Source organism: Ixodes scapularis, unplaced genomic scaffold, assembly GCF_016920785.2.
Source record: "Ixodes scapularis isolate PalLabHiFi unplaced genomic scaffold, ASM1692078v2 PGA_scaffold4__175_contigs__length_147842914, whole genome shotgun sequence".
Taxonomy (NCBI): domain Eukaryota; kingdom Metazoa; phylum Arthropoda; class Arachnida; order Ixodida; family Ixodidae; genus Ixodes; species Ixodes scapularis.
The window spans coordinates 34,790,219-35,078,576 of NW_024609879.1; the positions used below are offsets into that span (position 1 = coordinate 34,790,219).

Below are 288,358 nucleotides of genomic sequence, written 5' to 3' on the forward strand. Positions count from 1 at the left end.
GGCGGGCTACACGTTCATATTACAGAAGCCAGTCCTCCACGTCCTCCTCGGTCTCGCCATGGAAGGTCGTCGGGGTTCGCTGGGCGACGGCCAGGTAGACGACGAGGGCGGCGGTTGGGGTCTGCAACGACTGGTGGTACATTGTCGGCCTTGTTGGCTGCTTGGCCTTGGTTGGCAGCAGTCCGTATTCCAGGTGTAGGCCCTCGGTTGAGTTGAGTTGATTTTGTTTTATTGGCGCGAAAGCGTCTAAGGCTATAGAGCGCCGAAATTTGTGACTATTTTATGAAATGTTTTCTAGAGAGGAAAGAGGGCTCTAGTGGTCACTGATAAGATGAAAGGATGGGTATGAATATGTGTATAAATAGTGTGGATGAAAAATTAAAAAAATGGCAAAGCAAGTTTGAAGTCGACGTAAAAGTCTAATGCTTTCTAGGATAGCAAAAAAAAAATTGTATGATCTATCAAAGGTTAATCTCCAAGCAGAAGAGCACGGTGTAAAGGTATCTGTGCTGAATAAAACTGGGCAAAGTAGAATTGGCGGTATCTGGGATATGCGGGGCACTCAAGAAGGATATGCACTACAGTTAATAGTTCTGAACAGTGTTCGCATGCAGGTGAATCCTCTCTGCAAAGCAGAGAGGATTCACCTGCATGCGAACACTGTTCAGTGTTAAATGTGTTAAATGTTAAATGTCTTAAGTGTTAAATGTTAAATGTCTCAAGCGACAAAGGACTGCCCAAAGAAAAACGGTCCCTGTGACGGGCACTCGCCCTCCCCTGTATCATTGGCTTCACAACATGAAGTTTGTTTTGGTTTCGCGGGATCATTTCTCTTGCTATTTACACTTGATAATTTTCCTTGTGGTCGCTTTGTAGTCTTGGTAGGGTATGTCCTGAATACCAACCTTCCTTATAGCACATGTGGAAGCGGCATGATTATCAGCTTGCTTGCCGGGTATACCCACGTGACCATGCAACCAGCAAGACTATCTGCAATTTGTTGCCCTTTGCCGCAGCAACCACTTTATTTTGTAGCTGAGTTATTAAAGAGGTTTTTCGTATCTCAGGAGATCTGAGTGCTCGAAGAGCACTTAGTGAATCGGTGTAAACTACAGAGAATGGATGCCTACTTTTGATAAAATAGTCTGTGGCCAATAGTGAACAATATACCTCGACAGTCAAGATACTTGCACAGGAATTAACCCTCCGCACACATTTAAGTGATGATCTAAACACTGAACAGCCGACGGAGGAGTCGGGGTTTGAGCCGTCAGTATATAAGCTGGTGAAGTCTTTTTATTCATTTTGTAGCTGAAAGAATTCCTGTTCTAAGACTTCTGGTGTGGCATTTTCTTTAGTGTACTTGGTGAGTGACAAGTTTGGTATGAGGAGACTATTTTCCCTTGGTGCGACTGTTCCCAAAAGCTGAGAAACAGGTGGGTTCATCTGAATCCTATCCAAAACAGCCGCGGTCTTGTTCCGGAATGAAAAGGGAGGCTTAACAGTGGGCTTACTTTCGAAGGTTCGTTCAAAATGTGTGTCCCCGACTAGTTGCCGATGCGGAAGTTGTAATACAGACCGTATTCTAAGGGAATACATTAGACCTAGGACATGTCGCCTTTTCTCTAGAGACATTCCATTAGCTTCAGCAGAGGCTCAGCACTGGGAATGTACGAAACACACCAGTGGCAAGTCGGATCTTTGCATGATGGATTGGATCCAACATTTCCAGTGTTGCTGCACTCGCTGATCCGTAAACCAAACATTCGTAATCTAGGAGCGACCGCAAAATATACCAATAGATTCTTAGAAGACACCGTCGATCGGAACCCCAAGTCATGTGGGAGAGAACTCTCGGAATATTAAGGGATTTATGGCTATTTTCTTTTCGGGTTTTGATATGTTGGCTGAGAGAGAGCATAGAGTAGAATATAAGCCCTAGAAACTTATAATCCGTTTTTATCTGTACTGGTGCATTGCATATGGTCAACGAAGTAGTCGGGATCACAACACGTTTTCGTGAGAAACAAACACAAGCAGTCTTCTTCATGTAGGACTTAAATCCTTTATTCACAGCCCACCATGTTACATTTTTAATAGTGAGTTGAACACGGCGTTCGCAGATTGAAAGATTACAGGAGGGAAGAGGCGACCTGGAGGTCATCTACATACTGCGAATATTGAACTGATGGTGGTGTGACACGCGCGATAGAATTGATGTTGATATCAAACAGAGTAAAACATAGGATACGGCCCTGTGAAACACCATTTTCCTGTACAAGCCATCGTGAGTGTACAGACCCGAGCTTTACTCGGAAGGTGCGTCTACCTAAATAGCTCTCCATGGCAAGGAACATGCGGCCCTGGATACCAATGTCAATTAAGTCCCTCAAACGTCCATACCCGCCAGGGAGTATCGTATGCTTTTTCGAGACCGAAAAACACAGAGTCAGGGCTGTCTATTGACAAAAACCTGTCGTACAGTTGTCCCCAATTGAACCAATTGATCCTGTTTCGAGCGGGACGAGCCGAAACCGCGCTGGTATTCATCCAGGATGCAGTGTTTTTCCAAGTGCTGCATCAGTCGTTTATTAATCGTTTTGTGGCGACGCACAATCACCAACATTTTGGCACTACAACCTCGTCGTCGTCTGCTTCTGGCGAGCACTGCCGCGCGTGACACAGTCACGCGGGACACAGGAACGTCCGTTGACCGGCGCCGCCGAGGCAATAAAACCGCCCTTCCCTTTCTATGTTGGGATTCGCTCGTCACCACGACGCAGCATCCCACATCTGGTGACCCGGAAAACGAACACAACACCACCCGTTCTTACCGGCACCGCAACAGGCGGCGGAACCCCTGCAGCTGTCATCTCGGACGCTGCTTCACTTGGCGTCTGCCGTGTAGCCGTTAAACTTCCGCCGTTTTGGGTGGACTCGCCTGAGGTATGGTTCGCACAAGTCGAGGCGCAGTTCTCCCTGGCGCGTATCACCCAAGACCGAACGCGCTACGATTACGTCGTCGCCGACTTGGACAGCCGCTACGCCAACGAGATACGGGATATCCTCGACAATCCACCAGCGGCCAAACCTTTATCGACATCTGAAAACTGAACTCACCCGCCGCCTGTCACTATCGGAAGACCGGAAAGTCCGTCAACTTATTCAGTCTGGAGAACTCGGCGAGCGCAAACCATCACAGTTCCTCCGCCACATGCGTGCTCTCGCAGGCAACACGCAAGTCCACGATTTTTTTTCTGCGGACACTATGGCTCCAACGACTACCACCACACGTCCAGGCCATTCTGCAGGCTCAACATACGCTACCGCTAGACCAACTTGCCGAAATTGCTGACCGCGTCATCGAGGTCTCTGTACCGCCGATGTCGTCCACCGTCCACGCCGTCGAAGCACCGCTAGATACCACAGAGCTCGCGCACCGAATCGACGATATCACGCGGCAGCTCAGCTCCATTCAACGACGCCTGGATCAAAGTCCTCCGACGCGCCCCCGTTGCCGCTCACATAGCCGTGACCGTAACATCGGCCCGTCACAGCAGCCTCGTAACAGTAGCCGATGCTACTACCATCGGCGCTTCGGGGACAGAGCCCGGCAATGCCGACCACACTGCTCCGCCGGACATCAGGGAAACGCCAATGGCAGCTTGTAGACGCAGCTACGAGCTGCCAACCCGCAGGCCGCCGCATCTTCGTCACGGATCAAATCACAAAGCAGCGGTTCCTTGTCGACTGTGGCTCTGACATTTGCTGGTATCCTCGTACCCATCTTCAAGGTTCCCATCCACCTACGTCTTTCGAGCTCAGCGCAGCAAACCGGTCCACCATCAAGACCTACGGCTCGCTCCGTCTGCACGTCCAACTAAAAAACCTACACCGTGACCTTTATTGGAATTTCGTCATCGCCGACGTCTCCGAGCCAATCATCGGCTCAGACTTTTTGGCACACTACAACCTCCTTCCCTACTGACGCCACGACCGACTCATTGACGCGACAACGGGATTTTCTTCGCCATGCCAGCGCACGACCACCCACCAGCCCAGCATTAAAGTACTCGGTGTGGAAAACCTTTCGCCGTAACACGCCATACTCGCCGAATTTCCCGATTTAACGCGACCCAGCGGGCTGCCACGGGACGTGCGACACACCACTGTACACCACATCCGAACCACTCCGGGCCCTCCGGTTTTCTGCCGCGCTCGTCGCCTTGCTGCGAACCGCTTGCGCATCGGCAAAGCAGAGTTCGAATCCATGGTACACGAAGGAATCGCATGCCGATCCGACAGCCCGTGGGCCTCGCCGCTTCACCTTGTCCCGAAGAAGACTGAAGGCTGGCGACCCTGCGGGGATTACCGCGCCCTCAACGCTCGCACCATCCCCGACAGATACCCCATTCATCACATACAGGACTTCGCCCACCGTCTCCAAGGCTGCCACGTCTTCTCCGTGCTAGATTTGGTGAAGGCCTACACGCAGATACCTGTAAACCCGGAGGACATCCCCAAAACCGCGATCATTACACCCTTTGGCTTGTTCGAGTTCCCCTTCATGAGCTTTGGCCTGAGGAACGCAGGACAAACCTTTCAACGTTTCATCGACGAAGTCGTCCGCGGCCTCGACTTCTGCTTCGTCTATCTTGACGATATATTAATCTTCTCCTAAAACGCCGAAGACCACCATAGGCACCTTCGCCTACTCTTCCAACGACTTGATGACCACGGTCTGCTCCTCAATATCCAAAAGAGCACTCTCGGCGCCCCCACTGTCACCTTCCTCGGTCACGAAATTTCATCAGAGGGAACTTGACCCTTGCCTCACCGCATCTCAGACCTGCAGAATTATCCTCAACCGTCCTCCGCTAAAGACCTCCGTCGTCTCCTCTGCATGCTTAACTTCTACAGGCGCTTCTTGCCTCACACAGCTGACTACCAAGCTCCTCTTCATGATGCCTTGGCTGGTCTACGAGGCAACCAACCCGTCACCTGGACGCCAGCTTTAGCGCAAAATTTCGAGAAATGCAAAACTGCACTCTGCGATGCCACACTTCGGTCTCATCCCGTACCAGACGCTCCCTTGGGGCTCTTCACGGACGCCTCTAGTTTCGTAGTCGGCGCCTCCCCCATGCAACGTGTCGACAACATCTGGCATCCCTTGGCATTTTTCTCAAAGAAACTCTCCATTCGGAAAGCGTCCCCTCCCACCGCCAGCCCCTCCGACACAACTACGACCTCTGCTCAGAAGAACTGGCCAGCTTAGTACAGAGAGCTTCTCGCCATTTACGAAGCAGTTCAGCACTTTCGCCACATCCTCGAGGCACAGCACTGCACCATTTATACCGACTGCAAGCCTCTAACTTACGCCTTTTCTCCACGTCGTGACAAACTTCCACCAGTCCAGCAGAACCAGCTTTCGTTTATCGCCCAGTTCACCACAACATCCAGCTTCTTGACATCATAGGCCCGTTTCCGCCAGCTGGACCTTACCGCTACTGCCTCACCGCCATCGATCAATATACTCGATGGCCTGAGGCATAGCCCCTCGAGAGAATCACCGCGGAAGACGTCGCTTCGGCATTCTTCACCGGTTGGATCTCCCGCTTCGGCTCCCCTCGCCGCGTCACAACCGACCAAGGACGACAGTTCGAATCGCAACTCTTCAGGCTCTTCGGGCTCACCACCGGGTTCGAGCGCTTGAGGACCACCAGTTACCACCCTTGCGCCAATGGGATGATTGAGCGCTTCCACCGGCAATTCAAGGCAGCCATCATGTGTCACCCCGACTCAACCTGGCTCGAAGCAATCCCAGCCGTCACCCTAGGTCTTCGCGCCACCTTCAAACCGGACATTCAAGCTATACCCGCAGAACTAGTCTACGAGGAACCCCTTCGCCTACCAGGGGAATTTCTTGCTGCCCCACAATTCACTATCGCCACATGAGACCCCACCGATTTTGTCACCAGGCTCCGACGCACTATCGCCGCCCTCCGCCCGTCACCTGCTGCGCATCACTGCAAGCCTACGCCTTTCGTTTTTAAGGATCTGGCGACGTGCACACACGCCTTCCACCGCGACGACACTGTCCGCGCGCCTTTTCAGCCGCCTTACAACGGACCCTACCGGGTTACCTGTCGCGACGAGAAAGATTTCACTATACATGTGAACGGGAAGGACATCCGGGTTTCTATCGACCGGCTGAAGCCAGCATATATCCTTTCGGACGAATCAAACAACCCGAGTGCATCCTCAAGCGTCCAGCCCCAAACCCCCCACACCGCAGCCCGCGCCGGTCACTACACGTTGTGGACGTCAAATACGCTTCCCGGATTTTTACAAGCCCTGAGGGCTGTCCACTCCGCGGGGGAAGGGGGGGGGGGTGATGTGGCGACGCACAATCACCACCATTTTGGCACTACAACCTCGTCGTCGTCTGCTTCTGGGGAGCACGGCCGCGCGTGACACAGTCACGCGGGACACAGGAACGTCCGTCGACCGCCGCCGCCGAGGCAATATAACCGCGGTTGCTTTTTCTATGTTGGAATTCGCTCGTCACCACGACGCAGCATCCCACAGTTTTTTCGAAGGTTTTACAAAGACAGATTGTCAATGGCCTGTAACTAGTAGCAGCATCTGAGTTCTTTTCTGCTTTAAATGGACGGATAATTGTAGAAGTTCTCCATGCTGATGGAAAACTTCTTTCCCTCCATATTATGATGAAAATGTATAAAACCAGATTGAGTGTAGATGGGTGGAGGTGATTCAACATAAAGTAGTGAATACCGTCAGAACCAGCTGCCGAGGGTATGACACTTTGAAGGACCATCTTTAGTTCAGTAAGGGTGAAAGATCTATCATACGGCTCCCATGCACCCCCTGGTACCCTTATGGTCCTGGCTTCTTTCTGCTGTTTTAGCCGAATAAATGAAAGTGAATAGTGCCTTGAACTTTAAATTAACTCGAAATGTTTCCCGAGAATAACGGCTTGTTCCTGTAGACTTTCCGGGCAGGTTCCGTTGCAGGATAACAATGGGATGGTGAAAGCACGATAGGATCCATTGATTTTGTTAATTCGGTCCCAGACCCCTTTCGGGGATGTGTGGCTATTTATTGATGTCGCATACCCTTGGAAACTTGTTCTTTTCGACTGCCGGCCAATGCACCGTGCACGGGCCTTCGTTTGCTTAAAGTGAAGAAGTTTGCTTGATGTCGAATACCGTCGAAATATGCTCCATGCATTGCTTTGTTTTTTCATGATTCTGAGCATTCTTTATTAGACCAAGCCTTGAGACGGCGTGGGAGGTGTCTCAAGGTCATGGGAATCGCCATTATGGCTGCCTAAAGGATACAATTCATTCAATATTCGTTCACTTCATCAATTGAAAGCTTGTCAAGAGATGCGCATGCGAGCAGTGAGAATTGGCTGAATTCCGACCAGTTTGCCTTCTCAAATTTCCAGCGGGGAGTTCGTGTGGGGAGGGTAACACCTGGGTTATTCCGTCATAATCGGCATGTGGTCACTGCCTAAAGGATTATCTGTAACCTGCCATGAAAACAGGGAAATAAAATAGGTTCACTTATAGAGAGGTCAATTGATGTAAATGAGTTTGTGAGTGCACTTAAACATGTAGGTTTTTTCGTTAAACAGACACAATTTTGCTGACAAAATAAACCATTCGACGATTGCTCCACGAGTATCGCGTCTAGTACTGCCCCATAAAGAATTGTGTACATTAAAATCGGAAAGAATAATGAATGGGTGGAGGAATTGAGTAATGAGTAACTCAAGGTGTTCACACCTTACATGAATGTTTCGAGGAATGTAAACTGTACAAAGGGTTATAAGGCGGTGTGCAGGGGAACCTCAACACATGCAACTGAGTTTTGCACTACTATGGCTACGAAGCCGCAACAGTGAGAAGAGTGATCTCTATCCTTGCGGGAAAAAAGTGAAAGCCGTTTACAACTCCCTGTAACACTGAATTGGAACGCAGCTCTTGAGGAGGAGGAGTGAAGGGTACTGAGGGGAAGGTAGACCCCTCCTCCTTCTCCTCCTCACGTGACCTTCGGGTGACCTTGGGGGCCACGTGGCGGTCACCTTGGGGGTCACGTGACCTTGAGGTGACCTTGGGAGTCACGTGACCTGGAGGGGTCACGGGACCTCGGGGTGACCTTGGGGTTCACGTGACCTTCAGGGGGTCACTTGGGTCACCTTGGGGGTCACGTGACCTTGAGGTGACCTTGGGAGGGGTCACGTGACCTGGAGGGGTCACGTGACCTTGGGGTGACTTTAGGGGTCACATGACCTTGGGATGACCTTAATTACGCCGACGGCGACGGCGACGGCGACGCCAACGGCGACGCCGCTCAAGCCGGAAACGGGCGCCTAAGAGCTGCGCTCTAAAATAAAAGTGCCTAAAGACACTTGAATGACACTCTTTCAGGTGCGTTTCCTGAAGACACGCTGCCAGTGGACGATATTCCTCCAATAAGGAGGAAACATGTCATAGTTGAGCCGGAGACCTCGGCAGTTCCGTTGAATAAGACTCATTGTCGGTAACATGTTTAAAACTCGGGAACTTGAGCCCGTAGCCTTAGCGCAGGAGCAGCTAAAGCTTTAATGCACCGCTCATAAGATAGGGTTCTAAAGAAAATCTAAAAAGGAATTAATTAAAAAACGAAAGAGAACATCAATGGGTGAGAATGTCAGAAGGAGGGTAGTTCCGACCAAACCTTTGAGGAAAAAGAAATAAAAGTAGTGCCCCAGGCGAGGGACTTGCCAATAGTCCTCTGGCTTATCCTTGTGGAGCTGCCCCCTCTGACCTCGAAGGGGGTCGAGACTTCGGGCTAACACCACTGGCGAGGAAGTCGCCGTTATTCCTCTGTCTCAACTGATCCCTAAGAGTGAGTGAGGTAATGCAGGTGAGCGACAACGAACATTTATTGATTCTGTGAGGTGTATGAAGTGTTAATGAGCTTTTTTGGGAGGGTCGAAACAGCATCCACGAATAAGCACTTGCTATGTGCCAGCCTCTGGACCAATCGCTTCAGTCTTTTTCTTTGGGGTCTTAAGGTTTGACCAGATTTTACTACCCTTCGGGGCAGGTGGAGGCTCCGGCGGACAGCTGGAGGCATCCATTGCCTCAACCTCGCGACGCGAGGAAGATGAAATGCGCCCCTCAAGGCACTGTAGCTCTGTCATCACAGTTTTCTCACGAGGACGTGCGGGCAGACGGCGCGGGGCCGTCGCCTTTGAGGATGCGGTCTGCGTTGGATCCCTCCGTTCTTGAGGAACTCCAGGTGAGACTTTGGGTGCTTGGGGCTTGAGGAAAGCCACGCACAACCAGAGGTGGGAGTGTGTGCGTGCATGGTACGGGGCCTATGGTGACGCCACTCACCAAACACCTACTAATGCAGGTGCCCCCTGCGGAGGTGTAGGTCCTGGGTGAGGTGACTTACTCGGGTGCCGGTTGTGTCTTCGTTCGGTTTTCGTGGGATTGGTGTCGGACTTGCACTGCGGGCTCTCGGAGGGGTAGGCTGCAGGGACCCATGCGTTACCCCGCACTTCCAGAAAAATGTCACGAATGAGGAGTGATAGCAGGTGAATAACTGAGTAAATTGAACATTTAATGAGGCGAACTTGTGCCCAAAACAAGTATATAGATGATAACATGAGAGCGTCGCAGGCGTCGAAGTCGGCGTAACAGCTGGATCGAACGGTGGGGCGAAACTGACTGCGGCTTGCCACGCGGAGCCTTTTATGTACACGCGTGGGCTTCTGGAACAATCGCCGTAGAAGGTTCGACGTGCAGAGCAGTCTGACCTCGAACAGTCAACAAGGTTCTCGAGTTCACCGGAAATCTAAAGTGAAATAATAAATTAATGACACGCAGCTCCCAAGAATCGAACCTTGGGCTTCCGCACGAAAGTCAAGCGCGGTAACGACTCGGCCACGCACGTGCTCACTCGGCGACGCGCGTAGCAATAAGGATACCGCAGACAGTGAGACTGAAGTGGCAGAACCCATAAACGTCGACGTCAAGCAGACCGGGAAGCGGCAACAGGACCAGACACAACACAAGGCCTCACCCAATGACACGGCTGGTGAAGAACCAGCGTGGCAAGCGGAGGAACCCATGAAAAGCCGTGTCGTGAATCGTGACCAAGACTCGAGACCTCCGGGATGGCCTCAAACGTAAAGACTTGTAGTGCGTGGCATTCACCGAACTTTTTCTGGAATATAGGCAGATTTAAAAGGTATTCTCGGGTGAGTTTGAGAGCATTCTCATTTTAATACAACATCACGCTTGAACCTATCGCGCCTATTCAATGTGCCAGCTTAAATGTCAGGGGGTTAAATATAAAAAAAAGAACAATAAAAGCTCCAACGACTTTTCAGTGACGAAAATAGAGACATTCTAGCCCTTCAGCAAACTAAAATCGACAATAGTGAACAGATTCAGTATGCCTTATAACTTTTTAATAGGTATGAAATATATGTTACACAAGCCGCTGGAGTTTCGGCAGTGTGTTTTTTTGTTTCTCGGGAAGACGATTGACCTGACCGATCTAAAAATCACGACAGATGACGGAGGCAGACTTGTTATTTGTAATTTCTGGGCTAACAGTCAACTGTGGCGTGGGCTGGGCATTTAAGGTCCTAACGTAATTACGAGAGGGAAGCTTTTCTTCGTCAATTAGAATATAGCTTAAAGTATGACAGGTATAATGTGTTACTAGGAGACTTCAACCGCGTGTGTAACCCAGAAGATAGTTCAACAATTGCACGTAACGACAGAAGCGCTCAATTTTTGAAATCCATGCAAGATGAAAGTGAGCTGGAGCACGCCGCGGAGATGCAAGGTGTGCGATGCGATTTGCGATTTACTCACTTTAAGCTATGATCACACGCTCGTTTAGAAAGGATTTATGTTTCCACGGAAGTTAGCACATGCACCAGGGGATACTCTGTCAAACCAAACAGAAAAGACGACACGAAAGTTCAACTGGAAAATATCAAAATTTAATGTAACGCTGCTAAAAGACGAAGTTTTTACAGATGGTACTAAAAACCTTCTAAGGAAAGGGAATTAAAAACAGCGCGGAAAGACGAGGACCAGACACTTCTTTGTCTGGTCCTCGTCTTTCCGCGCTGTTTTTAATTCCGAAGTATGTACCAACTCGCCCAAGCCTCAACTTTAGTAAGGAAAGGGACTAAGGATTGCAGTATACGTTATACGGATAAATAGAAGTTTCTTAAACAGGAAGGTTAAGTAATAGCCGTAAAACTGTCGTCTATTTTGACCTACAATACAGTAAAGGATGAAAACAAAAATAATTCAGCAGCGTTGGCTAGAACTTTTCAAGGTCTAGAGTGGTAAGCCAGGGGGACGACTACAGAGATAACTTCAAGTTTTTCAGGATAAAAACTATTGTGGAGCGGAAGTGCAGGCAAGAGCCGAAAAGTTTCTCCTCGGGGAACAGCCCACAAAACGTGCGCTGGCTGATAAACAAAAGTTTGCGCTGGCAAAAATTAATTTCTGCGGTGGAACGAAGTGGGGCTGTCGTAAACGAAAGGGGTGACATTGAAAGGGCGTTTGTGACGTACCATGGCCAACTGTTCGGAGTCTAAGATATTCCTAAGGATATGACAGTCATCAAAGAACTACTCCGGATAACACCAGAGCTCTCGGAAGGTGTTAAAGAGTGGATGGAAGAAACCATCACGTTGACAGAGATAGAAAGAGCCATCGAAGGGCTCGCAGCCCACAAAACGCGTGGTCCTGATGGCCTCTGCGGAGAAATCTATCAGCCCTTCCGCGCCTATATTTTCCCTTTTTATTACGAAGTTATACATGAAGCTTACGAGCTCAAGGCACTACCACCATCGTTCTTACAATAGCATACAAAACTGATACTTAAATCTAATGACGTTGTTCAAAGGCAAGGGGTGTTGGGGTACCAACACATAGCATTAATTAACGTTGATTATAAAATATTTGCAAGAATTTTATCACGACGAATCTAGCATATAGTCTGCGATTTGGTAGGGGACCACCAGACATGTGGAACCAAGGGTACGGCAATTCAGTTCAGAAATCATGTAGCATGAACCTATCTTGAAAGCGACGAGTCAATAGGGGCGAGTCAATAGCTGTAAACGTGCCGCCCGTAACGCGTTATGGGCGGCACTAAATGTGTTGCTTCTTTTTTATTCAGAAGACATAGCCCGGATGATAATAAAAAGTCGTGCAATGACTCCACCATGAGAGTTTTGTCAAGGGCCATGCCACAACGTATGGTTGTAATTAGAATCACCAAGAATTAAAAAGGGCTTGGGCAGCAGACCGACGGGTCCTTGAAATTCTTGCAAATGTAGGGGAGTATTAGGTGGCAACTAGAGTGACACAAAAGTAATGAGGCGGTCAAGAAGAATTCGAACTGCAACAGCCTCAAATGAAGTCTTTAGGGGGACTGGAGCACAGGCAACTGCACTCTGTACTACCACTGCCACACCACCCGAAGGGTTTGAGAAAATGCGGTCCTTTCGTAAAACTAATTGACAATGTAGCACTTTTGCGTGGGTGTCACTCCTATAAGCACAAGGCCACATTACTGAGCTCATCATAGACAAATGTATGTCACTAATGTTTCGAAAAAGGCCACGACAATCCAACTGCATGATGCTAAAATTGTGGACCTTTGCAAAGTTTATAAGAAGAAATAAAAATAACTGTCAAGAGTAAGCTAATTTTCTTCGTCTTAAAATTTATCTTTAAACGCGCAGCAGTGCCATTCGGCCTGCCCGTGGTGCCACTGGAGGCCGGAAGTAGAGACTCGGAACATGAGTGGGGTCTGTCCTCGTGGGACCTTTACCCATTTTCGTCCATTGCCTGAGCTAGAGCCACAAAGGCTTCTTCTTGGAAGCCTGTTAACTCGACGGCTACCCCGGTTTCAGAGATCTACCCCAGGCAGTAAGACTACGTTCCCAACCTCGTTGTAGCTGGGATAGAGGAGCAGTGGGTGCAGGACCCTGTGCAAGGAGCGCAGACACCTGCGCTCGGGTGGATCCTGGCGGACCAGCATGCACCCTGTCATCTCGGGACGGAGCAGTGCGCACCGTTTCAGAGGTACCTTTCGTCTGCGACGAGGTGGCCTCCCTCTGCTCGGTTGATGCAGCCGAGCCTTCTGTAAGACACCTCCCCATCCTTGCGAAACCACCTCAACAAAACAGCCCCTCTGGAAACTCAACAGGCGACGCTTCGCTTCAACATAGGAAAGGTTTTCTTTTCATTTTCAGGGTCAGAATTTTCTTTTCTCTATTGAAGTGTTCACGTGACCTAGAATATGCGGGGTGCTTGCCTTCACAATTGTCACATTTCATGTCTTCACGACAGTCGTGGGTGATGTGCTCACAAATGCCGCACCTGGCACGTGTCTCACGGCCACGGCAGGACCACGAGCCATGCCCAAAGCGCTGACAGCGGAAACAACGAACACAATTAGGTATGTAAAAGCGGACCCTACAATTCAAGTAGCCCGCCTTCACGGAAAAAGGCAGGCAGTTAAGCTCAAAGGTAAGGACCAGGTGTCGCGCAGGAAGTTCTTTCTTATCTCTACGGATGGTGATGCGCTTTACAGCAACAACACCCTGGCTGCGTATACCTTCAAGAATCTCTTCCACCTGACTTTCCATCAGGTCGTCCTCAGATATAACGCCGCGAATGGTGTTGAGCGTACAGTGTGCAGAGACGTTCACTTTCGCGTCAAGGATATGACTAAGGCACAGAAACGCTGCCCCTGCCTGATTTTTCTAAAGTACTTCCATCAAATGGTCCCCAGAAAAAGTTTTTTTTTTTTTTTTTGCATTAAACGCTTTCTCTGAAAGTCTCTTAAGACCTTAGCCACAAGAAAAGGGGAAAGTTTCGACATCGGTTTCGTCTCAACTTCGGAATGTACAATGAAACATTTAGTAACATAGTCGGTGTTATAATTGTCCAAAGGTAGGAGATATGCATCGGTGCAGACCCTTATGGGGGCTGATCAGAAGATTTACTTTTGGAACCCATATGAATGGGGAGGTTTTTGGAACATGTGGGTGCCGCTCACCACGGAGACGAACTAGGGAATAGTTAACGGACCATAGCAGAAAGGGCTTTGTGTAACCGTTACACTACTAGCACTGCCGAATAGTAAAACTGGTCTAATTTAAATTAAGATTTAAATTACGATTTAAATATTGATTTAAATCATCGTTTTTTTTTCTCCCCGCACCAAGCTGAAAAGAGTATGATTTCTTATATAAAAGAAATCAGATTTATTTGATTTCAAATAAATTCATTTTGTTTAAATCGCTGAAGGTCAAAATAGTGGTTGTTAAACATTATGCATTCTTAAACACGAAAAATTAATTGTCTAATCTGTTAAATCACTAATAATTATGCGGAAGAAATAATTACTCTACATTTAAGGTAATTTAATCAAGAACACTCTATTCATATGTTAGAAGAAAACCATCTTAATTTTTTAAGTTAGTGATAAAGCTCAATAATTTTTTCTTTCCTGTTTCTGACTTGCATTGTAGATGACAATACTCTTTTTATTTTGTTGTTTCTTTCTTTAGCGTTCTCATTTTCCTTGCGTAACTTACTAACTGAAAGGTAGAAATAAGGCTCACCGCCCTGATTGTTCGGAAGTGCAGTGCTCGATGCCAGTGATCAGACTGATGTAAATATTGTACCTTTGATGATTACTTTATTTAAGTATGAAGACAGAAAATTAAAAGAAAGCATCAAATGGTCAATAAATTATAAATGAAAATATAACTTTAAGTATATTTTTGCGCGAAATATTTGATTTAAATGTCAAACTGGTTTAATTTAAATCATGATTTAAATAATAATTAAGTCGTCTTGATTTTTGCTTTCCACCCTGGTTCATACACTTGTTTCCTTCTATAACAAGCATATGGAACAAGCCAGGGCCGTACCCAGAAAAAAATTTCGGCGGGGGGGGGGGGGGGGGGGGGGGGCCAGAACCCCCTAACCCCCCCCCCCTGGTTACGGCCCTGGAACAAGCTACCCAATCAGATTTTGTCCATCACCTCTCAAAACTGTTTTTCAATAATTTATGCTGTTTCATGTTTACATTTTCTCTCCTTTCACATAGCCTTCTAACTGACACTTGTGCATGCTCATGTCAAATTATTCTATATTTCTATTCTTTTAAATGTATAAAAGTCTCCTATTCGCAGTATTACATATTAGGCGCTGCATGGCAACTTAATATTTTAGAAGTGGCGCCACAAGACGAGCTTAGATAATTCCAAGACGGCAGAGTTTTATTAAGGTGAGCATAATATTCTCGGATCTGACTTTCTCTCAATAGTACCCATGTTGGATGAGGGGAGGTAGTATAATTAAAATGGCGCGGTATAATGTTAAGCACGCGTATCGCTCACTTGAGCCTGTTTGTGTTTTTTTCTAGCTCAATGGCTTGGGACCCCACATTTTAAAGGAATGCAGGATGAGAATTTGAAATACTCTACATATCTTTGTGAGCACATAGGGCAACTCAATCAAATTTTTCAAGATAAGACATACCAGGCAATACTTTATTGATAAATTATATCTTTCTAACAGTGAACACAGATCCTTTTGCCTTTTCAAGGGTTACTACCACTTTATAGAGCAAATGAGCATGCTCTTAGTAAATATTTTTGCTTTATTACCAAAGAATACGCAAAATAGCGACGTTTCAAGATTTTTAAGCACCTCATGCTGTTTACATGACAGAGGACGTGACACCGGGAGAGCTCCTCCTAAAAAGCCAGTTCTAATTTGAGCTGTAATCATCATCATCCTAATGGGTATTGTCTGTAGTGGTCGTTGTCGTCGTTGTGGTCGTTTCTAATGTAGGCAAGGTCGGTAGCGGAGGCAGATCAGTGCTGTAATTCCCACACTTGTCTCTGAAACATATCTAAAAAAAGACTTCGAATTAGAAAATCAGCACGAGCTTTGTTTTTGACAGCAGGACAATGAACCTCACAAAAAAGTAATAGGATGCAAATATAAAAGTTAGTGTGTATAATATATCAATGCTATGCTTAAAACAGTCCGAAATGTCGAGCCAAAACTTCTTGGCAACGCGAACAGTTTTCGTTTAATTTGAGAATTTGGCCGTTTTAACAATTTACATTGTAGCATCATACTGTTTTGCAGAGTGGAGTATGTTTGCGTTAGGCTTAACCTCCTAGTCTAACGTTTGCATGTTAGGCTAAAAAAAGGATGCGCTCTCTCTCAAATTCGCGCCATTGGGACATATCGCCGTGCATTTAAGGGACAGTGGATGTGTCCTGTTGTATGCAAACATCGGATCGTGAGACTGTTTCATAAGAGAACACGTGAAATATATGAAGCTCAGGTCATCGTGTTCTTTTAATGACCTTGTCATCGGAAAAACTACAGTAACTGCATTGTTTTTACTAAACTTATTTTTTGTATCCATGGTTTCCTGTCTTGTCAGTTTTTCTGCATTAGTGTTTTTATCATGTTTTATTAGTCACTCTACAGGACAAACTTAATAACCTAATCGAGCTACATTTGCAAGAATATTCCTTTAAAACATTATTTTTGTCCTCGTATTTTTTTATTATTAAAACGCAAGTTGAGAGTAGAGCTTATGTCCAGATTTCTACTTGCCGTTTGTCTTTCACGCTTACAACATTTGGGGCAAAAACATTTTTTCTTAAATTTATGTTTCATCTCTGTCAAATATCAACTTGACTCAGTAAGCACATGTACTCAAGAAAGGAAGTAAGAAAAGGAGAAGACCAAGAGGTAAACTTGGCTAATTGTCTCGTTTGGCTACGCTATGTAGGGGGAGAGGAATTGGGAGAACAAAGGGGAGTTCGAAAAAGGAGGAGAAAATGAAATGCGTAAAAGTTACACGAGTCGCGAGCACATAGACACGGCACAACTGAGGATCATTGAGGTTAATCGTCTATAAACAGGTGCCAGGCCTGTTTCCTTAAAACCACAAGAGGTTTTGTGTCCTTTGCTTCTTTATGTGGCTCGTTCAATTCACCGAGCACCTTTGGGCACAGATAAGGGCAGGCGATCGAGTTATGCCAATGTGTTTTTGAGTTTGGTGCTTTCTAAATCGTAGACACAACAAACGCAAATACTGTGCTGAATTGTTTTAATTAGATCACAACTGGGACACTGGCGTTGTGGCTTGGTCTACGTGGTGAAGGAACTTTTGTGTATTCGCTCGACCGAGTGTTAGTCAAGAAATGGCAGTTTCTATCCGCATTGGCATGTCACGGTGAATGTTGTGGACAACCTTGGGATTCAAAGCGCTTGGCCTAGGTTGCCCCTCCAACAATCGTGTGTGGTCATCTGCACCGCGAAGGGGCCAACGGCAACTGGCCACGCCAACGGCGCTCCCCCGCTGATAAAGGGTCGTCGCAACGTGTGCGCGGGGGCTGTTGGGATTGCGGCGCCGGTGATAACGGTCATTAAATGTTTACGGGTTGTTGAACCCGTGTGCTGTGTCATCGCCGAGACGGGTAGTAACAAGTGAAAGGCCACACTGGGGCCCAAACGTGAAATGCTGCCTGTTAGTCTGGGAGGATGGCCGCGAACTGGGTTCGTTCTTGCTTTTGACATAGTCATTTTTACGTTCCTAATTTTGCCCGCATTTGCAGGGCTTTTTCTCCAAATTCGCCCAAGCCTACCTTCTTCGACATACGGAAGCCTTCAATACTACAAGATGTCGTCTACAGAGGGCGCCGTCAAAAATGTGAGTTATGACGACGACTTAACACTCGACGCACTCGAGAATAACGCCGCCAGCGCCAAAACAAAACAAAAAAAAAAAAAACACTCTCTAAATTTGCAGTCTCGGTCCCAGCACGCGTATCATCAGAGGGTCGTTCAACATAACTAAGGATTACCATGACCATGTTTCTTCAGTTACAACGGGAGCAGATGACGCGCTCAAGCTTTGTACCCGCTGGAACACCGTCCCCCAGGGACTACCTACGGCTCTCGCATTGCGTTCCAGTTTTTTCGGGGTACGCAGGTAGAAAGTCAGTCGCGATGTTCGTCTCGGAGCTGCAGGACTGCCAAGCTGCATCGAGAATTGACGACGAAACCATGATCACTCGCCTTTTGTTGGTCGCATTCACTGATAGCGCAGTGTTCTGGAGAAGTAGTCCAGGAAGTTTCTCGAGTATGGCGGATTTACTTTTGCGATTCAAAGCGGAGTTCCGGCCACCGAATTACAATATCCGGATGTAAGATGAGCTCCGTGCCCGTACACAACTCCCGCACGAGTTGCTCATAGAGTTTGTGACGGACTTCCTAGCGCGTATGACCTTGCTGACGCGGTGGCCCCAGATGCAGGAAAAGTAGCACGGGCTCTCCGTCAGAGCCACCCACGCTTCCACCCACAGCAAAGGGGGGCGCAGTTTTTGGGATCGTGACGGGTGACACAGACCGCGTCGACGATTCAGGCCGACATCTTTGCTGAACTCCGGTACCGGCCTCTTCCAATAAGAAATACCGCCCTTGAGCCAACATTTGCTTGGCCTGAAGACCCCGACAAGTGCGGAAGGCGTAGTGAGTATTACAAATCGACCGACTGTGGAGCTCCCCGAGCCATTGATCCTCGCGCGCACGAATCTCGAGAACGCTTGAGAAACAAGCGCGCAGATACAGAATATCCTAGCCGAGAAGCGTTCTCACAACCCGCAGCAAGTTGGCCGGCGAAATCCGGAAAGTGGGAACAGATCACAGCCCCTGTCCTACAGGACCCGTGGGTATGATGGGAACCAGGCCTGGCTCTACTATTCCCGGTGCTGCCAACAAGGACTAACCACATTAAGAGAGATGACTCAGCGGGGAAATCATCTGTCCGTCTTTAAGGCATCGGCGCTTGGGCTTTCGCCTTCAAGTCGTCTTAGGGATAACATAAGGGACTTTGTGACATTTTTATTCAAAAGTCATGTGATTTTCTGAAATTTTCAATGCGGAAATGGCGGCCGGCGGAGAGCTATAATACATGGAGTTTTGTGGCGCCAGCTACCGAAAATGGGCGAAACTGGGACTAATTTTTCAATTTGAAGTTTTCTGAGAATCACAACTTTTAAAAAGATAACGCTTCATGCTGCAGCTTAGGCATCTGGTTCAAACCGCTACCGCTACATTTGGCCGGCGAATGAAGGTTAGAGAATGAGCAGTTTATTTTTGAAGTTAGAAAAGAACTATAATTTTTGTTTTGGGATATGTACATCTTACACCGTGGCAAAAGTGTAGTCCTGGGCAATGTCAATAAGAAAAAGTTACATTGTTGAGAGTGATGCTTGCAATCATGGGTAATAGGTTCGATCGACCTTTTTTTCTTGATTCATTCACTCATCACTCTCCTGCACTTGCGCATTCGCTTCAGATTTCAAATAAGGTTTCTTTTCTTTCTTTTTTTTTTGAGGGAGTGGGGGGGGGGGTGTCACAGGAAGGCTATCGCACGTAATAGAAAAGCTTAGAACCGATTTTCTAGAGCGCAGCTTTTAGGGGTTCGTTTCCGGCTTGAGCGGCGTCGGCGTCGGCGTCGCCGTTGGCGTAACCGCACGTGTCGTTATGGGGAATTTTCCATAATGACGTCATGTGTGACGTCACGAGGGATACACTCGTGAGGGTCACGAGGGTTACCCTCAAGAAGGTCTTGAGGGTTACAGGGTTCCCGTTGCCAGGGTTATGAGGGTTACCCTCACGAAGACTACGAGAGTTACCCTCACAAGGGTTACGAAGGTTACCCTCACGAGGGTCACGAGAGTTACTTGCACAAAGGTTACCCTCAGGAGTGTCACGACGGTTATGAGGGTTACCCTCACGAGGGCCACGAGGGTTACACTTATGAGGGCCATGATGGTTACCCTCACAAGGGTCACGAGGGTTACGAGGGTTACGAGGGTTACGCTCACGAAGTTCACTAGGGTTACGAGGACCACCCTCACGAGGGTCACGGGGTTACCCTCACGAGGGTTAGGAAAGTTACCCTCACGAGAGTCACGAGTGTTGCGCTCAAAAGTGTCACGAGGGTTACGCTCACAAGGGTCGCGAGGGTTACCTTCAAGAGGGTTATGAGTGTTACCATCACGAGGTTCACGATGGATACCCTCATGAGGGTCACGAGGTTTGCCCTCACGAGGGTTATCCTCATGACGTCACACGTAACATCTCATCTGACGTCATTATAGGAAGCACGGGACGTATGACATTACGTGTGACATTGCGTGACGTTACACGCATCAAACATTGCCAATATTCCCGCCAAATTCCGCTAAATCTGGCGGAAAAAAATTACCTGCTGAATTTAGGGGAAAATATTTACCGCTAAATGTAGCAGGGACAGGATAGGGGCATACCTTCCCCTCCCTACCATCCCCTCCTCCACCTCGAGAGTTGGGCTTTAATTCGGCGTTACAGGAAATTGTAAACGTCTTTGATATTTTGCTGAATACTTTCAACGCAATATAACTGTAGCCACATATACCAAGACGGATCTGTATGTCATACCGGAATTCACACGGACAATTAAAAAAAAAGAAGAGGAAAAGTGGAATGAGGAACACAGGCCTTTCGCTTGCAGAATGCAATGACGTCCACCGATGAGTGCACACTCAAGAAACACATAGTCAAGAGTTTAATATCTACAATATTCTTAGGCCGTAATGGTGAGCAATTGAAATATCGCAACTCAGTGTTATTTTGTTAACGATACTTTTGTAACGAGGCAACATCGTGTTCATATATGTAGTTCCGTCTGGGGATACTACGCTCTCACATTTCTTAAATTCTGAAGAACTCAGGAATACAACAATTGTATTCCTGAACTAAATCTTGGACTTGGATCTAAAGATCGTACATTTTGTTTTCCAAAATAACCAATTGATACTTAACAACAAAAAAAAGTTGGTCAACATCTTTAAGTAAAATATGACTTCTTGCTGGCTCCTTCTGTGTATCTCCTATTCCTCTCCGTTCAGTAAAACCAGACTTGGACTACAAAAATTTGGCCACTTACAGATGCATATTGGTTTACTAAAATAATGATATACAAGTATATTTGTGAGTAGAGGGCGAAATTCTAGAGGCCCACCAAAGTTTGGGTAAGATCAATGCTCTTGACCGCGAGCCGCAGTTTTTAGTGCATCTACTTTGTGACTAGGATGCGCGAGTATCACAAACAGGACGACCACGCGTTCAAAACAGTAGTCATAAAAAAATGTTGGGAATCACGCAGAAACAAAATGTTTTTACTCATAACAAGGTAAGCTGTCTTTAATTATTATAAGTTACAACTGTTGGGAATTACTGATATTCAACGATATAAAAGGCCCACTCCACTTACCCTTCCTTTGCCACAAGGCATTCCATCTACATGGCGTTGAGTGAAGACATGTATGGAATTGTTGACCCTCGTATAACACAGGAATTTGCACTTCTCGTTATATTTTGGGGTCTGTCGAGGAAACGATTTGATCATTTAATGAAACCTTATGTCAATTCAGAGCAATATTATGTCTTGCTTCGTTTGGAGTAAGATCTAGACCTCCAAAAGTCAGATTGTTTATTCGAAACACGTCGAGCTTTCTGCAAAAAAAGGCAAGCTTGATCACTCTTACAAAGATTACAAAGAAGCCCACGAGGCGTGATAGGCCTTCCACTTATGGGCGTTCGTTGCATTGTAGGAGTCACAGCCGCTGTGGTAGAAGAGAAGGGCGTCCAAACACTACAGCCCACCTAAGATTCGCTGCCCTTTCTGACAAAACGCCGTGAGATGGCGTAGCAAAACCGGAAAGGCCGAGAAGCGCGCGACCGCGCCTTTGAGTTCCGCGCCAATGCGTTCGCTTTTGCGTGTTAGCTACCACTGACCCTGGATAGCTCGATTATTAAAAAAAAACCTGGATAGCTCAGTCGGTAAAGCACTTGGCTTACAATCTCAATGGTGTGAGTTCAAATCCTGCAAGGACTGAAGTCTTTTGATATGGTTTCCTAAGGACTTAATGCTTTTCCGTGCACATTTTTCATTACATCCGGCTGATACAACGGGCCGTTACAGCCGGGCGTTCATCCAAATGCTGGAGATATCAATGAAACTCGGCTCATAGAACACATTCTGTGTTATTAATGTAGGTTGTAGATGGGGCAGCGAAGGAAATGGCCGGTTCGTTCGATTGTTTCCTTACTTCGGACACAAAAGTTTTTGGGTCTTCGACGACGTCCAGTCACAGTAGGAGACTGCTCAACAGGCAATAAAAATAAAACTGTTAATGAGCACAAAAAAAAAGAATGGTCAAAAAAGATCACATTAATCGACATCTTATTATTGAATACATTGAATGGAAGCGCCCAAATTAACTATTAAAAATAATTTTTTCGTTGCTGTACAAAATGTATGCGGGGACAGTTAGGATTGAAGATCAAGGCGCGTAGTTAGACCAGTCAATGCCTAATCAAAATAAATAAAGCAGCACAAAAGAAACACAGCAGAAGTGGAAACCACGCACACACAGAGCGCTGACACTCGTACCAAATCATTCTTTATTAATTATGATATCATGAGAGTTGGCAGTGGCTATGACTACCGTATATTATGTTTTTTTTTTCAACATATAGTGTATCGCTTCTCATCCCCATTGGAAGATGTGAGTACGTAATTATGATGGCGAAAGCGGCATAGACGCATATCGTAACATATCGTATTATTTAAAAACTAGTAACGTGTGGTGTGACGTAAGCATAGTTGATCCATGATGGATACTGATGGATTGGATGACGTAATCATGGTGAATCTATAATGGCTACACCCCATGCTTACTTCCCCACCCTTATGACCTTTTCCATGATACGATGTGTTACCACGTGCTTTTAGGCTTTCGCCATCATAATACGTTATTCAGATTCTCTAATACGGATCTTTCAGATTTGACTAAACCGGGATCATAATCAGTATCCAGCGGACAAGTTATGAATCGCACGCCATTTCTGCAGTGATTATGCACGGCAATCGTTTTTTCATAACTTGCCGACATTGCTTAATTACGTCGTCATCGACCACATAATCATTCGTTTTTTAACTAAAACAGTGTACGCTTATTTCATTTAGGTGATGGTGTTCTTGTTTTATTTAATATTGTACTGCGATTTTTATGTGCCGGGACACTGAACCTAGTTGAGCTTTTTATTGGGAGCTTCTTTTTTAGGGTCCTCGGCGGAAATTCGTTCTTATTATGTTTAAAGTTTGAACTTCAATTGGCACTCGTGTTCTTTCATAACGAGCTACATCTGCATAAAAATAAATAAATAAGTAACATGAAACCGGACAGGACATCACTCCCTCAAAATATTAATTAAAACACCGTCAAAGAAATTTGTCAGGCTGGTTAAGAAGGGCCGCCAACATCGGAAATAGTAACTGATTTTGTACTAACTCAAACATTAAGATATTAATGAAGAATAAAAAATACGTCATGACTCCCTTTAAGGCTCTTATTTAGATGTATGTCCTATATTTGAATATTATTTACCTGGGAAAAGCGGCAACACTTAATGCAGCCCACAGCTTAATGTCCCGATATAGCTCTCCATAAAGGCATAGGGCTCACAAGCCCTGCGTGTCTGGCCTTCCCAAATTTTGTCAGAGGAAAGTGGGATTTTTTAAACTAACAACTTCTCAAGCCACATATTTGCAACTATGTGTTACCTCGCCTAAAGATAGGATTTGTCCTACGTTTTAATTTGAATTGCATACGATATTTAGTTTTGCAGTGCTGAAGAGACAACCGCTACACTGAACCTGGAAGCAGCTTTAACGCGGCCGGAAATAATTTGCAGGTACCTCATCACAACTGGACGCGAGGTAGGCTAAAACACTCCTTCAGAAATGAGTCAAGAGGGTTTATTATTATTTTTTTTTATATTGTTCCCCCAACCCCTAATACAATATACTTTGAAAAGACTACGGACAGCAGTCTCTCGACTTGACTATGAAATTGTTCGAGCATGTACGTTCGCAGTCGGGATAAAATGCGAACCTAGGCGTCTCAGTCGCAATGTTTTGCTGTATTGGTTTAACGTTGCCACGGTGCCTGCACGTTAAAGGGAATGTTCTGTGCAATATTGCCGCGGGCGCAGCTGACCAAGTAGGCAGCACGCCCATGGCCTAACGGTTATCGCGGTTGCCTTCTACGCAGAAAGCCAGGGTTCGATTCCTGGCCATGTCTAACGCATTTTTGGTGATGCTGTAATGGGATGTTATCGTAAATTCGAGACCCCTGTTGGCTGATTCGAGGTTAAAATGTTCTACACACGAACCTTCTACGCCGCATGTTCCAGATGCCCACGCGGGTACAAAAGGGGCTCCGCGTGGCAAGCCGGGGTGAGTTTCGCCCCAGCGTTCGACTCTGCTTCTACGCCGACTTCGGCGCCCGCGATGCTCTGTTATTATCTTCTGTACCATTTTATTTTTGGCACAAGTTCGCCACATTAAGTGTTTATTTCTTCCTGTTTATTTATTGTTTTTCGGTCACCACCTCTGACAATATTTGTTTGATTTTTGTTTCACCTCAAATTAAGGTTTTCTTTTTCTACATAAAACAGTTATTTATTACACTTACGCCGTCTCGGTCTCGTTCCTGTCTCCTCTCAGGAAGTCCGCCACGATGGCGTGAACATATCGCCCGAGAGATATACCGATATATCTTAAAAACCACAGAGACGCCCAAGCTCGATGAGGTCTATTTTTGTAGCTAAACACGAACACGCATATTAAAATATTGTGGCTTAATACAGGTCATACAAATCAAATATTACATTTATAAACTATGATTCTTCCTAGAAAAAAATATTTTCTACGAAAACGCAAAAAAAAAAAGTGTTTTTTAAAAACACTAATTTCAGCTATTCGGTGATTCCACGAGAGATCGAACCAGCAGGTTCACTCAACATTTTTTTATTTTTTCTGGATTTTGATATGTGATGTGCACACAAATAAATCGCACGAAACGGAACTTTTTGTCTCGAAACCGCGTTTTCACTACAAGAAAAAACAAATGTTTTAGGATTGCGCGACGGCCCCGCTCCCACCTCGGACTGCATTAGGTGCCAACTTTGCGGTCCTGTGGAAGGGATCCAAAGAGTGGTACACCAAAAATGTTTCTTATTTCATGTAACACACCAAAGTTTAAGTTACCTGCATGCAAATATTGTGTGCTTTATGAATTAAAAAGGTTAATAAAAAATTCCGAACTTTGGACCAGGTGCAACAAGCACACCATCTTTCGAGCCTTCTACCTCAATCTGTATGGCAGTAATGAGTTCGAAAGCTGCAGATAATACACGCCATAGCAACTAAATTATTCGTGCATAATATGAGCTTCCGATTATAAAATAAACATAACAAAAAATTATTTTGAAAAAACACATTTTCAAAAAAATACCCATATTGAAAACAACAAAATAAAAAAAAAACGGTGTCGATTTTATTAAAACTCTGGGGTACAACTCTCCTTAGGGCAGAAAAAAAGAAAGTGCAAAAACATGTTGCATCATTTGCTTGGTACAAAAATTGTAACCGCTCAAAGCGTCTTGACTCCGGCGTTTTTCGTTTCTCCCTGCTGCTAACTTTTTTTTTCTAGAAATTGCAAGTTTCTTTTTTTTTTTGTCCCAAATAAGAACATTTATGTGTTGTAGCCTGCTGTCAGAAAAGGTATCCTTCCAGATTTTCGTTTGCTTGTGGCTGTCTATGGCACTCACTCACTCACGACAGATCGAACCTGCACATCCACTCGACATCTTTTTTTATATATATATTCGATGTTCACACAGCTGAATCACGCGAAGCTCAACTTTTTTAAGGAAAGGGTTTTTACTTCGAGAAAAAAGGTGCTTTAAATACGATTGCGCGACGGCCCTGCTTCCACCGCGGACTACAACAGTTGCCAACTTCGCGGTCCTGTGGGCGGCAGGCTAAAAGTGGTATGACAAAAATGCTTTTGTTTCTCTTAATGCATCAAAGTTTAAGTCAACTGCGTGCAATTATTATGTTTTCTATAAAATAAAAAAAATATATAAAAAATGCATAACTTCGGACTAGGTGAAACAAATACACTAACTTTGTGGCCTTCTACCCCAATATGTATGACGTTAACGAGCTTGAAAACTATACGCAATATAGGCCAGGGCATCCAAAACATACTTACAAAATATGATTTTTTTGGTGAATATATAAACATTAAAAAAATCATTCTTGAAAAACACATTTAAAAAATCACTTATTGAAAAACAAAAGAACCCGGTTTGTATTCTATTAAAACTTTGGGGTAGAACTCTCCTTAGGCGAGGCAAAGAAATGTACGAATACATTGCACCATCTGCTTGGTACAAAAGCTCTAACCGGTCAAAGTGGCGGTTGCAAAGCATCTTGATTCCGGGTCTTTCGCCTCTCCCCGCCGCTGGTCTCTCTTTGCACTCTTTGAAAAAGTTCACTTTTTTTACCGTTCCATACAGGAAGTTCAGTCTGATAGTATGTATTTACACGAAACACCCCAAAAGTTAGCGATGCCTCTGTCGCTTAGAAGGGGCACACATAGAATTAAATTTTTGTTGGCCTTCCTGGCAGCAGTTCCCGCCACCAAGAGGACATGACTGCACCGCTAATCTTGCGTGCCTTTCCTGGGCACACACGCACAAACACGCAGCTGTCCAGATGATATCACTGCCGCGAAGACATCAATTCTGCCACCGCGCATTCTAAAAGAGTCTAGATGAACTGTCACAGTCACCTTGATGGGATCAGAGTTCAGTGGATTCTCTAAATTTCCTTCAAGGGGAAGCGTTGACGAGCCGTTCTCTTTAGGTAGATGTTACGTTTTTAGGCGCAAGGAAGGAAGCGCATGAACGTTCGTGCCGGAGTCAGGCTGAAGACTGCTCGAGTTTCGTTTGTTAGAACTGTAGAGAATAAAGGAGCGACGCCTCAGGCAGAGGAGTATGGTGCGCTTATGTTACGGTGGAGCCAATGAGGATGTTTATGTTTGCCCAGCGGTAAACGCGAGCTCAAATATCTTACCAGCTCCTGACAGCGAGAGCGACCGCGAAGTACACCGCGCGGCAAACGTAAACCTCCTCCTTCGCTCCGCCGTAACATAAGCGTCCCGTACGCTTGTACCCGAGGCGTCGTGCCTTTATTCTCTACAATTATAATACACGAGACATGCGAAGCCCAAGCGCGATAAAGTTCAAGAGGTCCTGCGTTGCCCCGCCGCATCCGCCCCCCCCCCCCCCCTCCTTTTTTCTAAACACACACTGCAGTGGTTCACCAAATAGGAGCTCGGTTTTCGCTTCCGGCGCGCGCCGAAACAGGAGTCATCGTTTCGTGTTTGTATGTTCTTCACAAGTGCCCGGGGCAGCTACAACACTGATGCGAAACCAGAAATGCGATATGCTGGTTCTTCACCAGAACCTTGCACGCATGAGCGTAAACTTTCATGAGTGCCCGTAGACAGCCACAAGTAAAAAGAAAATCTGGAAAAATATCATCTCTGACAGCAAGCTACAACACATAAACTTTCTTATTTGTGACAAAAAAAAAGTTGAAATTTTCAAGAAAAAAAAAGTTAGCAGCGGGGAGAAACGAAAAACGCCGGAGTCAAGACGCTTTGCAACCGCCACTTTGACCGGTTGCATTTTTGGTACCAAGCAAATGATGCAACATGTTTTTGCACTTTCTTTTTCCCTGGTCTAAAAAGAGTTGAACCCCAGAGTTTTAATGAAATCGGGACGGTTTTTTTATTTTGTTTTTTTCAATATGGTTATTCTTTTTCAAAACGTGTTCTTTTAAAACAATTGTTTGTTATGTTTATTTTTTATCGGACGCTCATATTTTTCAAGAATAATTTAGATGCCCTGGCCTATATTATGTGTAGCTTTCGAACTCGTTAATGCCATACAGATTGAGGTAGAAGGCCTGAAAGTTAGCGTGTTTGTTGCACCTGGTATAAAGTTAGGAATTTTTTTAATATATTTTTTTAATTCATAAAGCACACAATATTTGCATGCTGTTGACTTAAACTTTGGTGTGTTGCATAAAACAGGAAACATTTTTGGGTACCACCTTTCGCCTGCCTTCCACAGAATCGCAAAGTTGGCACCTGATGCGGTCCGCGGTGGGAGCGGGGCCGTCGCGCAATCTTCAAACATTTTTTTTTCTCGTAGTGCAAACACGGTTTCCAGACGAAAAGTTCCGTTCCGTGCGATTCATTTGAGTGCAAACCGCATATAAAAGAAACAGAACAAATAAAAATGTTGAGTGGACCTGCTGGTTCGATCTCTTGTAGAATCACCCTATTGCACTTTCTAAATTTCTAGCATATAAATTACGATATTGCAGGAAATAATGCGCAAGACTTAATGACTTGAATATATTCATAGTGCTCCTTTTGGGCTTTTTTATGCGAATAATAGTTTTAAATATATCTTGGCAGGTCTCAGATATCCATTTCAAACCCGAGAAAGGTTTGAAATGAGTTATTCACCATCTTGACTGTATTTTTACCCTCACTTCGCAAAACTCAACCGGTCAATGTAGATATGAAATCGACCTAGAAGGTTAGTTCGGCGAATTCTATAAACAAATAACTTTTTAAATTTAATTACATGAAAACAATTTTATGGTGTCCACATAAATGTAGACAAAAAGAAAAGAAAAAAACATAGAGACAAAGCCATTGAACAGCAGTGAGTCAAACATGCTACCTTCGACAATCGGGAAAAAGGCTAATTTCAACCGCGGTCATTTCTGGCTCCGTAAATGGAGAACAAAGAAGTATTCCAAATAGCGGCTATCCTCTTTTTTTCTAAATAGAGACTTCCCTAGAACATACATATGTTTACTCGGCACTAGAAATTCGACCCTCTCTTCCCTCTTAATTTGAGATGAAATAACTCATGTATAGATTGCTAGGTCTCTCCGAGTACTGAAATAATTGATTTGGTGCCTCTTACAGATAAGCCCTTTATTCCAGGGACGTCTGGATGTAGCCTCTTGCATAAAGCTGTCATGTTCAGTCCCACGCCCGGAAGCTGGCCAGGTGCTTGGAAGGCTTTCTTCGACTTCACTTCGTAACATTCTTCCTTCTGACGTCTGAAAATATTTAAACATTAATGAGCATCAATGCTAAAAATGAGTCTACTGAAACCACATCATGCTTATGGGTGGTCTAACGATTCGTAATAAAATTGTTTTAATCTTAGTAAAAAAGTCGAAAACAAAATATGCCGCGCACTTTGAAGTCAGCTGCGTTTATTTTTGCCAGTATTCCTGAGCCAGGGAGGACACACAACACGTAATTTTTCTCCCAAATGTTTCCATAACATAATGGATTATTTAAGCATACTCTGTTGCCACTCGTGGGTGGTCGCACGATTGTTTATTATAAAATATAGTGCGCGTGCATGCGAGCTAGTGAAAATTGATCATAACGAAAAACCTGAGACTCTGCTGCCCAAAAATTAAGTAACTTTTGAGTCAAAGAAATATTCAACATAGGAGTAGGACTCTGCATGTCCATAAGCGTCTATGACGACCCGTCGCCGGATGCAACCATGTGATCGCTTGATAAGGACATTTGATTGTCTACTCACGCTCGTTGCGCGTATGTAGAATGCGTTAGAGGTTCCGCTCCCGTCGTCCAGCCAATGAGGCTGAACGACGAGCATTGGGCTGCAAATCGAGAGGGCTTCGATTCGGTTCGCATGGTAAGATGGTTAGATTTTTATTTTCAATTGATTTCTCATCAGTACACTTAAAAATGCTTATGTGTGTGATGTATGTTCTGATGGCAACCGTGTGGCAGTTTTGTTATAACTTTTTCGCAGCGTTAGTGTCTTCTAATAAAAACAAGCGCTATAACATATTCCTCTTAAAAATTATATTCTGTGATGCTACGTATACATTGGTTGTGAAATGAGCTCGATTTATTATTTCCTCTGCTGATGTAATGAATGACATCTGGCGCGCCGTAAGGGATGCTTGAGGAACAATTTCGACCAACTGGGGATTTTGTGACGCGTTGTTGGCATACCAAAATCGCGTGTAACCGAAATCTCGGTTACACGGCTCCTTTTTCCACAGTGAGCCTCTATCAGATTACGGGCACCTCGGCTGGGAATTAAACCAGCCACCTGGAATACTCAAGACCGGCGCTTTGTTTCGAAGCAATCGAGGTGGCAAAGCATTGGAAATAGCTTCAAGGGATGTAGATCTTCGTTACTTGCATTTAAATTGACCGTCCCGACTGTTGTTTTCCGGTTAAGCCGATACGTAGCTTCGTTCGCGTATAAACGAAATGTAAACCTTCACACCTTTGCGTACAACGATTGCAACGTTTTACTGTCTAGCATTTATTGATGCGGTATGCCAACAACAACTGCTTCGTGGAGATCCGTTTGACCTCTCTTTTCCGATGGCTGTGATAACGGGCGCGGGTCGGGACGCTCGACCTCCTTCGCTATGAGCTCCGACTGGTTCGTGGGATCTGTCACTCTTTTCCGGACGCGAATGACTGCTCTCAGGGAAGGAGGTTTCGTCTCTTTCTTTCCCGCTTTCGGGAGGGGGACTCGTCCGGTGACACCGAAAGGGGAAGTGGTTCGGTGACCTTCCCGATACTTCCTTGATCTTTTGTTTTCCGGAACACTGTGCCGGGCCGGTGAGGACCTTGTCTTACCTTGCCGGCGCGGGGGGAATTTCGCATGGAGATGTAGCTCAATGCATTTAAGAGTGTCCATTAAACGCTCTTAGACTCTGCCCTCACCTGTGTCCTTTCTTCCGCAATTGAGGACGAGATATCAGACCCTGGCGCCCTAATCAGCTAACTTTAGAGCTACGCGGATGGGGACAGCAAATAGCAATCACTCAGACGTCGGGTGACTTAACCGAACGCCGAGTCAGCTTTTGGCTGGAGTTGGTGCTCTTCCGGGGGGGGGGGCTTTTTGTTACCCCTCCGGCCTGCATGAACAATGCATGGGGCATATGCCCAGCGCAAAAGCCCAAGTGGGTCCAGCTCGCATTCTCTTTCGGGAGAGGTCTGGCATTGAGAATAAACGTCACTTCGTTTATTGTTAATATTCTTACGTTAACCTGCGGGCATATCCACAGACCTTTTTTTTTTGTAAACACCGAGGTGTGGAGACAAAAAAACAGATGAGAGAACGCCTTATAGTTCGATCACCTCGCAAATATTCAAGAGTGAGACAAGGAAGTCGATCATTGGCATCGACGGAGGAATTTATCGAAACGACCCGCGGTAATCGCGACCTGTTTCCCCATTTGCTGGTTTTGTGGTTACATTTTTATCATTCTTGGCGACTGTACTTAATTTTATTTTACTCTTTTAATTATTTCTAGATAATCACCGCAACAGGGGCGGGCTTTGACTAATCAACGTATGTTGGCAATTCGCCCAAGCGTATTTTATGCACCCTTGTGGAGACAAAATATCCCTTATTTGAATTTACATAAAAGTTTAATTTGTGCTTTAATTTTATTTTGATTTTCAATGTAATTAGTATTGCAAAGGAACATGAGTACTTGATCAACGTGATTCCTCAAAAGCACATTCCTACATTCGTTCTCAGAGTTACTTCTATAAGAGATGCCTGTTTTTTTATACATTTCACATCATGTAAAATATATTTGGGAGACGTAAAGTCAAGAAAGCTTAATTAACTCGCTACCAATTGTTACAAATAAATCTGTATTTTCCGTGCTCTCTTGCTCTAAGTGAACTGTGGCCATAAGTGGGCGGGAGATTCTTTTCACCACTTAAGCTATGTCTGTAATTAGAGCGCTGTAGAATGAGAAGTTAGCGCCTAAGTGATATCTCTATCATAGCGCCGTAAAATCACTCGTTTCTTTCAGAAACGCAACTAGTATAATCTGCTTCACCTTTACGTGGAAATATTATTTACCTCAACAGTACGTTTCATCGCGGTTAAATTATATTCATGGGCTGATAACTACAGTCTGTAAAGCTAATGTTTTATATGATCCGTGTTTACCAGGGTTATCGGAAGAGTGGAATCCCCGTTTTGCATCAACGGCATACACGGAAACCACAGACACTTAAGAACGCTGTACCAACACTATGGTTACTTTCTGTACTAACTGCACATTGATTGTAAATTTTCTACGTTGATTGTAGCCAATACAGTTTATTTACGGAGCCGATCGAAACTAATTGCATTGTCTATATACCAGAAACGTACTCTTTCCAGTATGCTATTTAGTATCTGTAAATTCTATATAGCTCTGAGAAAATGAAAAGTAAAGCCGGTGCTAAAACATTAAAAACAATTTTCCAACTCTGAGTGGCATGAAGTCACTGGTAGCGTGAACTCGCTGTATAGAAACAGGGTATGTTGAGAATAATTGTTCCTACTGCTGAGCACGTGATGGAGTGAGCTTCCACATCGTTACTTACACAATAATGAATTAATCTCAATCAGGGGGGAACTATTTCTCCCATCTAGACAGGGTACCTATTTCTGCCGTTTATTTCACACGTTCAGTGTTGCTAAAAGAGACTTTCAGTTTGAAGAAAAAGGTGAGATTCAAGATTAAAAGATTAATTGCAAACAGTTTGCAAAAAAAATGTTCTGGCGTACCTTTACAGTTACTAGCAGCCAAAGCTACTCGTTCCTTAAACTAGTTTTATGTCATATTAAAGTAAGAAAACAAATGGTGGACCTGAAGAGATATCAGCATTAACTATAATAACTCAAGCAAACTAGGAGGTAAAGTACTCGACTTAGGTGTCCTTTGTCTTTGCATTTAACACTGCCTTTCCTTTAACAATAATCGATATAAAAGTCAGTCAATTTTTTTTTAATAACTACTTTTTCTCAACTTCGCGCGTCCCAAACCCTGTGTGGGCTGTTGACACATAAGTTTGGAAGACCATGCCCGGTTATAATATTGAATTTAGGCAAAATTAAAACTATATATATATATATATATATATATATATATATATATATATATATATATCTATTTGATTATTCAATGCCGAGAAAAACTAAAAAAAAAAATGTGTCTTTCGAAAAAAATTAGATTTCATCTCGGGGAAAACAAAATTGAGCGCTCTCAAACCGAAGCGGTTTTTGCGGATTTGGCAAATTTGCCTTTTCGGGCACCTCCCCCCAAACAACTGCTGCGGCTACGGGTCTAGAAATATTTAATAAGAAACTACGCTTTTAGAGGAAATCGGCTCAAATTAATTACCGTGGAGTGTTGGCATTGTTAGTTAGCAAAAAAATAATCGCAAACTCGGCACAATGCGCAATAATGTGGATGTTTGGTTTTTTCGCATTTATACATGCTAGGATTTTAAAACGCTGCTAGCGTGTTGCCCTAGATTTCTTTTAGAGTGCAGCTCTTAGGCGCCCACTTCCGGCTTGAGCGGCGTCGCCGTCGCCGTCGGCGTAACTGTGCGGTGCATTATGGGTAAATTTCCCCGCTAAATCTAGCGGAAAACTTTTTTCACTAAATCTAGCGGAAAAATTTCCCCGCTAAATAAAGCGGAAAAATTTCCCCGCTAAATTAGCAAAAAAAATTTCCCCGCTAAGTCTAGTGGACAAATTTTCCCGCTAAATGTAGCGGAAAAAATTTCCCTGCAATATCTAGCGGAAAAAATTCCCGCTAAATCTAGCAGAAAAATGTCCCCGCTAAAGCTAGCGAAAAAATTTCCCCGCTAAATCTAGCGGAAAAATTCCCCCGCTAAATTTAGCGGAAAAATTTCCCCGTTAAATCTAGCGGAAAAATTTTCCCGCTAAATCTAGAGGAAAAACTGCCCCACTAAATCTAGCGGAATAACTTTCCCGCTAAATCTAGCGGAAAACATTTCCCTCTAAATCTAGTGGAAAAACTTATCCGCTAAATCTAGCGGAAATACTTCCCTGCTAAATCTAGTGGAAACTTTTCCCCGCTAAATTTAGCGGAAATATTTCCCCGAGGTAACGTGACACACCCCCACCCCGAGAACAGGTGACCCTCAGTACCTTTCCCTAATCCTCCTCAAGAGCTGCGCTCTAATTCGGCGTTACAGGGAGTTGTAAACGGCTTTCATGTTTAACCGCTGTGTTAAATATTGGTTTCCTGGTTAACGGTAAGAGAATAAGAAACGCTGAAATGGCACCATTTTACTAAATGCGGATTATTTTAAATGTCATATAAAAATATTTTTTTAACTCTTCTATGATATGTATAATGTAACAGAACCTTCAAAAGCATGTTGCCTCAGTTTTGTTACTTTGAAGTTATAAAGTGTGAAATCGGAGGCAATGAAGGCTACCGCAGTACCGCGAATGGGGCGTGTAGATACCTTTAGTTGACATGTTAATTATTATTACAGGGCGTAAAAATGCACCGAGTGGTGAGAGGGAAACACACTAACGGCACACGTAGAGACGGTAATTTTAAAGGGATAATTCTAGTTGCGTTTTAGTTCTAGATTCGAAAAAAAAAGAGCATGGGCCAGAGCAATTCAAAGACGTTATCAAGTCCCATGCTTCCCAGGTCCTCCTTTCACTAGGCTTTTCAATAGGACACCCCCTGTGTACTTAGCGTCAAAAAGCGTGGTGTCTTGCCACGACTTTGCACGCGACTCAGACCACTGACGCGACGTGTCTTTGCCGCGCGCAGGGGATGTCCACCAACACCCGAGACCACCGGCTGCCTGGTGAAATAAACTGCCTTTTTTTTTTCTGGGGTGTTCAAATTTGGAATTACGCTGTGCTATACGATTTTAAGCTGAATTCCTACACCCCGATTTCTGTTCATTTTCGCTGACTTTTGACTTTCTACGTTATACTCCCTTCCTGTACCACGGGATCAAAGTGATGATTGCGTTGACAATCCCTCTATGCATCGTTTGACAAAAGGCCAGAGCGTAGTCGACGCCACGAGTCTACAGGGCGAATTAAACAACGCTAGAAGCACAACATGACGCCGTTAGTTCCCATTTTGTGCGACGCCCTCACCGGCTCAAGTCATCTAGTTCGGCGAGTTCGCATCAACATACCGGTTAAGTATACGCGTCTGTGGTTTACTGTATTCTATCGTTTGACTGCGCTGTGACCTGAGAATAAATGAAGTATAGATAGAACGCGACATTTTGCAAAATCTAGCAAATTGCAAAAAAAAAAAAATTAAGTCTCGTACACATTGTAGTGAAGTTGACATCTGTGCTAGTTGGTAGTTTAACATATTTAAGTATTTAGCGCACAAAGTAGAGAGAAAAACAGGACAGAAAAGGCGATCTTTTCTGTCCGGCTCTTCTTCTCTCTACGTTGTGCGCTAAATACCTTAAACTGCGTACACATTGGTTTGGATTTTTTCGATCTGCTGCCTTAATGTTTGTGATAGTTGTTGCGCGTAGATTGGTTTTTAATTTTTAAGCGAAAGCAGTTTTAGGACATAAAGAAAAAAACATTCTCTAAAACATATCCAAATAAGAGGAACGTTACTTACCCTACAAAAACCCTCATGTGTTGCAAAGAACAGTGGGAAAAAAAACCTTCATTTCTGCCGCCAAGTGAAGGTGCCATGAGATATCCCGACGCCGCCGAACATCGTTCCCATGTCACGTTTGGAACATGGTAGGATGGAATGTCCCCATCGTGAGGCATTCCGAGTCTGTGAATGACAAATGCCACTGAGGACTATGAAGTGTGAAAAACGCAAAATTCACACTTTACAAGCAGATGGATCACGGGAAGAATATGTGAGTAAATACATTTCCACATTTTCATCGCAGCAAAACATTGAAGTTTTATATATTCTAAACAGATAGTTATTGCTCTATTCTCATTAAGCATCAAGACTGCTGTTGCTACGCTGTGGTGCAAGCTTAAAATGTTATCTCTGTCACCTTACTTTTTTCTAAACTGTCGTATATAATTACATCTAACACATCGAAATCAATCACGCACAATTAAGACAAACCTGTTTCCCTTCGCATTTATCTCATCCCTTTTCTGCGTATTGTCATCGTAGATCACACATCGCTTCTGGCCGGTTCCCTTTTCAGTGTCTTTGCGTTTGCGCTTGATTCGCTCGATTTCCCAAGCTACGAATATGCGCGTACTGGGCTGAGGAGTTCCCACGCTGGGCTGAGTACTCGAGAATATAGGAATGGTGACAACGTACTAAAGCGGGAGAGCTAGTTCAAGTTGAATGGTTCTTAATACCAACACGGAGTCTACAAAGAGGGGAGAAACACGAGACGTATATAGGTCGACCCGTTGTTTCCAAACAAACCCATGTGAGGTGTGGGCAGTGCGCGTGCGCAGAAACCGGATTCGCGTGAAGTGGAGCGTCTGCACATGCGCCTTGCCAGTAGCAGTGCCACCGCAGCGCCGTGACGTCAGAGCCGCGCATTGGTTTATGGAGCCTTTTCATGGCAGACGCCCCCAGGCGGTGCTTCAGTCTTTGACGTCCCAGAGAACTTCCGGTTTACAAAAAAAAAATGATCAAAACCCACCTTAGCACCGCTGCTCTAAATGTCGATGAAACGTTAAACCGCCAGTTCTAAAAAAAAAAATAAAAATCACGCCAAAAAGAGAAAACGCAGAGGCGTGAGATCTGGTAAAAGTTTTCGAATATTCTTGTAGACCAACTTGCGTCCTCCGATATGTTAAACTGTACAGTCGAAGGCCCTGGTAAAATATTCTCCGAATTTGTTGTCCGGTTAGAAGTTATTCTTCCTTGCAATGGGAGCGTGAGCAAGGTCGACAGGCTTGCACAAAACGGAGCAACTGGAAGTTCCTTGGAACGTGAGCGGCAGTTTGTGCTTGTAAACAACGGAAATGGTCTATAGGCATTAACACGATGAGAATGGTGTCCCACCACTATTAGCAGATGCGTCAACACTCGTCTCAGAGACCACTTTCTCGAAGTAAAATGAGTATCCAGTGGCACTCTTGAGCCAATTTTGGACCAGAGCCGCATTTGTTCGAACTATGAGCCGAAGCTATCGGGAAATACAAGGACAGACTTGGGAAGATAAATAATTTAATCCTGTAGGATGGCCGGTGATGATTTGACGCTTGCCTCACCTTCTCTATGGTTATCCAAGATAGAAATAAACTTTATGTGGCAGGTGTAAAGTATTCCCCTCCTTTTCTTTTTAGTTTTTTTTTTATTATTTTATTTTGTTGTTTAAGAGTTTTAAAAAGCACAAGTATCAGGACGGGTATTAGTAATCTGGCCATTTTTGGTTTGAAGAGTTCGACATTTGTCTTCCAGTGATAACAAAGGTGTAGACTTATTATTGTTGACATTCACCATGACTAAATAAAAGAAGTTCTGTCTTTTTTCACCATCCTCTATGTTTTTATCCTTTCATGTATTCGCATCAAATTCTCTGACACGCTCGTTTTCAAGTCATATTTCTATATCTTCCGTTCTTATTCCTTTTCAGTTTCTTTCAATAACTGAGCTGTTCCCTTACATTCCTATTTTTCTCTTCTGCCTTAACAGACTCTTATTTCTCCCGGGTCTCTTCTTTTTCTGAAGGATTTTTTTCCTTTTCCGAGGAATTTCATGGGCAGGGAAGGGAAGGGCTTACCGCAACGATGGTGGCATCATTAAATGTATGTTGCTTCCTTAAAGAACTTTACTGTTCGTCCACGTTCCTACATGTTTTATTCTTCAGTGTTTTTTTCAAATCATCTTTATCAACCCGCTCTCAGTTAATTTTCATTTTGACGTTTCGTTTCGATTGTCTTCCATGATGTGCCCTCAGCTGGCTCATATAGGACATTTTGTTTTGGCTAACATTTTTATTTTGCGACATTTTGTTCAATATATTGTAAATGTTATAATTTATATATATTTATATACACTTGTGAAATATTGCATGTGCAATAGTTGTATTAGATAAAAATGATTGTCTTGACCTATTTACAATTGGCAAGTCCACAGATATAGCTACATGATTTTTATATTTTATTCATAGGAGTCTGTCTTATAGCAATATCGACTATGAGACTCACCGTTGCATTAAATTCGTCCGATATGGAAGTTTCTACATACCGTTTCAATTAACCTAAAGGTGGGTTCTGCAGTACTCAATTTCATATAGAAAACAAGTATATAAACAATTAATGTAAAAATACCACTTTTTATTCTTAGTTAATAATTGTTCTTATGCATCATTCAGAAAACTCTGCTTTTACGAATGCTTTACCAGAGAACAGAACTCTAAGATAATATTTGCAAAAAGACTTACATGTGTCCCATTTCGTGAGCAGCAGCAGAAACCATGGAGTATGTATGAGCGACATCTTCCACTATACCGAAACGCCATTGTTCTTTGCAGAGTCCGTTAAGGTATGTGCGACCTAAGCGAAAAAAACAAGAAAGATAAAAACGCAGGTTTGTTTAAGTTTTTTGCCAAGTCTCCGAGACAAAACATATTTCACCGATCATCTTAGTGACATGTAAGAAGAAATAGACTCTGTTTTCTTTTAAAATTTACAGATCTCTTTAAAAAAAGCTGTGAAAGCTACATTTACGCTCTATGTGCAGCTGAGTTATGCCAGGGGGTCATAGTAAAGGGGGGGGGGGGGGCTAATCGTAACAATCAGTCGTGTAATCGGTATTTAACTTTTTAAAGTGTGAAATTAGACATAAGGCTTCAAACAGAAACTTGCTGAGCATCATCGGAAACCGCAAAATCAACTCTTCTTAGGAAGAAAAAAGACAAAGGCAGCGTTTTACGGCGTTTTGAAAAAAGCACTTAACATGAACGTGTTTGTAGATCCCGGCTTCTTATCGGAGCGCATCTTTACGCCCGCGGTCCTGCTCCCCAGTGGTCGCGGCGCGAAGCCACCCCCTCGCATCCCTCGTAGGATGGAGGGAAGTTGTGCGCACGTGTGTTGTGCGTCGCAGCCACTGGAGAGCAGGAACGCGGGCGCAGAGATGCGCTCCAATATGAAACCAAAACCTAGAAATGTGTGCAAATGAGGTGTTTTTATGGAACGCCGTAATATGCTGCCCTTGCGTTATACCCTTCTGAAAAGAGTTGATTTAGTTGTTTTCGATGATGCTCAGCACGTTTCTAAGTGGAGCCTAATTAAAATTCACGAATTAAAGAAGGTAATTAACAAATCTTGCTTAACTAACCGACTGATCGCTACGATTTGCCCCCTATAGTGAGTCCCCCTAGCCGTATTACTCACCTGCAAAAACCGCATAAGTGTAGGTTTTGCCGGTTATTTTCAAAACGAATCTGTAAAGCTTAAAGACCACTTCGTGATCAGGACACGTTGAACCATTCCATTTGATCTTTTTGGGGGATCGTAAACTTTGACTGCTCGTGGAAAGAAACTAAAACAGTGGTGTCAACTCAAAAGGCCTGGGTTGCGGCATTAAATTGACACTTTCTGAACACTAATCGACGGCTATTCAAATAAGAGATTGCAGTTACCCTGGCAGTAATGTGCGACTGACGTGGTCTTAAAGGGGTTATGACACGCCAAAAATAAAATATTACATAACTATACTGCTAGGACCCATTGTATGTTCCTATAATCCTGCTAAATTTGTTTTGAAAAAGGCGCGATAGTTACGTGGATAAATCGATTTATATGCGGGCCCCTCGGAGGGGCAGATCCGGGCGGACCTGGAGGCTGATGACGTAGCCAGCCTCCAGCGTGGTATCTAATTGCACGCACTCACAGACTTGGCTCTCTTGGCGTATCGAGCCTCAGCTTCCTCGTTTACCTTCCACGTTTCCAGCATCCGGTCTGTGACGATTACGTCTACGGCATCGATCGCCTTGTCGAAGTGTTCGACATTGATCGCAGCAGCGATGAGAGTGATTGCTATCAAGAGATGTTGGAAGCTGTTCATTTTGACTGCGACCCGCTGGCGACGAGTTCCAGCGACGACGAGTTCGCCGTGGTCACCGTCGTCCGGGAATGTCTCGCAGGCGCATGCAGGCTGGAAGGTCAACCGGCCGGGGGGCAAGAGCGAGAATAGCTTTCAGTTTACCGAGCTGTTTGAGCGGTTTTGTTCGTACCGCGACGAGAAGAGCTTGGGCGATCATGGGGGCGCCTAGAATGAGAGAGTGTTCATGGTCACGTGGTTTATGGACACCATGGTGTGACTAACTTGAGCAGTGTTGCCTGGTCGCCAGATGAAAATGATAAAAATTCGTAAATTGAATATTGCAATTATCAGAGCTCTAAAAATTGCGTAACTTGGTGCATATACTAAGTAGCCTATGAGCATTCCATTTCAAGAATAATCTATCCGTTTAATTTTCGTGTCATAACCCCTTTAAGGCTGGTTTTCACATTGGCGTTCGGCTGTTATCTAATGCGTTGACTCATTTTATTCCACGGTACGCGTTGCGCAGACTTGATACTAGGTTGGGTCAGTTTTGCAAATAGCACTTGAACAGTTACGATCGTGCAACCAAAACCTTGGTTACACTACACCTTCACAATTAGCCTCCGTCAAATTGCGCACCTCGACCGAAATTCAAACCCGCCTATGATTTTTTTCTTTTTTTGTTTTTGTTCTTTTTCTACTAAAATACCAAACGCTTTAAATGATAGTTATTTTCGCGACAGACAACGCGCACATGAGGATAATTTTTTTTTCTCCAAGAAGTTCAAGGCTGCCACAACGGTGTACCTTCTCAGGTTGGCGAAATAAGGCCGCTTACAGACTTTTTACACTGCCTGCAGTTTCAGTAAAATGCAGCTTCTTGGGTAGCGCATCTACTTCAGCATTAGGTGCGGCCATCTAATAAGAAATATGGCATGTAGGTCCAGGATTATGAAATGATCAATACAAATTTCAATGTGTTTTCCCACAGGAAAGAACCTACTTCCGTGTGGTGTCGTCGGGAGGTTGTTTGGTTAGCAGTTTGCTTGAGAACACCACAGAAAAAAAGAAATGCGTGCCTGCATTATAAATATTGTGGTTCTCCTTCGGGCCACTGCCTCTGGGAGTACCACGTTCGCGGCGAGACGCTCTACCGCGAAGCGGGTTCGTACTCGCGTGGCATGCTGCTCGTTGAGCGCAAACAGACACCAGTCACGTTGGTAACGGTGATAAACTCTGTTTATTTACAATGAAACAGAAACAAGAACACAGCGGCTATAAGCTGGTGAACGCCGTCGGTGTGGAGATCGCCCACGGCCGAACGGTCGTTCACAAATGTACAAAGGACGGGGTAAACGCTCACCGGTGCGCCGGAAGGTTCTTCGTTGTCGTCGCCGCCGAATCCCAGGAAGAAGAGAGCGGAGATACTGCTGTCCGCTGGTTTTAAGATAATGGCGGGGGCGAAGTGGCCAATCAAGGAGCGACACGTCGATCTCTTTTGTGCGGGGGTTCGTTACGGAAATCGCCCCAAAGGGGGAGACGAGGAAGCTACTCACAGTGGTAAGCAGCGCCACCTCTCGCTACGTCGGCGCGGCCGCCACGGCGTGCCAAAACGCTGACGCGACAGAATGTTGGGGGATCACAATCCCCACACTCCCCCCTCCTTAGCCAATAGTCACCCGCAAACGGGTGGACCAACACAAACACACAAGACTAAAATAATAAAAAAAGAAAAAGGCCGCCACGGGACACAACAGCCCGGCTCATAGGTCCAGGGTCCAAAAGTTCGTCCAGCGGTACGGCTCCCAGCGGTAGTCGGTCCGCTGCGTCATCCTGTGACAGTCGCGCACGTGGCGGGTCACCTCCTGAGCGCCCAGGCCGGGGTGGGGCGTCGAGCCCAAAGTGACGAATGTCCCACAGCAGTATTCCGCCGAACGCCCAGACGTCGGACTTGAAGGTGAATACCTGAAGTTGCACGCACTCCGGAGCCATCCACCGTACCGGAAGGGCGTCCTTGGAGTCCGTAATGCCGCCGGAGAGTCCGAAGTCGGCGAGCTTGTAGCAGCCGTGTTCGTTGACGAGCACGTTCCGGAGGGCCAGGTCCCGGTGGATTGTCCCTCGGCTACCGATGTAGTGCATGCCATGCGAGACCTGCTGGGCGAACTGCGCCAGGTCCCTAGGGCCCTTGGGACTTGTCACGGGACGAACGGGAAAAGCTGGTCCCTGGTCGGCGAGCTTTCTGGAGGAGGCGCGGGTCCCGAAGATGATGAGCCGGCAGTCCTTGGCCGGATGTCGATCCCGACGGCCCACGACAACGACGGGTTGTTGGTTTGGCCCGCGGCCGGCTGGAGTAGCGTGGCTGCCTGACGGGTCACGCCCAGCCGTGGTACCTGGACGCCGCTGAACTGCCGGAGCCAGGAGATAGCAGCTCACGAACGGCGCGAAGGAAAGGCTAGATGGAGGTCCTCTTCGTAGGTGCGGGACGTACTGCGGTAGAATGACCACTTGGTCTCCTACCGCTTGTAACGATGCTCGCACCGCGCTCTTGCGTTGACATGTGGCACACGTGAGCGTAGTTGGCAATAACTGACCAATAGCAGTTACGCGTACCCTTTCTATGGGAAGCCGTGTTTGGGGGATTCCCATACGGGTTGGTCCGGGAGCGAACGCTGCGGCTGCTTGCCAGTAAACAATGGTGTCTGGCGCGTTCACGAAGGCAGCAGGTGCATTATGCTTTGCACTTCCCTTAATGTGACATTTCGCCACTTACAGGGGCTGCCTCTACGAAAACTTCGGATAATAGTTCCTCCGTCTACGCAGATTTTAGCGAGACGCCTGTTGTTCATCGTCGGCGTTATCTCGCGCTGCGTCTGCATGTTTCTGCGGGGGCTGAGTTTGCTCGTTGGCCCCGTTTTCCCTCTCATGGTAGGGTTTCAGATCGCACACATGTACCGGCCCACCGACTTTTCTTGATTGCAAGTTTGTCAGCTTGTACACGAGTGGGGAGAGAAGTTCCTGCACTCGGTACGGGCCACACCACTTCGGAGCCAAAGCGGCCGAGAAGCCTTTGCTGGCATCACTCAGAACATGGTTGCGTCTGAGGACGAGATCGCCCACTTTGTAGCGGAAATCTCGATGCGAGCGGTCGTACTGAGCTTTTTGTTTCGCTCGCGCTACCCCGAGATTGCGACGCGCCTCCGAGAAGGCTTCCGTCATCCGAGTTTGCAGCTGCCGCGCGTGGTCCGTTTGCGTCGGCTGCGCGTTGTCCACCCCGGCGCTCGCCCCTAGGACACGGTCCATGGGGTTCGGAAGCTCTCTCCCGAATGTGAGGAAAGCGGGGGTGAAGCCCGTCGAACGGTTGAGAGTGGTCCGAAGTGCGAACCCGATCTCGGGGATGTATGCGTCCCAGTCACGGTGCCTTTCCGCGAAGGCGGCCAGCATTGGTTTGATGTTTCTGTTACATCGCTCCGTGATTTTTGACTGCGGGTGGTACGGCGTGGTTATTCTGTGCTTTATGCCAAGGGCCTTGCACGCGTCCACGAATACCTTCCCGACGAAGTAGCTCGCTCTATCAGTCAAAAGAGCTTCGGGGAACCCGAAACGGGTGAAAACCTCCCTGAGCTTCTCCGTGATCGCTGGGGCTGTCAGCTTACGGAGTGGAAAAAGTTCCGTCCATTTGCTGAAGTGGTCAGTTACAACCAGCAGATACTGGTGTCCTTTAGGGCTCCTCGGTAGGGGGCCGACCGCGTCGCAAGCTGCTAGAGACCATGATTGCTGGCTCGGAATCGGTTGCATTAGACCCGGCGTTTTGCCGCCTCTCGGTTTGAAGCTTTGGCAAGAGTGGCAGGTGCGGGCATAACGGACGTTTCATGCCCGGCCAGGTGGCGATGCGACATAACTTTGAGTAAGTCTTGGAGCCGCTCGCGTGTCCGGCCAAGTGCGAGTCGTGATAGTAGCGCAAAACTGCGTTTCTCAGACTGCGGGGTGCCACTACCTTCAACGCCTCGTCGGAGTCGTTCTCAAAGGGTATGTACCTCAGCAAGAGCCCGTCATTGCTCAGCAGATATGAATCCTCCGTGCCCGCACCAATACCAGATACGTCCCGGCACTCGGCGCCTACTACAATACCAGTAGTGTTGCGCCCGGCGGTCGCACCGCCCGCCTCCACGGCGTCCGACTCTTCCGCGAGTCCGTCGATCACCTTTCGACAAAACGGATCATTCTGCTGGGCTTTCAGAAGCTCTTCTTTGCTGAACACGATTTCCACTGCGCTCACTGCGTCTAGGTGGTTGATCGTCTCGTCCGGGGTGGTCAGATCTGCTGCCTCCCTTTGGGACTGAGTCACGGCTTCGCCTGGCACTTTGAGTGTCGTTGGCTCGGCCTGGGTCTTTGCGGAAATCTGTGTGCAGTCTACGGGAGCTCGTCACAATGCGTCCGCCACCACGTTTGTGCTGCCTTTCCGGTACCACACGACGTAGTAGTATTTTTGCAGCATCAAAGCCCATCTTGCCAAGCGACCAGCGGGTTCGCGAAGTCGGGAGAGCCATATTAGGCTTTGGTGATCTGTTTCGATCACGAAAGTGGTCCCGTCGACATAAATGTCGAAACGCCGGAGTGCAAAGACGATGGAAAAGCACTCTTGTTCGCATGTGCTGTAGTTCCTTTCAGCTGGCGTCAACGAGCGGCTGGCGAAGGCCACCGGACGGAGTACACCTTCGTGCTGTTGGAGCAGGACCGCGCCCAAGCCAAGATTGCTGGCATCTGTTTGGATCAGAAAGGGCTTGTTCAAGTCGGGTAGCTTGAGTTCAGCTGTGTCCGCGAGCGCTCGGGAGGTGCGGCGAAAGGCCGCTTCCTGCTCGGGACCCCAGCTCCAACTCACGGACTTTCGCAATAGGCGCGTCAGTGGTGCTTGAAGCGTCGCGCAGTTTGGGATGAATTGGCGATAGAAGTTCACCATTCCCAGGTAGCGACGGAGGGAGCTCACGTCGGTCGGCGCAGGAAACTCCAGAATTGCCTGTAGTTTGTCGGGATATGGCGCAAGGCGCCCGCGATCCAGTTCGAACCCGAGCAAGGCGATGCGGGTTTCGGCTATTTCAACCTTTTCGGGGTTCAGGGTCATTCCCGCGGATTTTAGCCGGTCGAGTACGTCCTCGAGATGACGTAGGTGATCTTCTAAGGTGTTGGAGTAGACGACAATGTCGTCGAGATAGGCCATTGCGTGTTTCCATTTGGCTTCTCCCAGTACTCGGTCGATCAATCGCTGGAACGTCATAGGCGCTCCGCACAGGCCGAAGGGCATTCGCGTGAATTCGAAAAGCCGGTGGTGACAAGAGAAGGCTGTTTTTGCCTCGTTACCTGTCTCCATCCGAACCTGGAGGTAGCCTCGGCTAGCGTCCAGGGTGGTGAAGTACCGCGCACTGCCCAAGTTGGACAGAATCGAGTCGATGCTCGGGAGCGAGTAGGCGTCCTTTCGTGTGACGTCGTTCAGACGGCGGTAGTCCACGCAAAGACGTGAGCTGCCGTCTTTCTTCGGGACCAACCCCACAGGGAATGCCCAGGGGCTGTTAGATCGCCGGACAACTCCGGTGTTGATAATTTCGTCCAGGGTACGGTCGATGGCTTTTCGTTTAGCCAAGCTTACGAATCGCGCGTTCTGCCTTCTTGGCAGTTCGTCGCCCGTGTCAATGCGATGTCGCACTTCGTTTGTGCAGCCCGGTCGGTCCGTCAACATTGCGTCATAGCGGCGCAACAACGACGACAGTCGGGCTTTTTCTCGCCCTGACACGCTGCATGATTGCGTGAGCAGTGGGTGCGTCATTTCCCCGATGGGGGCGGCGCTCGCTGCCATCGGCGCTGGACTCGGTGTCTTGGGATCAATGACCCGGTTTAGGGAGTCCCTCGCTTCCTCTCGACGGCTCGTCGCGTGCGCCAATGGTGGCGTTGGCGGTACGGCCGGGGGTTCGCAGAAGGGTTTCAGGGGTACAAACGTGCCCTCCCGATAGCCTGCGCTGCTGACGTCGATTACAATGCCTGTTTTGGCAAGGAAGTCTCTGCCCAAAATAATGGGCACCGATAGGCCAGGGAGATGAACGAAGCGTTGTCGTCTTACTCGATTCTCCCATCTCGCGACCAGCCGCGCGGTACCAGCCGAAAGGGCGGTTCCGCAGGCTAGGCGAAAGGCAGTGTTGCATTCTCGGAGTCGGACAGAATTCTGTCGGAGGTGAGTCAACACTTCGCCGCCGAACATCGAAGCGCTTGCTCCGGTGTCGAGGAGTGCCTTGAATGACTCGCCGGCGATCGTTACAGAAATGAACGGGGCCGGTGTGCCGGTCGGGAAGCCTGTTCTGTAGGCGGTCGGTAAAAGAGTGGCCATGGGACCCTCTGATTCTTTGTTAGCCACCGGTCCGTCCGTCCAAGGGCCGTTTACCGGTGGCTTTGCTCGCTTCCCGCACGATGCGATTCCGTGTTCGGCCGCTCCGGGCACTGGCGAGCGAGATGACCTGGGCGATTGCACCGAAAACATCTTCTGTCGTCGCCTCGCCGGAGGCTCCGCCGTGCGTTTTGGTTTTCGCCGGCTCTGTCGTAGCCTGCATCGGCTCGCTGAGATTGAGGGATCCTCGTTTCCTCCTGCCTCGTTGGGGCGCGAGTCGGTGGTTCTGAACTGCGGCGTCGGCCGGCTTGTTCGTCTACCGTAGGAGTACGGGTCGAGCGCACGATCTGAGATTGCGTACGTGTCTCGGCCCCGATCTTCCGCATAGTTTGCGGAATCGTAGCGCCTCGGTGTTCGAGACGGCGTGTCCTCGCTCCACGCGCAGCGCGGTTCGAGGACCGCTGACGCTGGAGGCGGAGGCCGGTACGCACGGGCAGCGAGAATGTCACCCTGAAGGCGCCGGGCCTCGGAGGCGAGCTCGTTCCGGTCGCGGAAACGGCTGCCTCGAAGGTACGCAGCGAAAGTCGGGTGGCTTTGGCGTATGACGCGTTCCACTCGCTCTGCATTGGGAGCTGAGGGTTCTGCGAGCTCGAAGAGCTCTTGCATGGCTCGTACGAACTCCAGCAGGGACTCGTCCGGATGCTGGGTTCGCTGTTCGAGCTCCCGCCGCATCCTTCTCTCGTAGTCGGCGGGAAGGAATTCGCGGCGGAACGCCTCTCGGAACTGATCGAGCGTTCCGGGTTGGTCAACGACAAGTCGGAACGAGCGGGCGGCTTCGTCGACGAGCGCGATTGGCAGAATGCGCTCAAGTATTTCACGATCGGACATTCCCATCGCGCGTTGGTACTTCCGTAAATCGTCAAGGAAGTCCGTAGCGCTCGCTCTGTCTGCGTAACCCCGATAAGTCGGGACGGGAATGCGGACCGGAGGTCGTTGCGCCTCTGGTGCGAGTGTTGTCGTTCGCAACGCACCTGTCAGACTCTCAATCACACGTGCGGCGTTTTCGAGCAAGGTGTGATGAGGCGCCGCAGCGGTTTCTCCGTGGGGAGACCGGTAGGCTTCACTTTGTGCCGGCGGCGGAGCACGTGCGTTCAGGGAAGATCCGGGAGCGATGGCGCCCGTCCGCAATGGCGTCGGAACCACGCTCGGCTCCAGGAGTGCGTCGTAGGGCGCTTCTCGTTGGAGGGCTGGCATTTCGGCTTCCCGTTGAAGTGGGGACCCAGCGAATGCATCGGCCGCGGTCGCCAGCGTGAGCAAATCCGAAAAGTCGGTCTGCATCGTTACGGTAAGCGCTGGTTGCGCGAAGACTCGTCACTCGGCAGCAGTCGCCACACAGACGTACCAAGATTCTGGTCGTCAGCCCCACGTTGGGCGCCAAATTGTGGTTCTCCTTGGGGCCACTGCCTTTGGGAGTACCATGTTCGCGGCGAGACGCTCTACCGCGAAGCGGGTTCGTACTCGCGTGGCATGCTGCTCGTTGAGCGCAAACAGACACCAGTCACGTTGGTAACGGTGATAAACTCTGTTTATTTACAATGAAACAAAAACAAGAACATAGCGGCTATAAGCTGGTGAACGCCGTCGGTGTGGAGATCGCCCACGGCCGAACGGTCGTTCACAAATGTACAAAGGACGGGGTAAACGCTCACCGGTGCGCCGGAAGGTTCCCCGTTGTCGTCGCCGCCGATTCCCAGGAAGAAGAGAGCGGAGATACTGCTGTCCGCTGGTTTTAAGATAACGGCGGGGGCGAAGTGGCCAATCAAGGAGCGACACGTCGGTCTCCTTTGTGCGGGGGTTCATTACGGAAATCGCCCCAAAGGGGGAGAGGAGGAAGCTACTCACAGTGGTAAGCAGCGCCACCTCTCGCTACGTCGGCGCGGCCGCCACGGCGTGCCAAAACGCTGACGCGACAGAATGTTGAGGGATCACAATCCCCACAATATATGGGTACATGGCTTAATGTGTCTTGCATACAAAGCAGTGGACACCCCACGGCGTTCATATATTTCTCCTATGAAGGAAGTTTTCGCAGAAATTATGCCCGTGCGTAGTTTAAAGAAAGAGGTACCTATAGCAAATGGAATTGACATATTTTAACACGTAATATAACGTCATGTCCTAAGCCCACATGCAGCGCTGGACGGTACCCCGGAAAACGAAACACAGTTTCAATAAGGTCTCGAGATAACCACTTTTATTTGGCGCTTGACAAATACACCAAACACAAACGCACAGACAAAAAATGCATCAATTAATTCGCGAAGAAGGACACCTATCCTGCTTTGCTTACGGCAGCACCAAGAAACAAGGAATGAAAAAATGTGTACTGGCAACCTGGTCTGGATTACAGCGCACAGAAAGGGCATGGTTTGATCAAATTAATAATAATAATGTTGAGTATGTTTATGCAGGACGCTACAAGCAGTACCGCGCCAAAATATTGAGAAACTGCACCTTCTCCATTTTTCTGGACAACAGTGGGCCACTAAACATTTGCTCCTCTATTGCACAGCAACGGATCTCCCAAATATTCAGTTTGCGTTGGCGTAAAAGTGCTACCATTGCAAATATTAGGTTCCATAGCCCGCGTGCTCTGGCAAAGAAGTGCGCTTCCCTTTTGAGAGCCGCACTTGATAGCTCATAAATTGATGTTAGTTTCCTCGCCACTTCTGAAATGTTTGCATAATCCTTACAAAATGAGTCCTCGGCGTCTGAATGCGCGACCACTTTGATCTCTCGCTCCTCTGGAGCTTGGATCTGTCTACATATCATTCTTAAGAGCATTTTTACAAAAGGCCTCTTAATAAACTTTAAACAATAGAGGTGACGTTACGGAGCTTTGTTTCACGGCAGACAATACATTACTGCGCGTTGTTGTACGTTCATTAATTTGGGTGGTACATCCGGTCTCTGGTACTTGAACGAAACACATAACGAAATCGCCCACGTTTACACGTTTTAATATTTTATACGACACACAGTGTTGTACGCGATTGAACGGGAGATGGACGAAAGTGTTGTAAGCGATTAAATGTTTTGTTTTATACAATACACAGTGCGTACGATGTTCTTACTCTATAAGTTGTCTTTTGCAAATTATCCGCATGCTTGTGCTTGACCAGAGTCAAGGGCCCGAGAACAAGTCAAGCTGCCTACGGCAGCTTTTTTTTTTTTTTTTTTTTTTCTTTTGGGGCACCCAATTTGATTGATGTAAATAAATAAAGTTATTGTTAAATTGATTATTAAAGTTAAAGGTCTGAAGTAATTTCACCTGATTCAGGTACTCTTCACGCAAATCTAATATACATTTTGCGAAGTAAATGTTTGTTACAGTACATCTTCCTTTATTGCTTCAGGTCTGGTGCTCTGCAATTGCTTCAGAAATAACCTCCTGTAATATTCTGGCGAGAATTTGAATCAATTCTCTATGATCTACTTTACTGACCCCTATTGGTCAACATGTCTTCATAGTTTTGTGGTTTTCATCATCAGCAACACTTGGGATTAGCACTGTACGCTTTTTTTATAAATGAGGTTGGCAGTTTGACTGGCGTGCTTTAAGAACCACTGCATGAAGGAACCCAACCATGACGTTTTTGCAAGTCTCATATATTTCCGCAGTCAAATCGTTGGGTCCTGGAGACCGTTTAGTCGGGAAATCATCAACTGCGGGTGAAATTTTGGCCACGCGTATTGGCCCTTTTAGCCTCTTTTTTATCTTGTCATCAAGAATACGGATAACCGCCAGATACTCTCGAAGCTTTGCGACATTCTCATGTTCCTTCCCCTGAAAGAGATTAGTGTAGCATTCAAAGAATGTTATCTAAATGACTTCGTGAACACTACTTGAATGACCAATGCATTCTGTTTTTTTCTGTTTAAAGTTTTCTTCTCTTTACATGTCCAAGCTGTGACCTTAATGCTTTTTAGTGGGACGCTCATCGAAAGTATATATTTCGATATAAGCGCGTGCAAAGTCACCTCTATAGACCTTTTCTTTTTGTGGCGGCCGCCATGTTTAATTTTGATGTAGCTGAGTTGGGGCGTTGCAGTAAATCACTTTATTTGCCGATGGAAAGGCGCACGATATCTATGGGTTTGTGCCAATAGTTGCACTTTTTCGTTGGCTATACGTTTTTTATTGTTGTTATGCAGAAATATTTATTCTCAGTTTTGTCGCCCAACCAAACTACGTCTTATTTTGTCATGACAATCGTCACACGAAAACGGCCTATACTTCTATGCTTTCTTTACGTGATATTGCCACGCGCGTAGCTGGCCAAGTAGGCAGCGCGGCCGTGGACTAACGGTTATCGTGCTTGCCTCCCACGCTAAGAGCCAGGGTCCAATTACTGGGAGTTACTCGTATTGTATATTTTTTTTACTTTAATCTTCTGGTGAATTCAAGAACATTGTTGGTTATTCTGGGTCCGAATGTTGTACGCGTCGAAACTTCTACGCCGATTATTCCAGAAGCCCAAGCGCGTACATAAAGGGTTTCGCGTGGCGAGCCAAAGCCAGTCTCGCCCAAGCGCTCGATCCTGCTGTTTCGCCGACATTGACGACTGCGACGCTAGCCTTCCTCTGTTTTTGTTTTGGGCACAAGTTCGCCCCATTACACGTTTAGTTCCTTCAGCTGTTCTCCGCCTCATCATTTGTCATTCGTGACATTATTGTTCTTTACTATCTTAATGTCGTTCACTAACCTTCCCCAATATTCGCATTCGGATGTACGAACTATCTCAAAATCTTCCAGAAAAGAGGTTATCCTCGATTGTCTTCCAATAAACTAACCCCTGGAACGGTCGAACGCTCGAAGTTTTAACGAGCATTTTAAAGTTCGTTTAATTTTTCACGTGCGCTTCTATCACCCTCCTGTGTCATACTGATCAGTTTCTCTACTGTTTCATCGTTAACCTCATCCTCCAGAATGCTGTTTTTAAACTTTCACACATCCCAGTAAAACTTGGACTTTTTAAGTTGTCCACCAATCAAAAAGGAAACTAAAGCGTTATAATAAATAGATCATATCGTATGTCTTATGCCCAGTCTATATTTCGATCGCCACGTAAATTCTGTCAAGGTGAGAGTCACTCGTCGAATGGACATATGTACGACGAAACCGTCCGATCCGACGCGCAGACTGCCGGAATGACCTTCGGGGGTGAGGGTGTTCGTAGCACCGGAGAGCTTTGAAAAGCCTTGCCTCCGACGGTCGTATTGCCTGATCGGACGTCGGATCGGACGGTTTCGTCGTATATGTGTTTCGCGCTTGACTGCGCATGTGTTTCTGTTCAAATCGGGAGCAGCCGTCGGAGCTGTTGGCACTGTTTCTTTGTTTTTCTCCACCCGTCGCCTGACCCATCTGTCCTTCCTTGTTTTAAAATGTACGCGCGGGCGTGTTTATTCGGCGGATCGGCACGCCGAAAAAATATTGCGCCCACGGGATGTTGCGGCAACTACAAAAACACCGAAATAATCAATGCCTTTACGTTTCCTCAATACGGTGACCGTCGGCAAGCGTGGACAAGAGCCATACCGCGGGGGAATCTTCTTGTGCTGAACACAGCAGAATAAGAACCCCTCCATGTTTTGATTCGCCGTGTGTCTTGTGAAGTTTCAGTCGTTTCCTAAGTCTCCTGAGCTTCCGTCGAATTACTTACAACGATCGGCGTCATGTCGGTCGTCATTCAAAAACAACTCAATGTGCTCAAAGCCCTTAGTAGTATTTGGTCACATTCGACAGCTTACGTCAAGGACTCGAGATGCGACCGGCGCGTCGACGGCCTGCTCATGCAGAGCCCGTGTAATTCCTATCGCAGACTGCTATGACGTTGAGTACTGCACCATGTGGCCAGGTTAACGCCTCCTTCATTCAACAATTCATTCTATTACTTCGACTGGTCAAGCGAAATCACGGTCATGAGAAGCCCGGAGGGTCTCTCGTTGTTATCCCTGGGTAAACCTGATCAAGTCACCGCCGGTCATGACATACCCGTTGGGACCGCTTCAGCGGTCACTCCCGGAGGCCGTGCCCCGCCCTCTCATGGTTATGAAACTCCTGTTGCGTCTTTGAAAACCCACCCGACATGGTCGTGGTTATGAAGTAATCGGCGCGTTCGTCGTTGAGGCGGATGGCGGGATGCCCTTCGAGGCCCCCATCGGTAATCATGCGCGCAGCACATCTGTTTCTGCGTTTAATTCTAACACACTTCCTTTCAAGTGGAACGGCGGGGGGAGGCCTTCCCGGCATAACTTCAGGGACCAAAGATGGTCCTGACTTCGCAACATCAAAAATGGCTGCCGCGGAAGGCAAATCGGCTAGGGTCCCTTGCCAGCGCCTCCGGGCCCGGCCTGCAACAACACGCGAGCCAAGATAATCGGTAATACTCGTTCCCGCGGTACGTTGAACCGAATCCACAACTAATCCAATGGAGCCACGTATGACAGTTACTGTGCTCGGCGCTCCAATCGCCGCACTTCTCGACACTCCTGCTAAGACATCACTTATTGGAGATTCGATATTCGAGGTTTGCAAAAGAGAACAAAGAACTTGCTCCAGACAGCAGGTATAAACTTGCAGGTGGCGTCGGTAATTGTACTACCTTCTGTATGTGCCATGAGATTGCGAATCTCTTTCCACAGCAAGAAACGCCGGCAACGGTTTGTGTGTATCAATACCCATTATCCACGGTCTAGATTTCGTCGCGGCGAAGTGCATAACATTAGGCCTTGCCAGAACTGCCTATCCGTTAGGAAACAAGACTGTGCTAACGACATTGAATTGACGAGAGGGCTGCAGTCTTTGGGACGCAATTCCGTTGAACTTTACGGACAGTTCATTCTTCTCCCTGACAAAGTCAACAAGGCGGCGGATAAGTGTACCGGTAGCAGCTCTCAGAAGAAGCATCTCCAGCCCCTGCTGGAGGAGCCCTTCTCGCCGATGTTCATAGAAAGACCTGGGAACCCCGATTTCCAACGGCACTGAATCGAAACCAAGGATGCGTGCACCCCCCGCGGAGGTTCAATGCGATAGCCATTAGTGCTCACAAGCGGGAACGTCTTGGTGCGTTGCTCACGGAAATGATCGACACAGGCGTGATAATCCTTGGTTCAAAGCTTCGCCGGTGATCCTTTGTTCAAAGGACGGCACAGCAAGTCTCTCTGTTGATTACAGGTGCCTAAACGATGTGTCAGTCAGAGACAGTTACCCGTGTCCCACTATCTCCTCGGTAATTTACGGTCTTGAAAACGCGACTGTTTTCGCAACTTTAGACCGCAGCCTGGAATTTCTTCAAAATGGAAGTTCCTCTGTCTGATGTACAGAAGTCTGCATTCATTTGCCACAGGGAGCTGTTTTAATTCACCCGCCTTGACCTTGGCTTGTTTAACTCTCCCGCCAGCTTTCAGTGGCTAATGCACGTTGCCCTCCGTGACGAGAGGTACGAGTTTGCGATGGCGTACATGAATGAAGTAGTTGTATTTTCAGGAATATTCGAGGAGCATCTCGTGCACCTTCGTGGCGTACATGAACGAAAGCGCCAGGCCGGACTTAGGATTTATGCAGATAAAATTCAGCTGTCCTCGCGTGTAATCAGCTTTGTTATAGATAGCTGCACGCTGCGCCTCAATGAGGACAAGTTGCGCTCAAGAACGGAGTACCCACCCCCTCACAGTGTCAAACGCCTACTGAGGTGTCTCGTGATAATTTCGTTTTATAAAGATTTCATTCCGTAATGCGCCAAAATGGCAGAACCTTTGAACCAATTGCTTCGTAAAAAAACAAAATTGTGGGGGGAGGGGGAAGGGGGGCCAACATAAAAAAAACGCATTTGAGTGTCTTTCATGGGTTGTCACTGAAAATGACGTGTCTAGATCTTCCCATTTGTATCGTCAGCTCATCCTGCAGACCGACGCAATCGATTGCAGAGTAGGAGCGATTCTTTTACAAGAACATGACAGCGTTCTTCGTCCCGTAGCCTCTGCCAGTCATACACTCACCGGAGCGGAACGAAGCTACTCAGCAACCGAAAAAGAGGGTCTGGCGATTACTTTCGCGCTTAAGAAGTTTGACATGTACCTTGACGGCTTTTTGTTTTGCATTCAAACTGACCACATGGTTCTCTCGTGGCTCAAAGGGCTTAAAAATAAACCTGCAGGACCGGCTGGTTCATGGGCTCTCTCGCTGCCGCGCTACAATCACGCTATCGACTACAAGCGGGGTGGGGCTAACCACATTGCAGATTCGTTGTTCCGTGCTACACTTTTCGGGCAGGAAATGCATGTGGATCCCGACTTGACGGTACTGGCCATTGCGGCGCTCATCACACAAGGTTCGCGCTTGGGAACCCTCGTGAGTAGGGAGGAGCTCTGGGCGGCCGAGCTGTCTTATGGACTATGCCTATATAGGTGGTACGTTGGCAGGCAGAAGAAAGCTCAGCCGGCATCGGGGGTCTCAGAGACTTGGACTGATACTTGCTGAGCAGCGACAAAATTATGCTCCGGTACATCCACCAGGCAAACGTTGGGTCCTGCGGCCCGCTCTACCGAACTGTGATACCCCGCAAACCGTTTAAGTCATTCATAAGACATGCATGATTCCGCCAAGGCAGGCACAGCAATTGAAGCGAAACTTACGAAAAGTTGTCCCATTTTTTAAGCAGGAAAGGCTTGAGGCAGGATGTAATGAGGTACGCACGTAGCTGTATGGTATGGCCGAAGGCGAAGCCAGGAGATGGCCAAACAACAGGTTTAATGCGGTCGGTCGAAAGTAAGTACTCCTGGGAACGCGTTGCCTGTGACCGTTTTCGGTTCCTTTCCCCGTAGTCCACGCGACGAACAATATTTGCTAGTAGTGAGCAACTGTACTTCACGAAGTGGGTTGAAATGTCTCCTTTGCACAATCTGGACTCTAGGAAAAGCTGGGACTGTCTACCTGAGACGTTTGCGCGCTTTGGCTTTACGACATCACTCATTGCAAAAAAATGCCCCTTAGTTTGTTAGCAAAATTTTCATGGATGCGTGTAAGGCACTAGGGATACCGCTCAGACTAACTTCGCCGTAAAGTCCCCAAACAAATATCATAGAAACAGTCAACCGTAACCTGAAGCTGATGCCTGAAGCGCATACAGATCGGCACAAAGACTGGGAAGCAAAACTGGCGGAAATGATATTCCCTACCCGATGATAATCAACCAACTACGGGTTTTATACTTCGCCCCAACTTCAACTTTAGAAAAAGCTCGCATCTCCCCTGGGAAGTGGCCTTCTTGGCACAGATGCAGGAAGCATGCAGCACACAACTACGCACTTCGCAGAAAATCTCCGGAAGCGCTTCACGGAGAAAATGCTGGAAGCTGGAAAGAGCCTCGACGTCTCGAGACTGCAGCCAGAGTCTCGAACCGAAACCGAACCGAACCGAAAACCGGAACGGAACCGTTAATTTTAGCTGAACCGGAACTGAACCGAACCAAAATATTCGCCACCATCTTGGAACTGAACCGGAACTGAACCGGAAAAAAATATATCGGTAACCGGTTCAAAACGGTTCACGGTAAGTTTTTTTTTTACTATTATTACAAAATGAGTGTTTCAGAAGTAAAAATTGGCAGCTTTATTTTTATGTAGTGGTCAAATTGTCATGTACCGATTTGCAATGTATGAAAAAATGTGGATTTCCGAGGCGCTTTTGTATTGGCACTACGATTAATCATGTGTCACGTGGTCACCTGACGTCATGGTGTCAAAATATGCTGCCAAACAATGTCACGTCACGTGGCCATGTGACGTAGTCGCGTGACTCACCGCGTCAAGTCGGCTTAAATTGAGTACGTCGCTATAGTCTGTTTCAACTCAAGAAGGTAGGGCGAGCGAAAGGAAGGCCGGGGAGGAGGAAGCAGGCGGAACGCTGGAGAGAGATGGAGGTTTCCCCCTCTCTTCTCCAGCGTTCCGTCTGCTTGTTCCTCCGCGGCCTTCCTTTCTCTCGCGCTACCTTCTTGAGTTGCAACGGACTATAGATGCCTTAGCGTTGTTGACACTGTGAAGTCACGTGCCATCACTTTTCTCACCGCGAGTCACTTGACGTCGTGATGTACTCCATTCTCATGAGCCCGAGTCGAGTGCTCGGGTTCTTGGCAACCAGCATCGCCAAACATTCGTGTTCAATCAAAGATAAGAATAGCTGACTTTAACAGCGGCGGTATAGAATTAGCGTCAGATCACATCTCCGCTTGTTCTAATAGCGAGTTGAGGAGGGGAAAGCTATTTCTTTCTTTAATTTTTTCTGCGTCTGCCATTGAGCGGAGAGAAAAAATGAAAGTCGGCTTACAACCCCCTGTAACACCGAATTAGAGCGCAGCTCTGGAGGAGGAGGAGGGAAGGGTACTGAGGGGAAGGTATACCTCTCCTCAACGTGGCGTCACGTCACCCTCGTGACCTCACGGGGGTCACGTGACCTCACGGGGGTCATGTGACGTCACCGGGGTTACGTGACCTCACGGGGTCACGTGATGTCATCGTGATGACGTCACGCGTCCTATAATGTACCGCGCGGTTATGCCGACGGCGACGCCGCTCAAGCCGGAAACGGGCGCCTAAGAGCTGCGCTCTAAAACTAATTGGTGTTTGTGCAAACTATCAACGTAAGGGATTAGCTCTTAGTGGTATTCACTGAAAGTGCAAAAATTGTTGCATAAACCATTTTAGATGTACACATCATTGAGGCAGCCAAACCTGTTTTCGTTGTTCCTGAACTGTCCCATGAAAGTTGACCACAAAAATAGAAGCATTCAAAGAACTAAATATGGCTTATTAATCTGACGATAAATAAAACTACAAGTGTGTACGGCAGGGATATTTGAAAACAAGATTCTAGAGGCCTTAGGGGCAGCCGCTCAAATTCTCGCAGTTTTGTTGAAAGTTCACAGTTTTTGGGTGCAAAATAAGATAAATGGAGGGTTACTGTTATCAAATGGCACAAATATAATTGTCGAATTGGCACCCCCAAACGGAGGAGGGAGTCCCTCAGAAATAAAAAAAAAAGTATTCTCCGGAGGAGCATCGTCAATTGAAAAGAGGGGGGGTGGAGGGAGGAGTTTTACAAGCATACTAAATAGTAAAGGTTCCTCTGTTCCGCATCTTGGGCGCAGACCAGACAGCGTGATCCCGCAAAACTACTTCATTCGCAAAATCCCTCCTCCCAGAAAGCGCGTTTTCGTGGTGCCAGACGCTCGCGCTGTTCCTCACGACGCCGCACCAAGAAAGAATATTTTTTTTCCTGAATACATCAGTTGCACTGAGCGCGAACCTTCTGCAGTGTGCATTGTGCACCACGAAATTAGATTTTCGAAAAAAAAATAATAAAAAAAAAATTCTGACTTCTAGCATACAGTGCGATGATGTCAGGCGCAAACCATGTTAAACAGTTCAGTTTTCTGGTTAAATGTGATATTCTCAACACAATACTCGGTTTCCTTTTAAGTGTGAGCGTAGCAGAAGCTAAAAGAACGAGCTCCGGACTTTCAGCGTTCTTGCCAAGCACGCTCGCTCCTGCAGTGCAAGCACTGATCAGGACCACATTCTCGCGCATGTATCATCGGCTGCGTCTGGGCTAGAAGGGGCCCTGCAAAGAGTTTCTAGCTATTTTTTTCTTATTTGCATCGCGTTCGCTCAAATAGCAAGATACTCTAGCAACACATTAAACATAAAATGAAGAAAAAATGTCTGACGTATTTTTAACATAATAGGCGAAATGAGTTCAGAATTTGGAGCACATTTTCTTTGGTTGAGGACATACTTGGTCTGAACTAACAGAGAACCTAAATGACAAGAGCATGCAACAACCATGCGCGATCATCCTAAATCTTGGAAATTAACATCCAGTTATGAAGATCTGAACGCCCCACAAATGTACGGGTGTTCCAAGTAAAAATTTCAGTGAGAGTCACGTCCCTGAAGGGATTAGAAGTGGTCACTTGCGTCTAGTCAGCCAGTCCTTCCTCTAGAATTCTATGTCGTCATTATCTGATGCTCTAAACCAATGTCGTCACTGAACGCTCGTGTATGACACTCATAGGCACGCCTTTCGAAGCAGCATATGGTTTTCTTCGTCCCCTTGCAGTGCCCCTTTAAGCTAAAACGAAGTAGAGCAAAAGGGGATGACCAAATGGTAAAGTTGGGCAGTATGTATAGCAGTCTCGCGATATTAGGCAGCAGCCTAATAAAATGTTAGAGCGCGCATAACTGATAAAGCACGGAGTTGTAAAATGAGGCCCCATAACAAAAACGCGTAAAACCGAATATAACTTTAGCGTCCCGAGAATGTATTCTGCGAAGTTTTGAGCTCGCGCAATCCGATGTCCAAATGTGATTTAAATTATAAATATATTGTCTCTTCTTCGCAATATTTATGTGTAACTAGGAACATCAATGCGCGCATCTCTATTAGAGAAATACGGACCATAACCAAACAAGTCCTGAACAGTTAGGAGTACGACGTTTCAAAACGGATTCGGTATTTTTATCAGGGGAGCCTATTTGCACATGGAGTGCTGCAGCTTCTTTTCCATCTACGGTGTGTCGTTTCCTTCCTTCACTTTTAATGGGAAAGCATTAACTGTCCATGGATCGAACCGACGTCATCAGCTTCGAACCCGCGCCAAACGGAGCCTTCCCCCGTCCCAATGTCGCGTGTAGCAGAAATCTGATGGCTAGGCCCCTATTGGCTGGCGCGTCAAAAAGAAACAAGGCTCTCATTGGCTCTCGTGCGGCGTAGTTCCAAAAAATTACACCATCTTCCCGAGGGGAACCATGGGGTGATGCAGAGCATTAAGATCGTTATTAACGATGTTATTAACGGTGTTAGTAACGTTGTTGAACTTCACGGTCCCGAAACTCAGGTTCTGCTGCTCGATGTTCACGAACCAACGCGGCTTCCCGTTCTCGAAGGTCGGGCTCCGCCGCTCGCTTCGTACGTTTACGTTGAACTTCACGGTCCCGAACCTCAGGTTCTGCTGCTCGACGTTCTCGAACCGCCGCTGCTTCGCGTTGTCGTAGTTCAGCATCCGCCGCTCGACGTTGACGAATGGACGCCGCTTCTCGTTGCCGTAGTTCAGGGTCTGCCGCTCGCTGCAGGCGTTTGCACTCAGCGTCGCGTGCCCTTCGCTGCGCAGCTTTGTCTTAAGTGGACGTAGCGTTGCTGTTAGTTTGTGGGGTGTTGCTGACGCTTGCTTGCGCCAACCCACTAACTGACGGGACTGTTGCTTCCATCACACTTCATCGGAAGAACGGAGCGGTGAACTGAACGCGCGCAGCGCGCTACCGCTGCGTATATTCACACTTGAAGGAGAGGAGACTAGAGGAGGAGAGTTGCGCATGCGCGCGCGGTGTGAGTAGAAGCGAACGCACGCGAAGCGCACGCAGCTGGTAGAGAGAGAGAGAGCGGAGAGACTAACGCGCAGCTGTTGGAGAGAGGGAAGGAGGAGAGTTGCGCATGCGTAGTGTGAGTGCGGACTACGACGCCGCGGGACGTAGACCCGAGCAAGAGATGCACCGCATCTAAAAACGCCACCAGAGAATCCCTCTTCATGGTGGCGCAGCGCACGCAGCGGCCCGGCCGCCGATGAGAGGTGCGGCGGTGCGGGCCTGGCTGCACAGCCCGCTCGGGCAAACTCCGAAGAGGTTGCACGACCGAGCTCAACGGGGTGAGGCCACTCACGAAAGCGTGAGCTCGGTCGTCGGCCAACGAAACGGGGCCATCCACGCCACTACGCAGCAGACGAACTAAGGGAGCAAAAGAGCGGCATTCATGATTTCGTTTTCACGACTCATAAGAAGTGCTTACCTGTCCTCGGACTTCTTTGTTCTTCAAGTGCCCTAGTCCGTTGACATACGCCGATGGTTAAGTGGCTGTCGACCTATTGAGCCCGACCTATTGAAACGACGGGCTCCTAAATGTTTAGGACTTGGTTGGTGAAGGTCTGTATTTCTCAAAAGTTTGACCCAACCAGACGGATTTCCATCAAACGTGTTTACGTTTAAACCCTGCAACGCTATACATTTATTTTTGCAGTAAGGCGTCCTGTATTGGATTATTTAGAAGAGTAATATTTATTATCGCTTTTTCTGCACATTTCGTTTATTTGCCATTAGATCTATGATGTGAGCACAAAGTCCTCCTTGGCGTATCCCGCGACCCGGTGTTTTACACTGCCAAACAGCGAACAAAAAAGCGCGTTCCGCCGACTATACAGATAGCGTATTCTCGAGTATCATCCTCCCGTGTCGGTCTCAAGCGGTTATGTGAACTTCATACAGTAAAATTTATTGGTGACAATAAAAAAATATTTTATTGCTCTTTGAAGGCTTCACAACATAAATAAAGAGCCGATCCCTCTAAAGATACACATCATAATAAAATGCACCCCCAAATTATCTGATATATGCTCTGCAAATCTTTCCCGGAGTTTTTATCCTCAATAGGCACGTACATAAGTGATTTGGGAGAACCATAAACAAGTGTTTTATTTTGAAGCTGATTTAAATAACCTGCGTTCCTGACATATATTCAACTTCTCAAACATATAGAAGCCTATTGCTCATTTTATCTGATGAACAAGAATTGTGTGTGTCTGCGGGTTGGACGAAAACAAAGTACACAGTGGCGCTTGGCAGAACTATGACGATTGCGCTCGCAGACCGTCAGAAAGTGACCAATTAAGTGGCTGTAATGTCGAGCAGAGTATGAAATACTACTTTATTTTATTTAACAAAACTATTAAAAAAAATTGCAAGGGGATGTTTAAATGCAAATTAAATTGACCCCCATCTTGACAAGAACAAACCTCAAACGCCAAGCAATGTCGAAAATGTTCACTTCAGTACGCGCTATTTTAGGCCAGATCCGACCTGAGTACGAGGGTCACTTTTTTCTGCATGAATTTGCTTGCATCATTGCGCTGAGTGTAAAGAATATTGGTTAGGAAAACAATCGTTTTGATTGCCGCTCAGTGTTTTTATAAAAGGTAGACTGAAATGGTTTGTCCTAAAACTTTCCTGGCATTTTGAAAATATTATTGCTTTTAGCTCAGTTACGTCGTCGTCAATATATTGTAAACCGTAATTTGTAAACTAGATTTCGTGATATATAAGGCGAGAATGTTCTTATTTTAGGATTTTATGCACTGTAAATTCGACGTTTAATACTGCGACGCAAAGTTGTAGCGTTAACGGGTATTTTAGCGACCATTTAAATTGATAACCTATGGATTCAAATAAAATATATGCGACTGTGGTAAAAAATAAAAATAGATGTTGAGTCATATATGTTAATCTAGCTTTTCTTTTACTGCTGCATTTAAATTAAATAACGCAATTTTATTATTCTACGAATTATAGAGAGCTATATAAATACTCGTTTCGCTGTTGAATAAATGCCTATTGCCAAAAAACGCGGAAAATATCATCTCAATTTTGCGATTCAAACCGGTTCGAACCGTTATTTTTTGCTCCCTGGAACTGAACTGGAGCCGAACCGAAAACCGTGAACCCGAACCGGAATCGAACCGATAAAAAATTCGGTTCGACACCCTGACTGCAGCACGCAACCAGTACAGCAAGGGGAGGAACCTGCAGTTCAAGGTAGATCTGGTGCAGAGCGAACTCATCTATTGAGTGATGCTGCTAGAGACTTCACTGCCTCTTAGCAAAGAGATGCGAGCTTCTGTACCGTGTTAGCAAGATGCTCTCCAACCTGTCATATGAGTTGATGCATGGCGAATATGGTGACGTGTGCCAGTCCATTATATCACCGACCTAAAACTTTTTTATAAACGCGAGGAAGTAGACGTGTCGGAGGTTCCACATTGCAACAATCTTGACCACCTCTCGGAAGATTCTACACCGTCTCTGCCAAGACACAACCTGTGACGGCGGTGGAGACTACGAAAGGAGCGTGAATCCTAAGTGCACTATTTTCATGCCCATTTCGGTATTTTGTTTGGAGGGATGAAGAGAAAGTAGCCCCGCTCCCGTGTTACAGTTGGGCAGGCGTCGTTCTCGGGCACAGCCCCTTATTCTTGCCGCGCGTCGGCCTCAGTTTGCTTTTAATTTCTAGAGCATTAGGCCTGAGTCGTCGCGGCGGAGACGCAGCTCTCATAATCAGAACCACCACAGCCGCACCGGTACCGTCTGGAAGTACTCGGACCGGATTTCGGCCCATCTGCGGAGACCCTTGCTAGCCCAGAAGGAAGGCCACCCTGAGATTTCCTAAGACGTTTCCTGTTGTTTTTAGAATGGGGGAGATGTGTGGGCAACCTGGGGATCTAAAGCGTTGGACAAGTTGGGGCCCGCATGCCAAATCGTTCATAGTCATTTCCACCGCGAGGGGTCGAAGTGCATATTTAGGTATTTAGCGCACAAGGTAGAGAGAACAGAAAAGAAAAAAAGGGGCCACTCGAAATTTAGTTTACTGAGAGAAAAACAAAGAGAAAAAAAAGAGAGAATGATCTACCGTGAAAACGTGACTCTACCACTATTCCCGTGAACGATAGTGGCTCGTTCATCTAGGCTCGTGTGGGCCCTTCATTGTCTGCTGAAGGAATTATCTTTCCTTGTTTGATAGCGTCACGGATTCTACATTAATACAGTTCATATCCCCAAGAGGATGTGGAAGGCCTCCAGCAACTCGCGGGTCAATTTGTCGCCGTTCCTGCCCAAGATGCTTGTCTCGCCGAATAACTGTCTGCTTGTGCACTCCCTAGAGTGGATTGGAAGATGTCCGCCCACCGTAGCCTTAAAAGAGTAATCATGTTCACACAGTCGACCATTGAGAAATCTGCCCGTTTCTTTTATCTAGCTCTTGCCACACCAAAGCGGTATCTTACATACAACACCCGAATCGCATGGAAGAAATTATTTTGCATGCTTCTTGGCGCAATGTGCTTTGGGGTACCCTTAAGGCTCTGTTATACTCCGACATAACGCGTGCGCGCGTGCGAGCGCGTCAAAGCGACGTCACGTCGGCGAAAACCCGACGCTCTATTCGCCTCGAGATCGACCTAGAGGTGGCGCTACGGTCGGGCTATCATCATCATCAAAGCGGGGATAGGAGAACAGCCGCCCCATAGGCTCTCCATGGTCGCGCGCGAGACGGCGTAGATTCTTGCGTTTATTTTGTCGCATACTATGGGTGGGAAAACAATTCTAGCGGAAAAAGATGCAGTACTGTTCGGTGCTTCAGTGAAGATCGAATCCTCTTACCAGCGTGCGGCCCAAATTTATATAATCGCTTCTGTGGGTGCGTCGTCTGCTCTAGGCAGAAGTTGGAAAGCATGGATCACCACGACTGATGCCTGCCTCCGGCTGAACTGGAATATTTATGTTAAATATTTGTTTCTTTTAAAACGGATGTATCGGTTCATCAACGTGGGAATCAAAAAAAAAAAAAAAAAATACCGACCCAGTCAACATAATGCTGGTACTGTGGGCTGTGAAATCGCAGCTTCTATGCTTTTTTGACGTCTAGCTTTTGCAGTAATATAAATATTTAGAATGAAGGTAAGTTAGCGCTGTATTGGAAATTACCATGCTATTGAGTTCCTCTGCCCTTTTACTGTGCCATAGTGTGGGTAAATTTTTTGGAGTCTGAACAACTCTACGGCGTTTCGATGAAGAGTGAGTGTCTCTTCTAGTTAAAATCTGCAAACTGCACGGTTGGCAGGACAACTGAAACAAGTGAAACAAACTGTTCTAATATATCTGCCGTGACTGTAATAAACGAGTGTAACCGAGCAGCGCAGCAATGTTCCTGTTATTACATGCTTTTCTCGGTAGTGTGGGTTCACCCACTCCAATTTTCTTGGTGAGGGCCGCAGATGTGAAGAGCTTTATACTATAAATTTTTGGCTGAATAATCTTGTATTCAAGCACGGTAGACTTTGCAACCCAAACAAACGACGCGCACCACGACACAGACATCATCGGCCGCAGTGATACTCTTTTACTGATGAGGGCTCTTTTACTCTTTTACTGATGCTCTGATACTCTTTTACTGATATTTACACTTATACTTATACTGATACTTATACTGATGATAGCGACCTTCACGAGACTTTGCGATCTCCCTCCACCCTCACCTAACGTATATCGGGACTGGGCAGTTCATCGATTAACTTTCAGATTATTCAAGTAATGCTTTACTTGCAATTTTCTTGCCCTTTAATCGGAGTCTAGTACTGGAGAAAGTCAACAAGCAGTAAAATACACCGGCTTCAATATTTTTTACGTCTTTACTTCTTTTGTGACACAGGCTTGCACGGTAAATCACTTCAGCGTGCTTGTCATTTCACCGAGGGCGATTATACTGTTATACAACGTGAAGTTTAGAATGGGAATGCAATATGCCATTTGTGACGTAGTAAAACCAGTACAAAATATGTAGTTTTAACGTCTTTCACGCAATATGACCGGGAAAAAATCAACATACGGATTAATTGATTGATTAGTCTATTTTAAGGATAGCAATCAGTCGGGTTAATTTTCTAATCAAACCACAGACCCACTCAACATTAAATGCTTTATGAAAGCCACGGTTTGTGTGAGATAACAAAAATACGTGGGACCAGCGATTGTATAAAAAACAACACACTAAGATTATGGAAGCTTCCGACTTAATATTATTCGCTTTGCTGAATTTCTATGCATGGCAAACGATACAACACAACCTTCAGTAAAAAAAAACGGCAACAAAAACATAAAACATTTAATAAGAATGTCAAGCTCAGCCTGAAACGGGCTTGCGTCGTCAAGATCCAAGCTTCTGAGCGTGCGCTCGTAGCAGACGACGCACGGCGGTATCCCCGCTTTCGCGCGTTTCCAATTTCGGCCGCATGGTGGCGGCACGGTTCGATCTCGAGGCGAATACTCCGGCGTCGTGGCGTAACCGACGCGACCGGCGGCGTTCGACGCAGCCTGACCGCCTCGACGCCAAAATGGAGCATGCCGTATCCCGCGCCGGACGCGCCGGCCCCGCCGGACCAGGATGCATCACGCGCTGGCTCCCGGTAGCCCTCGCGGCAACGTTACTAAAACACTCAGCTGGGAAACTCGCCGTCGAAACCTAGGCCGCTGGCGTCCACCCAGACCGAGCTAAATGCGACAACAGCGCCACTCTTTTTCGTTTGTCTGTACTATGGTCACCTCGAGCTTTATGAAAGCCTCTTTTTGCGTAAAAACAAACGGAAAAGACTCTTTTTGTATGAAATTTATTGGAGTTTAGTACCAAATGATGGGCGCGTGACGTTTTTATCATCTCTAGTTCGCAAGGTTTTGCGGAACAATTAATCTTGTTTTTATACAACCATGCCTCAGCCGGCCTTTCAGGTAGCGCGTCCAGACCTAGGTGCATTTTAACTTCCGATGTTAAACGTGGCGCGTTCGCCGGGGAGACAGGGGTGGCGCCCCTGTAGCCTCTACCGCTATATCTGTTCTAAAGCCAGAATAGAAGTCACGTGCAGATCCTCGAGTGGCCGCTGCGGGAGAAATGGTGGCGCTGAGTTCGTCATTAGCTCGGTGCTCGGAGACAGATTGGGGCCACTTTTTCAAAGCTGTCTCTATGGGAGTTTCCCAACTGAGTGTTTTAGTAACGTTGCTCGCGGCGAATACGAGCAATAGCAGACGACGGGAGCACCACTCCGTGCGGCGTCATGTTTGAAGAATCGGACGTCTCGGTCGTCGAGCAGCTGATCGAGGAAATTCGTCCTCACCCATGTGTCTACGACTCGAGGAAGCTTGAGTACCGTAGACTGTGCGCTTGTCAAAGGTGTGCCGTATGTACATTGACCGCCTACGCTTGCGGCGCAAGTGGTGCGCCAACAGTGCAAGCGCGAGTTTTCGTCGTGCAAGGTACTGTTCGTCCACGCCATCGCTCGAACTTGGCGCTCAAGAAGCGCGAGAATTTTCGTCTGCTATTCGAAACGAAAATGAACCGGAAGTGGCGCACTCTCGCAGGAAACGAGCCCTCGTAGTCAGACTCTGCGCATGCGCCGCGCCGGCGACCCACCGACGCGCGCCGCGGGAGCCGCCAGGGCCGCCGGAGTATAGAGAGGTCGAATTTTTGACGCGCGCGGCGTGACTGACGTGACGTAGCCGACTTCGGCCAGCGTTCGCTTGCGCGCGCGTTACGTCGGAGTATAACAGAGCCTTTAGCGTGCGCATTCATTTCAGGGCAACTTTCACTCTTTCGTGTGGTGGTGAAAAAACTGCTTTGACTCCATAGCTGCTTGCAACGTTTTCTTACATTGTGGGACATCCTATGCAGGTACGGTATTACCACTGACCTTGTTTTCACGAGATTGGTCTGATTCGTCTGGAAGCTTTTTGTTTTGTTCACCAGAGCGTTTGCAACATCAGCCAATAGGGCTGACGAATAGACGACTTCTGTTAACCTCTCGGCTTGCCAACTGAAGCTGGCTGCCATATAATGAATGCAGGACCTTTGTAATGCAGAGCCATTAGAACTATGCCCCCCCCCCCCCCCCCCCCCCCCCTGATGTATTGTGAGTGGGCCGGACCATAGTCTAGGAAACCTTCCTTGGATCGTGGGCCATACGACCAACAAGCTTGGGTGACACCCAATTAGAGGGAAAGGTCCAGGACCCGAGTACCCTTTCTTTGAGTACCTCGAAGGTGGACCGAAGCCCCCCTCCGTTCAGAGCAAAGGTCGCCATAATACCTGCCACATGTATGACCATATGTTCGCCATCTTCAAGAATTACCAGAAAGTCATCAACATAGAGCGCGACCATGTTCAATTTTTTGCTTTCAAACGCACTTTCTATGGCGCAGTCCACTGGCCCCATGTGGATATCACTAATAACTGGTGCGATGCAGGTACCGATACATGCTCATGACTTCTGCAGTAGCACCAATCCCGCCACCCAACTATCAGAGACATCAGGTAGGAATGTAAGAGCTCCATAAAGCTCTCGATGGGTACCCCGCTGGAACTTCGGAATGCGAGCTCTGCATTGGCTTCTGTACATATTATCACCGGCGTCAGTAGCTGGTCATAGGGCAAGAAATAAAATAGTTTCTCCTCATCAATACTGCGTGCAGTTGAGAATTGATCCCACTTTTGAGTGGCAAGAGCTACATAGACGAAGCGAGCAGATGCCTCAATGATTGACTCCGTGAGAATGATTACTCCTCTTGACGGCTACACTGGGGGGACATCTTCCACTTCATTGTATGGAGTGCACACGCACACCATCATTCGGTAAGACAAACATATTGGGGAGGAACATCGACAAATGTACCCGCGAAGTGCTGGTGGCCTTCCACGTTTTCTATGAGGACAGGAACTGTATAAGTGTAAAATCCGTGACGCTGTCCACGAGGAAAGAGAATTACTTCAACAGACAACAAAGGGCCCACACGAACCTAGATGAACGAGCCACTATCATTCACGGCGTTGGTCGTAGGTGCGGGTGTCCGCGGTGGATCATTCTGTCGTCTTCTTTTTCTATCGTTTCTTCTCAAGTAAACATAGTGTTGTAAGTGGGGCTATTTTCTGTCCTGTTCTTTTTCTGTCTACTTTGTGCGCTAAATACCTCAATCTGTTAGACTGCCAACTAGCCCAAATGTCAACTTTACTACGGTCCAAGCGCATTGGCCACGCGAGTGGCGGTCCGCTGCTGACGAAGGGCCGTCGCAACGTATGCGCGAGACTCTTTGGATCGAGGCGCTGGAGATAGCGGTCAATAAACTTCTGCGTGTCGTTAAACCAGGATAGTAGAAAGGGAACTCCTACAAACTGACTTGGACATTCCGTCAAATTAAATAAAGATGCAATAACACTTGATTGGGTTCATGTGATCGGACATTCTCATGTTGCTCACTCCGTAAGAGGGCACTGTAGAAGGGAGGAAAGCAGAGCCATGTATTGGGAGAGTTTGGCCACTAGGCGAAAGAAAGGCTGCCGCCAGCGCCGAATATTCCCCCCGCGCTTAGAGCGTAAACTAAATTTGTGACACAGCGTCGATCAATCAGGAGACCGCGACTTCACAATATTGCAAACGACATTCAAAGTGTGAAATAGAAGCGTTCAATCTCGGCCTCTTTGCTCCATCTCACAAATGCCAGCAGTGAAGACAAAGGCACAGACGCGTGAGCCTAGCTCAGCAAAACGCTTTTGTTTGTACGAGAACTCGTGTACAGGAGGCACTTTCCAAAACCACACGCTCGTGCCCATGCCCTTGTCTGCACTGCTGATGTTGGCGTGTTAGAACAGCGTCCTGAGACTGGCTGACGGGAAAGAGTGCAAAGGGTGGGGCGCGCGAGCGTCTTGAGACGCGGAGTCCCGCTCAGCTCGTACGCTGGCTTTGGCAGTGCTTTCCTTCCCGGTCTCAGCTGAGACGCTGTTTTTAGAAAGTCGGCCCTGGTTTGGAGCGCACGTTCGTTTACTCTACAATTGAATATTGGCGTGACTAAAACCTCACACGCACAAAGTGTTCAGTCACCGAGAGCTAAACGTTTTCACTCTAGCGACGCTACAACGGCTCAAATTAGGCGTGTCACATATTTAGAGCACACGACGGCAGCTAGGGGCGGTTTCGCGGCCTGTGGTTGGCCCCGAGATGCTCGCCTATTCAAACCAATGTATGGCCAAACTCTCTCAATAAACGGCTCTGGAGGAAAGAAGAGGAGATCAGAAGTGTCAGCAGGGTCACGTGACTTGAGGTGTATAGCTCACGTAAAAAATGGTCACATGGGTGAGTTTTCCATCTAAATTTAGCAGGTAAACTAAAGTGTCCTATAGGTCGTTGCGTCAATTGTATTTATTTTTTTTATATAAATTTAGCAGGAAATATCCAGACGTCTATATTTCTGGCATTAGAGGCTTCCGCAAAAAGTCATTCATGTATCGCCCCTAGATAGGTCAGGTAATTCACGTTATCGCCCCTAGATAGGTCAGATCGGCAATCATAGCCTTTGGTTTTCACGTGTCAGTTTTGCAAGAAGCGTCATAATTGCGTGGTTTATGCCACGTGTTGTCTTTCAAGAAGGTGAATATTCAGGCACATCTTCACCACAGAAGGACGATTGACAAGTAAACATGTTTTGCTTTAGATGTGAGTCCATCAATATGTGCACTTGATTGTTTTGTGACGTAGTACTCAGAGAGTCAATAACTCATCTCACTAACCTTTTACACGTTCGTTAACGTCTGAACCATTTTTTTCGGCGAGCTTCAACCTGTTGGAAATTGAAGTAAATTAAAGGGTTATGACCAAAAATTTCTAAACGCCCTGTATATACAAAGTCAATTATCATATTTCAAGAATACAATTGAATTAAATAATACTGCATAACTTACTCACTGCAATGGATTTTCACAGTGGCTGCATGGCGCAATTTTGACCAATATCTTAATTATGGTTTATTAAGCTTGGCTAACCAAAATTTGTACTCTTGGTTCTGAGGAAAGCCGACCTCTCTTATCTTCATGACACAAAACAATTTGTATTTTTGCGGTATTTCTTTTCAACACATAAAATATATTTTATTCTGACACACAAACAAATTGCCACCCAGACGATTGCAAAATTAGTCAAATTGTGATCTGAATACAGCCGAATAGGAGCGGACTAACTAGGTTGGCAAGATCTTATTGGTAATTAAATCAGTGGATGAATTTTAGAGTTTATATTAAAGGAATGTAATAAGTAGGGTTCACTTTTTTTGGTGAATGCAGATAACACCGAATCACGAAAATCAGTCACCGAGAGAGTTTCGAAAAAATAAGTCAAAGAAAAACAAGTGAGATGTCATTGATTAAGAAAGAACCCAGGTTTATGGGAAGGAAACATTTATCTACAGTTTCATTGTGTGTAAACCCGGAACAGGGCTACACTAAACTCAACCCCTGGGCTTCTTGTTTCTTGGGGAAGAACCCAGAACATTGAGCCTAGTAATAGGAAATCGTCTTAAATGCGAGCGCGTGGGGCTCTAAGGAGGTTTATTTAAACGACGAGATCCAGTATGATAATAGGTATTAACAAAATCTGGAGCGTTAGTAATAATTCTTCCAGGAGCGTCGTGCCGAGACAAGCCGTTAGACACAAGGTTGGAACGGGTCGCTTTGATTTTACGCGAGCCGGGTGTTGCTGCGCCCTCGTGCTTAACTACTGAAAGTGCTCGGCGTGTTAGGCCAATGGTTAGTTTTGATGCGGAATGACGAAAATACTTCGCCCTTTATTTTTTTCTTGTGTCGCTCTTAGCTGGTACAATATGGGTTCCGCGAGACCAGGTAAAACAAAAAGAAACGAAAACCAAAGGAACATAACATTACCATGATAGCTTGCAAGGAGGTCAGTTCCAACCTTGCTTTCAGTGCGAAAAAAACCTACCCCCCCCCCCCCCTTCCTTATCTTCTTTTGGCAGTATACGACCCTGAACGGCGCTCTTTAGAGCTAGTTCATAGTTAGGACTCCTGTGCCCACTTTACGTAACTCCGGGCAGTGTGAGGTGCAATATTTAATTTGGCCTTCTGTTGGGGGTGCGATTTCCACAAACTCAGATTTTTTTTCTTCTCGATATCAATGAAATATTGGGACTTGTAACTAAAGTTTGTCATCAATATTTTATCTGGACAATACCTTCATTCAAAATTCTACAGGTACAATACATATTAAATACAGGCTGTAGTGCTGATATTTATAGCAAGAGAACTTCGCTCACGACTGAGTCCATGGTTAAATCGGTCGATGAATGTTTTTTTTTTATGAGTCATCCTAATATATACATGGGGACGGCGCGGCACCATAAACGATTATCAGGACAAATGCAGGTTTTGTCTATTTTCAAAAATATTTTAACGTCTAAAATCGCAAGTTCGCAGGTTTACGAGGAAGCGCTGCTTCTTTAATTCATTTAACGTTTCAAAGTATAACACTCGTTACAGAACTTGCCAACCGGCCAACAGCATCCAGTTTAGAACGTATGGAGCGTGTATAGTTAACCACAAGCAAGTGCAATAAATGATTAATCATCAAAACACTTTTCATGCGTTCGAACTGGCTGTGTTCTCCAGCAATACAACTAGTTATATCTCCCCCGCCAGCAAAAAAACAAAAACAAAAAAAACATGTATATATATATATATATATATATATATATATATATATATATATATATATATATATATATATATATATATATATATATATAAAGAGAGAGAGAAAGATGCAGGATGACGGTAGAAAACAAACCAGAAGGATTTTATTCGACGTTTCGACCTGGGGCAGGTCTTCGTCATTCCTGACGAAGACCTGCCTCTGGTTAAAATTATCCTGGTTTGGAGGCCGAAGGCGTAGAACACAGAGATGCAGGGTGACGGTAGAAAACAAACCAGAAGCATTTTATTCGACGTTTCGACCTGAGGCAGGTCTTTGTCATTCCTGACGAAGACCTGCCTCTGGTAGAAACGTCGAATAAAACCCTCCTGGTTTGTTTTCTACCGTCACCCTGCATCTCTGTGTTCTACGCCTTCGGCCTCCAAGCCAACATGCCTATATATATAGGAAGGTAAACGTACCTCGAAGCTTTTTGTGGAGTTTTATTACATATAGGACGACGTTTCGGCCTGAGCCAGACCTTTTTCGAGACTGGTACATGAGATGTCAGATTGACGCTCCTTGACTACGTCACGTGGTATTCCAAACATCTGGTTTCTCTCAAGAGTGGACGGTACCCCTGACGCAGGCGACCCCCCCCCCCCCCTCCCCCCGCGTAAACCTGACCCTGGTGAAAAAACTCGCACAATATCGGAAAATCTAACTGAAGCAAAGCGGTGGGGGAGGGAGGAGGAGGGGCAGCCACAAGAACAGCAGGCGCCAAACTCTCGCCGGGAGGAAATAAAAAAAAAAAAAAAAAGCTTTTGAGAAAAATGCCTTGAGCGGTATCCGAGCGGCGTACCAGCCGCCCCCTCTGTCCGTGAAAAAACACACATATACATATCCCTTTTTCACGTTATGAATTTCAAGACAGGGAAGACGAGGGGAGGTTCTGGACTTCCTCGCCGAAAGAGAGAAAATAAACAAAAAAGAAAACGGTTGCAGCTTCTAAAGAAAACTTTTCCCAAGCGGTGTACGAGCGGTGCACGAGCCGCCTCCTCAGAGCGTAAAAAAAACAACACACACACACATACATATCCCTTTTTTTTTTCACATAATAAACTTCAAGACGGGAAAGACGAGGGGAGGTTGTGGACTTTTAAATCGATATGACTGCTCAAGATGTGTGAACTGCGTGCATGGACGTCGTTATTCCAGGGTGTTCATTGATCTCAGCTTTAATAGTGTTGAACTTGTAAATTAAATATGACTCCCTCTGCTCGCGATCCCGGTTAGTTTTAAAACCAGATTGTAGAAATGTCACCTCAAGCTTATCGAATGAGTGTCCGGAAATACTCATGTGTGTTGAGAGGGGGATACTTGGGCAGTATCTTACATGAGACCTATGATTATTGAATCTTCAGCGGATCCGCATCGGGGAGCAAGCTCTTCAGACGACTTCCCGTCGGTCTGCAGTCAGTCGCCCGTCTCAGCGCATCAACGGGACTCCGGCCTCGCCGGCGACCGCCCGGCAACTGCGACGCTTCCACGGTCGAGTGATGTGCCCGTGTATCACGGACACGACTCAGGCTCTGCCCCAGCAGGGAACGTCGCTGCGACGCCTGGCATCCGAACACACTACAACCTCCGGAAGACATTCAGCGCCGCCCTCCGCTCAACTGAAGTTTGACGGCCACCGCACGAAAACCGAGAGCTCCTGTTTCGAGTGAGAACTTTGGACACTGCGTTAACCAATCGGAGTGTTTTTTGAAACTCAGAAAACTAGCCGATAAGAGAATACGCCAACCTACTTGAATTCGCGCTTTGCTCCTTAGGGTTTGCGAATCAAGCTACAACCTAGCGTGACAACCTTGTCTCGGAATGAATTAGATAAGTGGAACACAGTGCTCACTAATGCTTCTTTAGATTTGGTAAAAATAACTATCGAACACTGCGAGACAACTTTAACTGAAGTCAGGAGGGCTGAGGGCAACCTATTACGTGATAACGTGCTATCACCTCATGAGATCACAACGCTTAAATCATTCGAGGAAGGAAAACGGGGCCAGCTCATTGAGATAAAGGAAAAGAAATTGGCCAGAGATAGTGTAAAATCTTTAGCAACGACAGTGCGCGGACGGGACGTACCAAATAGTTTTGACCACAGTAACATAGTTAATCTTTCAAATGTTACTCTCTCCTCCGCCGAAAAGTCGCTTCTCTCCCGCGGCCTTAACTTCTGTCCGACCACGGGACCAATACTACTAATTTACGCTTCTTCAAGACCTTGATAACTTTGAGCGAAGCCTTCGAATTCAGGAATATTTTTTTCGATAAGCCACACGTGGCCAAGGTTCCTCTTCCTTCAACATCAATGGTTGGACTCCTGATACTAAGAGGGACAAGCATCTCAGCCTTTACATTCAGGCAGTACAGAGGGACGTAGTAGCGGCCTACGGGAAGCGGCAACCCCAGCACTTTAACCTTTCTTTTTCAGAGCGCAATGCTCTCATGGCCCTAAGCAATAGAAAGGACACTGTTACCAAATTGGCCGACCAGGCCGGCGCCGTAGTTATTCTGAACACGACTGATAGACGACTTAACGATACCAAATTCTGTTCCAGACTCAGAGATGATCCCACCAAGCAGCATGCCGAAATTATACATGAGCGGCTTGTCAGGCTGGAGGAACAAGGTGAAATCACCACCAGCACATTAAATGCTCTGACTGCCAAACACGTCGTCCCAGGCCGATTTTATATGGTACCAAAAATTCACAAAAAAAGCCACCCGGGGCGCCCCATCATATCCGGACCAGGGACACTAACCCAACCGATATCTAGCTTCATTGACAACCTAATCAAAAACATCCCCCGACATTTCCATCGTACGACCGTAACACAAATCACTTTCTTAGAGAAATCTCAAAATTGGAGGTACCCAAGGATGCATTTTTTGTAACAATAGACATATCGGCCCTGCACGAATATTCCACATGCGGATGGCATTGAATCGCTCTTGCGAACGTACAATAGCTACAGGGAAGACGACCTTCCAGATGGCAGTGTTCTGGCCGCTCTCGTTGGTCTCGTGCTCGAACTAAACGGCTTTGAATTCGACGGAAATTTCTTTCTCCAAACTAGCGGCACCGCGATGGGAACAAAAATGGCCCCAAATTACGCAAATATCATCATGGGTAACCTAGAGTCTAACTGTCTTTCAAGCTATTCCCTCCAACCGATGTTTTACAAAAGATACATTGATGATATATTTATAAACTGGCCACACAAAGAGGAAGCGCTCCTTGGCTTTATCGAGGCTTTTAACTCTGAGCACCCTTCTATTAGTTTTACTCATAATTATTCCAAAACTGAAGTTCATTTTCTAGACGTCAGGGTAATAATAGAGGGCAGAAAACTAGTCACTGAACTCTATTAAAAACCGACTGACCGCCAAAAATACCTGCACTTTGACAGTTACCACCCTCGCCCTTGCAAAACTAGTATACCCTATAGTCAGGCCTACAGGTTCAGACGCGTGTGTTCGAGCGACGACGGCTTCAACGTCAACGCGGACCACCTACGCCAAGTATTAAAAGAACAAAAGTACCCTGAACCAATTATAGACGATGCAATCAAAAAGGCGGAAGTTCTTGATCGTGATCAGTTATTAAGCGAACGATGCTTCCAGACAGAAACTGGCCGACAAGCCAACCTCGTGCTGACCTTCAGCAATAGGTCCCCTAACGTCAGTCATATAAAAAAAAATAATTTCAGCATCGTACAGCAGAGTGAACGGCTAAAAATGTTTTTACAACCGTTCCCCGAGTGGTGTATCGACGATCGCGTAATCTTAAGAACGAAATAGTTAAGTCAAAAACAACTGTCTCTAAGAGCACTGGGAGTCGGCCGTGCGGTAAGATGGGCTGCGAGGTATGTAAGCACGTGACGCCGAGAGAAAACGCAGCGAGTACAAATTCCAACTCTACCTACAAAATTTGCGGGAACTTAAACTGCGATACAAGTAAAGTCGTATACCTATTGGAATGTGAAAAATGCCATAAGCAGTACGTGGGCCAGACGATGACACCTTTCCGCTTAAGATTCAATAATCATGGGTCCCATGTAAGCTCCTGCCCATGTATCCCCCTCTCAAAACACATGAGTATTTCCGGACACTCATTCGATAAGCTTGAGGTGACGTTCCTACAATCTGGTTTTAAAACTAACCGAAATCGCGAGCAGTGGGAGTCATATCTAATTTGCAAGTTCAACACTATTAAAGCTGGGATGAATAAACACCCTGGAATAATGACGTTCATGCATGCAGTTCACACATCTTGAGCAGTCATATCGGTTTAAAAGTCCACAACCTCCCCTCGTCTTTCCCGTTTTGAAGTTTGTTATGTGAAAAAAAAGGGATATGTATGTGTGTGTGTGTGTTGTTTTCTTATGCACTGGAGGATGCGGCTTGTGCACCGCACGCACACCGCGTGGGGAAAGTTTTTTCAGAAGCTGCAACCATTTTCATTTTTGTTTATTTTCCCTCTTTCGGCGAGGAAGTCCAGAACCACCCCTCGTCTTCCCTGTCTTGAAGTTCATTACGTAAAAAAGGAATATGTATATGTGTGTTTTTTCACGGACAGAGGGGGGGGGGGGGGGGGGGGGGGGGCTGGTACGCCGCTCGGACACCGCTCAAGGCATTTTTCTCAAAAGCTTTTTTTTTTCTTTCCCGGCGAGAGTTTGGCGCCTGCTGTTCTTGTGGCTGCCCCTCCTCCTCCCTCCCCCACCGCTTTGCTTCAGTTAGATTTTCCGATATTGTGGGAGTTCTTTCACCAGAATCAGGTTTACGCGGAGGGTGGGGGGGGGGGGGGGGGGGGGACGCCTGCTTCGGGGGTAGCGTCAACGCTTGAGAGAAACCAGATGTTTCGAATACCACGTGATGTAGTCAAGGAGCGTCAGTCTGACATCGCATGTACCAGTCTCGAAAAAGGTCTGGCTCAGGCCGAAACGTCGACCTATATCTAATAAAACTCCGCGAAAAGCTTCGAGGTACATTTACTTTCCTATGCAATTTTCGTCGTCCTACGCAACAGGATATATATATATATATATATATATATATATATATATATATATATATATATATATATATATATATATACATATAACGGGCATGGTGGCGGGAGGCCGACGGCGTGGGCATATAACTGAGAAGAAAAAACCCTTAGTGAAAACAGCAACAACAGACGATTTAATCTTCGACGTTTCGGCCGGAGTCCGGCCTTCGTCAGGAAGAACTTTACAGATGAACACGGGTGGTATTTATACAATGCTATGGTTGAGTCCAAGTTTCAAAAAAGGCTGGATAACGGTTCGGGGTTCCAAAGAAGCGTAGGAGTCCAGATGGGCGAACGTTTATACAATGCTACGGTCGGGTCCAAATTTCGAAGGGGTGACGACGGTTGGAGCTTTCGTGAGAGGTAAGCGAGGGCAGTTCGTATCCGGGTGAAGAAGCTTGTCTGTCGCGGCAAAGTTTCAACGACGGTGGGATGACGGTTGTAGCTTCTTGAGAGGGGGCGCAGGGTGACTTTGTGTCCGGGCGGGCAGGGGTGACTTGGACGATAGCGTACAATAGACGAAAGACACACGCGCAAACTAAGGTGCTGTCTAAAAAAAAAAAACAAAAAAAAACGATACGGTTATTTTTGTTGTTTTGTGGGGCATGCATGAGTTAGACCTGGAAGGGAACAATGTTAAACCTAGAAATAAAAAGAAAGAGAAAATATCAAAGCCTGGAAATAAAAGACAAAAGTTGATGGTCCAGTTCCGGCCACAAACACAGTACCACTGCTTACAATAAGGTCCCGGACCTGAAAATATGTCCCCTGATCGCTGTTGCTATTCGTCTGTTAGCATTTTAATCGATGCCAGAGTACCGGGGCTTTCATTTATTCCTTGTTTAATAGTGTTGAATCGGTAAATTAGGTAGGATTCACGCTGTTCATGTTCGCGATTTGATTTATACCCAGATTCTAGGAGCGTCACAGATAATTCATCAAACGAGTGTTCTGGGAGAGCGAGATGTTTGGATAGAGGCAGTGTCGGAAGATTGATGGCGTGAGATTTGTAATTATTAAAGCGCAGTCTAAATGCCGTTTTAGTCTGCCCCGCGCAAAGCGACACACAACGCACAAATCTATATCTAACTTATAGCATGAACTATCCTAATGTAAATAATATCTTAAGACGACATTATAACATTCTCGAACAAAGCGAGCGCCTTAAACGCGTTTCCATCCGCCCCCGGGGTAGTCCACAGACGATCGCGTAACCTCAAAGACGCGCTATTAAACACTCGGATAAACTCATCGCCACCACCTAACAAATGTAATCCTTGCATGCACCCAGGATGTCTGATCTGTAAACAGATGCAGCACACAAACATGGCCAGCAACACGCACTCGCAGCTCTCGATCTAAATTAAAGGGCACCTAACATGTGCCTCGTCGAATGTCGTGTACTTATTCGAGTGTACGGTATGCAAAATGCAATACATAGGGCAGACTAGAACGGCATTTAGACTGCGCTTTAATAATCACAAATCTCACGCCATAAATCTTCCGGCACTGCCTCTGTCCAAACATCTCGCTCTCCCAAAACACTCCTTTCATAAATTTTCAGTGACGCTCCTAGAATCTGGATTTAAATCAAATCGCGAACGGGAACAGCGTGAATCGTGCCTAATTTACCGATTCAACACCATTAAACAAGGAATAAATGAAAGCCCCGGTACTCTGGCATCGATTAAAATGCTAACAGACGAATAGCAACAGCGACCAAGGGACATCTTTTCAGGTTCCAGCCCTTATTGTTAGCAGTGGTACTGTGTTTGTGGCCGGAACTGGACCATCAACTTTTCTCTTTTATTTCCAGGTTTTGATATTCGTTCTCTTTCTTTTTAGAGCGCAGCTCTTAGGGGCCCGTTCCCGGCTTGAGCGGCGTCGCCGTCGGCGTCGCCGTCGGCGTCGGCGTAACCAAGGTCATCCCAAGGTCACGTGATATTGGGGTCACGTGACCCCTCCAGGTCACGTGACCCCTCCCAAGGTCATCTCAAGGTCACGTGACCCCACGTGACCCCCTGAAGGTCACGTGACCCCCAAGGTCACGTGACCTTGGGGGTCACGTGTGGTCATCTTGGGATCACGTGACCCCTCGAGGTCACGTGACCATTCCCAAGGTCATCTCAAGGTCACGTGACCCCAAGATGACCCCCACGTGACCTCAGGGGGTCACGTGACCTGGGGGTCACGTGTTTATTTCTAGGTTTAACATTGTTCTCTTCCAGGTCAAACTCATGCATGCCTCACGAAACAACACAAGTGACCGTGTCGTTTTCTTTTTTTTTTGTTTTTTTTTTTAGACAGCATCTTAGTTTGCGCGTGTCTTTCGTCTATTGTACACTATCGTCCAGGTCACCCCTGCCCGCCCGGACACAAAATCACCCTGCGCCCCCTCTCAAGAAGCTACAACCGTCACCCCACCGTCCTTGAAACTTGGCCCCGACCGACAAGCTTCTACACCCGGGTACGAACTGCCCTCACTTCCCTCGCACGAAAACTCCAACGTCACCCCGTCGAAATTTGGACCCGACCGTAGCATTGTATAAACGTTCGCCCATCTGGAACTCCTCCTACGCTTCTTTGGAACCTCCAACCGTCATCCCGCTGTTTTTGAAACTTGGACTCGAGCATAGCATTGTATAAATACCACCCGCGTTCATCTGTAAAAGTTCTTCCTGACGAAGGCCGGACTCCGGCCGAAACGTCGAAGATTAAATCGTCTGTTGTTGCTGTTTTCACTAAGGGTTTTTTCTTCTCAGTTATATATATATATATATATATATATATATATATATATATATATATATATGTAATATATAGGTAGCCAATATATACATATTGGCTACTTATTTGTACTTGACCATGATATTTGTGGGGGCTCGAAGACTTGTTTGTAAGTTTGCGCTGCCAAGTGCAGCTTTAGTATGAACATGTAAAAAGATACCAGTAGTCCAATCTAAGCTGATAAAACGTTACAATCCATCGACCCGTTACGCTTTCCGAGTATTCAAAATGCAATTTATATTAACTTGTCGAATATTTTATATATTCGCTGCCCATTAGTTTGTTGTTTGCGTATCTCTAAATTAACATTTCATGTTAAACTAAATAAAGGTCTCAACATTTTCGAATATGTTCAAAATGTTTGAACTTGTTTTATACTTTTATGACAATATAAATATTATTAGTTGCCATGTGATCATCAATAGCCAAGCTAGCGGCCGGCACTACTCAGGCCAAGAAATAAGCAAACTCGCATGCATTAAACTTATACACAATAGTTATTTTTCTCCCCGCCAGATTTCACTTACATTCAAATAATCCACATAATTTCTTTCTTGCTTTCGTAATACTATAATTATCTAGTTTTCTTTTGCTAGAAACCGTGTGAGACTGTATTTCGCTGCGGCCAACTCATGTTCTATAAGAATCATAATTAGTTCTTATATATTTTGTACAATATAATTCTAGAAGTAATACAAATCACGTAGAATATAGTTCCTAGATCATATTATGTTTAGTAGATTCCGCACGGCGCACAACAATCGAAGACTAAGTAGAACGGGTAACACAGAACACGCAGTAACTCTCAACTAAAAGTTTTATTGCAAAGAAACGCCGAAGTAAAAAACAGCATTCTACACCATCATGGCCAACTCCCCCCCCCCCCCCCCAGCACGTGTCCACATAACATATCTCTTTACTATGTAGAAGGACCGATTCTCGGCTTACACATCGCTCAGTTCCTTTGTTTTTGATCGCGTAAGTCTCTAACAGTTTCCTAGTCATCTGATCTCCCCCCGTTCGAGCAATCGTGACGTGATGGAAGGTGGGTTGGCATCCACAATCTGCACAATGAAGCAGCTTCATTCGCCGCTTCATTGTACAGTTTGTGGATGCCAGAACAACTTCCATCACGTCAGGATTGCTAGAATGGGGGGGGGGGGGGGGGGGGAGATCCGATGACTAGGGAAATTTGAGAGAGCCCCACGATCAAAAATTGCGGGACTGGGCAACATGTAAGCCAAACATCGGCCCTACATTTCAAAGAAATCTGTCATCTGGACATATGCTAAATTGGTCATGATGGTGTGGAATGCTGATGTTTACTTCGATGTTTATTTTCAATAAAATCTTCAGCTGAAAGTAAGCGCTTATCCTGTGTACCTCCTTCTAGCTCGTTTCTTGTGGGCTGTGTCGCATCTACTATGCATAAAGCAACTAGCCCGCATCGCCACCCTAGTTCATATACAGTAGTGAACCAAAAGATATGATATTTCGTTTTCCTTTAAAGAAGTATTTCTCGACGTCTAGTTGATTGATTCATATTTAAGTAAGCATCAGTTTATACTCTATAAATACGTCAATGTAGCGTTCCATTAGAATTTTTACATCTGTATCACAGTTCGAAGAAAAGTCAACCACGTAAACCGAAATGTCATATCTCCTTGTTCACTACTGTATATGTTCGTATACGTTTTGTTAACATACTCATATATTTTACTCGTTTTCTCACCCTGTGACGAGCATCGCTGCGTCGCACAAGGCGCTCCTGTATTTCTTAGCAAACTGCAATAATGTTGTGCGAACTGCGGTATAGATTTTGGATGTATTTGAAACTAAAATATGTCGCAGAAAATCTGACCCCTAAAAAAAATAGAAGACGCCATTAGATTTCACTCACACTGCTTTAAAATGTAAGAAATATGGCCACAAAAAATGACACCCACCGGGTCCTTAGTTATATTTACGATGAGCAGTTGTACTTTTGGGTTGCTTGCGTTTGAATATCTGATGTTCACCTTAAACAAAAAGGACAGGTATGATTCCATAATTTTATTTAAAAATTGAACAGAAAGATTTATCTAGCATAAATATTTTTGTTAATCTTGAAAAATCAGTCACGAGCGACTGTCATATATTGATAAACACGTTACCCTGACGTCAGCATCTTGACGTCACAGCTCTGATAGCGGCGACTATATAAAGAGAGTACGTAACGAATAAACCTTCATGGCGGCGGCCGTCCTCCGACGCGACAGTCCACTCGACGGCTCGCTTCGAGCGGTTTACGAAGTTCGGGCGGTCTTTTTTTTTTTTTGTTTTGCAGAAGAGTTTTCGTGTACAGTGTTGCGTCCTCAAGCGTCGTCAAGCGCATCACCGGGGCGGATTTTCGTACCGGAGCTAGCAGATTGTCTGACGACGGACAATCCCTGCACCACTGAGCGGCGGGACCGGCTGACAAACATGGCGGCCACTTCGGGGGGCGCCCATTCAAGCCCCAGCCCCATGGATGAGGACCGAGGCCCACCGTCTACACCAGGTCGGCTATATCGGAAAAAGGAGCGCGACTTGAGCCCCACTTCGGCATCGAATGCGTCAGTAGCATCCTTTTCCTCCGAGGCTGAGTCGGCACTGGAAGACGGGTCGAACGCACATGCCAGCAACAAGGGTGAAGGGGACGACGGCTTCACCCTCGTAGGCTCGAAGAAAAGTCGACGGGGCTCGACCAACAGCGGCGACACAGTAGTCTCCAAGGAATTGCGACTGGCTGCCAGGAACACTGAAGCCCGGCTCACAGTACTGTTCTGGCCAACAGAGAAAGCAAACGTCCGGAAGCTCAACAGGGTAGAACTAAACGCTCACTTCGACGTCATCGCTCCTCGCCAAGTGAAGGAGATACGAGTCAACGGCCGAAAGAACGTGATAGCGGTCGACGTTCACATGAAAGAGGCTGTGCCTAAACTTCTACTCGTCAGGAAGCTCGGCGGCATACCGGTTGAGGCTCGCGTACCATGGACGACACATCATATCGCGGGAGTTGTTCGAGACGTAGATGAAGGCTTGTCTGAGGAAGACATCTACAACAGCATGCGGGCCCCAGTTAACATCCTCGGCGTGCGGCGCCTGGGGAAGTCGACGACTGTCAGGGTCACCTTCGAAGGCAAGGACCTTCCGCAATATGTCCACATAGGATACGTGCGTCACCCGGTTGCACTCTTTGTGGCTCGTCCTCTGCAGTGTTTCCGGTGCAATAGAATGGGCCACATCGCCGCGGTCTGTGAGAGAGAACGAACGTGCGCGAAATGTACAGGTAATCACGAAACATCGACGTGCGAAAGCGAGACCGTTCGATGCGTCAACTGTCGACGGGACCACGCCGCCACTTCGTCGGAGTGTCCAGTCCTGAGGAAAGAGCGGAAAGTGTGCAAGCAGCGCGCCAGGTCGGCCTCCACCCACGCGGAAGCGAGAGCAGCGGTACGAAAGCAAAACACGGACAAGGTAGCCAGCCGGCGTGGCGCACCTTCTACAGCAGCCTCAGGAGCTGCGAGTGCAAAGGGACGGGCAAGACTACCAGAAGACGATTTCCCGCCGCTAGTAGCGCGACAAACTGGGGCGAAGCATATGGCGGGGCACAAAGACGCAACCCGCTCTGAACCAACGGAAAGTAACCGAGCACGCGAACCAGAAGGCACTGCGCAGGTGGAGAGGCGCCGGTCTTTTGCCCATGTGGCACGAGATGGACGCCACAAGACCCCATCGACGGGAGAGGCTACAGACGCCGCCCTACTACGAATGGTTTCACGGCTCTTCAGGGCGGTGCGACAACTGGCACAAGCAGGACGCCACACACCAGAAGCGAAATTCGCACGGGAGGTACTAGATGCTGTCGGAGAGAGTCTCGAAGGAATCATCACACAGAATGCCTAAGCCGGGTATCGTGAGTCCACAGAAGCAGGATAACTCGACAAGAACCCCGACTTTGAAGGAAGGGCGACAGCTGAGCCATAGGATGGGGGGACGGGACGTCCCAACCGTACTGCGGTGGAATTGCCGTGGACTTACGGCCAGACACAGCGAACTAACCCTGCATCTGCAACGCTACCCAAGCCCAGTGCTGGCACTCGTAGAAGCCGGCCTTCCGGGAAAGCGGACACTACCTGGGTACGTGAAGCTTACTACGCAATCCATCCCGTTTTCCCCATGGAAGTGCGGCGCTTTTTATACGGCAAGGGGTGCCCTACTTTCAAGTGGACACCAGGCAGTTGTGTACCCTGTCGGCGGAGTTTGTGGCCGCAAGAGTCAGCATCGGCAAAAGAACTGTCCATGTGCTCGTGGGTTACGTCCGGCCGGATGGCACGGAGTGGCCGACAGGTGATCTTCTGACATGGTGCAAGAACATCGACGGGGACCTGCTTTTGTGTGGTGACCTCAATGCGCACAGTGAAGCATGGGGCAGTCGGAAAACGGACAAACGGGGGGACGCAGTCACGAAAATGCTGGAGGAGCTGCACTTGGTCGTGGCAAACGACGGAGGGCCCACCTTTTTCAGGCCTCCCAGCACGTATAGCGCCATCGATGTCACGGCGCATACACCAACTCTCGAGCTGGCATGGGCAACTGCCCCGGATACCAGAGGGAGTGATCTTTTTCCTATCCACATCACAGTCAAGGGGTGCCAGACGGCCAGGACGGTTGTGCGGTCGTGCACAAACTGTGACGTTTTCCGTGCAGCTTTGAACACAAGCCGTGCAGACATTCGACAGCCATCGTTCAGGCTCTGCAGGAGGCAACACACACGACGAGCATCTCTGGATGGCTGCCAAATCCCGACCTCACCTTCCTAAACCTGCAGGCGGCGCGAACAAGGGACCAACGAAAGTACCGACGCACGAAGAACCCGGAGGACAAGACCCAATTTAACAGTGTCGGCAAAGCTACGAAGACACGCCAAGGCGCTGGTGAGAGCTCGATGGAAGCTGATGTGCAGGAACATCAACGCTCACTCATCGCTGCCCCAACTCTGGAGAGTCCTAGGTGCAATGACTGGGAGCTGTAGAACAAGGCATGCGCTGCAGGTGTTAGCACTCTCAGCCAACATAACAGAGCAGCTGGCAGCAGAAAGATTATGTGCTCTATACGCCCCTGCCCAAGCGCCAGGAAAACCTGGAACTGCAAATCTATCCCCGGGGCCCCTAGACGCACCCTTTACCGTCCAGAAACTTGAGAGTGCTCTCCGGAGATGCCGCAAAAAGAGTGCAGCGGTACCCGACGGAATCCCATACCAGGCACTCACGAACCTTCTGGATGACGCACAAGAAGCCCTCGTCGCCTGGTTCAACACCATATGGGACTCTGGCGACGTACCCGACGGGTGGAAACTGGCAACCGTAGTGCCCCTACTCAAAGCATGAAAGCCCCCCGGCAAGGTGGAGTCCTACCGCCCGGTGTCGCTAACGTCATGCGTAAGCAAAGAGTTTGAGAGTATGGTGCAAGCACGCCTTCGCTGGTACCTGGATGCACACTGTCTCCTCCCCGAGTGTATGACTGGTTTCAGGAGAGGTCTGTCAGCCCAGGACAGTATATTGGACCTTACGAGTGACCTGGAAGATAACAAGAATAAACGAAGAAACACGGTAGCAGTCTTCCTCGACGTGGAGCGGGCTTACGACGGCGTCCCGCTTGCCACCATCCTCTGCAGACTGAGCGAGGCGGAGGTCACAGGCAAAATCCAAGCCTTCCTGGCGAACTTCCTGACGGGGCGAAAAATACAAGTTTGCTCTGGACGGACAGTATCGTCACCAAGGGTGCTCCACAGAGGGTTGCCTCAAGGAAGTGTGCTGAGTCCGGTGATCTTTTACATCGTGATGGCCCAGCTACCGTGCTCCATCCCACCAACGCCCCTGCCGGTGCATGTATCGGTGTACGCAGACGACGTATGTCTCTGGGTATTGGGCATTTACACCACGCAGATCCATCGGAGCATACAGGACGCCATCCACGCTGTGGACAAATTTCTGACCAATTCGGGGCTGAACCTCTCCAGAGATAAGACAGCCTGGATGTCCATACGGGGGAACGGACGCCACTTTCGCCCACCGGACATCAAGTTGGCAGGAGAAAGAATCACACACGTAACAAGGCAGCGGTTCTTAGGAATCATCCTCACAGACAGATTGCGATGGGCACAAGCCGCGGAGGCAACCATCACAACCTGCAGGCCGGCCACGAATGCTGTCCGCCGCATGACTGGGGCCACATGGGGCTGTACAGAACGAACCATCCTGGCCGCCCAGACAGCGCTCGTCACGTCAAGGATACTGTACAGGCTGCCCTACATGTCCCCATCCCCGACGGACCTGGAGAGGTTGGAACAAGTGCACCGCCAGGGACTTCGCACGGCGTTGGGGATCCCGGAGGCTGCAAAGAACACCCTGGTCCTCCAAGAAGCGGGGTTAGAGTTGCTCGAAAGGCAGTCTTGGGGACGAAGCCTCTTCCAACTGGCACGACTGTCGACAACCCACCCAGGTAGATGGTTCTTGCGTAGAATTCAGGGCCGGACGACAGCGTCATGGAGCAAGGTGGTGGAAGTTTTCCTTCGAGTCGCGGGCCCCCCAACGATGCCACAGAGCGAGTCAAGGGCACCACGATGGGAAGTGCCGAAGATAACTAGTGAGGTGCGGATTAAGTACCTGCGCTCCAAACAAGACAAGCCACCCCTTGTCATCAAGCAATTAGTGGAGGCCCACCTGGAAGAACGTCACTGCGGAATGCTGCAGATATACACTGACGGGTCGGTAAACCACTCACGAACCTCCAGCACGGCGGCTTATCACATACCGAAACTAAGTCTGGAGTGGAGTGGCAGACTCCACAAACCCACGTCTTCAACAACGGCCGAGCTGGTGGCCACGGAAAAAGCTCTCCTGGAGGCCGCCAAGTTGCCGCCCCAACCGATGGTCTTTCTCATGGACTCCCGGTGCGCCATCCAAAAGATAGCCAATGCCGAGACCGGAGACCCTGTAACGGCCACTGCAAGGAAGGCCCTGGCTATCTTAAATGCGCGTGGCTCTTCAGTCTGTTTCCAATGGATCCCAGGGCAGGTCGGCATCCAGGGAAATGAACGCGCGGATGACCTCGCCGCGGAAGCGCATCAGTTTCCCCCCCAGGTCCCCACACCTGCACACCCGCAACAGGCAGCTCTCGATGTCCGCTGGCATCTCCTGCGGGAGAAGCCGGAGAAATCTTTACCCAAAGGCACCTTGACCGGTCTCTCCCGGGCAGCGGAGACACTGGTGCGACGACTACGGACAAATACGGCATACACAAACGAATTCCTTGCTAAAATGGGAAAACGGCAGAGCTCAAGCTGTCTTCGATGCAGGGCAGAAGAGACGATCCGCCACATCCTCTGCGCCTGCCCGGCATACGAAACCCAACGGGAACCGCTGCGTCAACGGGTTAAGGAGGGCACCCAGGTGACAACCGACAGCTTGCTCTTTCCCGACGGGCCCAGACGAAAGTGCCGGAGGATTTTCAAGGCATTGTTGGCGTTCCTACGACACACAGAACTGACTGAGCGCCTGTAGCCAATGTAGGCCCAGGCTCGTGGTTTTTCTTAGTGCATTACCCCCAATTCTTTCTTTTTTTTAACTTTATTGGAGCTCGTCAACCGCCCAGGCCAGCACATCAGAGCTAGGCTAACCTAGGAGACGTTAAACACAACAAACCACCACCACCACCACGAGTAAACCTTCTTCTTGTTCGATTCGCTCCGACATGAGTCTGGTCTCTGTATCTCGGCCACAATAGAACAACTGGCAACCAAGATGGGATTTCATGGCGGCATCGGCATCGGCGGCAGCTCGGCACAACGGCCAGTCAAGTAACAACGCAGCATCGCGGAAGCCAGGAGCAAGCGTCACGGAAACGACGGAGGACGGAGAGGGCAAGATTAACGGAACAGATAAGTGCACTGTTTCGACCGACATTATGTCAACGCCTCATCCTCTGCAACGCCTAGGAGGCATGTCTGAGTTCAACCCAAAGAGCGACAACATTAGGTCGTACTTCGAGAGGTTTGAAAATTTTGTGGACATTAACGAATTACCCGCGGCGAAAAAGCTGAAGTTGTTCTTGAACGTGGTGGGTGGTCAGGCTTACGAGGAGCTCAAGAAAATTCTAGTTCCACAGAAGCCCACCGACAAAACTTTCGAGCAAGTGCGGGAGTTGCCAGAAGACCACTTCAGTCCGGAGTATTCCGTAATTGCCGAACGCTGCAAATTCAACAAGCGAATGCAACAAGAAGGTGAAAGCGTGAAGGATTTTATGACAGAATTGAAGCACCTAGCACGCAAGTGTGAATTCAAGGCATTTCTGAATGAAGCTTTGAGAGACCGCCTGGTAGCAGGCTTATGCGACGAAGAGACTCAGAGTATATTGTTTGCTACGGAGGGTCTGACTTTTGAAGGCGCATGTAAAATAGCTCTTGAAAAGGAACTCGCATCGCGGCAAACCAGCGAGCTGCGTACAGTAGAAGCGAGATCGACAGAAGTTCACGCTATCAGCGGCAGCACATGCGGGAAAACGCGCGCGTCACGATCAAAGAACAAAGAAACAGAAAACAAGCGGAAAACCAACGAGGTAGAGGGGCTTAGAGTGATAAACCGGAAATGAATAGGAGGTAAAAGCGCTAAAAAACGACGGACAAGTTGAAGAATGACGAACACCACAGAGCGCTATAACGCTCTGTGGTGTTCGTCATTCTTCAACTTGTCCGTCGTTTTTTAGCGCTTTTACCTCCTATTCATGAATAACCAACTAGCCCAAGTACACACCCTTCTATAAACCGGAAGTTCGGAAGTGGCACCCCCCCCCCCCCGGTTGCCGCCATATTTTACGCAAATGTGACCACTCGTCACGTGACCTCCCAAGAGCCGTGACGTCAAAGGTAAGATGGCAGCGCCCAGAGCTGGCGGATGCGAGTTTGTTCGGTGCGCGGTAGCCGTGATGTGCAGCTGCTTTCCGACGACTTCGGGCTTCTTCGTGCTCGCTGACGCGGGTATAATGTGAAAATATGAAGGAATGAGACTCTATACTGTTTTTGCACCAGATCGCTGTGGATCATCTGGATATTAACGCCTGTGAGACAGGATCAGCTCTGCATCGCCGTACCGGTGCTCGGATTCCGGGATGTGTCCGAGGATCGATAGAACTTTGAGTGCTTTTAACATGAAATTCTCGCATTCTCTTAGCTTTGTTTAAACGTCGAAATGTCTGAGAATCTACGCGTTAGGGCCTAAGGGAAGTTGTTTCAGCCCTCCGTTTCTCCGTCACCGAACAACCATAGCAACTTTTAGCGAGGAAGCTCCTGCGATTTTAACCTTTTGTGCCATTCCACGATTCTACGTTCGATCGCTTTTCTTCCTTTTTTTGTGTGTGTGTGAGTGCGAAGTGCACCCTTATTTTCAGCTACGAGGTTGGCGTTTTATTGAGTATGGGGAAGAATAAATCGTTGCAGGCACCTGCTTCAAAGCTATTCGACTTGCTATAAGAACAACTGTTTTGGTGTATGCATAGATTAACTGCGCATTTTTTATGTTTTGTAGGATTTATTGCAGCTATACTCTTTTCCATCAAGAGTGCATTGTATTAGTCAGTCAATTATTTAATTGTTATAATTACCTGGATAAGATGATTTATATTTGTGTTCATCCCTTGCCTGCAGAGCAGTCTTGTTGAAAAATATTGACTACCATTCCTTTCAGTCTCTTCAATACACTCTTTTTAAAAGTGTGGGCTGTCTATACTTCGCATCACCGTAACTTGGAAAAGGCCAACCGCCACAGCCCCCTCGAGCCAATCAGAGAGACGGAGCGAAGGTGTGTGACAAATCTGTGCAGACGAGCACTCTGGTGATATGCTGTCATGTTCCTCTCTCCAATGTGTGTATTGACTCACCGAGACTGTAGTCTTTGCCGTCTGCCAAATTCTGATGAAACAAATTACAGTAGCTACTACTGTAATTACCCCAGGCTTTCATACTTTGGGTATTTGTTCGACAAGAATGGTATGTCCGCCATTCCTGTGAATTCGGCTCAGCACCTATTGGACTCGAATGCTGCATTAGCGTTCGACGTGAACTGGGGCCCAGTCGTGTGCTTTACGCCAAAAAAAATGGTGACGGTTGTGTTGCTTGATAAGGTTCTGCAAAGGGTCTATTGTGTCATACATATAGGAAGTGTTATGCTATATAACAATGCATCAACACATACTATTAAACTATATGCTCAGAGGTGTGTTTGTTTTTTCAATTAACAAGTTACAGCAGTGTGCTTTAATGCTATTATCATGTGTGTAGTTTTAAGTATCCTCTCTGCAATGCCTATGAAGGCCCCTGGAAGGAATAAATTAATAAATAACATTTTCACATCACTGGAGTTGCTTTTCGGATGCACCACATGTTCAGGAAAGGTTGAACGGGTGCAGCCCCTTGCAAGAAGTCTGCCAGTCTGGTATGACCCCTTAATTAATAATAAAGGGTCAGAGAAGCGAGTGTCCTCGTAAGGTCCAGAGCGTGCAGTGGACACAATTCTCGGTGTGTAGACTCTCAAGGCATGAAGGCAAGCGGAAATATGTTTATCTGGTTAGCACTGTATCAAATATGTTTATTTCCACTTGATTACATAATTATTGATTCTTAGTAAATGGTTCAATAACGAGTTCTTTCTGCGACAGTCTCGTGTCAGGCGTTCAGTCGTAGTACCTGTGGACCTTGTTGTCGGATGACGCTCCTGGCACGTCGGTGTTCAGTTTGGTCGAGTGGCAACTTTGACCGACTGATGCTGTCTTGTAATCATACGTCATGTGCGGCCACTGACGTCTGATGCACTGAAGCTGCAGGGCTGGCTTCTAATCCGAAAATTTTCCTGGTAGTTTTCGGCATCAATGTAGCAAGCTTGGGCATGTATTGCTTACGTGGCTGTGCCTTTTGCTGTACCGTTGACTTGAAAGCTGGCAACAATTTTTGTTTGCTATCCAAGTCTGGTGATGCTTGCAGCTCACTTTTGAGAGCAACCAACCATTCTATTCCTTCAAGTCACTCAGGGGCATTCTCCCTCAAAGTTGGAAATTGTGTGCTTGGTGGAGTGGACACAGAAAATTGGTGTCAGCAAATTTTTAGATATTGTCCTTGGACGACAACCGACACCAAATCCACTGTCACTGCATCGCCGCTCACCTGCCTTGTCGTGCTTACCTCTTGTTGAGGTGATGGACACGAGGAGCTTTGGGGTAATCAGGGATTCAGAATCTTCGATTCAGCACCTTCGGCATCAGGGACAAAGGTCGCCGAAGGTAATCCTTAATCTCCCGTGGTCGCTCCTCGAGACGTAATCGAGGGTCGTTTGGCACGAACCCTCGCCGACCAATTCATTGGTACGGGCTGCTTTGGTAGACATGGTCGGCTTTATGCGGTGGTAGCAAAGTGGTTTTCGGTTGCACATTCGCATCACCTACGTTTTTCTCGGTGTACTTTGTTGAGCACAGACCTACACACAATGTCGGGAATGCTTCGGCGTTAAAGTGTCTCATTGAATTGGCATTGAATACTAAGGGGCAGCCGGTGGCGGTCGTCGTGCCATTGTGGTGTAAGTTGCCCTCGGTTTGTCAGATGCCGCTTCGCTCGCAGAAGTCTCGATTGAAATACCTGTCAAACTTGTTCCGAAACAATCTCGGCAATCAAAATAAAAGCCGGGCAACTGATGGCAGGAAGTAGCTTCCTGATCTCCTCCCAGACAACGTCGTGGATGATGTCGTGGATGCCTGGGAGGCTGGCGTCGAAGTAGTAGCTCGACAATCGAGTGTCGAGACGCCGGGAAGTTGTTCATAGTGGCAGGCTCGGGCATGCAGTGCACATTCCATGTTGGAAGCCTCAGTGATATGAACACTCCGACTGTTGTTGGGGGGGGGGGGGGGGGTTGCGGACAAGGCTGCCGAAGGTGTTGTCCCTCACGTGAGGGGCATGGGATTCTTAGGTTCTTGTCTTCTGTAGCATCAAGGTCGGCATGGGCGTGGGCGTGGGCGCTCGATCAAGCGCAAAACATCCTCCACGAGTGCGGTGGCGCTCTCATTGGGGCAGTGTCCTGGACAGGATCAAGAATGCGGCTCTCTCTCGTTTATGTTGGCTGACGAATGCGCGCTTCAGCTCGATATTGCAAACTTCCCATGACGTTAAGGAGGATCCATGGTTCCCAGACCAGCGCCGGCAGTTTCTTCCACGAGAAGTATAGGTTCTGCAGGAGCTGGTTGTCTGTCCACCCAATGTGGCGGGCGACACTGTCATATTGTTCAATCCAGTCCTTCACGTCTTCATACAGCTTGCGTGAAAAAGCGTCGGAGTGTGATTTGCTACGGGCATGCAAACAATGGTGGGAGGGGACACGGTTTGCTGCTACAGGTTTGTCATTGTTGGCTTAGTCAGCTTCGGATTTTCTGACAGGAGACCGAATTCCGGTGGTTTTTCCTGGTAGCAGCAACTGGCTCGGATTTCAGGTGCTTCGTGGTGTATTTCCGAGGTTACTCCTTGTGGTACTCGGTCGTCTTGCGGCTGTTCTGCCAGGCTCGGGTCAGGACTTTGCTTACGGGTCGACGGGGGTATAAGACGCAGGATAGTCCGCCAGCTGTGTCCCATTATCGGGTAACTCGGCTGAAGAGCCGCCGGGTTCACACAGAATGAAGGGCTATGGGTAAAGTGCCCAGCACCTCCACCAGAACATACGATTACAGCTGAGCATGACCCTGCAGTGTCCCAGAATAGTGAATATTGATAGAAGATAGGACTGGAACAAGGATGCGTGACAGTATAACAAAACTCGCAGAAGAGAATCTATCCTGACCACTGAAGAAGCTGCATTGCTTTAGTGGCATTCTGTCCGAATATATCCTCTCCTTCGGGGTTTGGCGACTGCCGTGGACGAACTGAACTGAAATGGATGTGGGACCACTTTTCTGGTAATGAGCCACTGCAGACTGTTGCCACTAAGCGGCGTGAGCTGGGTACGTAGCACGCTCGATGAAATGTACGGACAGCTTGCAATTCGCGTAACGAGTGTGGATGAAACGTTTGTCTTGACGAAACGTGCGACAGACCAGCGGGATCAATACCAACTGCAACACCTGTGCTCCGTGAAAGTGCACGTCTACGCCGGAACAATTTTGGAAGCACCACAGCATCACCTAAAGCATGACACAGGAACTACCAGCTTGAAGGCAGTTCTTCGGTGCGCCGCACACCTGTGCTCCGTGAAAGTGCACTTCTACGCCGGAACAATTGGTAAGCAGCACAGCATCATTCAGCACGGCACGGGAACTACCAGCTTCAAGGCAGCCTTCCGGTGCGCCGCACAACCGAAGTGAGCCCTCGGTCATTTGATCGAAGCTGCACCACGATTGCACACCGCCAAGCACGACTCACGCAATTTCCGTCGCTAAACTGTGTATCCAAATATATTGCACACGCTTCACTGCAAACCTCGAAGATTCCGATAGTCAACGAGAGCACAGAAACGTCGCCTTAAATTTTATCCTAGCGGTATCCGAATCAATCCGAGGTCCGAGCAACGTAGGTCAGATTGTCTCTTCCTTGGCAATATCCCGGTCGGTCACCAGCGAAAATGCACACGGTCACCAGCGAAATGCACACCGTTCCTCCGTATTTTCACGTTATACCTACGTCAAACACCACGCTGAACTCTGAACTCGCTTTCGACCGGCCTCATATGACGGCTTCCGCGTCTGAAATCAACTCGCCGAGACGAACGACAACCAACAAAGCATCCGACAAGCTCCGGCCCAGCTGGGGCCAGCCGCTGCTTGGGCGCTGCCATCTTTCCTGTGACGTCACGCATTTGGTTTGGTCATGTGACCTGTGGTCAAATTTGCGTACAATGGCAGCCGCCTTATGGGGGTCACTTTCGAGTGCAGACCGGAACCCCGGTTTATCCCTCTAAGCCCCTCTACCTCGTTGCGGAAAACGCACGCGTCACGATTAAAGAAGGAAGGCGCATCAAAGACGAATCGTGGTTGTTATCGCTGTGGAAAAGGACACGCGCCTGACCGATGCTGGTATCGAAATACGAAATGCCGGGCGTGCGCAAAGACGGGCCATTTGGAAGCAATGTGCCAAGAAAAGAACCGGCGTCCGATAAACTATGTTGATGCGTCATACGATGACTCCGAAACATCGCAAGTTTATCACGTCGTGCTATGTGCAGCAAGCGACAAGCGTGGGTACAAGGTTTCTGTAAACATTGAAGGGAAGCCGATCTCTTTGTTGCTGGACGCGGGCGCAGCAGCTACGCTGATTCCTGAAAGCGTCTACGAAGCGAACTTCGCGGAAGTCGCATGCAAACCAACAAAGGTTTCCTTGAGAACATACACCGGAGAACCTTTGAAGATAAAAGGAAAGGCAGCTGTCAACGTAGAGCACAACGGACGCAGCGCAACGCTTCCTCTTTTCGCGGTAGAAGATAACCAAAGAACTCTACCCGTACTACTAGGTCGCGACTGGTTAGAAGAGTTGCAACTTGATTGGAAGGCCGTCTGTGCAGTAACACAGGAAGACAAAGTCAAGTCTCTAAAGGAGAAGTTTCCAGAAGTCTTCCGTAGCACACCTGGAGTTGTGTCCAGCTACGAGGCAAAGGTCGTCCTAAAAGCGAACAGCACACCAGTGTACTGCAAAGCGAGGCCTATACCATTCGCAACCAAAGAAGCCGTTGCGGCAGAGCTACGCAGGTTAGAAAACGACGGCATCGTGAAACGAGTGACCCGCAGTGACTGGGCGACTCCTGTAGTCGTCGTTCCCAAGCGCGGCGGAGGAATAAGGCTCTGCGGAGACTATAAGGTGACCATAAACCAAGTACTAAAGATTGATTGCTACCCGCTACCGCTGCCGGAAGACCTCTACTCCATGCTTGCTGGTGGCAATGTCTTTCGCGTCTTGGACTTGTCCTCCGCTTTCCAGCAGGTGCCACTAAGTGCAGAAGCCAAGCCCCTGCTCACGATTAACACGCACTTGGGACTCTTTGAATATCAGAGACTTCCGTTTGGAATCTCCAGTGCACCCGCAATCTTCCAGGCACTGATAGGCAAGGTCCTGGAAGGTATCCCTAAAGTAGGATGCACGTTATCGTCACGGGCAGGAGCAAGCAAGACTGCTACAGCACAGTCGCAAAAGTTTTGCGACGGCTAAAAGACTATAACATCACGCTCAAGGAAGAAAAATGTGAATTCTTTCGCTACTCAGTTGTTTACTTGGGTCACAAGGTTTCGGCCAAAGGCATCTACCCGACATCGACCAAAATCAAGGCAATCCGAGACGCACCCGAGCCAACAAACATCACAGAACTGAGACCCTATCTGGGACTTTTGAACTTCTACGCAAAGTTCTTAAGAAATTTTGCAACGGTGGTCGAGCCCCTCTACTCACTGTTGAAAGAAAAGCAAAAATGGCACAGGTCAAAACAGTGCAGGAAAGCTTTCGAAGCCACGAAAGACATCATCATCAACAGCGATGCGCTCATATTCTTTGACGCAACCAAGCCCATCGGTCTCAGCTGTGATTCATCTGCCTATGGTCTGGGAGCTGTGATTTTTCATGAAATGCAGGACTGAAGTAAAAGGCGGATAGCGTTTGCCTCGCGCACTCTCACAAGCAGTGAACGTAACTATGCGCAAGGAGAGAAAAAAGCGCTTGCTATTATTTTTGGTCTGAAAAGATTTCACCGGTATTTGTATGGACGTAGCTTCAGTCTGTACACTGATCACCAACCTCTGGTTGGCATTCTAGGACAGGACAAACCAATTCCAACACTAGCAGCCGCTAGAATCCAAAGATGGGCTTTAACACTTTCCGCATATCAGTACAAGGTCAAGTTTCGGAACGGCCACAACATGCAAGTTGCGGATGCGTTATTACGGCTACCACTAGCGGCGAAAGACAAGGATCACGATTCAGAATGTCTAGCTGTTTTCGACGCAATGCCGCTCACCGCCCAACAAGTGGCGAGGGAAAGAAAGCGTGATTTGGTCCTCACGGCAGTTATCAACTACACGCTCTCGGGATGGCCAAGAATGTATCCCGAAGAAATGCAAGCCTTCTTCGTGCGTAGGAACGAGCTGTCAGTGGAAGGAGGACGTTTGACTTGGGGACATCGGGTCATCACTCCCAAGACCTTGCAGGCACACGTGCTCACTCTACTACACGAAGCCCACCAAGGTATGACTCGGATGAAAATGTTAGCCCGGTCTTACGTTTGGTGGCCTCTTCTCGACAAGGAAGTGGAAGACACGGTTCGCCTTTGTCGTATTTGCCAAAGCGTCCTCCCAGCGAAAACTCCCGGTCCACTGCAGCCGTGGCCCTATCCGACCAGAGTGTGGCAACGAGTTCACGCGGACTACGCAATCAAAGATGGAGTTAACCTGCTCGTGCTGGTCGACGCTTACTTCAAGTGGATCGAAGTTTTTTGCATGAGTAAAACGACAAGTGCGCAGACAGCCCAGAAATTTGACACACTCTTTGCAGCGTACGGCTACCCGGAGGAACTTATAACTGACAACGGCCCACAGTTTACCTCGGACGAGTTTCAGGAGTTCCTGCAACACCGTGGTATTAGGCATACGAGGACACCTCCCTACCACGCTGCATCGAACAGAGCCGCTGAAAGACTGGTGCGAACCACGAAGACAGCGCTGCTCAAGCAAGTTCTTTGCGACAACTCAGCAGGAGTGACGCGCGCAACACAAGAGCGCCTTAACGATTTCTTGTTGTCGTACAGGTGCACGCCAAACTCAGTGACTTCTAAGACTCCAGCCGAGCTCTTCCTAAAGCGAGTGCCCCGCATAAAGGTGTCTCTGCTCAAGCCATGCTTTGCAGGTGACATGGCAGACCGTCAACAAAGGAGTGCCGACCAACTCAACCAGCAAAGAGGGCCAGAGGAGTTCCTCTGCGTCAATGAGAAGGTTTACGTCAAAACAACGCGAGGCGAAGCCGAACCATGGCAGGGGGGAATCGTCGAACAAGTCGTCAGCCCCGCTACGTACCTCGTCAGAGTAAAAGACAACGTGCGATTCACCCATGCTGACCACTTGCGGAAACAATGGTGTACTGCACCGAGACCACCTTTTACACCAGGTCAACACGTTACAGCGATCCCGGACAGCCGACCCGATGATCAACGCAACCCTTGGAAGAAAAGCCAGCCAACAGAGGCCAGTTCTGCAGTTGAAGAGCTGCACGACCGTGCCCTATCATCAGCACAAGAACCCCAACTTCTCAACAAGGGATCACCGTACTCCGATGGCCAAGCCGACAGCAAGAGGAGGTCATCAGCAGCAACCTCATTTCAAGGCGTTGCAGTCTCCGATGGGGCTCAGGAAACTTCTTCAGGAAACGCCGGAGAAGCGACGTCCACCGCCGGAAGGGTTCAAGGTGAAGCACCGGCACCGCGGCGAAGCAACCGCACCCGGCGACCTCCCGACAAGTACCAAGCCGATGATTACAGAGCGAAGGCCAAGTAGCCTAGATTAATTTGGAAACCTTTGTTTTGTTAAGGAGGGAAGAGTGTCATGCATTGATAAACACGCTACCCTGACGTCAGCAACATGACGTCATCGCCCTGATAGCGGCGACTATAAAAAGAGAGTACGTAACGAATAAACGTCCTTCTTGTTCGATTCGTTCCGACATGAGTCTGGTCTCTATCTCGGCCACGATAGAACAGCGACCACTGGACCCGCATACTTAGTATACACAGTATGTTTCACTTGGTACGGCACCAAGGAATCGATAAACATGTTTGCCCTTTTCTGTTTAACTTTCACTACCTTCGGTTGGTAAGTAAATCAAAGTGTTCACATTTATTGTTTCTAGTTAATAACTGAGTCTTCAGAGTACCTTGCTTTTCTTCCAAAGCGATTCATCGTTCATACTCCTGCGCAGGTCGGAGACATGGGCGGTTTGTTTAGAGCTAGACTCTCGCGTTTTAAGCGCTTATAAATGTTTCCCGTACTGGCAGTACAAAGGTAATAAATAAAAAATAATGTGCCAGACACAACCTATAGTCTATGTTTCTCTAACTCAATTATAATGAATAAAGTTTTAAAAGCTTTCGCTGTCATATGGGCAATGAGGATATCACAACATTTTTGTACTGACAAGTCATTACCCTTTTCGGTTTCATTGAAAAAATACCCATCAAGACTACCATAGTGATGCATAGAGCTATAGAAATTGAACTGATCTATAAAACTTGGGGTCACAATATTATACCTGAGTAAAGTGAGAAAAAAAAAACATTAACGCCGTCGTCGCCTAAACAGTGGTAAGCGGTGTACAATCTGCAGCAATGTGAGCTGACCCAATTCAGTGTTTGCCGAATCAAACAAAGTCCTGTCTGGGGTGCCACCGGCATACGGACTTCAACATTGCAAGAATAGAGCGGATGGTTGTTCATTCGAATATACCTTAACATAATATGGGCACCCCGCATGGCTTTTGTTCCGCCCCAGACTGAACGACGCCGGGAAGCTGATTTTGCAGCACTATGTTCATTGTGGTGAATTATACATTGACTCTCAGGTAGAAAATTTGAACGGGAACGTAAATTAGAAAATAATAATAGTAATAATAAAAAAATTGGAAAATAAATCAGAACGCAGAATACATACCGTTGCCAAAGACGTGGCGATATATGTTACAAGCTGGGTATCGTTATCAAAGTTTTTGCAAAAGTGCTTGTCGACGACAATCATTGTTTCAATCAAAAATGGGTCTGGAACTTGTGCCTGTCTCGGGGTGCCTGTAAAAGTAAACTTTGAAATGAGTGATACCAAATGTTGTATACACGATTGTCACTCCTAAAGTGCAAACTGCAGATAGTGAAATTGGGCCAGACAAGTCAGTTTGAAGTAGTACGTTCATCTATGAAAATCAAAAACACAGCGCAATTTTATTTTATACTACGCTTGGCGCTGCTTCGATTCATGGAAGAGTAAAATATGGTAAATTGCATCACTAAATTTAGAAAGATCAATGTATAAACAAAGTGCTTAGAAAGCTGGAAGCAGTTTTAGGCGCTTATCTTAATATTTCTATCGAGGATATGGTTTCTTTTGTTCAGTTGCCTAGTAAATACATCCAGTAATTTCGATGTACTTGTTTTTGAATACTTAGAAGCGGAAAATAATATTGGGGAAATCTACGTTTCAAGACTCCGAGTATACAAGATATGTAATATTTGTATTAAGTTGTGTTTTTCTCGAAACATTTGTATAAAGTTTATTTTTATGCAAAATTCTTCTTTAAATGACCCTCCTTTCGACGGAAACTGCATAACACTATAGACTTTGAAGCAAGATACCTTTGTACATAACCCTCATTTCGAAGGTGGTAGCATTGTAAGTAGCGTTCGCGAAATTAAAACAAAAATCAAGTCTTCGTTTAACATGTTTAATGGGACAGCGGCATGCAGATATGTAGAGATATATCAATGATAAAAATTGCTTTACATTGTTTAGCTTTTTAAGATAACGATACACTCTAAATTAGCATATCTCAAGCACATTTAGACTCTATTAAGTGTGTAACATTCTAAGTCCTAGACAATCATTTAATTACTTCATAAAATTAGCTTACTTAAATTATGTCCATTAAATCGCTCTTCCAGTTGAATGTTACTTGTTTCTGCAACATGGGGGGAAATAATTTTGTTAATATGAACCCTGGATGGTTACAACAAATTACTATGGCTAGGCACTTGATAGATTAACCTACCGAATAATAAAATATTGTTGTAATCGCGAATATTCTTCTCTAACTGGTTAATCGGTTGAATTATGAGGAACATCAAAAGTATAAATTCAACGCTTTCAATACGCGCACGTGGTCAAGTGCACCAGTAGCAAGGCAAACTTTACGTGAAGTTTTGTACTAAAGTGAATGGTACAGGCGAGATTGGTAACTTTAATCAAGGGGAGAAGGCTAACGTGACCCAGCCACTTCAACGCCGCGCGAGTGTCCCTTTAGTGCGGAAGGGACTATTGTGAACAACCAAAGGAGATCGCTATTGCCGGAGAAATATCAACGAACCCCTGAAGAAGCGGCGGATTTAGTTATCTGTGAGTATGGGTGCTTTTTGACTGTTTCCACCTACACGTCAAGGTTGATCTAAAGTCCAAAATAGTTCATTGCGCTGTTTATCGGATATTCAGCAAAAGTTAAGCAAAAATGTATTTTTTTTTATTTTCTTTCGTCATTATTCACGGCGATAAAGAAAACAATTAATCGACAAAAATTATGCGAATGAAGGGTGGCGATTAATCTGGTCGAACTTTCAAACGACGCCCGGTCCTATAAATGACTAAATGTTCGATAAGGTGCTTGGAGGTTTGTGCTTTCCGTCTCATTTTCTCAAGCTCATGGCTTAAAATGCCAGTAATGAATGAGCTTGCAGGCACACTTGCTTTAGTTCCAATATGTGATAGAGCGTCACTACTCAGGTATTTATTATTTACTTTTTCACAATATTTTCGACGACATTTATGCGGATAGAGATAATATAAAATATTAGGCATGCATTATTTAGTATCACAGTCACACAGTTGTTATATTATCGATTGAGACTGGAGAAACGCAAATGCATTTATGTTATCAAAAATTGCTGCTTTGCGAAAAGTAATTATTTGCAAAGCAGCTTTGGAAAACGCCTGGTCTAGTGCCTTTTTTGTCAACCCAGGCTTTGTAAGTGAATAAGGCGGGGCGGGGGGGGGGGGGGGGGGGGGGGACTGTGCAAATGCATAGACGAAGGGCAGGTTGGAATTTATTTTAGAGCGCAGCTCTTAGGGGCCCGTTTCCGGCTTGAGCGGCGTCGGCGTCGCCGTCGCCGTCGCCGTCGACGGCGACGGCGACGGCGTAACCGCGCGGTGCATTATGGCGACGCCGTAACCGCGCGGTGCATTATGGGTAAAATTCCCCGCTAAATCTAGCGGAAAAATTTCCCCGCTAAATCTAGCGGGAAAAATTCCCCGCTCATAGCGAAAAAATTTCCCCGCTAAATCTAGCGGAAAAATTTCTCCGCTAAATCTAGCGGAAAAATCTAGCGGGAAAAATTCCCCGCTAAATCTAGCGGAAATATTTCCCCGCTAAATCTAGCGGAAAAATTTCCCCGCTAAATCTAGCGGAAAAATTTTCCCCGCTAGATTTCGAGAAAAATATTCCCCGCTAAATCTAGCGGAAAAATTTTCCCGCTAAATCTAGCGTAAAAATTTCTCCGCTAAATCCAGCGTTAAAATTTCCCCGCTAGATTTAGCAGAAAAATTTCTCCGCTAAATCTAGCGTAAACATTTCCCCGCTAGATTTAGCTGAAAAAATTCCCCGCTAAATCTGGCGGAAAAATTTCCTCGCTAAATCTAGTGGGAAAAATTCCCCGCTAAATGTAGCGGAAAAATTTCCCCGCTAAATCTAGCGGAAAAATTTCTCCGCTAAATCTAGCGGAAAAATCTAGCGGGAAAAATTTCCCGCTAAATCTAGCAAAAAAAATTTCCCGCTAAATCAAGCGGAAAATGTTCCCCGCTAAATCTAGCGGAAAAATTTCCCCCTCTAAATCTAGCGGAAAATATCCCCGCTAAATCTAGCGGAAAAATTTCCCCGCTAATTCTAGCGGAAAAATTCCGCGCTAAATCTCGCGGAAAAATTTCCCCGCTAGATTTAGCGGAAAAAAATCCCCGCTAAGTCTAGCGGAAAAATTTTCCCGTTAAACCTAGCGAAAAAAGTTTTCCCCGCTAAATCTAGTGGAAAAAATGCCCCGCTAAATCTAGCGGAAAAATTTTTCTGGGGGGTCCCGTGACCCCCCAAGGTCACATCACCCCCCCCCCTTCCGCCCCGAGAACAGGTAAACCTCAGTACCCTTCCCTCCTCCTCCTCAAGAGCTGCGCTCGAATTCGATGTTACAGGGAGTTGTAAACGGCTTTTTAGAGCGCAGCTCTTAGGGGCCCGTTTCCGGCTTGAGCGGCGTCGGCGTCGCCGTTGGCGTCGCCGTCGGCGTCGGCGTCGGCGTCGGCGTAACCGCGCGGTGCATCATGGGAAATGTCCCATAATGCACCGCGCGAGCCCCCCACCGGGGTCACGTGACTTCGTGGGGGGGGGGGGCACGTGACCCCCCCGAGGTCACGTGACCCTCCGAAGTCACGTGACTCCCCTGAGGTCACGTGACCCCCCGATGACGTCATCGACACTGATGACGTCACCGGCATCCACATCGTCATTGTCATCATCACTGATGACGTCATCATCAGTGATGATGACGATGACGATGCGGGTGCCGGTGACGTCATCAGTGATGATGACGATGACGATGTAGATGCCGGTGACGTCATCAGTGATGATGACGATGACGATGTGGATGCCGGTGACGTCATCAGTGATGATGACGTCATCAATGATGATGACGTCATCAGTGACGATGACGATGTGGATGCCGGTGACGTCATCAGTGATGATGACGTCATCAGTGATGATGACGGTGACGATGCGGATGCCGGTGACGTCATCAGTGATGATGACAATGACGATGTGGATTCCGGTGACGTCATCAGTGATGATGACGATGACGATGTGGATGCGGGTGACGTCATCAGTGATGATGACGATGACGATGTGGATGCCGGTGACGTTACCGACATCCGCATCGTCATCATCACTGATGACGTCATCAGTGACGTCACTGATGTCGTCACTGGCACCCGCATTGTCATCGTCATCATCACTGATGACGTCGTCAGCGACGTCACTGATGACGTCACCGACATTCGCATCGTCATCGTCATCATCACTGGTGAAGTCATCAGTGACGTCACTAATGACGTCATCGGTAGCCGCATCGTCATCATCACTGATGACATCATCAGTGACGTCAGTGATGACATCATCGGCATTGGGGGTCACGTGACCCCCCAAAGTCACGTGACCCCCCCCCCCCTGGTTAGTCTAACCCCCCCTTAGCGCCCTTCCCTCCTCCTCCTCAAGAGCTGCGCTCTAATTCGGCGTTACAGGGAGTTGTAAGCGGCTTTCACTTTTTTAGAGCGCAGCTCTTAGGGGCCCGTTTCCGGCTTGAGCGGCGTCGCCGTCGGCGTCGGCGTCGGCGTCGGCGTAACCGCGTGGTGCATCATGGGAAATGTCCCATAATGCACCGCCCGAGCCCCCCACCGGGGTCACGTGACCTCGTGGGTGGCACGTGACCCCCGAGGTCACGTGACCCCCCGAAGTCACGTGACTCCCCTGAGGTCACGTGACCCCCTCCTCGAGGTCACGTGACCCCCCGAGGTCACGTGACCCCCGCCGATGTCGCGTGACCCCCCGATGACGTCATCCTCACTGATGACGTCACCGGCATCCACATCGTCATCGTCATCATCACTGATGACGTCACCGGCATCCACATCGTCATCGTCATCATCACTGATGACGTCACCGGCATCCACATCGTCATCGTCATCATCTATGATGACGTCACCGGCATCCACATCGTCATCGTCATCATCACTGATGACGTCACCGGTATCCGCATCGTCATCGTCATCATCACTGATGACGTCACCGGCATCCACATCGTCATCGTCATCATCACTGATGACGTCACCGGCATCCACATCATCATCGTCATCATCACTGATGACGTCACCGGCATCCACATCGTCATCGTCATCATAACTGATGACGTCACCGGCATCCACATCGTCATCATCACTGATGACGTCACCGGCATCCGCACCGTCATCGTCATCATCACTGATGATGTCACCGGCATCCACATCGTCATCGTCATCATCACTGATGACGTCACCGGCATCCACATCGTCATCATCATTGATGACGTCACCGGCATCCACATCGTCATCGTCATCATCACTGATGACGTTACCGACATCCGCATCGTCATCGTCATCATCACTGATGACATCATCAGTGACGTCACTGATGTTGTCACCGGCATCCGCATCGTCATCATCACTCATCACTCGCTGATGACGTCATCATCACTGATGACGTCATCAGCGACGTCACTTATGACGTCACCGACATTCGCATCGTCATCGTCATCATCACTGGTGAAGTCATCAGTGACGTCACTAATGACGTCATCGGTACCCCCATCGTCATCGTCAGTGATGACGTCATCAGTGACGTCAGTGATGACATCATTGGCACTGGGGGTCACGTGACCCCCAAGGTCACGTGACCCCCCACTGGTTAGTTTAACCCCCCCCCCCCAGTGCCCTTCCCTCCTCCTCCTCAAGAGCTGCGCTCTAATTCAGTGTTACAGGGAGTTGTAAGCGGCTTTCATTTTTTCATTTTAATCTTAAATATTTTGACTGTTCGGTTTTTTGGTTCGACTTTGTTTACCCTTAAGGCTGAGCCACACGTAAGCGATTTAGCAAAAGACAAGACGAGCGACGAGATTCAGCGATGAGGCACGGAGATTTGTCACTCTCGCTCGTCGCGGGGCTCAATTTCTGGATTTCTAGAGAACGTCTTCATCGCCTTGGTCACTTGCTCCCTTTGCTCTCATGCGGTTTGCCTTGTCACGCGATTGACCGAGCGACAGCGAAGGGGGTCACCGTCGTTTGCCTCGTTGCTTGCCAAATAGCTTACATGCGGGTTGTACTTTATACTCTTCTTAGGTGTGAAGTGACGCCAACAATAAGGATGCAAAATGCATACCGAAAGAGCTCTTTTCTTTTGAAATGATCCGAATATTTTTATAGTACGTCTTGCTTACCTGCCCATTTTTATCTGGTTGTCTAAAACGGTTTCTGCAGTTGAATATGACGATGTATGAAAAGTTACTCGTTCCTTCAGGTATGCCTCATTGATATGTTCTTGGACCGCTGCTACTAATCTTATATATTAGTAACATGGCTCAAAGATGTTCAGCAGATATCAAAATCAAAACTTTTTTCCGATGGTGCTGTCGGTGGTGTTTTCGAAAGTACCAGAGAAACATTAAATGTCCGGAACATTGCTTAGATAAACAGCCTCTTTTCCATTTGATTGCCTGGCTCGAAGGTCACGCGGTCGCTCGACCTGGGATAGCCCGGCGCTGCGCTGCTCGAATTCTTTTAGTTTAGGCACAGTGAGCCCAGTATATTTTGCAGCCGGTGTGACTCCGACGCCAAAGTGAATAGGAGGGCTAGTTGGCTCATAATTTTTAAAAAATAAGAGCTGCGAAAACATGAACAAGAATAAAGACGAAGTGAACAAACACAATGCTCCTTGTGTTTGTTCACTTCGTCTTTGCCCCCTTCTGTGTTTTAAGTTCTATTACTTTTTTATTGGCCGTGACACGTTTAGCTCTTCTACAACGGAAATACATCTTCAGAGATATAGACATAAGATGCTCAGAAGAAAATAAATGATCGTTTACAGCAGTTGACAAGGTGGTGGGACGAACGGCAAGCGGAAATACTTGTGTATACGAACGGCAAACGGAAATACTTGTGTATATGTTAACACAACTCGAAACAAAGTACCAGCACTGTTAACCTATATTGCTGTGGGAGGCCGTTAGAACATTGACAGGAGTACAAATACCTATAGTATGGGACGATTCGAGAAGGTAGGCCGAGAAAGAGAGAGGTGGAGGAGGAGAAAATGGACGCAACGCTGACGCGGGGAGGAGTAAACCCCCTCTCCTCACCAGCGTTGCGTCCGCTTCCTACTCAACCCCCTGCCTTTCCCCCGCCCTACGTTCTTAACCTGGAATATACTACAGGCGTTTTTCGTTAATCAAATCTAAACTGGAATTTACACATCAAAATGTTTCCAATAAATCGCTAAAGCAAGGTTTGGGCACGTAGACGGCAGTTTGATTTTCCAAACCAGTACATAACTTAACACCTTATAAGTAACTAATATTACCAAACATTGGATATAGAAGCCCAGATTGAGAACTATTCACAGAACAAAATATTTACGAAATAGAACACACAAAGTAAAGCTCTCCGATTTTCTTTTATCGCTATCGATCCACAGACTTTGTCTCCTTAATAAAGTCCGATGCGAACCTTCTGCATATAAGTACCAGTATAATGTTGTGCAGAAAAAAAAATTTCTTCAAGGTTATTACTTTATTGACGTTCAGAAATATGTTGCATATACAAACTTCAACAACCCAACTAAACAATATATAACATTTTCTCTTGCACCATTTCGCTTTAATACTGACTCGGTTAAAATATTGGTTCGATATGTCGATCAATGGAACTGGGCAACCACGAATGCTGTAAATAGTCAAAATATGTGTGGTTTTTTATAACTTTTTTACACTTAGCTGTGCTTGTTCTTTTAAATATGCCTACTCACCTGCTTTGGTCTCTCAATTTGCAGTATGGTAATATATATAAACTAAATAAGTATGATTGGTATATTCAACGTTGGCTTCTTGAGCTATGCCCAGAGTAGTCATTCCTGTACTAGAATAAATGAAATGCTGAATAGCTTCGAAAAAGATGACCTCACATCATACCGGTGAAAACAATCGAATGCCATATTTTCTCTAAACGTGCTACACTATTAAGAAAACCAATTATTAATGTAGCTGAAGCACTCAGCTCTCCTGCGAAAAATGATGAGCCTATTTTTTAGACGTTGCGGTGACATGCGAGACGCGTCAGAAGAAAAATAAGCTGATTTCTTATTACACGTTATATCACTGGATAAAAAAATTATAATAATATTATAATATTATTCTTATTTAGGTGTCCAAAAACAACCAAGATAGTCTTCACTTTAGACCCATCGTCGACAGGTAAGGGAAAGAAAAAACATTAAAAAAAGAAGGGAATTTTACCAAGCAACAAAGAAAATGAATTAAGACGGAGATAAGTGCTCATTCAATTGGCTGCGGGACAATGCGACTGATAACGAAATGTCCAGGGTGGTTAATTGGTGGTTTTATACCTTGGCAGGATCCGAGAAAGCGGTGAAGTTTTACACCGCGAGTGAACATAAAAACTAACAAAATGTCTCGTTACACGTAAAGGAACATAAAGATTAACTTTCCCCAGAGACTGCGCACAATAATTGCCCCATTCATTAGTTTATGCAGAAATACCAAGTCACGAACAGTTCTTCTGGGAGACAAAAATGGAAGTTAGTTTTTTTTGAAAATATATTTTAACAGTTATAAAGCGGCGCTCAAAGAATCTATCATATACAATTTGAATAACATTTTTCTGAAGGTTTTGAATGTTCATAGCCTGCGCTCTAGAAATAGAGTTTCATGTGACAGACGTAAATTAAAGTAGTGACCTCACTAAATAATTGAAATATACATAAAGGAGTGTGGTTTTATAAATCCTTCGTGAATCGAGATACTATTCATAGTATTTTATAGGCATTGCACACCATAAAAGATATCTGGTTTCTAAAAGTTTAACCACTATCAACAGAGACGCCAATATCTTTTATCATTGATCCCTGCTCTATTGGTATTCCCCGTAACGATTATATGTAAAATAAACAGCAGTATGCCGTCGGCAGGCCAATGGTAACACCTTTGTTGTTTGGGGGTTGAGAGACAGTTGATTTAGCTTACACCATCAGTGAATTAAAGAGACCATTTTGTAGTATATTACAGTCGAAAATAGTGCGAAGGCGCATGAATAACGTAATATCATCAGCAGAAAGTAGCAGTTTATAATTACTTACACAATACATTATCTTACTAATAGATGTCCAAATCAAGAGGGGGCACATTAATTATCCCTGAGTAACACCCGATGTCGAACGAAATAAGTCGGAGCGATTGTCAGCGACTCCAACAGTGTTCGGAACTTTAGGACCTAATACCAATTCATGACTAATTCTTTCGTACACTTTCGACATATCAAAATATATTGTATATGCCTGTCTTCTATTTAAAACAGGCGCAGCGTAATCTAAAAAGGTACTCAATATAGTCTCCAAATACCGGCCACTTACGAGGCCATGCTGCACGGGTGTAAGTTTTTGACGAAAATAAAGAAGTATTTGTGAACGTATAACAAGCTAAAAAAACTTGAAAAACCCGAAAGTAAAAAATTGGACGATAATTTGTAACAACGGAGGCATTACCACTCTTTAAATAGGTAATTTAAAAGATTTTTCGCAAAATGAACGCTCGCATGCACTGCAATTTGATATTAACCCTAACCCGTTTTGGTGCAAAACGTTGCATATAACGCTAAATGTTAGCAAGTACACATTTATGCAAATCTCTCGCAGCCGCGCTAACTTACCCATATATCGCCTTGACAGTAGTCCGCTAGAATTCATCGAATTATAGAAGTAATTATGTGTTCATATTACTTCTAATCTTAGCTTGCAAATTCACAAACATTTCATCACTAACAAAACTGACCGTATGCTATGGTACTTCAAATGTAAATTTCACTCGGGTCCTACTCCTATTAAGTAATTGTTCTACAAAACAGTTGTGCGTTCACAACTAGAATATGCTTTATCAATTTGGGACCCTGGCGTCGGAATTCTCGTTAACCAGTTGGAAAGTATTCAAATTAACTTAGCCCGATCTCTATATTCTTACTACCAACGAGCTGCAAGTGTGTCCTCAATGAAATCTAACCTAGGTCTTTCATCCCTAGCATCACGACGCAAAAATGCACGACTCTACTGATTTCATAAACGTTTTCATTACACCACTTTGCGTGATGTGCTGTTAAGTCTACCTTCTTATAAATCGTCACGGGTGGATCACCTGCATAAAGTACGGGTAATTTTATGCAAAACTAATCCTTTTTTTATTATTTCACCCCATGCACCTCTAATGAGTGGAACCGCCTTCTTTCTCTAAGAGCCTATATTAGTAATTTCGATTTGTCTCAACTTGCTTTGCAGAATAAGCTCAATGATTTCATATAATAGTACGAGTATAAGTCTGATAATGTTTATAAATTTTGTGGTATATATCTGTGTGTGTTGGATAGCAGACTGGATATTTTTGAAGTGCCTGAGTCGTTTGTATCCATTGTTTTTTTGTAATTTCCTTTTGTATTGCTTCCCCCATTTTTAACCCATGCTTACTTCTTGTTATTGGCTCTACCGCTCCCCTCTATAATGATTATGCTTTGAGGGTATGTATAAATAAATAAATAAATGAATTATTAAAAAGGTGCCCGAACCAGGAACATTTCACAAATATGTTTCAAAGTAGGAATTTAAAGTTCGTTGCATCCTTTGATAACAAAACTCGGCATAGCATCAGCACCACTCGAAAACTTTGGTTTCTGTTTCCAAAATCACTTCGAAGATTTCCCCAAAATTAACACGCAAAGCAGACAAACGTTGCAGTAAGTTGAAGACTCGGTCGAGTTGGTTTTACATACCGCAGATTAAAAACAGCGCGAACAAGACGAAGTACAAGCTGGGGAACGCTCTGTCTGCCTACGTCTCCTCTTGTCCTTCGTGTTGTTGGTGCAGTTTTTAATCTTTGACAAGACAAAAAGTCATGAGAGTTTATAATATTGTCCCGAGGCTGAAAAACCTGGTGCCCAACAGACAATTACTTGCTAAAATAAGCAGAGAAAATATTTGCAACATCAGCAGGTGATGAATAATAAGGGGGAGCGTTGTCTAACTCATCGCGCAAGCAGATACTTCGACTAGCATCACGTGTATGCTACTTCCCAAACTGGCAAAAAAATTGTAGGTCGACGGTTCAGACCGTTTTCTATACCGTCATGATGAAAACGTTTATTACGTTTGAAAAGTTGTTTAGATAAGGAACGATATATACTAAACTTCGCATACAAGAGAACAAACCGGTTTTACAGTAAAGCTATATAAGGCTCGTTGGTCGCGTTTTTTCGTGTCCGTTTACAAAACAGTACCAGATAGAATAGTCGAACCTGAGAACCCAAGCAGATTCCGGATAGGATTCAAGGTCGAACCCTCGACGCGAGAGAAGGGAAACTTCAGAAGCAATTAGGACACCACCCTCTAGAACTAAAACAAGTTGCGTCTGGGATTCCCTTACATAGCCACGTTTCAGACAAACACATGGTATTGTGTTCTGCATTTATTAAATTTTATCTGAACTGGTTCGTTTGTGTAGAAGGCCTCGCAAATTTTGATCAAATGCTCCAATCTTGTCCAACATTTTCACAGTCCACCGGGAGAACAGAAGGAACACGAGATTCCAGTCATGTAATCCCAAAAACTGATGAAAGGTGTTGCCATCTGGCCACACGTCACCACTTTCGCGGAAAAAAAATCGACACCGACCTTCCCTTTGAAAAGGGCTTGATCAGCGCGTGGACATCGGCGACACTCGTCTCAGGATGAAGCCGAAACAGGAACAGGGCCAGACGGCGTGGGGGACGCCATCTGGCCCTGTTCGTGGGTGACAGCTTGCTTCTTCGCAGGGGTCTGACCGGTGTGCAACCATCGTCTCTAGCGTTCTGAGGCGAAGTACTGGCTTGATTCCCAGACGGCAAATAAGGGTTCACGCCACGATTCGGACGGGTGACCTCGCTGTGTGGAAATTTTCTCGAGGATGGCAAAGCCGCTCGGTTGGGTACGGACGTCGATGTAGCGGGCGACTGTGATGCGACGGAAGCATACAGAGGCAATGAGAGGGACAGGGGTAACGTTAGCTACACCTTTTCCACGAGGTTCCTGCGTAGTTGGAGAACCTCGGAGCGAAGATTGTGTTTCTTAGTCCTAAGGCACTTGACCTTTGCAGTTAATACATCCAGTTTGCCCGACGTCCACTGAAAAGGTCGTTGCGACGAGGACATTATTCAGTCCATTGTTCGCTGACTCGTCCAGCCGCCCGGAGGACGGGACCGTGACACAGGTATAAACGCTTGTGCTGTTATTCTTGGGCGACAAGCTGTTTCTCCGTGTGCAGCCCCAGAACTTAAACATGCTTTTTCCGTCTTCCACGTAAATGCTGTATCCGATGTTTAAGTAGTTGGAAAAAAAAAACGTCGATTGCAGCCAGCCGACCAGAGAAGAAATTGCTGTTTTCCGTAGAAGAGGAGAGCGTGTGACGAACAGGCGTCTTATTGTGGAGTACTATCGGACGCGACTTTCGTCGTCAGCTTCATTCTGCCTTGGGTTGGCAAAGGCATGATAGCGCTTTTTATACGAGGACAAATGAAAGAAAGACAAGACAGACACGAGCGCTGACTCCAACTATTTAATCAACATAGAACTGAGGCATATATACACTCTTCGATCCTAACAATCAGCCAACCCCAGGCCTTTTTAGAATTATTTTTCAGAATGGATTCGAAAAATGATTCAAAAATTATGATTACTGGAGGCTAACGGTGGCGTTCAAAATGTTTTTTAGGCCCGTAATGTGATGTACATGGCACAATAATTCACATGTTAATAGTATTATAAATGCTTCCTTTCCATAACTGGGCATCATAGCTAGAATTACGCGCGATTTTATTACGTCATTCTGTGTCTTCCGGTACTCTTTTTGGCTAATACGAAACAAGCATAAATTTTATTTTGTCTGGATTAGTACTGGCCGCCCAAACGAAAAGAGAAGGGTCATTAGTGTTTATTTCGCATTTTACGAACGTCACGTTTGTTATATATTTTACTACGAATATCAAAGACTCGTGGACAAACTAAGTGAGACTACTTCGTACTCTCGGCGCTGCGACCCAGCTTTTTTTTTTTCCTTCTTTGTATAAATGTCTGCAAGGAATAATTGAATTTCCTGATCTAACGTTATCTTTTAACATTCGTGTTTTGAGATGAGCTTTTCGAAGCTCTGCGACCTTTGATTAGAATCAAGGTATCCAAACTATCCTCATATCTCGCATTCAAGTCTTCCATAATAGCCGTGCTGTACCAGAGTTTGATATTGTTGACCCATGTTTTATTGCGTTTAAATCGTCCTTTACTAATACCTAATACACAAGCTGTGCATTATTACCGCGGCTTCGGCTGTTCACGATCACATAACATAAATAAATTATTAAATGAATAAAGTAAATACTTAATGGTCTCCTTTGGTGACAAACATTGCAACCTGCCTTTCTTATGTACAGGCTGGAGTCCGTTAGCGAGACAACTGTATTTGAACGCTTTCGCAATTTAAACTTACAATTAAATGCTCGAGACACACGTTGCCATTCAATTGCACGCACACAAGAAAACACACCAGTGCAGTGATATGTTTTGTAAATCGGGATCATTATTAAAACAACAAAATGTAAATGAAGGAGCGTTTTCTGCCTCATATATATGGTGCGTATTACGTCAAATATAAATTAATTTTAGTGGGTCGACCTCCTCTATTATACCGGGAGCTAGAATAGTTTTAAATGGTGTGCTTAGCAGTGCGAACAATATTTTTACCCAGTATTACCGTGTTGTTAGTCAGTTTTATTGAGTGTGTGTCAACTTCCTAAACAGTCTGCATTGCCTAACGCAAATGGATGAACGAGACCTTATCATGCACTTTTCGGTGCGGTCATAATTATTTAGTAAACTACATATGTAAATTGTTTTCGGTGCGTACCTAAAACAAGTCGTTTCAAACTTAACTATAAGCTTCATGCCAACGTACTAGAGTTGCTGTCCTTAACGACATAAGCGAGTCTTAACAGACTTGTAGTAAGCATTACTAGACTCCCACAAAATCCCAGTGTGCTGTGTATGTGAGTCCTAGACACGCGAAAGGTGAAAAGATAGTTGCTCGAGAACTCAAAGAAGGATGGTTCGATGGCGTCGCCTTATGGTCCTTCCCTGCTACCGGACATCCAGAACTTGCTCAGAATGGTTGTGATCATCTGAACAATAGTTTAAGAAAAAAAATATCGCACGAAGTATTTCAAAAGTCCAGTTGAAGCTAGAAATGATAGGACGCTTTTGGTCACGATATGTCGTCGATTGTTTCAGTCAGAGCTCGACGTACGGTAAGTACGTTGCAAGTCTTTTCACTACCTCGAGTACTTAAAACAACAGATTTGTGCAGATATGGTATTTTTATTTTCTGCACGCGTAATTCAGTAGATGTTTAATTATTTTTGTCATTTGAAAGTGACCTAGCCAATAAAATGTCAGATTGCAAAAAAAAAAAACATGTTAAACACATTTATATTTTAACACATGCCACCCCGAGATATCTGCTGTACATGTGTTAAAGTTATACACACGGACATTAGGATACATAAATAACTTGATTCGGCCCATTACCAACGTAGTCATGTCCACGGTGAGCTGGTGCATCCACCTCGAAAATCTTGTGTGCGATAGACCCGTCTTTAGCTCGAGCCATAAAGTGAAGAGGAAGTATCCTCAGAGTATCGCTGATGACACCACTCTGGAAAAAGAATTAGGCAAATATATATTGCGATTAGTTTTGCTTCCTAGAGCGTCTCAAATAATGTAATTAAAAAGAAAACTACCTTATGACTGACCAAAATAAATTTAAGTGTTTTGCATCGAAGGTGGCAACATTTTAGCGATAATCATAAGGGTACCAATACTTGAAAGGGTAAAACATATAGGACGGGGACGGAAACAGGACTTCTTTCAGAATCCTGTTTCCGTCCCAGTCTTAGGTGTTTTATTCTTTCAAGTATTCGTAACTATTCACCAACACGCTCATTTTCAATCATTCATTAGGGTGTTAGGTTGATGCTTGCCCAGCGATTGGCGTTCCAGACGCACTGAAATACCAATTACTCTGCAAGCTTCAAGAGGACTTTTTCAAATACTTAGTGAGTTCAAGAATTAAAACGAAATAGGCAAAATTTACCTATAAAGAGAGTCTCATTTACTTCGTTGAAGCAGAAATATCTAAAATAAATTATTAATTGCGAATAATACCCAATAATATTGAAAAAATAGGCTTTATTTAATTATTTATTTTACATTGCTGCAGTCGTTTTAAAGACCCATAAATAGTTAAAAATACAAAATGGTAACTTACATAACATACGTTGTCTATCGCACATAAAAGCACTTAAAAAAAGCACACACAAGAGGCAGGTGATAGATCGGTTTTTAAACATGTACTTCCTTCTAAGCGCGCACAGATACATTCGTTAGCAGAGTTTTCTCTTCGAGCAACATACGTAAGGCATTCTCGAATTTGAACTAGGCGCGGGAGGAAGAATGGTGCCGGGAAGTACATTTAAATAATCTATAAACTGAACAAACCACGATTACCTATCGACAGTCATACAAACATTATTAGCAGTCCTCACTAAAAGGTGATGTACAATGCACTGAAAGATATAGCTTTCACGCTTCCGTTCTGCGGTCAGACTTACAATCCATCACGCTGTTAGCACGAACCAGCCATCGCCGTGTTTTTTTCTAGTATTATACTTGAATAACTGTCAATAAAACTACAGTTCTAGAAAACAACGGCTACTCGAAACGTTTTATCAACAGGATCCACAAGAAGCTACGCCGCCCCATATGTGCAAGCTCCCGGTGTTGCGTATTGTGAAGAACGCCATTTCCGCCCCCGCTCGCGTCCTCCGAAGCAGGTGCCGGGTGAGGCCCAAGCCGACATCCCCAGTAGCCCGAGCACGACGATGGGGACTGGGGAGAGGGCAAGAGGGGAGGAGGAAAGCGGGGGACAGGTCAGGAGTCGAGACTGGAGAACGAGGGAGAAGAATTCGGAGAATCGGGGAAAAAAAAAACCGAGAAAGAAACGGGGGGAACTGGACCGGTACAGACGCCGACAGAACTGTTAAAACGAAAGGACCATTTTTGTAACCATCTTAAATACAGTTGTTTTGCTTTAGCCAAACGTCGTATTTCATTGCCTCACACGCTCAGCATTTGCAACAGAAACTTATGGTGCCGAACCCGGGAACGCAGAACATCGAAAGAGGTGAGTGGAACTTTCAACATTGTCGACCGCCTTGAACGCTGTGAAAAGGTTGTGTGTGTGTTGGTGAACGAACAAGATGGACCGTATAGAGGCGAAGCGGGGCGTGAAACGTGCCCAAAACACGAAAATCATCAACGAGGCGACGGCGGGGATGGAAACAGCACACCGGGCCACGCTGACGGCCTGGCTGGAGAGGCTGAAGGTCAACAACAGCGCACTCCAAGCATTGAATGAGGAGATAGAAGAACATGTATCGGAACAAGACCTCGTTGCGGAATACACTACAGTCACCGAGTACGACGACGAGGCCATCCGAGTAATTGCGCTGCTGGGCTGCAAGGCAGACATGCTGAAACAAAAAGAACAAATTATCGAGATCACCCAGATGACCACATCTGCAACCGCACCTGCGACAACATCTGCGACAGCCCCGACGGAAGTGGGACAGACTCGCACCAACCCCGGTCACCGAATCGGAGTGAAGCTCCCGAAACTCAAACTAGAAACCTTCAACGGCGACGTCTGCAGATGGCAGAGTTTTTAGGAGCAATTCAGTGGCGCGATTCACGATAACGACAGCGTCACGAGATGTCAGAAGTTCCCATACCTGCGAAATCTCGCCGCCGGACCGGCAGCGGCTGGAATCGCCGGACTGCAGGCAACGGAAGCCTGCTACGACTACGCCCTCCAAATACTGACGCAGCGGTTCGGCGAAAAACGGCGGATCGAACAGGATCACCTGGCAAGGTTGCGAGCGCTGCCAACTGTCGTCTCATCGAGCGACACGAGAGGACTGCGCAGGATGTATGATCACATCCAGGCAAACATCCGTGGAATGAGGGGCCTGGGAGTTGGATCGGCAACCTACTCTACGATGATGTCCGACATCCTTCGCAGGGCTCTACCAAGAGATCTAGTGCTGGAATATCATCGGCAAAGCAGCAACTACGGCCGGACATCTGAGACAGAGCGGACGGAGCTCCACTCACTCTCATCTGAAGCAGCCGATGGTGAGCTCAGTGAGATTTTAGAGTTCCTGCGAAGCGAGGTGGAAGGCAGGAAAGAGCCGGAATTGCCGCGGAGACTCGCCACCCGAGGCAGACCCCAGCGCGTGAAGGCTACATCGAACGGCGGGGACACCCGACGTTGCCAACCGCAACTGTACTGAGCGCAAACGCAGCCGGCTGCTTTTTTTGCCGATCTGCGAAACATCAAACTGAGTCCTGCTCTGGCGACCTTCTACTCGAACAGAAAAAAAGGCAGTTGGCAGAGACCTGAGGTGCTTCCGATGCACAACCAGAGGACACCGCCCCGAAGACTGCCGACGGAAGGTGAGGTGTGCGTCATGTGGAGGAAGGCATGCAAGCTAAATGTGTGACCCCAACTGGACCCCACCGAAAAGCGTTGGCACCAATGTCAACACCGCAAGCGTCGTTAACTTCAACGTTACGATGGACTCGGGGGTGCTTCTGCAGATATTCCGAGCTTCCGCCGTAGGAGATTGTGCAACCCGCTACTTTCGGGGCGTTATCGACGGAGGAAACCAGCGGACATTTATACACACGGATGTCTCAAGAAAGCTAAATCTCCGAGTGATCGGCACTACGAACCTTAAGTTGAGCACCTTCGTTGAAACGTCGACTCGCGCCCAACGACGCAGGCTGGTTGAGGTGCGCCTTCGTAGTCAGCATGACGGAAAAGAGTGTGTCCTCGAAGCTATCGAGGTGCCTTTCATTTGCAATGACATCCTGAAAGTGCCGGTGGACCACGACTTCGTGAGGAGCATCGAGGCTGACCCAAGGTACGGAGCCCCGACGTGGCATCAGTTTTCTTCTTGGATCGGACCAGCTTTGGAAGGTCACCCGAGGCGAGGTTCCTCGGTTCAGAGAGAATGAGAGCATGGTTGCCATCGAGAAAATTTTCGGTTGGACCTTCCAGGGTGCAATTTCCTTGCACAGTACCCTGTCGGGTAGTACAAACACGATGGTCTGCGTCCTAAATATCAGCACGCGGGCGCACGACGAAAATGAGGTGACACTCCGTCGCTTTTGGGAGCTTGATAGCCTCGGAATTACGGACGAGCCGAAAACCGTCAGCGAGGAACTGGGGTCTGTAAAAAGCCAGTTTGAGCGCACAATCACGAAGGAGGACGGACGTTATGAGGTTGCATTGCCGTGGAAGGAAACTGGACAAGACCTCCAAGACAATCGAGTTATGGCTCACAAACGACTGGGGGGGCTCCTCAAACGACTATCCCGCAACGAGCAACTTCTCGATGAGTACGACCGATCCATCAGGAGCTACATGACGGAAGGGCATGCGGAAAAGGTGCCCGAGCAGGCACATCAAGCTGACACTCAACGAGTTTACTACATGCCGCACCAGGCAGTAGTACGCAGCTGCTCCAGCACCACGAGACTCCGGATCGTGTTCGATGCGTCATCACATAGGCCGGGGTGCAGCCCACTGAATGAACATCTGGAAAAGGGCTCCAAGCTCAACGCCGACCTGGTGGGAATCTTGGTGGGATTCAGGCTATTTCAGGTCGCCATCACAGCTGACATTGAGAAGGCGTTCCTGCAGATAGGCGTTCGCACAGAGGACAGAGATGCTCTCCGATTCTTGTGGTTTGAAACGAAGCCAACATCAGGAGCAGCAGCAAATATCGAAGAATGGAGAATGACCGGAGTGCCGTTCGGGACCACCTCAAGCCCCTTTCTATAGACCGCAACTCTAATGCACCACCTGGATAACGTGAAGGACCAACACAGGGAGACAGCTGATCGTTTGCGAAATGCGTTTTATGTGGACGACCTATTAATCGGAGCCTCCGACGTTGGTAAAGCCAGATTCGCGATGAGGCCAACGCAATCATGGCTGAAGCCGGAATGCGACTCCGCAAGTGGACGTCCAATGCTGCGGAACTACAGTGTGGATTTGATGAGACCGAGGAACCACAAGCATCTCAAGAACCAAGCAAAGTTCTCGGACTCGTGTGGCAGCACAGCCAAGACAAATTTCTGATTCCTATGGAAGGAGTTTTGCATTTCGTCAGCACTGCAGCAAACACCAAGCGTTTTGTGCTACAGGCATTGGCTCGAATATTCGACCCCTTGGGTCTTATCGCTCCGTACATGATTCGGGTCACGATCATATTCCAGCAGCTGTGGGAACGTGAAATCGGCTGGGATGCGGAGCTGCCTGGCGACCTTTCCGAGCAATGGCAGCGGTGGTGCATGGAACTGCTACTCTTGAAGGCTCTGGCCGTTGCACCATGCGGTGCCCAACGGAGAGCGCCAGGTCGGTTCAACTTCACGTGCTTTGCTACGCAAGCTTACTCGTCTACGGGTCGTGCGCCTACCTTCAAGTGGAGGGCGAAGACGGAGACACGTCTGCATGCCTCGTGCTCGCGAAGTCACGAGTGGCGCCGCTCAAGCGACTGACACTCCCTCGTCTAGAACTAATGGGAACGGTGATTGGGACACGTCTTGCCCGCTATCTGAACGACACAATGAACCTCCATATGAAGAAGTTCTATTGGATGGATTCGACGATTCCACTACACTGGATTAGAGGCCAAGCCTCGAAGTGGAAGCCGTTTGTAGGAAACAGGGTGAATGAGATTCAGTCCGCAAGTGACCCCGCAAGCTAGAACCACTGTCCTGGAGGTCAGAATCCAGCGGACATGCTGACGAGGGGAATTAGCGCCGAGACATTGATCGAAAGCGAACAGTGGTGGCAAGGGCCTGAGTGGCTTTCAACGGAACCTTGCAACTGGCCTAAGGGTCAGGCATTCTACGACAGCATCCCAGAGGTGCAAGAGGAACGAAAGAAAGAACACCACGTGCTGCACACTGCGGAGGAGAAGGGGCCGGAGCTCCTAAATCTGAGTAGTTACAGTCGCATAAAGAGACCCCTCAGGGTTACCACTTGGATGTTTTGATTCAAGAATAGTCGAAACAGGCAAGAACGGGCCGGGGGTACACTTACTGCAGAGGAGGTCGAGCAGGCCAAGAATTACTGGATCGTGAAGGCTCAAGAAGCATACAGAGCGGAAATGGGCTCAGCGGGTGGAAACCGAAGCACGAACAGCGAAACCGCGCTACTAAAGCCCTTTGTGAATGCGGATGGACGAGTGCGGGTCGGTGGGAGGCTTCAGAATGCACACACCGATGTGACAGACAGACATCCACTGTTATTACCGCACTCTCACCCCCTCAATGAACTTATTGTGAACGACGCGCACCGGAGGACGATGCACGGTGGTGTCCAAGAAACCTTAAACGAAGTACGTGAATGCTACTGGGTACCACGTGTGCGTCAACTCGCCAGGAAAGTAATAAACCGTTGCAACGCCTGCCAGCGAGCAAGACTAAGGCCAGCCTCCGCACCGACCTCTCCGCTGCCGGAAGAGCGCGTCAACCGGGCCTGCACCTTCGAGGTGGTGGGAATTGACTTTGCTGGACCACTACTGGTGAAGGCTTCCCCATAGGACCAAAAGGCCTACATCGCTCTGTTTACCTGCGCCGTTACACGAGCCGTGCACTTGGAACTCGTTTCCAACCTGACGACAGAGGCCTTCATTATGGCCTCTCAGCGGTTCACTGCACGTCGGGGACTACCGAGCGTCGTGTACACGGACCTTTAAAAGGGCAGCAAAGAACTTGTGCGGGATGTGGGACGTGCTAAGGAACCCACACTTCCTGGACCACTGCTCACAAAATCGTATCGAGTGGAGGTTTATTGCCGAAAGAGCAGCGTGGTGGGGCGGCTTCTGGGAGAGAATGGTGCAGACAGTGAAGTGGAGCCTACGAGTGATACTCGGAAAAAACAAGTTTGGACTCGAAGAAATGACGACCATCCTGCAGGAAGTTGATGCCGTCGTAAATTCTCGACCCCTGGCTCCCGTTCACGACGCTCCACACGAGCAGGAGGCGTTGACGCCTGCGCACTTTTTGTCGGGGGGGGGGGGGGGGGGGGGGGGGGGGCGGGGGGGGGGAGGGGGGGGGGGCTGACGGCTCTTTCATCGACCAGCCTGGAAAACGTGCCAGCTTCGACAAGCGGGGACGTCACCAGACGGTGGCGACACCGACAAAAACTACTGAACCAGTTCTGGGGGAGGTGGCAAAATGAGTACCTCCTCCAGCTCCGCACAGCACACCGAGCAACAGAGACACGCACGAACGACCTGTGGTAAGGGGATCTCGTCCTCGTTCATGAAAACAAAACGCCACGGCTCATGTGGAGGACGAGGCGGGTAGAACAAGTTCAGCGGGGTCGGGACAACCACGTGCGTTCGTGTTTGGTACGCCTTCCTGGCGGGGTTACACTTCGGCGCCCCGTCCAGCTCCTCTTCCCCCTTGAACTATCCGAGTGAACGGATTCTGCTCATTTATGGGGGAGGATGTTGCGTATTGTGGAGAACGCTATTTCCGCCCCCGCTCGCGTCCTCCGAAGCAGGTGCCGGGTGAGGCCCAAGCCGACATCCCCAGTAGCCCGAGCACGACGATGGGGACTGGGGAGAGGGCAAGAGGGGAGGAGGAAAGCGGGGGACAGGCCAGGAGCCGAGATCGGAGAACGAGGGAGAATAATTCCGAGAATTGGGGAAGAAAAATACCGAGAAAGAAACGGGGGGAACGGGACCGGGACAGACGCCGACAGAACTGTTAAAACAAAAGGACCATTCTTGTAACCATCTTAAATACAGTTGTTTTGTTTTAGCCAAACGTCGTATTTCATTGCCTCACATGCTCAGCATTTGCAACATCCGGCTCACTCTAGCTGTGTCTGCCTGTCGTACGTGAGCTACGTCAGGGAAACCATCGGATCTGTCCTTTGTAAACATGGGATCACGGTGACTCACGAGCCGGTTTCCACCATCCGTCACCGACTCCATCTCCCCATAGAAGAGACAGGTAAAGGAGATGTCTCAAGGTCTCGTATGCAGCACTCCGTACGGGGACTGCCCTGCTATCTTACATGGAAGAAACCAGATATTTCTCGGAACCGCCAGAAATACGATGTGAAGAAATCTACGTTCAAGGTAAGGGCCCCCGCCGAACACGAATCGGAATCAGGTCACTGCTAGTCTTTTGAGATAAGCGAAATCCCCTGCATAAGGCGGCGCTGGCGGAAACGACTGCACCTGGAATCCTGCTCCATCCAGACAACAAAAGAAAACATTAACAGGTCTTCGGGAACTCTCCGAGCCGTGTACGTCTCAAGACTCTGCCACATCACTGAAAAACCAGGACTCAGCCTGCCTACATCAGCAGCACTTTTTCTGTCCACCTGACGGTCGCCTGTGAAGAAGGGGCCGAAATGCTCCAAAAACTTTGGGAATTTTTTTTTCTTGAAACTGTGCTGAAAGTTTTTATTCTTCATCAACGTACTTCGTAACAGCAGCAAAGCTCGGACTAAGAACACATATCTCCGCCCGCTAAAGGATGCACTACTGATATATATATTTATATATATACATATATAAAACTGAGAAGAAAAAAACCCTTAGTGAAAAGAGCAACAACGGACGATTTAATCTTCGACGTTTCGGCCGGAGTCCGGCCTTCGTCAGGATGCCATGCCCGTTATATATATATATATATATATTGAAATGCAGCTTAAATTTAAGAGTGGTTAAAATTTTAAAAAAATACGGAAAGAAATGAACTCGCTAGTACATAGCTTCGTGATTCTGGTGCGACCCTGTTCTCCTGCGCAAAATATTTTAGGATTCATTAAAAAAGAAATACGTTTCTTTGAGGTGCGAACAATGACGCAGCGGAGGACGGAGGAATCAAATTACTTCAGTAGGTGTGAAACTAATTCTGTTAGGATCGGTAATATCGTGGATTGATTTGGTACTTGCGGATGTTTTTAAACACACTTATGTGTTATGAATATCACGTAATAGAATACGAGTAAACTTGAAGTGAACCCCCTACTGGACACAAGTAGTCGGTTTTCTTTTGGTAGATTTTCGACAATTGCTGATGTTCAACAACAACCATAAGTGAACAACAAGACATACAAACAAGTTAATTTCGGTGTGTGTAAACAACGAGTGAAAACTGGATAAGTACATCGTGTAATTAAAGGCACCACCAGTTCTAGAAAGTATGCGCATGTGAACTGTTGTCACCTGTTAATCCAGGTCAACTAACAAGTTTAAGTGATGCAGAAAGGATAAGATAAACAAGAACTTTACAAATATACTTCCTTAAGTATACTGGAAAGCCGTGTGATCGAACGCCTTCTTATCATCGAACGCCATTTCAACAAATGCGTTTTCGTCGAACGCTCTTTCATTGAAGCACTGCCGCCGAATACCGCACAGTTGAGCAATCGGAATCCTGGATATAAAAAATAGTTTTTCTCTTATCACCGGGAGAATAGCAGTGTTGTAATAATAATGATATTTTATAAACTTCTTTCCCAGGGTGAGAACGGCAGGGCGTGTGTTTCGTACGCCCTAACTCCTGCACGGGCTGCATATCTTCCCCCGTGCTTTGGCTGCACGCGCTAGATGTGCACCAGATGCCGAGGCGTTTTCGCAGGTTGAAAGGTCCCGCTGGAGGTGGTAGAACTGAAGCCTCTCCTGTTCTCTTTAACTTGTCAGTGGTTATAATAATAGGAAACTTTATTTTTTGTGCCTTTTTTAGTTTTGATATTCATTTTGTAGTTATTGACGACATCTGCTGGTTAATGTGGCCAATAAGATACGGAAGCACATAGCCGCCTGTCTGTAAAACAGTGATCATCGGGTGCAATGACGAACGTATGGAACTTCAAGGGTGTTTCCCCGTCGTCAAAGAGAGGTATCCTGCTGCAAGGACAGAGCCGTCCAGAAGCAAATAACTGTCTTTATTTCGCATAAAATAAAGTGCATCTCCCTTTTCTTCATGTTTTCTAATCGTAAAAGTAAACGTACTAATACAAACTTAAAAAGCGCAGTGGAAAATATGTGTACCCTATTTTTTCTAAATAGCTTTCAGACGTGAACAAATGGGGAGACGAAGAGAGAAGAAGGAGTACAGAGTAGAACAACCGCAAATCATATCAGAAAACAGTAAGTCGCATATCCACTCAAGTATTGGCGAAAGAGTGACCAGGGTAGTAATTTTAATTTTTGAGATTCGACTGGTGTCATTTTAATTTGCGAAACAAGTGTAAAACGTCTAGAACTACTGTAAAGTTCCAGCAGGCAATAAAGCGAAATCTAATGAAACGCAGTCAAGCGATTTGTTGAAACGACGTTCAGTCAAAGTTTGAGATGTGCACTTATTCGATAAATTAGCGCTCGATGAAATGTCCGGTACCAGCATTATGTGTCGATCGGCAGCGTGTAAATTTTATCTGCACACTTAGGTAATTGATAATACGTGATTGTATTAATTCACTCATATCAACGGCATAAATATTAATAATGCCAAGTGTGATAAAAAGGCCAACACTCAATACCGAGTCAGTCTCTGATCGTTCGACGTTCGAACGTTTGAGGCCGAATCTTTTAGATACCCGGTGCAATAAATATAGAGCACAGCATTGTCTTGCCGACTCACTCACGCGCTCACGCGCTAGTGAGATGAAACGCCCACGCCCCGACGCTTGCTACTTTCTGGACGCTTGTTTTTTTTTTTTTTCATTTGTTCACGGAAGAAGTTCGCCGATCAAATCTTTATTTTTCCTTTAACAGTTGTCGATCCTTTTCTATATATGACCTTCCTGGTGGAGGTGCGAGGTACGAAGACGTCCATTGGTGAAACAACCAAGAAATAGGTCGACGAACCCAGAGATGTTTCCCCAGGGCCAGCCGACCGAAAACACTGCAGCTACATTCCCCGTCGTTTTCCTCTCCGTCGTACCTCGGAAGCCGACCCTCTACCGCGACGAAGTTCGCGAAGATTTACGACTATGTACAGCAGTACGGATGGGTGACACAGACGTACCAATGGACATCAGATCAAAGCGTCCAAAACATTACTTTTCACAGGATGGAACGGCCCGTCTTCAGTTCTAAGATCAAGAAGCGTCAGTCACCTCCTGGGAACGTGCAAAGAGCAGCTACGCCACTGCTTTGCGAGCCAGCAGCGTCGGAAATACGTCAAAGACCTACTCCAGATGAGAATTCAGGAACCAAATGAGAGCGTTTTCAGTTTCGTCGAAGGCGTCCTTCCACTATTCAAACGCGCGGATCCTCAAGAGCCAGGAGCGAAGAAGCTCAACATTCTCCTGTGAGGAGTAGAGGAAAGCATCTTCGAAAGCCTTGCGCGAAACCCGCCTGAGATCGTCGAGGCAATCGTGATAGAGCCACACACATCGAGCGTGGCTTCCAAGCGCGAGCTGCCCACTACCAGCGACTGACCAACGACCCTACACCCCTGTGGCCTATTGCCTTGACGCCGGAACTGGCCTCCTCCCGGACATTGAAGACATGATCCGCGTCGTCATCAGGGAAGAGCTCAGAAGATTGCTGCTTGCTGCCGATCGCCCGGCTTCCCTCTTCATCACCTAAGTAATATAAAAGGAAGTCTAGCGAGCCGTTCAACTGAATTCTCAAATCAACGCAGTAACAGCACTTGATGAAACGCCGCCGGTGACGTACGCCGCAATCGACAGGAGGCCACCAGTTGTGCCGCGTCAGTACTCGGCGCCGCCTCGACGGGACACGCGACGCAAGAAAACGTTCGACGCAAAGTCGACCGGGCCCAGTACGCCCGCCTGGAACAACCTGCACCGAGAGAGACCGTGTGGCAAACAGCCGACCGTCGGCCGCTATGCTGCCACCGCAGGGAAACCGACCACATCTACCGCCATTGCCCCTACCGACAAGTAGGGCAGCGCGGCTTTCGCTCGAAGGACGCACGCCTACGCTACGCTGAGCGACTGCGGTAAATCGACGAGAACCTTTGGCGACCTCAGTCTCCGCTGTCCCGATCGCCGTCACCAGGACGTCCAGCGTCGCCAATGCACAGGCCACGCCGGGAGAGCCTCTCGCCCCACGCCTCTAGTCTGGGAAACTAAGCGCGGCAACCCCTGCAGGTAGAGTGGCCGAAGACCAGCGACACAACGAATCTCCACGAACGTTGAAGGGTGCACATTCTAAAAACACTAGGCAAAGGAACAACGATTCTGGAAAGATGCCAAACGATTTCAACGTCATCTTCGACGGTCACGAAACATCGGTCCTTCTGGAGATCAACGTGGACTACTTCATTTTGCGTGGAAAGCTCTCACGCCGCCTAGGGAAAGTTGCGATGCCGTGGGTTGGCCCGCAAATATGAACCGCCGGAGGACACCAGATCCCGCGCGTCGGAAGGTGCACTGCGCGAGTCGAAATCCACGATGAGATGTGCCCCGTGAAATTCATTGTACTATAAGACTGTGCAAGAGACGTCATTCTCGGTATGGACTTTATGCGTGAATGCGGAGCAGTCATCGACTTAGATCGAACCGTTTGACGCTACGATAGCCTGTCCTGGCTCCGGGAGAAGCCAGAACGACGCCAGCCGCTGTCCGACTTATTGCCGACGACATAGACCTGACGCCGCGTTCGAGTGTTTTCGTACCCGTCGTGACCGAAACAACTACCAGCGCCGAAGTTTATGTTGAAGGCAACGTTCATTTGCTTCTAGAAAGAGGAACGGCCGTCGCAAGTGGCTAACAGAACCACGGAATAGATGCAATATGAGTGTTTGTTCGAAGTTGTGCACCATTGAAATCACTCTTAAAATTATCTTACCAGTTCCACAGCTTCATTCTCCTCCTTCACCTCAACCGCCGCCATTTTCTCTTTGTCATGGTACAGGTTACGTTCCATATATTTTCCGTTCATCTGAAAAACACCCAACGCGAACTGAATGAGATATGACAATTTTTTTAGAAACGTTACACTGTAAACAATTCAATTTTTACAAAGACCTATTTTTCGCGAATTTCACGAATCGCTTACGATTCACGAAAAGTAGGTCCCGCGAACAATTCCAGTAAAATGTAAACACATTGGAATCTATATTCAGATCCCACCGCGTCGAGAAACTTAGAACCCGCGAATTATTCCAAAACTTAAGCTTTGACGTAGATCGCGAAATATTGAGCCCGCGAAAAATAAGTCGTTTCCAGTAATTGCTCGTCACAACGAACACAAGAGAAATATTTGTACTGAGATGAATCAAACTAACAGCTCATTTCTCACGTACCCTTTTTCAATCATTATCTTTACAATTTTATGCGACAATGTCCTGCCCTTGTCTCTGGCTTCACACAGATAGGTAGGACGCTACCATCTTTAAAAATAACAAAACGTAGAACGATTAACTTCTGCCTGTAGCGAGATTGAATTTGAATGCCTGGAAGCCAAAGCTGGGAACACCGTGTTAAGAACGCGGGACGGAGCCATGGCGTATCATCGTAGAGCCCCGCGCGGATAGCAGTTTGATTATCCGGATTCGATTCGCATCCGCAAAATGTGGGACCAGATCGGTCTCGCAATTCAGGCATTTATTGTATATAACAACATCAAGCGAGAATAGAAAAAAATACAAAAGGCACTTTTTAAGCTGTTTGTTTATCTTTGTAAAAAAAAATCTTCGGGTCACCATTTAAAGATGTCATTTTATCAATATGAGTTTCATCGTATTTTTATTAAAAGCGATCAGCCTTCCCGAGGCACTGCGCGTCGAAGGAAAAATGACCTCAGCTATGCGATCGTTCTAGGAGTCCGCGACACTCTGCCCAGAAGAAGTGCACAAAAAGGATGTCGAGGCACTTCTTTTGTTTTCGGAATCATGACCACATCACTCTTTCCCGAGAGGGGGACGTTTCTTCTACTTTCTTGTGACTTGTATATCTAAGGTTTTCATCGCCTGGAGAAAGTTTCCGCTCTTTCCCTGCCAATGTACTATCGTTCTCGGGACGATCGATGCCCTGCAATCTTTACTTTTTCTATAGATAGCATTTTTGACGAGAGGAAACCCTCTAACTGAAGCGATCTCCAGTGAGAATCAGATCTTTTTTAGGATCCCTATTGTTTCTTCGAAACGCGTTTTGTGGGAATACGTTTCGTTGATAACTTTTCATGGACATGCATTTCATGGACACATGGTTCGTCGAGGCTGTACGCTTTGTGGGCACATGCCCCTGCGTCGTTCTGTTGACAACGCGTTTCTTTACTAAGCCGCTAAAAGCTAGCTCGCGATTCCATAAGGCGAGCTTAACGAAACCATACCCGCCTCCCACCTGTAATCCTGGCGGCACGCGAAATGTTTGTTACAAAAATAGCAGGGTTGTGTGCGACGAAACGTCTGAGGTTTTCCGATGAAACGAACACAAGAAGCCTTTCGATCAAACGTCGCATGTCGACAAAACGATCTGTAGATGAAACGTCAGTCGACGAACTGAATGCCACGAGGCAAAAATTTAGATCCGGATCCGCGGATATCCGCATCTGCAGCACTTGACATCCGCATACGATCCGCAATCCGCCAAAATGTGTCTAATTTTATCCGCATCCGCTCGTTTACTGCGGATATCCGCGGATATCTGCGAGTAATCCGCGGATATACAGGGCTCAGTGCGTATGCCGGGCAAAGCCGCCACGACACAGTCAAATGAACAAAATATCACACATACTTATTCGTTTGAGGTAGGTAACACATATCCGTCATGAACGATCTTAAACTGTTCAGGTGCATATTTCATCTGGGAATTAGACCGCCTTCTAGGCGGTCCACGGCTTAAATTAATACAATTTGGCGTATTCTGTGCTAAAGTATATATGTTTCGGTGACCCTCAATCATCCTTCATTCCTCAACTGAAATTCGATGCAGAAAATATAGCTTTCGGTCAAGGCATGAATTTTTATCCTAGGTTTCCGCACCCGCCCCCCCCCCCCCCCCCCCCCCCCCCCCCCACGCAACCAGTGAATTTCCGAAACGCACAAAAATAAAATAGCAACGTAGATTTAACGTCTCATATGCATGACAATGTTTTTTTTTTTGCAAAAAATTCATGATAGACATTTTTTTTTATTTTGTTATGTCATTCCTCCTACTCTGAACAACATCAAATTGGCAACAAAAGGTGCACATTTCTTTATTGAAATACAGTCTGACTGCGTACGCTAAACGTTTAGTTGTCACTGTTCATGATAATTTTTGATCTCGAATCTTTTGGTTATCATTTATTGGAAACTTCAGAGAAATCTACGCCACATAGCAGGAATGCCGAGCAGCTCCGACAGAAGGTTCTTTTTTATCTGCTGTCTGCTTTCGCTGATGGCTTGACACAAGCTTAGCATTACGCGCTTGCTTATTGAAATAAATTAAATATTTGCGCATCATCGGTGCCGCAATAAACTAATGGATGAAGAAGGACGTGAAAACATTATGGTGGGGTGTAAATTTTCTCATCCGCGAGGTCAAAAACAACTCGATCACGCAAGACGTGTTCTCTAACTAAACTTGTATTGAGACCCACACACTGAAGTGTTTATAACTTAAAGATTGTTGCAAAACTAAGCCCAGAAAAATAATATAAATGAATGTTTCAAAACTGGCTGTCTCAAAAATTTCGTTATATTAAAACAATTTCAGAACCCTATACTTCTAAAACATCAGCCAATTAGAATGTCGCAACAAAGGACACGAAATTGAATTACGATGGCGTTGCTGATGGGCGCATAACGCTATTCCCCCTTCCGCCAGATACCAATTTACACGAAAATATAAGTTTCGCGAACCACCTTCCTCTCGAAACAATTTGGTCGTGCTAACATTCTGCGCAAACGTCAATATTGCGAAAAAAATATTGCTGCATAATTCAGCATCAATTTAAATGAACACAAACACGCACACATATTTCTTGGAATTTCGTGTAGTTCCTCTACGGCTAATACTTATATTAAAAGCATAATATGCTATAAATCGAAACGCATGCCTCCCTAAACAATTCTATCCCACGCCGTCGCCGACATTCATTGATCAAGTGTAGTCAGTTTGTATTTCGCCTTCTCTTGGGAATTCTCGGTATGTCTGTTACAATCACGCTTTCCTTTGCTAACGCGAAAGGGCGTTTTTGCACACTTGTAGTCATGCTAACTTTGTACAACTGGGGAACGGCGACCTGATCGCGACCAGCAGCAACGCCCCGATCCTTTATTTTGAAAGGAACATTAAGATAAAACTTAATAACTTCTTCCTAAATGGCGAGGGGAAATGGGGTATGGGCTTGAGACGGCAGTCACAAGTAGTCTGAGAATCATTTGAACGTGGCTACTCCACTTTAGCAGCTTATTGAGGTCATTCATTGTCTTCAAACGCGAAACTGAGGACAACGTTCGAAGCACATCGGACATTGCCAATGCAAATCCTTATCCGCACTTTGACGACCTTCTCCAGAACGATAATTAGTTTTATTTACGGTAGCTTGACACTCTTCAAGGAGGCCTGGGGACTTTCAGTATCATCTACCTCGACAAGTTTAAGACTCCAAAAATAAACCATAAATCTCTCTTCGACCAATTGCCCGAGTAGATCTGGCGAGAAGAAAAAAAAAACCCATCGGTTTTAGTAATTATTTTTGTTCTTTTATCGTGTCACTCTCACGCACTTACAAACTCCACGCCCGAGCGCAAACACTGTAATGTGTTTCGCGTGCAGAAAAATGAAAAGGACATCGTTTCATCCCTCATTTCGCTGACAAGCGCGCCTACTATCATACAACGAAGTCGACGGCAAAGATGTTCCACTGGCATACGAGTCTAATATTGTAGAACACTCAACCGTTTTTGGTGGCGCCAAGTATTGTCATAAAAGATTGAACTGTTAGATGAAATGTGGTTTTAAAAAAGCATAATTTACGTCAGAACGGATAAAGTAATATAATTCAAAGCAAAATATTTAATCGACTAAATGTTGTAATTTTCAATTCTGAAGAAACAAATGTCTCAAAAGTTTGTTAGATAAAAGTAAATTACGCATTACTACTCGTGATTTTTTTTAAATCAGAGTTGTCACTGTAAAGTACACATTTTTATTTCAATAGACGCGAAAGTTTTTTTTATCGTTGTAATAACATTATGCAAAATAAGAAACACCAATCTATTGTTAAGTATGTGAAGCGTGCATTCCCTAAAGTTTATCAGCACGTGCCACGGATCGTGAATGGCAATATGGAAGCTGAAGAACGGGGCATATCTTGATTATGCGTTTTCCCGTATGAACGTAACATTTTTTTAAACAGTCGTATGTTCATACCTGATGTAATGTTATGTAATGTTTTATAGCGTTTACATCTTATACTAAACTGGAGCATGCAACTTTTTTTAGGAAAATGCTATTCCATTTATACAATGATAAAAAATGGGCTCTCTACGCGAAAATAAATTTCCTTACTGCGGTAACACCTTGCGACAAGAAACGCATTCGAGGTTATAAAATGAAATGTGTGGTGCGAAATCTGAGCAAAATATTATTTCGAAACCAAGAAAACAATTTTCTCTATGTATATGGTTGCACATTCCCGCAAGCCAGGAAAGAACTTGAGCATTCTCAAGTTGCACAACATGTACAAAGACACCCACAGAGCGCTGTTGGTCTTCATAGTTCAGCCCAATGTACTCATAAATTACGATTGCATGGTTAAAGTTGAACAAAATGCTTTTCGACAAATGTTTTAGCGCCTGCAAAGTTCCCTCTGATATGCACAGCAGGGCATAATTGATCTAAAATAAGTGAAAATTTTTTTTTATTTTGTTTTTTTATTTTCGTGGTATGGGACGCACCCGAATTATAGATTATTTAGTTAATGCATGTAACAATCTGTCATTTATGATAATGATTTATGCCGGACGTCTTGATAAAAATGCTTTATTTTGTAAAAGCATGCCTCTTTCGGAAATTGGCTGGCAACTGTAATCTATGTGAAAGGAATTTCAACAAGTACCCGGAGAATTTAAATAAAACGGAAACAATAAACTTAGGGACGGACAGAACCTTACTTCTTTTGATTTTCAACAATAATAGATTTTTGTATTAAAATTTGAAAGATGTGCGTGCTGTTCTGTTCTTTCGTATGTTTATGTTTTAATTTGATTTAACTTCAGCAACGCGTTGATTAAATATAGCATTAACATATGAGATTAGATGTCAAATTTCCGAATTTATTGCTGACTGACTAAAGATATAAGGCAAGTGTTTCGATTTTCAGTATAAAAGTGGGGCTCATTTTTTCTAGGAGATGAACACATCGTGCTCAATCGTCTGCTGCCGCACCTCGAGAACACAGGGGCTTGTCCTCACACAATGTTTGGATTTAGAGCACACCTTTCAACACAAGACGTCTTACTCCAACTGAAGGAGGAGCTGTTAGGCACATTGTCTGCACACACACCGCAAGCCATCTTAGCACTCGATCTCAAGAGCTCTTTTGGTAACGTCGGCCACAAACTGATCCTAGAAAACCTCGCCCACACGAACTGCGGCGAACGGACATACAACTATGTTAGAAGCTACCTCAGCCATCGCACCGCCACAATTGGTATTGGGTCACTGCGTACCGACACCTTCGACACCCCGAACCAAGGAACACCCCAAGGGTCCGTCTTGTCGCTGACCCTATTCAATTTGGCCATGAACAAGCTCCCAGACAGGCTCGATGCAATACCCTGCGTACGCCACGCCATATACGCGGACGATCTTACTATTTGGACAACCAGGGGCTCGGAAGGAGAAAAGCAGGAGGCACTCCAAAGGGCTCTGGAAGCTGTACAGGCATACGCACAGCTTGGCAACCTGACAATCTCACCGACCAAATTCGAACTCATGATCTTTCAGAAGAAAACACCCGGGTGCAGCAAACCCAGAACTCATATAGAGCTATCTCTCGATGAACACAAGATACAGACAGTGGATAGCATGCGCATTCTGGGGCTGCACATGCAGAAGGATGGCAGTGCCACAACGGCCATTGACCACCTCACGCGATCCACAGGTCAAGTGATCAGGATGTGTTGCAGAATCACCAACCGCCATCGAGGCCTCATAGAGGAGGACACGCTCCGACTGGTCCGCCCACTGATTGTGAGCCGGGTCACGTACTCCATCCCATACCTACCCCTGAAACCGTCGGAGATAGAGAAGATCGACATACTACTCAGACAAGCCCACAAAGTGGCACTGGGTCTCTCACCGACAACAGCCACCGAGAAGCTACACGCCACAGGACTTAGCAATACGACACGTGAACTCATCGAGGACCACCTGACGGGACAACAGTATCGACTTCGAAGATCCGTTACCGGCAAACACCTGCTGTGCCGACTCGGATACCTAGGCCACACACACGGTGATCCCACACTGCCCCTACCGGCAACGGTCTGCGACCTCATAGAAGTCGCACCGATACCAAAGAACATGCACCCTGAGCACCACAAAGGAAGACGCCAACCCAGGGCAAGGGCACACGCCAGAATCTACGCAGACCACCCAGCGGTTTGATATACGGACGCCGCAGACTAGTCCCAGAAACAAGCAGCGGCTATGAGCGTGATCAATCAAGACCTAGAAACCGTCGTCACTGCGACAATCAAAACGAACCGACCAACAGAAGCCGAAGAGGCAGCCATCGCACTAGCCATCATCAACAGCGACCTATACACTACAATTATAACGGACTCCAAAACAGCGTGCCGAGCCTACCGGACGGGCTATGTATCCAAATCGGCGCAAGTCCTACTCACGAAGCACCGAGATAAGCTCCCCCCGGTCAAATTGGTCTGGACCCCTGGACACGAGTCTGTACCCGGCAACCAGCGCGCCCACGCTGTCGCTCGAGCAAATACCTTCCGAGCACCGGACTGCAGGCAAACAGAAGTGACCAAGAGCGACGGACACCCACTGACCCAGTACGCGGAAATCACAGAGTACTATCGCCTAGAACGCCAAAAGCTCCCCCCGCCGCACAAGGAGCTCACAAGAGAGGTTGTCTGGCGGCCACTACAAACCAACAAATATCGACACCGAAGTCTACTTCACCGCTGGTACCCCGAACAATACAACAAAGAATGCCCATTCTGCGGCACGTACGCCAACCTGTACCACACTGTATGGAAATGCCAACGAAACACTGCGATCCCACTATCCCACACCCTACTCCTTCGCAGTGGGAGGCCGTGCTGCTTAGCTCCAGCGTGGATGACCAGCCTCAGCTGGTGGACCGGGCCCGCTCGGCGGCGAAGGCCACAGGAGCCCTGGACTAAGGGCCCCTCCCCCCCTTCAGAAAACTGATTAAATAAAGTTTATTCTCTCTGCCATTTATTCCTATGTATTGGCCGGGCTCCTCTGGTCGCTGTTGGTTTATTGCAAAGTTCCAAAAATCGCTTCGAACTGCAGCATCATGTGACTGTAAGCCCTAAAACTTTTGCATCTCGACTCAAAATCTGGCGCTGCATTTGGACGAAGACCGGGCGCTCATGGATGCGGAGTCTATTTTTTTAGTGAAAAAAACAGGTTTTTCGTTTGCATTGCGAAAACCTGCTTTTCTTTCCTCAGTACGTTTTTGATTTGTAAGTACCTCTAGGAATTCAGTTGCATATTTCGCCTCTGCTTAGTTTCACCTTATTTGTTATACGTAATAAACGTGGCTGCGATGTGCTTGTATATTTGAAATAAGTAAGCATTATTTTAGCTAAGTATTTTGTGCATATTGCGTCTATTTAGAACGCTATTCGAACGTTTATGGCATTTAGTAGGAAAATAAAATTCTACAGTACAAAAATAACTGACACTACCGATTATTTACAGCAATCAGCTCTTTTTGGTGGTCTACAGGGTGCGGCCGTGAGGACTAACACATTTGACTGACCTTGCGAAATTTGAATTCCAAACTTACATACCAAAATTGGGCACCCGTGCATTTTCAATGTCCCATTCCAGCCTCTTTGTCTTCTGCATACTGGTTTATGAGCTCGCACGCGAATGGCTTACTGAGCGCGAAAACGCAAAAAACCAAGAGCAGAGGTTGGCAATGAGCAATGTAGTCGGGGCAATCGATACCTTTAACAAACTGTATGAACAATGAGCACCTGGGATCATGCTCACAAACCACTGTACAGAAGACGAAAATCTGGTATAGGGCATAGTAACTGCACAACCGCCGTTTTTGCTATTTATTTAATGTTTTAGCACGTCCAACTTGAGCTCTAAAAATATACAGATAACACTTCTTGCGAAACTACGTTCGCGTACCCCAATTCAAGTTTGTATACATTTGAAATTTGAATTTTGCGAGGAGTGCCAAACGTCTATAAGGAAACAGCTTGAAACTGAATACTTAAAGACCAAATGAAATGTGTTAGTGCTTAAGGACGCAATATCTAAAAAAAAATATATGAGAAGTACTTGTGTACTCGGGTATCGAAGAAGACTTCTGTACGTATTTTTTTAATTAACTGTTTTCTTGGTATCTAAATAAATCTAGTGACACGTGTTCCTTCTAGTTAGACAAACGGTGCATTAATCAAGATTACGGGTTTCTTGTCGAAGATAACCCTGATTCTGAATCATTCACTGTATGCTACAGAACACAAACTTAGGTACATCCAGTATTTTTCTCAACGCTTAGAGCTTATGTAGACAAACATTACAGTTAGATAAGTATGTTTTATGGCATGCATTCAATGTTTCTTTCTGAACTACAGTTCATGGAAAGAATGTGGACACTGTTATAATTGCTAATGAAATATTTAACCCTGGTAGCGCAGTCCTGTTGCAAACTTTTATTTTTATCGGATCATTTAGGACTCTACAGCCAAGAGATGTCAAAGTTGAAGTGGAACTAAACATGACAATTATTTCCTGATTCTGAGCATTCCGGTGCCAAACCACGTAGAGTGCCCGAATCGGAGCTTACTGCCTGGTTAATTCAGTTGTTCACTTGCATCTTCCATCCTCAATCACCGAACAGAGACCACATTTAAGCTTCACTGCTCGCGGTTTTGTTTTCATCTGGCTGATTGGACCCTTTGCATGCTACATTATCGCTCCTAAGGTAAAGCACTGAAAGATTAATTTGTGGCTTTCCGCCGGCAGCGAGGCCCCATGCAAAATACCTTAGCCCTGTCTCGCCTCTTGGAGAAAAACACTATTCGGCCCAAGTTAGGCTGTTTGATATGCCAAACTGAGTCAAGCTAGCTTTTTCTTCCACACTGTTTGGGAAAGCAAATCGGGATGGAAAAAGGATGTCCTAAAACAAATTTATGAGGAGATCCACAAGAATTTTTTAGAGCTATAATTACTACTCGAAACGAATATGTAGTTGGCGCCAGCGGGAGCCCGCGGAAAAGTGGCCACTACTGTCACGTAACTGGACACTTTAGTCACGTGGTGCTCGTGTTCTTTCTGAAAGCTTCGTATAGGCTCTGAATTAATACTCTTTGTTTGAAGTGCAACAAAAGAACGAAGATTGATCAAAACAACTTTTTAGTGCACACATACGAAGCTACCGGAAGAGCGCAAGCACCACGTGATAGACCAGTGCGCAGGTCAGAAATTAACGGTGGCGGCGCGCCGCAGTGTTCCCTTCCGGCGACGGCATGGACAAACGCGGTCAGCCTGCGCTCCACATCCGAAGGGTAGCGGCGGCGTCGGTGTTCTGGTGATTTGAGCGGCGGCGCTGAACGACTCCGGCGTAAAGCAGGAAACACATGAGGGGCGCAAAAGGGCGCCGCGCGGCAGCAAGCCGCAGCATCTATGGCAGCCGGTGCCGCCGTCATTACATCACTGCGACGTGCGCACTTTGCGGCGCGGTGCCGCTCCAATCTGGTCGGCCAGATGTTTGCGCGCGGTGTGCCTAGCGGCGAGCAGCGGAGAAGCAAATATGCCGACCGTTTTTTTGATCGGTTCGGTTGGGGTTTTGGGCTGTGTGCGTCTCAAACGTTCCCGTGAGAACGGTCTAGTCGTCTGCGAAGGTATTTGAACTCCCAGGAGTGGCGCGGAAGGTGTTGTGAAATCACAATCTCAACTAGCAACAGGCGGGTCTCCACGAACAACAACGACAGTGCCGAGAAGCGGCGGTTTGACTCCGAGCGAGATTGGTTTGGTGTTGGTGGTTTGAGTTCAGGGTGGGGAATCTGTTTGCCGGAATGTTACTGCCAAAGTCGATGAAGCAGTTAACACGACGGGTGTAGAAAGGATGGCGAGACGCCGGAGACGCTGCACTTTGTACAGGAAAGACCTTTGGCGTCGTCAGGTTTGTCGAGCCAGACATTGGATGCCGCCGGGAGACGAAGAAACGTGTTCTGAGTTTCGGAATATCTCTGCTGGGTTAGTACTTTGAACTACGTTGGTAGGTATTTGCTCTCATGCATAAGGTTTATATGACGCTCGGGGATAACGCTTTGTAAGTGCTCATTTCAATGGCACGGTCACAACACCTAATAATTAATGCATTCGGTGTGACTTCCTTGGCATAAAGTCCATGAAGCTTCTCCATGTACTTTCGAACGAAAGCGCCAAGACTCTCATGAGAACTGGTCGCGTCTCATACAAGCGATTTGCGCCAGCCTTTCGTGTTCAATCTGGACCTCTTCGGACCTCTGATTGCCTTCGTAGCGGCGTTCTGGGGTTCGTATATGTTCTGTGGTATGTTTCCTTCGGGACTGATACGCCGTGCGCCTCCAGTTGCCTCACCGATGTTGGACACGTTGAATATCAATTTTAGAATGAATGCTTCTACAGTCGACAGAATTATTCATTGGAGCGATTTCCATTTTTAATTTTTATGTCAAGTTCAACGGGTAGAAAAGAAAAGCAAACACGGCGTTGGTAGTGGTGTGAACACACGTTTTTCGGTAATGCTTTCTTCTACCTTATTGCTCTAATAGTGATATAATGGTAGCAGAAGGCCGCTTGTTCCAGTTTTATTTGTTTGTTTTTTTTAGTCGGAATGCCTTAATTTACGTTTTGGGTATAAATATTGCGTCTTAAAGCGAGGTACTGCCAGTCGCTCTACAATCGGTGCCAATGTTGGACGAGCAACTATGCGCCGATCTCGCGACGGGCTTTTGCGTGCATGCGTCTTGGATACACAGATATCGCCGTGTATCACCAGGTAGTGAGCCGTGCGTAGCGCCGCGCTGCGTCCAGTTTCGCCGCTCATGTGTTCCATGCTTAAAGGGCAACTCCGCTTAATTTCAAAAATTTTGAGATAGTGGCCGACTTTGCTTTTTGAAGCACTCAAAAACAATCCCCAATCCTTTGTTTCGCGAAAAATAAAATATTTTTCGTGTAATTTTACTCTAGCCACGATCACAAACCGAAATCGAAACGGTGGCAAAGCCGGACAACATTGTATATTCGGCATCTCTAAGCATGTACACCCACGTGATATACAAGGGGAAGAAGAAGCTCCCCTCTTATCAGGATCCTCCTTTGTGCCTCCTGGATTAGCACAGGCGTCGCTATTCTCCTCCCAGAAGATTATAGAAGATTAACCTGTCACTCAAAATTCTTACAAAAGCAGCTTCCCTCTCCTCCTTTTAGTTGGTGTTCAAAAGTATGCGATGTAACACAAGCCGCGCTCAACGAGGCGATCGGCTTATCAGTAGTATCAATAGTCGAGCGCCGGGCCGGCCGAGCGCGTCACTCACGTCTTTCACGGCACTGGCGCCACCCGTGCTCTCCCCGGGAAAGAAAACAAAATTGAAAAAAAAAAAGAAGCTGTACATGTTTGATGACGTCGCGGACGTGCCGGGAGAAGGAATTTGGAGGAAGCGGAAATGCAGCCGGGCAGTGTTGTCTGGCCCGCACGTCTCAACCTAAACCAGCGGATTCGTGCTTGTCAAACTTTGACAGCGATTTTAATGAACTTCTAGGCGGAATTCCGTCGTAATATTTGCCATGGGGGTTTTGTAGATGATAACAAAGAGAACTGTATAGTTATGCACTACTGGAAAAGAAGCGGAGTTGCCCTTTAAGGCAGGGGACACATTAGCGACGAAAATGGGCGCCGCGCGGCAGTATCATAGCAACATAGCAACCGGTGATGGCGTCTCTACGTCACTTCCGCGCGGCGTCTCGGCCCTCGGATCTGGTCGATACAGACAAAGCTGCTCGGTGCGCGTGTGGTGCGCCTTTGCGGCGACCGGCGAGTGGTGCCCTGCGCCCAGTTTCACAGCTCATGTGTTCCGTGCTGAACTTGTGGCGGCGATGGCGCAGCGCGGCGGCGCACGGGTCTACGACGCGACTAGTGGGGGCTTCCGCGGGCGCCAACTACAAATTCGATTCGCTCCTTCAATATAGCTCTAAACATTTTGTTTCTTTGTTGCCAAATAATTTGTTACATCTTTTCCCTATCTAGGCTGTCTAATTTTTTTATATATATCTTTGCTTATCTTTTAAAGACAAAGCATACATTTAAGCATGCGCCTTCTTAAGTGCAGTGCGTTACTTAAGCGCTCCACGTGGAGCGTATCTTCTCTAAAATGCGATAATGTTTATTTATTTTTATTATTTTTTTAAACCATGCAGGTAAGATTCACGGCTGAATTTAAATTGTAAGGCATGTTTAAAATGCAATGCTTACCGGAGTTACAACTGGCTCCTTGCCACTGAGGTCTGTTAGAACCAAGTTTTCGGAGAGTATTGAACTTTTTTCTAAGTGAAGTGTTAAGCCTTCTTTAATGTGGATCACTTTTTCACTCGAAAGGCCTCTGCTTTCTAGAAGCTTTGGATAAGCAACTTCGAAGTTTCGGGATTCACCTGTAAGAACATCAATAAAGCTGAACTTAATAGTCAAATAGAAAACCTCTTTACCGTCCTACAAGAATAGTGACAGAAATATTCGCTCTAATCTGTTTTATACATGGTATTGGGGTCACTCCGTGCCGCCATGATATGTTGCAGGGAACACTTCCGGTTCGGTTGTTGTTTGCATGTTTTTACAGGGAAACATCACCGCTGGTGTCTTCCACAATTAAATCGTTTTTTTTGCTATACATTGCGCGTTCACTGGCTTCTTGAAGTACTGTTATGCTTAGCAATTGGCTGGACAATTTTACTGTGGAAGATCTCCATAAAATAAAGGGTGCCGTGGCCGTCGACCGAAAACGTTCTCTAACGCGCGCCACGATTTCAGGCTCATTGTTATACTACGCATCCTCGCTTAATTTTAAAACCAGAAAAGCTCACATCCGAATCCTCTGGACAGCGGAGAAACTTGATGGAACGAACGACAGTCGAGTTTTTATTTGATTTAATATTTATTGAAATAATAATTTATATGCGGCACTTTCGAACATTCGGACGTCGAATAATATAACTTTATATTATAGCCTGAATCCAGACGCGTGACACAGACCAAATTGGTATTTAATAAAATATTTATTGACTAGAATGATAGTTTTTATTATTTTTTTGTATCTCAGAGCAGCATCATTTGCTAACGTTTAACGTTAATTTTCGGGTATGTATGCGCGTTTGAACCAGACTTGTACCGTACGCATTACAAGTAATAAAATTACTTGTAATCGATGACTGTTTGGAGTAATTTTGTAATCAGTTGGTTACTTTTATTAGGCAGTAATCACAAGAGTAATCTAATTACTTTTTGAAGTAATAAAATTACTTGTAACCGTTACAACTTGTTCACGGGACCCCCCCCCCCCCCCCCCCCGGCACACGCCTTTTTTTTTTTTATGAAATGACAAAAATAAAAATTGCTTTCTTTTTTTTCCGAACGGAAAAAAAAAAGATTTTTGTGGAGCTGTAGGATACGAGGTCAATCTCTTTCTATGTACAGTTTCTGTAAAATGTCCGTTTTTTTTTTTTTTTTCGAGCTGAGACTGGAAGTGGGAAGCCCCAGGGAAGCCACAGTGCGTGACAGAGGCCATTCAGGGCGAAGTTTCAGGAAGCAGAATGTAGCTTTGTGAGTCCTTCGTTCAAACTAGCCCCCTCACGCACACACACAGAAATAAAAAAAAAATAAAAAAAAAATCCTGCTTAGGGTACCTACTCGCAGCCCGTAGGAGAACCAGAACCGAAGAATGCCTAAAGCGGATGCAACATATAACAAAAACAGTTGAAATATTTCTCCATTTCCCCTACGTGGTCTTTGTGACAAGCAATGTTTCGAGTTGAGAAGTGGTCGGGGCGATCTCTTCCGCTAATGGATACTGCACATGATCCGTTTCAAATCCTGAAGCTGCTGCTCTATTGCAGTGGTCGACAGCCTTTTGGCGAAGCGGGCCGAGTCGCCGCGAAGCCTAGGCGGAACGGGCCGGACGGCAAGCAGCGAAGGGGGGGGGGGGGGGGGGGGGGGAGTTAAAATTAAAAAAAAAGGCACTTGCACGAACTTACATTTACGTACATAAATCGAAAATGAACAGTTTCCTTATTTCACGACACACGACATGAGATGCAGCATTTCCACGAAAACCGAGAGACTCCGTTCAGTCAGACTTCTGGTGTTGAACTGCGCTCGCCAGACTACGGACATCCACATTGTGGAGGTTCTCGTCAGTCATTCGTGAGCGCAATGGATTTTATGCACTTCATTCGTGAAAAAGTCTGCTCGCAGACGGGCAGCGAATTAGTCAACTTTATTTTTTTTTCTTTAGCTGACTGCGTAGGGGGAGGGGGGTTACCGGGAGGCTAAGGGCCGTATGATGCTACCTCGCGGGCCGGATCCGGCCCGCGGGCCGCTGGTTGCCGACCACTGCTGTATTGCATAACATGCGAGCTGATCCACATGTGAATAATAAAATGAGCGACGCAAACAAATTTGAGCGACAACCCTTGCTCAAGCTTAACAAGATCTAGAACCCCCTCCGCTCCCCCCCCCCCCCCCCCCACACACACACTGGCGAACGCCCAAATCATTAAACGTCTTCAAACGAATTCTATGCTTGTGTCCGCATTGTGAAGGTGCAACGACCACGAAGAAGGAGCCAGTTTTTCTTCTTCAATTCTTGTGCAAATGTGAAATATAGGTTGGAAGTAGTTCATTGTTATGAGCGCTAAAGATGTGTCTTCACACAATAAAGTAATCGGAAAAGTAACGATTACTTCTTTAAGTAATGTCCAATCACTTTTGCCGTCGAATAATCAAGTAATCTAATCGAATACTTTTTAGCCAAGAGTAATAGTAATTGTAATCGATTACTTTTTTTTAGTAACGTGTACAAGACCGCTTTGAACAGATGGTTTACGTAATATTTCTGAACAAACTCCATAAAAAAACCACGGACGAACTAAGGAAGCAACGTTAATTTCGAGATCTGGTGTCCGCGACGTAGGAACTGAATCCTAGGTTCAATTGCACGTCAATTTTAGACGCGTCAATTTTGAAGTTAGAGAACAAGATTTTTTTTTTCTTTTCAACATGCAATAAAGTGTTTCTTCGTGACACGATTAAAGCGAGACCTGAGACATAGCATAGAAGCACTGGTACCATCCTTTCAATTTCATCAGTCGCCCACGTCGTCAAACGCAACAACGATTACGTGTCTCTAAAAAAAAAAAAACACAAGAAAACATAACTTTTTGAACAAATAGGCGATACCTCCAGGAGTGCCGCGTGATCGTAACAAATCGGACGCGAAGCTAGTTTTCTTACCCTATTGCCTCGGTTCTAGAATCTAAGAAAGAGCCTTTTAACGTCTGCATCTGTCTCTACGTGAATATCATTCACAAGATGGCCGTGGTAGATTGACGTTGTCACAATCTCGCTATCTCCACTAGTCGTCGAAAACACGTCACATAATGTTTTTGCGTGGAACGAGCGGCGTAATCGTGCACACTGCGACGGCTTTGTCCCAATCACGAACCTCTACTCGTCCTCGAAAACGCACCGCTCGCCTTATCCCGGCCACTATCAAGCACGAGTGGCACAGTCCTTCACACCATCCTTCAACCACGTCCGACAGGCGTAGCTTACTTCCGCTGTAATCAGTTCGAAGGCTCACGGCGACGCCGCGCTGTTGACGAAGCGATGTTGTGCTCTCACGCGCTCTCCCGTAGGGGCTGATTTATGGGTCTGGCCTGGAGCGGGGGGGGGGGGGGAGATATGTATTCGGCTGAAGGAGGGGAGGAAGGAGTAGGAGTCTGTTGCGATATGACGCCACGGTCGAAATGTTGTCCAGATTTATTTTGTTGGCCCAATATTCGCTATGTCACCAAAAACTGAACTTTTGGCTGGTGTATATCAATGATTTTATTAAACCAAAGTTGAACTTGGGGACCTTAGGGGGGAGGGGGGAGAAGGGCATTTGCCCCCCCCCCCCCCCTCCCTAATCTCCCCGAAGTAACGTGTAACCTTCTGCAGCTTTTTGCAGGTACGAACCTTGCCCCTACAATTTTTTAGGCTACATTTTACCTAAAGCTTCCCTTCATACAGGTCTGCACGTCCACGTCTGTATTTAGATAGTATTGAAGTTTTAATTTTATTTGCTTTGCTATATTTTACCGAATAACGGGTAAAAATTATTTGCTATGGAAGCATTCAACCATCAATCTGTAAGTTAATTAATCAATTGGCCAGGCCTAATAATAAATCATATATGTGCGCAGTTTACGCATAAAATATCCGCTATTTGTAAGAGTCAATGATTAATTCATATATAATTTAGTCGCGGCTGGATAGACACCTGCAACTCGCATTGCTTCTCTAAACCTTTCAAGTGGGCATGAAGGGTGCTATCAATTATCCATGGTTTTCCGGGCAGAGTCACTTGATCAGAGGAAGGAACGACTGGATAAGAAAAAACTTCCGACCGCTGGGCTACCAACTATTTTATGAATCTTCCTCTTCTTCTAACGTTGTTCCTTTTTAGAGCGCAGCTCTAGGCGCCAGTTTCCGACTTGAGCGGCATCGCCGTCGCCGTAACCGGGGAGCGGGTCACGTGACCCCCAGGTCACGTGACCTGGGATTGACCCCCTCCCCGAGGTAACGTGACCCCCCCCCCCCGAGGTCACGTGACCCCCTCCCCCAAAGTCATTGCCCCCCCCCCCCCCTCAGTACCCTTCTCTACTCCTCCTCAAGAGCAACGCTCTGATTCGGGGTTGCACGGCTTTCATTTTTCTACACTTTCTGAACCCTTTCCTTTTGCTTTCCATTTATATCCACTGATCAAGTAGGTTGGTGTCCTGAAAAAAAGTTTTTTTTCTATGTTGCACGGTCATTGAAGGGAACTCGGGCAATGATCTCGTTTTCCTTCTATAGCAAGGGCCTGCAACATCTCGCGTGCTATCTGGTGTCTGTCCAAGGATGTGAACTTGCTTGAGCTTTGCATTTGCATTACAGACAGTGGACAGCTAGGTGCCCCGGTGCCGTCAGGTTTTTAAGGTCGGCTGCTTATTTTTGTGCTCGGTCGTTTATATATCACGCCAATTGTCCAATCCAGCAGCTCCTGTATGTCACAGCTATGTTTTAAATAGCTTCCGTTTTGGCACGGAACATGGTTTGTTTTTTGTCTGGTGCCACATTGATCTTTCTTATTGGTCGGTGCTTGGTTGATCTTCCTGCATTTTGAATACTCTACTGAAAAAAAAAACACAAAAAAAAAAAACATTTGGAATTCATACGGGTGGGAAATTGGTCGACCCGTTTGAACCGAATGGATGGCAAACCTGTCGATCTGTTTGGATCAAACGTGATTATGGGATACGGGTACCCGTTTCAAACCGTACCCGTTTGATACGGGTACCGTTTCGGACGACCCGTTTGAATCAAATGAGTGGCAAACCTGTCAATTCGTTTGGATCAAACGTGATTATGGGATACGGGTACCCGTTTGAAACGGTACCCGTTTTGATACGGGTGACCATTCGACCAGGCACGTGACCACACATTTGAACGCGCCATTCGGATAGGCGAATTATTCGCTAGCCCTAAATGGGTATCGTCTGAAAGATTGGTTATCTTAAACTTATTTAAGACGTCCCGAAGCTCAAAGACCTATTTGTCGCGCAGGTGCTTGCAAATGGACAGGAAAACAGACACAAAAGATTGTTTTCAATTCGCCCAGAAGTTTATTATACAACTTATTCCGTAGACAAGTACAAACGTGCAAGCGACCTGTGAAATGTGAAGAGGCACTCTAAGCTTTTATATAGCCTAAGTAATTACAAATTATATGTCAGACTTTGGGGGGAAATTATTCTCCCGGCTTCGCGAGATTAGACGCTACATTATTCTGTGAATAATCTGGAAGAATTTGCGTTGAAGAACGGTCAATCGTTGCCAACAATTAGGTTGCAGCGCACTTACTATAATAATAGTGGATTTGAAAGCTGTAATTCGAGAAATATGTCGACACGGTCAAAGCAGGACCACCACACAAATACAAAAAAGAAGAAGAGGAAGGCTCCTTGAAGTTTCAACACGATGCGGCGCACAAGCTGTCATTTGCCGAACCGAACCCAACTACAAGGATTCCTGACTTCTTTTGAAGAATCGTATGTTGCCGATATACGCGTAGGACTTTTCGAGCATTGATAGCTTCGGTCCACATCGAACACGTTGTCGGGAGACATCCTAATAAAACCGGTGGGGTTAGACGACAGATCGAAGCAGGTAGGACGAACGAAGTTCAAACTGCAACTGACAACAAGCAGACAAAGAAAAAAGCGGCTGCCAGGCGTGCCATTCCGGAGCTCGGTGCTTATCAACGTGTAGCTCGCGCGCTGCTGCGAGTCACGTGACAGAGCTGACCAGAGAGGAGGGAGGGGGCGAGGTCAAGGCGCAGGACACCCCGGGAGACACCCAGCCAAAAAAACAACTCGCGGTTAGTATTTTTTTTTTTTTTTTGCAGTATGTTATTGGAAAGGGTACACAATCCGCTGTACCGCTGTACACGCACTTCCCTGCACTCTTCGTATTGCCACAGAAAGTTGACTACGCCGGGTTTGCAGCCTCGGAAAGCAGGCGAACTTTTTCAGTACGCTTGAACGCTGAAAATGACGAGCGCCGGCCTGAAGCTCGGCTTGCGCCCGAGCGAAAAAAGCACCCAGCGGGCCTGCTATTGCGATGATCGATGTTCGTGCAGCCCCTTGTTTGCGCGTTACCTTCGCTGCGTCTTGAATTGAGGCGAAACGGAGTCAAGAAGTATAGTGTTTTACGCGGTCGCGCCCTCTGCGAGAGAGATTCGAGCGGAATAAGTAAATTGAGGCAACAAATAACACCAAAGTTTTAAAATTGTCAAAAATATCTGCTTGGCAATGTCGCATGTTTACGTAAAAAAGAGTTTGTTGTTGCAGTATAAGCGAACATCAGCGCAATGAAAATATTAATATAATTATTTGCATTACGCGGACGATTGTAAATCGATCAACCGGAGATCCGGCTTTCCCGAAACAGGCTGCCATTGCTGAAACTGGCGTGCCCATGCCCCCGATCTGTACGTTCAGTATTAAACAGGCTCCGGAGAGCCGCTTGATTAAACCGGTACACCTTGCCGGTCACCGATCAACCCGTCTGTAGAACATGGTCACCGGTTTGAGCAAACGTGCGACAACTTTGCCCAGACGAGTGACCCATTTGCCCAGACAACTGACCAGTTTGCCGAAGAAGTGACCTGTTTGCCCAAATAGGTGGCCGTTATGGCTCATACGGGGGACCCCTTTGAGCCATACCGGCGACCACTTTGACAAACTCGTGGCCGGTATGGCTAAACTGTTAACGGTATGAACCCGTTTACTTTCATATAGGCGCCAAATGATTTTTTTCAGTAGGGTAAGCTTTTTGGGTGTGTAAGCTAGATGTAAGTTGTACATTTTATCGGCTCGCGACCTTTTTATTAGTTTAATTGGCGACCCCATGCATATATGGGATCACCTCGAAGGTTTTCTTTTTTAAATTTTGTTTGTGTGTTTTTATTTTGATCATCTGTTCTCGTGTCTGCGCTGAAGATTTTCTCGCATACGGAGGCCAGTATTTGTCTTCAATACCCGGCTTTGTGAAGCCTAGGAATGTGTTTTTCAAGCCTTTGGTTGACTTGTTGCGGACAGGTTTTTTAGTCTTCCTGCTTAAACAATTCCATGGCCACTCCTTGCTTGAGTCCATACTATCCTCAGCTGAGTCCACCCGAAATAAATAACCGACTAGCTCAGCTCATTCCCCTTGTAAGTATTGCTGTAGGTAACCGACAGAGAATTTCAACATTTTTGGGGCTTCCTCGCACAAATGTAGTAGCTATATTTTCTGTTTCAACTTATTCAGAAAATAGTCCCCAGTCTTGACAAAATATTATTTGAAGCATTAAAGTGATTATTCTGGTAGTTCATGTGAAATCCGCACTCATTAAAAAACTTGAGAGCTCACAAAATGCGGAATATCAAGCAAACAAGTACTGTATATGATTTTTTTTCTCCTGATATACAACAACCATAAACACTGGTTTAAACAAATGTGTATATTTCTGACATCAAGATTTGATGTGGGAAATTTTATAACTTCCCGCATTCAAGAAATGTGCCGACGCGGGTGCAAATAAAACCCGCAACATTACATCAATATACAAGTTGTGTGATTTTAATGTGAAAGTATTCATTTGGAAAGAGCCATGCGGAGTAGAAGAATGCGGTCTGTACAGGCACGTTATACTGCCATAGGTGTTACGTAGGCCAACGCAGTCTGTTTCAACACGTTTAATGCCAGACAGCATCTGCTGTGCATACAGTTCGCGTAATTCTTATATAAGTAAAAACGAATAACGTTAACGAATAAAAACAAATAAAACGAACCCGGCGGCGCTGCTTATCACGGCAGGCGATAACGTGCGCTCCGCACTGCTGATACATAACAAGGCCAGCGTAGAATACAAAATCGCTGATACAACACTTCTTCCCCCCACACAGTTCTACAGTTTATCGTACATCAACCGTTCCGTCTTCCGGGTCACACGCGTGCTTCGCCTAGGCACCGGCACATCATCACATAGTCCTGGCGATGGAGCTCTTTCAGGAAATGCAACATGACGTTCAGTATCACAGATATCACTGGCAAGTGGCAACTCAGTGTCACTACGTGCTTCATCATCATGCTCAGGCTTTAGTGAGGAACGCCGCAGGTGATCCGCGTGTACAAAACACTTTTGTTTGTCAACCATTACCAAGTACGTCATTGCGGACTTTAACAATTTTTCCTGGGCGCCACTTCAGAATCTCACCACGGACGGTACGTACAAGCACAGAATCACCAGCGCAAAACACACGTGGAAGGTCACGACGCTTATTTGCTCGACACATCTCCCTCTCCATTTGGCCATAACTTTGGCCTCAAGACTGTTTCAAGATGGATAACCTTGTGCGCAACTTGCGCTTCAAAAATAATTCTGCTGGTGTTTTCCCAGTAAAGTTATGTGGAGTCGTTCGGTACTCAAAAAGAAAGTTATGAACTTTGTGTTGAAGGGTCCTAGAAGGTCTGTTTCTTTTATCTTCTAACAACTGCTTCAGCAGCGATGGCTTTACAGTTTGTACCGCGCGTTCTGCTGAACCATTAGACTGCGGATGATACGGCGGTGTGAGGGTGTGCTTAACACCATTAGCTGACAAAAAATCTTCGAATTCCTTTGCTCGGAATTGCGGCCCATTATCTGTTACTACCTCACATGTAACCCATGACTTGCAAACAATGACCGCACTGTTTCCACCGTCTTTTCAGCCGTGGTAGAGCTCATGATCTTCACCTCTACCCATTTCGAGTAGGAATCTACAGCCACAAGAAACATGTTGTGCTCTTTTTGAGGAAAGTCGAGATGTACTCTCTCCCAACTGTTCGTGCACCACCTCCAAGGGGTCAAGGGTGCTGGCTGCCCCACTGATCTAACACTTTGACAGATGTCACACTGTCTCACAATCTGTTCAAGACAGCTGTCAATCCCTGCCCACCAGACCATGGACCTTGCTAGTGCCTTCATTTTGGTAATACCAATATGCTGTTCGTGCAGCAAAGACACAACTTCCTTTTGCAAAGTCTGTGGTACCACCACTCTGTTGGCCCAAATTAAGCACCCGTCACCCACAGAAAGTTCAAAGCGCCTAAGAAAGAGAGGCTGCAGCCGTTCGTTAACAGATCGCGGCCAACCGTGCCATGTCATTTCGCGCACACCACTCAAGATCGCGTCTTTCGCGGTTTCTCGTTCAATAACTTCAGCGGTTATCGGCAGTTCCCTAACAGTTGAAAAGTAAAAAATTTCTTCGTTTTCATTTGCGGTTTCAGACAACAGAAGGCGGGAGAAGCCATCGGCGTTGGTAAATTTTTTTTCCAGCTTTGTGCCGAATGCGGAACTGATAGTTTGACAGGAATATGACCCAACGGTGCACTCTAGCAGGCGCTACTGCACTGGTATGGTGTTTTGCACCGAAGATCACCGCAAGTGGCTGATGATCTGTTACTACGGTGAAGGTGCGTCCATACAGATACTTATGGAATTTTTTTATTCCAAAGACGATGGCCAGCCTTCCTTTTCAATGTGCGCATAGTTACGTTCTGCTGGAGTCATAGATCGTGACGAAAACGCTATCGGTTTTTCTACGCCATGGACCACGTGCGACAAAACCGCACCTAAACCATACGCCGAGGCGTCACACGTCAGCTGTATTTCTTTTTTCACAGCATACAGCTCTAGAACCATGTCGCGGCTGAGCAGCTCTTTAAGACGTATAAAACACTCGTCACACTGGCTCGACCAGTTCCATACGTTGCCCTTGCGTAGTAGCTGGTGGAGAGGCTCTAGCGAATTTGCAAGATTTGGCAAAAACTTTGCGTAGAAGTTTACGAGGCCTAAAAAGGCTTTCAGCTGTGTCAGATTACTGGGTTTTGGCGCATCTCGAATGGTCTTCACCTTGTCTGCTGTGGGATGCAGACTCTGGTTATCTAGCTCGTGTCCCAGGTACTGAACTCGTTCTTGAGAAAATTAGTATTTCGTTGCGTTCACCCTGATGCCATGTTTACTCAGTGCCTTTAACACTTGCTCTGTGCGACTGTAGCACTCTGCTTGGCCTACGCCAGCAATCAGCACGTCGTCCAAGTAACAGGCAGCACCAGGAATGCCTTGCAAAACCTGGTACATCACGGCCTGGAACATGGCGGGTGCACTTGCTACGCCATATGGTAACCGCTGGAACCTAAAAAGGCACATATGCGTGTTTACCGTGAGCAGCACTTGCGCTCGCTCGTCCAACTCGAGCTGTAGGTAGACCCTAGAGAGGTCTAAAACTGTAAACACGGTTCCACCAGCCAGGGTCGTAAAGATGTCCTCAGAAAGTGGTAAAGGATAGTGGTCCACTTCAATGGCCTGGTTCACCGTTACTCTGTAGTCACCACATATACTTATTTCTTTGCCACCACTTTTCGGCACGATCACTAGAGGCGTGGCCCACGTACTGTGCCTGACCCGGTAGATGACACCAGCTTTTTCTAAGTCTGCCAATTCTTTTTCCACCTGCTCGCGCAAAGCATATGGGACAGGTCTCGCCTTACAAAAAACGGGATTTGCGTCGGCTTGTAACCTAAGGCTACCTTTGAAACCCTTGATAGCTTCATACCCGGGCTCAAACATGTCAGCATACTGCTCTTTTAGGCATTTTTCTGCCTCCTCTGTTTCCGTGTTTCTTACCGCTTGTACGTTAAGCACAACTTCGCGTAGATTCTGCACGGCGTCATCCAGGTCTATCTTAATTTTCGCGAGCCAGTCACGACCCAGAAGAGCCGGCATACTAGCACCGTTTTCCTGTCTCGCAACGACGAGTGGCAAGTGATAGGTTTGATTTCCATAGCTAACTTCTACCTGCGCAACTCCCTTTACGCCAATCGAAGTACCATTGTACACTCCGAGATTGACATCTTCGTTCCGGCATGCTGTATTTGGGAAATGCTCGGCAAAGTCTTTTTCTGACATTATGGTCACAGCAGCCCCGGTATCTAATTCCATTGGAATTTCTTTACCGTTCAACCTCAGCCTAACAACGATGAGAGGCGGACTTCTAGCACTGTTCGCTTTACAATTCGCAAGCAAGTCTTTCTCTTTCACTGTCTCCTGAACCTTGTGCACGACCTTTGTCTTACACATTTTGGCTACGTGTCCTGGTTTTGAACACTTAAAGCAGCGGCTATTCAAGAAAGGGCGCAAAGATGCTGTCTGCGGAAGATAAAAGACATTGTTTTTTACGGTGCGGAGAAGACAACCGCTACATCAAACTTATCCACACACGTATTAATTCTATCAGAAATGGTAGGTATATACAGGGTGTCCCATATAACTTGCTCCAAACTTAAAAAAAGAAAAAAAGCCAGAGTTTGCGCGAGTGAAACCAACTGAATGTAGTTTGAAAACGTTTGGGTAAGTGCAACTTTTTCTTAGTGTGCCTAGTGTTTTCATTAATTAAGACTCAGTAGATATTTTTTAATATTTCATTAAGGGCCAATGTTTGAACTCGAAAGTCGTAGAGCGCACAGAGAAACACCCAGTCAAGGTTTTCCTCAGCTGCAATTGCTGCAATCACGACGCGCTCGGGCGTCGTGATTGCAGCGCTTTCAGACGTGCTCCGAAGAAACGAAGACCAGCTTATCACTGCTGCGCTGTCCGAGACGGGGTCTCGTGTTAGCGTAGGCCCCGAGATAGGCGCATTGTTTGTGCAAAAAGAGCGCGTGCTGGTTCTCCCCACGACAACTGGCGCACGAAAGCCAATGTTGTTCTTCGCTGATCATAGAAATTCATTGCCATGGGCAGGGTCCAAGATTATTGCACAGTCCTAGTATCGTATAATTGTTTTAGTTTTCAGGCCTGCTCCTACCGAGGGGAGGTCTAGTTTAGTTTCTGGGCCTTGCATGTCGCGGTTCAATTTCCGTCTTCCACGTCGCGAACAAGCGTATGTCTCCGTGCGAGCGCTTTATTTGATTTATGTCGTGTTGCAATCAACTTGTGCCAAGGCGCCCATTAGTTCTCCAACACGCCAACGGTACCTTTTTCGAATGAGGAAGAGGCGAGTATGGTCCTTGTTTTGGGAGCGGATTGGGACTATAAGAGAAAGGCTGCCAGGGTATATCCAACATGGCACAGTAGACTTCGACCAATCCCATCCACAATAATCAGAAAATACGAGACGTTGAATCAGACAGGAAGTTTCACGGAGAAGCGGAAGAAACGGTAGAAACCTCGTGCTTAAGCAAAGTCCTCCGCACAGACATTTTGGCTTCCATGGCAGCTCATCCTTACGCTAGTAGCAGTAAAAAATTTATTCCGAAAAAGGGTGGCACTTGGCCTGTTTAGAAAGGGGCTAAAGGGGTGTTACGAGTTAGATGCGGCGCTCTATGGAGGCTTCACAAGCGAAGTTCCACAGTGCGAGCAAGGTCGTTTTTTGGTCTTGTACCGGAGTAACCCACCCCTCGTAGGAGGTCACACCTGGTGGTCGGTGCTTCTCTCTGACGTCTTTTAGTTTGTCACACTCCCAGATAAGATGTCTGATTGTCGGTGCTTGATCTGCGGAGCAGCTGCTGCAACGTGTGATTGGAGGTGGTGGGGGATCGCCTTCTTGATTGCACAGTTGGTTGTACCGCCACCTTTCGGCCATGTCTTCTATGATAGCGAAGCCCGTTCGCGCTTTAACAACAAGCACTTGGGCCCCCCGAGGTAGACATTTAGGCAATGGATTCTCGAGGGGTGGTACATGATCCTTCTACCGGTTTTTCCGAATTTGCTTCCGTCGTCGTCGTTCTTCCTCCGGGCTGTGGTCAAGCGATGGACGGTAGATCGGCACTCCCTGCGAGCGGCGAGAAGTGCAAGCCTCGCTCGCCAGGTCGTGCGCGGCCTCGTTGTCCGCTTGAAGGCACCCACTGGATTTTTACTGCGACGTATTTTCGTGCTTTTATTATGTTGCAGCCGCTTTTTATGGCGTACTCCGTGGTTCTGACTCTGGGAGGACCGATTAAGGCGTGGATAGCTGTGGAACTGTCAGTGCAGATCGTGACCGTCTTGGTTTGCTCGTTCACAATTCGGTGGTCTGTGAGAATCCAATTTACACCGACTTGAAGCACCCGGAGCTCCACTTCGGTGGTGGAGGATGTCTCGTTTAGGAGGTAATTTTGTAGGCGATGATAGCCGTCTTCGGTTCTCGCCACAACGGCAGCGATCTGAGTGTTCGGGTTCCAGGATGCGTCCGTAAAAAGCCGCATCTCCGTTGGGTCTGTTGAGGGCTCGTTGAGTGCGCGGGCGATAGTGGCGCGCTCCGGCCTATAGCGTTGGGCGTTGGTCTTCCGGCTGAGTGGTCTGCCGTCCGTGACGGGGAAGTCCATCCACGGCGGCACGTGCGGTGGAACCTCGTCTAAAATGGCAGCCATGGTGGGGTCGTCTGAGAGAAGGAGGCGCTGCCCCTGAAGAGTGAATAGACGGCGGTCCTGGGTTCCCTCGCGGCAATCTTGTATAATGAACCGTAGGGGTGGAAGTCTTTCATACCGATATAGTTCTTCCACTCGGGTGTGGCAAGGCAAGCCGGTGATCACCCGAAGGGCGACTCGGTAGAGGGGCTCCAGTTGTTCGACTTGGGTCTTTGTCAGTTGGAAGCACACAGCCCCGAACGTGGCCCGAGACACAAGGACTGCGTACACGAGGGTGCGCGCGATTTCGGAGGTGGCGCCTCCAAATTTAGTTGAAATTCGTTTAATGATGCGCACTATAGCGTACGTGATGTGAGTGCTGATGTAGCGGTACTAAGATCTCCATAATAAAGAACTTATCTCGCTCGTCCGTCTGGAGGATTTGGAACGAATTTAAGCTTCACTTTTACCACATTCAGCTACATCAAAAGTCGCAGGCTAGTAACTCCCAGGGCAGAGTTAACTTGGCGAACAGGATTTCAATTCAATCTTAAAAAGAACGAGACCTTTTCAACGACGTGCTGTGGACAGATGATGGAGACTTTTAACTTTTAACGAAACAACCAAGTGAACCTTTAGAACGCCCATTACTGAAGCGAGAAAATCCCACTGGTTGGCATAGTCCCGACATCAGTACCAGTGGTGTCTTAATGTCCGGTGTGGGATTTTTCACAACAGTATCGCTTGTCCCGTCTTTTTTTGACCTGACGCTAACTGGAAAACTCTATGTGAACGAGATCGTTGCAGGTGCAGCAGATAATTTTCGCTGTAGTCTGCCATCGGCACGCCTCCTACACATGCTGTTTCAGCACGACGGTGCCCCCGCTCACAGCTGTAGCCAGCCTCGAGCCTGGCTCAGCGGTGCCTTGCAAGAACAGTGTGTCGGGCAGTACGGGACCGTGCCATCGCCTGCTAGGTCTCCGGAGATGACCCCCCTTGATGAATTCTAGTGGGGGTACGTGAAAGACCCTGGGTCTACAGCACCGAACCCACAACGCCAAGCGCATTCAAGGTAAAAATTACGCAAATATGCCGCATTATTCCCTCGTGCACGGAGTGCAAGAGCGGACGTGTTCAAAAAGATGAGTTCTGCATCGCTTCAGGTGGGGACCCATTTGGGCACATTCTGTAGGCAGCCAACACTGTTTTAAAAAAAAGCTGCATTGAACCAGTGTCAGTTTAACGTTAAAGCTAGAGATTCCTTCATGACGCCGTCTTGATGCCATTATTTTGACTAAATCTCCACGTGAGAAAGATGTCAACATCTATGACGTCGCTACTTTTTTGTCTTTTTTATGAAGGCGAAATCGCTATCGTGTCATGCTTCAGTCGACCTTCAAAGCCTTTGAGCGAAAACACGTCGACGACACGAGAACGACGAAAACTCGCCAAAACTACATCAAAAGTATGTCGTCAAACAGCGCGCTGTCTTCGGAGGTTCGCTCTCACATTTACGTCGGCGCTTGGGCTTTCGCCTTCGAGTCGTCTTAGGAATACCATAAGAGTCCCTGTGATTTTTTTCGGTAAGACACGTTGCGCCTCTTATGCTTTTTTTACGTATTTTTTGCTTGTGTTTAACACTTTATTTTTTTATGAGCAAATAAAATCTCCATTCTCTTCCGTTGTCTCCAGCCAACACGTGATCACGGGGAGAACTCGGGCACACTCACTTTCTACCCTTTCCGCGATGTGGCAGCAATTTGCACCTTGGCGCTTAAATGAGCAAATATAAACTAGCTAAATATTCCTAATAAAGTAAAACACAAGGCGCACTTAAAAATGGTGCACTTTCCCAAGAAGTTATCCAACAACCTATACAGTTGATTTCATTCTCGCTAAGCGCTACGGTTTTGTTTTTATTTTGGCAAAGTTTGGTCCTATTTATCGGGGACACTTTTTTAGATACTCCGCAATTTAAAAAAAGGACGACAAAAACGTTTTTTATGCGAAATAGAATACCGTTCCATATATGTCGTATGTGCAGTCGGTGTGGTTTACACAGTTTAAATATCCTGTGGAAATATTTATATCGACGCTTTCCAGCAGCTGTGCATGGCGCCGCCATAACCGACCTTCCGCGTTTGCTTCTACTTTTTTGCGTTTACTTCACTTCTTCCAGGAATAATTCATCGATTGACCACAGCAGGAAAGATTTTTGCCATCTTCGTTTCTTCTTTGTTCGTCTCCCTAGCATTGGCCTTTGTGGAGGCCCATCAACTCCCGCGTCAATGGCTACGCATCTCGGTAAGACAAGAGAAGGTCACACATGGCGGATGTGTAAACGGATGTGTAAAGCGTCAAACGGGCAGATGTGTAAACGCCCAGGCTCATGAGCACTCTCTTTCGTTACGGAGCGCTGCATCGGGACCATCTCGGGTTACATTCTTATGAATGTGGCTCTACTCCGCAGTTATATTCAAATACTGTCTAAACACCACAGAAATATGGCTAGAGTAATTTAGGTTGCTTGTTGAACCTGTCTTTTGTGATTCGTGTAGAATTCTAGACGTGAGGTTTGTGTAGGCGTTCAGTCAATTAAACCTTCTGGTGTTGCATTTTATCTTATTAATCGGACTGACGCATTTATGTGTCCGTGACTGTGACTGTGATGAAAAAAGTCCCTGTACAGTTTAAAAAAAACTTTTCTTTCTTTTTTGTGTCAATCTATTTTGCTCTAAAAGAAAACGACTCTGTGGTTAGTCAGTGCTATAAATGCTTTTCTTCTTCTCGTCCTTCTGTTCATTTTTGCTCGGTTTTTATTTCTTCCATCATACACCGGCTCGCCCATCTTCGCCCCATATTACAGCTCCTTATAAATAAATATGCTCTAGTTAAAACAAAACACCGTGTATATCAGGCGTGAAATATTCTAATCAGTCAAAGCGTGCAGATTGCGCTAATAGTAGGCAAGAACGCAGCTCGCGACAGGGATAAGGCTTTTCTTCTCGACAAACATAATTATGTGTTACTTAAGCCTTACCTCTAACACTACAGAAAGGACCGGCTGGCGTCTTTATGTAGCTAACATAAAATAGCATCAGATTTATAAGAATTCTCGTATATTGCTTCTTTATTTTAGTAGCCGAATCGATTAAAAAGATTGAGTAAACTGAATTTGGTTTTTCACGAACGATATGCACATGAAAACGAACATCTCAAAAATTATTAACGAGAGGACCAGGAATCAATGAGAAACTAAAATATTGACTACAGTATTCCGCCATACTCGGGTTAGGGCTTCAAAAGACACAGAGGGGACTGTTTTTAGATAAGTATGGTGTCATAATATGAATAAATTTGAAAACTCCCAGATTCAAATTCCAGCTAATTTAATCATGACACCTTGAGTGAACAATATGTCATAGACATATTTGTAAAGTACGAAATTAGCCAGCCATTTCATGATCTTGCCGTGTGCTGAGCAACGGAACATTCCAACACAAACCCCAGTACTAGTTTCTAGGAAAACAAAACGTGCACGGCAGCTTTACTTAGTTCAACTAAATTTGCAATTTATGATGTTGGTATTAGAGTTAAGCCTGTTGACTCTTATATGTCTACGTAATATCCGTAATATCACAAAAAGGATTAGCGTGTAATAAACAACACTCATTTTGTGATATCTATACGCGGCAAACAATTTAAACAAAACTCTATATTATTTGAAAATTACTGAAGGGTAACAAAGTGTTAGTGTACTTCTATAAAGGAAATAAAAACAGACACTTTTGGAAAACACGAAGTTCTGAGTGCCTCAATATAGATTATTATTGACGCTCTAATAACGGTAATGACCTATGGCGTTTAATTTTACGGTTATTAAAAACCGAGCTCGCTTAACATTATTGAACATCGTTAACACTTCTTGGATAGCGAAACCGTAGACCTGAGTTGTCTACGCCATCAACCAAAAGCCGTCGTGGAGCACAGATGAAACCGACAATGGAACACGTGTACCAGCTGAACGCCGACGCAACCGTTCTGCCCAACCTGTTTTGCGCCCGTCCAGAGTAAGTGATGAGGAAAAATCAGTACGACAACCTTGTTATATGGAGGTGTTGACGTCATCCCATATTCACTGCTCGACTTCATTGATTGGACTGTCGAAAGTGGCTTTTTCGGTTGTGTCAATACTAGAAAAATGGTACTTTCGTCTTGGAATACATGCTAAACAGCTTAGGTTTTAATTTTATGCCCTCATTTGTTCATTATAATTCAACATGCTAGCTAGCATGTAATGGTCTGTTCACAAAGCATCCTGTGACTATGTTTAACTAAGTTACGTCAACGCATTGCTAAAGCTATCCGTTGACGAATATTTGCGGGTGGTATGCTTTGCGACAAGTTACACCTTGGATAGGTTGGAACTCCTCATAAAAATTATGGTTGTCTCGGTAAAAAACATTCGTGTCTTTATGTAAGTATCAGCCTTATTATGATCTGGAAACTCAGATTACTGAAAGTGTCGTAAAAGATCCAAAAATGCTCCAAAAGCTGTCAGAATAAAAATTTTAGAACATTACCGTGACAAATACAGAAGCGTGTATATGCACTAGTATATAAAATAACCAAACTTACAACAGTTCCAAATGAGTTGTACTCAAAAAGATACATACCTCTCGCAGTGGCATTTTGAATTAAAGCCGACAAAGCGCATAGAAACATATACCGCATCATTTTCTTCTCTACAAGGTGTTAGCTGTTTTACGATGAGCTTTTATAGAAAATGAACATCCTGGTAGTTCAATGGATTGATCTCCAGTATTGAGATTTTTATTTTCTGGTGCCAAAGGGCACCAAAAAATTAATTGAAAATGCCAAAAGAGCACATAGAGGGTTAGTTAATGGTCAACAGATTTCTGGCGTTCTTGAAAGTTTTTTTTTACAATAGAATTGGATTTAGTAGACGCACTATGCAATATTTGCTTTAGGATATTTGTTTTTGTAGTGTGGTTTCATTTGAAATCGAGCATCCGTGTCCAGGTGGGTATTTTCATTATCTCAAAAATACATACTTAGCCCCATCTCGCTAATTAACAAAACCACTCCGTTTTTTTTAATTTCTCCACAAAATATTTTTGACTGGAGCTAGTTAAAACGTTACGTTTAGGCTGTCTTTTTTACGCAGTTCTGGCAGCTCTTATAAGAGGGTAAAAGGGAATCACTCACAGTAATTAATCTTTTCATAAGTCGCATAGAATATTTTTTTGTTTGAAAAAGCCGCTTAAAAATATTTTATTCCAGAAATAAAAAAAAAATAAAACAATAAAAAAACATCGCATCTTTGACGTTTTGGTGCCAAATCTGGAGCCTTGAATCTTCAGATTCATTGTAAATTTTGCTTAATAAATACCATATGCCTGTATGCCTATACATATGCTATCGGCTGTTACCAATTTAGGTTAATTTACTTCAGGAAATATTATTTATATATTTTTAAATTGTTTCGACTAAAGTTAATGTAGCTATACTATCAGCCCATTTTATCTCAAATAAAGCAATCAGGATTATCCTTGCACAGCTCTCGGTGGCTAGGTTCATAATCTAGAGGCTAACCTTCGCTGTGCTCTAATAATGGCACACATTTTGCACACCAAAGTGGTTATGCACTTCTGTTCATTTTCCCAACAAGTATATTTATTATTCGTGGATTAATCGGGAATTACTCTAAGCTGACAGACGTACATCTGAAGCTGGCACCTCTTCCGTCTCAGGAAAGACTTGGCAAAATCTTGACGCACATTGTGTCATAATTCAGAACACGCGAAGCAGGAGATATAAGCTGGGAAGTCTAAGATATTTGGTTTTGACTAATTGGCAGTAACTAATCTTCAAAAATATTTCAACTGAATTCACTTTCTAGCTTGTCTTACTATCTTTTCACCTTTGACTGTTTGATTTTTTGTTATAAGCTCACAAGAATCTCCGTGCAGTCGTGTTTAGACCTCCGCCGAGAATTGGTTCCTTAACCTACCAGAGCATATCCTGCTTGGAAACTTAACTTGAGCGAGAACTTTTGCGCAACCTACTGGCACAGCGCGCCGAGGTTTCAGCCAGGAGTGCAAAGCAATTCCGGTCAAAGCACGTTCTGGTCAAAGCATGTCATAGCAGCGCTTGGAATGGCGAGGTTGAACACAGAAGATTCGCGTCGAAGAGCTATCACGTAGAGGGGAAACGTTCATTTTGATGAATCTTTTTTTTTAATGTCAACCATCGTAGAAAAAATGTTAAAAAAATTTCTGAATGACAGCCATTGATAAAAATGGGCAGAAGTAACTTTCAATGTACAAAGCTCTGGTTTTGCTATGTGTACAATGCTCTAGCATTTTTGGTTCTGACAGAATGTCGTTTTTAAAGCGTTGGGCATGGTTACTCTCCTTATTTCTGTGTTTCGCGAGCCTTTAATTATGTTTTTGTATTGTACAACACCCTTATTTTGCCCAAATTAGACTTTGCTTCAGTTGTCTGGAACAATTCCTTAGTGCCACTGTTGCAGCGACCTTAGAGCGTGTCCAAAAACGATTTGAACGCACGAATCACGCAATACAACATTTCTCCGAGCTCTACTCATATGTGAATGTGCTGAATCACTTAGGATTGGTTTAGTTAAAAACAAGACGCGGCAGATGTGATCTCATATTTCTGTTCATGTGTTTGCATGGGTATTATGACCGTCCTTTTATTGTGTCTCGCATCAATCTAAATGTGCCTATTAGACAATTTCAAAACAACCGCACGTTCGCCGTTAATTCCATGCATTTTTTCTCTCCTGATGTTCGCATACAGAACTATTTTAATCATCTTGATACGTGCCTTGACGTTTTTAATGATGACATCACATCATTCAAAAGAATCGTTGACAATCTGATATAGTGCGTTGTTGTCGGGTGGTTTTCTGAATTTATTTGTTTTGTCGCCTTCACCTGTGTAGTGTGACTTGGTGCTCTACCGTCCAAGGCTTCTGGCCGTTGGTAGGCACTGAAAATAAATAAATAAATCAAATAGTGGTTGAATGATTACAGAAAACACAAAGACTACCGGTCGCAGATCTCGTCTTATGGGTTTACTCCAGAGAAATAAAGACGAGATGATAGATTAAGAAATAATATAGCTACTGACTGCGATAAAGGAATACACGCAGCCAGGCTTAAGTGCCCTAATTAAAATCCCTCCTCCCCCTACAAAATACCCCGAAGAGGGCACCTCTTAAAGTAGATGTTTAGTGAGTGGCACCACGACGGACCCAGAGCCATACGGGTTCGCCCGTCCAGTCTTTCTATGTGTGACTTTCCCGTGTCCGGGGAAAAGGGCACCCTGGTGGTTGAGTCAAGACCGGAGTAAATCTGGATGATTATGAGTGCCCCGGACGGGGCAAAACACCATATTGGCCGCCGCTTCCCGTAGTCCGGTGTCCTAGTAAGGACCGACGAGGATGATCCAGGCAGTTGCCTTTCTTTTCTTTTACTTCTATCCTTTCTTAACTTTCTGCTCTCCTACTTTTCTTATACTTTTTGCACCTTCTTTGGCGGTATGGGCCAACCTTGTGCGGCGATAGATATTTCTGCTTGGGTAGCGCACCTGGACGAAGGAAAACGTATCTACAGTTTCATCAAAGCCCTTGTTGTTATGGTCTGTCGACTGTTCCTTCAAATAGGCTCGATGGTGTTAGGCACACCGCAGGAGCCAAATTTACTTTCCTAATTCATATGGGTACCAAAGCTAAATACTTCCTTGATCGGCACCCGGAAAGGGGTCCGATCGATGACACAACGAAGAAAAACGTAACCCTTCAAGCTATTCCTTTTCCTGAGTTTCTAATAATTCACACTGAAATTGAGAAGCAACCACTTACGAAACTTCAGAATTTTTACTTTTTTACTTGGAATAACCATAGTTTTATCGAAATATGATTCAAAAGCAAATAAATCTTCAGCTGACGACCTTCCTCTGAGAGCACAGCACTTCTGGAAGTCAACCAAGTAAGGGACTGCAAAACATCCGTGACCCCGCACCGCTCACTGAACAGCACGAAGGGCGCCATCTCCGGAGGTGATCTTTTTGGCATTTCCACCGACGAGATACTTGAAGGACAAATTTTAAGGGATCGCTGCTGTACGACGTATCTTCCGTCGCGATGGTGAGGAACGAAACAAAGAACAGTCTGTCTTAACCTTCAATCGACACCGCTTCCCGTAACAGTCAAGGTCTGGTACCGAAACTGCAAGGTCCGTCCGTAGATCCCCAATCCAAGGCGTTGTTTCCGCTGCCAAAGCTTTCGCCATGTGTAACTCACCTGCAGAGGAAAAGCCATTTCTCCTAAATGTGCAAGCAACGACTACCCTACCAACAAGTGCGGTACTAACATGTGTGAACTGTCGGGAGCTCACCCATCATATTCCCGTTCCTGCTCCCTCTGTAGGCAGGACACGGAATTTATTTTCTGAAGGCCAAAGAAAACATCTCATATCTGGAAGCTAGAACTCGACACTTTTTCCTATCCAAAGGTTCATTCGCTGATGTCGCATGAAGGGGACTTGCGCGGTCAGCGGTGTCAACTGGAACAGAGACGTCAACAGCCGACGTGTGCCCCCTCCCAGCCCCCGCCCCCTCATCTAAAATGGGACAAGCCGGTTTGCCCGCAGAGTGAGATATTCATCCTGGTTCTTCTGAATTCATCCAAGCCCAGGGGTGTGCAACCCCTGCCCCTCCCAAAAATCCAGCCTCCTCGAGGTCGGGGATTACCCGTTCGCATCTTTGGCATCCTGGGAATCCTGGTCAGCTGTCGGAAGCGCAGGCGTCTAAGGGCTAGGCTGTGGCGGCACCAGCTGAACCAATGGACGAGTGTGGGCCTAGGTCTGATTAGTACAGGTCTCAATTGAGTACGGATGTTTTATCTCCGGTCTGGGGGGGTAACAATGGTAGGCCAAAGGACACTTGAAATGCACCGCGGATGAAAATTGAATTTAAGGTCTAAACATGGGCTTTTCATTTTAACTCATACATGATGGCAGACGTATTCCTTCAATAGAACTGTCGTTGGTTGCTTCGTAACTATGACGATGTATGCTCACTGTTAGGCCTTCATCAACCAGTAGCCTTTTGTCTCCAAGAAACACATTTGATCGTCAGTCATTCTAACATCCTAAGGCATTTTCAGGTTTTTCCGTAGATATCCTTTTTTCCCCACACCTCTGGTGGCGTAGCGTAGTTGTTCAGTTGCCTACTCCGTGTGTTGAGTTTCCTTTAAATACAACATTAAACGCTGCGGCAGTTCCTGTCCTCTCTGACCAATTTATAACCGCCTGTTATCTCCACGTTAATCCAAGCTACCCTCTATCTCGCGAAAAGCTTGCATCTCTTCATGACCAAAGTCCCCAATCAGCCCTAATTCTTGGCGATGTCAATGATCATAATTCAACTTGAGGAAGTAAAAGACGAGAGACGCGTGCCTGAATCATAGAACGGTTTTTCTTCCTCCATAGATTTATGCTTGCTAAACAAAATGGAGCCAACATGTACCAGTTCCTCAAGTCGATCCTTTACGTCCATCGATCTCTCCCTTAGCAACCCAACATTATTTCCTCTACTCTCTTGGGCTGTCGATTCCAATCCCTAAGGGAGCGATTATTTTCCAATAAGTTTAAACCAAGTAAATCTACCTGTCACAGTGCCCACAGGAACTCTCTGGTTGAAGCACGAGGATGCAAACTGTCCTATTTTCAGCCAGGTGACCCAGCTTATTTGTACATCATTTAAGAAATTGTATGTTGACGTAGTTACCAATATGCTAAGCAGTCACGTACTTCATGCTCCTATGTTATTCCAATGACGTCACCTCATCTACACGGTCGCTCTAAATTATGGTATGCCGACTGTGAAGAATGAAGGAAAATGAGGAACAGATCATGGGGCAATTTTTTGCACTGTTCGACAGTGCCCAATCTAGTCAGTTTCAAAATAATGAAGGCTTGTGCGATTCGTTCCCGCGCAAAGTGCCAGAGTTTTCAAGGATATGCTTCTTCTATTGGCAGTACTGCCACCAGAAAAGATATGGAAAAAAAATAATAAAGTCAATGCGTACTAGCCCGCGTTTTAGTTGCGCTTCTTTCTGAAGATGGACTGCGTCCCGAGAGCCTCTAACAGCAGGCAAATCTCCTCGAGGAACACTTTCATCGCGAATCGAGCTCCCCGAATTCTTCAGCGGCTTTCTTGAAGCACAAGGCTCAAGCAGAGCGGCAATCCATTCGAACATCCGGCGCTACCCGGGAAGCTTAGGAAAATCTTACTCTGAATGTGCTGAAGCGGGTGCTACGCGAAGTAAAGCCTATGGCTGCTGGACCAGACGTAATATATTATCATATGCTTAGCCAGCTTCATTCCTGTACGCTCGATTTAGTCCTGTACCTGTACAATGGCACTTGTCAGGAAAGTACATTCCCGTCATCATGCAGAGTGGAAACCACTATTGCGTTGCTAAAGGCAGAAGATGCATCATGTGCTTGCAGCTACCGCCAGATTACGCTCGTTAACAGTTGTGGGATGTTGCTAAGCTACCAACACACACAGGTACCGATAGAATAACCAAAGGATTATCTCAACAGCGGCGATATCTCAAAGGAGACGTCAAACCTAGTAGCGCGGTCCCCACATCTCCGCGGCAATATAGACGAACGTTTAGGGCTAGATTACCACGGGTCGGTTCGATTAATTACCTCCGTCGGTGCCAATGATCGTCTACCTTGTCTCACTCTCTCGAATTTAGCGGAAGAGAAGACACACGTACCAGAGTAAGGACAGAGTCCAAGAGCATTTATTAGAACACTCTTAAAATGAACTACAATGTCCCCATCCAAAATGCCCCCCGCGCCGGCAAGGTAAGAAAAGGTCCTTACCTGGCAAGACGCGGGGTTCCGGAGAGCCAAGACCGGGGAAGCATCGGAGGAGTCGCCGACACACGTCCTATCTCTTTTGCGGTCACCCGGACGAGTCCCTTTCCCGAAAGCGGGAAAACAGGAGGCGAAACCTCCTCGCCTGTCGGCAGTGATTCGCATCCGAGCGGGGGGACGGAAAGAGGTCCCCCCGGGAGAGAGTGAGAGGAGGGCCCCCCAAGCCAGGCGGCCCTCCGCCTCACGAACAGGTCGGAGCTCACGGCGAAAAAGGCCGAGCGTTCCGACCCGCGGCCGTTATCACAGCCATCGGGGAAGGGAGACCAGAGGAATCCCCACACAGTTTGTCTCAGTAAAACTTTGAAAAAGATTGTCACCAAGATACATGTTTTGTTAAAAAAAAAACTTTCTTTATAAATACGAATGGGGTTTCCGGTGGTCTTGATATACATTAGACCATCTGATTCGTTTAAAGACTACATTTGGCGAGGCCTTTGACCATGGGCAGTACTGCTTGGCTGTCTTTTTTTCAAATTGGTGGAAGCTTACGACACTGCATGGCGGCATGGTTTCCTTCAGACTTTGTATAGCTTTGCAATTCGTGGCAGAATAATAGCATTCCTTCAGATCTCTCTCGCGACGCATACCTTCCGTGTGAGTTTGGACACAGCCTACTCTCAAGGATTCTGCCAAAAAAAGAGAGTCCCTCAGGCAGGCATCTTGAGTGTCACATTTTTTACAGTCTTGGGTAGTAACGCGTTACTAGTAACGCGTTACTGTAATTTCGTTACTTTTTTGGTAACTTGTAACTGTAACGAGTTACTTTTTAAAAATGTAACTTGTAACTGTAGTTCTATTACTTTTTTCTGAAGTAACGATGAAAGTAACGACGTTACTTTTGTCGTTACTTTCCAGTTTTTCATGAATAATATATCACTGAACGAGTACAATTTAGCCATTTTTCGCGCTTTCCAAATTGTCTCTTCCGACATTTCGAGTGTCAAGTTATTTTTTGCACAGACTTGTGAATATGTTCTTTCTCGCCAGTCATGACCCGAATATAGCCACGTGTAGGTTTGGTGAAAAAAAAAATGTAGTTATCTTTAGCACGCGCTTGTACTTTGTGACTGAACACTTGCATCTTAGTGTCTTGAACTATCTCTTTCGCGGTTTTTATTTTTTTTCTGCGCAAACGCTTTTTAATCGGGTGAATCAAACGTGAAACAACAATACACGCGGAGGGCACTGCGAATGTTTCGTATTTTGATTAGCGCCGCCACTCCGCACTGCGCATGTTTCGCATTTTGATTAGCGCCATTAATCCGGTGTAGTGTCTACAGTCGAGGCAAAATTTACTGCTGTTTGCGCGGGGTTTGTTTCTGGCTTGCCGGGTACAAACTGAAATATGTCCAGGGACTCTATGAACCCAGCGCAACGGTCAACGAGCCAGCAATGTGCTAGTGCTACCAAGGATATGAATGTTGATAAGAACAAAGAAAAACTACCATGGCCGGCGTACAGAGAGTATTTTGCTGACGTGGAGGAGGCTACGAACATCTTGACCGCTGAAAACGACACTCAATTGCCTCACCACCTACCCGGCAATCAAAAACCTTTTCCGGCGAAACAACACTGCAATCCCATCTAGTGCGTTAGACGAGCGCCTGTTCAACAAGGGCAGGGACGTGTTCGTTATCAAACAAGGGAAACTTTCAGAAACTAATTTCGGGAAGCAACTGCTGCTAACTTACAATACGAAGTAAAAAGCACACTTTTTAATTTTATGCAAATAAACTTGGTGAAAAGCGTTTTCTAGTTTTTCCTAATTTTTTCTTTGTGTTATAGAAAAAGTAACTGAAAAGTAACGTCGTTACTTTTTAAAAGTAACTGTAACTGTAACGAGTTACTTTTTTGTTGCGGTAACTGTAACGGTAACTTCACTACTTTTTTCTGAAAGTAACTGTAACTGTAACGAATTACTTTTTAAAAGTAACTTACCCAAGACTGCATTTTTATAGTAAAAATGAACTCTATATCTTGGCTCATCGCATCGTCTGCTCACGATTCCCTTTATGCTGATGACCTCCAAAGATATGTCTCCTCTTTCAACCCTACTTTGTATGAACGTAGGATTCCACTAACGGTAAGCAATGTGCTAACGTGGGAAGATCAAAATATTTCCTGAAAACAATTGTGTGTGTTTGCGTCTCTCGCCTACGGGGAGGGGACCCTTAGCTCGTCCCCTCAGTCACCATGCACTCTTCCCGAATCCCTACAAAACAAGAACACAAATTCCTAGGGAGTATTTTCTACCACCAATTTTATTTGCTTTCTCATATCAAGGATAGAAAAGAAAAAATGCCAAAAAGCACTAAACACTCTTAAAGTGCTTTCTCACACATCTCGGGGTTCTGACCAACTCTGCGTTCAACGAATCAATAGATCAGTCATTAGCTTGTTTTTGGATTATGACAGTATTATTTGTGAATCCGCGAGGCCATCAGCACTAAAATGCTTGATCCTGTCTATCACCAAGGGCTCCGTCACTCGACTGGTGCCTTCCGCACATCGCTTATCGCTAGGCTCTATTCAGGAACAAATGAATGGCCGCTGAAGGGACGGAAGTCTGCTTTAGGACTCATGTATTTACACACGCTTCGTTCAGTTCCCCTACACCCTTGCCAAGATGTCGCAGCAGAAACAAGATGCAAACGCACCTTTGTAAACAAGCCCACTGTTATACCTTCGTTCAGCATGAGAAACGCGTGCACTGTAGATTATATTGTACTGACTGTTTCAATTGCCGTAACCTCTATCTCACAAACTGTAGCCCCACGAAATTTAAACGTCATTTTCTTCGACTACTCACTAACCAAATAAACTAAGAAAGACACTCCCGCAGACCGCATGAGTCAATAGGTTTCTGAGCTTTACAGTAGATATTTTGTGCGCTGCTCCTGCTGCACCCATGGCACGATGAAGGATACAGCTATTGGATGTGGCATGGTTGGACTCTCTGTTTGATATACCCCTAAAATTGCATCGCAACCACCATTCGAAACGTCAGAACTATGAGATCTACGTCTTGTCAATGACCACATCGTGAAAACTAACCCCGTGACCTCTGTCGTCGACCCTGCCTCACTTAGCTCTCTACGAGCACTCGCATCACTCGCAGCTCCTAAAAACCCAAAAATCACAGAGCTGTAAAAAAAAAAATCTTGCTTCCAGAAAAGAAAAAGAAATCGAAATAGTTTTGGGGTTTGTAGCCACGTTGATAAACCAGAAATGAAAAAAAGCGAAAGACGTTTACAACACCATGTAACACCGAATTGGTGGTGGTGGAATACATTTATTGACATTAAAGCTGACCCAGAAGGGGCCAGCCCCTACAGATACTAGGTGGAGATCCCTAGTTCGGGATCTGAGTCGCGTGCGCTAGCTAAGACACTGTTCAAGCGCGATAAAATATTACACCATGAATCAGTAGAGCGCAGCTTAAATCGTGACCCAATGCTTTTCTGACGACACGTAAAGGATCGCACAAGTACAACTTCGTCATCAATAAACATTGCTGCCTCGTTAGGTGATATTGTCACGGGTGGTGAGTCGTGACCAATAAGCAAGAAATAAACAGAAATAAATAAACGTTTAATGTGGCGAACTTGTGCCAAAAATAAAGAAGGAAACAGAAGAAAGCAGAGCGTCGCGGGCGTCGAAGTCGGCGTGTCAGCAGAATCGAGCGCTGGGGCGAGACTGCCTCGACAAGGTCGCGGGCGGCCTCTTATCTAGAGTGAGTCAGTATCTCGAAGATTCGGCGGAGAAGGTTCGAGCGTAGCGCGCTCGGGGCGAGAATGAACAAGCACTTTCTAGAACAACAAAAACAGGGATGAACGATAGTTATGTCCGCAGCAAGAGTGAACGAGAACTTTCTACAAGTCCGTGACCCTGCGCGCGCCATTATCCCCCCCTTTAAAAAGTGCATCGTCCCGATGCAGCACAAAACGAAAAACAACAAACAAAAACAAATCCAAAACAAAAAGGCAGCAGAATCGCGAGCCGCAGTTCACAGTTCACCCGTCGACGAGAGTGGAAAGTTCTATCGTTCGTAATACGGCTTCAGCCGGACGACGTGCACCACCTCGGGTCGCGGCTGACGTCTTGCAGATGGGCGCGTTCCGTCGGGGAGGACTTCGTAGTTAAGATCACCGAGGCGACGAAGCACTTTGTAGGGTCCAAAGTATCGTTTCAGCAATTTCTCACTGAGGCCGCGGCGACGGATGGGCGTCCATACCCACACCCTATCTCCGGGCTGGAAGTGGACGTCCCTGCGACGAAGGTTGTAGCGGCCGGCATCGACGCGTTGCTGGTCTTGAATCAGGAGTCGGGCGAGCTGGCGAACTTCTTCGGCGCGTTGAGCAACCGCCTGGGCGTCGTCGCTCTCGTTGTCAGATGGCTCATGGGGCAGCATGGCGTCCAGCATGGTCGTTACCTTCCGACCATGTACCAGCTGGAAAGGGGTGAATCCAGTGGTCTCTTGAACCGCCGTATTGTAGGCGAACGTGACGTAGGGCAGCACCTCGTCCCACGTCTTGTGCTCTACGTCGACGTACATAGAGATCATATCGGCGATTGTCTTGTTGAGTCGCTCCGTCAGCCCGTTGGTCTGCGGGTGGTACGCAGTTGTACGACGATGGCTGGTGTGACTGAGTCGGAGGATTTCTTGGGTCAGTTGTGCCATGAACGATGATCCGCGATCTGTAATCAGAACTTCTGGAGCGCCGTGCCGGAGGACGATGGACTCAATGAAAAACTTGGCAACTTCCACAGCAGTCCCCGAAGGAAGAGCTTTCGTTTCGGCGTACCGCGTGAGATAATCTGTGGCGACGATGATCCAGCGGTTCCCCGACGTCGAAGGCGGAAAAGGACCAAGTAGATCCATTCCGATCTGCTGGAAGGGTGCAGTTGGAGGAGAAATAGGCTGCAGGAGTCCGGCCGGCCTCGTCGGAGGTTTCTTGCGTCGCTGGCACTCGTGGCATGATCGTGTGTACAGGTGGACAGTCTTGGGGAGCTTGGGCCAGTAATACTTTTCACGAATACGGGCCAGTGTCCGGCTGTATCCAAGGTGTCCGGACGTCGGGTCGTCGTGACATGCTTGAAAGATCTCCCCTCGAAGGTCGGTCGGTATTACCAGCAGCCAAAGCGAGTTGTTGTTCCCGAAGTTCTCTTTGTAGAGTACACCTTGCCGAATGGTGAAGGTCGGCACGGCTCGTGAGAAAACACGGGGTACGGTACCGCCGCGCCCTTCCAGGTGCTCGATTAAGGCTCGCAGCTCCGGATCGTCTCGTTGACGTCGTGCCATGTCATCGGTGTTCACTGCCCCTAGAAAGCACTCGTCATCATCGTCGTCGCTGCTGCCAGAAGGTGTTTCGACAGGGGCCCTGGACAGGCAGTCAGCGTCGCTGTGCTTGTGTCCTGACTTGTAAACCACAGTCATGTTGAACTCTTGTAGCCGGAGGCTCCATCGAGCGAGGCGTCCTGACGGGTCCTTGAGGTTCGCAAGCCAGCAGAGCGAGTGGTGGTCCGTGACTACGCGGAACGGGCTTCCGTACAAGTACGGACGAAACTTCGTGATTGCCCAGACGACCGCAAGGCATTCTTTCTCAGTCGTGGAGTAATTTCTCTCTGCCTTGGACAGTGTCCGACTTGCGTAGGCGATGACTCGTTCGGTGCCTTCTTGTACTTGAACTAGTACCGCGCCAAGTCCTGCGTTACTTGCGTCAGTGTGAATCTCGGTGTCCGCATCCTGATCGAAATGTCCAAGAACCGGAGGCGTCTGGAGTCGTCGCTTCAGCTCGTCGAATGCCTGCTGCTGTTCCTCGGCCCATTCGAACCTCTCGGCGTCCTTTGTGAGGTTTGTGAGCGGTGCGGAAATCCGTGCGAAATCCCGAACGAAGCGACGATAGTAGGCGCAAAGTTCGAGGAATCTTCGCACGGCCTTTTTGTCTGTCGGCACTGGAAATGACGCGACGGCGCGAGTCTTCTCAGGGTCTGGGCGCACGCCTTTGTTGCTAACCACGTGACCTAGAAACTTCAGTTCGTCACAGGCGAACCGACACTTTGACGGCTTGAGGGTGAGTCCAGCGGTCCGTATGGCTTGAAGAACAGCTCGGAGTCGTCGCAAGTGCTCGTCGAAGTCGCTGGAAAACACCACGACGTCATCGAGGTAGACCAGACAGCTCTGCCACTTCAGTCCTGCCAGTACGGTGTCCATAACACGCTGGAAAGTTGCTGGCGCCGTACATAGTCCGAAGGGCATTACCTTGAACTCGTACAGCCCATCCGGCGTGACGAAAGCTGTCTTCTCTCGGTCCCGTTCGTCGACTTCGATCTGCCAGTAGCCGCTCTTCAGGTCCATCGATGAGAAGTATCGAGAGTGGCGCAGCCGGTCTAACGTGTCGTCGATTCGGGGGAGTGGGTAGACGTCTTTCTTCGTCACCGCGTTCAGCTGCCGGTAGTCCACGCAGAACCGAAGCGTTCCGTCCTTCTTCTTAACCAGTACGACTGGAGAGGCCCACGGACTGCTTGATGGCTGGATTATGTCGTCGTTCAGCATCTCTTGAACTTGCTCCTGGATCACCTCCCTTTCTTTAACGGAGACTCTGTACGGTGATCGATGCACAGGGCGCGCGTCGTCCTCGGTAATGATGCGGTGCTTCGCAACGGCTGTTTGGCGTACCTTCGACGACGTCGCAAAGCAGTCACCGTATTCGGCGAGGAGGTTCATCAGCTGCCGTCGTTTTGGGTCCGGAAGCTTAGGGTCGATGTCGAGTTGCGCTGGCGACGTACCGTCTTGCTGAGGTGGCGAGGATTCATCAGTAATGGCGGCGTTTTCGGCGGCGTTTCGGAGATCCTCGACGTGGCCAACGGCTGCACCTTTCGTGAGGTGTTGCGTTTCATTCCGGAAGTTCGTCACGAGGACCACAGTGCGGCCATCGTGAAGTTCAGCTACTCCTCGTGCGACGCCTATTCCTCTTCCCAGGAGCAACTGGAGGTTACCTTCCAGAAGAACTTCGCTACGGGTAGCTGCATCGGTCACGACAGGTACGACAACACTTGATCGCGGCGGCAGATTCACGTGGTCGGCTGCGACTCGGACGGCGGCTGACGCAGTTTGGAGTTTCTCTGAAGGCGGAACAGGTGTCCGCAGCGTCAATCTGTTTTCTCCAAGGTCGATGACGGCGCCGTATTCACACAAAAAGTCCATGCCGAGAATGACGTCTCTGGAACAGTCTTGTAGAATGACGAATTTCACAGGACACGTCTCGCCGTGAATTTCGACGCGAGCGGTGCACCTTCCGACAGGCGTGATGAGGTGTCCTCCCGCCGTTCGTATCTGCGGTCCATCCCACGGCGTCGTGACTTTTCGAAGGTGGCGAGAGAGCCTCCCACTCAATACTGAGTAGTCTGCCCCGGTGTCAACGAGTGCCGATGCGTTTTGGCCATCGATAACAACGTTTAGGTTGTTGGACACCGTTGCAGGCGCGTCGGTGCAATGCGGGGCGTGGAGAGAGTGGGAGCGCTCCGGCGTTCTTGGAGGCTGTTTGCTTCCGTCGTTTTCGGCAACGTCACCTCCAGGCGTTGCCGCACTCAGTTTTCCCGACGACGCAGGGGAGACAGGCTCTCTCGGCGGGATCGTGGCGCTGGGGAGGCTGAACGTCGTGGCGATGGGGAGCGGGCTTCACGGCGGAGTGACGACACTGGGGAGGGGGAACGTCGGAGGTACTCCTCGATGTCGTGAGGGCGTTCGCCGTACCTCGGGCGTGGGTCGTTCGGGTGGAACCCACGCAGGCCCATTTGCCGGTAGGGACAACGACGGTAGATATGGTCGGCCTCCCCGCAGTGGTAGCACAACGGGCGTCGATCGGCCGTCCTCCACACGTCGGTCTTTCGTGGAGCAGCTTGTTCTGGGCGGACGTACGCCCGATCTTCATGGCGTCGTGAATACTGCGGCGCTAGAGGTTCACGTCGAGGTGGCGCCGTATACGCGTGAGCAGGGGGCGGTGGTCGTCGGGTAGCTGCGGCGTAGCTCAGCTTCGGTGGTTCAGGAGCGGCGCTGGCGAGAACTTCTGGCTGCAGCGCCTGCTGAAGTTCTTCCCGGACAATCTCGGCAACTGAGGGCGTATCCAGGCTTGTGGCAGCAGGTAGCAACTTCTTCAACTCCTCCCGGACGGCTTCACGGATAAGGTCACGGATGTCGGGGAGGGTGGTGCCCAGGTCGGATCCAGATGTCGCTAGAGTAGTTACGCCAGGGTGTCGTTGGTAGTGTCTGGCGCGGGCTAGCAAGGCCCGTTCCATATTTGTCGCCTCCGTGATGAACTCGTCGACTGTTGTTGGGGGATTCCGGATGAGACCGCCGAAAATCTCGCTTTTCACACCCCTCATCAGGTGGTGCAGCTTCTTCTCCTCGGTAGCCTGAGGATCGGCGCGGGCGCTTAGGCGGAGAACATCCTCCACGAAGCCGGTGATGCTCTCGTTGGGGCCTTGAGTCCTGGTACGCAGTAAGTCTTCGGCTCTCTCTCGGCGGTGCTGGTTGACAAATGTCGCCTTCAGCTGGCTCTTGAAAATGTCCCAGGATGTCAATGCAGACTCGTGATTTTCGTACCAGCTTCTGGCAGTCCCCTCGAGCGAGAAATACACGTTTTGCAGCCGTTGCTCGTTGGTCCAGCTATTGTGGCGGGCGACGCGTTCGAATTGGTCGATCCAATCTTCAACGTCTTGGTGGAGTTCGCCGTGGAACGGAGCCGGTGTCCGAGGAGCGACGGGTAGGTAGACGACGGCAGGAGCGGCGGGGGCCTGCGACTGGTTGTCCATCGTCGTCTTCTTCGGCTTGGGTTTATCCAGGAGCAAACCGTACTCCGGATCCTCTCCCTTGGTGCGGCGGCTGGTCCGAGTTTCAGGTTCCGCGCTGAGTGGTCTTCTCAGCGAGCTTGGAGTCGGGCTTGCACTGCGGGTCCTGGGAGGGGAACGCTGCACGGGCATGCGGTACCCAGCACCTCCACCAGAATGTCACGGGTGGTGAGTCGTGACCAATAAGCAAGAAATAAACAGAAATAAATAAGCGTTTAATGTGGCGAACTTGTGCCAAAAATAAAGAAGGAAACAGAAGAAAGCAGAGCGTCGCGGGCGTCGAAGTCGGCGTGTCAGCAGAATCGAGCGCTGGGGCGAGACTGCCTCGACAAGGTCGCGGGCGGCCTCTTATCTAGAGTGAGTCAGTATCTCGAAGATTCGGCGGAGAAGGTTCGAGCGTAGCGCGCTCGGGGCGAGAATGAACAAGCACTTTCTAGAACAACAAAAACAGGGATGAACGATAGTTATGTCCGCAGCAAGAGTGAACGAGAACTTTCTACAAGTCCGTGACCCTGCGCGCGGCAATATGCTGCCTGAGCCCGAAGATGCGTCAAATGCATTCGCTAGTTATTTTTCTTCGGTTTGTTCTTGCGGCCAAACTGGACTGCCTGTGCAATGCGTCAGTGATAATGCCAGTGGTCACCTGTCAATTCTTTTTAAATTACTGATATTGAACTTGCTATCAGGAAACTGAAGCCAAAGTTATCAGTTGCATTTGACGGCATTCCAAGCTTCATTCTTAAAGGATTCTCCTCTATTTTTACGCCAGTCTTAACGCATATTTTTAACTTGTCGTTGCAGAGCCTTATACCCGTGCCACACGGACATGGCAAATGCCATTCAAGGGGAATCTCATTCGGGCGCCGAATGACATTACATTTCAAGTCCATGCCACACGTACATTTCGAACGTCATTTTGCGCCATGATGATGATAGCGCCTGCTCTCTGAAGAAAACTAATTGTAAATTTTTTTGTAAGCTACATACGTTTGTTCAATGTTGTGATCTCTGAAACGTGTCTATTGGTAGTTTTAAACAAGTTTTGTGGTGAATTACTTTATGTTTTTTCGTGTTTCGGCTGTAATTGATTTGTTGGTGACGCCTTAGTTGCTCTAGCCGCAATAAGCCGAAGCCAAAGACAGAAGCTGACCAAAGCGAAAGGAAATAGCGCCTGTAGAGCCGCGAGTGTCGGTCCTTGGACAGAAGGACGGTAAACGGGTGCGGCGGTTAATGAGCGCCCTCATTTATTTACGCGCCAAGCACCGTGCCGAGCAGCAAAGGCTCGAAGCCGAAGCTGAGGACGCTCACTCCCACGTTCGTGAAATCGAAGAGCAGCTGCTCTCGAACTCCGTGGCTCTGGCTGCTGCTTTCGCTCCGCACCGCCCAGTGCACCGATCGCGTTGGCGCTACCCAAGAAACCAAAGGTGGTTTCTTGCGGCGCTGGCGGCGCTTGCGGCGCTTGCGGCTTCATCAGAATGAACTTCGAAGTTCGAACAAAACGTAACAAAACCGACAAGAAACGCGAAAAAGATGGCGACGCAGGCGAAGTGGCTGTGTCTACTGGGTTAAAGAGTAGCCGCTTGCAATTATGTGACTAGCCGCGCTTCAAATCTAGTATTACCGAATGCGTACATAAAAACAAACACAAATAAATAACTTTTAGTTCGGGTATACTTTGATCAACGTAATCACGTTGGTGGTTTTTTTTTTACTTGGGGCCTGGAGTAGAGGCTACACATTTGGCACGTGACCGAATGCGAATGAGTTCTGCCGAGCCCCTTCGGTGGCAAATGCCATTTGCAGGGAATGCCTTTCGTGCAGGCCGTGTAGCACCAGTCGAATGACATTTGGGGCTAATGTCATTCGCTGTAAATGGCATTCGAGTTGCCCGTGTGGCACGGGTATTACATTTCCTTCCCTGTGGAAGTATTCTCTTACTGTGCCAGTACATAAGAATGGCTGAACTGATGACGTTAAAAATTAGAGACCTGTGTCGTTGCTATCTCCCTTTGCTAAGGTCTATTGAATTCTTTTATTTGAGTGCATTTCAAACTTTTTGAAGCATAAGATAAGCCCTTCACAACACGGCTTCTTGCGTAGAAAGTCTGCTGAGACAAATCTGGTGTCATTTTAAATTCTGTTTCGCCTACTGTGCACCAACGTGGACGGGTAGACGTTGTATATTTTGATCTCTCTAAGGATTTTGACCCAGTAGACCATTCGGTCCTTGCACACAAACAATAATCCTACGACGTGAGTACCTCCCTTTGTTCCCTGTTTCAAGATTATTTGACTAATGGACACAAATTTGTTCGTGTTCTTGGACATCAGTCCCGGCTTCATGTTTCTTCTTCGAGTGTGTCACAGGGCTCCATACGTGGGTCGATCTTTTTCAATCTTTTAATAATGATTTGAGCTTGATTGTTCGCAATTCGGTCGTCTTGCAATATGCAGATGATGTCAAGTTGTTTAGGCAGATCATATCCTTGGAAGACTGTGAAAAACTTATGGAGGATGTTGGGCGTGTGTGCAATTGGTGCCGTCAGAACATGCTAACGCTCAATCCTTCTAAAACCGTTATTATGTCTTTGTCCAGAAAGGTAGAAAAAATTATCTTTTGTTACCAGATTGGCATTGATCCTCTGCGAACAGTCGAGTCCTCGCGTGATCTTGGTGTATACATAGAGTCTTCGTTATACTTTACTGTACATTTTAACAACCTTATAAATGGCTCTTTGCGTAAGCTGGGGAGTAATTTCTAGAATCACGCGTGGGTTCTCCACATCAACCTGTATTTTACGGTTATATTTCTCGTTAATCCGGACCAAGTGGGAGTTTTCCTCTGTAGTCTGGAATTGTATTAGTTTTACGAGACAAGAGATGATTGAAAATGTTCAAACGCGTTTTTTTTTCGAATTGTTTACGATCGTTACATTGGTCGTACTGTTCATTATTCTTGTGGGAAACTCTTCGAACGATGCAAATGCCCTACTTTGAGTTCCAAATGGCTTGAACGCGATCTCGTTTTCCTGAATAAATGTGTTCATGGGTTAACTGATTGCCCAGATCTTACATCTGCTATTAATATTCACGTTCCCAGTCGAGTTTTGCGAGTTTCTACAACTTTCCATGTTAATCACATCATCCAAACCAGTCCCATGACCCGTATTTAACACTTCTACAATACCCTCAGGGGAGCGGATATTGATGTTTTTAATCCAAATTTTGCAGCTTTTAAGACTCTTGTAACTAACCTGTGAACATTTTGTTGTGCATAATTACCAAAGCGTCAAGCTGTTCATGAGCAAAAAAAAAAATCAACGAATGAATGAATGAATGAATGAATCCCAGTGGCGTCGTCTACCGCCCGGGCTCGCCCGACCAAGGCTCGTTGGGCCTGCAGGTCGGAGCAGCCGAGCAGGGTCGCCTCCCAGTCCTTCCGAGTTGGGTTTGGGTGAGGGGGATAGCGGGATTGAAAGGGCAGGCCCACATCATGTGATATATGTCGAAAGACACCTCTGCACACTGCGGGCTGCTGCCGGTGAAAGTAGGATCAAAATGTTTTAGGGCTGCCGTGCACAGCAATGTATTGGTGTAGAGGCGGAGTAAGAGCCGCTCGTCCGCGCTTGAAAGGCCTTTACACGGGCGGGGTTAAAGGCTGTGGCCAGATTGGTGGTAACTGACGATATCTTTGAAAGTGTAAGCCGGATTAGGATCAGCGTCCTGTTCGGAGGGGGGAGGAAACTTCCTGGAGAGAGAGCGCGCGGGCGGCAGCGTCAGCAGCCTCGTTTCCATCATGCCCCTGGTGAGCAGGAGCCCAAATAATGTAGCGGTCAGCGGGGTCCCCGATGTAGGAGCTATTTTGAAGGATTCGATAAGCTAGATAAGGGATCCAGCCCTGTTCGACGTTCCGTCATCCCCTCGCGAGTCGGTAATGATATATTTTGAGTCGGGGTGGGAAGTAGCCAATGCTATGGCGACCACCCCCGCATCAGTTATGTCACAGGCCCTGAAGCTAAGGCCGTTACATGTATTGGTTTCGTGAACGACTGCGGCAGTGTACCACCCCCCAATGTGTGGGCCGGAGGCGTCCACATAATAAACGGGGGTTTGGAACCATAACGGTGGGCCAGAGCTTCCGCCCGCGCCAGTCGTCAGTCATAATGGTCTTCGCGTGTCACTTTGGCGGGAAGAGGGTGTTAATATTGTCACAAATGACAAGTGATGAGGCGGCGAATGACTGAGTAAACTGAACGTTTAATGAGGCGAACTTGTCCCCCCCCCCCCCCCCCCAAAAAAAAAAAAGAAAAAAAAAGAAGAAAGATAGAACAGAGCCTTGCGGGCGTCGAAGGTGGCGAAACAGCAGGATCGAACGATGAGGCGAAAACTGACTGCAGATCGCCACGCGGAGCCCCTTATGTACACGTGTGGGCTTCTGGAATAATCGGCGTAGAAATTTGACGTGTAGAACATTCTGACCTCGAACAAACCACACGGCTGTCGAATTTACCAAAACATTACGTTAGAGTCAACAAAAATGCGTCCCCGCGGCGAGGAATCGAACCCTGGCCTTCTACGCAGAACGCGCGCGCGATAACCGTTAGGCCACAAGCGCTGCTTTTTTTTTCTTTATTGCAACACAAATCACACATCTCAATTCAATTAAAAAATGCGCTGCAGGACTTCTGCAGGGCACGTTAAAAGGCTCTCATTTTCAACAGCGCTTTACGAAGTCCTAGCCATTCGGGCTTATGCTCGCGCGTGGAAAAACACTCTCGACCTGCTTCACAAGAGAGAAGAAATAGAAGCGAACTTCTTTGACAGTGGGGTCGGCATGCCGTACTGCCTTGCGTGAGCGCCAAATACTACAAGGACCCAAAAGAAAAAAACATCAAATGGCACGCAGTCATCGTTCATCACTGTCAAAAAACGAATGCCAGAAGGGGTGATACACAGCTCTTTCTTCAGCGTGCGCTGGAGCACGTCCCAGAAAAATACGGCATCCATGCAAAAAATGAATACATGCTCAACAGTCTCAGGTTGCTTGCATAAAAAACAATCAACCGTCCACGGCACATCAAAACCCTTTTCCCTTAGCCACACCTTGGCCGGCAACGTATTGGTGTGTAACTTAAAAAAGAACGTTTTCACCGAAGGTGGTACACACATAAGCTTAACTCGGCTCAGCACATCTTGGCCACCATGGCAAAAAACAGTTCGATACATCGGCGTCGGGAACAAACTGACTATAAAGTCGCGCGCGAGCGTTTTATTTCTCACTAAAGACAAATAATCAAGAGAAAAACGAGCAGACAAAAACAATACAGTATCAACGACCTCCTTTTGAAAACCCACGAGTCTTGTTCACTCGCCGCTATAGGAAGAAACAAGAAAGGATGGCAAATGAGGCGACAGTTTCGTTTGGATGAACGTGCGGATGAAGGGGTGCTCTTGCTCTCGCAAAAAAAAAGAAACGTGACACGAGTTGTTTGACAAATAAATGGGACAACCCAACCCTCCGTGACGTACCCTGTGAAAGAGGTTGTCTCGCCTCATGCGTTCCCAATTAGATCCCCAGATGAACACAGCAAAAACACGGTGAAACTTCTGAACATTAACACGGGCACAATGTATGGCTTGCAATACATACCAAATCTTTGAAATCAAAAAAATATTGCAAACTGTCGCCCTCGCAAAGATGGACAGATCACGATGCTTCCAACGAGAAGCGCGGCTGTCCAGGTCGGTGGCGACCCCCGACCAAAAGGATTTGCTCTCGCGGTACGAATTTAAAGGCACACCAAGGTATGTGCAGGGCACGCGGTCCCAGCTAACGCCTTCGTACTCTGAAGGCGTTGTGGCCCATGCGCCGTGCCAAAAACCGCGGCACTTGTCCCAGTTAATAGCTGCGCCGGTAGCGTCACAAAAAGATTTCACCAAAGCAACCGCGGCACTGACACTTCGCTTATCACTGGAAAACACTGCAATATCGTCTGCGTAACTCATAACTTTTACCTCGGCATTTTCCAGTCGAAAGCCCCGACAATCCTTACTGTTCAAAACACTAAGGCAAAAAAGTTCCAAATACAAATTAAATAAAAGCGGCGACATAGGGCGTCCTTGCCTTACGGACGTTCGCACATGTATCTGCTCGGTCACTTCTTTGTTTACGACGAGCCTTGTGGTGCAATCTTTATAGGCCATTTTGGCACCTTCCAAAATGACCTCACCAATGTTTACACGTTTTAAAACACCAAAAAGGACGTCATGCTTGACACAATCGAACGCCTTATCTAGATCTATTTGGAGCATGGCTACTTTTCCCATGCCCCCATCACACGCTTCTAACACGCTGCGCGCTGCATGTATATTCGTCATGATAGTTCTGCCTTGGATCCCACATGTCTGGTGTTCCCCGATAAGCTTACAAGCAACACTCCGAAATCGTCGCGCTAAAATTTTTGCGAACACTTTGTAGTCAACATTACAAAGGGTGATCGGGCGGTAACCCGTGACTTGACGTAGTTTCGCGACATCGTCACTCTTCGGGATGAGAACAGTATACGTGCGCGTATAAGACGGTGGTAACACTTTCCGTTCATACGCTTCACTAAATATTTTCAACAAAACACTGGCGAGTACGCCCTTGAACTTTTTGAAGAACTCGGCACATATTCCATCGGGTCCCGGCGTTTTCGAGGTTGGCAGGTCGTCTATCGCCCGTTCGATCTCCTGAATAGTGATCGGCAGGGACAGGTTTTCCGTCTCCTCTTCCGCTAACTGCGGTAGCGACTCTAGGAGCATCCCACATGAGGGGTCCACCCTTCCCGGAACTTTCGTCTCAAAGAGCCGCTTATAGTGCGCAACAAACGCCTGCTGAATACTGCTTGAGTTCGTGCGCGTAATGCCGTTCACATCGATTTCAGCTATCTCGTTCCGTAGCGCGTACCGCTTATCGTCCGCTAAGGCCCGTTTCGTTGGCTGCTCGCCCAGGAGGTATTTCTCCGCACGCGCTCGAACCACGGCGCCGCGATAACGTTCTTGGTGGAGCTGTTCTAGCCGCTCCTTGAGGCTTTCTAAATCCTTCAAACACACGCCGGGATTTACACACTCCGCTCTAGAGAGCGCCTACAGATCGGCGTTTAATCTTTGCTCGGCGCAACGCGCTTCGTAGGTCAAAACAGACAACCTCTCTATCGCTAGCATCTTTATTTCCTGATTTGCGATCCCCCACGCCTCAAAAATATCCTCTCCCACATTTTCAAAACACGATCTGAAAATGTTGCTTACACCCCCGAGAAAAAATTCATCGTCGAGCAGCTTGGTGTTTAGCTTCCAAAGTTTCCACTCGAACTTCGCCTTCGGCGGTGTTTTGTCGCCGATCGTTGTCGCAACCAAGCAATGGTCGGAAAAAAAAAAACTGGTGTAACACGATACTTGGTTAACAATTCTGCCACAGAGGCCGAAATGTAGATTCTATCTAATCGGGCGTGGAGGGACGCTTGGAAGTGAGTCAAACGCATCTCGCGTGTTTCGTTTCTAACGATCCCTGCGTCTACCAGCTCAAAATCTTCGAGCAGCTCGCCTAAAATCGTCGCACTTCTATCAGTGCGCTGCCCAGACGGCGCTCTGTCTCTCTCCCGAACGACGCAATTAAAGTCCCCACACAACACGACTGTTCTGTCACAAGCAACAAAACGGTGCAAGCCAGAAAAAAAGGAAACCCGGTCTTTCACCGCACTGGGGGCGTATACACAGATAAGCCGCCAGTGAACTGATACGAACAAACAATCGCACATAGTAAAACAACCTTCGGCGTCGACGGTCACGCTGAGCTCAGACAAGGGAAACGTTCTCTTCACAAACAAAAAACAACCACCCGAAACACCAACAGCGTGTGTGACACACACTTCATACGAAGATAAAAAAGGCTTTACTGCGTTCGCCACCTGTTCTTCCTCGGCCATCTTGGTTTCCTGCATCGCCAAGAAATCGGGTTTCTGACTTTCCAACAAACGTTGTACTTGGTATTGTTTCTTACGCGTGTTGAAACCTCGAACATTTAACGATGCAACCGTGATAGCCGGGTCGAGTGTACAATTCATGAAGAGCTATGGTGGTACACTTGCCTTGAAAATCGCGCATGAGTTCATAGACCAGGCGTTGCCGCCTTACTGGTTGTCGTGGCGTCGCCTCTCGTCCGAGGGGGCGCCCGGTACTTGCTTGTACTTGCCTCGCTTGCTCGCTGCCCACCACGCGTACGGGTTCGGGGTCGTGTCGGTCGGAGTCGTTTCGTCAAGCCCACGCTTGGTGGAGTCCATATTCTGATCCATGCTGTCGACGACGCCTTCGTGGTCTTTCTCGGTCAGCAGGAGGTCGACAGAGGGCAGAGCCGCACCGGCCTCAGGCGACGTCACCCCAGGTGAGGGCGCCGCACCTTCCGGCGTCGGGGCGTTTGCTGCAGTCTCCTTGCCGCCGTTGTCGTCAGCTCCGGGAGGTTGCTTTGGTTGCTCGATGCCCGGTGGGGAGTCACCTTTGAGAGCACCCGCCGCAAGTTCAGCGTCCTCCGCCTCCATGATGAACTGGGACGGCTCGCCCGTCACAGCTCCGCCGGTGACGCCAGCGTACGTACGCACGCATTCTTCTTTCTCGTGCCCGAAACGGGAGCACTCCGAGCACTTCGGCACGCGACAGACGCGCCTAATGTGCCCGGAGCGCTTTCACCGCAAGCAGACCGGCGCTCTTCCCGGGATGACAATGAGGGTATTCGCACCTTGAAGACGAAGTTGATGGGGCATCCCGTCAGGCGTGGTGTTTTTCTTCAAGGTCATGCGTACGAATCGGATGGTAGATTAAATCAAAATTAACTGTTGGGCTAGTTGGCTACACATTGTATAAAAATTCAAAAGCGCAAACACCAAGGAAAAGAAGAGGGGACAGGACAGAGCGCTTACTCCAACCGGAAGTTTAATGCAATCCCCTAAGAAGACATAAAAGAAGAATTGGGCATGTGAAGGTAAAAAAGAAGAAAAAATTATTGTTATAGTTTATAGATGCATTAAAAAATTTTAAACTAAATCTTACCCCTTGACACTATCAAAAAAAGAATGTAATAAAAATTCAGAAATATAAACAAAATCAGCCGGGCAAAGATGAGGTTAGAAACACTAAAATCACCCGCGTTAAGAAAAAAGGTCGAGGTATCTCATCTCTTTCTCGGACAGCGCTATTGATGGTGCGCTCATGCAAGCTCCCCCGAGAGACAATATGGTTTTCGCTTCATAGAGTTCTCGGGATCTTTTTCTATGGTAATGCTTGAGGATCTTAGTCTGTTGGAATATGGGTGTGCAGTGGCAGTCGCGGACATGTATGGCGAGATTTCCCGATGGTGATGATTTCAGAGAAAGGTGATGCTCTCGAAGTCTCACGTTCACACAGCGCCCAGATTGTCCAACGTAGACTTTTCCGCATGTGAATGGAATTTCGTAGACTACGTTGATGTTGCAGTTGACGTACTTGTGCGTATGCTTGACGGTGCAGTTGTTGTTATTTTCGTTTTGCGAATGAATCTTAGGACACAATTTTTTTAGTTTGTTTGAAGCTGATAGTACCCCTGGTACTTCATACTTTGAGCCTATCCGTTTGAAGTTGTGTGATACGTTGTGGAAGTAGGGTATCACTGCCGGCCGCGTTTTCTTGCAATTTCGTTGTTCTCTTCCCTTGGGAGTTGTCAGACATTCTGCTACATCAAACAATAATGAATTGGTGTATCCAGAATCCTGCAGCCTCTGCACTTGTGCTTCGAGATTGCGCTTAGCCGTGTGTTCACAGGACTTCTGCAGGGCCGCTTTGAAGCAACTCTGCACTATTCCTCTTTTGATGATCTTAGAGTGGGCAGAATCAAAAGGTAGGAGTCTTTTTTTGGACCGTGGTGCATAAGTCCAGCAAGTGTGTGATTTTTCAAAGGACAGTTGTAGATCTAAAAATTGAAGCTTGCTATTAGTAGGTAATTCATGTGCGAATTTGAGTCCTTGAGCTTGTGTCATGAAAGTGTTGCTTATGATGTTGAATGTAGCACAATCATATTGGTCAGGTCCGATGGAAAGTAAAACGAGATAGTCATCGACGTATCTAAAGATACGTGTTGCAAGGTTTGTGGGAAGGCTCTGGGCTATTGCCCTGTCACAGGTGGAAAGGAAAATGTCGCATACCATCCCAATCTTTTATGGAACTCCTTAGGTTCTACCTCATATCTACCTTTGTAACTTTTAGCGGCAATACTTACATCCAAAAGAAAGGGATTTGCATTGGCTCCTTTGTAGCACCTGTCTTTTGCGACATTTTCCTTTCCTCCTGTGACAGGGCAATAGCCCAGAGCCTTCCCACAAACCTTGTAACACCTATATTTAGATACGTCGATGACTATCTCGTTTTACTTTCCATCGTACCTGACCAATATAATTGTGCTACATTCAACATCATAAGCAACACTTTCATGACACGAGCTCAAGGACTCAAATTCACACATGAGTTACCTACTAATAGCAAGCTTCAATTTTTAGATTTACAACTGTCCTTTGAAAAATCACACACTTGCTGGACTTATGCACCACGGTCCAAAAAAAGACTTCTACCTTTTGATTCTGCCCACTCTAAGATCATCAAAAGAGGAATAGTGCAGAGTTGCTTCAAAGCGGCCCTGCAGACGTCCTGTGAACACACGGCTAAGCGTAATTTCGAAGCACAAGTGCAGAGGCTGCAGGATTCTGGATACACCAATTCATTATTGTTTGATGTAGCAGAATGTTTGACTATTCCCAAGGGAAGAGGACAACGAAATTGCAAAAAAAACGCGGCCGGCAGTGATACCCTACTTCCACAACATATCACACAACTTCAAACGGATAGGCTCAAAGTATGAAGTACCAGTGGTACTTTCAGCTCCAAACAAACTAAAAAAATTGTGTCCTAAGATTAATTCGCAAAACGAAAATAACAGCAACTGCACCGTCAAGCATACGCACAAGTACGTCAACTGCAACATCAACTAGTCTACGAAATTCCATTCACATACGGAAAAGTCTACGTTGGACAATCTGGGCGCTGTGTGAACGTGAGACTTTGAGAGCATCACATTTCCCTGAAATCATCACCATCGGGACATCTCGCCATACATGTCCGCGACTTCCACTGCACACCCATATTCCAACAGACTAAGATCCTCAAGCATTACCATAGAAAAAGATCCCGAGAACTTTATGAAGGGAAAACCATATTGTCTCTCGGGGGAGCTTGCATAAGCCCACCATCAATAGCGCTGTCCGAGAAAGAGATGAGATACCTCGACCTTTTTTCTTAACGCGGGTCATTTTAGTGTTTCTAACCTTATCTTTGCCCTGCTGATTTTGTTTATATTTCTGAATTTTTATTACATTCTTTTTTCGCTAGTGTCAAGGGGTAAGATTTAGTTTAAATTTTTTTAATGCATCTATAAACTATAACAATAATTTTTTCTTCTTTTTTACCTTCACATGCCTAATTCTTCTTTTATGTCTTCCTCGGGGAATGCATTAAACTTCCAGTTGGAGTAAGCGCTCTGTCCTGTGTCCTCTTGTTTTCCTTGGTGTTTGCGCTTTTGTATTTTTATACAATGGGTAGATTCAATGCTTTCAAAACCGGTGACGCGCCACTTCTCGCGTCCCACTTCACTCACTTTCCCGTACGGCTCAAAAAGCTTCCGAACCGCGTCGTCCGCTACGTGGAATGGCACCCAGTGGATGCGTAGACGGATCTCGGTGGAACCAGGATCAATGACGAGACAACGAAGGCCTTTCACCTTGATCTCCTTGTAGTTCAGGAGCCGCTCTTTTGCTTCCGGTGTGCGCAGTGTCGCCAACCACACATGAGTCATCTGGAACGCGCCCAGCGAGACGATGTCAGGCAAGGCGGCAGTCCGCTTCAGTTTCTGGCAGAAATCCTCGATGCGGTAGGGCCGTCCCTTCAGGTCGCAGTGAAAAATGACAGAGTTCATAAAGGTTTCCCCGGATGGCATCGAAGGCAAAACTACCTTGTACTCTTCAGTAGATGACGATGAAGCGCCAAACACAGAAGTTCCACGGCCATCAAGGACCGCTGTAGCCGCCCCGACGGAGCTCATGATTCTTGCGACCGTACTGCTCGAAAGCTGGAAGAAGAACCCGGCCACAAGCGCTGCCTGTCTGGTCAGCTGCGCTCGCGGCATTTTCCCTTCTTTAAAAAGGTGCATCGTCCAGATGCAGCACAAAACAAAAACACAGATCAACAGCAAAAGTATATCAGAGTCGCGAGCCATAGTGCACAGTTCACAGCTCACTATTTGGCGAGAGTCCAAAGTTCATTCGCTCGTAAAACGGCTTGAGCCGGACGACGTGCACCACCTCGGGTCGTGGCTGGCGTCTTGCAAATGGGCGCGTTCTGTCTGGTAGAACTTTCTAGTTCAGATCGCCGAGGCGTCGAATGATTTTGTAGGGTGCGAAATAGCGTTTGAGAAGCTTTTCGCTGAGACCGCGCCGCCGTATCGGTGTCCACACCCATACCCGGTCTCCGGGTTAAAAGTGGACATCCCTGCGACGAAGGATACACCGGCGTGCGTCGACTCGCTCTTAATCGTGGATTCAAAGGCGGGCTAGTTGGCGAGCCTCTTCTGCTCTCCGACTGCCCGAATGGGCATCGCCACATCCGTCATCCACTGGCTCATGGGGCAGCATCGCGTCCAGCATGGTCGTCACTTTTCTGCCATGCACCAACTCGAATGGTGTGAACCCGGTTGTTTCTTGAGCTGCGGTGTTGTAGGCGAACGTGACGTATGGTAACACCTCGTCCCACATCTTGTGCTCCACGTCGACGTACATGGAGATCATGTCGGCGATCGTCTTGTTGAGCCACTCCGTTAGGCCGTTGGTCTGCGGATGGTACGCGGTGGTCTGACGATGGCTGGTGTGGCTGAGCCGAAGGATCTCTTGCGTGAGCTGAGCCAAGAACGATGGCCTTTGGTCAGTCATCAAGACTTCGGGGGCGCCATTTCGAAGGAGAATAGATTCAACAAAAACTTGGCGACTTCCACCGCTGTTCCCGACGGAAGAGCTTCGTCTCGGCGTATCGTGTAAGATAATCGGTCGCGACGATAATCCAACGGTTTTCTTGCGTCGATGTTGGGAACGGCCCAAGAAAATTCATTCTGACCTACTGGAAGGGCGTAGTCGGGGCAGATATCGGCTGCAGGAGTCCTGCTGGCTTCGTCGGAGGCTTCTTACGTCGTTGGCACTCATGACACGACCGTGTATACAAATGGACGGTTTACGGGAGTCTCGGCCAACACTACTTCTCACGAATCCGGGCGAGCGTTCTGCAGTAGCCAAAGTGTCCAGCCGTCGGGTCGTCGTGGCATGCTTGAAATATTTCTTCTCGCAGGCTGGCAGGAACAACCCGCAGACGGGCAGGGTTGCTGGTTCCGAAGTTCTTCTTGAAGAGCACGCCTCGCCGCAGTACGAAGCTTGACAAGTCTCGGGCCAAGAATCACGGAACGGAACTTCTTTGACCTTCGAGGTGGCCGATCACGGCGCGAAGTTCGGGGTCGTCTCGTTGAAGTGCTCCCATGTCGGTATCTGTAATTGCTCCGAGAAAAAGGGCGTCATCGTCGTCGTCAGTGCTGTCGGGAGGAGTTTGCACTAGGGCCCTAGACAAACAATCGGCGTCATTACGCTTGCGGCCAGACTTGTGCACAATGGACACGTCGAATTCTTGCAGTCGAAGGCTACAGCGAGAGAGGCATCCTGACGGGTTCTTGAGGTTGGCAAGTCAACACTAAATATTGAAAAGTACAATAATATATCTCTGTTGTCCTTTTTTATGCGTCCTAATCCGTGGTTTTAAGGTATGACGACTAACTGCGCACTGCAATAGAGCAGCGCCGTTGTACAGACATGAAAATCAACAGCATGCGATTATTTAAATATACTTGACAACTGTGGTTTAGGAACTCTAATACAATCACAAACAAGGAAAGGACTCCTCCAAAGTAACATTATGATTTCGTGCATCGGCCAGAGAAATTTTAGAGAAACAAAGGCAGCCTATAGTATCGGCAGTAATTGAGCAAAAGCTAGCGGATCACTATTTTAAGGCGTGTCGATTTGACATGCAATGATCGTATCCGTAGAACGCTGAGAGAAGCAAAGAAGGATTGCAATCGTTGAATCACGTCACCTTGATAGGCTACTTGCAGCTTACGACTTGATTTTATATGTGCATATTACAAACTACACAGATTCCAACTCGAAACTTGTTAATATTTTTAAACGTTTAAAAAGAGTCAGTACTAGAATGATTCAAGTGAAATAATGTAAACCATATAACCTTGGCTTACGGCGGATGTTGTTTTAGCCATTAAGAAAATTATACCTTATGAACGCGATGCCCTCCACACCCAAAATATAAAGAGTTAAAAGTCGAATATCAAAGTAAACAAAATTACGTCAATTCTCCTGTTCTCTGTAAGAATGCACCAACACACCCAGGAATCAGTTTATAAGTCATGTTTTGATATGTCAAAAACATGGGCTCTAGTAAATGCCGTGAAGGGCTGTGCGTTTAAGCCATCCCTTGGGGATGCTATTTAAAAAAAAAATGTTGTTTGATTCGACATCAGTTGCCGAAAGCTTCAATGGATTTTTTTTCTTGAGTCTTGGGCACTTTTCGAGATAAGAATGTTATTCCAATAATCTTGAATATCCATTTGAGCACTGAGCAATTTTACACGACATGACTCTGGAAAATCTTTGTATATTGCTATTCAGTTTCAAGCCCATTAAAGCACCAGGGACGGATGACATCCATTTGTGCGACTTACGTCAAAATATCGCTTCTTTGAGTATTGCATGGCTTCATATATTTATTGGAACTATAAAAACTGGGATTATTCACGATGGCCAAAAATCTCCATACTCAGACCAGTCAACAAAGGTGGAAAGCGCCACATATTTGAAAGTAATACGCGTGAAAAGTAAACATTTCGGAAGAAATCTGTCTGGTCAGGTGAGTATTAATAAAAGAAGCTGCAGGTACTCTAACCAACCGTGTTTAGGTACCCCGACGCTTTCGCGGCCTACTCGGTCGCTTGTTCACGGGTGACTTATTTGTCTGAGCGTTCGTCTTTCTATTTTTCTCCTTGTCACTGCCTTTTAAATCCTCCTCTCCTTTTGTGACACCTCGAAGCGCAAGAATATAACTGCTTGGGAGGGTACCGATCAACCGAATCAGGTTGTTCCTTGTGTGTTGAATATGACATGACTCTAAAAAGAGCCGTTTTGCCCAGGTTTTTTCTGTGCCCAGTATGAGATTGCTGTAGAAGTCGATGACGTGATTGCTCTTTTCCTGCACGTTCCGCTAGAGCGCTACTTTGTATGTTCTTCCTTCTTACATCATATTTGTGTCTGCGTAGACTTTCCGGGACGTTTTTGGTATCCCACACATATGAGGCGTTGCAGTCGGCCCGAGAAATACAATAAACAAGGCCCGTTTGAAAATCCACACTCTTTGAGGTGCCGGAACCATGCCGTTACCCGCCACAGGTTGTTTTACTGCTCAAGTTTTTATCCTAAGCTTCAACCATGTTGTTTAATTCCTTGTGCTACCACAATGCACGTACGAAGTCATACTCGGGTGACACGTCCTAGAAACATGCGGGGCCATAATCGACTGTTCCAATTTCCAATTGTTAACTGCGGAAGAAACTACTACTGCGCCGGCTATAGAACAGACGAAGTTAAACTGTCTACCATCGATAATATTCTCCTCGCACCAAACTCGACAGCTTTCATGAAATCATCTGCGTCTTCCAAGATATCCATCAACGTTCCTGTACCCGGTGCAAACACCTCTTTTCTACCATGTAGCCTAGCTTCTGTTGAGGCAAGAGTTATGTCGATTCTCGCCGCAAATACCACCAGACCGCAGCGTTCTTCTTCCCAAAAACGTTTTATTACTACTACTGCGCCAACTCGACAACTTTCATAAAATAGTCTACGTCTTCCAAGATATCCATCAACGTTCCTGTACTCGGTGCACGACACCATTTTCAAGAACAGCCTTTTTCTATCCTGTAGTCTCGCTTCTGTTGAGGCAAGATTTATGTCGATTCTCGTCACAAATACCACAAACCACCGCGTTCTTCTTCCCAAAGGAGTTCTGCTAGCAAATTCTCGGCAATTCCACGGCGCAGCTATGCATACCTTCCAGAACATGACCCCACCACCACGTATCTGAAAACGCTGACCTCACCACCGTCCTTTGCACACCTTTGTTTGACCGTTGACAATTTTTTGAGCTATACCCCAAAATGTAATCTCGGTGCACTCACTCTAAAGGCCCACGCGATGTTCAGTCATCCGTCACACAGGTAACACAAATCGAACACCACATTGAAACTGCAAAGGCACTCACAGTTCACCACCGACCGTACCGTGTGTCTTTGGTGGAGCAAATGTTATTCAAAACACGTCGGTAACACTAGGATCACGCGATGGGCTAGTTGGTTATACGTTACAAAATTAAAGGTAGCGCTAAAGACGAAGAAAAGTGGAAGGAACAGACATGGACAGGCGCTGACTCACAACTGATATTTGGTGAAGAATCATAGGAAGATAAAGCAGAAGTTCAAGGACATATACGAAATGAGAAAGAAGACTAACCAAGACGAAAGAAAGCAACGCTTATTTTTGACTTCAGAATTGAGAAATAAGAAAAAAAGCGGGATTAACTCGAAAGGGCGTCTACCCGCTACCATGAATTGATGACGCCATTCACTCTCTACAGGGATCCTCGTTGTTTTAATATCTCGACTAGCGCACAGGGTACTGGCGAATACGAATGGCTGGACATCAATCACAACAAAAATACTGCATTCGCTACACCCGACGTACTTTGAGTTTAACGGCATGCTGTTCGGCCTCTCCAATGCATCAGCTATCTTTGAGAGAATGAAAGATATAGTCCTACGTGAAATGAAGCGGAAAACATGCTCGTGTTACCTCAAAAACATGATAGTAGTTTCCACCACATGTGAAGAACACTTAAATCGACTGACACAAGTTATTTCTTGCCTTCTTAAAGCATGTCTTTAATTAAATACAAAGAAGTGACGCTTCGCTACAAGGAAAGTCAAAGTACTTGGCCACATCATGAGTCAAGTTGGCATCATGCCCGATCCCGATGAGATATGTGTTGTCCTAGACGTCCCGTGTCCCAAGACTGTAAAAGACATTCGCCGTTTTTTCGTCTTAGAATTGTGCTTTCAACGCTTAATCAAACGGTTTCAGCAATTGCCGCCCCCTTTGTGGGGATTTATAGACCTTTGTGCCTGAAGGCGTATACTTTGCTTCGACGCGCCCTTGCTTCACCTCCAGTCTTGTGCCACTGCGACCCCTGCACCCATGCAGAGATTATAAGTATGCCAACGGATGCGAATTAGGAGCTGTACTCGTGCATCGAGGTGCTAAAACCCAACAGAAAAACGTCATTGCGTATGCCAGCCACACACTAACGAATCAGGAATAAATATTTTCGACAGCCGAAAGAGAATGCCTTGCGTTTTTGTGTGCGATCACCAAATTCTGTCGCTATATGTATGGTCGTCATTTCGACGTTGTCGCAGACCACCACTCGCTTTGGTGGCTCTCGTTCATGAAAAGATGTCCTGCCGTCGTGGGTACTGGAACCTTGGACTACAGCAGTACGAATTCTAATCGTCATAAGTCTGGAAGAATCCACAACGACTCCGACGGGCTCTCCCGTTGTCCTCTAAGTGCAGAGGACACGAGCAAAACTCCAACATCTGCCCCGTGAACAGCCATCGTAATTGCAACTCTTTCAATTCACAGATTTTTATCGTCCCAGCGCCTCAACACCCGGATTCACCTTTATGATGCTCAAGGAGTGGGATTCGCCCACTCCTTGAGCATCATAAAGGCACCAGCTCGTAGAGTGATCCTTGTTTTATTAAGAAAAGCCTAGACTTCACCATTTATAATTGCTTGCTCCACAAGCACAGCTACGCCCCCAATGCAAAGCGCTGGCTACTTGCTGTTTCATCAATCCTATAATGAGAAATTATGGGCTTTTTTTATTTTGACCCCACTGCTGGACATCTTAGACTTTTTAAAACGGTGGAGCGGATTCGCAATCGTTACTTTTCACCACGAATGTGCCGAACCGCCTGCCATTACATTGAATCGTCTGCCCCGTGTAAGCATCACAAGCGCTCTTCGTTTTGCCCGACCGGTCTCCTTCAGCCCATCTTGTTCTGAACACAGTCATTTGAAGTTGTAGATGGTTGAGCGTGTTGGTTTCTAATGTACGATAACGAAAGAGGGCAAGGAATACAAACAGACTACACGGGCTTGTATTCCTGTACGAAAATGTCGGATATGGCCCTGATATATTTTATATATGGCCATATATGATAATATAAAAAGTCACATATGGCCATATCCGCCATATATGGGAGCAAATACAGCCGTTTATCGCCATATAAGTGGGCAAATACTGCCAATACTGCCATATATTGCCATATACACGTGCGAATACAGTTATTCCAGATATTTGGAACAATTAATCGGTTCCTCATTTTGAAGATTGAAAGACAAACGAAATTTGGCTGTATGCTTGGCGTGTAAGAATATGACGAAATTCAAAAGATCGGAAAGCGAGTCAATCAAATAATAGATATTAAATCGCAGTTCTTAGGCAGCCGTTTCCGCGTTAAGCGCTGTCGGCGTCGCCATCAGCATCGGTGTAACCATCCCGCTAAATTTAGTGGGAAATTGAATTGCTGCTTACTTCCCGTGACGTCAATTTTCCTGCTAAATCTAGCATTGAAGCTATTTTTGTTCATGTTTCCCTCTTAAATTTAGCGGGGAAACACGAACCGTTAGCTGACTGAAGATGCAAGACGCTACTTCGTCGTCGCGAATCCTTTTCTCTTAGAACAGCTGCGAATCCGTTGCGCCCGGAGTACCCTCCGCAGCATTTTTCAAAAACCGTTCGCGCAGCGTCGCAACGTTCTGTTTGCGGGCGTCGGCGATTCATAGTGTGTTGAAAGCCGGAAGATGTGCTGTCTTTGTGTCTTTTATGTGTAACTCTTTCGTAAAAAAATTGAAGCTAAAAACGCGAACCTAACCAGTCCATACATAATCTTAAATTTATTGGTAAGTATATATATATATATATGGCCATCGTGCGCAACAAGTAGTCGTGCTTAGTTTTACATTTAAAATTATATTTTGGGCTGGACAACTTCTTTGGGAGTTCAAAAGCTCGACTTCATAAAGATTTCCTGTTCACTCGGTATTGACAGCAGGGTAGACGCTATGCGTGTTTTCGGCTAATTGTGTCTCCGGTTTGGGTCACGTGCCTACAGTCTAGAAGCTGGTGATGAGGCAGAACGTGGCACCTGCCTCAAGCCCAAGGACACATATAGCATTCAATGCACTATCAACCTTAGGAACAATTGATAAATTCTCTCGTTGTGGTCATTGTTTGAAGGCCCGAGAAGATAAGCCTTTTGTGTGTGCACTCCTGTTTTGGCCTTTGTTTCTCTCCTTCCCTCTCTCTCCCTAAGCTGAAAGCGTGCTAGAACACGCGCGCTTTCCGAACCAACCAGCCGTAGACTTTGCTCTCTGTGCGCGGGAAATATCAGAAGCGTGGTCGAGTGGTGACGGATGACGCATTAGCCGTTGGCCATCTCGGAATGCGTTTTGCCGGATCTAGTTTGGCGTGAGTTGCGCCCTGCGTGGCTGCTGCGGCTTTCTGCTTCTGCAGTAAATTCGAAAAGTCCTGCCTGTATATCGGCAACAAACGATTTCTTCAAAGAAGCCCAAGATTTTTTTGTGATGCGTTTAGTGTTCGGTTCTACAACTGACAGCTTGTGCTACATCGTGTTGAATCTTCACGGACACCTTCCTTCTCATTTTGTGTTTCAGTGGTGGTTCTGCCGTGGCCGTCTCGACATATATCTCGGATTACAGATTTCAAGTCCCATCTCGTCAACGAAAGCGTGCTGCGACCTTCTTCGCGACAATTGGTCACTTTTATAAAGGTACTCTTCCAGATGACCTCTGGAATAAGGCCGTGTCTATCTCCTGGCACCCGGGAGAATCATTTCTTCGAAATTTTAAAATAAGTTACAACTGCAGAAAAATAATGATTTTTCATTCTCCCTGCGTTTCTTGATAACACGTTTCACGGCCACCTTATCGTGGATACACGTTTCATGGACGAACGTTTCGTCACCATTAATGTTTCATCGACATTCGTTAAGCGTATGTCGATAATCCTGCCTTCCCTGGGAATTAAGTTGAGCGAAATCAGGAATGGCGTAAAGCGCAGCTCATGTAAAAAATAATAAATGATGGTACGTGATACATATCCAATTGGCATTTTTCTTATGCAAATGAGAATTCACTTTTGGTAGTTGTTTATAAAAAACAACAATACACCCGTGTTTTTTTTATTCTTGCAGATTTGTTTAAAAAAAGCCGTGAAAGCTACACCTATGCGGGTTGTGCGTGTGAGATATACGCGCCCAGGGGACATTATGTGCGTGGCTAAGTGCTCGCCCCTGTGTTTCTTCGTCCACGTCTGTTGTTCGCGCTGTGTCCCAAGATGAAAAGAAACACCCTGTGCATAAAGGTTGCCTTATTTGATTGGGACATATGTGGCCGTATATGGGAGGCAGCTATACCCCTACTTGGCTGACTGAAATATGAATATAAAAAAATTTGCCCTATCTGGCTAGATAAAGCTTATATAAACAGATGTGCTTGATATGGCCACATATACCAACTGTTTTATGTATTCATATTTGTTTTTTTATATGTAAGTCCAGATATGCCATTTTCGTAAGAGTGTCGTCTGTTTACTTCCATGTTTCCCTTTCGTTATGGTACATTTTAAGATGTAGGCATTGATCTTTTCGATTCCTTTCCTCGGTTCATACCCGGCTATCGCAGGATACTTGCCGCTAGCGAACATTCCACTCGATACACAAAACTGCCTATTTAAACTACAAGCCACTGCTGAAGCCGTCACCCGTTTTATTTTAAATAACATCGTACCCCTAAGATTTCGAGTTCTGTCAATTGCATGCCGAGATTTATCATTAAAAGATAGTCCGATTCATTCATTCCTATCCTGATGCACATTATTAATACTGCTTAGTTCAAGTGTCATTCCTTTACTTTCGTACTTGTTGGTGATTGTCCTGATTTTGAAGAGTGGTGTGGCCTCCGTTGTTAAAATTTTATTTTCCGGTTTCCTCGCTTTGTGCATTTTCTAAGATTTGAACATTGTTGTTCACACTCGATCACTTTTACTTTGTCAAAATTTAACATCATCACAGCATTAAGTACTGAGTGATTGGTTTTGTGGAGTCCACTCTGGACACTTTTTTATTATTTCGGGCCGTTAGTCAGGAATAGCCGAGAAGTTGACGCAATATTGTATATATATATATATAACGTCGAAGACTAAAACGTCCGTTGTTGCTGTTTTTCACTAAGGGTTTTTTTCTTCTCTATTTTTTTTCTTCTCAGTTTTATACGCACGTCTTCGGCCTCCCGCCACCATGCCCGTTATATATATATATATATATATATATATATATATATATATATATATATATATATATAATTCAGGGTTGGGCAGTATCGCGATACAAATGTATCGCTATAGTATTTCAGAAATACATTTCGTATCTGTATTTCTGTATCGCGATACAATTTTTTCACCAGTATCTGTATTCCTGTATCAAAATACATTTTGAATGTTGCTTTGTATCGCGATACAACCACGATAAAATGTATTTCGTTACATTTCTTGAGAAATCCCCCCCTCCCCCCGAAAAAAAAAATAAACAAGTTCGAACACATTTTTTTTTTTACTTCTAAGGGCACCGGAGTCAAGGAGATTCTGGGGTATTGTTACTCTGCTGACCAAGGTTCCTTTTGATTCTGCAAACTATTTTTCTATACGTCCTCTTCTCTCTTCTGAGAAGTGTTGCGTAGTTGGTGACTCGAACCAGGTGGCGTGCCAGGAGTGGAGTCAGAGCATCTTCTGCCGCAGGTCGTTAGGTAGGGATTTCTTGAGTCATTGTTTCCTGGCATCCAATGCCCGCTGCTGATCGTCTCTCTCGCCTTAACGTACAGAGTACACCCTGCCGGCAAAGCTGAGTCACATCCCGTTGCAGCACGAGCCAGGCGGTGGTTGACTTGAAATAGTAGGAAGACTCACGCTGTGAAGTTCAACACATATCAGAATGCATCTGCGGCTGCGCCCGTAATATTGCACGGCTCAAGGGTACGTCATCAGCCGACATGAACGTGACCCGCTGCTCTGGTGATCCGAAACCCAGGAGGAGGCCGAAGTGGCATCGCTGTGCCCTCCCAGACTACGTACTCCCACGACTAGTCTCGAGACCGCTATTTGTTGGACAGCTCGCACCTGTGCCGGCAATATCAGCTCGTAATCCACGAGGTCTCTGTTTGGATAATGCTAGGCAAAAGTTGAGGACTGCAATCCGTGCGTCGGTGGCGGGGGGTCGGTAGTAAGGACCTTCAGAACAGGGTTGCTACCGTATCGTTTTTTTCAACTGTAAAACAGAAGATAAGACGTGTATTCCAAGATGCTTCAGGTGGTCCACTATTCTCGAAAATTCCAAATGACACTGCATGCACGATCTTCAGCTAGGTAGCCTATAACGAAAGTACGCATTGTCCTTTCATACAGCAGCGTGGTAAAGTTTCATGTTCAAGGCCACACTTACCGATAAAGAATTCTAGTTCATTCCGCCGTGACATAATGTGATCAATGTTGACAGGATTCTCTCGTCAGACGGACAGGATGTCATGGAAGGGACCGCGGTCAGCCATTGTTTGAACGTTTTTTTGGGCTCATTGAAGACACCTTCAAGGCAAAGTGCCAAGCCTACAGGAAAGTAATTTCGGGATCGAAAAGATCCACTTCCAACTTCAAGCTTCATCTCAGTCGGCGTCTCAAAAAATTTGGAAAATGTATTGCAGTATCAGTATTTCTGTAGTTGTATTTCTGGCCTCCCTAAAATGTATTCCTGTATTTGTATTTCCAAATACTTTTCGCCTCTTTTTAAAATGTATTTCCGATACGTATCGCGATACATTTTTACAGATGTATCTTAGTATCAGTATTTTAGCTACTATTTCCATGTTTCGATTTGCATTTCAAAATACATTTTTGAGTATTTCTGCCCAACCCTGATATATATATATATAGATATATATATATCTGACAACGTCGTTTGCGTTTGAAAAAGGCTTTTACAACTTTTTTTAAAACTATTTCTACATGGTGTTTGTGCCGATTTATGCATTTAATTTACGAGTTGTTGGGTTTTTTTCCACGAACATTATTCCTCTTACGGACAACTTCTCCCGGAGATTTATTTCAATGCCCGGCGCTCCACAGACATCGGTTTGGGGCCTCTTTGACATTTAAATTTTATAATTATTATAGTGTCGTGTGTTTAAAGTTTGAAGTAGCTCCGTTTTTCCGAGCATCTTGAAAGATGTTTGAAAAATGCAGTGCCAGGAGACTACAACATATTACAATTCGATGAGCCCCTTATGCTTCAGTGATGCAAACAGAATGAGTTGCTGCTGAGCCATGCCATGAACTGAAGTTATTTTCGTTGTACCGACGTCACACTGCGGTGGACTACACATATAACCTTGATGAAACGCTAGTGGAGCGCGTGTCTCCTGTGAACGATCTTGGCGTATTAGCGAATTCCAGCGCACAATGAGCACACAAAAAATTCACATTTAGCACACGCACAAAACAACATACACACCGCGCTGAACTTACAACTCTACTTTGTATTTCGTCTTTGTTTTTTTTTTTTATATATATTACACCGATACACAAAATTGTCCCCAATTATCTCGTTTTGGCCAGGCCACGGAATAGCGGACGATTGTGAGTGCTGGTTTGTTAGACGCGGAAGAAAACCAAGACAAAATACAAAAAAAGACTTGAGATCAGAGCGGCGTGGATGTTGTGTTTTGTGTGTGCGCTAATTGTGCGCCGAAAGTCGGTAACTTGTTCAATCAACTCGCCCAAGCAGATGTTATTGCGGGTAGCGTGACGAGAATATTGAGAGTTGCTTCACACTTGTCTTGAAATACTAGAAACCCTTATAAAAAATTTTTTCTCTATTTAGTAAAGCTCCAATTCAAATTTGCGTGCGGGATATAGAGTTCGCTATCAAAAACGTAAGTCACGAACTTGAGCTAGTAAAAAAAATTGACTGAATGTTTTGTCATTTTGCCAAACGTGTTTAAATGCAGTAGGTGGGGGGTGCTCTTAGTTTGAGTGGTGCCAAGGGCGGGATGGCACTTAGTCTTGCAGTGCCTGGGGAAAGAGGGGGGGGGGGTGCTTTTAGTTCTTGTGGTGCATAGACTGCTCTGCTGAAAGAGTGCAAGAAACAAAAGAAGACAGGGCTATTGGCACTTTCCCCCTTGCTGGTTAGTTAGGAACCAGCGGAAGGCCCGGATGAATGCCTTGGACGCGTGTGTTGCTCCAAGATTGCTTCTTTTCGTCGCGGTTTCTTTCATTTGTTTACTTCTAGGTTTAATTAGTGCCACGTTATTTTATGACGACAATCCTCTGGTCATCGGGACAGCAGCAATTGGTAATAAGCTACAGGAATAACAACAGAAAGTGCGGGATATTATCGGAGGGCATCTGTATGCCCACGGGATCCGAAAAGGCAACTGCGGCTGCAATGTCTTTAAACTTCATAAGTTTCGAAATAACTAAGGCCTTAGCGGCAGTGCGTTCCGTCCGTAAACCTAAAATACTTTTCCCGAAGGCCATCACATAGGGTAAGCTCGCAAGGTGCGTGGACGTTTTCTTGTGAGTATTGCTTTTTCCGCTTGTAACTTTTTGTATTTTAATATATTTTAATGCCGATATTTGGCAGTGGTCATATTGACACTATATTATTATCTACAACACTTAGTTGAACGCTCATTTCCGCCGCCAGGTGTTGCTAGAACAAGAGGAGCTCATGTTGACCACCACAACGCGACTGAAATATATATGTTTTTTTTTTTAATTTTAAACGTTATTACATAATCTAGCTTTAAAGGAAACTTCAATTTCTATTGCTGAAACATGCTATTGCCTCGATTTTGAAATGTTGAGTTGTTGATTGATTCGCTCCGGCTACAGATCCATCTCGACTTTGCTGTTTTCAGTTTTCAGCAAAGGACACGCTCGTTGGCAGGGATCCTCAAATCAAGCTTGTATAAACACACTTAAGCCTGAAGAAGCTGCCTTCGATCGTTCCCTTCAATGTTCTTATTTCGCGCGTCCTTGCTCACATTATATTCTATTCGTGTCGACGACACGAAATGCCAAACTATTTTGGGTGTACAGCATCTAAAACGACGAAACATCTGGAAGGAAATTCAATCGCTCTAAACTGATACATCATTTTGAGTACCCGCCTCCTATTCTTATCGGTGTTGCGTTCAGCGCCGCACTCCTCGCCACCGCCGCACTGGCGGATGCCAGAATCGGCGGCAAGAACCATTCCTAGTGAAGTTAAAAACGCCATCCGCGGCACACAAGAACGCAAGACGCGCCCTCAGTCGCGTCTTGCGTTCTTGTGGCAACGTAGCCAACGTCTGCCCTCTGGGCAGACGTTGGCTATTTTACCATAGAAGCTCCTTATTTGTGATAGCTTCAAAAATACCGTCCTTTAGCTTTACCTATTCCGACTTACGCGGTACGGCGGACGAGAGTCTGGGCCTTGCGGCTCACTCCTGCTGGCGTTGGGGCTATCATTCGGTTGTGCCTGTTGAAAAGGGAGGCTGTAGTCGAGAGGTTGCGGAGTATATTCTCTCGCTCGTGCTTGGCGAGCGCGGCTTTTTCAGCGAAGTCCGGTTGAGTGTCGTCGGATAACAAAGGATTGAAATGGGGCCCGCTATAGCTGGTGGGTACGATTGGCGCGCAAGGTATGCTTAATGCTGCGCGCGCCCCGTCATGGGCCCATTTGTTTCCCCGAATACCCAAGTGGGCGGGTACTCAATCGACACGGAGTTGACTGTGGCGGTTTTAGTCCGGGCGGAATGCGATGCCGTAGATTTTGTGCACGCGGCCGCTGGTCGACTTGGATGTGTGGCAGCACTCCGAGTAGGCCACTTGGGAGTCTGTGTGAATGGTTGTGTTTGTGGTTGCTGTTTCTGAGGGGTTGTCTTCAGCATGTTGGGCGGCTTGTACATTGGCTTCTAACTCAGCGCCATTAATGCCAACCCTGTGGGGAGCCGCTGGGCACACACGTCGGGGAGGGTTATGTCAACCTACACCGCTGAAGCTGGTGGTCTCCATGGGCAGGAGCGGGTGGCGCTAGCGGGGTTCGTGAAGTAAACGATGTGTCGTCATTGGTCGAGGTTGGCAACATGCCGCTCGCGAGGCTGGCATGATAGTCTCGTCGCCCTTTATGCTTGGCGTTCATATTTAGGCCTAGATATGCTGATGATAGCCAAACTACCAACAGTAAGGCCTAACTTTGGTGCTTTATTTGCAACTTGGTACCAAGCCAACAAAACACAGCCAGAAGAATGCCAAGTTAGGTTTTTATTTAGGAGATACCAGCTGAACAAACCAACCATACAAATTAAAGAAGAACGTGAGAGACGCATACAACTGCTGGACTACCAACTGCGTTTAATGAAATGCTTTATCTTCATCGACCCGCTAAAATCATTTAAAATATTGAAGCGGTCTTGCCCCTTTGTTTCGATGCAATACATTTAATTCTGAAAATGCGATTTTTTTTTTAAAGAAAAAGGGAACCCCATCGTGTCTGGGTTTTTTTATGAACGTTCAAGACATGTTCTACTCCATCCCGGACGCGCGTCTTTTGCACGTTCTTCGGTCTAAAATCGAAGGCCAAGGCCTCAAATCATTCCAGAATGAGGCAGGGATGCAAGTGGATACCTTTTTAGAACTTTTGCGCTATTAGTTGTCAGCCACGGCGGTGGCCCACCAAGATCGCCACTACGTGCAGAGAAGCGGCGTGTGCATAGTATCCCAAGTGTCCCCACATCTGTGTGAAGTTTTTCTCGGAGTTTGCGGGCGTGCCATCCAAGAAAGCAGTAAGGATTCCAGAATCGCGGCGATATTTCTGTATGTAGACGATTTACTCATGTTATGCACTACGGAAGTTCACGATCAAATTGACGGGTGCCTCCGCAAAATCATGAGGAATTTTCAGCAGTCATGCATGGGGCTCACTTTCACGCATGACCTTTCAGGCAGGAAGATCATCAAGTTTTTTATTTAATTTTCGACTTCAGAGCAATTCATGTTTGCTGGAGATACCAAGCCTGTTCAGGCAAAGGGTTTCTCCCCTTCTGCCTATACACAAGCCCGGCGCTATCTAAGTGTTACCACTTTGTGCTAGTTTATTAATGTTCCAAATATATATACAGTGGCTTCACTCTTATACTTTTCTTGGTTCTAGCGCTATAAATCAATGGATTACGGTTGCCATGAACAAGTACTGCAGTGAATTCAGGTAAACTCAACTGGGTTTTTCCATCTAAGTGAAGATTATGAGGTATAACCTTAATATATAAGCTTTTATTTCACAAAGACCCTTGTATACGTCAGTGATGTATGATACGCAACTGACGTTAAACGTTATACCTAATATTGTAATGCCGGTCGCCAGAGTCACCCCTACCTGATATGTTAATGATCAAAGTGTGCAGAACAAATATTTCCGAAGACGTCTTAATTCAAGACTTAATACATCATATGGTTTTTCAGAAAGTGATCCCAACTTTTAAGTGTCATGTTTTAACAAATTTTTTGTTTACTGAACGACCTTCACTGGGGAGTTGTTTCCTGTGCATGTTCCACAAGCGCGATATTTGCGGTATTAATATTAGGGTTTATAGTACCCGCCATAATGATCCTGTGATGCAGGCTATTCATTCTAAATAAATGATAAATAAGTAAATGTATATTGCCTCAGCACGATGAATGCGCTTATTGTGACTTATTCAAAAAAAAAACAAAAAAACATTGCTGGCTTTTCTCTGAAGTTTCGCGAAAACAAGGATTTGGGGAAGTGCACACTATTTCACTAAAAAAATAGAAGTAGTGAGATTAGGACCCCCTGCCTTTAAATATTGCCCGTATTAAAAGATATTCTATGATGCGCTATCTGTACCAATTGAGTTTCTACAGAACAGTCAAAATGGTTTCTTCTGAGTTATCATCATATCATCAAATTAAAGCAAAACAAATATATTACGTTTTTATTATTTTAGGTTTTATAAATTATTATCTTGAGAGCACGTATATGTATATAAATTATAACGAAAGTTTGTTTTAGCTAATAAAACAAAAATAAAAAACGGTCCTTATTTGTACAATATATGAGTTGAGAAATGCGTTTCCCTTTCTATATGTCCTTTCCGGTTTGAGACACGTGTTGTTTACGTAGGTACAGGACTGGACTCGTCGAAAAGAAACCGGATAGAAAGATACGCGCTTACATTGACGTTCACAAGTCTGTGGATGACATTTATATTCGCCGTTCCAAAAAATATTTACTCCCGAAGTATACAGAAACCAAACTTGCACTTTATTGCAATGACCTTATGCAGCTCTGTGTCTGTTAAACGTAGCAAGGCTGTTCTGAGAATACAAAACAATGATGAAGTTCAAAACAGAAAGGTCTAAACTTCACATGTCCGGTTTCCTTTAGTTGTTGCCTTGGTCTTTCGCTGACATATCGACATAGAGTTTATTACAATAAACGCTAGAGGCTCAGCTGGCGCTAGTGTCTACGGGACTTCCTGTCGCAAATTGAAGCACACAGCATGCAGTCTACATTTCCAGCCTCCCTGTGTATTTCTAGGGGAAAACGCGCGCGAATTATGTCTCTTCGCCAGAAAATAACAGAAATAACTTTTGTCATTTCGGTTGTACCGAATAGTATGCACTTTTATTGGTATTGTGAAAGTGTAATTGCCTTAGTTACAGCATTTTTCTCTGCCGCTAAACGATATTAAACTTCACTCAACTTCAGGTCCAAACATCTGTTTCAAGGAAGGTGTGTAAAAACAAGCGGCGATTCTAAACAAACTAGAGCCCGAAAGGAATGTAGAGTGTTTTCAAGGTTTGCTAGCATTTCGGTGTCGCTTATATATTGCTAATATGCCCGTCCTGTCGTTGGATGAAAATGACTCCGTCGTGCACCTTTACGATCGGTTAAAAAAACATTCGAAAGCAAAAAAAAAAAAAAAAAAATACGTGAGCAACGAAAGGTGTGTCTTTTTTTATTATTTCCTATGTCATGCAGTTTTTATCGGGCACCTGCTCCCTGACGGCTTGGGGCCAACACATCCATCGAGAAAGTACGTCCAATTTAGTGTCATTACATCCATCGTGCCCGTACATCCATAGTGACAGCACATCCATCGCGCTTGGCCAGTTCATCCAAGGTGTCGTTACATCCAACATGCTGTTACAACCATCGTGCCATTACATCCACTTCGTCGCAACTTCGTCCAAAAGCGTGTCATTACGTCCATCGTGCCGTTACATTGATAGTGTCATCACATCCATTGTGCGGCTTCGTCCAAAAACGTGCCATGACACCCATCATTCACGCAAGTTTATTTCTTCGTTTAACCATGCTGTATGATGGTTCACATCATATCGAAGTGTTATACGCTAAATTAAATGTACTAAACCGAGTAAAAAGACCCTCTTTGCGTCATGCACTTTCCGCGGCCTTCGGCGTCTCCAAAGTCGAACACGCATCGCCGTCTCGTTGTTTGTTTTTTCCACACTGATCAAATTTTAGTTGCAGCTTTTTTCACCGTCAAAATCCACTAAGTATTAACATTATTATATAATTACGACGGTGCACAGAGTCAGACTTTTTATATCGATTGAGAAAAAAATCTGAATGTCTTATACAATTGAATTGCGATACAGTAATGTTCTGGGGCCTATGGTTAGTTTCCTGTGGCTCCCGAACCAATGCGGAGAGCGAGTCGTCTGCTTCTTTTGCAGGCGTTGCGGTGACGTCAAAAAGACAGCGAGCTTTGATTGCTCTGATTGAAGGATAGTTGGTACAGCTCAAAGCAAGCTGCCTTGAGGTCTACCAACTATCCGTCATCCAGAACCAGTCAGAGCTTGGCATTCTGACGCAACCACAACCACCGCACCATCACAACCCCTGCAAAAGAAGCAGACCAACTTGCCCTTCGCATTAGAATGTGAATGACGCAAAAAGCCCAATGGCGGCCATCTTGGCTTCTATAGATGTACTAGCTGGATGTATGTAATGGCACGCTAGGCGTCGTAACAGGAAGGATGAGCAAATACATCCGTTGAACAACAACGTCCATCGAGCAACTAGATCCAACCTGTAACTACATCCATCGTGCAGCTACATCCATACACATGGCAACGCATCCAACGCGCTAGTACATCCACCGTGCCATTATATCCATCGATGGATGTAATGGCTCGATGGATGTACTGGCTCGATGGATGTGTTAACACGTAATCCTCTCTGACTTCCACTATTTGCAAAGATTTAGAGCGTGCGGGTGATGATTTGAACCCGGAACCAGCATCTTCGCACATATTCATGAGCAGAAAGAATAAAGCTGTACTTGTTTATTGCAAATCTGACTATATTACGTAGCTTTCCATTTATTTTGATCGTCTGCGTGCACAAGGAGTTACTTATCTAGTGTTACTGCATAGTTTTTTTCGGCCTTTCTTGGTTTTCGACATGTCCTTCGTTCGTTTCGGACGCATATCCCCCATGCTGGAGAGCGTCGACGCCGTGTTCGCACTAACAGCGTCCGATAGTGCACACAAATACACGTACGAAGCGGTGTTTTTCCTGCCACAAATTTCAAATAAAGATGCTGTACCTGACCAATTATTTCGTCTGAATGATGAGAAATGTTCCAATGTGCCAAGTACGTACAAATTATTCGTGATATTTGCTCTTATGATCGAGCGCAGAGAGAAAATGCAGTCGCTTTTTCCCATAGAAATGCATTACCGGAAGTCAATTTCTGACCGCTTGCTGTCTGCTTCAAAATGCAACAGCACACTCGCGCCACCTGAGCCTCTAGCATTTATTGTAATAACTCTATGCATCTCGATATGCTTGGTTATACTTACGTACCAGTCACATTATTTCTAGCAGAACAGTTTAATGCTTATGAATAAATTTTCAGTACGAAAATTTAAAACAAAATTAAGAGTAAAAGGCTAATGTTCTACTTTCAGTGGATGTTTGGCTACATTACGCAAAACGCCAAGACCGTCGAGCATGCTATGCTTGTAGGTACACGCGCGCACGCTAATGCTGGCGACGGTGGCTGTTGAAAAAAATAATCACTTAGCACGTGCGTTCGCCAATGCCTTATTTTATTATTTTGTTCAGAACTTTTATATTGATAAGACGAGCGCGTGCAGAGCGTGTACGTACGTGCCCGGTGTTCGGATAATTTGGTGAAAGGCCTCTTCCTTATAGCTGTGCGTTTAAGGTATTTTACAGCAATGAGTGTCATGGTTCTTCCCATCACTAGAAATAACGTTCGTTGTCGGGGTGGTAGGGCGTAGGGCATAGTAGTTCCGTTGCCGACATTGCCAAATGCATGAAAACGAAAGCACGCTGCAGCAGGTTTCTCAGGTTTCGACTCTAGGCTCGTAGCGTTTGAAGTGGGCTCGTTACCACAAACCCGCGCGAAAGCTTTGAGAGTCTGCTTTCTCGACCTTTGATAAACACAGCGCGTATGAGTCGTGTAACGCCCGATGGGTGCCTCAGTTGCAGTCACGTGGAGTTGAAAATTTTTGTAAATCTAAATTACTTATAATTCTTGCTTCAGACACTAAGCTAAGCGACGCCACCCAAGGAATACGGAGAGTAAGTCCGGCTGCTTCTTTTGAAGGGGTTGTGGTACGTCAGAACGGCGAGCTCTGGTTGGTTCTGAATAAAGGATAGTGGGTAGACCTCAAGGCAGCTTCCTTCGAGGTCTACCCGCTATCCTTCCAATCAAAGCCAATCAGAGCTCGGCGTCGTTCTGACGTCACCGCAACTCCTGCACAGGAAGCAGACGACTTGCTCTCCGCGTAGCTCACATTTTACAATGCAGCCTCCACTTTCAGGCATACCCAATATTTTTTTTTGTTTCAGTCGCAAGATAACATTAAACCAAAGATAATTGCAGGTTGCCTATTTCGCTTGGTAACGTTTAAACAATTTTTAGTCCGGCTATTACAAAACGTTATTAACGGAATTGTAGTAAAGCACTAGACTTGGTGCATTTTAGGGGGACCTAACTTAACAAACGTCCACAGAGCGAGGAATGCAATTGAGCAATGTGACGACGACCTCGACCAAGTTCCCATGCTTCAGATCGATATGGACGAGGCATTTTAGCGTGTGCAGCGTCCTATGAAGTATTCAATACGGGAAAATGTCGTGGTAAGCAAAGTCATACCAAGTTTTGATCAAATGGCATATACTGCATGTACCACACAGCTTATAATCAATTGGAAGCCAACTGCGCGAATTCGTGTGTGATCATCCGACAAAGAAGGGTGTCAGTTATTGCAATTTCTATTTAGTACCTATTTAGAGAGGTTTTGTAAAATGGCATTCGAAAATTGTTTGATAACCGGGCTTTCACTCCAAAATATTGAAGTCAATTTACTGTCTTCCGCGGTCAATGTAGCCATACTTTTTGAGGATAAAAAGAATGTATCAAAATCCGTGTGTGAAATGAAAGGTTATTGTGAACTGGCGGGCGCGGCTGCAAATTGACACAGGTTGGCCTTTGGAACGGTACATGGGCCGCTTAGCGAGCCGTGTTTCAAGAGGTAACTTCCGTGACTGTGCCAGCCAAGTACATCGGCGTACCGTTGCAGTACTAAGAAGATCCAACGGGCACTGGTCGACAGTATTTCAAGAAACTCGTGATAAAGCTAGTAAATCGAACGGATGAGAATTGACACTTTTACGCGGGTCAGTGCTAGCAATATATTTTTCAATGGGAGTTTCTGATATATGATACAATTTTTTGCAGTGATCGAGGGTAAATTTGCAGAAGTTACCTCGTGTATTAGCGCTGCGTCCATCTGGCGGTCGAGGTGGCAAAGAGTATCTGACGACACGCTGTTTCGTCGCGTTAGTGAGGAGGACTTCGTTATCCCACGTTGAAAAGCACGTTTTTCCATGTTATACGCTTTTCAGAGATCCTATGAATCCCTTTCTTTGTGGTGTAATCCAGAGTAGACTGCAAAATGAATTAAACATGTTTATTCTTGTTTCTTTTTGTCGTGACCTATGTATAATCAAAAATGTTTGGTGCATGCTGTTTTCTTCGCGCGCGTTTTTTACTTGATTACTTGTCAACTCTGACCTGTAAGTTTTTAACGCACAACGTTATTGAAAATATATTTTCGGTGCCGGCATACCGTGCCATGTACCAGGCAGGCTCAGGGCATGGCTTTTTATCCAGAGTAAAAATATGTCAATTCCGCATTCCATAAAAAAAGTTTTTTTTTTTTTTTTAAGTTCCACGCGAATTCTCTGTTAAAGCCTGGCTCGAATAGAAAACTATTTTTGTTCCTTGGCGTGTTGAATATTTTTTATTATTCTACAAAAAAAAGAAAAAGCATTGAACACGAACTTTTTAAGTGCTGGGATGCCCATCTGTTCTGCGATGTTCTCCCGGGAAATATATAAAAAAAAGATTGAAATAACTTCCCTACAACCCCTCACTGCGTTTGGTTCCTGCCCGAGGAGAATATTTGTGACATTCCTGTTGATTTTATAATGGTCTTAGGCCTGTATGAAATAGGGCGAAGCAGAATAGCTCCGCGAAATACAGCTATGAACGTTCGCATCGTGCCAATGTATATTATAAAAAAAAAAAAAAGATTTTCAAATTTAAAATTTGTTTACTCAACGTTATAATGCCTACCAGAATGAATGCCAATTTCTGGACGTTCTAGACTATGTTAACAAATTGTGAATGGCGTGTGCGCTTACTGAATGGCGCGATTTTATTATTGTAATTGTCCTTGCGTTTACTTGTTCCAAAATGCAAAAAAGCCTCTTTGTGTCCGCGTGCAAAGATGGCGGAGACTGCGGAGCGCACAGGCCGCGTTTCGACTTCCGCTGTAATCCGTGTTCAATCTCGGCCCACTAGAACGCAAGACGCGCCCTCAGTGAAATACCCAACACTAAGGAGCACCCAACCAGCCCAACCCAAGACGGGAGCGGCGCCCCGAAAAGCTCTTCGGCCAACGTTTCTAACCACCCAGCATGGCCGCGAAATCTGAAACCTGCTAGATGGCGCTACCCACAAAAGAAAACGGTTGATAGGACAGGCTTTTGCAAGTAAACAGGTTATGCGACATTACTGTTTCTTTCTGACCCTGCGCGCGCTTCCCTTCAGCACCACTCGGATACAAAGCATTTGGGCTGAATTATCTTGGTCACCAAGAGAGCAGAAGAGCGCTTTCCTGACTTTTCACTCTTCCTCGTCCTCGTGCTTTTTCTAAACCACATATTGCTGTTCCTTTATTTATTTATTTCTTTGCCCTTTATAACCCCTTCGCTCCGAGCGCTTTATACACCACCTGCTTCTGCTCTTCCCGTTCCTTCGTACTGGGTTCGTAGCTCACCCAGCACCGCGATGGACTTCAAAAACTGGTGACCAGGCTTTGAAACCGGGCACCGGTTGCCATTTTTTTAAGATCGTTTAGTGGTTGCAGACTAGTTTTATGCAGGCAACCAAAATGAGGTTGGTTCCTCGTTAAAGCTCTGCTTAAAGAAATAATCCCTATAGTATATAATAGGCGCTTAGACGTCGCATTTATTGTCACTATGCACATCTGCTAAAATATTTGAATTAAGCTTAAACTCAAAGTCAAATTGAAAAGGAAAAAAGAAATTCGTGACTTTTTTTTTTTTTTTTTACATAGTGTATAAATTAGAACTATTGGCTCTTTTTGCCTCCTCCGTAAAGTTAATTTCTTTTCAATTTTAGCTCTACCGGACATTTGATATTTGTTTGTATATTCTTTCATTGTGTAACATTTCACCACTTTCTCAGGTTCAGTCGCTCCATAACTGCGTTGCTACTCCGGATCTGGACACTTGTGCGCCGACCTCTGAGGTCTGCCTCCTCTTGAGTAATATGCTCTTGGTAACGTTTAGTTTTCGCTTGATGAACTCTTTTTGCATTATCGTGGCTCGGGTGTGATTATGTAATTTTTTGCTTATTATTTATATTATTCATGAAAACGAAACGAGGACTAGTGCGCTTATTTTGGGGCAATTTAAATAAAGAATGATATTATCATTATCATAAGCAGCACACAATTGTTGGACAAACATCGGCCCACCACCGGCAAATACTTGCTTCACTATTGGCCTAACATTGGATTGCCCAAACGTGCTATCCGATCCATTGTTGGAACATTCACAAATGGCACGTTGGACCGCGATTCAATCAACATTCAAGACGACATATAATCATCATTCATGCCATCGTTAGACCGCCTTTAAACCAACATTTAAGGGGATACTACAACGAAATTTGGGCGTTTATTTTATGGTCCATATGTGTTCAAAGGAGAAGTATCAGATCGAACACACCAATATCTTGTTAAAAAAACAGGAAAAGGAATTCTAAAACGAATTAAACGATTAGCAAAGAGTACGTGGTGGAGGTCGCTAACGCTTCGTTTGTGATGCCCGTCTAGGGACCTTGACAGCTAGTGACGGTGTCTCGCCTCCGGTCACGACGAGAGAAGAGAGGAAGGAGGAACTCCCGTCTTCCCGAGAATCTCTTTTGTGTGTTCCAGAAGTAGCTATTGTCCTCCTACAAGATTGTAAAATATTAACCCGACACACAAAATTCGTACAAAAGCAGCCGCTTCGGTGGCTGGAACGACTAGGCCATCCTCTCGACGTCAGCCTCGCCGTAGCTTTGCTCGTCCCGAGACGACCTAAGTCACGATTGCGTCGGATGTCACGTGCTCTAAGCTAGGCCTTCTCCGAGCGCTTGCTAGAGTGGGCCGTTTATAACAAACTATACAGGCACCGTGCTCAAAATGCAAACGTGCGATTGTCATTTACGGATATTGTGGATCATAGTCAACTTATCTTTGAACACGACGGATACATTTAAAATTTCGTTGAAGTATTCCTTTAAGCCCAACGTTGGGCCACTTTCAACCAATGCCTACGCCATCATTAGACCACCGTTGGTTGTGGGTATTGCAAGAAATACGGACATCCAAGTTTAATCAATGGGCAATATTGGCTCCCAAACTTATGCACAGGCATTTTCAATTTTGGCATCCGATGTTAATCACGGGCTGCTCTATTCTTGGCAGCCATTTTTAGCCGGTATGTTACTGTAGAAAATAAATAAAGCTTGAAAACGAAGCTGCAGTAAACAAGTCATATTCACTGATTATTCACATTTGACAGAGTAGACAGTTGGGCGAGTTGGTAGTTATTGCACATATCTCCCCAAGCAGCACATTACGACCGGCTCAAGCTTGAGCCAGACTGGGTAGCCGGGGAAGTTTCACTGGGCCTAGATTGTTTTGCACCGTGGCGCTAGGCAGCCCCATCCTGGTATGCCAGTCTGGTGACCACCGGCAGTTCCCTGTGTAGCCATGGACTGGCTCACCGCTGGAATTATGGCATGGGCCAGGCGGGAATCTCAGTGGTACCCCAAGCTTGGCTCTTTATTGCATATACAACATGGGCCAGGTTAGTGGCCGGGTGGTCAGCCAAGCTTGGCTAGACAATAGAAATTCACCATGCAGTTAAACCAGTTTAACTTGTCATATTGACAACACAAGTCGTAAATTAATAAAATTCAATTTATTTCCACAAAAATAAATAAATACTGCAGGCCGCAAAAATAAGCATAAAAACATACGTACAATGTAAAAAAATGTCATGATATTATTCATGTGTCCCAGGCGGTTGGCGAGAATCTCCACATCTTCTAGAGTGTCGGGGTTCCGGTGGTGGCTAACGTAGTACCCCAAGGCATCTGAAATAAGAATAAACATCAGTAATTAGAACCGTGGCAGATTTATTCGCACCCGTCTGTTTTAAAACGGTATGTTACTAATGCCACGAATAAAAAATATGCACTATCATAAACAGTATGAGAGAGAATATGGAAGCGTGTGCCAATCGTACATGTGGTGCCAGTCTCGCGGCAATTAAGTGTAAACCACATCTAAGCGATTTAACGAGCGACGACGATCCGCTTCGCTGTCGTTCGGTCACTCATGCGATGCGGCAAACAGCATGAAAGCGACGGGAGCAAGCGACCAAGGCGATGAGCGACGATTTCTAGAAATTCAAAAACCGAGCGAAGCGAAGTGCGATTGCGGGAAATCTCCGCCGCTCGTCACTCGCTTAAAGGGGTAGTGAAACGAAATTTTAGCGCCGATCTTGTTGCATAAATATGGGCTAGGGACAGGCACCACCTCGGAAATATAAATATTGCGCTGTAAAACACAGGAGAACTAATTTTAAACATAATTAAACGATTTCAAATTCTCATCTGGTGGATGGGGGGAAGTTCTCGTGATATCACTTGTGCCAAAATAGCAGCGCCGTTCTGCGGCAATACGGCGTGCCGGCAGAATTCGCCTAGGCCTGAACGCGTTCGCAAAGCCTTGGCAGAGAAAGCCAAAGCGTAGTTGGCCACAGTGAGCTCGTTCTCGTTGCGGCTCTTTGCACGACACGGCCCGACTGGCCCGAGCATGCTTCTGGCCACGGCCGTTATTAGTTGCTGCGAGTCGCGAGCTGCAAGCCGACGTTAAAAAGGATATGTTTGAACTACGAGGGTGTCAGCAAGAGCCACGCAAATGCCAAATACCTGTTCACACTCGGAGCGGACACGCGCGTTTGATCGAAGTGGTGGATTCGCTCTGTTAGACCGCGTTTCGGTAAGCGCTTCTGGACCGATCTTTTACGATTGCAACTCGATACTGACATGACACTCGGCAAAGAAAGGTTAGACCGACATCGCGTAGCTCCCACGAACTGCTATAGCTCGACACTGACGTAGCGTCGAGTCAGAATAAAAATGGCATACTAATAACAGAGTGCATACCGAGTTGCCAAGGTAATCCGTATGGCGTTTATTTGAGCTCTATATCACACAAAACAAGGAGATATAATCAATGAGAGTCCCTTTTCGACGACAGCGTTCGTCACCGCTGTCTCGGAAAACAAGGAGATCGAGATGACAAGGGGGAAATATTGACCTCTGAAATTTAGTTCAGGGATCAAACTACTCATCCGGTAAGGGTCCACAAGGGTCGCGCGGGCATATTACATTCAGCAGGCCAGCCGGTCATGGACAGACGGTCTTGGCCAAGGACCGCCGGAGCAACGGTGCGCCGAGTCGATGTTGCTGCTAGGCCTACTATATTCTGCCGAGCTCGCTCGGTCGGCAGAATCGTGGCTGTTGTAGCTCTTCTTGTGTGTTTGTGGATCCTGCGTTCTTGATCGTGGTCTGTTTTAAGTACTCCTTCCTTTTTTCTTGCTGGTTGAAGTCGGGACGCGCGAGAAGAGCACGAAGAAAAATAAATGTCCGTTAGTGGCCGATACCAAGTAACTGAGCGACGCTGTCGGCCTTGTTGATTTGATCGTAAAAAGTGCGTAAGACAGCTTCGGAGCTGTCGTAGGATTCTGTCATAACCTGCGCAAAGGTTACGACAATTTCGTTTCGAGAGCACGGGTTTTCTCTCAAATTTGTCGTACGCACTTTTTTCGTCGTGAATTCGCTTTGAGAATCCGGCCTCAGAGCTGGTTTTGTGAGTGCTGCCGTGGTTGCCGACTTGCCGTGGTCCCGTGGTGCAGCGTGCGTGCAGCCCTTGCACATCTCAAACGGCCACGTTGTCAGTCGTAAATCGTCGACGCGCCACCAAGTGGCAACGCTCGTAACCACAACATTCACGCCGTAGCCTTTCCCGACCGGCACAAGTGACGTCACGAATGCGCCCAATATCCCAAGACGCATCGCGCTCTCCGATGGCCGATTTTTGAGCGCGCGCCCAATCGGGCCCATCAGGGTGAAAAATATAGCCATCCGTTCAAAATACAAACGCGCGATTATGATTTATGATTATCATTGACCATATTGAACCTATTTCTGACCATAATAGGTGTATTTCAAGTTTCGCTTCAGTATCCCTTTAATTGCTTACATGCGGTTCAGCCTTTACGAAAATCAACGCCTAGGAATGAAAAGATCCTGCTGTTGTTACCCCCTCCTGCTTCCCCAGTTTGTCGTCCGCTAAGCAACTCGCAATTGCGAGTTGCATAGCGGGCGAAGGCAGGAAGGGGGTAACAACAGCCGGATCCTTTGTCACAGTGGTTAACCCTGTTGTAGAGGAACTCTGAAGCTGAATGTATACTCTGGCGGTTGTATTATTAGCATAGCTGTTCCAAATTGGGTTGCAAAAAAGGTTCAGTTTTACATGCACCTGGTTATGAAAATGATTCCAAATGGTCGAGCCTGCTTACCTGGCTCGCTGGCGGGGAGACAAGAGACAGCCATTGCCCGCGCTGCAATGAGGACGGAGCGAATTCCGAACACGCCGTTCTGGGATGCAGCCATTTCGCCCACAAGCGAGTGGAACTCAGGCGGAGGACGTCATCAGCCACAGGAACCATACAGAGGCAGCACTCAAGGCACCGGCAAACTATCTTATACAAACACAGCAACTTGTAACCTCCCCAAGCAGAACAGCAGCGAGAACTGGCGGGAACAAAGACCCAAGCAACCCAAGTTCGCGCCAATAACGCCAAATCCGGCTTTTTTTTTTTTTTTTTTTTGGGGGGGGGGGGGGGGGGGGGGGAACTGCGCCGCCGCCGATTTAAACCCGCGCTTCGAGCGGACGCGAGGGCCGCGCTGATTGGCCCGCGCGCTCCCTGTCCTGGCCCGTGAGCAGCTCTCCTCCTTCAAAGCATCCGCGCTGCGTGCGGGGACACTGCATCATCTCCGATCCCGGGGCACTGGCGCATTCCAGACGCTTGACTCACCTGCGCATTGCACCTGCGGGTGCCGGATTTTCCCGCGCCTTTCGAACATCACGTGGGAGGCTCCCCGCCTCGGGCACTTGCGCTGGAAGCGGCTTCTCCGTGCAAGCCAGGGTACATAAAAGCCGCGGTAAAAACCGGGAAAGTTATAAAGTACGAGTTCGACAAATTTCGACAAAACAGTTAGGGCGCAGGCGAGCTGGTGTAAGTTTACCCTTTTTTTGACCACCTGAGACTGGGTGGAAGAAACACGAAGACGTTCAAGACAAGATTGAGACCTCATCGTGTTTCTTCCACCCAGTCTCAGGTGGTCAAAAAAATGGTAAATTTCGACAGTTTGATTTCCAATTGGTCCGGTATAATTCCACTACAACCAGTTCATTTCGGGTTCGGCCTGTTCATATCCACACTGTTTTCAAATAGTGGTTTTTTTCAATGGGGAAAACGTGTTCTTTTTTATGTTTCTATCTAAAACAGACTTCTTGCACTGAAACGTCGCTTTCTATTGCAAGGGCTCGTGCCACAAAGCACCAAAATTGTGTAAAGAGAATGCTCATACGAATTGAAAACAAAAGTGAAAAATGTTAAACGAACTGTAGAGTAACAGTGGCTTTCAGCGGGCATTCTGGGTCCAATAAAATACGAGCTTGAGCCATAGAACATTGCATAGCGGCAATTCCCTGCCATTCCTTGGCTCACCCTATCTTCAATCTGGCAACATGCTGAACACTGGCTGTTGCTTGTATTGAGCGGACCAGGGAATTCCTGTGAACCAACATGGAACCCCAAGCCTTGGCAGAGGCATCGCTACCGTGGCCATCTCTGACCGAGGAAAATCAATAGACAGCCAGGCTACATCAAATACTGGCAGCGACCTGTTTACCCTGGCCACCAATGACCGAGTAAATTAATTGGTCAACCAGGGAACACGTTCCCTGGCAGTTCTGTGGCTTTCTGGGGCAAGGAAAGACTGTGAAACGCCAGGCTGGCACACAGACGTAAATGGCTGGGCAGTCGTGGCCAAGCTATCACAACTAAGCGCCAATCCTGGCCCAAGGTAAACCAGGCAAGTGTGCTACCTGGGTCTCGTCTACGTGTTCCCCTTATCTGTCCTTATCCCTGTGTGCGCAACTGTAACTATGTTCAACACCTTCTTTGTTTCACTTGGGCAGTAAGAGCTCCAAAAATAAACATGGTTGAAAATTGTCTGCGGTTATACAAAGCCACTTGTGGCATGTTTTCTCGGCTTTCCGTTGAAAAAGCTGGGCGACAAACTTAACACCGACAGCCGAGTGTAAAATCATCGCGACACCACCCCACACACAAAAAAAAGGTCACGCAACGTAGAAAGATAAAAACAAGACTTGAGAACTCTTAAGTAACTTCAATATTTTTTTCTTTTAGGAGGGGGGGGGGGGGGGGGGCAACAAGTTTAAAGTATCTGTATGGGCTGGGTCCCTGTTGTCTTTTTTTCTTTGGTCATGCCATTTTATGGCATGACGTGTTAACACATCCATCGAGCTATTACATCCATTGATGGATGTTATGGCTCGGTGGATGCACTAGCTCGTTGGATGTGTTGACATGTGCATGGATGCGGCTGCTTGATGGATCTAGTTTCTCGTTGGATGTAGTTGCTCGATGGACGTAGTTGCTCGATGGATGTAATTGATCATCCTTCCTGTTACGACGCCTAGCGTGCCATTACATCTATCGTGCTAGTACATCCATAGAAGCGAAGATGGTCGCCATCGGGCTTTTTACGTTATTCACATTCTCACGCGGAGAGCAAGTTCTACTGCTTCTTTTTGCAGGGGTTGTGGTGCCGTCAGAACGCCGAGCTCTGACTGGTTCTGATGGAAGGATAGTGGGCAGACCTCAAGACAGCTTGCTTCAAGGTCTACCCACCATCCTTCATTCAGAGCCAATCAAAGCTCTGTGTTCTGACGTCACCGCAACGCCTGCAAAAGAAGCAGACGACTTGCTCTCCGCATTGGTTCGGGAGCCACAGGAAACAAACGGTAAGCCCCAGAACGTTAGTGTATCACAATAAAATTTTGATAAGACATTTAGATTTTTTTTCTCCAGAGAAATAAAAGATGTTATTTTGTGTACCGTGTTAATTCTATAATAATTCTAATATTTAGATAATTTTTGAGGGTGAAAAAAGCAGTAACTAAAGCTTGATCAGTGTGGAAACAACCAACAACACAGGTAGCACGCTTGCTTGGTTTAGCTGGGGCCAGGGTTGGCACTTAGTTGTGATAGCTAGGCCACGACTGCCCAGCTATCTACGTCTGTATGCCAGCCTGGCGTTTCATAGTCTTTCCTTGCTCCAGAAAGCCACGGAATTGCCAGGTAACGCTTTCCCTGGTTGACCGATCAATTCCCTTGGTCATTGATGGCCAGTGTAGACAGGCCGCTGCCAGTATTTGATGTACCCTGGCTGTCTATTGATTTTCCTCGGTCAGAGATGGCCAGGGTAGCAATGCCTCTGCCAAGCTTTGGGGTTCCATGGTAGCTCGCAGGAATTCTCTGATCCGCTCAGCACAAGCAACAGCCAATATTCGGGCATGTTGCCAGATCGAAGGTAGTGTGAGCCAAGGAATGTCAGGGAATTGCCGCTATGCAACGTTCCGTGGCTCAAGCTCGTATTTCATCGGACCCAGAATGCCCGCTGAAAGCCACTGTTACTCTATAGTTCGTTTAACTTTTTCCATTTTTTTTTTTTAAATTCGTATGAGCGTTTTCTTAACATAATTTTGGTGCTTTGTGGCAAGAGCCCTCGCACTAGAAAGTGATGTTTGAGTGCAAGAAGTCTGTTTTAGCTTGAGACATGAAAAAAGAACACGCTTTCCGCATTGAAAATGAAAAAAAAAAAGAACTCTTTGAAAACAGTTTGGATATGAACAGGCCAAACCCAAAATGAACTGGTTGTAGTGGAATTGTACCGGAGAAATCGGAAATAAAACTATCGAAATTGGTCCCACTCGAACTTGATCATTTTCCCGCTTTTTTCCGCGGCCTCTATCTACCCTGGCTTGCACGGAGAAGCCGCTTCAAGCGCAAGTGCCCGAGGCGGGGTGCCTGGAAAAGCGCGGGAAAGATCCCGCACCCTCCAGATGAATCATGCGCCTGGAATGCGCCAGTGCCCCGGGACCGGGGATGATGCAGTCTCCCCGCGCGCAGCGCGGGAAAGAGAAGAGCTGCTCACGTGCAAGGACAGGGAGCGCGCGGGCCAATCAGCGCGGCTCTCGCGTCCGCTGGAAGCGCCAGTTTTGAGACGGCGGCCGGCGAAGTTTCGAAAACCAAAAAAAGAAAGAAAGAAAACCGGATCTGGCGTTAGTAACGCGAACTTGAGTCTTTGTTCGCTCTGCTGTTCTGCTTGGGGAGGTTGCAAGTTGCTGTGTTTGAATAAGATAATTTGCCGGTGCTTTGAGTGCTGCCTCTGCCGATGGTTCCTGTGGCTGATGACGTCCTCCGCCTGACTTCGCCTGACTTCCACTCACTCGCGGGCGAAGTGGCAGCATCCCAGAACGGCGTGTTCGGAATTCGCTCCGTCCTCATTGCAGCGCGGGCACTGGCTGTCTCTGTCTCGGCACCAGCGAGCCAGGTAAGCAAGCTCGACCATTTGTATTCATTTTCATAATCAGGGTCAAGTGAATCCGAACGTTTTTGCAACCTCATTTGGAACAGCCATGCTAGTAATACAACCGCCAGTGTATACATTCAGCTTCAGAGATCCTCTACCGCAGTGGTTAACCACTCTGGTAGAGGATCCTGCTGTTGTTGCCCCTTCCTGCCTTCCTAGTCTGTCGTCCGCTATGCATCGTAAAGGCTGAACCGCATGTAAGCGATTAAGCGAGCGACGAGAGTCGGCGACGAGCGGCGGAGATTTCCCACGGTCGCTTGTCGCATCGCTCGGTTTTTGGATTTCAAGAAATCGTCGCTCATCGCCTTGGTCGCTTGCTCCCGTTGCTTTCATGCGGTTTGCCGCGTCGCGCGAGTGACCGAACGACAGTGAAGCGGAACGTCGTCGCTTGTCTCGTGGCTCGTCAAATCTCTTACATGCGGTTTCTACTTAATTGCCGGGAGACTGGCACCACATGTACGATTGGCACACGCTTCCCTATTCCCTCTCATACTGTTTATGATAGTGCATATTTTTTATTAGTGGCATTAGTTATTTACCGTTTTAGAACAGACGGCTGCAAATAAATCTGCCATGGTTCTAATTACTGATGTTTATTCTTTTTTCAGATGCCTTGCGGTACTATGTTAGCCACCACCGGAACCCCGACACTCCAGAAGATGTGGAGAATCTCGCCAACCGCCTGGGACACATGAATAATATCATGCCAATTTTTTTGCATTGTACGTATGTTTTTATGTTTAGTTTTGGAGCCTGTAGTATGTATTTTTGTGGAAATAAAGTGAATTTTATTAATTTACGACGTGTGTTGTCAATATGACCAGTTAAATTGGTTTAACTGCATGGTGAACCCGGCCACTAACCTGGCCCATGCTCTATATGCAATAAAGAGCCAAGCTTGGGGTACCACTGAGCTTCCCGCCTGGCCCAGGCCATAATTCCAGTGGTGAACCAGTCGATGGCTACACAGGCAACTGCCGGTGGTCGCCAGGCTGGCATACCAGGATGGGGCTGCCTAGCGCCATGGTGCAAAACAATCTAGGCCCAGTGAAACTTCCCCGGCTACCCAGTCTGGCTCAAGCTTGAGCCGGTCGTAATGTGCTGCTTGGAAACGAGCCGGCGATGCGTTAAAGCAAGTAGGCAGGCGAGCTGGTTAAGGATAGACATAGTAACCCTGGAGCCTGGGGACAAAAGGGACGGACAGACACGGTCTGTCCGTTCTTTTTCGTCCTCTAGCTCCAGGGTTAATATGTTGACGATCGGTGTTCGTCTTTGGAGACGCCGAGGGCCGCAGAAAGTGCATGACACACAGCGGGTCTTTTTACTCACTTTATTGCATTCAGTTTAGCGTATAACTGTTCAGAATACTGTGACCTATTAAACCGCATAGTTAAACAAAGAAATAAGCCTACGTGATCGGTGGATGTAATGGCACGTTTTTGGATGAAGTTGCACAATGGATATGATGACACGATGGATCTAATGACAGGATTGATGTAACGGCACGATGGATGTAATGACACGCTTTCGGACGAAGTTGCTTGGTGGACGTGATGGCGCAGTGGATGTAATGGCACGATGGATGTAACGGCATGATGGATGTAATGGCACGTTGGATGAACTGGCCAAAAATGGTTGTAATGGCACGATGGATGTGCTGTCACTATGAATGTACGGGCACGGTGGATGTAATGGCATTAAATTGAACGTAATTGCTCGATGGATGTAATGGCACGATGGATGTAGTGGCCCCAAGCCCATTTTATTCAGTACTCAATGCCGACAGCACGAGATTCCAGAGGATTTAATAATAATATAAATAATAATAATCTTGATTTGCACAGTCTTGATACCCATTAAGCAACGTGCTGCAAGGCAAGCAGAAAGGTTAAGACCCTTACGCATCTACGCTTGCTAGCCCACCGCCGAATGAGAGAAAAAAAAAGACAAGGAGAAATAAGTGTAAAACAATCAAACAGAAATATACGTGTACAAAGACCGGTAACAACCCTGTGAAGCACCCTCCCCCTCCCCCCACCCCTCCCTCCCTCCCTCGGAGCGGGAAAGCTCACAAAAATCTGAACGCCCGCGGCCGGAAGCGGCAACCGACTGTTCCTACTAAGATGGCACGCACCATCGCCTGAAACCCACGACCCAAGAAACAGCGTAAAGCAAAATGCCACTTTAGCGTAGCAGTCAAAGATAAGAGCTCGAATCGGAGCACGCTCTTTCGCTCGCTTCAAAGTAAACATCTCCACGTGGTGAAGGATGTTGATTAGGGCGAAGCTCTGGTGGTGCTGATGATACTGATTTTATTGTTCATAGGTAGCGCTCATGGTGCTGATTTTTTTTTTATTGCTCATAGGTAGTGCTGAGTTCCCGGTTGCGTTTCGACTTCATTATTAATGCTTTATGGTCGGTGAAATGCAGAGCCAGTGGTTCTTCTAGCGGATCAGCTTGGATCCGCTAGAAGCCGTGGGAAAGCATCTCCACCGCTTAAGTGAAAGGTCCACGTCAGAAGGAGAATGTGCAGTATAGATCGTGGTTATATACGCAGTTGAGCATTTTTCCGGAGCACACATTTGTGTATAAACGTTGAGCTGATGCATGCAAAGTTTAACGCGATTAGATACGCATTTGACCGCAGCGCCCTCTCCTGTATAGACCTTGAGCGGCTACATGCAACTTTTGAGTGTAGCGTAGTGCAATGAAGAAAAAAAAAAGAGTGTAGCGTAGTGGTTAAGACGTCTGCCTCGTAAGGAAGCGGTCTGAGTTCAAACCCCCGTGCCGGCGTACGTTTCTTTTAAAATTTATTTTAAAGTGGGCCGATCCGAGAGGCAGTGCAATCGATGTGAGCACGGACGCCGAACGGATGGACAAGGCTAGACCCTAAGAAGCTTCGCCCCTAAAAGAAAATAAAGCGTTGCGCCGCAATTTGAATTTATTTATTGATGCCGCTCGATGTCCCATCATCCACAATGTAGGCACTTTTCGCATATCCAGGGGGTTGAATGTCCCCATCTAAAGATAGACGTGTAAACATGAAGGTACGCTAGTCTGTACTTGAGTGATTCATTTGTACCGATGTTGCCTACGTAAAACTAAAAGGAAAGTTCAATAAGAGCATTCGTCCCCGTATCGTCACTGTATATGCAGCGGAACAATGGAGAAGTCCATACCGAAGCTGTCCGGTACTCAACGGTGTTCCGTACATGCTTGCTGCTGCTGCTGCACACGCACTCACACACACACATACACACGTGAATGCACGTACACACATACATACACAGACATAGCCACAAGCATGAAATAGAAGCGGCGATTACTGATCCCTGTGTGCTGTACACGGCTATGGCCACAATAAAAGGCTGAGCCGCACGTAAGCCATTTAGCGACCGACGAGACGAGCGACGGCGACAGCGACGAGAGTGAGCGACGAACGACGGCAATTTCTCAATATCGCTCGGTTTTTGGATTTTTATATAGAAAACGTCGCTAATCAACTTGGTCGCTTGCTCCCCTCGCTTTCATGCATGCGGCTTGCCTCGTCGCGCGACTGACCGAGGGACAGCGAAGTGGGTCGCCGTCGCTTATCTCGTTGCTTGTCTCGTCGCTCGCCAAATTGCTTGCATGCGGTTCATACGTAAACGCACCACGTCGCTTAGTGGGGAGCCGCAGGTTGGCTGCACTTATGGAGGGCCCTGCAGTAGCCATCACACTCGCAGTTGCTTGCGTGGCATTGACCTCTCAACACCCGTTGATGGCTTGTGAGGAACACATCACCGCCGTGAATTTCAAACCGACTTTCCTTTTTGATATGTGCGGCGAGCCCGCTTCAGAAAACTCAACGACGTGACTTCCCGCAGCTACCGGCCAAGCTACCGCTTTTACGCGGGATCGGCATGCGCGGTAAGACTAAAAAACAACAACGATTTTTTTTAAATCTTTTCAGCCGTTTTGAGTCCTTTATCTTTCTTAATTGCGTGCTGCCAATGGTGAAGGGAAGACGTGCTTTTAATGTGAAAGCAATAACTGTCTCATGGAGCTAGCCGACGTCATCAGCTTTGAAACCATGCGAAACGGCACCTTATTGAAGCTTCGCGCAAAGCTAGCCAACGGCACTTTTTGCACTTCGGTCCCATTGGCTGACGCAGGCCAACGAGGCTCCCATTGGCCGCTGCGGATCAGTTTGTGTTGTCTAATCCTGAATTTGTTATCACACTGTTGTGTCATCAACGATCACCGCGTTCGCTCGCCTCTTATAGGTTGTACGGCGCGTGGCAATATATACGGCGCATGGAATAAACCAAGGGGTTCGTTCTGCTGGGAGCTCCTTTGATGTCTGTTCCTTCCTCGCGCCGCAAGGCACAAAACAGTTTGAACAATCGCTCAACCGACGGCGCTGCATGCCCGCGAGGCAGCGGCTCCGCCGTTCCACGCCCAAGGTCAGCGCGTTGTACGCCGCAGATTAAAGAAGTGAGCGAAGAGCAGCTTGTGTGCTTTCGCATTCACAACTCACAAGAAGTGCTTAGGTGTACCTCGAGCCTTTTAAATACTAAAGTTGATTTGTCACCTAATTTTTTTCATTAAAGCACACACTTACCTCTTTGTTGCATTGCCATAAATTGCAGCTATACCAGTATGTCTCCTAGTTGACAAGTTTGATTGCTAGTTACACGGGTCATTCTCCCGAAAATTAAACACTTAGAAATTGGTTTCACAAAAGAATAATTTGGTGACATTAGCTTTAGTTTACTATCTTATGTTGATTAATAGGTAAGTAATTAGTTACACTTATAGAAAACGCAGCCGATCTCACAGATATTTATTTATATCGTTAACAACAAATATTGTTGAACGTACTCAATATCTATCTATCTATCTATCTATCTATATAAAAAAAAATATATATATATATATAAAAAATATATATATATAGGGCGTTTTTTTTAAGCTTAACAAATTTGTTTTACAAAAGCCGTGAAAGTTGCACTTATGCCGCTTGTGGAGGTGAGTTATAAGGTCAGGGGTACACATTATAGGGGGCTAATCGTAACAATCAGTGGACTAATTAATTAAAATTTGTTAATTAACTTTTTAATTAATGAAAATAGACATTTGGTTCTAATTAAAAACTTGCTCAGCGTCATTGAAAACCACTAAATCAGTAATTTTCAGGAAAACTTTGAGCGCGTGAGAAGCGTAGTAGTGCACTAAAGTTACCACTCGTGGAGCGGGTACAAAGCTAGCGGTTGCGATAAGGCGCCCGCGCGATTTTCCCTTCTCTTATCTAGCCCCAGCCTCGTAGCTGCTCCACGGGTGTTAACTTTGGGATAATACTACGCTTCTCACCCGCCGAAAGTCTTTCTGAAAATGATTGATTTGGTGGTTTTCGATAACGCTGAGCAAGTTTCTAATTGGAACTATATGTCTATTTTCATTAATTAAAAACTTAATGAACGAATTTTAATTAATTAGACGACTGATTGTTACGATTAGCCCCCTATATTATGTCCCCCTGGCCGTATAACTCACCTCCACAAGCGGTATAAATGTAACTTTCACGGCTTTTTTAAACAAATCTGTTAAGCTTTAAAAAAAACACCCGGTATATATATCTATCTATATATATATATATACAACACGGGCACTTCACACCATCGTACGTGGTCTCCGAGGAGGATATAAACGAATATGTGCTAATGAATGAACCGTACTTAATCCAATTAATCAAAGATTGAAGTTTTCAGGAACCCGCCGAAAGCCAAAAAAACGGCGGAGCCAGGATTTGAACTCTGGGCCTCCCAATGTCCGGTCGGGTGTGCTAATCTCTACACCACTCCACTTTTTTTTTTCTTTGTATCTCTACACCACTCCACCTTGGCTTTCTGGCGTTTCCTACCTATCTTATTAATGCACAAGAAACGAAATGTATCCAATCGGAGGTATTCTGGAAATACACGCCACCGCGTGGAACGCGGTACAACGCTTAGTGTCACGTGGTACGTGCTCGTTTGTGCTCCAGAAATCCTCCCACTGTTTGTCCCGTCCCGTGTACATGTAGTATTTTTTGTTCATGAGCTTTAGATACACGGTATCGTCATCATCTGCGAGAATCAAGAGCCACGTTATTGAACATACAACACGGGCACTTCACACCATCGTACGTGGTCTCCGAGGAGGATATAAACGAATATGTGCAGATTAATGAACCGTACTTAATCCAATTAATCAAAGAATTTAAGTTTTCAGGAACCCGCCGAAAGCCAAAAAAACGGCGGAGCCAGGATTTGAACTCTGGACCTCCCAATGTCCGGTCGGGTGTGCTAACCTCTACACCACTCCACTTTTTTTTTTCTTTATATCTCTACACCACTCCACCTTGGCTTTCTGGCGTTTCCTACCTGTCTTATTAATGCACAAGAAACGAAATGTATCCAATCGGAGGTATTCTGGAAATACACGCCACCGCGTGGAACGCGGTACGACGCTTAGTGTCACGTGGTACGTGCTCGTTTGTGCTCCAGAAATCCTCCCACTGTTTGTCCCGTCCCGTGTACATGTAGTATTTTTTGTTCATGAGCTTTAGATACACGGTATCGTCATCATCTGCGAGAATCAAGAGCCACGTTATTGAACATACAACACGGGCACTTCACACCATCGTACGTGGTCTCCGAGGAGGATATAAACGAATATGTGCAGATTAATGAACCGTACTTAATCCAATTAATCAAAGAATTTAAGTTTTCAGGAACCCGCCGAAAGCCAAAAAAACGGCGGAGCCAGGATTTGAACTCTGGACCTCCCAATGTCCGGTCGGGTGTGCTAACCTCTACACCACTCCACTTTTTTTTTTCTTTATATCTCTACACCACTCCACCTTGGCTTTCTGGCGTTTCCTACCTGTCTTATTAATGCACAAGAAACGAAATGTATCCAATCGGAGGTATTCTGGAAATACACGCCACCGCGTGGAACGCGGTACGACGCTTAGTGTCACGTGGTACGTGCTCGTTTGTGCTCCAGAAATCCTCCCACTGTTTGTCCCGTCCCGTGTACATGTAGTATTTTTTGTTCATGAGCTTTAGATACACGGTATCGTCATCATCTGCGAGAATCAAGAGCCACGTTATTGAACATACAACACGGGCACTTCACACCATCGTACGTGGTCTCCGAGGAGGATATAAACGAATATGTGCAGATTAATGAACCGTACTTAATCCAATTAATCAAAGAATTTAAGTTTTCAGGAACCCGCCGAAAGCCAAAAAAACGGCGGAGCCAGGATTTGAACTCTGGACCTCCCAATGTCCGGTCGGGTGTGCTAACCTCTACACCACTCCACTTTTTTTTTTCTTTATATCTCTACACCACTCCACCTTGGCTTTCTGGCGTTTCCTACCTGTCTTATTAATGCACAAGAAACGAAATGTATCCAATCGGAGGTATTCTGGAAATACACGCCACCGCGTGGAACGCGGTACGACGCTTAGTGTCACGTGGTACGTGCTCGTTTGTGCTCCAGAAATCCTCCCACTGTTTGTCCCGTCCCGTGTACATGTAGTATTTTTTGTTCATGAGCTTTAGATACACGGTATCGTCATCATCTGCGAGAATCAAGAGCCACGTTATTGAACATACAACACGGGCACTTCACACCATCGTACGTGGTCTCCGAGGAGGATATAAACGAATATGTGCAGATTAATGAACCGTACTTAATCCAATTAATCAAAGAATTTAAGTTTTCAGGAACCCGCCGAAAGCCAAAAAAACGGCGGAGCCAGGATTTGAACTCTGGACCTCCCAATGTCCGGTCGGGTGTGCTAACCTCTACACCACTCCACTTTTTTTTTTCTTTATATCTCTACACCACTCCACCTTGGCTTTCTGGCGTTTCCTACCTGTCTTATTAATGCACAAGAAACGAAATGTATCCAATCGGAGGTATTCTGGAAATACACGCCACCGCGTGGAACGCGGTACGACGCTTAGTGTCACGTGGTACGTGCTCGTTTGTGCTCCAGAAATCCTCCCACTGTTTGTCCCGTCCCGTGTACATGTAGTATTTTTTGTTCATGAGCTTTAGATACACGGTATCGTCATCATCTGCGAGAATCAAGAGCCACGTTATTGAACATACAACACGGGCACTTCACACCATCGTACGTGGTCTCCGAGGAGGATATAAACGAATATGTGCAGATTAATGAACCGTACTTAATCCAATTAATCAAAGAATTTAAGTTTTCAGGAACCCGCCGAAAGCCAAAAAAACGGCGGAGCCAGGATTTGAACTCTGGACCTCCCAATGTCCGGTCGGGTGTGCTAACCTCTACACCACTCCACTTTTTTTTTTCTTTATATCTCTACACCACTCCACCTTGGCTTTCTGGCGTTTCCTACCTGTCTTATTAATGCACAAGAAACGAAATGTATCCAATCGGAGGTATTCTGGAAATACACGCCACCGCGTGGAACGCGGTACGACGCTTAGTGTCACGTGGTACGTGCTCGTTTGTGCTCCAGAAATCCTCCCACTGTTTGTCCCGTCCCGTGTACATGTAGTATTTTTTGTTCATGAGCTTTAGATACACGGTATCGTCATCATCTGCGAGAATCAAGAGCCACGTTATTGAACATACAACACGGGCACTTCACACCATCGTACGTGGTCTCCGAGGAGGATATAAACGAATATGTGCAGATTAATGAACCGTACTTAATCCAATTAATCAAAGAATTTAAGTTTTCAGGAACCCGCCGAAAGCCAAAAAAACGGCGGAGCCAGGATTTGAACTCTGGACCTCCCAATGTCCGGTCGGGTGTGCTAACCTCTACACCACTCCACTTTTTTTTTTCTTTATATCTCTACACCACTCCACCTTGGCTTTCTGGCGTTTCCTACCTGTCTTATTAATGCACAAGAAACGAAATGTATCCAATCGGAGGTATTCTGGAAATACACGCCACCGCGTGGAACGCGGTACGACGCTTAGTGTCACGTGGTACGTGCTCGTTTGTGCTCCAGAAATCCTCCCACTGTTTGTCCCGTCCCGTGTACATGTAGTATTTTTTGTTCATGAGCTTTAGATACACGGTATCGTCATCATCTGCGAGAATCAAGAGCCACGTTATTGAACATACAACACGGGCACTTCACACCATCGTACGTGGTCTCCGAGGAGGATATAAACGAATATGTGCAGATCAATGAACCGTACTTAATCCAATTAATCAAAGAATTTAAGTTTTCAGGAACCCGCCGAAAGCCAAAAAAACGGCGGAGCCAGGATTTGAACTCTGGGCCTCCCAATGTCCGGTCGGGTGTGCTATCCTCTACACCGAGGTGGAGTGGTGTAGAGGTCAGCACGGAAAGCACCCAGGCAGCCGGCAGCAAAACCTGCCTGTCTTGGACGCAATTCCTGCGGTTTCCATAAAGTCGAAAACGTCGACACAGTTCCACCTGGTTTCGCTTCTGCAGTTCCGTGCCGCGTGAGCTGGCGTGAGCAGCGTGAGTCGCGCAATCCGGAGACGGCCATCCTACCCAGTGTACGTGGCGCTGCTGGCGCTGCTCCGGAACTTCGCTGTTTCTAGCGGCTTCGTTTGCACGTTTGATAAAATTAGTGATAAAAACGTCAATGCAACCAAAATGTTCTGCACGTTTAGACTACAAGACGGATTTACAGGCGGCCTTCGCTGCCGCTGAAGCTCAATCAACTCAACATCTATTTATTAAACAACGTGCGCGACATGCTCGAAAAACGAAACCGAAAGAAGATGAGTCGGGAGGGCAAAAGCTTTCTCCCGTCTGCCTGGAGAAGGAGAAAAACGTTTCGTTCCTCATTGTTTCTCGTTTCCGCTTGGGGGCGCGTCAGTAGAAGGGAGGAAGACGCGCCGTTGCTACTTTTTTCCTCCATTTTTCTTAGAGTGTAGGATAATATACAGATTATGCAATCGAAACTCCTGTATATTGTAAAGGATATGATTTTCAGAAATCACATACAATTGCGAAAAATAGGTTCTACGAACATTTCGAATTTATGAATATTCACTCATTTATAGTATTTGCAGCCAAGCATAAAAGTATAAAATTATTTATGCTATGGGCCGTCATAAATTAATGAGGCTTTTGTGATCTAAATATCTAAATATGCTTCTTTCGCATAGTCGCAAGACAAAGATTTACGAAGGATCAATTGATAAATAATATCACTAAACATGACAATAATATCACTAAACATGACATGACAAACAAAGGGAGGAAATTTCCTCCCTTTGTAGAGCAATATATGATACACGCGAGTTTCTCCTTTAAGGGAGGAAGTACTACTCCCTTTTGTTTAGAGTGCAGCTGGTCTCATAGACTATAACACCAAAGGAATTATAACACATTGCCTCCACGCAAAGAAAAACAGGTTGGGGATTTACCAGCATAGATTCCGGCTTGATTTTAAGCTAGAAATGTGTGATATGCATGGATCTATGCATACAATCTTGTTTTTTTATTGTCTATTTCTGCTAGGAGGCAGAGGAAAAGCCTCACTTCGTGTGGCATGTACGCGGGCCCCAGTTTCAAGGAGACTGACACGCTCTTGTAAGTTGGGAGGAGACGGCAGCTTCGGGTCATTGACTCAGAGGGAGAAACTACATCCTATCACGCAGCCGATTGACGTTTTAACTCAAGGTACAGAATAATGCCGTTTAATGTGCACCACTTATTGGAATACGTTTTTAAGTGTTACTTTTTCAAGACCTGAGTTAATCGCAGAACTTTTTATTGCAACGTACAAGGCGTAATTCAGTGCCAAAGAGCTGTATGTGAAGAAAGCAAAAATTAAATCAGTTCCACCTTTATCCTCCATTTCTGTCTTTTATGCAAGAGTGGATGCACACATATAGCAACCACCTTGAGCATGTTTCTTCGAAATATTCTCAGGAAAAAAAAAAAGATTATTATTGCAGGCACCTTATGCATTACAGTCGATACAGAAAAGCGCGGCTCTTTCACACATTTTCAGTTGATTGTGGCCAACTGCGTTACGATTGCTTGTTACTGATGATGATGAGAATAGCCCATTGGCGCCATCTATTGAGAAGTCTTGATACATTTCCGATCTGAATATCTTCACTAATTTTAATATGAGCACAAAATAAATCTGAAAATTTTGCAACAGACCTTTGTATATTTAATCTTGCAATACTACAAAACGTTCAGTCTGGTTAGTCGCGGGTCGGAAGTGTTCTAAGGCTTTTTCGCTGATGGCGCAAGTGCTTTTATCATAAGCAGTCACAAGCGGTCCTAACACAGTCGCACACGTTCAAACGTGACTCTCTGAACCAGTACGCCCTTACAGACTTGCACGCTTTTGACGGGTGTAATGCTGGCTTGAAACACCATTACATGCATGCTGTTGTGTCTAGAATACCCTTTTCAAGGGATATTAGGGTGTGAGTTATAGAATATGCAGAACAGCCTTAGTGGTGTAAATTAATATAGAGTGTGGGACAATAAATATACTCGAAACGTTGGATTTGTTATACTACATTTGTATGACTATTTATAATTTTAAAATTGTGTCACTAAAATGGAACTTAATTAGCATTATACGACTAATGTTTTCAGTGCTTGTTGACATTAGGTTTTCAATAACGCAAACGAAGTATCTTTCGTATTGTTTTTATGTTCATCACGCACAATAAATGCATTTTTCTTTGTGTGGCCTTTTTCTTTTTTCGAATTTATGCACACCACAAGTTTGGTTACTACTAAACATGGTTTTAGTGTGCAGAACCTGACACACCACAAACTGTACTTTTGGCGGCCCGTGTATAGTGGTTATCTTATGGGCCATGTAAGAGCGCAATCCACAAAATGTCTTTATTTTGGCTGACAGTGATAACCTGCGGAATAAACGTGCTTCGAAATTCCTGTCTTAATTTTATTTTAAAATTAGACATTGCAAGTTAGAAGTCGTCTGGAGTAAAAGTGATGGAAGGGTGACTTCCAAATTATTCTTGGAGCCCGGCCTTGAAACAGAAACAGTCTTTATCGAAATATATTGCAAGAACTTTCCAGACTTATTAAGGTAAAGAGTATTATTTTCTGCATAGCTTTTTTTTCCAGTACTGATGGTACTTGCACCATGGACAAGGCCAACCGCATTGATCATTTGTTGAACACTGAAAAAACAAAAACATAATTGTAATTAGGTTCATTATTAAGATAACAAGATTAAAGGCAAATCAAATACATTTAATTTTACATTTCGTACTGATATTTTTGTGACAAGTATATAGAACCAGAAATATAAAAACGACCTTCAAAACATGTGCGTTCAAAATTAGAAAAAGGAAAAAATAATTGGAGAATACTTTTTTCGCACAGAAGTGATTTTGTGAGCACCTTAATATCTGAACATAAAAAAGTTGTATCCTCATACTGAATATGATTAAACAACACATTTGTTCGTTTCATGCTACTGCTAACTCAACCTTGGCACATGCTCTGCATCAGAGATCATATCCTCAGGAATGAATCTGGTGCAACCGGAAGCCTTCGGATAAATCTATGTAATTTAACGTTTTCCTGTTAAGAGTGCAAGTTCTGAATACATTGCGGGTCAACATAAAAAAAAAACATATTTTTAGCTAAACGTTGAGTGAGGATATTTTATGAGGTGGCATCGTGATATGAAAGAAATTGCGCCCGTGCCAAGAATTGATTACCCGATGTACTGTGCGTTTAACATTATGTATCTGATTGGTGTGTATGTCAATTTCAGCATTCCTAATTAACAAGCTATAAAATAAAAATAGCCTAAACATCCCAGTTAGCCTGAAAAATTCACTTAAAATTACATTTATTGTGGGTAAGGCATACGGTGATATTGTCATGATTGACAAATGATAAGGCAGGCGAATACGGGAAAAAAACTAAGGGTTGTGGAATCTCCCTTGCTGCTACCTGTCTCGGGAAATCGCACAGCACACCGGGTTAACAACATGTAAACGTTTAATGACCGTTATCGCCCGCGCCGCGATTCCAAAGGCCCCCGCGCATACGCTGCGGCGGCCCTTTATAAGTAACGGAGCGCCGCTCGCGTGGCCATTTACCCTTGGCCCCCTCGAGGCGGAGATGACCACTGACGATTGTCGAAGAGCAACCTGGGCTAGACGTCAAGAAAGCAGCAGCGAGCGCCGACGGCGGCAGCGGCAGGCGAAGGAAGGTACGTCGGCCTAACAGCTGGCTATTACGAGAGATTCAGTGATTGAATTGGCAATATGGCGCACGGCTCTATCTACTACGCTTATCATCTCAAATATTCTACCTAGAATGTTCGGGAAAGAGCTAGGGCAAAACTGACTAGGAAAGGTTATTCTGGCCTCTTAATCATTTACGATTGAGGTACGAGTCTACGCGAATCTTCTAGATGAGCGGAGAAGCGTATCTTCTCAATCATACGCCCGGCATTACTCCCCGCTTTAAAAGCACATTACCCCTATCCAAAACAAAACAAAAATAATAGTTAGCTAAAAACATCTTTTGGAAAACAAAGGGTCCTCAGTGCTACCGAGCGTATAATGGCTTGAGTCTAACGACGTGAACCACCTTGGGCCGTAGCCTGTGTCCTTATGATGTCTGGTTTCCGTCGGGTACCACTTCGTAGTTGAGCTCTCCGAGGCGACGAAGTACCTTGTACAATCCGAAGTATCGTTTCAACAGTTTTTTTCTCTGAGGCCGCGGCGACGAATAGGTGTCCACACCCACACCCTGTCTTCGGACTGGAAGTGAATGTCCCGATGACGAAGGTTGTAGCGACCAGAGTCGGCACGCTGCTGGTCTTGAATCCGGAGTCGGACGAGGAGGCGGACTTCTTCGGCTTGTTTAGCAACCACCTGGGTGCCGTCGCCCCAATCGTCAGTTGGCTCGTGGGGTAGCATCGCTCCCTGCGTGGTCGTTACTTTCCGACCTTGCACCAGCTGGAAATGTGTAACTCCAATGTTCTCTTGGACTGCCGTGTTTTATCCAAACATGACGTAGAGCAAGACCTCGTCCTACTTCTTGCGCTCCAGGACGACATACATGGCGATCATGTCGGCGATGGTCTTGCTTAGCCGTTCTGTCAGCCCGTTCGTGTGCGGATGGTACGCCTTCGTTCGACGACAGCTGATTTGGCTGAGGCAGAAAATCTCCTGAGTTAGTTGCGCAAACAACGACGACCCTCGGAATCTAATCAGCTCTTCGGGAGCACCGTGGCCGAGGACGATGGCCGCGACGAAGAGCTTGACAACTTCCACAGCGGATCCCGACGGGAGTATACTTTTGTCTCGGCGTACCGTGCGAAGTAATTGGTCGGAACGATGATCTCCAGTTTCCTTGCGTGGATGGCAGGAACGGTCCAAGCAAGTCCATTCCGATGTGCTGGAACGGCGTAGTCGGGTGAGTGATCGGCTGCAAGAGACCTGGCGGCTTCGTCGGTGGTTACTTGCGTCGTTGGCATTCATGGTCCGATCGCACACAGGAGTGGAGAGTCTTCGGGATCTTGGGCCAGTAGCATTTTTCTCGAATCCCTGCAAGTGTTCTCCTGTAGCCCAAGTGACCCGATGCTGGGTCGCCGTGGCAGGCTTGAAAGATCTCTTTTTTCAGAATTGTAGCGATCACCAGGAGCCACCTCGAGTCGCAGTCCTCAAAGTTGTCTTTGTAGGAAATGGCCTCCCGAACGGCGAATGTTACAAGGGCACGTAAGAATGCTCGGTGAATCGTAAACCCTCGTCCCTCCGTTAACCCTCACTATAACGAGAAAGCGATCGTCGTCATCGCCGCCGTATTCGTCGCAGTCTGCATCGCTGTGTTTTCGGCCCGACTTGTGGACCGCGGTCACAGTGGACTCTTGCTGCCGTAGGCTCCATCGAGCGAGGCGTCCCGATGCGTCCTTCATTCTCGCTAACATGCAAAGCAAGTAGTGGTCGGTAACCCCTGGAAAAAAAGCTCCCGTATCAGTGAGGGCGGAATTTCGTGATGGCCCAGACGACGGCAAGGCATTCCTTCTCGGTCATCCAATAATTGTGTTCTGCGTTCAGCGACGTCCGACTTGCATATGTGGTCACGCGCTGTGTACCCTCTTTTCTTTGAACCAGTAGCGCGCCAAGTCCTGTTTTGCTGGCGTCCGTGTGAACTACTGTTTCGGATGAATGGTCGAAGGGGCAAAGAATCGGTGGCGATTAGAGTCGTCGCTTTAGCTCGCCGAATTCCTGTTGTTGCTATCGTTCCCACTGGAAGTTCACGGTGTCTTTCGTGAGATAGACGTCTTTCGAGAGATAAACGCCGCAGGAAGCATGGCGCAATCCCAAACGAACCGCCGGTAGTACGCGCAAAGTCCCTTAAATTTTCTACGCCCTTCTTGTCGGTGAGCGGAGAAAATGCCGCTGCTCCGCGAGTCTTCTCAGGGCGAGGACACCCATTTTCCTTGCTCACAACGTGACATTGGAACTTCACTTCCCCGTAGCCGAACCGGCACTCCGTCGGCTTCAGGGTGAGTCCGGTGGTCCTGATGGCTTGAAAACGGCCTGAAGGCATCGCAAGTCGTGGTCGAAGTTGGTCGAGAATACCACGATGTCGTTGAGGTAAACAAGACAACACTGCCATTTGAGGCCTGCCAGTACTGTGTCCATGACACGCTGGAAAGTTGCTGGCGCCGTGCACAGTCCGAAGGGCATCCCCTTGAACTGGTACAGTTCATCAGGCGTGACGAAGGCAATCTTCTTTCCTTCCCCATTTGGAGCTGCGCAGCCGATCCAGTGTATCGTCGATGCTGCGGCGCGGGTAATCGTCTTTCTTCGTCACCACGCTCAGCCGCCGGTAGTGTACTAAAAATCGAAGCGTTCCGTCCTTCTTTTTCACCCATATGACTGGAGAGGGTCACTGGCTGCTTGAAGGCTGGATGATGTCGTCGTTGAGATTTGTTTACATTTGTTCATGAATGGCCTATTCTTCCTTTAGGGAGACCCGTTACGGCTTGCTATGCACAGGGAGCGCATCTTGTTTGTAACGATGCGTTGTTTCACAACTGTTGTTAGGCGCACTTTTGACGTCGTCGCAAAGCAGTCGCTGAATTGGGCGAGGAGGCCTCTGAGCTGTCATCGTTTCGTGGCACTAAGCTTGGGTTAACGTCAAGCTGTAGCGGCGGTGTGCTGTAGGGCTAAGATGGTGAGGGCTCAATGGAGTCAAGGGCCTGTTAGCCCATTTAGACAAAGACGAAGGAGAGACTAGACACACGAGCGCTGACTACAACTGTTCTAGCAACCGACGAGAAAGAGCTCAACCTTTTCTCGCCGGTGGCTTGCGGGTCGGCGCGTGCACTTAGGCGTAGCACATCTCCAACAAAGGTGATTATGCTTTCGTTTGGGGCATGAATTCGGTTTGAAGCGGATCCTCTACTCTTTGCCGTCGGTGTTGGCTCGTAAAGGTACGCTTCAACTCGGCCACGCAGATGTGCCACCATGTGAGTGGAGCCCCGTGGTTCTTAAACCAGTGCCTTGCAGCACCCTCCAGCGAAAAGTAGAGATTTTGATTGTAATGCTCGGCAGTTCATTCGTTATGGCGTGCCACGCGCTCGTAGTGTTGGATCCAGTCCTGGAAGTCCTCATGAATCCCGCCGCAGAAGGGTGTCGGCGTGCGAGAGGCAACGGGAAGGTGAACGACGGGGGATGCAGAGGCGAGAGTCTGCGACAATTGGCTGCTCACCATCGGCTTCGTCGACTGGTGGAGACTCTCCGTCAGTATACCGACAAAATTCCGTGTGCAATCCTTGAAGACGGCGGCTTCCTCGGGTCTCGTTGGTTTCCACGGGCGGTCTTCTATAGCAGGGGACCGGGATTGCGCTGCGAGTTCCCGGAGGGGTGCATTTCATGGGCTGCGGAACCCCCACCCACACCAGAAATGTCACGAATTACAAACGATGAGGCACAAGCGAAATCGAAATGAACTAAGGACTTAATGAAGAGCGAACTTGTGCCAGAAGCGAAAAAGAAGTACACACGTCGACAAAGCAGCAGCGAGCGTCAACAGCAGCAGCGGCAAACGACGATACGTCAGCGTAGCAGCTGGCTATCGCGCGAGAGAATCACTGAGGGAATGAGCAATACGGCGCATGTCTCTTCATCTACTAAGCAGGTCACCTCTAATATTCTACCTAGAATGCTCTAAAAGTGGTAGGGCGAGACTGGCTAGGCTAGGTCATCCTGGACTCCTTATCGTTTGCGATCTGGACGAGAGTGTATGCGAATCTGCTAGATGAACGGAGAAGCGTATGTTCTCGATTATAGGCGCGGCAATATTAAAGTTGCGACTTCTGGCGGCGATCAAAAAAGCTTCCGAATTGACCGCCAATCCTTCCGGACCAATTAACAGAAATACGACAAAATGGATTTTTTGTTTTCACTACAACACAACCCAGAACCACTATTTTCTTTAATTTTTACTCTCCGCCGTTTTGCCAATCTCAGCCTTTCCATTCTGAAAGAGCGCCCGCCCACTTGCACGTCTGTTCCTTGCAGTAAGTTTCCTTGGCGTTGGAAAATCCGTGCAACATTGACAAGTCTTAATATTGCGTATACGAGCGAACGCAAGCATTTTGTGTTTGTGTTGTGTGTTCCACATTGCGCGTGCACGGAGCCCAGTATTGCGGTCTTGGATTGGCGCATGGCAAGAACGCGCATGTGCAGCGTGGAGCACCCAACTCTAACGCAAACGCACTGCACTTGCGTTCGCTTCTATACGCAATGTCAAAACTCTATAGTAATGAAGAGTCACATGCCGGCTGCAGCACTCCATCGGGTCAGTGAAGAGTGATGTTTGCATTGATCCCCACCAGCTCCGCTCAGCCCGCTGCGGATGAGAACCGGGAGATCCTCACTAGAGCGCTTCTTTCTTCCATCGCCGGAGAGCGAGCAACGAGCTGGAGGTGCGAATAGACGATTGGAAACAGGGCGTCTGGCCACCGCCATATTCCATCTCGTGTAGGGAAGCACGTGCAATTGCAAAACTGGCCAGAGCCACCATCACGCGCATGCTGGGCGTGCTTGCACGGAAGGGACGCCAGTCGAGACGGCATGCTTGCAAACATGTTTACTTGGGGTTCGGTAGCTCCCGAGGCCTACGGCACGCGCTCTCTGGATGAAAGGTTCGCCCACCGCAAGATGCCCTCGCAGCAATGTCAACGACCGGAGCTCGTGCCAGGTTACGCTCTCTCACGCGCTCCGGAACAAAAAACGAACAAAATCGTTCAAAACAAAATAAAACAAAACAAAACAAAACAAAAGCGTTCGGAACAAAACATGTTTTGTTTTGTTCCGAACGCTTTTGCTCAAGCATCCCAAGGTTGCGTGAACGCGACGCCGATACCAAACGACTTCGCCGTCACGTGTCGCAGCTACCGCTCTGACTACTCTGGATTAAAGCAGGGCTGCTCGTGGTTACTGATTACGCATGGGGATTGCAGTAGTTCGAGGGAAGGTGGCGCGTTTTCTCTCACTTGTGCCTATACAAACAATAGAAAAATTACAATTCGCCGATTATTTCAACGAGAAAATCCTTGCCCCTTTAAGTATTTGTTAGATTTATGCTCCCCCGTATACATTCTTATCAAATTCGAGCGATTTGTAAGCGTCCCAACGTTTTCATTGGGTAAGTCTGACAGCCAGCGGCCATCTTCAGCGCACTTATAATCAGTGTCCAAAGTTCTTCAAAGGCAAAAAATTGCACGACCAGTCTCATTTGAAACAAAGTCGACCTCGCAACCTCAATGTGCTGTCTGTTTCTACGAGGACATGACCTCGGCCCAGAAAACTGGTGTGGCCAGATGCCCTGTGAGGTGTTTGCTGATTACGGGGGGGATTGTGATGAGCGGGTCAATTTCTATGATCGTCATCATAAACAAAAGAAGAGAGGTGCAAATGACTCATTTCAATGGAAAACCCTCAGAAACCGAGAGATTGTTCACGGCCCAGGTCATTTCTGTCTCTGGAAAGGCAACCAACAAAAACATTAGTGAAGCTCTGGATATACTCTTTCACCCAAGAGCTTCGCTAGTATTTTTTTTTTCTTTTGCCTTTCTGAAGAGCTTTAGAAAGCCTGTAGAGACGAAAGCGAGAAAAAAAAATTCAGATATCCAGTTTTTTTTTTTTTTTTATCTGTTTTAAGTTTGTACAGAGTTGTTTTATATTAACGAGCCAAAAATGGGTGGGGACGGGTCCGACATATTTACCTATAGACTGACACGCGGGCTCGACGTCACGGAGCTGCGGCGGCGCTGCGATCGCGGCGGAGCCAGGTGGCGCGGGCAGAAGGGCGCACGCTTTGCATGGGCGTCATAGTATTTCAGCATGGCACAAAGTTGTGTAGACGTTAACTGCACCGAAGGCTACAACAAAAGCAGCGGAGTGAGTTTCCACAAGCACCCGCGAACTCTGAAAGGTGCAGAAGGTAGATAATATCCGGCGTATCGAAAGGAATGTTCGCCTCGCGCGGACGACCGTTTGTGCGGCAAACATTTTCTTGAAGGCAAGTGTAGCTTCCATTTCGATCTCCATCCCGAAGCTTTCTTCTGGGCAGGAAAACCGTCACCCGATCGAGACCACCCAGATTTTGGTCCCACGGTGTTCGAGCACAAAGCACCGGCCAACCCCTTATCGCTGGCTCGCTACGGCCGCGCTATCAGGCGGAAGGAGATCGGCCACGGACAAGGAGTGTTGTAGGCGTTACCGAAAATAAAGTAATGAGATACGTTACTCCTTACTTGCGAATAAAAGCAACGCGTTAGCGACCTAGGTTATCTCAAAATATAATGAACGCGTTACCGTTCCCGATGAAAAGTAACCCACGTTAACTTTGCGTTACTTCTTTAATTATGATTTAACTCGTTTTACTGTTTTGACGCTACAGGAATGCATAAAATCATAGATCGAGAAAAATTATTGTTGTATTCTTTGAATTGAAAGAGATGGCGCTACCGGTCTCACACCGACCGGTACAGCGTATGACGCAATAAACACGAGCGAACGGCACGCGCCTTGCGCGGGGCGGAAAAAGAACAGATGCTCGCTGACCCTTGACTTGGCTGGTCTGCTTCTCTACGCCTCCGGGCGTTTGCTTTGGTCGCCGGACGGTAACCACCTTTTCTTATCATGAAGTTTTGGTCCCCTTTTCAACTTAGAATATTACAATTATGTTCACGCAGAAACTGAACGTAATTACTTTATCTTTTTACGGTTTTACCTAAAAATTCACGAAAAAAAAATACAAAGAAAAAGCGGAAAACTCGGAAATTTACATGGCTGGGCGCCTAAAAACACGGAAGAAATTGAAGTGTAATTCCTTTAAGACTTGAAAAGAAGGATCAACGAGTAACTTAACTGTTACACGTTACTTGAAAGAGTTACGTAAGTACGTTACCCTTTACTGTATTAAAATGTAACGAGTACGTAAAAGAAAAAGTAACGCGTTACCGGTAATGCCGTTGCTTGTAACGCGTTACCGCCAACACTGCAGAACGGACAAAGCGTTACCGCTTTCATGCGTTGTGGTCATGAGGGTAGGAAAGACATTATACCCAATTGACCTGAAGACGCTGTGTGTATTTATTCATTCAATTAATAAATGCTCATCAGCAGAGTATGCTGATCCCGCCGGCAGTGCGGATACATGCTTCCGGTAATTGTAGGCTTTGAGCGATTTGAACGCCTGCACCGTGTCGGCCGTGAACTGGCTTGGCGAAAAAAATAAAAAAACGACGACGTGAGCCGCCGATGTCGGTGGCAGCAACTTCACGTGGGAAGTCCAGCGTTCCTTGTTTACGGCGTGCGGATCGTCCCAGGTGACGCCGTCCACGCACAGTTTTTCTCGATACCGCTGCCGTTCAGGCTCGGATAGCGAGCTCAAATAGTCGGGCATAACATACCCCATACGTTGGCAGAAAATACGACGCACAAATAAAGATGGAAGCGCTCCAGAACGTCAACAACGAACGCACGTCATATAACAGAATGGCGAAAACAAAAACCTCGCCGCGTTTGCCCACACAGCTGCTGCGCACGTGCGGCCTCCCGGTCGTGTTGGTAACCAGGGCCGCACCGCGTGTCGGTCTATACATCGGAATACCCTTATTAACAAAGTTCATATTAAGGAGGTATGAACAATATTTTAAAATGCTGTAGGGATCCGCCCGAAACAACATAATTAGTGAGCTTCTTACGGGTTTGTCGCAGTATTTATTGGCTGCTTCATAGTAGCCATCATTTCCACGCCAGCACGTCCAGACTAAATTCGCACTGCGGAAAACGAAAGGATACGTCACGCTCAGATAAACTTAGGATGACAAACAAATCGAACCATACCGAACACTGTTGGTTAAATATAAACGCCAATCTGGATGATGTAATGCAGAGACTGCCCTGTTCTCCAGTAACCTCAGTTTTGAGCGATATTCTCAAATACAATCGGTTTCTTCTAGCCTAGGTAAAAAAACGGCAGCAACAACAACAACAACCCAAAACGTTGTTTTCTAGCATGTTTTTTCTAACAGTCCAAAAATGCGCATGAGGGATTTTGTTAGCCTTCTATTTCACCCGGTGGTTTAGACCTAGACATGAGTATTGACACTAGTTAGAACTATTAGCTGTTCATTGACATGTTCAGGATTTTTCTAACAGATTCACTTTAGCATACTTATATAGCCTCGATGTTAGCCCGAATAACAATGAAGGATCATTAACAATGATTTCAACGAAATTAAGAAAAAATTAACGTAGATTATTGTAATAGGCTGTAGCATATAATTGTTAACGGCATGCTCCCCCAACGTGCATTACAAGGAAGAAAACCGAAGTGCACAGACCAAAGTAGATTGCGTGCGACCACACTCATAATAAAATTGTTTTCTTTAAAAAAACCTGCGCGTTTAACGATAAAATGGATTTAGCAAAATGCAGCGTTCTAATATTAATATTTATCTGTGAGCGCTCACGTGATAAGTAGAGAAACGACCATTAAAAAAAGCGTCGTGGATCTCATTTTACCGTCCGCTGCTGAACCTCTCTACTCTTTGAGGTGGACAGAACTACAGCAGGGATAAGACGAAGGCCTCCTGCTTAAATATTTTCTGGATTTTGAAAACTTGTTCAACAACTGGTTTAAGGTGAGTTCTTCTACTCCTCATGAGTTACGGCAATCATAACGTAATGGCGTCGAGTTCTTATTTCCGGTTCACTCCAGAAGCGCCCGAAATTGCGGAACCGCAAAAACTAGCAGCTGCAGAAAATAATGTTTGAAATGTCTTTTTTTTTTTTTGCAAAGGCAGACACATTGGTCTTGTTGCGACATCAAACATTATGTAAAAAAAATACTTACGCAATTATTTTATCTATTAAAAAGAAACAAGGATGCCTGAAATATGTCTAAGTTTATTTTGAGATTGCGAAGAGGATTTATCTTCGGTGCTAAAACATTGCCACCTTAGCCAACAGGTACTGAGAAAAAATATTATACTGGTTCATGACAATTAGCCGTTTAATGAACGATCAATGTTCTTTGTTTGACTGGGTTGGCCTGTGTCATCGATGCTCGCTACATAACAGTCGACATGAGAAGTTAAGACGAATCCATCCTGTAATTAGCAGTCATTCAGCCACCATTCCGAGATATCTTAAACACTTTCCGGGTGATTTTAAGTTATTAGAGAAACACTTAACACGCACGCACACGACATATAGGCAAGGCGCAAGTTTATTGAACGACAAATCGATTCTACTGAAGTCTTTCCGGATACGCTTGGACTTAAAGTGGCCATCATTCAAAGGACTTCACTGACAGGGATAAAACTTATGAACGAGTCCTGCCCTGTCGTTCAGCAGCTTTTTAATTTTACTGACATTACTGCGCTTCGTTAGATTTCAAAAAAGCACTGAACAAGTAAACTATTTTATTGTCAAATGCCCCTTCAAGAAAATAAATAAATAATGTGGAATCGCTCGTGGCCTAGTCTTACTATGACAAGTTAGCCATTAGCAACTAAACTTATATCTGGGGTCAGCCACAAAATCAAAGACCGTAGGTTAGACAAGGGACGAGAATAGAACAAATGAACTTGTGCAAAATACATTGTAAATTTCAAGTGCATAAATATCAGTCCTAATAACATAACAAATAAAGTAAGGGTTAAGATATAACTTAGTATCCGTCGTGAGCGGGTCCTGGAGAAAAAAGCTGTAATTTGCAGCTTGACTTCTCCTTGTACTGCTATAGGTGTGATGCATACATCACATATTTCGTTTGGGATAGTATACTATCCCAAACGAAATACACAAAACAACATATAAATATTACGGAACGAGTGAAAATTGCTCCTCTGCACAAAGTGAAACAAGACAAAAATCATTAAAATTACTGCGCCATATTTCACGAGGAAATAAACAGAAAGTATTATGTAAAGCACAAAAGTGTAAGCAAAAATGTTCGAAGTTTTTCTAGCGATTGCACCGAAACCGACACGGAGGAGCTCGGAGACAAGGTCGTTTCGCCTCTCGTCTGCTCTCGCTGCCTAAATTCTCCTAGGCAGCGTAGCTTCACGGGCTTGTTCATTCACTGCAACTAAATGACCGCGGCTCATCGCTGCAGCAACAAAGTAAGGGATTCTCCGCATCCATTGGCCGTGTTGGTGCAACGTACTCCGACAACTGGCATTCACTGCGTGCGCAAGTGAACACAAAATGGCGTTCACTGGGCATGTTCCAGTGGCAAATGCCAATGACTGGTTTGCACAGTCTATTCACAACAACCATCGACCATGTTGCTGCAACGAATTCCGACATCTGGCGTCTACCGTTTTTCCGCTGCTTCATCGGGCATGTTCTAGCGGCAAATACCAATCACCGGTCTTCAGAGTTTATTCACCGCAACTATTAGTCATAGAGCTGCAACAAATTCCGCCACTAGGAATCCACCGCCCATTCACCGCATTCACTCCACATGTACCAGCGGAAAATACCGATACCCAGTCTTCACAGCCTATTCACAAGAGCCATCGGCCATGTTGCTGCAACTAATTCCGACATCTGGCGTCTACCGTTTTCCCGCTGCTTCACCGGGCATGTTCTAGCGGCAAATACCAATCACCGGTCTTCGCAGCTTATTCACAAGAGCCATCGGCCATGTTGCTGCAACGAATTCCGACCACCGGCATTCGCAATTTCTTAACGGCATTCACCGGCCCTATACCTGTGGACAGTGGATGCAGGCCGTTAAAAGGGCTCTTTAGGAAGTTTCGTTTTTTGCTATATGCTTAGATAGAGTTGGTAAAAAAATATGTCTTTTGCCGCATACTTTTTGGCTAGATATTGTATATTTATTGTCTAGTCATGGTGACGTCACCTTGTATTTTAGTTTTGAGTTTTCTTGGAATTGACCGCTGTAAAAAAAAGGAGGGGAGGGGTGCTGGGTCAAAGTCAAGCCACTGATGCATGATTTTGTGTTTGTCCGGTTCAAAACATGAATCGAAATTAAAATTATCGTTGTTACAATGTGCAAATAATTGGCACGCCCCGTTAATTGTCACTATTCAGCAGGCATGTTCTTGCAACTGAGCCCGACAACTGGTCCTTCCAATACATTCACCGCCTTCAGCCGCCATGTTCTAACACTAAACGACACTAACTGAAATCAATTGTCTGTTTACCGCAATAACTTGCCATGCTCTAGCGGTAAATCCCGATAGCTGTCATTCACTGTCTATGTACTGTATGCACCGTACATGTTCGATTGGCGGTTGCTGAACAGCGCCGATGGGTTCGCAAATTTAGCGCAAAAGAGACAAGGTACTCTTGGCTTGTTTACACTCTTACCGGTTTCATAAAACAAAAAAAAAAGGATCCTGTTCAAGCAACCAAATGGCGAGGTAGGCTAGTTTATTACGCGCAAACGCGGCAAAAGAGATGCAAGGTGTTGATGTCAATGTTTCTGTCTCCCTGCTTTTGGCGCTTCTTCTACATACCTTCCAAGCAACGACTTTTCTTCGGGTTATTAGTTTACCGCGTATCTGCACTCTCAACTGTTTCAAGTTTATTTTAGTAATTCCCATACCCTAAATTCAAATGAAAGGTTGTCCACCCAAACAGAACTCGGTCACTAAAATTACACTGATGGTCACTCGCAACACATTCACATGCAACATGGTCATAAAGAAGGTCGTCGAGGTCGTCACGGGATCTCCCCTCCAATGTTGTATCAGTTGTAGTAAGAACTCTGGAGTGTAGACCGACCAAGGTTTGTTCTTTTATGGCGCAGTGGAAGTTGGCGTCCATGCGGAGTCACGCGTTGACAAGGATTTTACAGACTGCAATGGGCGATCCAGGCACGACAACATCGCTGAGCTGGGCAGTTGGGCGTCGCCAAACGTCGACGGTGTGTGGATGCAAGCACGGATCTCGAGTTCGGCCTGTGTCACGCTACAAGCCGGAGCTGCCAGAAAAACGCCCCTTTACGCAGTCCACTTCCGACCCAAGCATGACGTCTGACTTCCTGGCGCACCATATACGTGAACCTGGCGATTTAACTACAGGGTATGGTTTTGACTCTCCGATCGAAATCCAGCGTGACGAGGACATTCCAGCTACAAAGAAGAATTTCTCTCAATGGACGCGTACTGACTGGAGTTGAACTAGTGAATGCGTTTAACCACTATTTTGTCCATAGAGAACCTGAACTGTGTTCCAATGAGTCTTGTAGTTACTCCCTGTCCGGAAACGAAAGCAGTATTTTTTTACATGCAACCGACAGTGTAGAGGTATGTTCAACCTTTCTTGGACTCAAGAACTCTTGCAGCCGTGATGCTGACGGTATTCAGATAAGACCTGTCAAGTACGTAATTAATGAAATCGTCCATGTCTTGGTTCATATATACAACTTATGTATTTCCACAGGAACCTTTCCAGACAAAATGAAAGTTGCCAAAGTTACAGCACTATATAAAAAAGGTGATAGGTTAGACATAAAGAACTATCGCCCAATTTCTATCCTTCCAATTTTCTCGAAATGCTTAGAAAAAGTTATTTTAAATCAAATATCGTCATTTTGTGCAAAATATCAGCTAATAACTAAAGCTCAGTATGGATTCCAAAAAAATAAGTCTGTGGAGCTGGCTCTTCTTGAGCAAAAAGAATATATTTTACAAAACTTCGAGCAGAAGCTTCTGACTTTGGGCATTTTTGTTGATTTTACCCAGGCCTTTGATCATATCGATCACAATATTCTAGTTAAAAAGCTTGAGCGGTATGGCATAAGGGGTCTGCCACTTGAGTTCATAAAATCCTATCTCGGCAGAAGGCGACAATTCGTTTTTCTGAATGGCTTAACATCTAAAAGCAAAGAAATAATCTCTGGTGTGCCTCAGGGTAGCATTCTTGGCCCGTTGCTTTTTAACTTATACGTCAATGATATCGTACATATATGTCAACAGGCGAAGTTTATAATCTATGCGGACGATACTAGCATATTTCTATCGTCCAGCTCCTACGTCGAGATAACCAATATGGCAAATGATGTTCTACGTAAATTAAGCTCTTGGTCAAAACAGAACCGTTTAAAAGTTAATTCTAATAAAACTAAAGCCGTTTTCTTCTATACAAGAGGAACGCCTATCCCATTGCATCATAACATAGCGTTTAATCACACAAACATCGAAGTTTTGGACACTATAAAAGTGCTTGGCACGTACTTCTCCAGTAACATGCAATGGGACGAGCATGTTAACTTTGTACTAGTCAAACTTAGTCAAATAGCTGGTATACTGAATCGAAATAGGTATATTCTTCCGGAATCAGTTAAATTATTAATCTACAATACGCTATTTGTATCTCATATTAACTATTGCCATCTTGTATGGGGCACAACAACAGAATCTAACCTCCATAAATTACACTTAATGCAAAAGAGAATGATACGCGTTATTGCCAATGTCTCATACACCGAACATACTGACTACCTTTTCAAGAAATATAACATTCCAAAAGTTCATGACATATACCGAAGGAGGCTTATGCGAGATTTTTATTACAGCATTAGGAAAAATACCTCTACACTCTTAGAAATAGGATACTTAGAAAAAAGGCAACCTTCGCATAAAACACGAACTCCAGAACCATGGATAGTTCCTCGTTCTCGGACAAATTATGGTGACCAAATGCTTAGGAATACTTTGCCTCGACTACTAAATTCATTTGAGGAGGCTGGCACCGATATATCCTCTATAACCCCTTCTGAACTGAGATATCTTTTATGTTCATTTTCTGATACCGGTGCCCTTAGAACTGCCTGAGATGAAAACGAGCTATTTCCTAGAATTGTTTTGTGTTCCTTACCCGACCAAATCATGTTAAATTGCAACTGTATACTAATGTGTGGAGCTGTATCGAATGAGTGAATCTGATTGACCAGGAAGTGTTTTGTTACTGTGTGTGAGTGTTTTGTGAGTCCGATGCTGCCATCATTTAAAGGGGGCCGAGGGCCCCACAAGCTGCGTTTGTAGCTTTTTTCCTCGGCCTCCTCCATTCTGTATGAAATGGAAAACCAATAAAGAAAGAAAGAAAGAAGGAACATATCCATCTTCAGACATTCGAGTGGTCGCGTTAAGTTAGAGGAGCACTGTACATACAAATAAATAATATATTTCGTAACGCAAGTTCACAAATAATGTATGGTAGCCACGAAGCGACGTTACGATGGATTAAGGACTTACTCGTTAGGTTTAGCAAATTGTTTAAACACAAAATTGAGGAGTCGTCTTACTTCGAGTTTTCGTCAACAAGTGGCGTACCGAAAGCGACAGAAAGATAGTTATGCTTTTTTTTTCCGTCGCAGCAGTGGCCTGTATGACTATTCGGTATAATAGTTCCAGGCACTTCGGCGGCGAATAGGTGAACAAAGTCTTCAACACGTCTAGTTGTTTCAAGTTCTGCCGACTGAATTGAACAATGGTGATTGACGCTTGAAAGGTCACCCCACACCGCTCTACGCACCCGGCACTTCCCTCATCCCGTCACGGCACGTGTGGCTTACTACCTCGACACCAAGAAAAACAAATCTTATGCCACTTATGCACGAAAGCTCACATTAAGGACGAGTTCTTCAATGTTATGTAAAACAAACATCTAAGCACTGTTTTAACACGATTTAACGGTTCTTTATAGTCACTACGCTCTCGCGGACTTGGATGACCCGAGGTTCACGTAATTGTAAGTACATTCTCCAAGTGTATGCAAGCGTTCTTTTTCAAACAGAAAAGAAAAGAGTATTAGCAGACGCAATTATGAGTGCCTACCTTCTCGCAAAGCTTAGATTGCTTGGAGAAGACACAATTGGAAAAAGTTGTCATTTCCTGCTAGGGCTGTCGGCACATCGAAACTAATTTGTTTCACGCTGATCATCTATCAATCTGCGCAAACCTTTTGAAAAAAAGAAAGAAGTATCTATGAGCTTATTTGTTTATAACTAAATTTACAACAAAAAAATTCAATTGCGATTTAAATTTTTAAAGTTAATAAATTGGCATGTGTAAGAAAACCCTTATATGCTAAAAATAACATAACATGTACGCATCACATTATTTTATTTAATTGAGGTTTAAATTAAAACCAACTAATACTATGACCACGTTTAAAGGATTAACTGATAGGAGTACAAATGACGACAGCCAAGGCTCGCCATCTTAAAATAGAACCAAAAATATATCGCCTTTTCGAACGCGCGAATTTATATTGCCTAAACATATATTACTTCTGATTTCTTTTAAATCTTTTAGACTGTGGTGGTCGAAAGATCCAACAGATGCCAGTAGAGCGAAACATCGCCGACAAGCATTAGTGCGCCTTTGCACGTGCGAAAGACCATTGGGGCATGAACACGCGCGTGCCGAGGCAGGCGCTCTGGCTAACCGTCATTCCCATTCCACTGATTTCTGCACTCGGTTAGCTAGCTCCGGATTCGAAGTGATAATTGTATAGGTTTTTATTTTAGCAGCATAGACGTCTGCCTGTTTTCTGTGCTACATTGGCATCTGTTGGGTCTTTCGACCGCCACAAGACTCTTAGAAGGGCACTCCATTGAAGAAGAATTTAAAATAAAAGAATTGTTTTTTTTTACATTAATTAATGTTGGAATATGCACATTTAAATTTCGCTCTCCTAACTAAAGCGTTTTTTGGAAAGACAACTTGATTTGTATATAAGAATATTGTATTTGTTACACTGTTTAGGTTCTAAAATTGAATGGAACAAGATTCATCATCCTAACCAGGTAAATTATGGCGGAAGAAGCCGGGTTTTAATTTATCTACAAAAGTAAATAAAAAGTTGCTTTTATTAACAACTGTCGCTTATAAAACCACGTGAGAAGTGGCTCTCCCCTCTTCCTTTACAATGTATACATAGATTTAAACTTTAGTGACAGGGCTCCTTTTTCCTGCACTATTTGAAACGAAATGTCAAAGTAATAATTGTCTACATAAATATTTGCTAAGGGACGTTTGTGTACATGTGTTTTTATGAATTAGGTGGTTTTTGTGTTCCCTTCTTGCCAGTGGTTTTACTGGCAACAGCAATAATATTCCGTTTTGATATATACGCCAACAAGCTTGAAATATGTTAATTGTGATCCCAGGTATTAGCAGGGTGCTGGTCAGGCCAGCAGAAGATGATTGAACACGTCTGGCAAATGACCGTACTTTGTACATCAGAGCACATAGGATACAATGGGTAATTCGAAAAGGTTTGAAAGCAAGGAAAAACCGCTTTCAGATATTTCTGAACATGCAAATGACGAGCAGTACACGTCATCATATCTGTGAATTATTAGGAAATCGTGAAGATGTCTGCCTGCCTCGAGACGCGGGACGAAGGGCAGCAAAAATCGCACACCTCTCATGGGCTCACCAGAACCGAGCTCCTCTGTCCGCCATTTTGCTTGACCAGCGCATCGCCTAGAATTCGCTATGGTCTCGATTATGCAAAAACAGTATTAAAAACCAAAATAATAGTTACGAATGGCAGGAGACCTAAAGAAGTTTCATGCCGTAAATTGTCCGAGGAGTGACAGTTCCTCACTTACCTGCGTGACGACGAGGTGAGAACGGTAAAAGTCTTATCGACAACGCTAAGATTTCGAAAATGCGTTTACCTGTTTTTTTTGTGTTTTTTTTTTTTGCCCCCGACAACGGGTGAACAATCAATACTCCTATAACTGGTAAACATTAATTATCTTAAGGTTTTAAAACAAATCAACTGTATGGAAATCACCATCCTCGTCAATAATTGCACCTTGAACGTTTTTGTAATAGGATCAGATTTTACATATTCGGTAAAGTTGATGGACCCCGAAGCTGAGGGTATTTTAAATGCAGTCTTGTACGCGTTACTAAAAAAGAAACCGATTACAATGTCAATTACTTTAATTATAAATGTAACTGATTACTGTAATCAATTACATATTTGAATAATATTTTTTTTTATTTTTTTATATTTAGAAATATTTGAATAATTACTAGAAAATAATTGATTATTTTTCAAGTTAATTATATTTAACTTTTGATTCTGAATTCGAAAAGAATGCATATGTTTAGAGAGGTGACATTTTGTTGATTTTTGTCATTCCCACCTCGTTAAGCTTCAACAGCAGTTCTCGTGCGAAGTTCTCGTCAGTCATCTTCACGCGCTCCCCTTAGAAGAAATCAGCGGCGACGCTAAAGACTCTCTCCACGCATTCGCATGAGGGAAGAGCGGTGTTCTTGCTCACAAACCCTTTGCGTGCCAGTTCGTGGTTGCCTGGTGCTTCGACGGACGCTTCCGACTGCTTTAGGAAGCGAAGCGCTTCACTGTTGCGACCGCCTGTTGAAAGCGTTTGAGGTGGGGTCCGCGAAAAAGCTGGAAAAAAATGGTCCGTTGACGGCTTCTCCTGAGCGGTCTGCAGCAACAGCGTCGGCAGTGACGGCGGCCGTTGCGCTACCATAGCGGCGACGACTGAGTTCGTCTGCCAGAAGACAGATGGAGCCACTGGCGACGTCCTTCAGTTGTCGGCCACTTTGTCTTGAATTGAGGAATCGCACGGGCAAACAGCGACTTGTTACTTAAAAAAAAAAACTCAACTCAGTCATTTTAGCTCTTTCGGAAAGGAACACTTGATTACTTGTGATTAATTACAAAAGTAATAATTGAATTGCAGCGAACGTTACCGCAGAAAAAAAGTAATTGAAGCTTTTTAAACGGTGCAATAAAATGTAATTCATCGCAGGTAACCAGTTACTTGGAACTCGTTACGTACAAGTCTGGTTATATATGAGAAAAATCAATAGTTATAAATAAGCACTTCAAGATTTGCCTGTAAAAGAACACCATATACTTATAAGCTCCACCTCACGAGCCAGCTTTAACATAAAATAGTTTGCATGGTAATCCTATGGAATGTTGGAAACTACAGCCGGTCGAAGCGAGCAGACAGAACGACACACAGAGAGGAGGAGCATCGAACTTGGACGAGCGAGGGGCCCGGCGGCAACATCGAACGATGTCTTCTACAGTTTTCTTTCTCCCGCAGATATTATACATAAAATATGTTGGATATCATGTATATGGTTCCTGCAAGATAATACGACAGACTTATCTAGGGAGAAACAAATCATAGATTTTCATTTACTTTAGCTTATATTGAATACGTTTTCACTACTCTATGAAGTTATTGGTGCTAAAGTCTGGCTGCTCATATCAATTCGATTGTCACACCTTTTAGCGGAAGAAATATTGTAACGGTGTACGGAACCCGTGAAGTAAAACACAGCGACTGCTGGCGTGTGGCGTTGGAGCCTCTAAGGCGTCATTTCGAAGCAGAGGGACTGAATGAACGGTAAAAGTGCGAGCATAAACCATAGAGTCCGCCTAGATATTTCATATTAAACAGAGTGACACACCGGGCGAAAATTTCATAGCGTCTTGGAAGCAATGAGGGTGTATTAAGTAGAAGGCATGTTAGTTTAGCTCTTTGCGTAAGAGGGGAGCGTGTTTTCGTATGTCGCTTCGGTAAAAATAGTCACACATAATAAACGAAAAGTGCCGAATATACAGGAACAAGGAAGTAGACAAGACGAAGTCCACTCTCAAACGAAGATTTATTGAAAAAAACACAGAATTAGTACTATCTTTCTGGCTATTAGACGGGGCACAATGCCACGTCCATGATGCAGCACTCGCGCATCTTTCTGCTACAGATCCTGCTTTTGACCACCGCCGGCAACTTTGACGACTGCGTGCTCGAACCGCTGGAACGCGTGCGGAACGCACTGAGATTGCTTTTCATGAGTCAGCGCCGGGAAATCAACAGTTCCCGCAACCGATCTTGGTAGATTTAAAGTTCGAGCGCTGGGAACAGTATTCTTCGCCAGCAATAACAAGTCCGCTACAGCAATAACAAGTCCGCTTTTTATAACATCGAGTTATTCCTGTAATATAAGTGTTTCTACTCTAAAAAGTCAGTGTTCTCTTCCTCTACTCAAAGCCGCCGTAAAATTGCTCTTCTGTGCCTCATCCTATCACGTTACTAATATACCTTTTGTTGAGCCTCCTAACAGATCTTCCCATCGAACCACTAACAGGAAACGCTTCAAGCACCTAACCGGTAAAACTAAGGCGTTTATTAACTCCGCTCTCCCGCGAGGCATCCGCGATTGGAACGACCTTCCCAACATCATAGTCAACATTAGTGACACCGGCCTGTTCTGTGAGGCGATTTCAACATCGTTTTAATAGTGGCGACTTTTACTTGTACTATTTTATTTTACTCTTTTATTATTGTTTCATTTTTAACGAGTGCTCACATAGACAATATGTTAACGATTCTTGACCTCATTTTTTCTGTGCGTTGTCTCTTCTATTTTTATAGAAGAGACAATTGATGAGTATATATAACATAAGTGTATAATTGACGTTTTTTTCGCTTCGCGCAGTCTCCTGTATTTTCGATTTTATATTGCTTGCCCCCCCCCCCCCCCTTCCCCCCTTTATATAATGCCCATTTGGCCTTTAAGGGTTGAATAAATGAATATTTTTTTATAAAATAAAACTGTGTCTTTCAGATGCATTGACGGGGCACAAACATAGTTGCTTTCGTTATCATATTATTTATACCAAATATCAAAAAATCCTCAACTATGGTTCGTAACAATTTTTTTTTTATTTACGCAACGTAGAATCTACATGACGACATAACTATGGAAGCAAACTAGGCTGAACCATCAATCGCCCAATATTGGCATTTGTTTATTGGCACTCTTTTGAAGTAGGTAGCACTTCACAATTGGGTTCCATATTCGAATCCCATATTTCCAGTATTGTGCGAATGTTGGGCCAACAATGTTGTGCTGCCTGGGTTGTAGATAGAAAAAAAAAAGTCTGCTGCATGAATTTCTGACGGCCTATTCAAACCCGCTTTCCCAAATTGTGATACACGAAGGTATCACTTCCTTGTACCCGCACCAGCATCAGCTTTATGCAACACGGACCACAGCGAGAAGTAGCAACTAAATCTAATGTTAGATGTTTTCATAAACGAGGAAGTGAATGAGTTCAACTAAAGGTCGGCGGACCTTCAACGGAAGCTTTGCACGTGCAATTACAACTTCATTGTTAGCTGACGTTCTTCTTCTAGTTAACTGCTTGTTACACACACTAAAAATTACACAATTTACCCAAGCAGGAAGGGGAGGAACAGAAAAAAACGGAGACCATCGCTAGAAAAACCAGTTAAATTAAAACTTAAATAATTTGAAATCGGGCTCATACCTCTAACGGAATGCATTCTGGCTAAAAGAAGGGTGTGAAGAGAACGCGATGCGAGAAAAAGAAAAAGAAATTAAAAATGGTCTTTCTTTTTATACAACGAGAAGTGAATACCCTCTCTGTTTCATAATTTTTTTCTCAATACTCGTACATGATAAAAACACAAACTTTGCTTAGTTTAGAGGTCAATGAAAGGTTCTACACGTGGCATTATTTTAAAAGCGATACTAAACATAGTCGACTTAAAACAAAATCCGCAATTTAGGTCACAGTTGTTCGCGGAGGCATGTTTGGGGACTTTTACAAAGATTGGAGCGACGAATAAATACTAGTTATAATGTCGTCTTACCTGCTTGCATATCTATCACACAAAAAAAATATAGACTCTCTCTTTTGAATATCTTGAGAATGAGAGTGATTCATAAACGCCACACACGATAATCGTCAAAACCACGTCGTTCTTTCCCGTTTCTTTAAGATTTTTTTCTCAGAAACTGCCGAGCTATTTTATATTTATGTGAGTGACATCAAAATGACAGCCTAGTTTATAGTCTTTGAAAGGGGGCAGCCACAGCTGATGCACCGGTAGTCACTGGGGAAAAGAATACGAGGATTCCTGTTTCGAACTAGAGAAAAGGTTACATGATATAAAAACCACGAAAGCGAATGTGGCCCTTATTTGCCCACAAGGTGAAAGGAATAAGATGTTGAGAGCCACCTAATTTAACTTTTCCGTATGTTTTTTTTCTTCTTTTCTTTTTTTTATTTATTTCTATTTATTCAAAATAACTGATATTAGCCAATCTCAGTGCTGATTTGTATAAGTTCACCGGTTCAAAATAATTCCATCAAACGCTGTACTTTTGAATTATTCAGTGAACTCCGTGCCGACCAATCACGAGCTGTCGGCAACCTTTTGGGGCGACGGGCCGTGGTGGGGTCCTTGAGTCTCTGTTAAGACGGTTCAAGGGGAGGGAGGGGGGATTTTCTGGTGTCGTGCAGGGGGCCGTATAAAACTACCTCGCGGGCCGCGGGTCACGGACCCCTGCTCAACGCAGGCATTCTGAAATATCTATCGATTACCTTCCCCAATGTACGAAGTACCTAAATACATTAAGACTACTAATTGTATGTCCGAAATGTTTAAAGCAATTCGAATTTATTTTAGCAGTTTAAATCAGGCTGAAAATTTTTAAGATGTGTACGGGCTGAAATTAATTACAGTTCCTCAGTTTGTGAATCTAAATTTATTTCGATGCGATGAGGTGTTTCAAATGTGCTTTATCCATCTCTAAATGTTGTTTTGGTTGAGGAAGGCAGAGTGATGTAAACAGTGTTACGACCTCGCAAATAAAAATGAGTACAATCCAAACAGCTCTGGCACAAAAAATAAAGATCGTTTTTGTCAATCAAATAATTTTTGGCCGTGTACACATCTTTCTTTTTTGCCAAGTAAGCGGGGTAGCTCCCAAGTAAATCGATCTTGCTCGAATCGCACCCAATTAGACTATTCTCGTTTTTTTAACCCGTTAAGCGCCAGTTTATTTTTCCAAAAATAGCCTAAAAGTGCCAGAGTTTTTGTTGTCTTGAACTGCTACTCCTCTTGTATTACGCATAAAATGTTAAAAGTTTATTACGCAAAAATCAGCGGAGGCGAAAAAAGTATTTGCCAACTAGTACGAGCGCTGCCATCTATGATCAGCGCCGCGAAACTACACGGACGAGCCTAGCTCGTCCGTGGAATTGAGGGCAACCAAAAAAACCTCTGAACGAGCTGAGCTCGTCCACGGCATTTTTAGCCAGAAAGTGGCCGACAAGCTAAGCTCGTCCAAGGCACTTAAGGGGTTTTAAATTAGGTTTTCCTCAATTATTTTTCTATCAACTTTTCTAAAAGCCGCAATAAGGAAAATGTCTTTGCTTCCTAACTGAGAGTCTGCTTGTTTAAATTGCGGACAGGTTGTATACAATGAATGATCGTTGATAACACTAGCCTTCTAATCGGCACATTTTATTTTCCTCCTAACTTTAATGCCTCTATGCTTTCTGATCAGTTCGGCATAGTGGGAGATAAGTTAGATGTAGACCGACACGGTATGCTTATACTTGGCGACTGCAACATTCCTGATCTAAATTGGAGTCCAGAACACTCAGCTCTGCCCACTCGTAATACCTCACCAAAGGCAAATATTCTTTTGTCGTTTGTTAACTTTCAGGGACTTAACCAATGGAATAGTCTTCAAAACCATGCAGGAAATGTCCTACACCTTGCTCTATCTAAATTTGTCATCGGCAACCTAGTGTGTGTCCTTAACCTATTGGTATCACCAGATGTTTGGCACGTTACATTTCTTTTCTCCCACAAAAAAAGCGGTGCAACGATATTGAACTGGAATGTTTTTAACTTTACAAGAGTTTACTAGCACTAGTGGGGCTCAAGGACACTCGCACGCAACGCCACAGGCCAAGAAACTTCTTTGTTGCGGCGTAATTTCAAGGACAAAAGTGATAATTTTCATTCAATCTCTCCTTTGCAAAATTTGACAACGTAACGTCGGGGTTGCAGTACACCCTAATGACGATATTTGAATGTGGTTCATAGATTGGACCCGAGCATTGCGTGGGCACTCGATTTGGGCTCGTGATAATTTCTAGCTTGACAAGCATTCGGGTAGTGGCCCGTGTCCAAACGCTGCAACGACGACAGTAGCCGAGCCATAACAATGTCAGGAACTCGGCGCGTGTCTTGTGCTTTGCCAACTCTGGCGCGTGGCTATGATGAACATTGGCGGCATATAATCGGCTTCAGTTCTAGTTCTGGCTGCGAGTTGAGGGGGCGAACGCTGCTCGTTCTTCTTTATTTGTTTTCTGGGACTTCTATTGCGTGGGACGAAAAACGAACGCGTGTTTCATAGGTCATGAACGTCAGGAGTCTGTTTTAAGCGGTATTTGCACAAAGTACAACCATTGTTGCATTGCCCCTTTCAGCTTTTCGTGGAAAACGGGAAGCAAAAAACAAATCTTGATTCGTTCTTCTTTTCAAGAGGCGATTTCTTCGGTCTATTTTAGTATTTAGATAACGTAAACTGAGCACACATATACAACATGACTGATTTAAACTGTGCGGTAGCAGCGTTTACTAAACATATCGTATCTACACTTGAGTGCTTCGTTCCTAAGAAACGTCCACAAACAACTCGTTATCCTCACTGGTATTCTTTCGAGCATGAGATCAGCTTTAAGATCCAAATTGCAGTATCATAAGAAATATAAGGCTCTTAACTCAGCCCTTCTGGTACGTCAAATTTTCCGAATCACGTACGCAGGCAATGTCGTTGTTGCAGCGCGATAAGAGAATGCACCATGAGTCAGCAGAGCGAAGTTTATATCGTGACCCATTGCCAGTTCTGGAGGTACGTCAAGAACCCTACAGCCACGACTTCATCGACAACAAGCATCGCTGACTCGTCTGGAATTCCGATTAGTGAACCCAAAGATGTAGGAAACGTGTTTGCGAGCTATTTTGCCTCTGTGTATTCTTGCAGCAAGAATGGTGTATTTGCGCCTGACGTTACTGACAGTGATAGCGTTTGCCTATCGATTTCATTCTTTGAAAACGCTGATATTAAACTGGCAATCCAAAAACTAAAACCTGTTATAAGTCGAATTTGACAGCATCCAGTTTTATTGTCAAAGGATGCTCTTCCCTTTTCACACCCATTTTAAGGCATATTTTAAACGTTTCATTATCGACCTGCACTTTTCCTTCGATTCGGAAAAACGGGATAACCGTGCCGATACATACGAAAGGAAGAACAGATGATCCAAAAAACTATAAATCCATTTCAATATTATGTCCATTTGCAAAGGTCTACAAAATAGTACTTTCCGAACATATTTCGAGCCTTTTTAAACATAAGATCCTTTCCTCACAACATGGCTTTGTGCGCGGAAGATCAGTGGAATCAAACTTGGGGTCTTTTCTTAATTTCTTTTAGCCTATTGTGTGTCACCGGGGTCAGGTAGACACTGTCTATTTTGATATGTCTAAGGCATTGCGCATTGGGTTGACCACTCGCTACTTTTACAAAAGCTGAAATCGTACGGTATGAGCATTACACTATGCACATTGCTTCACAATTATTTGTCCGATACACACAGCTTTGTACATATCCGTGATCATCTCTCCCGGCATTTTGTCACCCTCTCTTGTGTTCCCCAGGGGTTCATTGTTGGGCCGATTTTTTCTAATGTTTTCATAAAAAACCTCAACTCATATGTTATATATTCAGAAATCCTGAAATATGCCGATAACATCAAGTTATATAGGCAGATATTGGTCTGTAGAGGACTGTGTGAAACTCATGGATGATGTCGAATCAGTGAATGATTGGTGTAGTCTCAACAGTCTGACACTTAATCCCACTAAGACTGTTCTTATGTCATTCGCTAAGTAGTTAAGGCTTTTTTCATTTCTGTTACGAGCTCGGCAATGTCCCTTTGCAAAGGATGGATTGCACTCGTGATCTTGGAGTTTATATCGACTCTTTGTCATTTAATACGCATGTCAATAACATTGTCAACGCCTCTTTTGGTACGTTAGGTGTCATATCCGGAATTACTCGAGAGTTTTCCATGTCGGCCTGTATTATGCAGTTATACATTTCATTAATTAGGTCTAAGCTAGAGTTTTCCTCAGTTGTCTGGAATTTTATCGGGCGTACGCCCAAGAGTCGATTAAAATGTCGAGAAACGGTTTTTTTTTCGAATTTTTTACTACCGCTGTGGTGGTCGCACTGTTCACTTTGAATATAGAAGACTTTTAGAACGATACAATTGTTCTACTTTGAGTGCCAGACAACGCGACAGAGATCTCATAATTTTGTTCAACGCATTCACGAAGTCATTGATGGCCCCGACCTAACTTCAGCAGTAAATATTCATGTTTCGAACAGATTATTGCGAATTTCTTTTCATTTTATGTTAATCAATTCTTCCAAACCGGCCGAATGACACAAATTTAAAGCTCGTATAATAGTTTCGAGGATTCTTGCATTGACGTTTAAACCCATCTTTTGCAGCGTTCAAGTTTTCTCTTACCAATTTGTCGAATTATTCTTCCTCTTGCTGTATGTTAATTGTGCATCATTACAAAAGCGAAAGCTGTTCATGATCACAAAAAATAAACCAATGAATGAATGAATGAATAAATGAATTGTTCAGTAGACGCCGAGAATCTCATGGTTGCTTATTTTTTGGGTCGCATACAGATATATTGCGTTTTGTGATGGAGTCCCTTATATCAGAATTTTTCGGGCTAAACTATTATTATTTTCGTGGACACTTAGGATCTTAACAAGTCCGAAAAATCTAAGGTAAAGACAAAAGTGACCTTGGCCATAATTTGTATTTTTTGGCTCTAATTCGCCAAGCAAATTCCAAGGTTAGGCTTCAGTTCTGCTCGTTCTGTACTCGTGTGGAAAATTATAGCCTAAATGGCAAAACAAGTGCCAGATGTAGGCTTCAATGCAGGTTATTTGGTCTATTCGTGTGATTTTCGGCTCATGTCTGGCACTTGGGCAGTATGTGGCAAGCCTGAAAAGGCAGTAGAAACGTAGAAAAAATGTGCCTTGCCACTAACCAAGGTCTTGGAGGGAAATTTTATTAGGCCGAAGTTAGACCCCTAGGATTGCCTAGCTAGAGTCTGGACAGGTATTTTGTTGGCGTGCTACCTGTAGTGGAATTATGCTAATTCCGAACCTCAGCTGTGGCATGAAGGAGTAAAAACGGTAATAAACAATGTCTTTGCGTTATACTAACATGGCCTCTTGTACATTTATAATATAATATTCCTTGCTGACTCGCTTACCCTGGAACGATTTAGCTGGACGACACTGCATTAGGTGTCATTTTCTCCAATTCCTCCAAGGTGCTATATTCTAACGCGCGCTGCAATGAAGGCTCATATTAGACTGGTAACATTTGTTACCTGTGCAATATGTGCAAATGTTAATGTGACACGCACCAATAAGAAATGGCACTTGTTCATCTTGCTTTGGTAACTTTTTTCTGGCAGCCAGCTACGGCGTAAACCACAAAACAATTTTATATGGGCAGATTACATCGTGCCAAAGCGGATATCTTCTACCCTTTGCACTCGAGTAAATAAAAGAAGAATGAGATTGATAATAAGCGAGGAGTCGTTATGCAACAGTATTTATTGAAGATTTTTTTTTTGATACCGAACACGCGTGTCGGGGCGTGTATGATGGTACGCCTAAAAAATATACAGGGTGTTTCACGAAAAGTGGACAAATTCGATATTGCGAAAACTACGCGTCGCAATAAAAAAAGGCTTGTGTTACTTTGGTCCTCGGCCAGGGGCCTATATAGTAAAATTACTAAAGTCCGGAATAAATAGCTTGGTAATTTTTTTGCGTGATTACATTTTTTATTACGTTGTTTAAGTGCATGGCTTGAAATTGAAAATTGCTCAGCATCATTGAAAAACACTAAATCAACAAATTGCAGAACGATGGAAGGCACTCGCAGGATTTTACCGCTTTCTGAAAAATCGCACAACTTCGACGGGATTTTAAGTTTCCGTCTGCAATCGGAGCGCATCTCGGCCCCGGAGGCACTGCGCCCCGTAGAGAAATAGTGCAACCAACCTCTGGTGCGCTGTCCTCGCGCAACGCGGCAGAGGCTGGTTTCACTATTTCTTCGCCGTCGGGGCCGAGATGCGCTCTGATTGCAGACCGAAACCTAAAAACACATCGAATTTGTGCGGTTTTTTAGAAATTCGTAAAATTCTTCGCGTGCCCTCTATTGTCCTGCAGTTTGTTGATTTAGTGTTTTTCGATGATGCTGAGCAGTTTTCTAATTGTGGCCATGCCCTCAAACACAATATTAAAAAAGTTAATTAAGCAAAAATAATTTACAATCTAATTAACCCGGACGTTATTATTATTTTTTTTAAATAGGCCCCTGACCCAGGACCCAAACGACGTAAGCCCTTTTTTTGTTGCGACGCGTAGTTTTCGCAATAGCGAATTTGTCCACCTTTCGGGAAGCACCCTGCATGTAAAAGCCCCATTTTCGTAATTAACAACGCAGTCTTTGAAATTATTTATAAATTGTATTTCTATTCACAAAACGTGATATGTTAAGCAAGGCTAATTATTAAATACTATGCAACTTCAGTTTTACGCACACAGTATCGAGTAATCCCAATTTTTGTTTCACAGAGTTATTTTTGTGAGTATTTCAATTTTATTTAAAAATAAACATAAACATAACACGTTTTGTAGAAAACGAAAAGCTTTTACTTACTCTGTTTTGGAAGCTTCTCCTGTCTCGCGGACAGAGTGAGGCAAAAGCATTCCTGATCCACCAGCGGCGCGACACGAGCTTGAAAACGAACACCGGGAGCTGGAGACTGCAGCTATGCCTCGGCACTCCTCAGCCTACACCACATCGTAACGACTTCTGTATATATGTAAATAAACATATTCTTATCGAAAACCGAGGCCGCGGGAACTACATTGTATTCTGGAATATTCTTTCAGAGGGCATATATGCGTGCCAAATAGAAAACACAACAGCAGAAGAGCGGCCTGCCCTCAAATATTCCGCATGCTTCAAAAGGATGCACGATATGTTATATAAACCAAATCAGTTTCGAAAAATAACTCTAGATAATTTTGTTATAGTGGCCCGCCTGTAAATATCTAACGAACACATCACAGAAAAAAAGTATTTGAAAAGAGGGATTATCGTAGATTTTTTCCTTATACATTTATTTATATCGATGCATGTGCATATATTTTTCTTTTAAACAAAAATTCCTCATCCAAGACACTTCTAGTGTCAACGAAAGCGAACAGAAATAAAGAACGGCCATTCAGAAAAACCAAAATAAATTGAACTTTGAACTTTTTGCTTCCACGCCATTGATTACGCGGAAGACGCCACAAAGAAGGAACGACCTCGTAGAAGTCCCTCCTATGAAACACCCACACCATTCGAAAAGGTTATAGCCCTGAGGTCAGCTGACAGGAAGCGTGAAATGCGCAGATGTTGCCGCTTGTGAAATATACTCACTGCTGACGCAGCGAGAGGGCGATTGGTAGGAAACCGAAAAACCGCTCGGGTGCTGTGAAGTTGCACGCATTGGAGACACGGTTGGAAAGAAATCACGCGCTTAGAATCTTTCTAAATTGACGAATTGAGTGGTTTTTGATAGTTCCCTGAAAATGGCTGATTGAAACTCACGTTTATTTTCTGAATTAGAGTTAATTTGGCAAATTTATTCGAGAAGTGAGTAAAAGAAACGCTATCTACATAATAAAACAAAACAAATAAAAAACAAAGGTATTGCCAATTCTTTTCGTTTTGGTACTTATTCTTGAAAGGCAATTATTCTAGCGGAAAGATATTATGCGTAGTGCTGAGTATGTACAGTGGAGACGGGTATCAAAAAGGTTTTAAAATATCGCTCGATGGTGACATCGAGACCAGAATCACGTGACAGAGCCAGGTATTTTCTCCGCCTTGCTTCGGTTGCGTGATTTAGTGCGTTGCAGCCGAAACAGTTCGCTAGGTATATTTTGTTTATGCGACGCCTCAAAACGTGAGTAAACTTAAACACAAATTGGAATACACCTAACGAAACGATCGGAAGTCGTGTGTAAGTTACCATGAAATCCGACTATATCTTCATGGCCGCCAACACCGCCCGGATTCTTCACCCTGGAGAACAACGAGAATACCTCTACATGCTCTTTGGCGCTTCCCGACTTCAAGCAACAAACTAAGAGCCACACGTACTTCAAACCACAATGCTGGTTGAAGGCCGCTAGATGCACGTATACCGGAAGCGACGAAAACAACCTCATCGACTTGAGCGGCCGGAGTCGTCGTTCATCACTTGCTGCAGACGACCGCCTGCTTTGTCAAATAAAAAAATGTGTGCGTGACCTTTCCGATGTTTCTTTTTAGGTGGACCCCTTTCGAGTTCGAGCCTTGGCCTAGGTTGTCAGTTGAGAAGGGAGTCATATGTCTTCGTCGTCCTCTTGTCATATTTGGAAGCGTCGTGCGGTGGTGGCAGACATTGTCGTCGCAGGTTGCCACACTCGTCGATTCTAAATCCTGCTTTCCTTGACGTACTGCGTAAATAAACACGGTACGGATTACCGCCGCATCACGCGATAAGAACACTTCATTTTTCGAGTATGTCTCTTTTATTCCAAGGTGACGCTAAAACCGTCAACACGGATTGAGGTACAACATCTATCAGAATCTACGCTAGCTAGGAGACACGGGACGAACACTTCCTTTGCCGAAGTCATGTGAGTATCGAGACCGAAAAGTCACCACAGAAGGTGAAACGCGTGGATATTTCAACACTTGATTAGCTTTCACAGACCACAACAACCTCAAGACTGCGCGAGCAAACGTCGAAAAAACCGGCGATCGGAAGGCCAAGTTCGACGCCTACTGAATCGTCCTCCCGATTGCGTTTTATTTGCTGTCTTGTACCGACAAAGTGGAAAAAAAGCTCGACCTTAAAACAAAGTAGTCCCGGAATCTATGTTTTTTTAACTTGACAAGCCTCCGAAGGCTCGATCACGATGGTCTTCGTCCTGGTTTGTACTAGGTCACCTGCTGGCACTGCAGGAATTTATATTTGCAACTTACCATTTTTACACTCATGTTATACTATCGGGTGACTTTAATTTACCACATATTTATTGGGATCATATGCAACCACTGCGGGAGTGTCAGCAGTCTCATTTGTTGGTTGACATCTCTTTTTCATGCAATATGACTCAAGTCGTTCGTAGTTCGACACGTGTTACCAATGCCAGTGAAAGCCTTCTTGACATGGTTTTTGTCTCTTCTAAGATTGCACGACAAGGTGCCCAGTGCGAAATAGTCGAATGTATCTCTGATCACTCTTGAGTAGTATGCACTCTAACGTTGGCTTGTCAGTTATCAACTTCTATCGACATTAAGCGGTACCGTGACTTTAATAATGCGGATGATGTCAATATTTTAGACGTTCTGCAGGAAAGCTATTCGCATTTTTACAATATGTATGATCCTGTTAAAAGTACTACCAATGAATTGTGGTTACGGTTTAGAGGTAGAGTTCAGCACTGCACTCAGAAGTTTGTTCCGTTGCGTAATAGGAGAGTGAAAATGTTTAACCCATGGATTAGACGTGACATTCTACATTTGAAGCGTAAAATACGGCGAGTTCGTAAATTTGGTCACGGGAATAACATTTCGTCTTTACCGTTTTGGCGCACGGCTGAGGTCTTTGTTAAAAATGCTAAACTCCGTTTTTTTAACGCCACCTTGCATAACTATCTGCTTAGTGATCCGCGAAAGGTTTGGAGGTTTTTGAAACGAAAGAAATGCTCTTTCTCGGACATGAAACTGTGCACGACCCTAACAAATAACAAGCAGTTAATTTCAAATGCTTTCAACGAGTACTTCACGTCTATATTTACTGTGGAAACGGGAATGGTTACAAGTTATGAGAGTTCTAGAATAGTGATTCCGGACATCGGCATTACTGAAGAGGGAGCTTTTGCGCCCCTCCTTAACCTTGACGCTAGGAAGAGCCACGGTCCCGGTGACATTCCGAAGGTTCTTTTTTTTTTTTTGTTTAGATACGCCGATTGGTGGGCAAACTTTTAGCATTAGATTTGTTGCCATAGTCTAAATACAAGAGACGTGCCTGATGAATGGAAAAATGCTAGGGTGATACCAATATTTAAATCGGGTGACAGTCAATGCGTCGAAAAATGCAGACCTGTTTCACTTTTGTGTACGGCCAGTAAAGTTCTTGAACACTTCGTATTCAAACATCGTATAACATTTTTTGAGGACAGTATGTTTTTTTCAGGAAGAACAGCATGAATTTAGACGGGGTTTTTTCACTGTAACACAGCTTGTTCATACGATACACGAACTTGCGGTTGTCATTGATAATGGCTGACAGACAGACATTATCTTTTAAAATTTTGCGAAAGCATTCGATCGAGTCTTTTATGACAAACTACTGCATAAGTTACGCTTCATCATCAGTGACGAGAACATATTACGATGGGTCGATTCCTATCTTACTAACCGTGCGCAGTGTGTTAGTGTTGACTCAGTTTTTTCCCCGAGTCACCCGTTTTCTCGGGCGTGCCCCAGGGCTCGGTCCTTTGGCCGCTTTTGTTTTTAATTTTTATTAACGATTTAAAGATACACCACCCCAATGTACAAAGTCGATTTTTTGTTGACAATTGTGTTTTATTTGCTAAGGTGCCCGTCTGATCAAGAAAAATTAAATGATTGTCTATCTATCGTTAATGCACGGTGCATAAAATGGAATATGGTTCTGAGCTGTCAAAAGTGCGTTCGAATGACCGTGACGGGAAAGAAACACCCTTTGTTTTCTACATATTCTATCAATAGAGTACCGCTCGAGATTGCTAAACAATATCAATACCTCGGAGATTTAATTACCTCTGATTTCTCATGGAGTGCACCTATTGAGCTTAAAGCTCGTAAAGCAATGCGGAAGCTCTGGTTTTTGAAACGAAATATTAACCTCTGGTCACCTGAAACTAAACTGACTGCTTATAAAACCATCATAACACCAATCCTAGAATGTGCATGTATTCTATGGGACCCTCATACAAAGCTGTCAATTGATACCCTATGTTAGAGACTGTGCAAAAAAAAAGCATTGCGGTATGTGTACAACCGTTATGGTTTTATGTCATTTATTTCAAATTTGTACCCAAGATCGGGATTGAGTTATTTAGCAACCCGGAGAAAAACAGAACGGCTGACGTTTCTTTATAATATGATACAAGGTAATTTGCAACTGCGTCTCTCTGATTACACTTCATTTAACGAAACAAGGCCCACGAGAGGCAAACACCAATTAACACTTGTCGAACCATTATGTCGAACCACTTTGTTTAAAGCATCTTTTTTTCCCTAGAACAACGTGTGAGTGGAATAAGCTTCCTGAAAGTTTTGTAAATTTGAGATCATCAGATACTTTTACTGAAGCCCTATTCTCGCACTTGGTTGAGTAGTGGTTCTGTCTGTTTGTTTGTCCTGTTTCCGCTTGTTTTTTAATATTGTTTTGTACACCTCCTGCCTGGGCGTTCTGCAGAATGCTGGCAGTACCGCCAAATGAATAAATAAATAAAATAAATAACAGTAGGTCTTGTTCCGTAGGCAGTGACGTCACTGTTGTCGCGCTGCTTGAGTTTAACTTTGATGAGATGTACAACGAAAAGGTTTAGTCATAAGCAACCCGAAACTCTCGTTCGAAACAGCGAATTGAAGGTGAATTATGAACGATATAAACGTCCGTGCGCAGAAGCGGTCGCATACTACTTGTTCCTAAGTCAGAACGAGAAGCGTTCTGGAACTAATTGACAAGAAACAGTCAAAAATTTAAACTGTCAAAATGGGTATTAAAATGGTCAGACTGGTCGAACTGGCCCAACGAGGAATTAACGTGGTCAGGATAGTACAAGGCATTCAAATCAGTCATACGAGAATTGAACCAGTCTAAATAAACTGGTGAGGATGGTCGAATTTGCATTCATGCCGGCCTAACGAGACATTGAAGCAGTCCAACATTGTGGTATGAGTCATTCTCCCTATAATTAACCGTTAATGTGACTGTCATCTAAGTTTTAAACGCCTTCGTTTCCTCAATGCTAAGAAATAGCTTGTATTGCTCAAGGTATCCTAAAAATAAATATTTTGAAGTTCTCATACTTAGGACTCAACCCCAAGAATCCGGGACATGCCGCCGCTCGCAACTTACGCCATCTCTCGGCAGGGACGTCAGCGCCCCAGCGTAACTCAATGGGCAAAAAAGTTTTATTTTTGTAATTCAGTTAAAACTCCACAAATTTAATTGCACTCGAGGGGCCATAATATTGACCTAATAGCCCGCTTATTTGAAGAATTTCAGTGCCTCACAATCATTATATTTCCTTCCCGAATCAACAAACCGAATCCCATAGACTCCCATTGAAAACGAAGCCATGACATTCAGCTCCCAGGAAGAAAAGCTTGTCGCCACAGGAGGTTGAAGTCAAATGCGATCGCTTTATTAATCTTAGCTTTAATTGATTCCTGGAGAGCATTTTGAAATTCACGCTCCATTTCGAGTTATATAGGTCTAAAGCTCTCTAATAACCGAGGGCTGGCAATAGCGTTAAAACATAATTGGGTCAGCAGAGATCTCACGCCCAAAATATTTCGCAAATCTTTACTATTTTAACGAATGACATATATATTCCTGATGATTGCACCATGGTAGCAAGATCCTTCTTTTTGAAGGACAAATGAATTCATTTTAGTGCCATACATGTCGATAGCAATTACGGACCAATAAGAGATTTTGCGATTCCTGTACCTTGCCCAAATCTTAGTAAAGAAATCGACGACTTTGCACAATTTCTGACTCACACACTTCTGGGAGCTCTAGGTGCTTCCTCTGTACTTTTCGGGTGGTGGGAGGGGGGCGGGGGGGGGGGGGGGGTTCCGTTCGCTGCCCACCAAGAAGAACCGCACTCGCTCGTGATCGGCAAAAAGTTTGCTGTCAGCGTGGACAATTGCACAACCTGTGAGGCTTAAATGCGATATCATTTCCCGCGTGGAGACCTGGCGGAGAGGAACCCCCCCCCCCCCCCCCCGCCCCGCGCGTTATGCTCCCGTGACTCCACGGACTGTGTTCTTATGACCCCACGCATCTTGGTCACATGACCTGGTGTCCTCCGTTGGCCAACTCTTTCACTGTGGTTACGTGGTTAATGTGGCGCAACGAAGGATGGTCACGTGACCTCCGTAAATTATCGTCACGTGACCATGTCACCAACAATGGTGCAATATTTCTCATACGGGCGCAGTGCTTTTTATTCTTTGGTAGGAGCGCGCTTTACTTGTGCTACGGCACCATTTTTTTCAAGGTATTTCTTTGTATTCCCGTTGTGAGCATGTGCTGTCGGCATCGGGTGCCACAAAAGATGTCATCACCCCGATTAAAGCGGAGATGAAGGCACCCTAGTTCGCATTTATAATCTCAAGAAAGCTTCTGGAGTTTTACAAGGCAAAGCAGTTGGCAAAAGGTGCGAGTTAGGCTACTTGTCGTCTTTTTGCCGACTAAATTATACAGTGCTTTTTTCATAAGGTCAAGAAATTAGAAGAAATTGCATGAGGAGGTAAAATTTCCACGTGGCATGTAGCTGGGCATGTTGACTATCATTCTCCGGCAAAGATTTTTAATATTCATTAATATTATTTTCCTGCAATTTTTTTATATCTGGCCCCTCCCACAAAAAAATCGCATCTGTCGCTCTGGGAACTATGCCAGAACATTTTTCCGCCCAGTTGCCCCTGGCTGAGGAAGCCACAAAAATTGATAAGGAGATTTAATTTATATCTTTCACGTATCTCGGTATGTCTAGTAGCGTATTCCAGGAGGGTGTTTTGATAATAGTAATAATTATTTTTTAGTTTTTTTTTATCTGATCACTTGCACAAAAAAGCGTCTCATCGCTGTGGAGAGTATGTCCGAACGTTTTATGGCTATTCCGCCTGGCTCAGGAAGCCACAGAAATCGCCTGAGAATATTGAATATTCGTTTAGAATGTAGCTGGGTATGTCTAGTATCATATTCGAGGAGAGCATTTTGATATTTATAAGAATTATTTTTCTGTATTTTTCTCAATTCCCGTCCCTGCCACCGAAAACCGCGTCTTTCCCTCTGGAGACTAAGTCCCAACGTTTTTTTTGGCAGTTCCGCCCGGCTCAGGAAGCCACGAAAATCGCCTGAGAATATCGAATTCTCGTTTAGAATGTAGTGGGGTATGTCTAGTATCATATTCGAGGAGAGCATTTTGATATTTATAATAATCATTTTCCGTATTTTTCTCAATTCCCGTCCCTGGCACCGAAAACCGCGTCTTTTCGCTCTGGAGACTAAGTCCCAAAGTTTGTCTTGGCAGTTCCGCCCGGCTCAGGAAGCCACGAAAATCGCCTGAGAATATCGAATTCTCGTTTAGAATGTAGTGGGGTATGTCTAGTATCATATTCCAGGAGAGCATTTTGATATTTATAACAATTATTTTTCAGTATTTTTCTAAATTCCCATCCCTGACACCGAAAACCGCGTCTTTTCGCTCTGGAGACTAAGTCGCAACGTTTTTTTTTGGCAGTTCCGCCCGGCTCAGGAAGCCACTAAACTCGCCTGAGAATATCGAATTTTCGTTTAGAATGCGGCTTGGTATGTCTAGTATCATATTCGAGGAGAGCATTTTGATATTTATAAGAATTAGTTTTCTGTATTCTTCTCAATTCTCGTCCCTGGCACCGAAAACCGCGTCTTTTCGCTCTGGAGACTAAGTTTCAACGTTTGTTTTGACAGTTCGGCCCGACTCAGGAAGCCACAAAAATCGCCTGAGAATATCGAATTTTCGTTTAGAATGTAGCTGAGTGTGTCTAGTATCATATTCGAGAGAAGCATTTTGATACTTATAATAATTATTTTTCTGTATTTTTCTCAATTCCCGTCCCTGGCACCGAAAACTGCGTCTTTTCGCTATGGAAACTAAGTCCCAGCGCTTTTTTGGCAGTTCCGCCCGGCTGAGGAAGCCACAAAAATTGCCTGGGAATATCGAATTTGCGTTCAGAATGTAGCTGGGTATGTCTATTATCATATTCGAGGACAGCATTTTGATGTTTATAATAATTATTTTTCTGTATTTTTCTCAATTCCCGTCCCTGGCACCGAAAACCGCGTCTTTTCGCTCTGGAGATTTAAGCCCGAATGTCCCTGGGGCAGCTGCGCCTGGTTCAGAAAAGCACAAAATTGCCTGAGGAGGTCCAGTCTCCGCTATGGTTACATGACGCTAGTCTGGGAGAGTATTCTTATATGTCATCTATGCTGTTTTAGTGAGCTCTTAATTATTTCGCTCTTTATAAATCTGACTATCTGGCGTGAACTAACTGCATGACCTGAAGTAGTTCCATGCCAAATTAGGCAATTTTCAGTATCTCTTATTACACAAGGCCCGGGAAATTCGACTACCCTCAAAAATCCTGGGCCCTCAGGCAATGATATACTTCAGGACTCTCGGGAGTTCGCACCCAGTTCTTTTTTTCTAAGGTTCCGCCAAGACTCAAACAATAATATGGACATCTTATTTTATCTATCCGAGTTTTTTTTGCATTCGGTGGCGGTTGTGTATCACAATGCCGAATCAATTATCTGTAGAAGGTGAGGAAGAACCCGGGTGGGGAGACGATGTTTCATGTTTTACAAAGTAAAGACTGTGTCACAGGATTGACTGATATCTCCACCAGACGACTATACATATGCCGCCAAATGAGCTAGTCCAGACCCCATCGAAGTACCGACGGAGCGCGACATTTCTCATGTCGCGCTGCGCCCTAGTCCGTACACCCGCGCTAAGTGCGTGTACAGTCACTCGCAATACGAAGGACCCATCCGGAGATGCAATTTATGGGGCGGCACTTATTCCGCACTGGCCAGGCGCACTTTATTTTGGGCGACAAGAAAGATAAAAGTTTATTTCATTCTCTCCCGTCAAGAAATATGGTCCAGGCATAGGCAAATCCTGAACAGCCTCAAACTGCCTGGTCGAATGGGTCCTTCATATTGCGGGAGACTGTACATCCAGCTGCATAACTGTAAGGAGGGAAAGTACGCGAGCGAGCTGGCTAGGAAACATCATTGAAAGAAAACCTGAGACTAGGACAAATAAAAATTGGGGGGACACTTATACCCCATTCACACGTGCGGTATAAAGGTACCTTTAGCATAGGCCCCTATTCTAAAGGGAGATGGAGTTCGTAATCACACGGCGCACAAAGGTCCCTTTCGCTAAAGGAGCCTTAAGAATAAACGGAGCTCGCAGACCTCCCTTTACAGCTACAGGGAGTAGCCTCGGACCCAGGAACTCCAATAAAAAAAGTCTAGCATATACGCTTCTGCTTCGTTTATTGCACTTTAATAAAAGAATATTTGCAAGGCAAAAATTATAAAGTAAACGTGAGCACAAACCTGATGAAAGATGGTAGTACCAAATTTATACTCGCGATAGCGGGCAGCAGCGGTGGCACGAACGCAATGGCGGCTGTACCAGCTTTTCGTGCTCCGAGTAGCGACGAGGAGTCGTCCGCTTCGCCTGCCCAGAGCATTTTTGTGACCATGATTTCGCCTGGTGGACCAGTGAACTTGGGTGCAAGCACTAGCGGCACCAGTGGGAAAGGCCCTCGAGTTCACTGGTCCGAGGCGGAAACATGGTCACTAATCCGACTCTGGGAGGACAACATCGGCGAACTCCGGCGTCAAAGGAGGAACGCCGGAGTTTACGAGACCATACGCCTCGGTCTGGAGAGGCTGTCCATCGACAAGACACGGAAACAAGTGAGCGATAAGATCGACAACCTCAACCAGACATACAGGTAAGCCAGTTTTGAGGTTGCTGCTCACCTGTGCCCTCTCGCCGACTCTCGGAGCCCGCTCGCCGAGCTTAAACTTGACGAAATGCGGTATTTGATGTCGCTGCGACAAATAGTAAGTAAATTAATCGTTTTGATCAGCACGACCTAATTTAGCGGTAATGTTCGAGTGTGTCGCCTCAGTGTCTACGAGGCAAAATGCTGACCTATGGGTCCCCAGTGGTGGGTTAAAATCTCGGCCGAGGTGTCAACCATTGGACGCGGAAGGCTCTTGCCTTCACCTCAACAGATCCCCAGCTTTTAGTCCTCCTCTTGGATGTATCATATGTCCTTCGTGGGTTTGGCACGCAGGCCCTGAGAAATAACGTTTTTTTACTATTTGCATTGACAATCCCTGAAACAACACACACACACACAAAAAAGGCAATTCACAGAACGTGACAAGGGCTCTTGGTTCACCTGTTCCAATTCTAGTTGCAGCCAAAATACATTGCCAACCCCCTTGGTTAAGACTGAATTTTCCACAAAATATTTCGGTCCACGTTTGTGTATGGCTGGATTCACAGTGGAAAAAAGGAAATGCAGGTGAAATATTGTACCCAGGTGACAGCAAGCCCCATTCAGTTGCTTAATACGTAGGAACACTTTTTATATATATATATATATATTTCTTGTTTACAGGACGAAGAAAAAAAACCAGACAACTGGATCTGGGAAGGTGACCTGGCCCTACTTTTATGATCTGCATAGATTCCTTGGGGGCCTGCCGATTAACGACCCAAGCTTAGTGGACGACTCACTACCTGGAGATGCTTTGCAGGTATTGCACTGATCTCATATGCTTTAAAAAAAAAATGGCTCACAATTTTTTTACCCGTTTTGGTTTCAGGTGGGCTCTCTGTTGGAATATTAAGGGCCCAAGAAAAGATTTTCTCTTTCATTAAATAATACTAAGAAATAATGACGTTGATAACGTGCATTAATTTCTTCCTACATGCAAAAAAATACACGAGCAGCCTTCGCCTATTCAACTCGCAGCCAGAATAAGTGACTACATGACCTGGCTGGCGTTTATATGCCGCCAATGTTTATCATAGCCACGCACTGGGGTTTGCAAAGCACAGGGCATGTGCTGAGCTCCAGACGTTGTTAGAGTTTGACTGCTTTCATCATTCTTGGATTGAAAACGAGTCGCTGCCCAGTGCTTGCTGAGGCTTTCATTGTTACAAGCTTAGGTTGAGTTGTCTCCAATCGTCATCACGAGGTGCACCCCGAGGGTACATCCAAATTGTGGTTCCCACGACACATTGTCAAGCTTTTCAAAGCAGACTGAAAAAATTGTCCACTTTTATTCTTGGAATTGCTACGTAACAACACAATTTCTGGAGTCATGACTTGTCGTTCGAGTATCCTTAGGTCATGCTAGGGACAGTATAATAATAATAATAATAATCCTTTATTTGTATAATGCCCCAGAACAACCTATTGGTTACAGTGTGGTGGCACATAAAAAGTTTAAAAAGAGAAAAAAAAAGAACACCTAAAACAGTACACAATCTCAAGCCCCCCCCCCCCCCCCCCCCCCGACATATGCTCTCGAAATTAAAACATTTCACAATCATAAACCAAAAATATGCATATCAAGTAGTCGTTAGAACGCAGCAAAATTTAAAAATATGTCTACATGAATCGGAAAGTCATTTAAACAAATTTGCATTCTAGCCAAAGGTGACGGTCTCGTTTGGATAGATCTATAAAACACGCTTGAGTTTCTAACGACTCGGGCCGGTACATGAAAGTTCAAAGACGATACAAGATTGCTATCAATTTGGCCGTGAACCATTTTGTATAAAAATATAATGTCACGAGCAATCCTTCTTTTTGAAAGGTTCTGGAGTGAAAGTTCTTTAAGAAGGTATTCATAATCAAAATATCTATCGTAAACAAGGCGTATAAATCGCTTCTGGACTCTTTCTATCCGTGCAGCGTCGGTCGTTGTTAGCGAATTCCACACTGAACTACAAAACTCAAGTTTAACTCGTACAAGGGAACAAAACAATCGAACTACGCACATTATATTTGAAAAATCATGCGACCAAACGTGATATCATCCCCATTGTTCTAAAGGCAGAAGCAACAATTTGTGTAACATGATATGAAAAGGTAAGATTATTAAGGTAAGATTAGTATTCTTGCACAAAGTGAAAAACATTCAAACCAAATATCGTTGCATAATCCTCTTTAAGTTATGCATGTATCTTTAAGTCATGGGCCCTTCTGATGAGCACTCATTGGTTTTTATCAGGAACCTGAAGACATCTCTCCTGAGGAGTCACAGGAGACGGTGGATCCTCCTGAAGAACTTGCAGTGGAACCACAACAGAAAAAAAAAAAAAGTCTTCCTGCAAACAGGCAGACCTCGTCATGTTGGTCCTCGAGGAGCAGAGGGCGCAGAGACAAGAACTTCGAGAAGCGAGGGAAAGAACTCACAGGGACCGGCAGCGCCAGTTCGCAATCATGCAGGAATCGAATGACCTGCAGCGAGAGTTCCTCCAGTTCCTAAAATCGAAAGCTCAAAAGTAAAAAAGTAAATGCTAAGAAATAGCCTCCTTTTTATTTGAGTTTGGGTTCCAAGCATTGGCATGCAATGCTTGCTTTGATCGTTGTTCGGCCTTAAACCCAATTGCAGACGTTTTGATCAAGGCGGGACAAACACAAATTGTTTGGGATAAACGTCAGACCCACTAGTATTTTCTAAAGGTTCGAGTGAGTTGATGATGAAATGTGGGTACAATACTATTATCCTAAAGATGTGCATCACATGCGACTACACCAAAATTCAGTAAAATACCTTTCTTTCAAAGAGACACATCAATATCGGCAATCATGGTAGAAAAAAAAAGATTGGTTCCTTGCTTATTACTACACCTGTGGAGAATTAGGACACTTGTTTGTAGGGATGTCGTGAACCTGACAAGGTTCAGCTTTCTTGAACTTTCTATGCAAAGTTCGACTGAGGTGAAACATCCTAAATGCAAGCACAGTTTGCCTGCCAGGGAAAGGTCAACGCTGAACAAATTACAGTGCCTCTGCTGAAGCTTGGTTGCGCTTGGGGGGTGGGTTAGCACCAAAATAGGCAACAAGTGCAGTGCGCACCGCAGTGCCACTGTCCGTCTTGGCCTTGGTTTTGCGGCTCGGCTGCTCCAGCTTGTCATCCTCCTCCACTTTCCGGGCGTCCTGGATCCACTGCTTGTCCGCACTGTCGTTGAGCGTCTCGCAGACGTTGTGCAGTATGCAGCACGCTCGGACGACGGCGTTGACATTGTCGATGCGAACCTCCATTCGCTTGAGGACGATTCTGAATCGAGCTTTCAAACGCCCAAACGCATTCTCCACAACACGCCTGGCCTTGGAGAGGGCGTAGTTGAAGTCGCCTTCGTCCTGAGGGTGATTTAAACTGTGGGGGAAGGGCTTCATTAGGTTCCTGGTGAGGGGGAATGCCTGATCACAAAGGACGATAGGTGGTATTTCTGTGCCACCAATGGTTCTTGGCACAGCCACCTGGTAGTCCTCGAGCAGACGCCCCAACGGGGATCGCCCATACACATTGGCATCGTGGCACTTGCCAGGGGAGCCCACGCTGATGTACCGAAAAAGGTACCTGTGGTCCACCAACGCCAACAGGATGACGCTGTACCTAAAACAAAGTGACCACATGTTAGCAAGGAACAGCAGCAGTACTGCATGCAACAGATCTAGCTAAATTGTGTGCTCCTGAAATTGCAACTTTTTGTTCAAGAGAGCCTCTCAAGCACAGGCAGCGAAATTGACACAGCCATCATGGGTGCCCGACACCCACGGGCAACTTTCTGTGGCTATTAAGTCTGTAAGGAGAGGGTGCGTTCATCATTTCGCACATGCTTTCCTCCTCCCTTCGTTTCAACACACAAAGTTGTCCGCGAGTGCAGTGACATCATGTCTGTAATGCTGAAGAAAACGAGAATGGTCCCTGGTGTAACTGCACCAGCGTATATTTTTGGTTTATCCGTATGTTTGAGGCACGAATTATTAAAATTGCTTAGTTTTTCCAAGGACCAAATTGCACTGAACGGCCCAGCATTGCTCGCGCGAAAGCATTCATAACCCCGTAATTTTATATGAAATGAGCAAAGTTACCCCGAGAAAACGAGTGTCACTGTTTGCTCACCAGCCTTTGTAATTGCGGTAGTCGACAGCCGAGTCTTTCGGCGGCGACACGGGCAGGTGGCAGCCGTCAAGAGCACCGATGGCGTTGGGGAATCCCAGGACTGCCTGGAATTCGCGCATGTGGTGCTCGAGGTCCTCGTTCCTAACCATCGAAACCGTTCTGGCCTCCAGTTCCTGAATTACAACGTCGCAGAACTCGCGGTAGCTCTCGTTTACCACCGATTGTCCCACAGCGAAAACGTGGCCGATTGTCCGTTCCTCCGCCGTGGAGCAGAGCCTGTACAGGCTTATGGCTACTCTTTTTTCCACTGTGATCGCAGTTTTCATGGCTGTGTCTTGCCGTTGCATCGACGAGCGGCAGACGTCCACGAGGTACTGGAAGGTGGTTGAGGACACACGAAAGCAGGCACGAAAGTGTTGTTCGCCCAGCCTAGGCAGCGTCTCCTCAAACCACCTCCCCGACCGAACGTACATTGCCCTCTCGCGAGGGATCCTCGTGAACCGTTGAGCCAAAAGAGCGGCGACAGTGAAGTTCGTCGCCACAAGCTGCTCCTCGAGTTCGTCCGCTGCCTCTTCGGTGGCTTGAATGCTTTCCTCAAGCTGATTAAATTCGATCCGCCGCTGATGCAGCGACCACAAAATGCCCATGCAATCGTCATCGTCCATCGCAAGACGCTCGTCGCCGTCAGTCACTTCCATCAGTTTTCGATCACCGGACCACGTTTCGCACCTGCAACTCGACCACTCGACCTGCCTCGACCGCGTACCTCTTTTGGATTTGGATTCGATAACAGCTAGACATTCTAAAGAAAAGATTTTTTACCTCCACCATGCAATAAAATTAAAACAAAATTATTAATTGGTTTTAAAACGATATATTCTGCTTCTAATAAAGTAATGCATGTGTCTCAAACCTGTTTAGACAAAATATTATATATTGCTCGTTCGCCCCTCGGTTTAGCCTGGCTATCCCCGGTGCAGTAAACATCAACCTTAAACCCTCCGTTTATTTGCCGTGTGATCACGAACGCCGTTTAATACAGGTACCTTTAGCTAAGGGACCTAAGCTACAGGTCCTTTAGCAGCCCGTGTGAATGGGGTATTAGTCTCCGCCTTAAGTGTATGACGCGATATGTATGACGCGCAAGGCCGGGTCGTCAGCGCAGGGGTGGAGGAGGGCGGAAGAGCAGGGGAGGCGGAGGGAGGAAGGAAAGGGGGTGGGGGTTGGGGAATGGAGGGCTTGGAAGGGGGTGGATGAGGGGAGGGGAGCTGGGGAGGGGGCCCTCCCAAAGGGTCACGCCGCCGCCGACTGCTTCTAAGGGAGGGCAAGAGGTGGAGGGCAGGGGAAAGGAGTGGGGGTCAGATAGGAGTAGTGGAGGAGGGGATGGGAGGTGGACGGGTAAGGGGAGGGGGATCCCATTCAACACCCGGGTCACGTGACCCGAGTGTTCAGAGAAAGGAGGGGCCCGCCCACGAGGTCACGCCGGATGCCGTGACCCCGGTAACTCGACACGGGTCACGTGGCCTACGAAGTCACGCCGGACGCCGACTACTACTACGCCGGCTTTTCCGCTGAACGGGAGCCTTACGCTATCGCGTGAAATAACTCCCAGTCTCAGGTTTTCTTACAAGAACTTGCCTAGACCGATGATACTTCAGTCATTTTACCGCCCAAGCATTAATATGCTGTGTTTTTTTTTTAGAAGTGCACTTGAGAGGGCTTTTCTCCTGGCTTATGCGCTTCTCGTGTATGCCTTTTCTTTTTTACTGGTAACCTACGGAACAAAACAAGTTTCCATCGATCTGTGATAATCCATAATGAAGGGTGTACACTTTTCCGACTGTTATATATATGTATATAACTGAGAAGAAAAACCCTTAGTTAAAACAGCAACAACGGACGATTTATTCTTTGACGTTTCGGCCGGAGTCCGATCTTCGTCAGGAAGGCCGGACTCTCTGACGAAGGCCGGACTCCGGCCGAAACGTCGACGAATGAATCGTCCGTTGTTGCTGTTTTAGCTAAGGGTTTTTTCTTCTCAGTTATATACCCACGCCTTCGGCCTCCCGCCATCATGCCCGTTGTATATATATCTATATCTATATCTATACCTATATATATATATTTATTTATTTATTTATTTATTCATCCTGTTGGCCCACAGGCCGTAATGTATATATATATATATATATATATTACGGCTTCATTTTTGCGCTTATATAAATGTATTTTGTTGTTATTTTGGTATATTAATATTTGAAATGTACAAAAACGTAAAGGCTCAAATTTTGTGTTTAGATTTAAAAAAATTCTTGTAAAGGTTTTTTTTTTTTTTTTTTGTGCAAACGCTTTTTGAAATACGCCACCTGGTCTGTTTGAAACGTAATTAAACAGATCTTGAAGCACAATGATATTTGTTTTGGTGCATGTCCACTTTTTTTATTAACAGTTTAGTATCTCTACAAAAAATAAATAAATTTGTCACGCAAAATGTTAGAGTAAAACATTTTCCGCGTAACGTTATACGACCGTTATACGAATGACCGATATAGGACTGAGCGTGGCACGACATAAAGGTTCCGGCAAATTTTGTTTTTATAGCAAAAAAAAAACAAAACAAAGAAACCTCACACTCAAATGTAATATTTTTTCCTCCCTAGAAAGTATCCCTGTTTTGTCGCTGCAAGTTATTTCTCCTCGAGAAATTTCCAAACAAATACCACATAAAGGATCCTTCACACCACTCACAAATCAAGAAGGTGCACATTTTTTGTTTATTTATTCATGAACTGATGAAATTTAGGTTTTAACCAAGGGTGAACAGCTCTTGTGGTGAGACTTTCCCGGAAACGTGTTAAACAGTCTGCATGCCTAAAAATTGAATGGCTGGCACAAGTGTTTACATAAAGTTGTATATATTTGCTTATACCACGGACATTCTGAATGGTCACACTTATTTATTTCTGAAATTAGTAAAATGTAAATACTTTAGGAACACCGGACTCTGAGATCATAGTATATATTGTAGTTGAGGTTGGTGTACGATTTGTTCAAAACAAAGCCATACAAGGTGACTTGATAAAACAAAAGTTCACGACTTAGAAACGTGTGTGGTAGTTAGCAGATACAAAAACAAATGCTGAAATTACCATAGTACGCAATTTAAACGTTTTTTCTTCTAAATTCATGGCCAAGAATCCGAGACATTCGGTTTAGTTCCATTCCGTGACGACATGTGGCGCCTAAGCCCCGAGCGAAATCACTTTTCCAATTTCCAATGTGCCTTCTGTTTCCGGCATCGCCAATATTATCTTTGAATCCGGAAAAAGACATCGTAATGAATAAGGGCATAGCACTGATAACACGCTCAAGACAACCTTGGAACCTCTCAAGGTCACTGCTGGGCGCGCCTAGCGCCCAGCTGTGACCTTGCTTGCTTCTCCCGCAGCCAATGTGCATTTTAAAGTGATAAGCTAACGCTCAAGTCTATTGCTCCATCGCTAAAAAGCCAAATTTAAACCGAAGAAAGTTAAAGCTATACTTCGTCTCACCTTAGCATGGACTGGCCCCAGAGGCTGCTCTAGCGCGAGACGGTAACCTTGATTGGCGTTCGCGCCACACGAGCCCTCGTGCAGCCGCCGAGGTGTCGTCGAAAGCAAATAGCTCGCGCTTTAGCACGCGACCAACAATAGCCCATGCTAAGGTTAGACGAAGTATTGAAGCGCGAGCCGAATCCGCTGCGTTTTCCTACCTCGCACCGGCGGTTGTGCATCGGACATAAGGTAAAACGATGCTAAAGTTGCTCTGTTTCAGGCTGGGCTTTCTCTTATCACTGGAGCCTGTTAGAGAGGGTCTTCCGGCTTAAGGCGCCTTGGCTCAGGCTAAACTTCGTCTCACCTCAGCATGGACTATTGTTAGCCATGCATACTAAAGGCGCGAGCCGTTTCCTTTGAATCACTCCTCGGTGGCTGCGCGAGCGCTAGGGCAGAGTACTTTAGTCGAGTTTGTCAAGGCTAGCCGCTCGCGCTTGCACAACCTTTTCAGTAGTACTTCGCAGTCTCACGCTAACATGGACTAACCACGGAGGCTGCGCTAGCGTGAGACGGCAGCCCTGACTGCGTAGAGTGGCATCCTCGCAGCACGAATGCTCGCGCAGCTGCCGAGGCGTCATCCAAAGTGATTACCCCGGGCTTTTATTTCGCGTGGTTGCTAAAAAGATACAATTATAGCTTTGGCCGTAATACGGTGGAATTTTCACGCCAGCTATTTATTTGTCTGTTTGTAAACAAGCTCATTATGGTGGGTGACAGCTCAAGAGTGCAGTGGAAGCTCCGCCTTCAGCGCGCGCTCCTTGCCTACCGCCGCGCTTTGGCTGCGCGTGCACACTTGTGCTATCAAGGCCACAAAGTTCGTGCTGGAAGTGGAGCTTCCACTGCACTCTTGAGCTGTCACAGACTATGGAGTCCACTATTGGCGAACCCCTGCGCGCTTCCGGATTCGAACTTCTTTCCGTTTTGTTCCACGTCATTTTGCTTCCTGTACAGCTCGCAAGTACAAGGGTCGTTTGATAAGTTTGGTAAATTTATACGATAAACAATTCAATGGATGACGCCATGGCTGGCAAGTGTCATTCTTCAAACTAACACAGACTAGCTTCCAGACGGGAGCGAAGCGCTGTTCATGTTTGACGGACGGTTGAAGCGAACACTGTAGCGCTTGCCACAACAACGGAAAAAAACAAAAAAAAACAGCCCTATGCAATGATCAAGCACGTTTGTTTTAAAAATGTTAACGTCCGCGTATCAAAACCGAGTTGCATGAAGTTCATGGGGACCCTTACTCAACGCTGAAGGCTGTTTAGTTCTGGGTTCATTGGATTAAACGAGGCAGAACGTTCCCTGAAGATGAAGCGCGCTCCGGACGCCGAGTTGAGGCCACCACGACGGATATTGTTGAATAAATGTATAATATATTAATTGGAGGACAGTCGAGTGAATGTGCACAAGACTGCTGAGACCATAGGCATCTCAAAATAACGTGTGCACAAAACCCTCTACAAAAAGCTGTGTGCGCGATGGGTACCAGCAGGTCCAGCACCACCTCCTAGATAACAAGGCCGTAGTGCTGATAATTTTTCGCCACAGAAGAAGGCCGATCGCGGGCCGTGATTGGACGCGAGGGCTGCGTCAGCGTCTCGTGTCTAATCAGAGAGACGGACGCAGCGCTCGTATCCAATCACCGCCCGCGATCGGCCTTCTTCTGTGACGAAAAATTATCAGCACTACGGCCTTGTGATCTAGGAGGTGTTGGTACCAGACTGTTCATTCACCAAGACAACGCGCTCTCCCACGAATTGACCGTTACAATGGCAAAATTGGAAGAATTGGGTTTCGAGTTGATTCTTCATCCACCCCATTCTTCTGATATGGCGTCGTCTGTTTTATCCGTGTTCCCGAACTTGAGAAATCTGACTCTGTCGGAAAAAGTTCTCATTAAATGAGAACGTCATTACTCGCGTCAGTTCATATTTTTCAGCCTTTGAAGACCTCTTTTTCTGAGAGAAAGAAAATTTAGAAACTCGCTGGACCAAGTGGATAGTCCTCAATGGGGACTATGTTTAAAAACGACATCAACCTTTTCTTCTAACAAAGCGTTTAACCAGCTTTTTTTTCCAAACTCATCAAACGACCCTTGTAGGCACGTTCATATAAAGGTACAACTCGGAACACAAAGCACGCTTTCACGCTTTCCATTAGAGATGGACAAATAAGCGCATTACCAGAAGTCTACTGGAGCACGAACCACCCTGGCGCCCTTGTAATATCAATTCACGCCGAGCGGGATGAATAGCCGTCGTTAGGGGGTACAGATAGAGACGGTACCTACGAATGGTTGGACCACACCGAGAAGGTCAGCAGGAGAAGCTCCGTCTCCACCTCGCGCTTGTCATTCTTCGTAAGTTGAAGCGTTACCAAAGTTAGAGAGCTTGAGCCGGAGTTGGAGCTTCCCCTGCTGACCCTATATTGTAACAAACTGTATAATATGCAAGTTTTTGCAAGTCGTGTTTCCAGGTTCAGCATAAACTCTGCAAGTAGCCATGAAATTGTGGTAACCCACATGATTTTAAGCCCGTTTAAAAATTTGACTAAGTTGTCTGATAGTCACAGAAACATCTGTAAGCTCTGCAGTTGGTAATATTGTGCAAGGGAGAGGAAGAGAGATACTATATGGATACTATAATTATATGCTAGTTGGCCCATATATTTTATACCTTCAGCGAAGGTATAAAACCCGCAACATTTCCTGTTTGAGTCCTGGTTTTCTGAGAGCCCCTAACCGAGTGTGCTAGCGCCTGGTAGCTCGGGGCATGTGGAGAGCAGAAAGATCAGGCTACAAAACCCCGGGGATCCTGGGTTCGTCCCCACCAATCAGGATGAGCATCGTACCGGCACGTGTTTGAGTTGAACAGGCTGAATTTCTCAGGTACAGCGTGAGCCACTATCACCACCTCTCAAACGGCACACACTTAAAATTTTTACACCCTTATTTGTGTAAATGGCTTGTCCTATGGGGAGCACCCTTATTCGTGTAAGAAAACACCCTAGAAAAGGGCTGTAATGTCTCACACCCTCAAATAAGGGTGTTTGAACAAGTACGCGAGTAGCGAAAGCGGTCGATTAAAGGCGCGGTTGCGGGCGTCAGTGTCAGCATACGACGCATTAGCGTGTGGCCTTCATGTTCCTATCATGCAAAAACAGACTAATGAAAAAAAAAAAAAGCTTCCGTCAGGGGGAATTGAACGGCCAACCCCTCGAAACGGCTCAAGCGTCCAACCCACTAAACCACCCTCAAGATGCAGAATTATGTTTTACTCCTGCTACTTAAGTCTTCCTAGCACATTTAGACTTCGAGTGTTTTTTTTTTATTTTCGTTAATTTCAAATTTTCACGAGGATCCCTAGGACTACTTATACGCCCCTTTTGAAGTATACGCGATCGCGGCTCCGATCACGTGTACTTTCCAACCTTTACATCCGGCTTTCGTGCGTGACGGCGCTTTTCTATTTGGCTGTATCGTCCTACACACGAATTGACATTTCCACGTTTGGTCGCATCAACGTACCGTAATTGAATCGGTCGGACCACCCCGTGCAGTTCATTAGGAGTTTCAATCTATACCTGATTGTGACGATCAGTCGAGATGCCTTTATCGCCAGTGTTTGTCGTAACTAAGTTCGATTAACTGATGCCTTGGGTTAATACGACATTTCACCAATACACCCCTCTCACACCCTGTAGATATGAGTGTAAAGAAAAAGACGAACACACTTTTAACACAATTTACGAACGATATGTACCTGTAGGGTGTGTGGACGGTGTAGGATGGGTGTGAATCGTCCGTACACCCTTGTTACACCCATCAATAATTGAAAATTGTGTAAAAATGGTGCAAGATGGGTGTGTTTTCTAACTCACACCATTCTTACACCGGCGCTTCACCGAAATTAAGCGCTTGGGTCGAACACTGTCCTCGGTTTTACTGCTCCTCTCTGCAGAGAGCGTGAAAGTGGATTTCTATTTTGCGACTTTTTGTGGGCGCTGTGCACACGTCATTGACGGAAAATAGTTTGCATTTTGCCAGTGAAAAAGCGCCGACGTTGCTAGGTATAGTTCATCAAAACTCAGATTCTTTCTTTATTATTGAGTGAACGCTAATCGCGATAAATATTTTTACAAAAGAAAATATTTCGAGCGTATCATGACCAGAAGCCACTTCGACTTTTCAAAAATGAGCGTGGCCGAATGAGTCGAAAGAAATGCGACCGCATTCAAGGAAAAAACAAATAGTTACTTTATCAAGTCACCACAGTGCCTCCTCTTAACGTCCGAAAGGCTCCTACCTAATTCTCGCGCAAGCCGCCAAGGGCCGCAGCATCATGGCGCTGATAGTACGGAGCAGTCGGCGGTCCGGCGTTCACATTTATATAGACGACGGGTGTACGTCGCATTCGCGTCCACAGCCCAGTGACTCGGCAGTTTTTGTCTTTGTCAGAACAGTCGGAAAAGTGTACATCCTTCATTATGGATTATCACAGATCGATGGAAACTTGTTTTGTTCCGTAGGTTACCAGCAAAAAAGAAAAGGCATACACGAGAAGCGCATAAGCCAGGAGAAAAGCCCACGCAAGTGCACTTCGAAAACAAAACACAGCATACTAATGCTTGGGCGGTAAAATGACTGAAGTATCATCGGTCTAGGCAAGTTCTTGTAAGAAAACCTGAGACTGGGAGTTATTTCACGCGATAGCGTAAGGCTCCCGTTCAGCGGAAAAGCCGGCGTAGTAGTAGTCGGCGTCCGGCGTGACTTCGTAGGCCACGTGACCCGTGTCGAGTTACCGGGGTCACGGCGTCCGGCGTGACCTCGTGGGTGGGCCCCTCCTTTCCCTGAACACTCGGGTCACATGACCCGGGTGTTGAATGGGATCCCCCTCCCCTTACCCCCCACACCTCCCATCCCCGCCTCCACTACTTCTATCTGACATCCACTCTTTTCCCCTGCCCTCCACCCCTTGCCCTCCCTTAGTAGCAGTCGGCGGCGGCGTGACCCCGTGGGAGGGCCCCCTCCCCAGCTCCCCTCCCCTCATCCACCCCCTTCCAAGCCCTCCATTCCCCAACCCCCACCCCCTTTCCTTCCTCCCTCCGCCTCCCCTGCCCTTCCGCCCTCCTCCACCCCTGCGCTGAGGACCCGGCCCTGCGCGTCGTACATATCGCGTCATACACTTAAGGCGGAGCCTAAGTGTCCCCCCAATTTTTATTTGTCCTAGTCTCAGGTTTTCTTTCAATGATGCTTCCTAGCCAGCTCGCTCGCGTACTTTCCCTCCTTACAGTTATGCAGCTGGATGTACAGTCTCCCGCAATATGAAGGACCCATTGGACAAGGCAGTTTGAGGCTGTTTTAGATTTGCCTATGCCTGCACCATATTTCTTGACGGCAGAGAATGAAATAAACTTTTATTTTTCTTGTTGCTCAAAAGAAAGTGCGCCTGGCCAGAGCGGAATAAGCGCCGCCTCATAAATTGCATCTCCGGATGGGTCCTTCATATTGCGAGTGACTGTACACGCACTTAGCGCGGGTGTTCGGACTAGGGCGCAGCGCGACATGAGAAATGTCGCGCTCCGTCGGTTCTTCGATGGCGTCTGGACTAGCTCATTTGGCGGCTTATGTATAGTCGTCTGGTGGAGATATCAGTCAATCCTGTGACACAGTCTTTACTTTGTAAAACATGAAACATCGTCTCCCCACCCGGGTTCTTCCTCACCTTCTACAGATAATTGATTCGGCATTGTGATACACAACCGCCACCGAATGCAAAAAAAACTCGGATAGATAAAATAAGATGTCCATATTATTGTTTGAGTCTTGGCGGAACCTTAGAAAAAAAGAACTGGGTGCGAACTCCCGAGAGTCCTGAAGTATATCATTGCCTGAGGGCCCAGGATTTTTGAGGGTAGTCGAATTTCCCGGGCCTTGTGTAATAAGAGATACTGAAAATTGCCTAATTTGGCATGGAACTACTTCAGGTCATGCAGTTAGTTCACGCCAGATAGTCAGATTTATAAAGAGCGAAATAATTAAGAGCTCACTAAACCAGCATAGATGACATATAAGAATACTCTCCCAGACTAGCGTCATGTAACCATAGTGGAGACTGGACCTCCTCAGGCAATTTTGTGCTTTCCTGAACCAGGCGCAGCTGCCCCAGGGACATTCGGGCTTAAATCTCCAGAGCGAAAAGACGCGGTTTTCGGTTCCAGGGACGGGAATTGAGAAAAATACAGAAAAATAATTATTATAAATATCAAAATGCTCGCCTCGAATATGATAATAGACATACCCAGCTACATTCTGAACGCAAATTCGATATTCCCAGGCAATTTTTGTGGCGTCCTCAGCCGGGCGGAACTGCCAAAAAACGTTGCGACTTAGTCTCCATAGCGAAAAGACGCGGTTTTCGGTGGCAGGGACGGGAATTGAGAAAAATACAGAAAAATAATTCTTATAAATATCAAAATGCTCTCCTCGAATATGATACTAGACATACTCAACTACATTCTAAACGAAAATTTTATATTTTCAGTCGATTTTTGTGGCTTCCTGAGCCGGGCGGAACTGCCAAAAAAAAACGTTGGGACTTAGTCTCCAGAGGGAAAGACGCGGTTTTCGGTGGCAGGGACGGGAATTGAGAAAAATACAGAAAAATAATTCTTATAAATATCAAAATGCTCTCCTCGAATATGATACTAGACATACCCAACTACATTCTAAACGAAAATTTTATATTTTCAGTCGATTTTTGTGGCTTCCTGAGCCGGGCGGAACTGCCAAAAAAACGTTGGGACAGTCTCCAGAGCGAAAAGACGCGGTTTTCGGTGCCAGGGACGGGAATTGAGAAAAATACAGAAAAATAATTCTTATAAATATCAAAATGCTCTCCTCGAATATGATACTAGACACACCCAACTACATTCTAAACGAAAATGTGATATTCTCAGGCGATTTTTGTGGCTTCCTGAGCCGGGCGGAACTGCCAAAAAAAACGTTGGGACTTAGTCTCCAGAGCGAAAAGACGCGGTTTTCGGTGCCAGGGACGAGAATTGAGAAGAATACTGAAAAATAATTATTATAAATATCAAAATGCTCTCCTCGAATATGATACTAGACATACCCAACTACATTCTAAACGAAAATTTTATATTTTCAATCGATTTTTGTGGCTTCCTGAGCCGGGCGGAACTGCCAAAAAAACGTTGGGACTTAGTCCCCAGAGCGAAAAGACGCGGTTTTCGGTGCCAGGGACGGGAATTGAGAAAAATACAGAAAAATAATTCTTATAAATATCAAAATGCTCTCCTCGAATATGATACTAGACACACCCAACTACATTCTAAACGAAAATGTGATATTCTCAGGCGATTTTTGTGGCTTCCTGAGCCGGGCGGAACTGCCAAAAAAAACGTTGGGACTTAGTCTCCAGAGGGAAAGACGCGGTTTTCGGTGGCAGGGACGGGAATTGAGAAAAATACAGAAAAATAATTCTTATAAATATCAAAATGCTCTCCTCGAATATGATACTAGATATACACAGCTACTTTCTTATCGAAAATTCGATATTCTGAGGCGATTTTTGTGGCTTCCTGAGCCGGGCGGAACTGCAAAAAAAAAAACGTTGGGACTTAGTCTCCAGAGCGAAAAGACGCGGTTTTCGGTGCCAGGGACGGGAATTGAGAAAAATACAGAAAAATGATTATTATAAATATCAAAATGCTGTCCTCGAATATGATACTAGATATACACAGCTACTTTCTTATCGAAAATTCGATATTCTGAGGCGATTTTTGTGGCTTCCTGAGCCGGGCGGAACTGCCAAAAAAAACGTTGGGACTTAGTCTCCAGAGGGAAAGACGCGGTTTTCGGTGGCAGGGACGGGAATTGAGAAAAATACAGAAAAATAATTCTTATAAATATCAAAATGCTCTCCTCGAATATGATACTAGACACACCCAACTACATTCTAAACGAAAATTTTATATTTTCAGTCGATTTTTGTGGCTTCCTGAGCCGGGCGGAACTGCAAAAAAAAAAACGTTGGGACTTAGTCTCCAGAGCGAAAAGACGCGGTTTTCGGTGCCAGGGACGGGAATTGAGAAAAATACAGAAAAATAATTCTTATAAATATCAAAATGCTGTCCTCGAATATGATACTAGATATACACAGCTACTTTCTTATCGAAAATTCGATATTCTGAGGCGATTTTTGTGGCTTCCTGAGCCGGGCGGAACTGCCAAAAAAAACGTTGGGACTTAGTCTCCAGAGGGAAAGACGCGGTTTTCGGTGGCAGGGACGGGAATTGAGAAAAATACAGAAAAATAATTCTTATAAATATCAAAATGCTCTCCTCGAATATGATACTAGACACACCCAACTACATTCTAAACGAAAATTTTATATTTTCAGTCGATTTTTGTGGCTTCCTGAGCCGGGCGGAACTGCAAAAAAAAAAACGTTGGGACTTAGTCTTCAGAGCGAAAAGACGCGGTTTTCGGTGCCAGGGACGGGAATTGAGAAAAATACAGAAAAATGATTATTATAAATATCAAAATGCTGTCCTCGAATATGATACTAGATATACACAGCTACTTTCTTATCGAAAATTCGATATTCTGAGGCGATTTTTGTGGCTTCCTGAGCCGGGCGGAACTGCCAAAAAAAACGTTGGGACTTAGTCTCCAGAGGGAAAGACGCGGTTTTCGGTGGCAGGGACGGGAATTGAGAAAAATACAGAAAAATAATTCTTATAAATATCAAAATGCTCTCCTCGAATATGATACTAGACACACCCAACTACATTCTAAACGAAAATTTTATATTTTCAGTCGATTTTTGTGGCTTCCTGAGCCGGGCGGAACTGCAAAAAAAAAAACGTTGGGACTTAGTCTTCAGAGCGAAAAGACGCGGTTTTCGGTGCCAGGGACGGGAATTGAGAAAAATACAGAAAAATAATTCTTATAAATATCAAAATGCTGTCCTCGAATATGATACTAGATATACACAGCTACTTTCTTATCGAAAATTCGATATTCTGAGGCGATTTTTGTGGCTTCCTGAGCCGGGCGGAACTGCCAAGAAAAACGTTGGGACTTAGTCTCCAGAGCGAAAAGACGCGGTTTTCGGTGCCAGGGACGGGAATTGAGAAAAATACAGAAAAATAATTCTTATAAATATCAAAATGCTGTCCTCGAATATGATACTAGATATACACAGCTACTTTCTTATCGAAAATTCGATATTCTGAGGCGATTTTTGTGGCTTCCTGAGCCGGGCGGAACTGCCAAAAAAAAAACGTTGGGACTTAGTCTCCAGAGCGAAAAGACGCGGTTTTCGGTGCCAGGGACGGGAATTGAGAAAAATACAGAAAAATGATTATTATAAATATCAAAATGCTGTCCTCGAATATGATACTAGATATACACAGCTACTTTCTTATCGAAAATTCGATATTCTGAGGCGATTTTTGTGGCTTCCTGAGCCGGGCGGAACTGCCAAAAAAAAAACGTTGGGACTTTGTCTCCAGAGCGAAAAGACGCGGTTTTCGGTGCCAGGGACGGGTATTGAGAAAAATACAGAAAAATGATTATTATAAATATCAAAATGCTGTCCTCGAATATGATACTAGATATACACAGCTACTTTCTTATCGAAAATTCGATATTCTGAGGCGATTTTTGTGGCTTCCTGAGCCGGGCGGAACTGCCAAGAAAAACGTTGGGACTTAGTCTCCAGAGCGAAAAGACGCGGTTTTCGGTGCCAGGGACGGGAATTGAGAAAAATACAGAAAAATGATTATTATAAATATCAAAATGCTGTCCTCGAATATGATACTAGATATACACAGCTACTTTCTTATCGAAAATTCGATATTCTGAGGCGATTTTTGTGGCTTCCTGAGCCGGGCGGAACTGCCAAAAAAAAAACGTTGGGACTTAGTCTCCAGAGCGAAAAGACGCGGTTTTCGGTGCCAGGGACGGGTATTGAGAAAAATACAGAAAAATGATTATTATAAATATCAAAATGCTGTCCTCGAATATGATACTAGATATACACAGCTACTTTCTTATCGAAAATTCGATATTCTGAGGCGATTTTTGTGGCTTCCTGAGCCGGGCGGAACTGCCAAAAAAAAAACGTTGGGACTTTGTCTTCAGAGCGAAAAGACGCGGTTTTCGGTGCCAGGGACGGGTATTGAGAAAAATACAGAAAAATGATTATTATAAATATCAAAATGCTGTCCTCGAATATGATACTAGATATACACAGCTACTTTCTTATCGAAAATTCGATATTCTGAGGCGATTTTTGTGGCTTCCTGAGCCGGGCGGAACTGCCAAAAAAAAAACGTTGGGACTTAGTCTCCAGAGCGAAAAGACGCGGTTTTCGGTGCCAGGGACGGGAATTGAGAAAAATACAGAAAAATGATTATTATAAATATCAAAATGCTGTCCTCGAATATGATACTAGATATACACAGCTACTTTCTTATCGAAAATTCGATATTCTGAGGCGATTTTTGTGGCTTCCTGAGCCGGGCGGAACTGCCAAAAAAAAAACGTTGGGACTTAGTCTCCAGAGCGAAAAGACGCGGTTTTCGGTGCCAGGGACGGGTATTGAGAAAAATACAGAAAAATGATTATTATAAATATCAAAATGCTGTCCTCGAATATGATACTAGATATACACAGCTACTTTCTTATCGAAAATTCGATATTCTGAGGCGATTTTTGTGGCTTCCTGAGCCGGGCGGAACTGCCAAAAAAAAAACGTTGGGACTTTGTCTTCAGAGCGAAAAGACGCGGTTTTCGGTGCCAGGGACGGGTATTGAGAAAAATACAGAAAAATGATTATTATAAATATCAAAATGCTGTCCTCGAATATGATACTAGATATACACAGCTACTTTCTTATCGAAAATTCGATATTCTGAGGCGATTTTTGTGGCTTCCTGAGCCGGGCGGAACTGCCAAAAAAAAAACGTTGGGACTTAGTCTCCAGAGCGAAAAGACGCGGTTTTCGGTGCCAGGGACGGGAATTGAGAAAAATACAGAAAAATGATTATTATAAATATCAAAATGCTGTCCTCGAATATGATACTAGATATACACAGCTACTTTCTTATCGAAAATTCGATATTCTGAGGCGATTTTTGTGGCTTCCTGAGCCGGGCGGAACTGCCAAAAAAAACGTTGGGACTTAGTCTCCAGAGGGAAAGACGCGGTTTTCGGTGGCAGGGACGGGAATTGAGAAAAATACAGAAAAATAATTCTTATAAATATCAAAATGCTCTCCTCGAATATGATACTAGACACACCCAACTACATTCTAAACGAAAATTTTATATTTTCAGTCGATTTTTGTGGCTTCCTGAGCCGGGCGGAACTGCAAAAAAAAAAAACGTTGGGACTTAGTCTCCAGAGCGAAAAGACGCGGTTTTCGGTGCCAGGGACGGGAATTGAGAAAAATACAGAAAAATGATTATTATAAATATCAAAATGCTGTCCTCGAATATGATACTAGATATACACAGCTACTTTCTTATCGAAAATTCGATATTCTGAGGCGATTTTTGTGGCTTCCTGAGCCGGGCGGAACTGCCAAAAAAAACGTTGGGACTTAGTCTCCAGAGGGAAAGACGCGGTTTTCGGTGGCAGGGACGGGAATTGAGAAAAATACAGAAAAATAATTCTTATAAATATCAAAATGCTCTCCTCGAATATGATACTAGACACACCCAACTACATTCTAAACGAAAATTTTATATTTTCAGTCGATTTTTGTGGCTTCCTGAGCCGGGCGGAACTGCAAAAAAAAAAACGTTGGGACTTAGTCTTCAGAGCGAAAAGACGCGGTTTTCGGTGCCAGGGACGGGAATTGAGAAAAATACAGAAAAATAATTCTTATAAATATCAAAATGCTGTCCTCGAATATGATACTAGATATACACAGCTACTTTCTTATCGAAAATTCGATATTCTGAGGCGATTTTTGTGGCTTCCTGAGCCGGCCGGAACTGCCAAGAAAAACGTTGGGACTTTGTCTCCAGAGCGAAAAGACGCGGTTTTCGGTGCCAGGGACGGGAATTGAGAAAAATACAGAAAAATAATTCTTATAAATATCAAAATGCTGTCCTCGAATATGATACTAGATATACACAGCTACTTTCTTATCGAAAATTCGATATTCTGAGGCGATTTTTGTGGCTTCCTGAGCCGGGCGGAACTGCCAAGAAAAACGTTGGGACTTAGTCTCCAGAGCGAAAAGACGCGGTTTTCGGTGCCAGGGACGGGAATTGAGAAAAATACAGAAAAATAATTCTTATAAATATCAAAATGCTGTCCTCGAATATGATACTAGATATACACAGCTACTTTCTTATCGAAAATTCGATATTCTGAGGCGATTTTTGTGGCTTCCTGAGCCGGGCGGAACTGCCAAAAAAAAAACGTTGGGACTTAGTCTCCAGAGCGAAAAGACGCGGTTTTCGGTGCCAGGGACGGGAATTGAGAAAAATACAGAAAAATGATTATTATAAATATCAAAATGCTGTCCTCGAATATGATACTAGATATACACAGCTACTTTCTTATCGAAAATTCGATATTCTGAGGCGATTTTTGTGGCTTCCTGAGCCGGGCGGAACTGCCAAAAAAAAAACGTTGGGACTTTGTCTCCAGAGCGAAAAGACGCGGTTTTCGGTGCCAGGGACGGGTATTGAGAAAAATACAGAAAAATGATTATTATAAATATCAAAATGCTGTCCTCGAATATGATACTAGATATACACAGCTACTTTCTTATCGAAAATTCGATATTCTGAGGCGATTTTTGTGGCTTCCTGAGCCGGGCGGAACTGCCAAGAAAAACGTTGGGACTTAGTCTCCAGAGCGAAAAGACGCGGTTTTCGGTGCCAGGGACGGGAATTGAGAAAAATACAGAAAAATGATTATTATAAATATCAAAATGCTGTCCTCGAATATGATACTAGATATACACAGCTACTTTCTTATCGAAAATTCGATATTCTGAGGCGATTTTTGTGGCTTCCTGAGCCGGGCGGAACTGCCAAAAAAAAAACGTTGGGACTTAGTCTCCAGAGCGAAAAGACGCGGTTTTCGGTGCCAGGGACGGGTATTGAGAAAAATACAGAAAAATGATTATTATAAATATCAAAATGCTGTCCTCGAATATGATACTAGATATACACAGCTACTTTCTTATCGAAAATTCGATATTCTGAGGCGATTTTTGTGGCTTCCTGAGCCGGGCGGAACTGCCAAAAAAAAAACGTTGGGACTTTGTCTCCAGAGCGAAAAGACGCGGTTTTCGGTGCCAGGGACGGGAATTGAGAAAAATACAGAAAAATGATTATTATAAATATCAAAATGCTGTCCTCGAATATGATACTAGATATACACAGCTACTTTCTTATCGAAAATTCGATATTCTGAGGCGATTTTTGTGGCTTCCTGAGCCGGGCGGAACTGCCAAAAAAAAAACGTTGGGACTTAGTCTCCAGAGCGAAAAGACGCTGTTTTCGGTGCCAGGGACGGGAATTGAGAAAAATACAGAAAAATAATTCTTATAAATATCAAAATGCTGTCCTCGAATATGATACTAGATATACACAGCTACTTTCTTATCGAAAATTCGATATTCTGAGGCGATTTTTGTGGCTTCCTGAGCCGGGCGGAACTGCCAAAAAAAAAACGTTGGGACTTAGTCTCCAGAGGGAAAGACGCTGTTTTCGGTGCCAGGGACGGGAATTGAGAA

The 288,358-nt window shown here is 45.9% G+C and overlaps 3 protein-coding genes and 2 pseudogenes across 3 annotated transcripts; 1 reads left to right on the forward strand and 4 right to left on the reverse strand.

The window, feature by feature from the left end:
• Positions 1–15,873: 15,873 nt before the first annotated feature.
• On the reverse strand, positions 15,874–156,388 carry LOC121837561 (venom metalloproteinase antarease-like TtrivMP_A). Its single transcript, XM_042293184.1, has 14 exons — positions 156,328–156,388; positions 137,924–138,099; positions 125,084–125,176; positions 112,689–112,815; positions 99,105–99,152; positions 98,138–98,268; positions 81,361–81,432; positions 81,147–81,277; positions 69,600–69,649; positions 38,363–38,474; positions 35,602–35,766; positions 29,079–29,217; positions 21,427–21,537; positions 15,874–15,990 (listed from the first exon to the last, which is right to left on the reverse strand). The coding sequence occupies exons 1-14, from the start codon at positions 156,386–156,388 to the stop codon at positions 15,874–15,876; spliced, it is 1,533 nt and encodes a 510-aa protein (XP_042149118.1).
• Positions 156,389–174,850: 18,462 nt separating this feature from the next.
• Positions 174,851–180,083, reverse strand: LOC121837741 (annotated as a pseudogene).
• Positions 180,084–227,312: 47,229 nt separating this feature from the next.
• On the reverse strand, positions 227,313–237,456 carry LOC121837634 (annotated as a pseudogene).
• A 28,717-nt stretch (positions 237,457–266,173) lies between these two features.
• Positions 266,174–267,600, forward strand: LOC121837742 (myb/SANT-like DNA-binding domain-containing protein 1). The gene is made up of 2 exons (XM_042293536.1): positions 266,174–266,771; positions 267,450–267,600. Exons 1-2 carry the CDS (start codon positions 266,371–266,373, stop codon positions 267,598–267,600), a joined length of 552 nt encoding a protein of 183 aa, XP_042149470.1. The 5' UTR covers positions 266,174–266,370.
• A 1,285-nt stretch (positions 267,601–268,885) lies between these two features.
• LOC121837743 (protein ANTAGONIST OF LIKE HETEROCHROMATIN PROTEIN 1-like) lies at positions 268,886–271,640 on the reverse strand. The gene is made up of 2 exons (XM_042293537.1): positions 270,976–271,640; positions 268,886–270,465 (listed from the first exon to the last, which is right to left on the reverse strand). Exons 1-2 carry the CDS (start codon positions 271,638–271,640, stop codon positions 269,847–269,849), a joined length of 1,284 nt encoding a protein of 427 aa, XP_042149471.1. The 3' UTR covers positions 268,886–269,846.
• Between the last annotated feature and the right edge of the window lie 16,718 nt (positions 271,641–288,358).

Coding starts and splice junctions, on each gene's coding strand:
- LOC121837561 (XM_042293184.1), bottom strand. CDS start 156,388: ATGATGCGGTATATGTTTCTATGCGCTTTGTCGGCTTTAATTCAAAAT. Junction 138,100..156,327: donor TCAAAATGCCACTGCGAGAG/GTATGTATCTTT, acceptor ATGTTCTTACAG/GTGAATCCCGAAACTTCGAA. Junction 15,991..21,426: donor TGCCTTGTGGCAAAGGAAGG/GTAAGTGGAGTG, acceptor GTCTTTTTTTAG/ATATGTTTCAGAGACAAGTG.
- LOC121837743 (XM_042293537.1), bottom strand. CDS start 271,640: ATGGACGATGACGATTGCATGGGCATTTTGTGGTCGCTGCATCAGCGG. Junction 270,466..270,975: donor TACCGCAATTACAAAGGCTG/GTGAGCAAACAG, acceptor ACTTTGTTTTAG/GTACAGCGTCATCCTGTTGG.
- LOC121837742 (XM_042293536.1), top strand. CDS start 266,371: ATGAAAGATGGTAGTACCAAATTTATACTCGCGATAGCGGGCAGCAGC. Junction 266,772..267,449: donor AACCTCAACCAGACATACAG/GTAAGCCAGTTT, acceptor TCTTGTTTACAG/GACGAAGAAAAAAAACCAGA.